The sequence below is a fragment of the Pseudonaja textilis genome, chromosome 2, assembly GCF_049901715.1.
Source record: "Pseudonaja textilis isolate UNSWEBS1 chromosome 2, rPseTex1.2, whole genome shotgun sequence".
NCBI classification, from domain to species: domain Eukaryota; kingdom Metazoa; phylum Chordata; class Lepidosauria; order Squamata; family Elapidae; genus Pseudonaja; species Pseudonaja textilis.
The window spans coordinates 55787644-56031436 of NC_141991.1; the positions used below are offsets into that span (position 1 = coordinate 55787644).

Below are 243793 nucleotides of genomic sequence, written 5' to 3' on the forward strand. Positions count from 1 at the left end.
CGAATGAAATCTTGAGGAGCAGTAATAATGATAACAGACAAGCAAACAGGAGCCCCTGAAAGGTCGTGCTTGTTTTGTTTTCCACTGTCTGAGCATGTGTGAATGGACAGTGATTCATACCTTTCTTCAGTTAAGGTGGGCAATCTGAGGGTGCCTTTTTTTTTATACCCTTCAGAACTTTATTACACTTGTACCAATAGTTGTACGCAGATTCCTTGGAAGCAATCCCAAAACATCTAGAGCACCACTTGAACACCATTGACATTGACAAAATTAATATCAGTCACTTGCAAAATGCAGTTTTTCTTGGAATAGCTTATATACTGCAATAATACCTTTAATACTAGCAAACAAGAGGGTCATGGCCCCCTCAGAGCCCAGTTCAGAGGAGGAGGAATTGGAACTGGGATTGTCCAACAGGGAAGGCACGCCAGGGGCTGAAGACGATGCTGTCCCATGTGGGGAGGTGATCAACCAGATAGAGCTGTCTGCGACTTCTGCCTGTTGCTGTTTACCTTGCCTCGCTTGGAAGTTTGCTCTTTGTCTTTTGTTTGAACCTAGCCCTACTCTTGTGGACTGCAGTCAAGAGTTTCTTCACTGTGCCTTTGGAATTGCTTCTTGCATGGGATCTGTTTTGTGTCCTGAGGACTGCCCTTGCCCTCTGCCTAGACTTGCCTTATGGATTGGACTTGGAACCCCGGACCTTGCCCTGTGAGGGTGCTTCTACTCCATGGGATTTATTTGTATTTCTGGGGCTATGTTTGGGAGATTGAGGGAGATCATGCCAATACATTAGACATCCTAGGTTCTTCAGAAAAAAATAAATGCATAAGAAGTATTACAGGCAGATGTGACTTCCCATTGTTGTGAACAGATAATAATATGAGCCTTGCAATTCTGCAGAAAAGCAGAAACAGTCTTCACAAAACCAGGAGCACCAGCTATTTTTATTTCCCTTCTTTTAAATAATCAGAGTGCAGACTGGGGAAGGGAGGCAATGGGATGGAGTGACTGAAGGATCAATCATCTAATCACAGAGAACTGGATATCAGGAGCTGTTCAATTACAATTACAGTGCAATTTAGTGAAAGGATAAATCACTAGAAAAGGATGCTAATTTCTTTTTTCTTCCCCAGCTTCTCTTGTGTTCTACCAAATTAAAATAAGACAACTGAAGAGCTTAGCAATTGCAATTGAGCAGATTTTGAGGTGGATGTTTCTGTAATACCTGCATTTTTCATAAACAGGGATGATAAACAATGCATTGCATACCTGCATCTTTGCATATTAGACAAATTCATGCTGTAGCAATCACCCTGCATTTCCTTGATTGACTCCAGCTTTTGCTTAAAATGGAATGGCTTTCCTTTGCTCATCCTCTATAGATCCATTTATTGGAAGGAAACTTCTATGCATAAACCATATAATCAGCTTTGAAAACGCTATTCTTTGAAACTCCATTCTGAATGTGAATTGTATTCTTCTGGCTTTCAAACCTGTGATTACCCTAGTGTTACAGCTTCCTTTTTTAGATAAATTGTTATTGGTTTGCATTTAAACTAAATTTTAAAAGCTTCATTGTAGTTTAAAGACAGCTTCTTCTTGGCTAATAAGTGGTTATTATTGTTAAATTTCTTGCCCTTTTTACATTTCACTTAGAATAAGCAGATAAAGCTTCCTTTAGCAGTAGATGCAGTGCTAAGTAGTCACATTTACTTCCACTAAAAAAGTAAAGAACCAACATGCAGCAACTTGTTGTACTTGTATATATTGACACCTTAGCTCAAAAAAGTTTTACAGTAACATTAATGGACACTTATTTATTTTGGAGTGTAGATGATCTTTTAGCAAATATAACAATTTTGTTTTATTTTGTTCTGACAATCAATAAACCCTCCCTCTGATTTGTAGCTATAAAATCCAGTCATTGCTCCACTGCCAACTAGTGGTCAATGCAATATCAAGAGAGGCATTGATGGTTCAAACTTAATGGCAGGTCTTAAACAAATCTGCTGATATTTAATAAACCCTGCGCCATTGTTGTTGATAATTAATAGGAAAGGCCCCAGAAAGCAGAAAGATATTTTAAGATGGCTAAGATTCAAGATTATGGTGCAACATATCTACAAGGAATCAGAAGGAATTATCCAATATAAACTCAAGAACATTCAAAATTTTACTAAAGGAAGATGTAATGCTTTTCTTGCCCAATCATTCTCTAGCAAAAGGCAATACTTAAATATCAGTATATAAAAACCTAAACTCAAACTAAATTACACATTTCCAAGCGTAATATTTTCTGATATAGGCTTGGAAACCATGTGATGGGTTACTCAGAAAACTTGAAAAAGCTTCAAGCATTCATTAAAAGACCTAATGCCAAAGGGAAAATTATGTACCAAACCATGGTGTCAATTAAAAAAAAGACTCTTAAATTGTAACCCAAATTATGGAAAACCCTGCACATCCCTTGAAAGCTTTTCTTCATTCCTATTGAGGAAGGTCTCTCAAAAGCCTTCTTCCAAAGCTTTGCAAGACTGTGCAATTCACTTCAAATACAACAATTTTATCATGTGATTTTAATTGTGAATGTTGTTGACACATCAGAAAAAAACAGATATAGTTTTGGTCATTTTAATAAGCTGTTCCAATATTGGGTTACCTATTTGAAATGAATATGCCAGCAGTCTTCCATACTTTACCAGGGGAAGGATAGTGGAGGAGTGAGGAGTGAGGAGGGCAGCAAAGGGAGAAGGTATCCTCCCTGGTGCCTTGATGAAACATATGTGGTATGCTTGGTACCCACAATGTCATCATGATAACAAACAATATTATCAGCAGCAAGTAGCAGAGGACTGTCTGCACGAATGATAGCCATGACTGCAGTAAATGTCCTGAAAAAAAATCAGGCTGGCATGCTTATAATACTCTTGGCTATAACTGATTTCCAACCTGGTAGGTTTGCTATTGTGATTATAGCAGCCTTGGCACAATTGTACTTTCCTCTTGAGAAAGGAACACATTATATGCATTTTCATAGGCCTGTTCAGAACCTGCAAGAAATTGCGATATTGTAACCTTGAGAGCTAACCTACTGCTGAATATGCTTTCAGCTTCCTATGACCCTTAAATCAAAGATATAGGCATAAGTAGAAATAAGAGAAAAGATGTTTCCTTGCAGTCTCCCACTCTGAAAAAAAAATTCTTCCCATAATTTGTTGAAAATAGATGGCAAAGGTTTGCACCATTTTGAGATTGAAAGAAATATACAGTGCTATATAGTCTTTAAAATTATAAACTATTCTAAATATTATGGTATGCTGTGCCACTTTGGTGAGATGAATGACTGTATACATTTGATGAGTAAACGAATAAAATATAGACACAATTGATTAAAATAAAAACAAATCCAGGCCTAATTGCATGTATGAGATGATTCTCTATTCTGCACCCTTATTACTAATCAGAGAGGTCACTTCTTAGCTATGAAATGTTTGCATAATAAGTATAGGTGTGGATATAACATTTACTCTTATATGTGTATGTGTGTGTATATACATATACATACTATTAGTAGTAGTTTACTTCTATTAATTAGAAACATAATAATCTATAAGTATATATCTTTGGTATCTTTTCTATACATTTTTAAAAAATATCCCATTCCACTAAAATGGATTCTGAGCAACATGCCAAAGTTTAATGACATTATTCATGCTCTGGCCTGCTCGGACAGTAAAGAGATTGGGGAGGAACTTGAGCCAGTCCTGGAGTCTGGGGAAGGCTCTGATTGGTGCTCTGCATTGGAGGCAGAAATGGGGTCAGGGTTGTCTGACATTTATCAGATGCCTTTGGAGTCAGAGATAAATAGAGAAGAACAACTGGAGTCTCTTCCTGATGCATGTATGCGCAGAGTTGTCAGAAGAAGGGAACAACTAAGGAACTCCGTCGACTCAGAAGAAAAGGCACAAGTGGATGCTGAATGGCCCCTCCCATAGGGAACAAATAGGAGCAAAAGGGGAGGGGTGTTTGCGGGAGACAATTATTCTGTTTATTATTGCAAAGATTTGCTTATCTGAGTTCGTGCCTCACAGAGACTCCTTGCGAAGTATTTCCTTTTACAGCGTTGTGACTGGAAGCTCTCGGCCTGGCAACTATCCAAGGACTGATAAGGTCTGTTCTTGCACTTAAACTTGGGAAGGATTATTGCTGGGAATTTTCTGGGTGTGAATGCCAGGAATTCACATTAACCAAATAAAAAGGGTTTTTTTGGGGGGGGACTGTGATTCTGTTCAGCCTGGGTCAGAACAATTCACAGGAAAACATTTGCATTAATTTCAACTTGCAACTGGTGCCTTAAATAATTGTTGGAGAAAAATAGGAATAGCAGTTGCCTGAGAAAGCTAGTGATTTTGTATATCATTATGTAATAGCTGTCACCTTAGTAATAAGAATTTCTAGTGTCTTGATTTGATAATCCCTCTTGTAAAATAGTAAAAAGACCATCCACTTACAGAAATTGGAAGCCAATACATCCATGATTGTTTGGGCTGGCAGGACTCCGTATATTTGTTTTATGAGAAGAAAAGTTAATTTATTTTGAGTCAAAAGTTTGGCAGTGTTATAGAAATACTTGCAACAGTGAGAAAAAGACTAATGTAAAAAACAGTGCTGCCTGGTAGCTTCTCAGCACTACAAAAGTCAGCTGGTTGCAAAAAAACAAAAAAAACAAAAAGCAATTTAAAATATAACCTAGTTGTATTAGCAGTTAAATTAACTAGATACTTTTCCAAAGAGCTTTAAGAGAATTTAAGTGTATGAAAACTATTCTTTTTTTTAAAAAAGAGAGAATTTAAGTATGATATAAAAAAGGTTAAGGTAGGGAAGAGTACAGGTAGTCCTTGACTCACCATCACAATTAAGCCCAAAATTTTATGTTGCTAAGTGAGAAATTTGTTAAGTGAGGTTTTTATGATTTTTTTGGCCACGGTTGTTAAGTTGTTAAGTGAATCACTGTATTTGTTAAGTTAGTAACACAATTGACTTTGCTTGTCAGGTCACAAAAGGGGACACTTCAGCCATCATGAATATGAGTCAGTTGTCAAGCATCCAAAATAAATCACATGACCACGGGGATGCTGCCCAGTCAAAAATGGTCTTAAGTCACCTTTTTCAGTGCTGTTGTAACTTTGAACGGTCACTAAATGAACTGTTTTAAGTCGAGGACTCCCTGTATATGAAACCTGTATTCTTATGACTAGAAATTAATAACTAAAGTAAAATAGCTGTGCAACAGATAATGGCAGAAACTATTACTTAACATTTTCCATAGTAAGGACTTTTTTTCTCAAAAGAAAATTGCCTCAACGCAATGATATAAAAAACAATGTTATAGCTAATACTTCTAGAGCAGTGGTGGGATTCAAATATTATTGCAACTGGTTTGGTGGGTGTGGTTTGGTGGGCGTGCTTTGCATACGTGCACACATGTTGCATGCACACGCTCACCCAAAGTGCACTTTGTGCAGGCACAGAGGCGCTTGCGCAGGTGCGGAGGCATTCTAACTCACTTCCTGCAAGCCTGCATGATCTCCCGATTGCCTCAGCAGCTGCCGCGCGATACTATTCTGTGCCGCGCAAAACAGCTGCACTTCAAATTCAGCAGATAAAGGTGAGTATGGAAGCCTGGACAGGCAGGTGGGCCCAACAGCAGAGCCATTAGAGCAGCCAAGAGAATCGGTTCAGTCTCCGCTGCTCATTGCTCCTACTGACTCTCTGGGCAGAATCAATCAAATACCACCACTGTTCTAGAGGTAACAGGAATACCTTTCTTGATTTTTATAATTAAAAACACAGATTCCAAAATATTAGAGCTATCTATATTGTAAGCTGTTTCCTCCTCTTTAGAACTAGCACTGGCAAGTAATTCTTCTTTCACCCACATTTTGGTTTGTAATGCCTCAGATAGCATGCTGTGAGTTACACAGGGGCCTGTTTCCTACTTCCTACTTAAACAGCAGCTGCCTGGGAAACCATAGAGCTCAGCACATAATGGGGATAAACAGGTGCATTGTAAGAGTGTAAGACTTCCTCTGTGAAGTTTTATTCCCATCTTAGTCTTTCCAACTCTTGTTCTTTATTTATGGATCAAAAAGTGGACGTACATGGAAATTGAACTGAAAAGCATGCAAGGTAAGTTGGTTTTTCTTTTTGGGAACATTCAGAGCAGATGAACATGAACCTTAGGCTGGAAGAAAACATAACTCAGAATTCACAGTGCAAGAAAGAGCACGATGCACCAATCTCTGGATAACTCACTTGGCATCCATGAAGTTTTCTGGCCCACCTCACTGAACCTTTTTTTCCTTTTATTCTATTTTTTTCTTTTAAAGAACACTGCCAAACTGCAAAGCAGATGCTGGTCCTTACAATTACCTTTATTTCCAAGAATATTTCTTGGTTGAAAATAAAAAAGAGTAGTGGGCTGTATTCCAGGACTTTACTTGGATGTGTGCCATTGGCCTAGAACTTGGGCAAAGATAAGTTGGTATGATCAAGACTATTCTGAGGCAGAAGAATGAAGCAAGCAGCAGACTAGCTTGCTTGCTTTATATTATAAAGCTCACCTGAATGCATACAGAAACACAAAAACAGCTGCCAAGAACAATTGATAAACTCAGTATGTTAAATAAAATATGTTAAATAAGTCAGTCTTCCTTGGAATCAAAATTAATCATGGTTTTGCCATGGTTAACCACAATGATGCAAAAATAAAGCTTGCATTCTAACAAGATAGTGCAGGTCTTCCCTTACATCACTATGCCACATATAGTTTTATATAGGCAAATGTGATGTCACAAAGTGCAGTTGGTCTCTACCCTCCTATGTATGAAATTTTTCAGTTCTATTAATTTCAATGGGAATGACATTTAATAATTTAGCATACATCCATTACTCCAACTAACCTTTATTTTTTATTTGGTGAAGACACAATCCAAATTACTGATCCCAGATCTCCTTCTGAATTGTGGAAAATATTATTTGCACCTAAGAATCATGAATTAAGAGCTATAAATTAAACCCTGTGAAAGGATTTATTGGAAAGTGAATTGCTTTACTATTCCAGTTGCAGCTTGCTCCCTTTGCTTGGTCATTTGGGCACCAAAATAGTTTTTTTTTTTAAAGAACTGGCTGGACCAGGACTAGTAAATATAATAAAATAATATTTTATAAAATAAAACCAATAATTACAAAATTGGATAAAGGAAAATTAAAGCTTAACTTCTCAAATGAATCATAAAAACTTTGGAAGAATCAAAGTACTTCTTTGTAAATGAATCATATTTAAATTGTTGATATACAAACTTCTTTGTATTAAAGCGAAATTTTGTTTGTCAATAGTCTAATTTTATTCTGAATTTTAATTTCTTGTACTTCAAATAGCAGCTTTAATACCTGGCTTCTTTGATTGCAAAAATAAAAAAAGGGTTCTGCTTCAGCTTTGTTTTTAAGCCTGTAGTGAATGGTTAGATAAAACATGCATTCTACCACAGAAAAGTTGTTGGGTTACTCCTAAATCCAGATCTTTAATATTGTTATTAATAGTCATAAAGAAAAATAAACTTGTAAGTTATCGTTTAATTTGATGTACAATCCAAATGTCCTAATCTCATAATGACTCTGAAGAGTTTGCTTGTTAAAATGGTATTTTATACTGTACATATAAATGCAAAATATTTGTACTGTAAACTCTCTGACATAAGAATCTATGAAATGTCCTAGCTGAGACAAATAAAAAAAGAATTCAAAGCATCATGTTTTAATTTTTTAAAAAAATAATAATTCAGAGTGAGATCATATCCTTAGTTAAGTCCATGATGGTATTTGACTTAAAATGCATATATAAATTGGATTCACATAAACCCTTATGATCTTTAATGGAATAATTTTTTATAGGAATCAGGGAGCTGCAATCCAGGAAAACTATTATCATATATAGACTGATTGTGTATGTACATTTCATATTTTATTTATTTTATTTTATTTATTTATTTCTCTTTAACACAATTCTAATACTGAGGGTATATTAAAAACATATTTTGCCATGCTGAACTGCTGGTGCTACGGTGAAAAGGAAAGAACTATTTGGAATCCATAAATGAATGGCGATTAAAGTGTATGAATTACGCTTTTATTTTCAAACATACAAACAAGTAATCATTATACCTTGTATCTTGTTTTTATCACAGGAATCCATTTGTTTATCTATCTCCATAATTTGCCTTTTTAGAATTCTAGGCTGGAGGATAAAATGCAAAATGGCAGAAAACTCTGAAATCGCAATGCAGTGCGGATCTCTGCACAAGAGCAGTTACATTATCTTGTGTGGCACGTGCATCGTTGCCAAGGCAACCAGTATCCTTCACCCAGCTCTATTATTATGGCTATTAGAAGCTTTAAGGCTTTCACTGTCCACACCATCACCCTGAGCTGGTTTTTACTAATAACCCTTAAGTTCAGATGCCAGGAACATTCTAAAAATGTTGGTGAGAAATCTTATTTTTGAAATATTTTACAGAAATAAAAGGAATCTTGTATGCCAATGGCAGTCTTGGAAACTAACATCAGCTAGAAAGAAGCAATGTATGTAACCATTAATCCCAATAAATGTAATGACAATTTACCACAGATTTTCAGGTTCTGCAAAGCATGCAAATAGGACAGGGCAGCCATATTTGCTTCATAATTATCTTAAGAGCGAAACCTCATTGCACATCTATTGCAGTGAAAAATTAATTAGCCACCAGTCTAATCATCAAATGATAAATGTATTCATAAAACTATAGGTTTTAAATGATAGTTACTACCTTTTAATGCTTTCTCTGAAATTTTGAAGGTTCATGTTGCTATTGTGAAAATGGAAGTCATTACAATTCTCTCTGAGTATGCCTTACATAATGGCATGAAACTTTTGATACTTGGGGAAAACATTATTGACTAATAAGTGCCCATTTCCTCCTGATATATCTAAGCTTTTGTATATGACAGCAGTATAAGAACTAATTTTTAAGTTTTTAGAACACAGAGTTCCTTTTAATTACCAACTAATGGGTTTTTAGCCAAAACAAGTTCAATTTATTTTTTCCTGTTTTACAAGCACCTGTCATGACAAATTATCTATTTATTTCTGAGCTATATTTATCCTAGCATTTGAAGTATATTCAGTGTTAAGGGAGACCAAAATAATGGATATTTTGTGTTGAATACCTATAGCTTAGGATTCCATACATAACAGCTGCTGTCCTGAATCTCACTTGTGGAAGACAGCATAACAGAGTTGGACAGGTCTACCAAACTTACTTTTCAAAGAAAAGAAAAATCTCTTAGTCAATTGTAGAAGTTTTAAACACAAGAGTGACCTAGGACATACCTACATTTAATCTAGTCTTGTTCTGTGGATAGGTCAGTTTAATTCTAAATGGATTTTAAGAATCTCTCTAAGACTGAATCATTCTTAAAAATGATTATGCATAATAAGCATTGGCTGAGTTGAGTGATGGTCTTTCCTTTGCAAAATAGTGAACCAACTGCTGAGGTTAGTCTTCAACTAGTTGAAGAGTTTCCACCCAAATACTGAGAAGCACTCAAGGGATATATTTCACAAATGGAGCATTCCTAAGGCTTAGGAATGGGTTTAAAAGTGAGTGGAGGTTTAATAAGTGTTTATGTCCTCCAAAAACATTTGCCTGCCCATTCTGACAACTGAGTAGTGCAGATAAGTCCTTAGGAAAGAAATTAGGAAGTAATATTGCCTCTAACTACGTCTTCAAATTTTACTATAAGAAAAACTTAAATAATTATGTAGCATTCTAATCTAACATGAGAATTTGATAAAGCCTGGTAATAAGACAAAAAACATAACCTAGTTTTAAGATATAGAACTATGACTTGGGTCATCCAAATTCAAGTCAACCCATACTTAATGAATGATAGAAGGTCAATCATTGTTTATCAGCCCAATTTACCCTATACTGTTGTAGCAGTATAAGATAGCAGGAGGAAGTTCTATATACACTACCTTCACTTCAGGGAGAAAAGACAGTATACAAACCTAGCAATAGTTGTAGGTCTTCAGCTCCTAGCTGGATTTTATCTAAAACACACACTTTCTTGTGGGACTTTTAGCCTCAACTTTACAACTTGTTGTAAGCAAGAAATTAAACAAAATACCTACTATACCAGGTTTACTAAAACAATGCAGTTCAAAATAAATATAATGCAAAGTGTGTGACCAAAATAATCCAATAAACTATAAACTATAAGTGTCCTCAATTAAAACTCTTTGCATAAGAATATCTTATACCAGTTTTCAAAAATGTGAAGAATGTCATGTATATGACTATGAGAAAGGCTTAAGAAATGTTGGTGAAATAATCTTGCTTAAATCATGACACATTATATGTAAAGCTATCCAGATTACTTTGGTTTATAAAACAAAACCAGCAAAAAACCTTTTCCTATGACTAGAATCAAAAACATAATAAAATAACCGAACCATGTGTTGCCTTACTATGATGTCCAGTTTTTCTGCCTAGCTATCTAATGAATGGCATTGTAGAAGCCTCCATATTAATGGAACAATCTCTTTCTCAATAGTACCCTATCATACTGAGGTTGAGTTTGATTCTTTGAAAATATGACTTCTACTTCATTTTTCACTTTATACCTTGGCTCTAATTTTTATTAGTGTCACTTAAGATGTTTTGTTTTCTGGACTTCAATCAACATTAAGAATGAGGTTCATGAATGTCTCAATATTTTTTTTTGAAAGCTATAATATGGAAAATTTCATTATATAAACATGAACCTATTCTTCATATATCCTTTTGATTTTGTCACCGATCACTGCTGAATTGGGATCTAATTAAAAACCATGAAGAAATTGGAAACATCTCAATTGCTTTAACTTAACCATTTTGTTAACCAGACTAAATGGACAGCTATACAAAAAGGAGTCATGTTAATTACAAAACACCAATTCATCTGGCTGAACAAAATACTGAGACCTCACCATTTTGTTTACACACATATATGAATTTAAATATATTTACATATATTTATATTTCACTTCTAGACACAGAAGCTGAATGATAGTTAAATGACATAGTTAAGTCAGTTAATATAGGTAATAGTTGTACTCTATTTTATGTACTTTTTTTTTGCTTCCATCTTAGAAATTGGGTTAGTAGCGAAGATGTTTAGGCATTCATGAGGCAGTATGTGAAAGAAATGGTGGGAATAAAGTGATACAAGATGAGTTAATGAGATTTCCCCCCTGCCCCCACAAAGGTTCTTTGTAAAATCTTTCATATGAAGTTTGTTCAAATGTTTTGTTTAGTGTCCATGCCAAAGTTTTTTGTCCAAAATGTACTGAACTTTTATATCATAAAGCATTTTGTTTGATCCTTTTTTGAGGGGGGGTGGGTTAAAAATCAGTGAAGTTTGATCTTCCATTCTTGGAACTATAAATTATAACATTATAATTACACTTATCCTTTTTGACATATGGAAAAGAGATAAACTCAGCAGTATAGCCAAATTAGGTAAGGTTGCCCAGTGAAGGAATGCTGTACACTCTCAGGGAACACATCTCACATAAAGCTTTTATAAAATCCTCTTTAACACACCATTGAACATTTTGCATGGAACAAAGGAACATAGATAAACAATGGGAATGCAACAATTAATTTGTGATTAATCCGGAGAGAAAAGAATCTGACTAAGGAAAATATACAGTATATGAATTCTGTGATCTTCTGGTATTTCAAATATCTCAAACTTTATTAGCTATAAGGTTAAACATATTTATAAATATTTCACCTGCTAGCAGAGTCTTTTAAATAAATCCCAGGATTATTTAAAAAGTACTGATATCCTAATTTATAATTGGTTATTAAATATTATGTTTGAAAAGTTATTCCATTTCATCTGCAATATTCACATGGAGCTCTTTAATAGTGAAATTTAACTTAATAGCCTCCAAAACAATCAAGAGACTCAGAGGAAGGAAACATTAAGGAATATCCCATTGGTCATTATAAATGTAGTATTGCTGAATAACCAATATTTTATTTTCCACATTAGATGATACTTAATGAAACAAGATAAAGGCACTAGTTAAATTATATGGGCCAGTAACGTTTTACTTCTGAAAAACATTAGAAGCTTGTTTGTAAAATAATAATAAAAGTAATTACAATTAAATGCAATGGACTGACAAAATGAAATCACTGCCTGCTTCTTGTACCCTAAACTATTTTTTTTATTAGTCATTATTCTTAGTAGGCAAATTACACTTAACTTTGGTTTCATAAATTAGCAATACTATGTTTGTATGTTTGTAAATAAATGTGTATGTTTAGTGGGTTTGATCATGAGTCACCAGGAAGTGTTTGATCATGAGTCACCAGGAAGGCAATGTTATTGAATGAGATATAAATCCCTACTACACAATTTTGCACTTTAAAATATACTTAGTATATGTAAAATACATAGAATGTAAAGTACTTGTCATTTATCTTTTTTTTTTCTAGAAAAGATTATTTCTTGAGAAAATGAATTTTAAATGTCATATTTTTATTTATTACTGAATGACCTCTTGACTCACTTCAAATTTTATTATGTTTACCTATATCTTGGGCAAAGGAATCCATCTCTTTTAACAGTCCTTCAACAAAATGTATTTTGAATAACTGAATGAACCAGCTCTAAAATCTAGTGTACTTTCTTTGAATAGCATTGGAAAATAATGGAAGAGAGTTTGTAGATTGCATTTTTAAATCATCTTAGATTTTTAGCAACAATCAAAGCATTCATTTTTATAAAACTATAAATCTGAAAATTAATTAGAAAGTAACATCATTGATCTACAGCTTTTAAGTTTGAATTAGGGGATTCAAATCTGATTAATGACAATCATATGAAAAGTCCAAGAGTAACAACATTGTACTATTGTATCATCATCTTAAATTGTTACAGAGAAAAAAAATCTACAATTCGAATTGTTTTAGAGAAGAATAAACAATGATTTCTATTCAGTACCATGAAAGTCGGCTTCTTGTTGCGCAACTGGTATTCCACTTCTTTTCCTCCTTACTAAATTTCACCAAACAATTCCAGCTCTTAAATCCAGAGATTGCTTAAATCTTCCAGAACTTAAATCTCCCAGAATTGATTTTGGCAAAAGCAGAGGATGCAATGACTAAAAGTAATATATTCTACAGCTAAGTGTCCTTAGATCTGCAATTGATATAATTAGCTAAAAGCTCATTTGCTGTCATATCCAAAGCTAACCCTAACCAGATTTTATCTTTATATTAGGTGGTCTTTTTAATAATGAATGAAAAATTTGTGTAACACGTAATTAACTATATGGGATATAGAAGCAGTATTGTAGATATTTGCATATTCTCCACTGCCTAGGCAATTCCTCTTAAGATTTATAATATAAATAAACACAACAATAAAATCAACACAAAGATGTTTATTTATTCCATTTATACTCCACAGGAGCATGTTTTTCTTAAAAGCCTCCTTTTCTGAGATTATCTCATATTAGCCTATAGAATACAAATTAGAATGCTTTTTATGTGTCCAATGACCTTTGGGATAACAAAATACAGTATCAGTATTTTAATGATACTTGTATAATAATCTAATGATAAAATAGGTAGGAACAATTAACAACAAAATATAAACAATATACATTTTAAACAGAATGGGCAGCAGACTTTGAAATATTTTAATTGGAGAAAATTAATTAAATTACATTGGGACCATCAGTCTTTGGGAAATTAATTCAGTTACCACACCAAGTCACACTGATTATGAATCCCTTCCCCCCCATGTAAGAGGGTTTTTTTTTTAAAAAAAAGTAGGGAGGTGGGAAGGAAGAGGAGGGGGAAAAGAAGACAACAATCTTTCATTTCTTCTAACTGATGTTGCTAAATGTCAGGGATCAATTCAAAATTGAAACATCTGGGGAAATCTCAAATTGTCTCAAATCTAGTAGAGAATCCTGCACATTTTCCCTAGATAAAATAAAAACAGGCAAGTCAGCTGCATTCTATGTGATGACGTGTGTATATTGATCAATTTAAAAAATTCATAACAAACTTGAATATTTAGTTCATGGTTTTAGTATTTCTAATACCATCAGAATGATGCTATTGACAGCTCTTGGTCTTTCTAATGCATGATTTACACTACAGATTATATAACTTTGATATAGATGAACCTGTCAAATTGAGCATTACAACACCATTTATTAACAATGGACCTTATATTAAATATAAATGCTATGCTTGAGTTGGAAAATAGAACTGAATTTATCACATTCTCATAAGCAAGTCAAATCTAAGTTTCATTGTAATTTTACTTACATAGCAGTTTATTTAAAAATATGAATATTTTATTTCTATGGATGTTTCAAAAACACTCTAAAATTCTAATTTGTATTTGATCTTCCTCAACAGAAAAACAATATCTCAAAATGAAAAAATACTATTTGGTTTAATAAATTCTAACATAAAAAGCATGAATCCAAAATTTAGCTGATCTATTAATTTTATTTTGTAATTATATTTTGACATTAAGCCTTTGAAACTAACAAAGTCAGATACAATTTCCTTGCTTTTATAACACTATGTAAGAGCTTAAGTATTTTTAAAAAAGAAATTAAGGCAGTCTGAAAATTTTCTTTTTAGATTTCAATACCATTGTGTTGGCTAAAAATATTCTTGTAAATATAAGAGTAAATGCATGTCCTTCTTAGAGTATTTGTAAAGGTGCCCTTTACAATTAACTTTGGCTGCCATCTACAGAATATCATATTGGCAAAAAACATCATTATTGCATTGTTTGTCTTTAGCAATGACCTTTACTTTTGAATGCTGCCCCAATTACATCTTTTATTATCATTCGCCAAACAAAAATCTCTAGTTCAGATGGATGTATTAACCAACATTCTAATGTTCTGAATTTTTCTTCTCTTACTAAATGTTATGGCAATTTCTTTCACACCATGTCAATTAAATATGATGACATCATTGTTGTTTTCCTGAAAAGCATGAATTTACCCCACAGTTAAAATCCATATTTTATTGCCATCTTGCATTTGATAGAATTTTGTAACTGAATTAGAAGCCTAGGAAAATTGTCAAATAAGTTTCTAATTAGATATTAGTTTTGTCTTAAATAATTGTGCTTTATACTGTATTATTACATTTATATACCTGCTTTAGGAACTTTTGTATATATGAGCATAATACATGCAATCTGATTTGCTGTCAGGTGTGAAATCAGATATGAGTTAAAGATTCAATGTTTTTCTTCTTAGATAATACTAGCAATTACAATTTGAGCAGTTTTCTAAATGCTTTATTCCGTTTTATGTTTACATCAAGGAAAAATCTTTTAATACTGATGGCAATAATTTCATTCAAGATGAGATTCTCCAAATTGCTGAAATTTGTTTAAAATAAAAGGATGAATTAATAAACAATGTTATTTAAAGAACAATATATTATTTGAATTATTTACCTATGGCAATTGTGAAATCCAGTCTTTTTACCCTATAGACCATAAAGGATAGTTATACAAAATCTATATAATAACTGTAAGTGTATAAATGTTTATTCAAAAGTAAGCTTTCAGTTCCATATGAGGCATTCTCAATTGCAAGTACGTGCAGAATTGCAGACTTAAATTTCAATAATCAAAGTCTTACCAATGTGTTTAAGTCAAAACAATAAGCTACAGTTATGTAGCTACAATCATTACCATAATCATATCACATATTCTGTGTTTTTAAAATGTGTAGATCAAATGCAACTCTTTCTTAATCCAGTTTATTTTTAAAACATGACATAGAAACTACAGTATTGTACCATTGTGCAAAATACTTCGGTGTAAAATAATTATTTTTCAGTCTGACATGCAGAACTGTTTTGTCATATAGTTTCTTTGCATAGCTGTCATCCTGCTTCTATATAAAACCTTACTCCAATGTGATCTTTCAGATAACTTGGAAATAACATACTGAATAAGATGTTTATGGTCTTCATGTTATGTCATTTCTTCAGTATGGAAACATCCTATTTGTTGTTGTCACTTGTGGGAGGAGCCTGTAGTTCTATCCTCTCATATATCCCATGTTCTATCCCCACTGAAAAAGTGGCATTTATAGTCATGTTTAACTGCACTTGTATTACACTTTTCTTGATCATTTTTATGGAATACAAGAGTGAGTAAACTGCTGTGAAGTATGCAAAATTAAATTTAAAAATAACAGGCAGAAGCAAACTGGGGAAACATTTCCAGTAAATAACAGACTTTCTACATAGAGCTGGATCTTTCTAAAAAGGAGAAAGGAAGCAATACAAATTTATTTACTATGAGTTAGTCATCTCCCTTTTTCTGGTCCAGAATAGAATGCAAGGATGGGTATCATATTTAAGTAACCTGGTTATACTGCTATACTACTGTTGCCTCAACATGACATATGTTTCTTTGAAATAAATGTTATAGTTTACTGAAATTAAGTTTCAAGAAAAGGATATTTAAGATTTAAATTAATACTAATGTATTACATTAGTTACATCATATATTATATTACATCATAGATAATTGACAATTAATTAGAGATTAATTCAGTTATTTGATATTTAATGCTATTTCATATACTTTTCTCAAATTACATAGGAGAACAATAAATAATCTCTTCCTGTATGTTTATTTTTTCAGCAATTTCTTGGAATTTTAATCCTATACGCAAGCAGAAACAATTTTATAGTAATAGGGGGTATGTATTTCAGAACTTTTAAGTGGAGAAATTATGTGGAGAAATATTATGATTTCATCTTCAAAATTAGTAATGCATTACTTTTGTGATCAAACACCGTGCAGTAGGAAGAAAACAGTAGGAAAAGGTTATGTTCTGAATACATTTATTATTAAGATGTACTTCATTCTTCCTTTCTCAACTTAGAAGGATGCATGGTCTGTCTCCAATTCTAGCATAAACCTTATGAAAGCTTGTTATAACATTGCAAATATTTGTTTGCATTGTACATTTAAGTTAAAACACAAATTGGTTTGAAACAAGAATAGCTCCTGCAATTCGTTCTGCCTATAATGAAATCCACCAAAGCAAAAGGAAACAAAAAATTACTCACAAACTGTATATATGATTATACATTCATTTACATATGACTAGTGTTCCAGAAAGAAATCTAATAAAGAGCCATTGATATGATCCATTTAGGGATAAACATGTTGAGATCCTGTGAATTTCATGGGGAAAACTTATGCATTCATACATCATAACTACTGACATCAGCGGATTTTAAAAGTTTTTTTTAAATCTGGGTTAATACTTGTCTTGATCATTTTATAACATCTTATAAAATAAGCCTCAACTATATTTCACTTGACTCTTGAAACAGTAATTCTAGGATATATTTGCCCTAAAGAGATTAATTTGTGCGAGGAAAAACAACTGTCATTCTTTATCTGGATATAAATTGCATAGATTATATGCCCGCAATCTATTCCTGTCCTCATTTTCTTTAAAGTTCACTCATTTCTGTTCATGATATTTAAATATATTCTAATGCAGCACAAGAAAGACAGTAAACGTGCAGAAATTATTGCTCTTAAATGCATCATGAGTTAGTTATAAATGCATTATCATGGGTTTCCTCCCCCAATTCAAAATAGATATGGATTTGAAATATCTTCATTTTTTGCAGATGTAAATTGTTAAGGTGTTTAATAAGATTTTATATAATCCTATGTTAATCACCATGGATAAGAGATGGTAATGTGTTAAAATGCCACAAATAAAAGTCTACATGTCCCACTTATACTAATTCATTTGTAGGTATTTTATTTTTTCACCCACTGACAACGTAGTTTTAGTTTAATGTACACATTGATTTTAACAGAGCTTATTCTCAGGGAAAATTCAGAGAACACTTTTTGCTATAGAAATGAGAATATGTGTATTAATTTTAATAATATATTACACTTTATCAAACATTGTTAAGAGGGGAGGCATATTCAATATACATTATCATGTTTAAGTAATCAAAGTATTTGAATTCCTTATGTGTATGTGCATTCAATTCTATTTAAAAATATATTATTTTGGATCACTGATGACAATGTTAACTATACTAAATGAACAAAGCATTCTCTATTATTATATAATTTCATAATTATCATGCTAAATATTAAAATTCCTGATATTTCATTTAAGAGAAAATATCCAAAATTGCTTCATGGATTCTTGCATTTTCACTGACTTCGTCATCCCAAATAATATTTATAAATAGTAATGGAATGGAAAGATGTCTAATTATCAAATAGTTTAATGATGATTAATTAGGTCATTAAATTATCTTTAATATATCATTTCACATAAATATAATGTATAGGTTAACGTTATATTAATGTTTCTTTATCTGATGAGAACACTTGCTTTCAGAAAGTGGAGTAATTGGAACCTAAGTAGTATCTTTTAAAACACTCTAATTTATGTGCAGTGTTATTCTATCTATGCTTACAACAAAGTAAATCCCATTGAGTTCAATGACACAATCCCAAGTAAGAACAATTTATATTAAAATAAAAGGAGGAGTCTTATATTAGTATATTAATTTTGCTGGCAAAAGGCGTCATGTGTATTTGGTTAAATCCATAATTATTTCTTCAATTCACTGATCCACAAACAAATCAAGGTTAGGTTAAATGGTTAAAGCTCATGGTTGGAAAGAATTCTACCTTTAAATGAAGTGGGAAACAAGAATGAATCTGCTGGTTTGGGGGCAAAAGCTTGTTCAGTAACCTTCATTACCAAAGCAATTTCCAAGCATTATGTCATTGTTGATACCACTGTGTGGAAGGCAACAAGACAGAATGTAAATGGGAAGAAAACAGAAGCAGGCAGCAATCAACATAAAGAAAAAGCAAATCTTTGAGTACAACTGGGTTTTCTCTCAATAATGCCTTCAGTTACAAGCAAACAATCCTTCTTAATGCAACAGCAGCAGCCAAAGCAGAATCACAATCCAAAATGTTAGCTTCCATAAACTAAAGAAGTGTTATCAGAAACAGTATTTGAAAAAAAAATTGTGTCAGCTCTTTTTCAAATCACTTTTTTTTTCATTTTGTTTACAAAAAATCTTATAGGCCTCAATGCCATTTATCCTGTTAACATTCACTTCCTAATTTTTGCCTCTTAGAAGCAACTAAATAGTCACCTAGTAAGTAGTTAAATAACCTTCATGCAAACCAATGGCTAGCTTATTTGCAGAAACCCTAGCCGAAATTTGTTATATTCTGACAAATTCAAGGAAAAGCCCTAGAGCAAGTAATGCAAAATCCCGATTCTCAGTTTCACATCACATATTATTGCTGACATAACCTTTGCACATTATATCAGGGTATATGATGTCTTGCAGAACAGGTAGATTCCACAGGTAGAAATTACTGCGACATAGATGGCTGGGATCCCTGCGTGATAGCAGGACACTTGTTTCTTTTTTGTCAACAGCAGCAACTCTGCGTTTTTACCTGTCCATCTTTCCAAGGTTTGAGATGCCCCGGGGATGTGAATACACAACCCTCAACCAATGACCGTTTTCCTCTCCAAAAACCATGCCTCCTTTCTTTCCTTTCCTTTCCCTTCGCGCGCGCATACACACACACACACACAAAACACGCGCGCGCACACACACACACATCTCTCTCTCACACACACACACACATACACACGCACTGGCAGCCAGCTGAAAAACTGGCCAGCACAGCGGTTGTATGCATGTACCAAAGCAAAGCAAAGCAAAAAAAAAAAAAAGCAGGGGGCTCGGTGTGCAAGTCTCACGCAACAAGAAGAGGGCAATGCGATGAAGCGGGCTAAGGCAGAACGGCTCTCCCTGCATTCGAAAGAAGGAAAACCAACACCTCAAAAGCTGCGTTAAGCCACCGGATGATGGGTTCCAGATTCGGCTCTTGAGAAACTGCCTTTCTGTTCCTCTGAGATCCTACATGGGTCAACTTTCAATGCCCCGGCGACTGTCTCGGCGTCCTGCCCTCTCCCCTTTTCTCCTTCTTACCCCCACCCCACCCCCAAAAAGCCCGGGAAGAGCGCCGTTTCCCCTCGGCTCCCGGGGATGCTCAGCGCTCTGTGTCCCGTCTCCAGCTGTCCTCCTCCTCGTTCCCTACAAAAAAACGCGCCCCCTGCCTCCTCCGAGCCACTTCCCTACCGCACTTTCCTCTTCCCCCCCGCGCTCTCTCCTCACCCTTTGGGCTCCAGCGCCCGACCTACCTGCCGGAGTCGAGAGGACGCGCTGGCTGCCTCCGAACGCGCTTGGTCCCGGCCAGCCCGCGCCGCCGTTCCCCGCGCGCGTTATGAATGTTCATTTAAAGCTCGGCGCCCGCTGCTCAGTGGCTGCTCTGCTGTTAGCCTCCCGGCTCCGCTCCCTTCTCCCTCAGCCTCGACACAAAGGCGCTCCGGAGCCCGCGTGGAGGAGCCCAGCGCTGCAGCCCCGCCCCCCGCCGGCTGAGACCCACACCTGCCCGGTGGCTCCGCGCCCCACTCCGCCTCTTCCGAAGCAGCCAATGTCCTCCCACAGCCAGGGACTGGACCGCGCGTGGCATTCAACACCTAGTGGGGAGAAAAATGGGGGAGTTAACACCGCCACTTTTATTTTAGAGGGGAAGCAGAAGACCTCTGAGGAGAGGGACCCAAACCTTCAACAGCTCTCCCTTTCCCTTCCTGGGGTGGGAGGGGGAAGAGAAAGACCACCACGTGGAGGAGGTATCCGCCTGGCAAAAAGCTTCCAGATGTTTCTCACCTACTCTCCAGAGCATCTCCTCTTCTGAGTTTTGTCACTTCAGCTGAAAGGCAGGAAAACCCACTCCTGGGACTGCAGAAGAAGGGCTGGCCATGACCGAACGAGAGGGCTGACTACTTGATATGTTGTTCCTCCAGAAGAGTGAGGAAGATAGAATAGTTTGGGCTCTGTCCTGCCCTTCTCTTGGCAATGCTGCCCTTTTCCCCTACAGCCCCCATCCAAGCACAAGCTCCTTCTACTGTGATACTCACAGAGAAAAGGTGCAAAAGTTGGGAGAAGTGGCAGAGAAGGCAGTTTTCAGTCACTCCGACTTTGAGGCCAGGAGACAGGGTAGCCCCTTTGTGGAAGTGTGGTGGACCAACCCTTTTGACCACATGCTGGCTGATATGGTACCCTGTCTAGAGGCAGAGATGAGTGAGGCACAGAAGCAGCTGCAGAGGATCCAATCTAACTCTCCCCCTTGTTCCCAAGACAGGGTATAATAAAGAAGAGTTGGAAATAACCACTGACGTGCTTTATTTAAACTCTACCCAATTTGGGGCAGCAATCAAGAAAAGCCATCGGTGGGGGAAATGTAGTGTCCCCAAATGGATTTGTTCCCCATTTCTTTTCCATCCACTGCTGAAAGACGGGAGGAAGGAGAAAAGAAGAAAAAAAATCTACTGTGTTGAATTGATCTTTTGCTTTTCCTTAAAAAGCAAAATGGCAGCATCAAATACCAATGTAAGACTCAGGACCGTAGAAAGATCCTGAGGAGTAAGTGTGCTTGTAAAGTTTCTTCTATAGAACTTACTGATCCAAAGGGTTTTTTCTGTACAACTTATTGGCGACAAATGGGCACATTTTAACTCAAGAGGCAGTTGCAATGTTACCAACTTAATAAGGACTGGAGAATAACTAGCAGCTGTGTCTTCTTCACTTTCTCCTTCCAATGTATACTTTGCCTATCTGCCCATAGGACAGGTATGGTTACTAGCAATCATTTAAAAAATGATTGTATACTGTATCATAAAGAAAATGAAATTACTGTATGCCAGGTCTGTTTGAAGAAGCCAGGCTGAACAGATCTCTTCTTGAAGGTCTCAACTGATGGCATTCCCACAACTTCCGAGGGCAAGCTGTTCCATTGGTTGATTGTTCTCACTGTCAGAAAGTTTCTCTTTATTTCCAGGTTAAATCTCTCCTTGTTCAGTTTCCATCCATTATTCCTGGTCTGGCCTACAGGCGCTTGAGAAAATAGCTTGACTACTTCCTCTCTGTGGCAGCCCCTCAAATATTGGAAGACCGCTATCATGTCTCCCCTGGTCCTTCTCTTCACTAGACTAGCCAAGCCCAGTTCCTGTAACTGTTCTTCGTATGTTTTAGTCTCCAGTCCCCTAATCATCCTGGTTGCTCTTCTCTGTACACTTTCTAGAGTCTCAACAAAATTTTTGTAATGTGGTAAACAAAACTGGATGCAGTATTCTAGGTGTGGTCTTAGTTAGGCTTTATAGAGTGGTATTAGTACCTCACTTGATCTTGATTGTATCCCTCTGTTAATGCAACTTAGGATTGCATTAGCTTTTTTGGCTGCTGCTGCACACTGCTGGCTCATATTTGGCTGGTTGTCCACTAAGACTCTAAGATCCCTCTCATGGTTGCTGCTATTGAGCCTGGTTTCACCCAGTCTATATGTGTACTTTTGGTTTTTCTTACCTAAGTGTAGGACTTTACTTTTCTCTACATTGAATTTCATCTTGTTAGATACAGCCCAGTGTTCTAGTCTGTCAAGATCCATCTGGATCTTGAGCCTATCTTCTTGGGTGTTAGCTATTTCTGCCAGCTTAGTATCATCTGTAAATTTGGTAAGTTCCCCTTTTATTCTCTCATCTAAGTTGTTAATGAAGATATTGAAGAGTACTGGACCTAAGACGGAACCTTGTGGCACCCCACTGCTTACTACCCTCCATGTAGAATGAGAGCTTATGAGCATTCAGTTCAACATAGACAAGGGCCTTGAAAATGTGGATAACTGTGTGGAACACAGTCTTTACTGCAACATCATGATACATATTTTTTTTTGTAAATTTAATTTGAGTTTTCACAAAAAAACCAAAAAACAAATAAAACATCTTTTTTGAAAGTAGCGTAATCCCAGGTTACATTTCTTCGTACAGACACAAGTTCAATTTCATGCTCATTTTTATGTTCTATTCCATATCTTATTACTGTTTTACATTTTCTACATAACTTCTCCCCTCTTTTAATTTTCTAAATTTTATTTTAATTATCTCATCTCAATTCAAATCATTATATTTATACTTTTTGTCTGTCCTGTTTCAATTTCGTATTATCTTTTCTCATTAAACAAAGTTTCTCCTGTAGTTGCTGATTGGAGTATGACACCTTTATATCTTTTAAGTTTATCCATTTAACTCATATTTAAGCTACAATATATACCTTAAAATCATAACATTCAATATAATGCATAACTTCCATTCGGATTCTGCTTGGTACATTCTTAAAATACACACTATATTCTTAAAAAAAAAGATTATAAATATATGTAATTAAAATAACACATTCCATTCCAATTCAATTCTATCATTGATGTTAATATTCATTAAAATCTTAACTTCTTTAACATTACTTTTCAATTAAATATAATACTTCTATGGGAACAATTATAAGCTTTCCATAATTAATTCCCCCCCTCTTCACTTATATTTTATAAGACATTAACTAATTAAAATGTTCCCATCCCTTCCTAATTCAATTTTCTCATTTATTTTATTTCATTTATTTTATTAACAAACATTTCACTAGATTACACTAACTATTTTATCACTCATTTTAATCATACATTGTTTCCAATTTTCTAAAATTATGTCTATTACTAATATAACAATACAATCTTATGTACCTTTACAGAATCCCTTTTTCAGTTAAATTTTCACCCATTATCTCTAAATAGGCCCTGTTTCTTTATATCTTGTTTCTGTCCTTTGTAATTTCTCTTCCTTTCCTTCTTCCCTCTCTTCTTCTCTCTCCCCTTTTTATCCCCTTGTAGAAATAGAGGTAGAGACCTCTATTTCTCTCTTCTGTATTCCCCTTTTCTGTTGCTTTCCAGTATTATACTTATTTTTTTGAATTATTTTTCTTTTCTTTGGTTGTTTTTTTAAGTCTTAAATTCTCCATTCTCTTTCCCCCTTTTCCTTTTTCTTCCCCTCATAGAATTACTTGTTCATTAAAGATGGCTTCTTCTTTATCCCAGTCTTCTTGTTTTGCAGACATTTCTTGTTGTTTCTCATAGTTCCAAATCTCCATTTCTAAGAATTGGAAAACGAAGCCAAAAGAACCCTTCCCTTCCCGTGCATCTTCTTTGTACTTTTGAAGTTCCATTTTCAATTCATCCAGAAGTAGTGCCATTGTATAAATTTTTAAACAACCACCCGATTAATTTTAGTCATTTAAATGCAATAACCAAGAATCCAAAGATCACCAAGTAGTCCAAATACACGCAAGCTGTTTCTTTTTTTTTGTTTCCACTTTCTCTTCCTGGGGTTCTACTGTTTAGTTGCCAAGTTTCAGTTAAAATGTATCTTTTAGAAGTCTTGTTGAAGTTTTACTGTAGATTCCTTCAAATTCCAGGCAGTCTCCTCCCTTTTTCCAGATCCTGCCCTTTTATTCTTTTTCTCTCCTTTCCTGCTTATAAAATTTTTTTAATGTCCAGAAATCTTTATTATCCCTTTGATAGTTTGTTTTATTTTCAGCTTAATTGCCTGTTGATGTCAAAGTGGATTTTTTTTCCGATTTCTTATATAAGTCTCTTAATTGTCGGTATAGGGAAAGGGAGAGAAGAAGAAAAAACCCAAACCTTTCCCTTTTCACTTTCCTCCGCTGCTTCAGACTCTTCTTTGGGAACAATGTTATTTTTTATTTTTTGTTTAAATTCCAGGGTACCTTAGTTGTTGCTTTTGCGATTTAATCCGGTCAGCCAAAACTTTCACTTCTTATCTTCCTCCTGCACATTCTTTTCCGGTCGAGTTCTTCTTTGAGGTGGCCATTTCTGACTACCACTGCAACCACCTTCGGGAAAGGGAATAATGGCCAGCTGAGGAGGAGAGATGCGGCTCTCTTCAACCCTGCTGGCAGTCTCCCCCCTCTTCACCACCTCTACGGGGTGGCTTAGCCCCAAAACCAGCTGGCTCGGGGCGCTCCAGCGGCGGGCCCAGACCAAAACCGCGCATGATTGCAGATTTCTGTCTGTCACTGAAGAAGCTCAAACCAGAAGCCTCCTCATGATACATATTTGATCATGATGACAAAATTTCTGGATTCAGCAGATGCATGGAAAATAAGGAAATTATCCTGCTGAACTTTATGTCTGGACAAATTCTTATTAAGGTAGATTTCTCCCAGATATCAAGCCCTAAGCTCTAAAAAGTTTTAAAGTTTAAAACCAAACCTTAAGAAAAAGAATGATGTAGAGCAAATCCTTTAACAGAGATGTACTAGGTTCCATGTATGCTGAAATCTTGATTTTCACTGATCATGAACACCTCTCAGGTTACTCAGATTTAATCTTGTTACCTCAATTTAGGCCATAATCCAGAGAATTTGGTTTGATTTAGTTTTAAACGGCAAGGAGAAGTTGAGTGGGTTCATTTTTGCCAAAGCTCAATAGGCAGGTCAGAAAGACAACATGGTCATATTATTAAAAATAATTAAGTGGTCCAAGAAGTCTGGCAAGAAGTATATTCCCATCTTTTATAAGTCTAAAATGATTAAAGTCAGATCTCACCTCACAGAACGGTTGAAATAGGTACAAATGTTCTCGTTTTATCCAGAAATGGTACATTTTTAACTGATGGATAATTTTTTCTAGGCTGTATTTTGACAAAACCCTATGTGGAGCAGCACAGATATAAAAAAATAGACAGGAAGGAGCAGAGTCCACAATAAATACAAAGCTGAGTCTATTGTTTAAAAAAGTGCTCTGCTTTAGTGACAGACATGCTCCCAGAAGAAGTTAGAATTATTAGTGTTTTCAAATATCTAGTTTCCATGATATTTCTAGTCTGTAAGTGGTCAAAACCAATATTTTGAGTCTTATCAATAGATCCTGCCTGAATAGATGTAGAGAGGTTTGATCCTCAACAAATCTGTCATAATGAGAAATAGAGTACACAGAATATAAAATTTACAATCTGTATATTTCAACACACCCTACCAATATTTAACCAACAGCTGCATCTTGCTGATAATATGAATATAGAAGCTACTACGCCATAAACACAGAATTTATTGCTTTTATTTTCCCGCTTGTATTGAAATATTGGCAGAAAATAATCCTGAACCTGAAATGTCTCCTGAACTATGAACCCTGTTGATGGTAAAATAGCATCTAGGTTGGAAAATGATGAGTGTCTACTGCAGAAGCACTTGTTCATTTCAACTTTTTACTATTAACATACCAAAAATTTACAAAGAAATGTGTTAGCGAGATTCTGTTTTGACTAACACTTTTCTTACCCTCAAGGAAAGTGATATTTGAGTGAGCAATCTAAAAATGGACTCTTATTTGGATGCCTGAAGGAGGAAAAAAATAGTAGCATTGAATGAAAAAGAAATGCTCATATTGTTTTATTAGTTGCTGGCACAATTGATGTCACTATATTCACAACATTTTTTAATTGCATTCAGCGTTGTTGGCTGCAAAATAACACGTGTAACATGGTGCTGATGCTTTAAGCCATTCACATAATTGATTCAGACTTTTTATCCTGCTTGCACACGTCCATATTGCAGCTTTTAAAAATCAGACATACGGTGATAAAGAACTAATTTAACAGAAATCACATTACTTCTGTCAAAACCAAATGATACTTAAAAAGACGCTCATTTATCCGGGTCCTCATTGCAGAATTCAGATAATTATATTCTGTGGTGCAAGTGAAATCATACTTTGAATTACAAGCATATATTCAATTCTGGCCTTGCAAGACTTAAAAGATAATCTACACTTTATCAAGTCTGTCTCTGACAAGTACAAAATATAATTAAACTCTGTACTCCATTCATCAAGAATATGGAGTCAATTGATAATGCTCCCATCTGGGAAAAGAAGGATGTCCATTTTCACCTAGCCTACTACTGCGATACCATAAGGAAGCCTGAGCACCAAAGAACTGAGGCCTTTGAACTATGGTGCTGGAGAAGACTCCTGCGAGTCCCTTGGACTGCAAGGCAATCAAACTGGTCAGTCCTACAGAAAATTAACCCTGACTGGTCTTTAGAAGGCCAGATCCTGAAGATGAAACTCAAATACTTTGGCCACCTAATGAGAAGGAAAGACTCACTAGAGAAGAACATAATGCTGGGAACGATTGTGGGCAAAAGAAGAATGAGACAGCAGAGAATGAGGTGGCTGGATGGAGTCACTGAAGCAGTCGGCCTGAGCTTAAATGGACTCCAGGGTTGGTAGAGGACAGGAAGTCCTGGAGGAATGTTGTCCATGGTGTTGTGAGGGGTCAGGCATGACTTTGCAACTAACAACAACTGTTACAATATCCAGGGCCATCTTCTGTTTTCATTGGCTGCTCCAGATTAACATAATAGATTTTCAGGCAATGGAGAGAACTATGAGGAAATCTTAAGGAAGGATAGCCTCCTCCTCAGTTCATACATCAGGATAATTGCTTTCAGTTCTTCAGATTTGGGCCAAATCAGGAACAAGGCACTATACTGTGATAAAAACAGAATTTTGAAAGCCTGACAGACTTTGTTCTTGTTCCTTTTTCTCATATCAAAAAGAATCAAAGCATAATAATCTTGAGTTCCTTTCTCAAGGTGTTTTCATATGTTTCAGGACTAAGCTGAGTTCAAATCCCACCAGGCTCATGGTTGACTCAGCTTCCATCCTTCTGAGGTGGGTAAAATGAGGACCCAAATTGCTGGGGGCAATATGCTGACTCTGTAAACTACTTTGAGAGGGCTGTAAAGCATTATAAAACAGTATATAAGTCTAAATGCTATTGCTATATTCCTTACAGTTTCCTTCTATATTCTTCTCCATCTTTTCACACTAACCATATCCCTTTGCTTGGAGTATATGCTAGAACTATCAAAGAACAGAGTTGAGACATTTAAGCCTTTCAATTCTACCACTTTCTTAACAGAGAAATCCAAATGAAAATATATCTGACCAATGGTTGCGAATTTCTGCTTGACATACAATTATATGTTTTCTGAGACGCTGTACCTTTATAAAGCAGCATAGTCCTTTTCTTTGAGAATAACTTTTTTATATTAATATTTATGCTCTTGTTTCTGAGGTTTAACACAAAGGTGATACTACAGTTTGCCAAAGGAGAGAAAATGAATTATTTTTGATCCTTCACTGTCTAACCTACACATTCTGAAAATCTCATGCTGATCTGAATGATAGCATTTTATTCTGTGTGAAGAAATCTGTGTGGATTTGTTTACATCACAAGGTGAACATGTCCATATAAACATATAAATTTGAGGAAAAAAAACAATATTAAAATAATTTATCTATACAAAAATTATGCCTTGCTGGATGGGTTTCTAGTAGCAGTTATCTAGTTAAGTTTCAGGGAAAAGATTGAAGGAACCACTGAAGAGTCTATGGTCCTTAATCAATGTGACACAAATCAATAGGTAAGCAGTACATAGAAGTGCTGCAACTTTTTAGGACAATTCTAATTCAGGGGTGTCAAACTCATTGCCTGTGGGCCGGATGCCTCATGCCCTGGCCATGCCCACTCCCATTTTAGTGAAGGGGGAAAGTCACAATATGTCATGTGGCACCATGAGTTTGACAACTCTGTTCTAATTCATTGTATTTCAACCTTAGTGACTTTAAGATGTGTGAGCTTCAACTCCCAGAATTGGCTGTCTGAAGAATTCTGGGAATTGAAGTCTATACCTCTTAAAGAGAAAAACAAACTTAAATCTAAATCAAAAGTTAGTTCCATAACTACCCAGGAATCCAAATGGCTAGTCTAATGAAAGATGCAGAATTCAAAGGAAGATCTGAAAACAATAATATTTAATTTGTCCTAAGTCTCACAATTTCAAAAATTTACATTTTGTGTAGAATTCCAATTTCTGTTAGTTGAGTTGTTCAGTCTCTAAGGACAAATCTTTTTTGAAGATTTTCCATGTCTATTTTGAACTTATTGAAATGATTCTCGTAAAAAAAATTGTTTATATCAAAGGTACATAACCCTCATCTAGAACTCATAATTTCCTGTTTTCTAACCTAGTACCTTAATCGTATTGAACTCTATTGAACCATAAACTATTGAACTCTATTGAACTTTTTTTGATACATACTATTTATAAGAACCAGTTCAAACTGGTTCTTCTCAATAGTATGTATCAAACAAAGTAATTTTTTTTTTGTTATGTAAAAATGTTACACAATTACAAAATTAGGGCATTGGAGTGATCCTCAAACCTCTAAATTCATTGCTGGATTTCATTTGTAAAAAGAATGTTACAGACTGCCTGGAAACCTTATACATGCCATCATGAGAACATAATAGGAAAAAGTGTTACATGAACATATGAAATGAAATATTTAAGATTATATTTCTAGGTAACTTCAAGATCTATAGAAAATTTGTCAGCCATGAAGCCATTTCTTATTTTTATTTATTCTAAAATCAGTTTCTTGCCTTCTGGCCATGAACCCAGTCCTCGTGGCAGCTACCAACAATTAACAATATCAATATATAATTTAAAGTTATGCAAATCCTTTGAAATCCTCTTTCTGAATTGTTAAAATACCTTTGTCTTTTCCCAGCCTCAGACCAGCTGTTTCAAAACCTGCTGCTTAGCTGCCTCTGGCTAGGTTGCCAGAAATAATGTGGTTGTATAGCTACCACACAATTTAAAAACCTTTAAATATCAGTTGGCAAATACTTAGCAAGTTGTGCTTCAGAACACACAGGAGACCTGCAAACCATCTCTTTTCAAACAGTTGTACAGCAGTTGTAACTTTTTGGATTCCTGTGTTTGCTTCAGAAGTCTGGAGATAAGGAGGCCCAATGAAGCAAATAGTCAGGTCTAGAAGATAAAGTTGCTTTCACTATTCAAAAAGAGGTGATTTGTATATACTGACACATGCTCTTCAAAGGATTTGCAGGGCTCTTGCAAACAATGAAGTGAAAATAACATAATCAACAATAGTTGAACTGGTATCAGCAACCTGTTTTTAGAGGATATTTTTTGGGGGGGGGGAATTATACCCATTTTCTTAGAAGTGTCCAGTGAATTGACCCCAATAACATCATAAAATTCAGCAATGAGGGTATAAGCATTTCTTTTCCCATATTTGACAGCAGTGATACCAACAGTAGTTTTCCTCTAAAAAAAATCTGAAATCATAGGGATAAGTGCTACAAGAACACAGGCACAACCTACCTGAAGGATATAGTAAAGAATTGATATATCTGATTATAAATGTTTTAATAGCAGCTAGAATTGTATTTGCCAAAAATTGGAAAAGTGAAAAAATTCCAATAGAAGAGGTGATTAAGAAAATAATTGAATGTGCAGAAATGAGTAAATTGACATTAGCAATTAGAGAGCAAGAAGATAAAGAATACTATAAAATTTGGGATTTATTTTATCAATGGCTAGATAAGAAAACAGGAAAATATAATATAATATTACAATATTATAGTAATGATATGACAATGTAATGATATGCTATAATTGATTACAATGAAACAAATGATATTATGAATTAGGTTTTGTAAAGTTGAGATTTGCTCGAAAAGGATGATATGAATTTATAAACAAAGTCTAATAAGTTATAATATGTATAGTTAATTTATGTAATATGAATTTTAATAATGCATTTTGAAGGGAAAGACTTGATATTGTGCACAAAAGATACGTACCAGCCGACATTCGTACAATGGAAAGATGATTTTTTTGATGGGATGGAATGGAATGGAATGGAATGGAATAGAATAGAATAGAATAGAATAGAATAGAATAGAATAGGAGTTCTTTATTGGCCAAGTGTGATTGGACGCACAAGGAATTTGTCTTGGTGCAAATGCTCTCAGTGTACATAAAAGAAAAGATACATTCATCAAGAGTCTAGAATCATAAGGTACAACACTTAACAATAGTCATAGGGTACAATAAGCAATCAAATCTTACTAGGAAACAGTCAATATAGATTGTAAGTATTTCATTAAATTTAAACATCAAGATATCAATACAACATTTTTACTTGAGGGCAAAAAGAAGTGGGATTCTGAACACTTTATGTGTTCTGTAGGTAACATTTAATCAACAGTCCCCCTGCTGCATTCTGAAGCAACAGGAGTTCCAAAGAAAGCTCTGTATAGAGTAATTTAATTTCAAGGTCAGCAAGGCACCTATCACAATATTTGCATCTCAGCCATCCAGAAGTTATCAATGGTATATTAAAAGGAGTTTCTTTTAGTTTAGAAAAAGGATTCAATATCATTTTTGGAGACTCTGTTGGAGAAAAACAAATAAAAATCTATCAAGCTGCAGTCACATTATGATTATATATATATAATTATTTGCTAAGTTATGTCCATGTTACTGATGTTTGTTCTGCAGGGTTGCAGGAAATTCCACATACCACTTCCTAAACAGTTGCATTGTGGTAACATGAAGCAAAAAAACTAATTCTGTGATCTTAATTTGGTAGTAGGAGATTATAATGAAACACAAGCTTTGGCCTGAATTTTTTTTTTAAAAAAAGGGGGTTGGGATCTAGGATCCCTAGAGAGAAGATGCTGCTTAATTTTTTTAACTAATTTGCTGAAAATGAATGTAGGTCACATTAAATTTTGTCTTGCTGTTTCAGAAGTTATAAATGTACATGTGTTATACTGCACTTTATAGCAAATCCATTTCATTTTAAAATTGGAAATATAGAGATTATTAATAATGTCAGAAGCATATTACTTTTTATTCAAGCATGGGTTACCTTTATGTAATGCCTGAACCATTTTATCCTGGTTTTCAACCAGAATAACTTGCAAAGAGACTTCCAAAAAAGAAAACAGGCCCTTCAGCTATAAAATATCAAAGGTGTGACACAGAGCAGAGGTGGTATTCAGCAGGTTTTAACCAGTTCTGGAAAACCGGTAGCGGAAATTTTGAGTAGTTCAGAAAACCGGCAAATACCACCTCTTACTGCCCTGCCCCAATCTATTCTCTGCCTCTTGAGTCCCAGCTGATTGGCTGGGTCTTCTTTTGTTGCCCTGCACAGGAGAACGGAGCTGGAAAGCAGGTTAATGGGGTGGGGAGAGAATGGGGATTTTACAATATCCTTTCCCTGGAGTGTGGTGGGAATGAAGATTTTACAGTATCCTTCCCCCGCCATGCCCACCAAGCCACATCCACCAAGCCAAGCGAAGCCTACCAAGTTATGCCCACAGAACCAGTAGTAAAATTTTTTGAATCCCACCACTGACATAGTGGAACAACAATTTTGAGAGAGGAAGAAAAAGAAAACAAATATTCAGGCCAGCACTGGCATACGTTGACAAAATTTAAGGAGTACCACCGCTGCCTTCCTTTCAAGTAATTCTACCAATGGAAGTCTTCACTTTAGGAAAAGTGATGTCATCTGTCAACATGTCCTAGAGACGGTCTAGATCATGGGTGTCAAACTCAATCATGTCACGTGATGTATTGTGACGTATTGTGACGTTTTTTGCCTCTGTGGAGCTGGGGTGGGCATGGCCTGCACTTGATGCATCCTGCTCATGAGCCGCCAATTTGACAGGCTTGATCTAGACCCTTGAGCTGGCCCTGCCCATATAGAGGAATCAGTTCTTTGTCATAAGCATAAAACAGTGGCAAGAGAGGAAGCAACTGCTGATGTCAATGTCTTTCCTCACTTTTATCTTCAGCAGATGGCATTAGCAACAGGTCTCAGGAAATGGAAACAACTGTGTGATTTTTTTCCCAGGATTAGAAATTAAGCAATGTTGGGCCTTGGAAGGGAGTCAGCCTGGTCATACCAGGGCTACAGGGAATAGAAGCTAAAGCAACACCCACAATAAAACAATGGCAATAGCCACAAAAATCTTCAGGGTGTCTCCTGTAGTCACCAAACTTACTTTTCACAAAGTACAGATTATATAATTCTCACAGATTACAATATAAGAATGCAAACACAGATTAAATTATATAATAGACATTAGCAGATATACAGTATATACTAATGGAAACTGTGTACCAGATATTAAAGTATACAGACCACAAATTATAATTCAATACTTTATTCTCTTTCTTAATCACTAGGCACTCAACGATTATATCATCTGTAGGTGAAGGGTTCTTATTCTCTCGCTTTAGTCATGTGCCTCATCCTGCCAATTGATAAGAATGTTTTATCACATTTCAGTTACAAGATTTCCAAATATTTTGGGAAAAATTACATTTGTCACGATTTTGGATCCCTAGAGAATAATTCTGAGAATATTTCTTGATTTGCTTTCCATCTTATTCTTTTTTTCCTTAGTAAACAACATTAGATATACGGTTTATAGTATGGTACATTTATATCTAACTTTCTATGCATGGATAAAGGATAATTATTAATATATATCCCCTACATTACATGTGTACCAAGGAATTCATTTGTGACACATTAAAAAAACGAATGTTCAATGATTTGGTGATTTGTTCTCTTCTCACTGAAAGATGGATGGTTAGAAATGAGGCTGGTTTCCAAATTGTCCTTTCTAAAGAGACCAAGGAAAAACATTTTTTTTCCCGGTTTTTTAATTCCAGCTGGATTTTAATTGTAGGGAATCTTGTTTTTCTTCCAAATTCAAAATAGAAACTTTTACAATATTTTTTTTGTATTGTGAGACACCAAGAGTTGATCTGGAGTCAGATACCACTGAAATCAAATCAAATAAATAAATAAAGAATAATCATCTTATGATTATTATCAAAGATGTCAAGGAAAGTAAAATGTGACTTGTAAAGATTTTGTTAGAATAATATTTAGTTTTAATATAATAAAAAGAATTTTAATTTTAAAAAGAAGATTCACTCTTAAATAAATCTTGCATATGACAGTGGCTATAATGGCCATAGCTTTTATTTTGGGCTGAAGCAAATAATCCAATGAAATAATTACTGCAATTGCTTTAGCATAAATTATACCCATAGTTTTCTAACATATTTTTATATTTCAGAATTGTTTGATCAATTAATATTGGCTTGAAACAGTTTAATTATAAAGAAAATTTTGGGCAGCCTTGGCTTTCTTTGCAGAGCATTTAAACTCCAAATAATACTCCTTAATTTGACTCACATCTGGAAAGGAAGAATTAAATTTCTATAGATGCAAAGTGCAATTATTGGAATGCAACCAATCATAGAATGCCTTTTATAGTGTCATAGAAAAATAGACCATGATGATTATTAGAAGCCAAGTTACAAATTTAGGAGCCAACCAGTTTCTTTAACTTGCTGAGAAAGGAAGAAATGGAGTTCTAAATATATAAGTAAAAGAAATGATTTTTGTTTCTATGGCCTAATCCTGGTAGTACATAATTTCAAAATGACAAAGCATAAAATAAATATTTAACTTGAGAATTTTTCTGCTGATGGTTGACTGAAGACTGTGATGACTTTAGAAGGGACCCTGAGTAACATTTCAGATTTAAGTTGTGCTTTCATAGAGGGACGAAGAATGGGCTAGGAGAGATATGTAAAAATGAGGGGGAAAGCAGCAAAAGACTATGAAAGTGGACTACAAATAGATATGTAGACAATAAATGTCAGCTATTTTTCTGTCCGAAGGCTGGCCAAAAAGCCCTATGATGTCATTCCTAAAGTCATTATTGACAAGAAAGCAGGGAAGTATGACTGCCATTACTTTGTAGATAGGCAAATCTCCCCTCAAATAGTATTCTATGAGTTATGCATTATTCTGTCATGAATACATCTACTAGTTTGGTTACAAGACTTTTGTTAAAATAATATCCAAAAAAGAGAGAAAGCTCTTATTTACAGACATGTCTGATGCCTGACAAAAATGTTAAAAATTTACCCATGCTGAAAATTAATCCAGAACTGTGTTCCAGGCCTCTTTTTTGAAGAGCCATATGAATACCTTCATTACAGGTATAAGTTTGGACAATGGTTGGCATGTTCTAATATATTACAACTGTATTCTCAAACTTGCCAGCTCCAGAATTCTGGCAACTGAGGTATGCACATCTGGAAAGTTGTCAAAGTAGGAGAAATTGTTAATTAGAGAAATTTCTTATTTGATTATTTTCTTCCTGTAATGTAGTTCAGAATAAGACCATACTTTAAGAAGGAAAAAATGAGTTCTAAGGATAGAATGGTACCAGGAACAAATACATACATTAATACTGCTTTTTATTTTAACATTTTGGTGGGATCGATTAACCATCCATATAATAATTTCATGACTGATTACATGCCATCATTTTTTTTTATTCCTAGTGATCAGATGGATAGTTTTCTCCATGATGATCTATTCCTAAACTGTTCTTGCAGATCTCCCAATAGTGCATTCATTGCCACTGCAACTGAGTCTTCTCTTTTCTTCTCTTACTTTTCTTGTATTAAAACCTTTTCCAAGATTCTGGTTTGGGGCCTGGTCATTTGTGCTGTAAGAGAATTCTGGGTTGATTTGTTCAATGATCCATCAGATTATTTTCTTGGATGTCTCTGGGATTTCACAGGAGTCGTCTCCAACATCAAGGTTCAAAGTCATCATCATTTTTCCTAACTTTCTTTAGAGTTCAAATAATTTCATGAAGTTATCAGTAACTTGTTATTAGTGGGATTAAATCCCCCAAATAAATTTTGAATTAACTCACATGCCTGGCAGCTTTATTGTTCTGGGAGTGAATCTGCAATTTATTTCAAGATCAGTTATCCTGAATTCTTCTAAATTCAGAATTGCTGAGAGTTAGGCAACATATGAATTTAGTATATTATTATGTTACACAGTCAGACAAATGTTTAGACTGAATTTGGAATTTTTGTCCATCTATCAACTTCTTCCCAAGTATCTAAGATAGGTAGATATTGTATAATAATATTAAAGATATAGTCACAGGATATAAGCTGTTCAAAGTAAAGCTGCCTTTTGTACTTGACTGATGGTGATTTTTTTCCAATGCTGATAGTGTTCAAGTGCCTCAAATATTTCTGGAATTACATCCAAGATGTTTATTACTGGTACAATCCTTGCTTTCTGTTGTCAAAATCATTCTACTTCTATGTGCATGTTTTTTGTGATTTTTCTCCAATTGTTTCTCTTTTATTCTGCTGTCTCTAGGTATTGCAATGTCCACTATGCACAATTGTTATTTTTTCTTTATTATCAACAATTGTAAAGCTTGGGATGTTGTACGGCAAGTGCTTCTCTGTTTGAACTTCAAAGCTCCAGGGGTCTTTGGCTTCTTTATTTTCTACTAATTTGATTACTTTGGGGTCTCACCGGTTCTTACTTGTAGGCAAGTGGTATTTCTTGCAGATATTCTAATGCACCATTGCTACTACTTTGTCAATGCTGAATTTTGGAGAAGAATCCTAAGAATACTCTTGGCAGCCTACAAAACAAACAAATGGATCATGGAACAAAAGAAACCAGAGTTGTCATCTGAGGCACAAACAACATGCCTCAAATTACCCTACTTTAGACACATAATATGAAGACCTAGTTGCCTGAAGAAGGCTCTAATGCTGAGAGCAGTAGAAGGAAACAAGAGAAGAGGATAGCCAATAGCAAGGTAGATGGCACCAAATGGTAACAAATGCAATTTTGGAAGACGTGAAAACTTTGTTAGTCACTAGGAATTGACAATGACTTGTTAGTCCACAACCAAGAATATTTTAGTATTTTACATATTGTGCTTAGTATAACTTCATTTTCCATATCCACATATTTCCATGGTCTTTCTAACCTAATTATTGGTGGTGACAGAGTAAAACTGTGATTAAGATGTGGAGCATGATATGCATATCAGAATAAAATATAAACATGTTCTTTTATTGCCAAAGTTATTTTTTCTTTGAAAACATTTGAAGTTATAATAAAAACGCACACACAATTTTCAAATTATCTATGAAGGCCTGATTTAAAAAGTTACATTTATTTGGGAAAAGTTTCTGGTTGAGGAAATAGAAGGGAAAGGAAATGAGTAAACAGCTGCAGTTCTCATTGATTAAGAAGAGCTATTCTTTTGGGCTTCAAGATCACCGCAGATGGGAACTGCAGCCAAGAAATTAAAAGATGCTTGCTTCTGGGTGGAAAAGCTATGGCAAATCTAGATAGCATACTAAAAAGCAGAGACATCACCCTGCCAACAAAAGGGTATATAGTCAAGGCTACGGTTTTCTCAATTACAAAGTATGGCTGTGAAAGTTGGACCATAAGAAAGGCTGAGCACCAAAGAATTGAGGCCTTTGAACTATGGTGCTGGAGAAGACTCCTGTGAGTGTCTTAGACTGCAAGATCAAACCAGTCAGTCCTAGAGGAGATCAACCCTAACTGCTCTTTACAAGGCCAGATCCTGAAGATGAAACTCAAATACTTTGGCCACCTAATGAGAAGGAAGGACTCACTGGAGAAGATCCTGATGCTGGGAAAGATTGAAGGCAATAGAAGAAGGGGATGACAGAGAATGAGGTGGCTGGATGGAGTCACTGAAGCAGTAGGCATGAGCTTAAATGGACTTCAGAAGATGGTAGAAGACAGCCTGGAGGAACATTGTCCAGGGATCATGATGGGTCAGTCATGACTTCACAACTAACAATCATCACCACCACCAACAACAGCATTCTTTTGTACTTGGCTGGTTTTTTTTTAAAGTCAGTCCTGATAGCATATCAAATTTGCATTCAGAGGGAGCTATAATAACTTTTTGAGGGAATCTGTATGTTTGTATGTTTACCGTTCTATAATACTTAATTTAGAATGAAACCCAGTAATTAAGACAAAGGATATAAAAACATTTGCATTTCAATCTGCAAAGGTGACCACACTACTGTCACCTATCAATCCTCAAAAAAAAAAAAAAAATCCCTATGCAGGTTATTGCTATTTCTCAGTTAGGAGTAAAGATGGAGATATGTTGTTAGTACTGAATTTTCAGAAGTAAGCCTTGCAGAACACCAAAGAAGTAAATAAGGAAGCTGATTAATGCACAGATGTGCTTCAAAAGAAATAATGGTTTCAAAGGAATAAGGGTTTCAAAGAGGATAGGAAATAGATTGGAAATAGGTTATCTTCCAAAGAGTCACAGGTAGAGCCAATTTTTTATCAGTATTATCTCAAATTGCATTTAAAACAATGATTGCAAAGATGTGATGTCTTGTCAAATAAAAGTTACTTTATTCTTTAGTTCTCACTGACCTCAGTTGTGTCCCTCCTGAGATAACTAGCAAAAAAATATCCAAAAAATTAAGCTGCAACTTCTTACCTTATAATTTTCTTTAGATTATATCTTACAGTCCTTTGGAAAAGAAAGATACCCAACTGTGCTATCTTAATTCAGCTTGGTTGCTACAGAGGAAACAGAGAGAAAAGAAATTGAAGTGCTCAAAGCTTTTACATAATATATTTTGAATGGGGTGAACAGCATCATCAATTGCTTAAAGCCTTCTATAGAATTTTATGAATAACGTAATAGCTTAATACCAAGATCTAAATAATTTAGATTTTTACTGTTATGTATCATGTTCCATTTTTGTTGCAACATGGAACCCATATAACAATTCTGAGCATCCATTGATATAAAGGAGAAATAAATGTTGTTTATATTTTAATGAGAACTCAACTGACTTGGTTGAACGTGTTTTATGCAATTTTATGTAGATGTCAAGAAACATGGGAGATAAAGTAAACTCCATGACAAAACTACCACATTGTATGCCAAAACTATAATATCTTAGCAGCACCTTTTGCAAAGCTGATGAGAACTCCAAAAGAATCAATCTGGTTGTGTCCCTCATTTCTGTCTTGGCAGATTTTATCCCATGGAACAAATACAATCACTTCTATCTAAACTTAGGTTTGAAGTTGGACTGAAATGGATATGTATGTATATGTATTTTGTGTATGTATGTATGTATGTATGTATGTATGTATGTATGTATGTATGTATGGCATTCGGCTTTGTTCGGGTATTTTCCCATGTCATTATAGTTGTGCTTTTAAAGTTGTAGCAACGTTTCGGCAGAATCTCATCTGCCATCATCAGGGTTCTGTATTGTGTTCGTCTATGAGTCAGTCTTTCACAGTTGTTTCTGTTTTAAATTTGGGGCTAGCCTACTGCTGTGCCAGAATGGTTTTTTCTTCATCCTGATTGGTTGGGAGTCTTGGGCTGTGTTTATTGGTCTTGGAGTTTGCTGTGTTCTGCTTGATTGGTGTTTCTAATATCTTCTGTCTGTTTTGTGGCTTTTTTTTTGTCTTGATTGGCTGGCAACATTGTGTTTCCTGTATTGGAGGCTTTTAGTGAGGCTTGGCTCTGAGTAAATGGACGACTATCATTTATTAGGAAGCTAGGTTTCATCTGGGTGCCTGGTTGGGGTGTGTTTGAGCTGGAGGTATCAGGGGGGATCTGTTTGTGCCCAGGTGTTTGCCTGGCTTGTGGTGTGGAGATTTTTTTGTTTGTGAGTGCAGGCTTCCAAATAATTGACGGTCTGGTGGAATCATCTCTTCTATTCATGCTTGCAGGTCTTTTTTCAATCTCTATGGCTTCTCTGATAATTCTGTGGCTGGGGTTTTCTATAGTGGCTAGGGTTTTGGTGCCATTGAAGTCGATGCTATGACCTGTTGCTTTCATGTGTTGGACTAGTGAGGAAGTGTGTTCCAGCTTTTTTGTGTTCATCCAGGTGGGTACTTATTGTTCTATTGGTCTGTCCAATGTATGTGGCAGGGCATGATGCACAGGGGAACACAATACATAACACAATACGGAATATACAAAACAAAAGCCTGATGATGGCAGATGAGATTCTGCTGAAACATTGCTACAACTTTAAAAGCACAACTATAATGACGTGGGAAAATACCCGAACAAAGCTGAATAGCATACATATAAATACCCGTGAAAACTATATATAAATTTATAAATAAATATAAATTTGTGCTATTTATAAATTTATAAATGTATAAATTTGATTCAGTGGTACACGACAAACTATTAGTAAAATTAAAATCTTACGGTATCTCTGGACACCTGCATAAGTGGATAGAAGCATTCCTGTCAAACAGACAATGAATGGTCAAAATTGGGAGCGTCCTATCAAATTCTGTACCTGTCAACAGTGGTGTCCCCCAAGGCACTGTTCTAGGACCAACTCTTTTCATATTCTACATAAATGATCTCTGTGATCATATCCAGAGCAACTACGTTCTCTTCGCTGATGATGTAAAGCTATTCAACACCACAGACAATACTAGTATCCTTCAAAAAGACCTTGACTATGTATCAGAATGGTCAAACAAATGGCAACTTCAAATCTCAACAAATAAATGCTCTGTCCTACATATTGGCAAAAAAAACTATCAGAAAATAAAATACAAGCTGAATAGTCAAGACCTTGTTGAGGATCCAAATTCTGTCAAGGATCTTGGAGTACTCATCTCTAATGATCTAAGTGCTAGAGCCCACTGTAACTACACAGCCAAAAAGGCATTAAGAGTTGTTAACCTAATCTTATGTAGGTTTTTCTCTGGTAATATTACACTAATAACTAGAGCATACAAAACATTTGCTAGACCAATACTCAAATACAGCTCATCAGTCTGGAACCCACATTATGTATCTGATATTAACACAGTTGAGAAAGTCCAGAAATATTTCACAAGAGGAGTTCTCCACTCCTCTACTCATTGCAGAATACCTTATGCCACCAGACTTGAAATTCTAGACCTAAAAAACCTAGAACTACGCCGCCTTTGGTCCAATCTAAGTATAGTTTATAAAATCATACATTGCAATGTCCTACCTGTCAATGAATACTTCAGCTTCAACCATAACAACACAAGAGCAAATAATAGATACAACCTCAAGGTTAATTGCAACAAACTTCATTGCAGGAAATACGACTTCAGCAATAGGGTGGTCAATGTCTGGAATACTCTACCTGACTCTGTGGTTTCTTCTCCAAACCCCAAAAACTTTAACCTTAGACTGTCTACTATTGACCTCACCCCTTTCCTAAGAGGTCTGTAGGGGATGTGCATAAGAGCACCAACGTGCCTACCGTCCCTGTCCTATTGTTTCTTTATTTTTTTATTTTTCTTATATGTATCCATGTATTCATAACTATGTTTTTACTTATACCTATTATACTTATACCTTGGGTTTCCCCAAGAAGTGGATGGCCACCACTCTGTTCTTGTTTAGAAGAGCTGTTAAGACTTGACCTTTTACCAGATTTTTGGCAAAGAAAAGTGAGACCCATCATTCATTCAATCACTTGCTGTGTTGTATCTTTATATTTCATGTTTTATTGATTTGATTGTAATTTCTTTTATTGTTGCAAGCTACCCAGAGTCACTGAGCCAGGTGCAGCATACAAATGTTGTTGTTGTTGTTGTTGTTGTTGTTGTTATTATTATTATTATTATTATTATTATTATTATTATTATTTTTTTCCTAGATTTATTAAATAGATAAATTTGCATCAAATAAAGGAGGAAGAAGAAGAAATTAAAATTAGCAGAACCTTATTCTTCCAAGCTGTTTTGTTCTGGGCCACAAGACTCAAGATGACAAATATTTGAACTTGCTATGTAAGAAAGTACAGAGACTTTTGTAATGAAAGCCTGCTTGTTGATTTCTACAGCGAGACTTTGAAACAGAGGGGTGCTGTGTTTGAACCAAGCAGGCAAGTACGGAAAGAATGTTTTTATACTCATCCCAAACCACTATCTTTAGTGAACTTTGAATCAGTTCCTGGAGGAGAGATGATTGCAATGTTGTTGTGTTTACTGGTAGGATGCTGTTTCTCTAGTATTGTTGGAGCTCTTCTAGCAAATGGGAGGTTGCTGAGAATTGGCAGTTCTTGAAAAACTCCAGCTGCCTAATGGCCTCATATGCGCTTAACGTTCTTTATTTAGCAAGGATAGTGGGAGGTAAGAGGTCTAACCTTTTGTTCTGGTTACATTGCTCCTATATTATGTAGTTCTGTTCACATTACAAATCTGGTCCTCTAATCCTTCAGTTTTGAGCTTTCTGAATGATATGTTACCTTAATATGTTTCACCAAATGAACATTCCAAATCCAGGTTCCTAAATATTGATGCTGTTGAAATCAGGAATTTTCCTCTTTATGTCTTAAAATGTACTCTGATTTGAATGGCATTATTAACACCAGTTTCTGCCTAAGGAAGTATGCTTCCTTAGTTTACTTCATATGTTTGTTTTTTGATCTAGGTCAGCCTTTTGGGAAAGGAGGATAATATTACCAAACTGCACTATTCATGGAAAGTCAAGGAATAATATTTATTAAGTATAGATAAACCTTCACCACAAAGTAAAGAAAAAGAACTAAATCCACAAAGCTGGCTTGTAACCATTTATTGCCCTGGTCTAATTTATGAACTAGATAGAAGTTAAGGTGAGAATCCGAAGAACTAAATATATCTCCAATTTTCTATATGTTGGAAAGTCATGTGAGAAAATCAGTGGCAGCATGAACAAATAACATTATGTCAGGAATTTAATCATTGGGGTAAATGTTTGAAGATCCCCACTCTCTTACTTTAAATCTATAATACTTACATTTCACAAATATTCAAGAATTTAACTCAAATGTCCTTATCTAGGAGGAGGAAGGTATTTTGCATATGATCACCAACTTGAATTGTTTGCCTAAATAATAAAGGTGGGATAAACATGAATGAATGAATTATTAAATGAACAAAACAACAACAACAAATAAATATCAGGGATGCAGAAGAGATTCAGAAAAGTTGTGAAAATGGAAAATGTTCAATTTCTTCTTAGAGGAGAGGTATTTTAGATATAAAATTAAGGCTTCGGTATAATTTCTAAGCATGTGCAGGAAAAACAAACAAACAACCTTACCATTATTATTAAGAAATAAACTATAAAATATGTATTGTTAATATTTATACTAGTAAAATGTTCACTGGCCATGACCTTTGATTTTGAATACAGTACTGAAAAACATTAACAAAAATTATAATCATTTTTTCCCTGGTATTAAGAAAAATCAATCAATTATTACATGTTTAATAGACATCTAGTAGAAGTCACATTAATATCACTACATATGAATTAGGTAAATTTGTGTCACTACATCATGAAATGAATTATATATTGTACATAATTTGCAACATTATATGAGGACAACATTGCATCATTATGTCATTATTATCTCATGAGTGATTATGCAGTAAACAATTTCAAAGTTTATTATAAAACAGGCTAAGATCTTTTTCTGAAGTTGTTCTCTGGGGGGTTTTGTGGTGTTGTGTTTGCTTTCAAAAGCAAGCATATAACCTAGGTTATCTTGCTGAGAAACTTAAATTATGACAGATGGTAGGCAAATGAGGGGGAAAAATGACCTGTTAAATAATATGATGTGAAATTTACCATTTAAATTCCCATCTGGAACACATCTTTACACTTAACTGGCTTCAGTGAGAATTTACACAACATGCAGTAAATGTATGAGCCTAAAATGCCATTAAAGGGCTCACAAGTGGATTGCAGCAACACACACAACTGTTCTGCTGAAAACAGTGCCTCAGGGATCACATAAGGCAACAATTAGATATCCACACAGGGTGCTCATTGCTTTTGGATTTTAGCTGTAAAGTTCCAGATATCAATAACTCTCAATGACACTGAATACTGTTTCAAAAAATTAAAAGTTTAACTTATCTTCCCTTTCAATCCTGACACATAAGCCTTTTGCTTCTGTGTCAGGATTGGAAGGAAAGCTAAGTAAAATTACCCAGACATTCCAATGTCTTATTTGATTGGCTGTTTTCTAAATCTGAATTCTGTGTTGTACTGTCTACTGAGGATGTATATGGTTAATGACAGAAAACAGATCTAAAAGATGAAATGAATCACTGAGAAAGAGTCATAAAAGAGTCCCTGACTTTCCTGTTTCTACTTCAATGTTCAATTTATTGAGGGATGAAGCTTATCAATCCTGACAAAGTGCTTAGTATATTGGTTGAGACCCGGTATATTGGTTGAGACTATATATCAAAGTCACCCTCAGCCAAATATAATATTCGGTCTTCACTTTTTCACTCAATTCTACTGACCTGATGTTGTTTATCTCGGGAAAATATTGGAGATGGGACTACAGTGTACATCTTCTGGAAATCCTGGGGAAAGGCAAACTGTAAACCCAACCAATAATTATCACACCACTACCAATACAAATTCAAGAACCATTTTAACAGGATTGGAAGGATTGTTTTCACTGTTTTTATAACATACTTTATAGGTGGACAGCAAGCCTCCAATTTATATCTCCTGTGTAATGTTAGAAATGTAGAGTGAATTAGAAGTAGAATCACGATCTCAGTCCTTGTATACTGTCACATTTTCATACAAATCAAAATATGGACTTCTCCATTTCACAGTTTTATAACAGTTATCATATGGATTAAACAAGTTTGCCGGTTTGCCGGCTTCGGTGACAGCAGGGATTCGTGTTTCTCCACGATCCCTGCTGTGCTAGCCATCTCAGTGCCTCCGATCCTGACGGATCTGGAGGATAAGGCTGCCCTGTTGGGGTAGCTGAAGAGAGAGGGGATCCGGACAGGGGTTGAGGGGTATCGCAGACCCCCTCCCCAGCCGGCAATAACCCCCTTTTCTCAAGGCGATGGAGCGGCAGTCTTAATGGCTGCCACGAAGAAGCCGGCAACTGGATTAAGAATGTGCAGGAGGAAGAAGAAGGAAGATCTAAAATGAAAGTTTTCTTGGCTGAACCAGGACTTTAAGGATATATTTAATACCTGGAAAATTACTATTTTTTTGGACGCTACAATGTCTCTAATGGAGGTTTTCAGCAGCGAAGGAAAGTGTTGAAAGAGAAAGTTACTCTCCCTCCCTTATGGAACTAATAAATGGACATGGAAAACGTGCTCTCTAACAGAAGGTAAAAATTTAAAGCCCTTTGTTACAAGTGAGAAGGGAGAGGCTTGGAAAAAAAAATTATTTCAAGACTTTGTTGGAGGAGATGCCTTGAAGATAAAGAGATTAGAAGCTAACTGCAAAAAAGATTTAAAATACAGATTGGGTTTTTTTTCCCTAATTGACTTTACCCCAGAAAGAGAAACTGTAAAAGGAAGAAGTCTGTGCTTTGCCTGGACTGTTTGATGACTTTGGGACTTTGGGAATTTGGGGAATTGTTTTAAGTTTGGAAATATTTGACTGGCTTAATAACAAGAAGAGGATACAGAAAAAGAAGAAGAAAAAGTTTATAATGGCTCTACCTCTCGATGAACTAAAAAAACAATATCTAAAAATAAGGAAAGAAGGCAAGGACGCTATGGGAGAAGCCCTTTGTTTTCTAGATATGGCGCTTGCTATGTGTCAGCAAATTAAACAACAGCTGGAAGAAGCAGAGGAAGAAGAAGCCATTTTTAATGAATTAAATAGCATGATTAAGAAAGAAAGGAGAAAGAGAGGAGGGAAAAGGAAGGACTTAAGACATAAAAAAAATATCTATGAAAGAGAAAAATAAGATGCAAAAACAATATAATGCCAGAAAGCAAAAGGAAAGAGGAATGCAACAGAAAGGGGAAGCCAAGAAGGCAGAGGTTTGGAGAGGAGTGGGTAAAAAGTCTAGGTGGGCCAAGCAAGAAAGGGAAAAGGGGAAAAAAAGTTATAAAGGTATAAAACAAGATGGGAAAAAGAATTTTTTTTTTTTAGGGATAAAGGGTAATGTATGCTTCTTTTAATAAAAAGGGGGATTCTGCATAGTACACATGATAGTATTGTAGCAGTTGTATTTGTATTAAAAATAGAAAATTAGAATTTTATAAGATTTAATAAAAGATTAAAATATTAAGGTACAATGTTAAAATGTTTAATAATGAATGATTTTAAGTTTTAATTAAATATTAAAGGAAATGTTTAAAATATTAGTTTAATTATAGAGTTTAATGGGCTAATGTGTTGATTATTGTAGATTTATTACTGTAGTATTTGTTTTTGAAATAGTAGAATGTACTAAGCAGAATCAGATTGGGACTTAGGTGTTATTTCAAATTTCAATTTAGGGGAATGATAGAAAGGCATCATACTCTGATTAGTGAGTTCAGGAGAAATTATTCTTTTTTTTATATTGGGAATGAGATAGATGTAAATGGAAAAATGGACAAAAGATATAAAAATATTGTCTTAAAGCAAGATGAAATATATAAGTGGGGAGGAGTTATATAGAAGATATAGAATGGCAAACAAGATAGGTAATGGTATATAAGAAGAGCATGAATTTAATTGAAGTCCATACAAAAAGAGGTAATCTGGGGCTAAGTTACTTTCTAAAAGGAAGTTTTATGTTCTTTGTGTTTTATGTGTGTGTGTTTAATTGAGAATTAATAAAATCTTGGAGGAAGGCCAGATGAGAACAATTGTAAACAAGCCAGAGGAAAATATAAATGTGATGACTGAATAGCAGATAAATTAGAAAAGAAATGTGATTGAATAAGAGTAAAGAGAAATAATGTGAAATTTGTTAAAGGGAATTTATGTGTCTACATGGAAATGGGATAAATTAGAAGAATGTGATATAAAATAATGTGTTACCTGCCTTGTAAAGATTTATAATGGAAAGAGATTTTATGTTTTTAATGTCTAATGATGTTCTGTTTGGTTTGTTGTTAAAATCAATAAAATTTGCTTTAAAAAAAAAAAGAAGCTTCAAACTTTCTACTTTTCACAGTTTTGACCAATTCATACTGCTTTTAATTCCATCTTTAAACAAAAAGCCTTCGGTAATACATTGTGTGAGTGCTATTTTCATTCAGAATGTTTTGTTATTTCTTTCTCAGTTTTCATTGTCTTTGTAGTATTTATATGGTAAAAACCACAGCATCCATTTGCTGGTTATAGAAAATGTCTTTATCCTGAGAAACATTTTCTAAGTTTCAATAAAGGATGGTTTATTTCTCCACTCCAAATGTATCATTTTCACTTGGATTAGCGGCAAGTATGGTTTCATTCTTTCAACACGGCCAGCCATAGGGAAGGAAGGATAGTGCCCTCAGTGTCATTGGTTCCCTCCTGCCCACCAATCCTCAACCTGTGTCTTGGTTTTCCTTAGGAAAAAAAGATGGTTTTAGCTGCTATCACTGCTCTATCCTGTTTTTCCCTTCTGTACATCTGGCTGAGATTGCCCATAGGACTGCTTTACTGTTCTATCTTATTATGTTTTTTATGAAGTTGTTATGGTTTATGTTGAATTGTTATTTGTAGTATTTATTACTATAATATATTCTATAATGTTGGTTTTTAAAAATTAACTTAATGTTGCATACTATTTATTTTCCTGCCAGTTGCTTTTTCTTGCAGTTGTTAGCACAGGAACACAAATATTGCTAGCAGCATCTTGTTGAATATATTGCCTTCCAGAGGAGATGTTAAACTGACATCCTGCATACTTCCTGTATGTTTTTTTAATACATATATATATATATGGAAGTTTTTGTCCTGTGACAAATTTTAATTTTAAAATATTATTGAGAATTACATAGAAGAAAAGGGTGGAAAGGTTTCAGAAGATTTTAAAATAGCAGGTTGTAATATTGATGACTTGGTTTATTATATAGTCTGTATTTTGATTCATATTTCACATTATTGTGAACAGATCATTGCCTTGCTTTTCTAAATACAGATAAACAGAGAAGTCCCCACAACAACAACCCTGTCAGGTGAGCTGGGTTGAGAGAGAGAACGACTGGCCCAAGGCCATGGCTGAGGTTGGATTAGAATTCATAGTCTCCCGATTTCTAGCCTGATGCCTTAACCACCAGACCAAACTATAGAGTAGAGATATAGAATGGAATAAAGCATTAACCAACTTCTGTCTTTGTACAAATAGTTTTTAATACTAAATTCTTGACTAGGACTGGAGATCTCCATTTTGATGTTTGCTTCTAGATTTTGCTTCTACATAACCCTTATATCTAAGAAGCTCTGATTCTCCCTTCATCCTGAAGAAACAGTTGGCAAAGATTAGTTTGTGCATTTGTATTTCAGCTTATGGTCCTTTCAAAACTTGGAAAGGTTTAAAATAATTGTGCTTGTCACAGATAATCATAATGTGAATAAGCCTTCCAATTCTTCGGTATTTTTTTTTTATTTTGTTTGTTGGAAGTAAGAAATTAGCAATCATAACACAAAATAATATTAGGTAAAATACTATATTTATATACTGGAAGCCTTTTTAGACCCAAGCATGATCATAATGATAAAGCCATAGAAAAAAGAATTTGCTTTCAGTTAAATTACACCTTTCATTCTAAAAGCCTAAAAGTGCTTTTGTGCACCTAGCAATAAAGCAAGTTGCTCTCACAAGACAGCAACAGATGGAGGAGGATGGAGGATGGAGGATCAAGCAGCTACCTTTGTTCTTTTCCAGCCTACTTTACAACCTATGAGCAAGCCCTGCTGCCTTTGATTCACTGTTTTCCTTTTTGAAAGCTGGACCCTTTTGTCTATATCTGTTTTTTATTAGGAAATCCATTTGTCTTCCTAAAAGGTAAATATCAAAAGATGAAGCTCCAAGTTTCCAAGCGTGTCCTATCTTAAGTAGCTGGCAATGGGATTAATTGATTTATTTATTGCCGACCTCTGCCTTGTCCTCATTCTGTGGCTCTTTTTTTTTAAAAAAAAAACTCTTTGACACTGATTGATAGCATTTTTACATCTGACATAAGGTAGCAATCCAAGTTTTAGGATATGCTAAAGCTGACAGCATGAGTAAGAATTTAGGAGAGGAGTAGAAAAAGAGACAAAATGGAAAACAATGAGACTGCTGAATCTAACATTGCTGTATAATAAAGAGTTTTAATTTACAACTTGCTTTTGAGCGTTTGTCAAGAATTCACCAAAAAGAACAAAAATAGCACAAGCAACATTACCATCCACAATACTTTGGCTTTCTTTTAGTTTTTTGTCACAGTAAAGCAAACAGCAACATTTGTGATTGTCTCCTAATTCTTTGATGCTTCAGTGCAGCATCAAAACTGGGGATGAATGAACTCACACATGTTCCATTACAGAATACATTCCACTGAATAATTTGAAGCTAGATGAGGAAAGGGTCTTCTTCTGTGGCTTCTCTCGTCTTTTGAATCCAAAGTAAGAGATGGAAAAGAAGCCCTTCAATAGCAATTATCTGCACACTTTCACTGAAATCCTTCAATTTTACTTTCAAGCAGACTTAGGATCGCACTATTAAAAGGATGATCAAAGACAGTTGATTAACCTCTTTTAATCCATTTCAATGCAGAGTACATTTTTTCAGATATTTAGAGGAGTGTTCACTGATCAGCAGAAAAATGTTGTGTGTAGGTAGAAATTCTGTTCCATCTAGAGATGCACAGAAAAACCTTAGAGCAGTTGTAATTGGGCACTTGTTACTGAAGACAATTAAAAAAATAGAGACTAAGGGAGGATGGAGCTGGCGTCGCGGCAGTACGATGGGTGATATTGATCCTCGAAGATCACCATCGATATCTCAGCTGCTGGTCGGTCCCCACGGACCTAAACCGTCCCGTAGAGATGATGATTGACAAGGGCACATCCTGTTGATCCCAGGGACACTGCAATGTCCTTGGTTGATCCAGGAAAAGCCCTTTTTGCAGGCAGAAGAGAGGCAGCCTTCCAAGCTGCTGAAGCTGGGACAGCTCCAGAACGGAAGAGGTTGGAAAGAAAGTGTGTCAGTTGGGTGAGATGAACTTTTATTTATTATTTCTTGGAGAGAACACCCTGAAAAAATTAAAGTGGACTAAAAGTGAAGAGAAAAGAGTTTAAGTGGCATGATTAATTGTCAAAGTGAAAGTTTTTTTTCCCTTTTTTCCCCCTTTTTATTGGAATTCTGAATTTGGCAAAGCTGTTTAACTTTAAGCTGGACTAGTACTTTTTAATCTTTTTATTTCTGTTTGTATTTCTTTCTCCTTTTTAAACAACCCTTTTGAAAATTATTTTTTGATTAAGACTCTTCTGCTTGATTTAAGATTTATTTTTCTCCTTTTTTTTAAAAAAAGGGAAAAGGCTTTATTTATTTATTTATTTTAGTTCCTGGCTGTAGATTGCGGAGGGGGAAGTGAAAGTGAAGGAAAATAAGTAGCACTGCTGTCCAGAGGCTTGGATACATTGTTTCTTTTTTTTCTTTAACTAGTTTGTGTTACGATCAAGGACTCTGAGCTTTGTATTGGGAAAGATAGAGATGAGCATGGCAGTTTGTTTATTCAGGTCCTCATTTGTGAACAGATATCTGGAGTCTGGAGTTGAAGTTGAAAGAAAGAAGATTGAAGTGACCTTGAAAAATCTGAGCTGATTTATCAAAGAGCCTTGGATATTTGGCAGCAGAAGCTTGTTTTATATTAGAATTGCTTTTTACCTTTTGCCTCCCTTTCTACCCCACCCCTCACACCACTAGTTGGGCTTTTTTTCCTCTTTAATTGGATTTTGACTTTTTAAACCAGGAACCAGAATGTAAATCTTTTATTTTTGTTTTCTTCTTGTTTATTAAGAGGAACGTATAGAAGATTTCTCTTTTCCCCCTTTTTTATCTTTGATTTTTTACCTTTTACATTTGCCATTGCAACTAATTGGATTAAGGTATACAAGTGCCTGAAGACTTCCTTTTCCCTTTTTTCCTTTGGAGTGGAAACTGTTTGCCTTTATTTTTTTTCCTTTTTTTCTTTTTTCCTCTCTTTTTTTCTTTTCTCTCTCTTTTTCTTTACAGATAAGCATTACAAGATGAGTAGAAAGACAACAGCTCCAGCTTCTTTGATACCAACCCCCTCACCATCTGGAGGACAACAATCTATGTTGACAATATTACAACAGGAAAAAGAGAAAGAGAAGGAAGTGACATTACAGATGATTATGCAAGGAATTCAGAAAATTGAGCAAAAAATTGAAAAGACAGATGAGAAAATGGAAAATATTCAATAGATGATGATGAAATATGAAGACAGATTTAAAATAATTGAAGAAGATGATATACAAAGAGATAAGAAAACTGGAGATGTTGAGAAGGGCAGATGTGAACCATTAGGATGGGAAATAGATAAATCAGAATTTTATCTAAGATTTCAAAATATAGAAGAAGGAAAAGGTGAAAACCTTGCTGAAATAATGGCAGAAATATTGGCAGAAGCACTGGAAATAACCAAAGAAAAGATGATGGATGGGATGGATGAAGTGTTTCATGTCTATACAAGATATGCAACAAGGAATAGATTACCAAGAGAAGTTCACATCAGATTTACTAAGATTATTAAGACACAGATACTCCAGGTGGTGAGAGAGAAAACACTAAAATATAAAGACAAAGAAATTGTGGTGCTGAAACAGATGCCAAGAAGAGTAAGAGAGGTGAGAAGAAAATATTTATTCTTGACTAAAGAGTTACTTAAAAGAGGAGCAAACTACAGATGGTTGATGCCAGAAGGCCTCTTGTTCACTTGGCAGGAACAAAGATACAGAATTGACACAGTTGAAAAAGCTGAGCTATTCTACTTAGAATACTTGAGAGAAAAGGAGGAAGAAGAAAGAAAGGAAGAATCACTAATTGAATTCCAGGAGGAGTATATAGCAGTAATTCAAAAAGAAAAAGAAGAAGGTGCAGTAGGCGGTTAATGCAGAGAACAATGAGAATAGAAATCTACTAGAGCAATAAAACCCTCTTATAAAGCTTAACATGGATGAAAGAAAATTGATTACGATTAACATAAATGGACTTAATTTGGCTACTAAAAGAAGGGAAGTATTTCACAAATTAGAAAATTTAAAATTTGATATAATCTGTTTACAAGAGGTACATATTAAAAAAACAACATGAATATATACTAAAACAAGGAAAACTAGGGAAATTATTTACATCGCTGGCACAATCCAAACAAAGAGGTGTGGTATTATACACTGCTCAAAAAAATAAAGGGAACACTTAAACAACACAATGTAACTCCAAGTCAATCACACTTCTGTGAAATCAAACTGTCCACTTAGGTAGCAACACTGATTGACAATCAATTTCACATGCTGTTGTGCAAATGGAATAGACAACAGGTGGAAAGCAGAGGCAGTTAGCAAGACATCCCCAATAAAGGAGTGGTTCTGCAGGTGGTGACCACAGACCACTTCTCAGTTCCTATGCTTTCTGGCTGATGGTTTTGGTCACTTTTGAATGCTGGCAGTGCTTTCACTCTAGTGGTAGCATAAGACGGAGTCTACAACCCACACAAGTAGCTCAGGTAGTGCAGCTCATCCAGGATGGCACATCAATGTGACAAGAAGGTTTGCTGTGTCTGTCAGTGTAATGTCCAGAGCGAGGAGGCGCTACTAGGAGACAGGCCAGTACATCAGGAGACGTGGAGGAGGCCATAGGAGGGCAACAAGCCATCATCAGGACTGCTACCTCCGCCTTTGTGCAAGGAGGGACAGGAGGAGCCCTGCGAGAGCCCTGCAAAATGATCTCCAGAGGGCCACAAATGTGCATGTGGCTGCTCAAACAGTCAGAAACAGACTCCATGAGGGTGGTATGAGAGCCTGACGTCCACAGGTGGGGGTTGTGCTTGCAGCCCAACACCGTGCAAGACATTTGGCATTTGCCAGAGAACACCTGTGCTTTTCACAGATGAAAGCAGGTTCACACTGAGCACATGTGTCAGACATGACAAGGTCTGGAGACGCCATGAGAATGTTCTGCTGCCTGCAACATCCTCCAGCACGACCGGTTTGGAAGTGGGTCAGTAATGGTGTGGGGTGGCATTTCTTTAGGGGGCCGCACAGTCCTCCATGTGCTCACCAGAGGTAGCCTGACTGCCATTAGATACTGAGATGAGATCCTCAGACCTCTTGTGAGACTATATGCTGGTGCGGTTGGCCCTGGGTTCCTCCTAATGCACAACAATGCTAGACCTCATGTGGCTGGAGTGTGTCAGCAGTTCCTGCAAGGTGAATGCATTGATGCTACTGACTGGCCTGCCCATTCCCCAGACCTGAATCTAATTGAACACACCTGGGACATCATGTCTCACTCCATCCACCGCTACGTTGCACCACAGACTGACCAGGAGTTGGGGGATGCTTTAGTCCAGGTGTGGGAGGGAGGTCATACAGGCACGTGGAGGCCACACATACTACTGAGCCTCATTTTGACTTGTTTTAAGGACATTACATCAAAGATGGATCAGCCTGTAGTGTTTTTTCCACTTTAATTTTGAGTGTAACTCCAAATCCAGACTCCATGGGTTGCTAAATTTGATTTTCATTGATAATTTTTGTGTGATTTTGTTGTCAGCACGTTCAGCTATGTAATGAACAAAGTATTTAATAAGAATATTTCATTCATTCAGATCTAGGATGTCTTATTTTTGTGTTCCCTTTATTTTTTTGAGCAGTGTATATTAAAGAAACAATTTTGGTAGAACTAATCTACACAGATGATGATGGAAGGATTCTGATGGTGGAAATAATGGATAACAGCATTAAAACACTTTTAATTGCAGTTTATGACCTGAATGATAAACAAGAAGAATTCTACAGAAAATTACATATGAAAATAATTTAATTGGACTATGTTAATATTTGTATGATGGGAGATTTTAATGGAATAATTAATGACTGGTTGGACTATAAAACACAGAAAACAACAAAGAAAGTTAGAAAGACAAAACCCTTCCTTTGAATAATAGAAGAATTTAATTTAAAAGATGCATGGAGAGAGAGAAATGTGGAAAGCAAGCAATATACTTTTTATTCAAACAAGCACACATCCTGGTCTAGAATAGATATGATATGGATGTCAGCAGAATTATTGACAAATGTATGACAGATTGAAATAGAAACAAGCACTTGAGGAGATCATAATCCAGTGTCAGTTATTTAGAAAGGATACAAGAGGAGATCTAGATGGACTTTAAATAATATGATATTAAAAGAAAAAGACTTTAAACAGAAAATAGAGAAAGAACTTGTTTTCTTCTTCAAAGAAAATAGAAAAGAGGATACAACTTTACAGAATCTCTGAGACACGATGAAGGCCTACACAAGAGGCTTGATAATAAATTATACTAGGAGAAGAAACAGAAAACAGAAAAAGACATTTAAGAAATTAGAGGATGACTATAAAAGATTGGAAAAAGATTCACAGAAGTCCCCACAAAAAAAAGACATTAAAGATACAATGGATATAATTAAACATAAAATGGGACTAATGGAAAAAGAGGAACTAGCACAAAAAATTAAAAATGCCAAACAGAATTACTTTGAAGATGCAAACAAACCAGGCAGATGGCCAGCTTATAAACTGAGAAAGGAAAGAGAAGCAAGAAGGATTAGCCAACTGATAAATAAAGGACAGGTTTGCTATGGGAATGAGGAGAAGAAAAAAATTATACAAGACTACTATAGAAAATTGTACTTTCAATAGAATATTCAAGTTGAAAAAATTAAGCAATATCTACAGAAAGTGAACCTACCTCAGATACCTAAAAACATTGAAACAATGTTAGAAGGAAATATAACAATGATGGAATTAACAGAAGCCTTAAAAAAAAACAGAAAGTCCAGTAGGTCCAGATGGTTTGCCAGCTCAATTTTACAAAACTTTTCAGGAAATATTGAATTTTCATCTTTTAGAAGTTATGAATGAAGTTATGTTAAAGAAAAGAATACCAAAAACATGGTCAGAAGCATACCTTACACTTATACTGAAGGAAGGTACAGACCTGCAGCAAGTTAAAAATTATAGACCTATATCTATTGAACTCAGACTATAAAATCTTTGCTTCAATTTTGGCAGAAAGACTAAAAAGATACTTAAATAATTTCATCCATACTGCTCAAAATGGATTACTGTTAAAAAGACAAATCAAAGACAATGTGAGAATTATTTTGGATACTCTGGAATATTATGAAGCACACCCTGAGAAGCATATGGCCTGATGTGAGTTGGTGATTTATTTTATTGCAATTGATACAAATGGACTTTGGCAAAAAAATCATCCAAGCCATTGAAACATATGCCATGAACAAACTGCAAAGGTGATGGTGAAAGGAGAATTAACAGAATGCATAGATATAAAAAAAGGGACAAGGCAAGGCTGTCCATTGTCACCTCTGCTGTTTGGGTTAACATTGGAAATGTTGAACAGGAATATCAGAGAAGAAAAAGAAATAAAAGGAATGAAAATTAAAAGGAAGGAGTATAAATTACAAGCTTTTGATTTATATTAGAAGACCCATTGGAAACAGCACCCAAATTTATAGAAAAAATAGAAGAATATGGAAAAGTAGCAGGTTATTAACAAAGAATATGTTAGCAAGATAAAAGAAAGAATTGGAAGAAAATTTAAAAATACAGGTCACGAACAAGGTTAATTATTTAAGGATACATATTACACCAAGATGTAGTACATTGAAGGAAGATAACTGTGTTAAACTCAAACAGCAGATTGTGACAGATTTGATAAAATGGGAAAAACTGCAACTATCATTGATTGAGATAATATCCACAATGAAGATGAATATATTGCCTAGAGTTTTATATTTATTCCAGGCAATTCCTATTCAATAATGGAAATAGTTTTTTGAAGATTTAAATAGAATTGTGTTGAAATATATTTGGCAGGGTAAAAAAAGCAAGAATAAAATTAAAACTGTTACAAGATGCAAGAATAAGAGGAGGGTTTGCCTTGCCAATTGGGAGCTGTATTACCAGGCGACAAGTTTGATGTGGGTAAAGGAATGGATAACACTAAGGAACAGTAGATTATTGACTTTAGAAGGCCATGACTTGCTGTTGGGATGGCATGCCTTTCTCTGGTATAAGGGAACTAAAACACAGGGGTATTTTAGAAGACATTATATTCCTGAGGCATTGTTTTTGAACTGGGACAAGATAAAAAGACAACATTATTTAAAAATTCCAACATGGATATCAACTATTGAAGTTTTTTATTATCCAATAATATATAAAAAGGAACAAACAGTTAGATATGGTGAGATATTGAATGAAAAGGGTGAACTTAAATCTATGCAAGTGTTGGAAGAACAAGGTGTAAAAATGAATTGGTTTTCATATTTGCAAATACAATCTAGATTTGATAAAGACTCTAAAGCAGAAGGTGTTTATGATAAGTTGACTGATTTAGATAAAATTTTGATGGGTACTGATGAAAAGGTAATTAAAAAACTTTATGGACATCTATTAGAATTTAAATTGGACTGTGCTGAATTTAAATATGGACTGTGCTGAAATGAGTAAATTGACATTTGAAAGTAGAGAACAAGAAGACAAGCAATTTTATATGATATGGGATTTGTTTTATCAATGGTTAGATAAAAAGACATGGTAAGGTAACAGAATAGATAATTTTGTTATAGAAGCTTAATAAATTGATACAAAATATAATGTAGACATATATAACCATTGGATGACAGCATAATACAATATTGATGGAAAAAATATCAGGATAATTAATAATTGATCAATAGATAAGCATATGTTAGTTTGACAATGTGAGATTGATATAAATTGTGAACAATGATTATGAAATGATTGCCCAAAAGATTTTAAACTAACTGACACACTGTATGTACAAACTGGAAGATGGTTTTATATTTTTTTATGTATTGTCTGTGTATGTTTGTCTAAAATAAAAAAATAAAAAAAATAGAGAATAAGGCAATCAATAACTACTAGCTATTATGACTCTGTGATTCTATTGGTTTGCAATAAAAAAAATAGAGAATAAGGCAATCAATAACTACTAGCTATTGCAAGATAGACAAACCAATGTACAAGCTCATGTGAGACATGCTGACTCCAGGTTTAACCAGCTGCCAGTCCAAAAGGTTTGAATAAGGAAAGGACAGGAGAGAAGAGGAAAGGAAAGGAGAGGAGATGGGAGGGGGGAGAGAGAGAGATTAGATGGACATATAAGATAGAAAGGAAGAAAGAAAGAAGGACCCAGAAAGGAACAAGACTATTCTGGAGGATGATACACAAAAGAGAAGGCACTAGGCTTTGGGCAAAGTGTAGCACAGCTGAATGAAAATGTAAAGGAGAGTTATTTTAATACTATTCATTCAACAGTTTAGTGTCATTTAAAATTCATTGTATCAGTAGATATACCATTCATGAGTTTGCATACACTATTTTTTTTAGTTATGTAAAAGTTCACAGTTACAGATAGCTTTTTCTTAGCAGGTGACATAAATTAAGAAGCTGAAGACATTTCATCTGAACTATCTCTGCGGGAAAGGAGTTTGAACTCAGGAAGAGCTCCAGTGCTACAGGGAGGGGTACATCTGTATTAATCAGAGATCATGGGCCTCTCCATTGCAATTATAAGAGGGTGGTCATGGACTTTTTGAATGGAACTGGATAGTTTATCTATTTATTCAATTTCTATAGCTGCTTATCTCAATCAATGACTCTAGGCAGCTTACCATTCCAAAAATACAAAAACAATACAATTTTTTTAAAAAAGCTAATATTAAAAATAAATAAATACAGCAGCCAAGGTACTGGATTAAGAGTAAAGCCAAGAAATAAGGCCCTTAACGCATTCGGCGCCCCAGGCTTGGGAACACAACCAGATTTTTAAAGCCTCATGAAAGGCCAACAGGCTTGGGGCCGTTCTAATGTCTGAGGAGAGGATATTCTACAGAGGAGGGGCTATTGCAGAAAAGGGTCCATTTTGTAGTTTCAACATTGACTGACTCTTTGGCTGACAGGATCTGCAGCTTGCCCAATCTGATAGATCAAATTGGATGGGGAGAGACTCGGGAAAAAAAACATCTTTCAGATAACTAGTTATCAAAAGTAGCATTGGATAAAATACAACTTTGATTCAATGGGCTCTTACATTCCACTTAACAGTAATAATTTGTAATTATTCTATTTGATTTATAATGACAACAAAATACACTGAAAATACACATAAAATGTTTTAATCTGTTGATTGATGCTAAGTATTAGGAGTACAAGTTCCTGTTGCCATGATAATTTGACTATCATAAACTAAAAAACAGAAATAGGTCAGATAAAAAAGTTTCAGGCTATGCTATTAAAAAGGAATGGAAAGAAAGTGTAAATCATAAAATAAAATATACAGGTGTGCCCTGCCAATTTACTGAGAAAGAAATAACACACAATTGAATGTTTAAAAATGCAAATCCAAAGAAGCTGGCATTTCAGGCAGTATAATTATTTACATAACCATAATTTAAATCACTGAAATGTGAAGGAACCATTGTATAAGACAAACATTGGGAAAAATTTGCATGAAAAAATCTGCAACATAAATAATGACAAGCATATGTTGCTGCAAATTCAGTTTAATGATGGTTACTCAGCTTTGGGTACATTTATAAAACACTCGCAACTATAAACAAACAAGGAATTTATGCAAAGGAAAATTCAAATGGACAGAACAAAATCGTAACCTTCCATGAAAGGACACAACAGAATAAATATTCCATTAACAGTAATAGGACTTGCCTTTCTAATTTCACACATACTGTGCTGAAAATCTGCTCCTTTCCCTAAAGAAAGAAATTGCACTAGAATTTAATCTTTCCCAAGAGGAATCAGAATCCTTTGTAGTGAAACAGTGTTGGAGGGAACGTTACTGAAATTTATATCCCAGCAAACAAGGAGTTAAGCCCATGTTGACTTCACAAATCTGCAGAGACACAAGAAATAATTTTACTTTTGGCACAAATGCACTGGAAACCTGAGGGTTTTACAAATGTTAGGAAGAAAAGAAGTCAGGACAGATTTATTTTTGCATATGTTTTATTTAGAGAACCATACAAACATGCCATATACATATATGCTGTAGATAGTATTCAGATTATAAGAGAGCTGTGGGATTTAATGGCAGCATTCTGAAATAAGTTACTTCAAGGCAGCCTCTTATGCAAATTGGTCCTTAGAGGAATGGAATAGGGAAGAGAGGGAGAGAGAGATCTGACAAATGACTACAGAGAACTGAACTAATCTCTCTCTGAGCTGCTCTTTCTTGAATCATGACTGAACACAGGCTTGTATTCGCTAAGCATCTGGACAGAGTCTGAACTTAGCAGTTCACTAGCCAAATCTTCAGCCTGAATTACACATAATATAATCTATGATTTGTTTAATAGTGACTGTTTTGTTGAATAAATCATAACTGGACATTTTACAACATGTAACATAGTGAATTACAGCCAAACAAGCAGCAATTCAGCCAGCTTCAAAGTGCAATTGTTCTGGATATTGTTTTTATTTATATTATATATACTTTTTAAAACAACTTACCTAATTCCCCTATAAAGGGTGAATTATGGGTTAGAGTGGTGGTTAAGGTAAAGGGATTAACTATAATGTTAAGATTAGTTGATCCAAGTTAGTGATCCATGCATACTGCATATGAACAGCATCCAATACTATATGCTATTTTTTACTGTATAGAATGTACTAATGCATCATTTGCTTAAGAAAAAGATATCTTCAGAGCATTGTAGGATTGCAGATATATGTTTCGGTGTTTTTAAAACAAATTCTTCTTGGGATTGAAATCATCCCAAATAATAGGGAAGGACAAAAAAATCTACATTGAGATGTTTCCTTGTTAAATACATCAACCCACTGGTGACAAACGAAAGGATGGTATACATATTTAACAGAACTCAGTTTAGCAGACTTCACACATCATGGACTATATTTTTATCTGAACAGAACCCTAAAATAAGGGACTCATTCATGATGTATGGAAGCAGTCTGGCCATGGGTGATTGGATCCCAGAGAGAAGAGGCAGATGGGCCCAGGGAAAACATTCATGTAGATGAGTGAGCCAGAATGATGGCTAAGTTAAAGGAAGAAAGTTGAGTTTATGAAGAGGTGGGCAGCTGAAGTAGAATGGAAGGAGGCCCTTGGAAGTTGGATTGATTGAATAGACTTGTGGGAAAGGTGCTATAGTAGCAGTAATTTCTTTTCCTCACTTCTGGCTTGACCAACCCTAAAAGTGCAACTGGAGAAAAAAGACTCCCTAAGACTGATACCCAGAATTAAAGGGCTGTCTTTATGAGTACTTCATTCTTCAAAAATGATGATGATTATTATTGTTGTTATTGTTTGGCCTGTGATCAATCTTTGGGGAGAAAAACAAACCTCAAAACAATGAAAGGGATTACCAAATACCCAAATTGGAAGGGACCTTGGAAAACTTCTAGTCCAACTCCTTTGCTCAAGATGAAACTCATTCCAAACAATCTTCAGATTTAAGGAATGTTAGCAAAGTCCATTTCCCACTAAACTGAGGGAAATACATATTAAAATGTATTGCAAGTGCAATTATTTATGTATTCAATTATTAGATTTTTACCTCCAGAGAAAACAAGGCAAGGATGGACAAATTGTAAACTATGGTGACCTCCTTTAAATAGGCTTGACTAATTGTAAAACCAGAGAAAGGTAACTCATATCACCAAATACAAGCAAAAAAGAAAAATCTGCTTTATGTCATTGTGCATCCCCAACTTGCACCCCCCAACCTGTATCCATTTTCACCATAAAGCCAGGGCTATCAGATTTGGTCCTGAAAAGGCCAGATAGCCACTCAATGGCAGCAGAGAATTTTCTGCACCCAGCTAGAGAGATCTGTAACTCAGTAGACTTAATAAAACAGAATTTGGCTTGCCTTCTGCAAATGTTTTGGCCAAAATGCAGATTTCGGAGATTAAGGCCACAGATACAAAAGGTTCGTTACCAAAGACAGGATGATAGCTTTCTACCTCATTCTAACATTCTACCTCTGCAGAAAAAAAAGTGAAAAATGTTTCTATGTAGGAAAAGGGGAAAATTAAAATTAACTTTTTCTTGAGCCATACAGAAATGGCTCACTTACCCAATATTTTAAGAAAAATGATCAAGTGAGAATACTAAAAAGCCAGAATCTATTGCTTCTAATAGGCAACATTTTATGCAACTTTTTCCCACATATGTCATCTACTAAGGACTTAAGAATTCAATTTATAGTTAGAAATAACTGATTTTTCATAGCTAGACATTGTTAAAAAAAAAAAAGCACCATTCTAGGGAAAAAAATGCCCTTGAAGAAATAGTGACTAAAACTTTCACAATAGGAACAATACTTGATCCCAAAGGAGAGCAACTCACAGAAAGTTCCTTGCATAAATGGTCTTGCAGGTAACATGATAAAAAATTCATGTGTCCATATATCAAATCAGAAGTGCCTTTTATTTCTTTAAGAATATTTGGTTCATGAATGGGACTTTATTCCAAGTCCCAGCCCTGTAGTAACGAGAAAAGCTGTGGCTATTAAATGCTGTTCCAATTTAGGGGGGCAAAGCTTAATCGCTTGTAGGAAGTGGTGCTCCTGTTTAAGTGGGCTGTAGAAGTCCCATTGAGCTCATCATGTTGCTCAGACTGAATGCTCTAATTATACTACTATCTCTGAGGTTTTACTGGAGACATTATTGTCATTGGATTCAGCCACACAATGGCTGAAAGCAGACCTCGGGCCAAATTGCATTGTTTGATCCATTATCATTGCTAATGTGGACTTGATGGTATCAGTTGGTTGTCTTTTTAAAAAAAAACTCTCTGTAAGGCTGGCATTTTTTTTCACAAGCTTCTAAAACACAGACTTTTACATATCCACTTGAAAACAATTCTCGATTCCATGAACATGAAAATCCATATGGGTGGCGGGGTATCGATGGTGGTGGAGGAAGGGGAACAAGCGATGGGCATTTCATGACCTCATGAAATGACATAAATCATGTTTTTCGGTTATAGCATCACATAAAATAATACAGGAATGAAGTTTCCATCATGACATGTTCAATGACATTTTAACATCATGGTTACTTTTTACTGGATGCCAAGCATCAACCACTAATTGCTATATATTAAGCTGTTATTGAGAGTCAGTTTGGGGTAGTTATTAGGCTAGAAATTAGAAGACTGTGAGCTCTCTTTCCGCCCTTAGGCACAAAGCTAGCTGGATCACTTGGGCCAGTCACTTTTTCTCAGCCCTGGGAAGGAGACAATGGAAAGCCACTTCTGAAAAACCTTTCCAGAAAAACTGCAGGGACTTGTCCAGGCAGCCTCCAAGAATCATACATGATTGAATGGAAGAAAGCAAAATGATTAAGGCTGAGATGAAAAAGTTCTGTCCCTTGTTTTTAAGGTCAGTCATTATGTAAACAAAGCAGTTGCTTTCAACAGGCTCAGGGAAAAAGAACAATTTTGCAGAACTACACACACAAAAAAGGCAAAGTATTAAATGGAAAAGGAAAGGGAAAACAGAATTAAATTGTGAAGACGGAGCACTGGATTCAGAATACTAACTGTCCTTAGCATTCTAAGCAGGAAACCAGGAAGGAGGCCAATGGAATGGAGCATATTGAACCAGAGCACTTCATGTTGCAGAATTTCATTAGCAAACACAACAAGTCTTTTGTTGGATTCTTGCAGCCCAGATACTGTAGCCCTTGTTGAGTCATAATATGGCTTCTTGGCTTGGGGTTGTTATGTAAACATATCAAGTGGGTTTTATTAGGCCAGGTTTAGGGCTTTGGTGAAAGATAAACACATAAATGGACTCAGTTGAGTCTCTCAATTGTTAAAATATTAAATTATTATTTACTAGAATTAGAATTTTCTTTCATTTGCATGTAAAATAAGGACATTTTTTAATACATTTGGGGAAAAAAAATAATCCTGAGCAACACAACACTTGAGCAACCCTAACAGCCAGCTATTGAAGATTGAGTTGTGGGGTTGGGGGAGTTACTTCACTCAGTGAATGTGGTGAAATTAAGGTAAACAAATTCATTTTGAGTCACAAAGGATATATTCAGGGGGTTTCTATTGGCTACCTTGTTGCTATAGCAACAGCTGAAATCTATTAGTACTGGTCTTTTTTTTCTTCCAATCTCAAGTTAAATAAAGAATTTGCTAATATGAAATGACTTCAAAACACATTACTACTAATAGAGAACTATTTATCTACCTTATATTAATTACAGCTGACTCTTGTTGAAGTACATTAAATAAATAACAAAGAAAAGGCATTCTTTCCACTCCTGAAAGGAACAGAGGGCTGGAGAAAAGCTATAATTAATTGTTCCTTTAAAGATGCAATCTGAAATGTACTTACTAGGGAATAAAACTGATTGACCTTGACACAGAACTGAGTTTATTACGGACACATATATAGTCATCATGTCATTTATTTGGGGACAGCAGTGTTATGCAAACTAGAGAAAATATATAAGCAAAAGATAGTAAAGCCATATGACAAAAGAAGAGGAAATATAGCTTGTATTCATAAAGGCTCCTCAATGGCACTTAAATAAAAAAAAAAGCCTCCACTTCCCTGCCTGCTCTCAAGCCCCACAACACTTACCAATTTTTTCTCTAGTCACCTCTTGTATCATCTTTTCAATCAGGTTTGTACCAAACATCCCTTGCGCCCAGGCACTTTTAACAACTGAAGCCCATCACAGATTTTCCATTTAGTCTTGCTATCTCAGCTATATACATTAAACAATTCACACAGCCTTCTTTTTTTTAATTTATCATTTCACCAGATTTATACCTACTCTACTCTTAGTCACATTTACCATGATCACCTCCTGGATGGATAACTGGTAATGCACTCCAGATGGGTTTATATTTAAGGAACACCCAGAAACTGTACCTGGTACAAAATGCAGAGGCATGGGCAATTACATGTGCACCTAGAACAGGTTGGCATTGGTTGCCAATTTGCTTCTGGGGTTAATTCAAAACATGGTATAGAGCCAGGGTATTCAAGGGATTGCCTCTTCCCAATTAAATATTTCCAGCCAATTTAGTCCGGGTACATGTCCCATCCATTCAGGAGTGTCATCTGATGGAACTCAGGAGGAGTTTATTTTCTGTCCTGTGCCTGCCCTTTGGAACATCTCTTGGATGTCTATGGAGATTCTCAATCATCCAGGTCATGGTTACCCAAAGATGCAGTCAGTACTACCAAGAAGGTTCAACATCTATTTGGACTCTGATTCAGATGACCCTGAGGGTACAGATAAATCCTCAAGTGGTCTTAACAATCTCAGAGAGCTAACAACTGACCTTCAGGTGCTAATGACCAGATGACTGCAAAAGAATATAAATCCATCCATTCCCCACCATTCAGTCAGAACTGAAGAAGCTTCTTGAATGAGAAGTGAAATGTTTTCAAGGAAAAACCACTCAGAAAGTCCAGTTGCCTTTTGAAAAGGATGTTTGGGGCATCTCTCCTTGGAAATCAGATTGGCCTGACCTTCTCAGCCTCTTGGAAGGCTGAATGAGTTGGCTCTGCCATTATGCATGGGACTTAAATAAAAGTGGAGGTATGGTCTACAAAATGTTTATGCTGCTTGTGAGATAGGATTTGCACTGTCTCACAAATTATATTTTACTTGTTTTAATGTTTTGAATGATGTTCATTATTTGTTTTCTCTTTTTGATATTTTAATGGTGTGAGCCACATGTGAGTCATATATATGAGGTGGTCAGCTATACAAAATGAAAAAAAACAATTAAATAAAATTCAGGTAGTTCTTGACTTACAGCCATTTATTTAGTCAATGTTCGAAGTTACAACGGCACTGAAAAAAGTGATTTAGAACCATTTTTTACATTTACAACTGTTGCAACATTTATGTGATCACGTGATCAAAATTTGGACACTTGGCAACTGGCATGCATTATGAGAGTTGCAGTGTCCCAGGGTCATATGCTCACCTTTTGTAACTGTCTGTCAAACTAAGTCAATGAGAAAACGAGATAGACTTAACAAATGTGTTATTAAGTTAGCAAATGCAGTGATTCTGTCAAGGAATTGCACAGTTCATGTCCAAATGGAGTCAGACACGCTGACATAAACCAGTTTTTTTTAAATAAATAAGTTTACAGTAAATAAGAGAGGCAAACAGGGAAACATATTCAGGTCAATCAACACAGTTTCTGGCCATATGATGGGTTTGATCCAGTCCCCCCCCAAAATTCCTAGATGTTGGGATTTTATGCCCACATAACTAGAAATAAGCCCTGCTGAACATATTTGGATGTATTTCAACCACAGAAAGCTCAGGTTTGGTCAGGGCTGGAGATGCCTTCTAATGATGCAACTGCTTTATCTCGCATCTTGTTTAAGAGATAATAAATTCATACAGTAATCAAGTTCTGCTTGACACATTACAAAAGAAGGATGCTTCTATGTAGAAAAACATCTGACTTCTCCTAAAGATAATCACATATAATAATTATACCATTTGCATCTGCTTGCATACATATTAGGTTCTTAAACAGTCATGTATGTTCAGTTATTAATCCTATAGATTTTATTTGTGACCTGAACTATCCTTTAGGGACAGTCTTTCTGACTGAAGGATGGTAATAAAGATGGCTCAGAACAGAAGCCATTACAATATCCTCATGGGCAAACTAACAGGTGCTTCACTGCCGTAATGAAAAGGGCCGCTTTAGGGGTTTTCTTAAGCACAGCCAAAAAGACAGCTTTGCCAGCAGCGAAAGCATTTGTACAAAAGAAGAAGCAGTTAACTACAATTTGGAGAAAAGTATCTCTATTGATAATGAATACAAAGATGATTTTGGCTGTCTGAACGATTGTCAGTTTACGGCTTTTAATTGTGTTTTATCTTCCAAAACGTTTTGGGGGTTCAGTCATTTCCATCCCATACCACGCTTCCAGTGGCAAAGGAAATTCTTACTCTTTCACAAACTGGTGAATATTGAGGGAGGGAAGGAGAAAAAGGACTCCAGCACAACTCAGAAAGCTGTTGATTTGGTCAGTTTCCAAATTACGGCATCTGCAACCAGTGATTAGTTTTATGTGTTTGATGTCAGTTGTAGTCTTATCCAATCTGATTGCGCTTATTTTCCTATCCTTTGTGAGTGTGTGTGTTGGGGGGGGTTTCTCCTAGTTTTAATGGTTAGTACAAAGGCAGATCTTTGTACATATAATTGGAAATGGGCTGCGCTTCAGTTAATTAAACCAGCTTACTCTATAGAACCAGAGAAATATTAAGTTTACCAGGTCTGAGATGTAAAAATCTAGACAGACACTAGATGACAGCAGATAGCTTGAGATTTCCATATCTCTTTGCTAACATTTATTGGTTGTCAGGTTTTGCACTCCAAATACTTTAGATTCCAAAAATTGGCAAGGTTAAGTCAACATGTGAAGACAAGAGCTGGATTTCTACAACACTCAGGACTATAAATACCCACCCATTTTAATCTAGTAGGCCATGTAAGCAACTCTTTAAGCATTCAAATATAAACATACAGTGGAATGCCCAAAGTTTAGTCACCATGATAAGCTTGTTAGTTGGCTGGATAGAAATGTAGAAAAGCAAAGTAGGAAAAAAATTCTCCCAAAGTTGTATGTCATCTCCACCCAAGCGCTAGGCTTAGTTTCTCTTGGTCATCATGTTTTTCATATAGATAGAGCCAAGGCAAAGTGAATGAGACCCAAAGTCCATTAATCCCTCCTCAATTTTGGCATTGGTTGGTCATTATAATCTTCTGCTGTTTTGGTACATTACAAAAGCTGAAAAGTAATGAGGTTGTTGCTTAATCAGATTTGGCTAGATAATTTTTTTTAATTATTCAGTGATCAACAAAACAATAAAGATAAAAAATGTATAATATACAGCCTCTACCAGCAAAAGACAGAAACATCCAAGGTGCATATATTTAAAAAAGATAATGACAAATAATTAGAAAGTAAAAGTATAATACATCTTACGAAAAAGTATATTTAAAATATGCTTATGTATTTGTTCTCTCCCAATGATCAGTTTGGGTAGACCATGGCATTGTATTAGGAAGTCTTCCTGTATGTTTTTGGATCTTTTTTCCCGGCTAAATGCCATTTCCTACATTTTTAATTTCACTGATACAAAGGAGGATGCCCTTTAATCAATATCCTATAATATTCTCCTCTTTCAAGGCTCTCTTGAAAAAAAAATAATTATGAGAGAAACACTTTGAACCTGACGAATCACCCTAAAATTCTCTATGGTGTAAAACTCTCTTCAAATCTGCTTTGGAAAGTCATCAGAATATTTTCTGATTGAGCAATCAAACCATTAAATATTAACCTCTCTGGAGGCAAATAGCTATTTGCTTCCTCATTTTGATAAAAGGTTTTGAGAACTTGTGAAAAAATGCATAGTCTTTCTTTCTTTCTTTCTTTCTTTCTTTCTTTCTTTCTTTCTTTCTTTCTTTCTTTCTTTCTTTCTTTCTTTCTCTTTCTCTCCCTTCCCCTTTCTCCTTTTCTCCCTCCCTCCTTTCCCTTCTTCCTTCTGAAATAAAGAAAGGCAAAATAAAGGAATGTTCAAAGTTCCAAACACCTAGTGGCATCTCTCTTTATGCCCCTGAGATCTTTAATCTATAGTTTATTTTCTTGTTCTGAATAGGAAAAGATTTATATATTGGTTTATCTGCCCTGCCCCCAATCTTCAAATAGGAGCAAATGAATATTAAGATTCTGCTTGGTAGAGTTGTGTAAAGCTTCAAAGGGATAATTTTATTTGATGAAGTTTCTCTTGAATCAGCCATTGAATCAAACTCATGGGAGAGATTGGCTTTGAAGCGATAAATCCAATCTGATATGATTAGATAACTTTTCTGCTGCATCTGGAAATGTAGCTTCAAGTAATCTCTGTAGCTGCAACTTCACCTATGGAGAATGCAAAGAGGATGTGGATTGTCTGACACTGAGAAAAGTAATTGGGCAATGCATTTTACCGTCTTGCTACTAGATCTCTCTACAATGGCCAAGTCAACACTCCTTTGGGTTTCAGCTCTCATCCTTAACTTTACTGTCTTGTGCGCTAATAAAATGTAAGATTTATGTTCAATACAGTTGAGAGTTTATTCCAGTTCACAGCCAAATTGAATATGGACTCAAGTCCATATTCATAGAATAGACCTTATTTTTCATTAAATTATAGAGTTGGAAAGGTCTGGGGGTCATCAAGTCTAGTGCCACTATTTCTTCAGGAATGAAACAGGTTTAACGTTCTTGATAACGAATGGGTACAACTTAGACTCATTCTTAACTTTAGGCCGTGTTTCCTAAGCACAATTATGCTCTGGTAATATTCATTTTCCCCATTGTCTCTATGAGATTTATTTATTTCTTCTGCAGCCCATGAGCAAAACAACCTTAAATTATGAATTGTATCAATATTAAAATAGTGGATTTTTAACCCCTATTCATCATGATGATGCTTATGATCAGCAAGGTGGCTAAAAAATCTATTAGAGATTGCCTTTATTTATCTTTTTTTTAATCAAGTTTTTTATTTCAATCTACACATATATAACAATACATAAACAGTGTGGCATCAGTATATCATACAATTTAGTATAAGCAAAATTGATAATACCAATCGTATCTCTTATGATTGGTATTCACAAATCATAATCCTTCATTGCTTCAACATTTCAGTACTCTCTCCTAGTGACCTTTAATTATCTTAATGGGAAGTCAGGTTATCAGCAATAACTGTGACAGAGACAGTTGAGAGAAAGATCAGTAATAAACAGCTGTCAGTGTCATGCTGGTATTGTATGCTGTCAATTGAAGGATGAGTGGAGAGCTGGAAAGATCTTTAAAGGCATGTCCAATGCTGATTGTTTGTAAGAATGCTGATTGTTTGTAAGAATTGTAAGTAAAGGGGCGTGCATAAACGCACCAACGTGCCTACCGTCCCTGTCCTATTGTTTCTTTTATTTTTCTTATATGTATCCATGTATTCATAACTATGTTTTTACTTATGCATATTATCTTGTAAGCAATTGACAAACTAAATAAAATAAAATAAATAAAAAGAAAGCTTGTAAGGAAATGAATGTTACTTCTCCCTCTTCCAACTGGCTTATCTCAGACAACCAAGTAAACGACATAGATCCATACTATAATAAAGCTGAGGTTGGCCCATAACAAGCCAAGTTTTCCAATCCAGCACTGTTTCAAATCCAGTAAGGGTAGATCCATTCCAGGAAGGGTCATGCTCCTCAGCCTCCAATGTTAATTTTAATTGCAACAAAATTACACCATACCAGTTGGTATTCTTGGTATTATGAGCAAGAGTTATGTTCTGGAAAAGCAGGTAGAAAATAGAACAAAAATGTGAAGCTGGAATATGATGCTTCTGGCATTAATTCGTCACTTTTTGTATATAGACTTCTGGATGAAGAGTTTTGAGATAGCTGTGATGTACTTCCCTCATCCCTGCTATAGAAGAGATGTAGAGGGAATATTTCCAAAAAGTATTGTGATAAAAGCCTTAAGGATATTAGCAGAATCCTTAAGTGTACTTTAACTTGTACTGCTACAATCCTATTTTCATTCTTTTCTTCCAACAACAGAACAGCTTTTAGGCTTTCTGATGTGTTCCCATTACAGCTGATGGATGGATCTTTTGATTAAATCCTTAAGTGGTTGATTTTGAATTAAGTGGCCCTCAAAACTGGAATTGTGAACCTGAAATGAATAGCATGACTTATTTGAATTTTCAACACCCCCTCCCCACACATATCAACATCATCATAAGATGGGAAGCACAGTCCCAATAGTTATTAACAAATAATAAATCACATTTGGTTACAATGAGAATGTTTGCTTTAAGATACCAGATTAATAAATCTGAAATGGTGGGAAGAGAAGAAGGTAGGTCTACACAAGGTTTTTCAAAGGACTTTCTTTGTTTTTCTTTGAAGACCATTTGCTTCTCATCCAAGAAACTTCTTCAGTTCTGACTGAATGGTGGATAATGGGAAGATTTACTTATTATATATTATATATTTCCTTGCAGTCATCTGGTCATTAGCACTCTTTCGGAGAGTCATTGAGGCCACTTGGATGAGATATTTCATTTCTTATCCAAGAAGCTTCTTCAACTTCTTCAGTTCTGACTGTGTTTACAACACAGTCCTTTCAACAATTCCAAGAACGTTCCATATCGCTTTGCACTAATCAGGCAACCCCGAGGGCACAGATAAACCTCCAAGTGGCCTCAATGACTCTCAGGAAGAGTGCTAAAATTGGTTAAAAATGCACATTCAAGAGACCATTTTTTCCCCTTATTTTCAAATGAACTATGAATGAGTTTATCACAGAGGATTTTTTTTATTGGACAGTTTTGATGCTTAATTTAGTACTGTCCATAAAGGATGCTTAAAACAAATGTTCAGATGGGATATAAAGTTCTTTTTCAATCTTGGTAAAAAGATCTGAGAGAACATATCTGTTCCTTAGTTAAAATAACAGTCAACAAAATGGCAAATGCAGTTCAGCTTAAGCAAGTGTAACTAATGCACACTGGGGCAAAAGACTTCTGATTATTGATGGGGGCTGAGCAAAAAGAGCTTGGAGTCATAGTGATTAGCTCTATAATGATATGGATTCAGTGGCAGAAGCTATAAAAACACCAATTGTATGATAAGGATCACTAAGAAAGGATTAAAATTACAATTGCCAACACTATAATTCCCTTATGTAAGTCTATGATACGTCTGCCTTTGCAATACTGTGTGCAGTTCTGATTACCACATTTGAAAAAGGATATTGAGAAGCAGTAAAAATGCAGCAAAATAAGTTATCAAGGGGAGCAAAGATCTGACTTATGAGCAAAAACTAGAGCACTAGAATTCTTTAAGCTAAAAACAACAACAACAACAACAACAATAAAGGTGGTATAAGATGATCAAAGTATAAAAATAAAAAACAGCATTGAAAAAGTCAAACAGGGACAGGTTTTTCTTTTTCTCACAAAGCTTGAGTATCTAACAAAGTTGACTTGTCTATTCTACAAGACAATACAAGAACTATTTGTTTTGAATACTCAGATTTGCCTCTAGATTATGAGGAGAAGCATGTCTCCCATTATCACTTGGAGAGGAACAGGAGCAGGAAAGGAAATCCTTCTATTACAGTGTTTCTCAACCTTGGCAGCTTGAAGACGTGTGGACTTCAATTCCCAGAATTCTCCAGACAGCATGACTTTGGGGAGCTGAAGTGCACATATCTTCAAATTGTCAAGGTTGAGAAATACTGCTGTATTTACTGCTTGTAAGAATTGCAGAAGCATTTAGTTGGCCACCAGGTGATATAAAATGCCAAACAAAGATAGGCCTTCATTTGACTAGTTCCAAGAAAGCCACCAGGATTTTATGTTGCATTTTTATTTCAAGAAGTTGACAAATCTGTCGCTTTTAAGATTTTAAAACCATCTGAAATTGTGCACCAAAGACAAAGCATCTTATGATTTAAGATTCAGTTTTAATAACCAAACCCACTGAGCTACTGTTCTTGATTTATATCATTTGGCTATATTTTTTACTTTCTTCAAACATAACACTAGAGTTTTATTGATTTCTCTGGATATTTTTTTTTTAAAATTCTGTCAGTACTGTATACAATATGCAATAAAATATTACTGTTATTGCTTCCCACATAAATCAGTGAGGATGTCTATTATAGACATTTCAGCTAATTATAAGACAGGCCATAAATATATACTGGAGGTGTTTGGGCTTCCTCTGTGAATTTTTACAATCTGCTGTGGGTGCATCACATTGATATTTTATGCAGTGATGAACAGATTTTGTTATTAAATATTTGGTTCATATCAAGCAAGTATAAGAGAGGAAGGGGGAATTTAAAAAAATATAGGTAGTGTTGCAGAGTACAAATTTTAAGGCTTGCTTTGTATGTAAGTGATAATTAGCAAATAGCTATTAAAGGGACATCATAAAAGTATGCACTTTGATTTCTTCCCTATATTATTCATCAAATCAATTTTATGTTATTAAACAGATATTTAAAAGGTTGTTTTTTTAAAAAAAGACTATTAACTACAATTTAAGTTATCACAATTACAAACTACAGTTCTGGAATAAAAGAAAAAGACAGATGGTAGGCTAAAGAATCTGACTTATTAATTGAAGAAAAACAGAACAAATGAGAGAAAGGGAACTGATCTTTCTGGAAATACCAAGGATGCAGATTCAGAGTTTATAGTTCACATAAAGGAATAAGCAAAAGTCAAACCTAGTTGAAATGTACAAGTCAGAAGGGAGGAATGCTCAAGAAGCTGTCAGAAAAACAGAGCCTTGGTACATCAACAAGTCAGAGTTTCCAGACAGAAGTTTGCAAAGGCAGTTCTCAATCACTTTCTCGTGGACTTGCGTGCCTATTCATGCTTCAAACAGCCAGACCACAATTTACTCGCGCTTGTCCTTCATTACTCCTAAGCAAACCAGTCTTGTGTCCTCATACTTTTGCATTCAGGTAGCATTCTTATGGTTTTAGATTTAGTTCTGGTTAGGTATTGCTAAGCTGGATAGAAGTAGTTCTGGTTCAAGTTGTGTCCTAGATCAGGGGTTTCCAGCCTTGGCAACTTTAAGCCTGGAGGACTTCAACTCCCAGAATTCTGGGAGTTGAAGTCCTCCAGGCTTAAAGTTGCCAAGGCTGGAGACCCCTGATCCGGTGTTCAGATATCTGGAGTGTTCCAGAGAGCTTCTCTACTGCCACTTCTTTTTCTCCTCCTCTGAAACTGAAATCAGAAATGGTGAGATGTTGAGCAATTGACTTGGATATGCAGAGAAATGTTCAAGTTTGCATGAATCAGGGTAGCCAAAAGTGGAAGCAGAGCAGAGTTTTCTTATATGTATTATTTTGAAATAAGTAGCAAAAATGTTGGTTCAGAAAATACTTTGTCACCAGATAAAGTCTGATGGAGCAGATTTCATAGCTTCAGCACAAACTCAGCCTTCCCTGCCTTTTATTTGTAGCATATTTTTTTTTTCCTGAGATTTAAGTCCTTTCAGTTAAGACATCATCTTATTAAGGATTATGAAACCTTTCATGCTGTAAGCCTGAGGGCAGGAACTGTTTGATCTTTTGTTATTTTTATATTGGTCAGTCTGGGATTTTGTTCAAGTGAAATTCTTTTGATTTGAAATCTGTATTGTTTAAAAATGTTGCCACAAAAAAAAAGTGGGAGGGGGGAAGGAAGAGGAAAAACAATGCTGTTTGCTTTCTTAGATTTCTTCTGCAACTTCAGCTGCAATTGTTATACATAGCAACATAATACCGGGTTGTGCTTCACAGAAATAAAATGTGGAAGCTGGCTTAGGAAGCAAGGTGGCCCTCCTGCTTGTAAAATGAAGTGAAACAGTCAGGTTGAGCCCTTTTGCCTGCCTTGATGTGACAGGCACTCACAGTAGGTGGCAGTGATTTCTGTGTATGTGCTGTGTATGCTCAGAAGTCTCTTCCAGTTAACACAAGTGCCAACTGAGGCAGGCAAAGCGCTGCAAAGCGCCTCCTTGAGGCAAGTCACATCACCCCTTCACCTTATCAAAGAGAATCATGTTGCTTCCACAGTGTGAAGCCTTTCATCAAGGCGGATCCAAGCCACCTCCCAGAGGCCTGATATATTCGTTTTTGGCTTCAGTGGGGTGGGATTGGCTTTTGAGCAAAGCTGCATTGGCTTATATACAGAGGGATTAACTCTGTGCACTTGCTCTTTTTTTTATTACAAACTCCAAGAAAACGTTCTTTTCTGAAATTGCATTTTTCCCCATCCATCCTCAGTTTTAACCTGGTACTGGTACAGACTTTGCATTTTCTAGAATCCCAAATGGACCACCGTATTAAATTTTGATGTTTGATGTTGATGCAAGAAGCAAAAAAAAAAAATTGCTGCAAATTGCACGCAAGAGGATCTTAAAAAATTGTAAGCATACATTCCATCATCCTACATCTAACTTGAAATGCTAAAATAATCTTGGGGTCTATTAAGCACTGATTATAATAATATATCAGGGTGGATTTTTTTTTTCTTATAGGAAGAAGACAATGATTACCTTGAATAAGAAAGGCTCAAACTTCATTAGAAGTCACAGCTGGTAACATCATTATTCTGATGAGTTGCCCAATATTGCTTGGAAAGAAAGCAATTATCATCAGGCATCTTCAATTGGATAACCGAAGTGTTTTTACTTTCACCATCGCTAAATTTTGAAAAACTAGGGCAAGGGAGGAATCCTGGCTTTGCATGATTAGTGATCATCCTTCCTGGATGCAAGCATTTTAAGTATAGGTTATTACACTGAGAGGAAGGAAATGCTGCAACTTTTTTTGGCTTGCTGCTAATAAATACTAATGCTCAGTCTAGTAAATGGGATGGTGTGTTTATTTATGCTACATTAGCCTGCCTATCAAATTTCCACAGACAGCTGAGCTTTTAGGCCTGGCCTCTTCACAAACATGAAAGAAAATGCATTTGTCTAAGATTAAGGAGTTATTTTGCAATATGAGGTTCTAGGCCTTTGCCTTTTTCTTCATGCCTTTTTTTGCACAGAAAAGGGCACTGGAGTCATTCAGAAGAAAATTAACAAGGGTGCCACAGGCAAACTCAGCATTTTTGTCATGCTCCCCTGGCATGAAAACAACTTGGTAACTTATTGTACTACTAAGTACTGTCCACAAATATAGTTAAAGAGCTTTGATAATTGTCTGTGACATGCAATAATATAATATAGGTCAGGTCTGTCAAACCGGCAGCCTGCGGGTCAGATACAACCACGTTGGCCATGCCCACCCCGGCTCCCCAAAGGCAAAAAATATCCTGATACATCACGATACGGGCCAAAATGTCATGACAGGGCCCGTGATGTCATTGGGTTTGACACCGCTGGTATAGGTAATCTTTGACTTGCAACCACAACTGAGCCCAAAATTTCTGTTGCTAAGTGAGACATTTGCTAAGGTGAGTTTTACTCCATTTGAAGACTTTTCTTGCCACAGTTGATAAGTGAATCACTGCAAGCCTTTAAGTTAGTAACGCTATTGTTAAATGAATCTGAATTCCCCATTGAAGGTTGCAAAAGGGAATTACATGCTTGTCAGAAGGTTGCAAAAGGGGATTACCTGGCCACAGGACACTGTAACCATCATAAATATGAGTCAGTTGCCAAGTGTCTGAATTTTGATATCATCACCATAGCGATGCTGAAATAGTCATAAGTGTGAAAAATGATCATAAGTCACTTTTTCTCAGTGCCATTGAAACTTTGAATGGTCACTCAATGAACTGTTGTAAGTCAAGGTCTACCTGATTCTGCGTATAATAACAAGTTTGAATTTTGACTGCAATCAGTGTTATGCCCATTGTTTATATAATAAAACAGGTCACTGGTTCTAATACCAAAGGAAATGTGAGAAGGAATAAAGGGCATCTTTGTCAAGTTCCATGAGACCTGACAATTTGGTGAAGAAATAATTCTGTTTGAATAACTCTAGGATTAAGCCCACTGAGCCAAACAGGAAGATATCTTCATTGTATCAAAACAGATTCCAAATTTTTAATCTTCACTATAACAAAGGCATTTTCTGGAGCAGTTGAAGATACAACTGCATTATTCACTTTCTGCTACTGTATTTCTAATATATAGTTACCAGTCTGATGCTTTTATGAGGAAAAGATTGAACTTCATAATATTTTGTAAGAGAGGAAGCCAAATTTTTGGCATTTATTTTTTTTAAATAAAGAAACAGGGCAATAGCTTCAACATTCAAGAAGAACTTTGCTATATAGGCTTAGTAAAAAAAGGAAAGGACAATTTGATCAGAACTACTTCATTATATATCCCCAACTACTAAATTCCAGAAGATAAGCTTGAGTTTTATTCCAGAATGTGAACTTAATGTAGTTTGGATAGTACTACCATGGATACAAAGCTTGATTAAAATAACTGGTAATAATAATATAAGGCACATTTAAGCAAATAATGAAAAATATGTATGTACAATTTATTTTGGGTAGGATTCTGGTAATTAATAAAAGTTATTCAACAGCATGCATAGTATGCACAAATACATAGAAGTAGATAGACACACACATACACACGCATTCACATTCTTCATTATAGTTCTTGAGAAAAGTTAGAAATTCTTGAGCAAAACTGAAAGATTTCTTAATCAAAATCACAATTTACCTGGACTTTGGACAATAAAAACCTGACCTACCCATTTCCTTGATTTTACAAAATAATCTTTCTCATCAGGAAAAAAAAGTTTCAGGATTTAAAATTACCCTGTCTTAGAGAGGGGGAAAAAACCAATCTTCATTTTTATGGCACCTTAATCCTTTAACTTTCCATGAAGTTATTAAAGAAGATATTACAATCTGGATATTTTTGTAATGCAGACCGATATGACTTTAAGCCAAATAAGAAAGAGGAACTGATTTATTTATTCATTCATTCCTTCATTGTTTATAGCTCTCTACCTAAAATATATCACTCTAGGCAGCTTTTGATATTAAAGTAAGTAAAAATATAATTGTACATAAACAAAAAATAATAAAAATAAAACATTTTAGTAAGACTGAGACACGCTTTATTTAAAACATAAAACCAAAGCAAGGCAAAGCAAAAGACAGGAAAAAAATATTACAAAAATATAAAGATCAGGTAATGTTACATAAATATCAGAAGAATGTGCTAACATTTTAATACAGTAAGTCTACCCTGTCCCAACAATCCCCAGAAAATAATTGCTAGTTTTATTACAAATTGTTATCGTGACCTAAGAATATTTACAGCTGAATAGGCCTTCATCCTCCCACTGCTTTAATAAGTATTCCAAACCATGGTTTGATAGGAATTGTATTTTAGCCAAAAAAGAAGCTACTTGTGCATATAATGACATTCCCATGCATGAATGTTTTATTTTTTAATTAAAAAGGGATATAAGAGGTGCCTGAGGGAGCAGCATCAGGCTGTGTTAGAGATGGCTTCTTATTTTGGCATCTAGTTTCTTGTTCCCCAACCAGTAGAAATGAATCTTGCAATAAAGGCCTCTCTTTGTAACAACGGCACTGCATGTCCCTCAAACCATCAATAACCACTCAATGCCCTGAAAAACTGCTCCCCCAAGCAATGAGCCATATGCCTTGTCACTAGATAACTTCCTAGATGGTTTTGCTTTCAGAAATTAAAACAATTGATCGGTCAATCAAATAATGATGAGACACCCAGCTCTAATTTATTATGCCAGATTTTTAAAAAATCTAATCCAGTTGAAAGACTTCTATACTGCCTCCTCTTTTCACCCATATAAACAATTTCCTGAATATTCCTAAAGGCTGGCTAAATTTGGTCATGGTAGAAGAAAATATATGTAGCTCAGAGTTTAACTGTGTTGTCCTTGGTGCTCTCTAAAATTGGTTGTTTGCTTGCAGACGTTTCATTATCAAATATTAGGTAATATCATCAGTGCTGGTAGGCAGTAAGGTTTGCTTTCATTTTATATGCTAGGGGTTTCCCTGTCAGTGTTGGTAGGAGTGGTCTTGGTGGTCCCCTGATCAAGTTTTTGTTTATTGTTAGCTTATTTGGCAGTTCCTTGATTGGGGTAATATTTCATTCTTGATTGTTGGTCTAATGTTACTCTTGGTGTTCATCTTTGCTCATCTGGGTGTTGACCAGTTATTATATGGTACCCAGTTGTGTTTATACAAGAAGTATCTTGCATGGAGGCTATTCAAGGAAAATGCTTGACATCCTTCATAAGGATACCATATTTGGCTTCAAACACCCTGATGCAATTAGAATTAGACTTCATTTCTATGAGTGGGTTTCCTACAATGTGGGATGTACCACCCTCAGGAAGATACAGACAGAGTCTAGGCTAGATGTGAAGAATCTTTTAAATGTATCGATCTACAATAAACCCCCAAAATTCTCAAAGAATAAATCCCAAAACTTTTCCAAAGTTTCATTGTATTGTTTTCATTGTTAATTTGCATTTATTTTGGCATTTTGAGTTTTAGGATAGGCATTTATATTAAGATTACACAAATGGGAGGAGTTTGGGAACTGTTTTAGGGGCAATGGTGTCCCAAAGCCAACCTTAAGGGGATTCTCCCTTATTGGATGGATATAAATAATATTTGAGGAATAAAATCAGATAGGCTATTGAGCCTTGAGATAGAAGTCTTGACATGGTATCAGATATCTGTGAGAAACAAGCTCAGATAGAACCCCAGCAATATGAAGTTGTCTATCCAGGAGTCTTTTTAGCTCCAGACAAGTTCCAGATGTAGCTCCAGATGAGAAAGAAACAGATGAGTTGCCATGAAGCAAGATGGTAAGCAAACAGGTTTAGTAAATTTAAATAAAAATAATGTTTGGTATTTTGTTTTTTTCCTCATTATTCATAAAAATGTACATTTTATCTTCATCAATAACAAATAGAATAACTTTTTTATCTTTCTGTATTTTTGTTTTAAGCTGTTACAAATAAGTTTCTGATTATAATATGTACCATTAATGTCTATTTGTATAACCTCAAATTACTAAAGATTGCAAGTAAAGAAGGTATATTTTTTTGAAATGGTAGCTCTTTTTAAAAATATTCTGCCCATTTTTGGTTTTGGACTGGATTTGGAACATATTCCTTTATTTAAAGTCAATAGTTGTTATTTGAACAGATTACAAAAATAGCAATTATTCATTTCAAATAACTAATTGTATGAGGCTATTTTGCCAAAGATATACAATTGCAGTCAGATTGTTTGGAACTGACCAAATAGAATTTTAAAAAAAGATCTAGAAGTGGAGCAAGCTGTGATTAATACATGAAACAATCAACCTTAATGTATTTGAATTCAGATGAAGCATTGATCCCTAAAACCATTTAAAAATGAATAAAAGGCGAGCTTGGTATAATGTATAATAATATATTAATTCCTGCCAAAAGTATCAAGAACTGTACCTCTTCTTGTAATAGTTTTTCTTCAGGATCCATAACATTTTAAAACTTGATAGATCCCTTTCAGTCATAAAGAAATCTAGAATAACAAAATAAAAGTATTTCTGCATTTTTTTTCACAGTTTATTATTTACGAAAGTTAGAAGCACAGAGTCCTTAACCTAAAAGGTTGGGGAGATAGAGCAGAGGTCTGTTTCTTCTATTTTCAGTGCTTTGGGAAGAAAGTTTATAATCCAGAGAAGTATTCAGCTATCCCAGAAGTATGTTTACCTTAGTCCCCTGCAATCAGCATGTCAGAATCTTTTCCATATTCATAATATTTCAGTCCCAAAGTGCCCTTGTCCCTATGGATCTCATACAGTTAAATCTGTAGGACTTATTTGTGTTACAGTGATGCTTGTTATGGAAAAGGCCACTGATGATGGATGGTTGTAAAACAATGTTTTTTCCCATTAGATAGGAAAATCAGAGCACAAAATCTTTAAAGATTTTGCAAAATGGCTATAAAAGAGAGAAAGCATTTATATGAGAATATGATAAACTGCCTGTTTTGCTGTACAGTGCTTGCAAGTTTATGCTTATGCATTTTGGGTTTTATTATAATGATATTAACTGGTCTCTTACTGTTTGTTGTTGTTATTATTTCATAACTGAGCATTAAACATCTGGCATGCAGCAAATACCAAATTCATCTTTGGGTGAGGGTTGAAGAAAATAGCTTCTAGAAGCCTTGAAGAGACACCTCTCATCAACATTGACAATACTGTGGGCCTGGTAGATGATGGGATTCACATAGGACAGTTATCTGTTTTCCAGCAGACACAGTAAATAAATTGAAAGGTGGTCAAATAAATATATAATAGTAAATTACACCTAGGGCCATTTTGCATAATGCGGTTACAAACTAAAAATCTACATATGTCAAGAAGCTGCAAATAATTCCAGCTCTCTTGGCAGGAATTTCCCCAATACACATCTATTTGCAAGTATAAGGTGCTTGCCAGGTTTGTCTGGTTGATGTACCATAGATGTGTAAAGTATAGCCAGGAAAAAGAAATATGGGAGTTGTGAGAATTCTATTAAACTTCCAACCCAATCATAACTTGGATTGATCTCTGCTGTGAATAGGCAGCCCAGACAAGTTATCCATTGAATTCAATTCTTGGCAGTTTGACAGAATCATACATATTGCTACTGTTCCAAACATGGCAGTATCAGACAAATAATTGTGAGAAAGAACAAACTTGGCAAGCACATTGAAAAGAAATACAGGCTGTTTGATGTATGTAATATGTCTTTATGTCATGGGTGCAAATAAATTGGTGTGATGATAATAATTTGAGGTTTTTAAAAAACCTCTTTTAACTCTTTAAGGAAAAAAACTCTTTCCTTCTTCTGTTCAATATGCAGGGAAAAAAGCATATATTAAAACACATTTATTTAAAAGGATTGTTCTTTGTGCCTTTAGGGTATGGCTTTACTGTTTCAGAATTTGTCATACCCTTTCAGAGTGTGTTAATGTCTCAAGAGTCTTGACAGAATGCAATGTTGCAGGCTTAAAGGTACAAAATGCTGGCCTAAATTCCAATGATTGGTAAATTAGGCCCCATTTGTAATTTATTGACATATTATTTTGCACGCCCATGTACTGATTATTGAATGAAGTCCAGAAATATCTTAGCGGTAGTAGGAAATCTTTTGCATGGCTTAAATCTGAGATGGAAATAGAGTTTTCAGCAGACGATGGGGAAAGAAAGATGGGGAAAGAAACCCTACAGGGCAGACTGTCAGTCTTGTCATTCCCAAGCCACTAGTGTAACCATGCAAAGCAAATGCCCAGAAGCATCGTGGACTGATGAAACATTTTCTGTTGTGCTGTACGAATCAACAACAGAGGATACAAAGGTCAAAAAAGAACAGGTTAAGCTCTCTAAAAATGTACAATTGGCTAACTTCTTGTTGTGAAAGCTTGGAGATACTTACAGTATCATTCCCAAATCTTTTGTAGGTAAAAATAAATGTCATCCAGAATATTATGGAGATGCCACAAGTCCACTTGAAGCAAAATGTGATTAACAATGGAAATCAATCTTTCTAAAATGAATCTCTATGACCTGTCACTTGTCAAACACTATAAAACATTGACTTTGGATTAGATTAAGAGGCAAAATGAAGTACTAATTACTACATGTCCAAGATTTTTACCAATCATCTGTTATAAAATTAATTGTAGGGGTAAAGACTTCATAATGCTGATGATAAAGTATTTCCTGAAGACTTTGACATTAATGCAAGACATATTATACAAAGCAGCATTATTTAAAGAGCAGAAATGATAAGAAAAAGAAATTAAAAAGAAAAGAAAAAGAAAAGGAAATATAACTAATTTTATTCTATACTAATGCAATTCACTTTACCTCTCCATGCCTTTCTGTCCTTGAAAACTATTCTGGCTTCCAGTACATCCATACATCAATTCATACATTGCTGTCTATTCTTTACATTTCTTACCGCTCAGTTTTAAAAACCTTGAAAAATCCATGCAATTTACTGTTTATTGTTTTTTATTTTATTATTCTACATTAGTTATTTGTTTCTACATTTATTTTACTTTTTTTGCATGATCAATGTTTGTGTGTCACATTTCTCTGCCTGTTTGTGTTAATACAGAGTGATGTAAGATTTCTTGCCTTGTGCATTTGACATAAAAATGCTTAGTTTTACATTGCCAATACATATTCAGGGCTTGTAAGTGAGATGAGCTGGATATGAAAAACAATTTTGAAATACAGAAATGTAATATAAAGAAGAAAAACAGCTTGTATTTGTGACCATGTGCCAGCTGGTTCAAGATATTTCTCTGTTATCCCATAGTTAATGATGTCTTCTTCATATTGAAAATTAGAAGTAATGCCAATGTCAAATATCCTCTGGAACTAAAAACTATTTTTCCAGCCCTTAGGATATATGCAAACTGCTCAAGGATTCATTCCCTGATTATAATGTCTGATCATAGAAACAGAACAATATTTTAAGAAAAGGCATTTTCTCTTTTAATTAAACTTATTAATTAAGTTGTGAAAAAATGATGAACACGAAGAAGATGGAATTTGCAGTGTTTTTATTATGCCAAAAGAGGCCCTATAAAACTCCCAAATATCTCATGAAAAGCAACAGCCAATTTATCCAAGCAGGGTTAGTTTTGTTGCTAAGCAACATTTTACATTAGCTCTAAGATGTCGGCATTTCAACATGACTGAAAAAAAAGGAGGAAGCTACTTCTTCTGAAATCAAATATCTACACATTACAAGAAAAGCTGAGCTCATCATATCAAGAATTTGGAGCTGATTCAGCTTTTAAATATTGCAAAGAAACCAAGAATGGGAAATCCAGACTCTTAATTATTTGCATGACTATTTGCCTGCCTGCCTGTCTGCCTATTCATTTGCAAGAAATTTGATAAAATATAAGGAATTTGATGCCGTTTAATGATCAGTCAAAAGATTCCTAGCTTAGTATTTCAATCTAAGTATAAAGCTAGCTACTAAATAGATTGCTATTATTTTCAACTATTAATAGTTTGTCCCTTTTTCAATGAGGAATTCAGGATACTGTAAATAGTCCTCTCTATTTTATTTTCACAAATGTCTGACAAGAAACACTTGTTGGCCCAGACTTTGCTTTCCATTGTTAAATCTTTCCAAATCAATTTACATCAGAAAAAGAAGAAAGTCTCTATTTCGGTACAAATGTAGTACAAATGTCACATTCAAGAACTGACCTATTTGATACAACCCCTGTCTATTACAACATCACCAAAGATACAATCAGTAAACAGCAAAGCAGAAATTTGAACTAAGATATGGCTTTTGGTCAAGTGTCTACATATATTTATTTTTTATTTATTTTATTTGGTTTGTCTATTGCTTACAAGATAATAGGTATAAGTAAAAAGATAGTTATGAATACATGGATACATATAAGAAAAATAAAAGAAACAATAAAAGAAACAATAGGACAGGGACGGTAGGCACATTGGTGCACTTATGTTAATTGTTTTCTGAAGGTAAACAGGGTTAGCATTGAATAGTTGTTGGAGGAGAACCAACTAAGAATTTCAGAGATGTGGGTAGAATGGATAGTTGAGCTTGGATGTAGTGAGCACATTTTCTTGAAAAGAATAAAGGACAAAGCTGAAAAGAGGCTACTCTGAAAGAGATTCATAAAGATTAAAATTAATTCTTTATGTTTATAATTTCCCTTTATAAAGAAAAATTCAAGAGCAAAATCAAGAAAACAAACCATTAAATCAAATAAATAAAATAAAGATCACTGTAAGCATGGATGAAATCTCACCTTCAGCAACTTAAATTAAGATCTATCACTCTCTTTTTAGTGGGCACCAGAACCCATTGGGATGGGCAGACTCAAAAGTTTGACACCCTTTTTGTGGCTCTTTTATTTATTTGATTCATTTATCGAATTTAGGGACTGCTCATCTCACTCTTTTGCAATGTTAAAAGGCAAAATGGGGGACTTAAACCACTATTTCTCCTTTGATAATTTGTGACACCTTCTTCCCAAGTGGATACTCATGTAACACCATTTTGAAAGATGGCTCTATACATGCTGTGTAAGGCCTGGGAGAGTTCTCCAGATTATTGATTTGCACACTCAAGGTGTGACCAGTGCAATCTTTGTTCAACAAAAATGTAGAAAGCTACTCCTTCTGGGCCCTTCAGTTCCACCCATGGATTATCTTGAGGTGAAGAAAGGATTTTTTAAATGTATGTGTGTGTGTGTGTGTGTGTGTGTTTTGTGTGTGTATATATGTATCTATCTATGTATCCACGTATTAAATTTATTTATCACCATCTTATTTCAAAGCAACTCTGGGTGGCTTGGCTAAAACTTTTGTCTGACAGGTCTTGGGCCTAGTGTTATCTGTATAACATAGGGCATCTTCCTTCTTTAGCCGAAACCAAGGTTGCATTGTCTGCAACTATTCAAACCTTGTGCAAAAGCAAATTTGGATGCTACTTTTCAAACATTTTTAATTGGAAAGATTGTAATGCTTTTTTCTTCCAAAAGATCTTGACTTATACTTACATACTGAGCATAAAGTAGATTGACTAGATGTTTAAAAGCGGCAAAAGGCTGATAATATTTCGCTTTATTCTGCCTGACAGTTTCTTTTTTTAGCTCCATAGAGAAAAAAATAGTTGATTATAATTACAGTAGAGACCAAAATGTAGGGTTCAATTTCTAAAATGTTAATTGAAAACTGAAATGAGCCTTTTACATTTTTATAACTGAACTGTTTACAGTGAGAACAATTGTCATATTTTAAATCGCCCTAATTGTAAGTGAAAGAAATAGTACTTTATCAGGCCAATTTTTTGTTTCATTTCTGTGTATTATTCCTAAAATAAGTAGCAATACCCAGGGGTGGGATTCAAATTTTTTAACAACAAATTAATTTTTTTTAACAGTTCTGTGGGTGTGGCTTAGTTGGTAGGCATGGCTTGGTGGTCATGTGACTGGCTGGGTGTGGCCAATTCAACATCACTCACATCGAGGCACACATCTCCTTGCCTGGCCTCTCATGACTGTGGGGATGCTACAACAGTCGTAAGTGTGAAAAATGGTCATAAGTCACTTTTTTCAGTGCCATTGTAACTTTAAGTGGTCACTCCACACAAGCAAAGTACCAGCAAAAGAGGAAAAAAACTCTAGAGAAATCCCAGAGACAGGAAGTCTAGTCCTGCCAAGAATGTAATAAGGGTTAACGGAGAGGCAGGTTCTGTAAGTAACACCAAAATGTTTCCTTCCTGCCTTCCTTATAGGATTAGGCCAGAAAATTCTTCTAACAACCGATTCTCCAAACTGCTAAGAATATTTACAACCAGTTCTAGCGAATAGGTGTGAACCTGTAGAATCCCACCCCTGACAATACCATACTTAATCATGGCTGACTCCACAAGGTAAGCAGGGTCATCTCTGAAGAATGCTCAGACAGGAAATTTCAAAGGTTTTGGGCTAGACTGGAATTTTAAAGAAAGAATCCTAGAAGGAAACTTTTATGCTGAATATGGGGAAGGGCAGTTATCATGAATCTGCTGGTGCAGAGGCATAGGTAGGTTTTGGGGGGCCAAAAATTAGCCCAGGTATCACCACTGCTCCACAAGCTGCATTGACTGCTGGTCTGTTTCTGGGTGCAATTCAAGATGTAGGCAATCACCTTTAATGCCCTTCATGGCATGGGTCCAGGTTACTTGAGGGACTGTTTCATCCTAAAGGGATGGGCTTCACCCATGGCAGCAGATAAAACATGCATGAGGGCGGAGCTTGCGTCGCAGCAGTAGAGCATGCGATCTTTAAGCTCTAAGATCGCTCCTGATATCTCTGTGCAGGACGGTCCCAACAGGCCTAAACTGTCCCGTAGAGATGGTGACAGAGGAGGGCACATCCTGTTGATCCCAGGAACATCGCAAAGTCCCTGGTAGATCCAGGAAAATCCCTTTTTTCCCACAGCAGAGAGGCAGCCATTAAAGCTGCTGAAGCTGGGATAGCTCCAGAATGGAAGAAAGCTGGAAAGAGAGAGTATCAGTTTGGTGAGATAATTTTCTACTTATTTTTTTCTGGAGAGAACACCCTAAAAGACTAAAAATTAAATTTAAAAGTGAAGATAAAAGTACTCAAGCGGCGAGATTAAGCACAAATTAAACCTGAAGGTTTTTCCTTTCTTTTTATTGGAACTTTGGATTTTGTTAAAACTTTTTAACTTTTAAACTGGATTGGTCTTTCCTTTTTAATTTTTATTTTTTCCCTTCAAAATAACTCTTTGGAAAAGTTTTTTATTCTCTTGTTTTTTCTTTTTAATAATTTTAGATTTTTTATATTTTTTTTATTATTCCTGATTTTAATATTAGAGGGGAAGGGAAAGGAAAGGGAAATAAGTAGCGCTGCCACCTGGAGGCTTGGATACATTGTTTTCCTTTCTTTCTTTCTTGTTGATATATTTGGTGTTACATTCAAGGACTCTGTGCTTTTCATTGAAAAGATAGTGGGAAGAGCATGTAGATTGTTTGCAGGTGCTCTTCTGTGGAACCATTGATAGCTGGAGTCTGGATTTAAAATTGAAGAAAGAAGATTGAAATGACCTTAAAAAGAGAACTGGAAATTTTGTTTTTTGATTTAGTAAAAAGCCTCGAACATATAGTGGCAGTGCTTTGCTTACTGACAGAATTGCATTTTCTCTTTCCTTTTTTTTTCCTACCCCCCCCCCACTCCGTTTGGATTTTTATATTTGGACTTGAGTCCTTTGATGCAAGAATAAGACTACTTCCCCCCACTCCTCCCTTTGTCTTGGCAAGGGGAATATACAGATTTCTGTCTTTTAAAATCTTTTCTTATTTTTTTATTTTTTCATCCATTTTTCCATTTTATATTTTTTTCTTTTTTTCCTACATAATTGGAACCAATTGGATCAAGGTATTCAAGTACCTGAAGATTTTTTCCTTCCCTTTTTATTTTTAATTATTTTTTTCTTTTTCTTTCTTTTTTTACTGGAGTGGCAATTGGCTGCTGTTGCTTTTTCTTTTCAGTTTTTCTATTGTAATTTAAGATGAGCAGAAAGATACCAGCCTCAGCTTCTTCAATCCCGACTTCTTCTTCCTCACCATCTGGAGGACAACGATCAATACAGGTGATGTTCCAACAAGAGAAGGAGAAAGAAGTGACACTGCAGATGATTATGCAAGGTATTCAAAAGGTACAAGTAAAAATGGATAATATTAAAAAGAGAACGGAGAATATTGAGCAAAGAACAGAAAAGACAGATGAAAAAATAGAAAATATTCAACATATGATGATGCAATACGAGGACAGAATTAAGAAAATTGAAGAACAAAATGTACAAAGAGATAAGAAGATTGGAGATAGGGATACCCGACTGAGTGAAATGGAAAGAGATAAGGGCAGATCTCTGCAATCATTGAGATGGGAAATTGATAGATCAGAATTCTATCTTAGATTTCAAAATATAGAAGAAGAAAAGGGTGAAAACCTTGCTGAAATGATGACAGAAATCCTGGCAGAAGTATTAGAGGTAACTAATGAGAAGATGATGGATGGAATGGACAAGGTTTTTCATGTTTATACAAGATATGCGATGAGAGTTAAACTGCCAAGTGAAGTTCATATCAGATTTACTAAGAAAATAATAAAATCACAGATACTGCAGGCGGCAAGAGAAAAAATACTAAAGTACAAAGATAAAGAAATAGTGGTACTGAAACAGGTACTAAGAGGAGTGAGAGAGATAAGAAGAGAATATTTATTTTTGACCAAAGAGTTACTTAAAAGAGGAATAAATTACAGATGGCTGATACCCGAAGGTCTCATGTTTACCTGGCAGGAACAAAGACACAGAATTGATACAGTTGAAAAAGCGGAGTTATTCTATCTGGAATATTTTAGAGAAAGGGAGGGAGATACAAGAAAAGAAGAGTCATTAATTGAATTTCAAGAGGAATGTATAGCAGTAATTGAAAAAGAGGAAGGAACTGTAGATGGTGTACCCAGGGAACAACCAAGATCTACTAGAGCAACAAATCCTTCTTACAAAGTCTAAAATGGATGAGAAAAAATTGATTACAATTAATATAAATGGGCTTAATTCAGCTATTAAAAGAAGAAAAGCATTTCATAAGTTAGAGAAATTAAAATTTGATATAATCTGCCTACAAGAAGTACATATTAAAAAACAACATGATTATATATTGAAACACCAAAAATTAGGGAAATTATTTACAGTGTTAACACATTGTAAAAAGAGAGGAGATACAATCCCTGCAGAACAAATATATACAGATGATGATGGAAGGATTTTGATGGTGGAGATAACGGAAAATAATCTAAAGACATTTTTAATAGTAATTTATGCTCCAAATAATAATCAAGAAGATTTTTACAGGAAATTACATAAGAAAATAATTGAACTGGACTATGCTAATATCTATCTGATGAGAGATTTCAATGGAATAATAAGTAACAAATTGGATTATAAACACAGAAAACAGCAAAGAAAACTAGAAAGACATTGCCAAAATCCTTCTTTCGAATGGTAGTTGAGATAAACTTAAAAGATGCATGGAGAGAGAGAAATGCGGAAAATAAACAATATACCTTTTATTCAAATAGACATGCATCATGGTCTAGAATAGAAATGATATGGATGTCAACAGAATTGCTTTCTAACATACAAGACATTGAAATAGAAGCAAGTACCTGGGCAGATCACAATCCAATAACACTTGTATGGAAAGGACAAAAAAGGAGATCTAGATGGACTTTAAATAATACAATATTAAAGGAAAAAGACTTTAAACAGAAAATTGAGAGAGAATTGACTTTTTTCCTTAAAGAAAATACAAAAGAGGATACATCATTACAGAACCTCTGGGACACGATGAAGGCTTATACAAGAGGTTTGATAATGGACTATACAAGGAAAAGAAATATAAAACAGAAAAAAAATCTTTAAAATATTGGAAGATAACTACAAGAAGTTGGAAAAAGAACTACAGAAATTTCCACAAAAAAGGACATTAAAATTTAAATGGACATAACTAAGCATAAAATGGGGCTAATGGAAAAAGAAGAAATAGCACAAACAATTATAAATGCTAAGTAGAACTATTTTGAAGATGCAAATAAACCAGGCAGATGGCTAGCATATAAATTGAGAAAGGAAAGAGACTCGAGAAGAATAAATCAATTGATAAACAAACAAGGACATGTATGCTATGGAAATGTGAAGAAGAAAAAAATTATTCAAGATTACTATGGAAAACTGTACCATCAAGAGAATGTTCAGGAAGAAAGAATTCCACAATACTTACAGGAAGCAAATTTGCCCCAGATACCCAAAGATATTGAAACAATGTTAGAAAGTAATATAACAATGATGGAATTAACAGAAGTTTTAAAAAAGCAAAACATTGGGAAAGCACCAGGTCCGGACAGTTTGCCAGTGGCATTTTATAAAACATTCCAGAAAACATTGAATTTTCACTTATTAGAAATTATGAATGAAGTTATGACAAAGAAGAGAATATCCGAAACATGGTCAGAAGCATATATAACACTTGTACCGAAGGAGGACACAGACCCACAGCAAGTTAAAAATTACAGACCTATATCACTATTAAATTCAGATTATAAACTTTTTGCTTCAATTCTGGCAGAAAGACTGAAAAGATACTTAAACAATTTTATTCATCCTGATCAAAATGGATTTCTGCTGAATAGACAGATAAAAGATAATATGAGAATAATTTTAGATACACTGGAATACTATGAGGCATTATCCTGAAAAACAAATGGCTCTGATGTTTATAGATGCACAAAAAGCCTTTTATAATGTGAATTTGTGTTTTATGCTGTTACAATTGGACCAAATGGGCTTTGGTTAAAAAATTTACTCAAGCCATCGAAACGATATATCATAAACAAACTGCAAAGGTTATGATAAATGGAGAGTTAACAGACCTTATAGATAGAAGAAAAGGGACCAGACAAGGTTGTCCACTGTCGCCTCTGTTGTTTGTGTTAACAATGGAAGTGCTGAATAGGAACATCAGAGAAGAAAAAGAAATAAAAGGAATGAAAATTAAAAAAGAAGAGTATTAATTACAAGCTTTTGCAGATGACCTGGTATTTATATTAGAGGATCCATTGGAGTCTGCACCTAAACTGATAGAAAAGATAGAAGAGTATGGGAAAGTAGCAGGTTTGAAAATAAATAAAGATAAACAATGATTTTAGCAAAGAACATGTGAGTAAGACGAAAGAAAGAATTGGAGGAAGTTTTGGGGATCCAGGTCACAAACAAGGTGAAGTATTTAGGGATACATATAACACCAAGATGTAGCACACTTAAGGAGGACAATTATCTCAAACTTAAACAACAGATTGAGACAGATTTGATAAAATAGGAAAATTTACAATTATCACTGGTTGGGAGAATATCTACAATTAAGATGAATGTATTGCCCAGAATCTTATACTTATTCCAGACAATTCCAATCAGATTAGGGAAATAATTTTTTGAAGATTTAAACAAAATAGTGCTAAAATACATTTGGCAGGGGAAGAAAGTGAGAATAAAACTTAAATTATTACAAGATGCAAGACTAAGAGTAGGATTTGCTTTGCCCAATTGGGAATTATACTACCAAGCGACAAGTCTGATGTGGGTAAAAGAGTGGATAACATTAAGGAATACTAGACTTTTGAATTTAGAAGGACATGACCTGCTGTTAGGGTGGCATGCCTTCCTCTGGTATAAGGGAACTAAAACGCAAGGGTATTTTAGAAGACATTATGTTCGAGAAGCATTGTTTCTAAACTGGGAGAAGATAAAAAAAAAAATTAAAAATTCTGCTATGGTTATCTACCATTGAAGCTTTTTCCTATCCATATATAAAATGAACAAACAGATATGGTGAGATATTGAACGAAAAGGGTGAACTTAAATCTATGCAAGCATTGGATGAACAAGGTGTAAAAATGAATTGGTTTTCATATTTGCAAATACAATCTAGATTTGATAAAGATGTTAAAACAGAAGGTATCTATGATAAGTTGACTGATTTAGATAAAATGTTGACAGGTACTAATGAAAAGTAATAAAAAAACTTTATGGACATTTGCTAGAGTTTAAATTAGAAGAAGAACAAGTAAAAGAAACAATGATTGCGTGGGGGAAAATTTTTGGATATGGGATTGATTTAGATAAATGGCAAAAATTGTGGTCTCAAAATTATAAAACGACAATGTCAACTGCATATAAAGAAAAGTTGTATAAGATGTTTTACAGGTGGCATTTACCCCGGCGAGAATTGTGAGGATGTTCAAGAATAAATCGGATAAATGTTGGAAATGTCATCAGATACCTGGTTCATATTACCACATGTGGTGGACATGCTCGGATGCAAAAAGATATTAGATTATAATCCACACATGGTTGGAAAAAATGACAAAACAACACATGGACTTTAAACCTGAGATATTTTTATTGGGAATTATACCAGAAATATATTGTAAAGAATTGAAATATTTGATTGTAAATGTTTTAACAGCAGCTAGAATTGTATTTGCTAAGAATTTGAAAAATGAAAAAATACCTATGCAGGAGGAAATTATTAAGAAAATCATGGACTGTGCCGAAATGAGTAAATTGACATTTGAAATTAGAGAACAAGAGGATAAACAATTTTATATGATATGGGATTTATTTTATCAATGGTTAGATAAAAAGACATGGTAAAGAAATAGATTAGTAAGCCTTACAATAAAAGTTAATAGACTGATAAAGAATACAATATAAAATATGTAACCATTGGATGAATGTATATGATTAAATCATAATGAAAATTAGAATATCTCATATAAAATGATGGACAAATAGTCAAATGAATGTTTAATAATTGATATTATATAAATACAAGCTAGATCGATAAGGTGAGAATTTATTTAACTTGTGAGTAATGGTAAAAAAAGGATAGCACAGAAAATTGTAACCAACTGACACACTGTATAATTGAAAGAGGGCTTTATGCTTTTATGTTTTGTTTGTAAGTTTGTTGTAAAAAATAAAAACTTTGGAAAAAAAAAAGACATGCTGTGGGCCCTATTAACTAGGGTATTTCAGCTATTCCAAGAATAGTAAAAAAAGAGAGAGAGAGAGAGAGAGAGAGAGAGAGATTGAAAAAAGACCAGAAAGCATGAATAGAAGAGATGATTCCACCAGACTGTCAATCATTTGGAAGCCTGCACTCACAAACAAAAAATCTCCACACCACTAGCCAGACAAGCACCTGGGCACAAACAGATCCCCCCCTGATACCTCCAACTCAAACACACCCCAACCAGGCACCCAGATGAAACCTAGCTTCCTAACTAATGATAGCCGTCCATTTATCCGGAGCCAAGCTGCACTAAAGGCCTCCAATAAAGTAACACAATGTTGCCAGCCAATCAAGATACAAAAAGAGCCACAAAACAAACAGAAAATATCAGAAACACCAATCAAGCAGAACACAGCAAACTCCAAGACCAGTAAACACAGACCAAGACTCCCAACCAATCAGGGTGAAGAAAAAACCATTCTGGCACAGCAATAGGCTGCCCCAAATTTAAATCTGAAACCACTGTAAAAGTCTGACTCACAGATGAACACTATACAGAAGCCTGATGATGGCAGATGAGATTCTGCCGAAACGTTGCTACAACTTTAAAAGCACAACTACAATGACGTGGGAAAATACCCGAACAAAGCTGAATGCCATACATATACATATACATATACATATACATATACATATACATATACATATACATACATACATACTGTTGTAGAGCGATGGTAAGGATGAGGCATGAGACCAGAGCGTACAAGTAACAGGCATTATTGCAATGAATAAAGGGTTGTCGCATCTGCTAGCTAACTCGCAGACCAGCGGGCGACAACGACTGGCTCTGCTCGACAGCCGGCTTATATAGCCGGCTGTCAAACGGAGCCAACCAATGGGAGCCGCTGGTGCTCCCGCTCAAACAGCGGACCTGGTTGGGAACTCCAACCAGTTCCACAGACATAACACCCCTTCCCCCCAGCTGCGAACATGCATAGTCTTGTAGGTACGTGGGCTGTCTTCGCTGGCGCCCGGAGCGTCGCAGTTCGGGTGAACTGCCAGTCTGTGTCAAGTCCTGCCTCTCGGAGCGCGCCTCAGTGGTTGTTGGTGCTGGGGCTTGCCCCGGTGTGGTGTCTGACGGTGCTGGTGAAACCTCCTGCTCAGGTTGGCCTGATCGAGTCTCGAGGTCCGGCTGGCTGGTTGGGTCGTTTGGCGGCTGGATCGGTGACTCCGGTTGGAGACTCGGGTTCTCCATCCAGTCCTCTCGCTCGTCTGGGAAAACCTGGTTTCGCAGGGGATCTCTGTCAGGAGCGGGTGTGGCGTTGTTGGAGCTGGCTGGTTGGCACGGGTTGGTATCTGTCGCGCCCATCTGTCACCTTCTGAGTTGATCCACGTGTCTCCGCCACAGACGTCCATCCTCAAGAAGGACCCGATAGGATCTGGGGCCGGTAACCGATACGATCTGTCCTGGCACCCACAACGGTTCCCCTGCATAGTTCCTGGCGTATACCAGGTCTTGAGGGGCGAAGTCTCTGACCAGGCTATCGGACCCTAAAGGGGTGTCTGGGCAATAATGGGGGTGTAGCCGGTCTAACGTGGTTCTAAGGCATCTCCCCATTAAAAGTTCAGCCGGAGACTTGTTGGTGGTGCAGGGGGTTGTGTGCTGGCTGAGTAGGAAACGAGACAATTTAGAGTGCCAGTCCTCCTGACCAAACCTGGCAAGTCCTTCTTTGGCTGATCTAACTGCTCACTCTGCCATCCCGTTGCTAGCGGGGTGGAATGGTGCTGTAAGGACGTGCCTGATGCCCAAGTTGGCAGTATACATGCTGAACTCACATGATGTGAACTGTGGGCCATTGTCTGAAACCAGGGTGTCCGGGAGCCCGTGGGTGACAAACAGTCGGGTTAGGGCTTTCACTATTGACTGGGTGGTGGTCGTGGGAAGTAAGGCTACATCAATCCACTTGGAGTATGAATCCATGACCACCAAGGTCTTGCCATGCACGGGCCCCGCTAGGTCAACGTGCAGGCGGGACCAGGGAGCATTTGCGCTCTCCCATCTGGTGGGCGTAGCAGATGGAGGGGCGGCCCGGGTTTGTTGGCAAGGTTGGCAAGAGCTTACCCAGTTGGCGATTTGAGCGTCCATACCGGGCCACCAGACGTAGCTGCGGGCCAGGGCCTTCATTCTTACAATGCCCGGATGTCCCTCGTGAAGCACCTTCAGGATGGGCACTCGCAGTGATGTAGGGATGACCACTCTTGTTCCCCACAGAAGACAACCTTGTAATTTTGACAGTTCCTGCTGGCGGGTTTTAAAGGGGACAAAATCAGTTGTACATTGAGTTTCCGGCCACCCCCTCCCCACCCAGTCCAGAACCTGGGCAATGATTTTGTCCTTTTTCGAGTGTGCCGCGATGTCTTCGGCTGTCACTGGAAGTTTGAGTTCGTTGACCTCAAAAATGGCATGGATAGGTGCTGGGTCTTCGACTGGGACTGGCAGGGGGCAGCGGCTAAGGGCATCGGCGTGGCTCAAGGTCTTGCCTGGACGATGTACTAACTTAAACGAGTAAGCAGCCAGAAACAAAGTCCATCTGGTCATTCTGGGCGAAAGTACCTGCGGAGTTTGCTTGTCTCCAGACAGAAGTCCCAAAAGATGTTTGTGATCAGTCACTAACTCAAAGTGGTGGCCAAACACGAATTCGTGGAACTTCTTAACTGCAGCCACTGCGGCCAGGGCCTCTTTATCGATCTGGCTATAGTTTCTCTCGGTAGGGGAAAAAGTCCTAGAAAAGAAAGCAATTGGTGCCTCGGACCCGTTGGGGAGCCTGTGGCTCAGGACAGCCCCAATGCCAAAAGGGGATGCGTCAGCGGCCAGGACTAGGGGGAGGCGTTGATCGAACTGAACCAGGACCGCTTCTGAAGTGAGCAAGGCTTTTACTGATTTGAATGCATGGGCCTCCTTGGGTCCCCAGTGCCAGGGTGAGTCTTTATCTAGTAGCCTGTGTAATGGCTCAGCGACAGATGCCTTGTGTGGGAGGAATGAGGCGTAGAAATTCAAAAGTCCCAGGAAAGCTTGTAGTTCAGTCTTGTTGGGGGGTGTGAGTGCCTCATGGATGGCCTTCACCTTGGATTCAATGGGATGGATGCCCGAGGCGTCAATCCTATAACCCAGAAAGTCCACCTGCCTAGTGGCGATGGCACACTTCTCCCTTTTGAGTTTGAGGCCATGCTGCCTGAACCTCTCTAGCACTGTCCTGACTCTCTGAATGAGCTGGGGCTGATTCGTGGCTGAAACTAAAATGTCATCGAAGTAGGGGACCACTCCTGGGAGACCCTGGAGAATCCTCTCCATGAGTGACTGAAAAATGCCTGGGGCTATGCTGACCCCGAATTGTAGGCGCTTACATTTGAACGCTCCCCTGTGTGTGACTATAGTTTGTAATTCCGCTGTTTGTTCATCTACAGGGAACTGCTGGTATGCCTGGGACATATCTAACTTAGCAAAAATGGTGCCGGGTTCGAAAGTATGTAAAAGATGCTGGATAACGGGCACGGGGTAGGCGCTGACCTGTAGATAGCGGTTGAGCGTGGTTTTGTAATCCGCACAAATTCTCAAACTGCCATCTTTTTTGAGTGGGGTGACTATGGGGGTCTCCCATTTTGCAAAATCGGTGGGTTCTAGTACCCCTTGTTTAAGTAGTTTGTCTAGTTCTGCGTCCAATTTTGGACGGATGGCAAAAGGCACCCTACGGGGTTTTAAACGAAGAGGGATTGCCTGGGGGTCTACTGAAAATGATATGGGGGTGCCCGAGTAGCAACCCAGCTCATTGCTGAATACGTCGGAAAATTCTGAAAATAGGGTATCTCATCAGAAGTTGAGACAGCATGGATCCCGGTTATGCTAAGGCCGAGAGAAGGAAACCAATCAAGTCCCAATAGACTAGGGAGGGTACCGTTAACTACCACTAGGGGCAGGTGGCCCTTAAAGGTTTGGAATTGCACAAGGAACTTGCCTTTCCCGAGGACAGGAATGTTCTTTCCCTGGTAGTCTCGTAGCGTCAGGTGGCATCTTTGTAGCTGTTTCCTTGACAGCCTGGGCTGGAGTCTCTTCAGGGTATCCCAGGAGATGATTGAGAGCGCGGATCCCATGTCTACCTCCATCGTGCAGGGCTTACCTTCTAGGAAGACAGAAATTTTAATTTTATCAGGGGTTAGGGAAGTATGGTTAGCGTGGTAGCAGGTATAGCAGTCCACCACTTGCCTTTGGGAGTTAGCAGGTGGTAGAGGTCTTTGAGGTAAGGATCGCCCTGCTTGGCAGACTCTAGCGATGTGACCCTTCTTTTGGCAGTTCAAGCAGATGGCGTTTCTGAACCTGCAGGATGCCCTAGGGTGGGAGCCTCCACAGGTTAGGCACATGGGAGGTTGCTTGGGGGTGAAGTTGGTTCTCTGCCCCGTTCCTACCTGTGAAGGCTTCTGGTGAATTAGGCGGTTAACGTCAGACGCGTCTGTGGGGTCATCTTCGCTGATTACCTCTTCGGAATGGACAGTTTGTGTGCTGGGTTTGGATTGATTTCCCTGAATTTCAGCTGCTGACTGAGCCGAGAGCTCAGCAGCCAGGGCTTCCTCCATGGCTATGGCTAGAGTCAGATCTTTCTTCGCCAGTAAACGCCTTTGGAGTTTCAGATCTCTTACCCCACAGACGATCTGATCCAACAGCATGTCTTCCAAATATTCTTTGAATCCGCAATGCAAGGCGGCTGTTCTCAGGGCGGCCATGTATTCGTTAATCAACTCCCCCTCTGTTTGCTTCCTGACCCTGAAGGCATACCTTCTGACTATTTGAGACGGTTTGGGCAAATAGTGATTTGAAAGTATTTCCTGTAGCTCGTCCCATGGGACGCTTCTGATGGCGTGGGGCGCGACTAATGCTGTGGCTGTGTCGAAGACGGTGGCTCCGCAGTAACTCAGGAAATAGGACTTCTTCCTATGCTCCACAGCGTCGGCTAGACCGATGGCGTCAAGAAAATGGCTGAATCGATTTCTGTAGGAGTCCCATGTCTCCTCGTTTGGTTTGAATGGAGGGAATGCTTGATTTGCGCTCATCGTGGAAAAGGAACAGGTTCGTCTGTTCTAAATTGTTATTCGAAATCGCGCTCTTAAAAGAACGTGCTGCGGCTTGTCTCTCTGGGCTGCTCAGCTCTTTTGAAAAACGCGCTCTTGGTGAGCGTGGGCGGCCTCGGCTGCTGTGCCTGTGGCTCGTTTCAGCGAATCGGCTCTCACGGTATCAGTTTGAATTTCGCGCTCTTTGCGAGCGTGGGGCGGCTGCGGTTACAGTGCCCTTGCTTTCTCTCTCTGTGACTACAGCTCTTTGTAAAAACGCGTCTGGCTAGCCTTCGACCATCCCATCCTCGTCGCCAGTGTTGTAGAGCGATGGTAAGGACGAGGCATGAGACCAGAGCGTACAAGTAACAGGCTTTATTGCAATGAATAAAGGGTTGTCGCGTCTGCTAGCTAACTCGCAGACCAGCGGGCGACAACTACTGGCTCTGCTCGACAGCCGGCTTATATAGCCGGCTGTCAAATGGAGCCAACCAATGGGAGCCGCTGGTGCTCCCGCTCAAACAGCAGACCTGGTTGGGAACTCCAACCAGTTCCACAGACATAACACATACATACATACATACATACATACATACATACATACATACATACATATATATATATGAAAGGTTGCCCCCCTCCCGCTGTCTCACTTGTTCTTTCTTTCACAGCTGCAATAAGTTCATGTTATGTTTATTGGAGTTATACATTAAATGTATTATATTATAATTGTACTGATAGTGCACAATAAATTACACATGATTGTAACATAACACGATTGTTATAAAAAAACAAAAATTCCTGGTATTATCTGCCTGCCTGCCTGCCTGCCTGCCTGCCTGCCTGCCTGCCTGCCTGCCTGCCTGCCTGCCTGCCTATCTATCTATCTATCTATCTATCTATCTATCTATCTATCTATCTATCTATCTATCTATCTATCTATCTATCTATCTATCTATCTGACTACCACAAATACCTGCCCCCACATGAAAGGATCAAAGATTATGAGACTTGTCTAAAACAAATTATGAATTCCTAATATAGAATTACTTTTTTACTCTGTTAATGAATAAGTAAGAGATGAGTGCTGTTAAATGCTTTCATGTTTTTCATAGTACAATAATTAATTAACTTTGGTCTTTTGAGGAATTTTTAAAAAATTACTATAAAATACAGGATGGATTCACAACAATGTCCCTGAATGTTTCAGCTAAAGATGAAATCATTTGAAAGTTTTGCCAGAAGCTTCAACAAGAGGGAAGCTTCTCCTTCATTAAATGGAGTACTAAATGGGACCTAAACTTTAAAGGCTTTAAGGAGGATCTAAAGCCCTGCAGTAGTTTCCTGTGAACTCCTGGACCTAATAAATTTCAATTTAATTTAGTGCTGAAGAATTCAGGAGATTATCTTCTCCAGTTCTGCTTGGGATCCAATTCTGCTTGGGATCTGGTTCTTCTATGATTTACCTAGATTGGAGCATGACTGGGTACAGATTGTCAGATTGTCCTGCATTGAGTGTTGATTGAAGATATGCATGCTGACTGGAATTTACACAGTAATAATTGGACCAAATTGTAAAATTACAAAATAAACATTCTTTTATCTTTTTTCAAACTTTTATATATTTTTGCTCCCCATTTTAGGGTATATTTTATTGTTGATTCTTTTAGTTGCATGTTTTTGTATAGTGGTTAAAGCTCCTTCAGATGGAGAAACTGTATATAACAACAATGAATTGCATCCAGAATTTTCTATCAGATATGTTGAAGCAGAACATGGGGGGAAAGAAAGTAAAGAACCTACTTCCTTAATCTGTCATCCTCGCTATTCCTACATTGTTCTGGAAGATTAGCTGCTTGGACCTGCAACACAGGAGAAAAACTGCTGCTCTATGCCAACATTTCTCAACCGTGGCAACTTTAAGATGTGTGGACTTCAAATCCCAGAATTCCACAAACAGCTGACTAGGGAATTATGGTAGTTGAAGTCCACACATTTTAAAATTACCAAAGCAGAGAAACTTGCTCTACGCTGTTCCTCCAGCTAGAAAATTCCATTCTGGATTCTTGTTCCCTCCAGCAACAAAAGGAGCCCTTCCATTCAGAGAGATCCAGTTTTGATCCAAACCCAACTACTCAGGAAACTCTTCAACAGATTTCCGCTGTCTTAAATTTCTGAAATTGGAAGAAGACAGTAAGGAACAGAATACTGTCTTAACACCTCATCCTTGAATTCATCAGATATGATCTTGCTTGCAAGACATAGGAAGGGATGAGCTACTGATTTGACCCAGTATGGCTGTTCTTACCTTCTGAGATCTCAGTTCTGAATTAAATAGAAACTGACTTGATGTCAGAATCTATAAGGAACAAAATATATGACATTTGTATGCATTTTGCAGGATAATAAGCTTTTATGTAAGTCTATCTATGGCAGCCAAATCTTTTATTTTTGGCCTCTTTAGTTACTGCAAGGCTTGGCTGTTAAGCATTATGAACAATCACAGATAAACAGCACCTCTTGCAGTCAAGCTTATATAAACAAATTCTGCACCTTTGGCATTTTCAATTGAGTTATTCATGCAGCTAAGAATCTTATAATAAATATGAAAATGACTGTCGTAATTGTTATTAAATTTCCCCTAGATGTAGCAGTTTGGATTGTTCTTTCTATTGTAAACAAACTTACATCTGATGTGTATATAATTCTTCAAAGCATTGTGAAGCTGATTGCTTGTGATCATGAAAATGCAAAACAACAACAACAACAACAACAACAAACCACCATGGTGTGGTTTTAACTACTAAGTTTCTGTTTTAATACCTAGGACAGAATAAATGGAAACATATGGCATTCATATTTTGAACATCAAAATAGAGTTATGCACTTGTTTAATATATGAACAGTTACTGTTGTATGTTTGTTCTCTACATCCTTAATCTGTGTATTTGTAAATGAACAGATAACTGAGAGGAGAGAGAGGGGGTGAAGGGAGGGGAGAGGGAAAGAGAGACGGAGAGGAAGAGAGGGAGGGAGAGAGAGAGTTTCAGTTATTTGTCTTTATTAGCAGCTTAGATTTCTAGCCTTTCCCTTTGGAAAAAAATAAGCCAAATTAAATATGACATGATTACTTTTTCTGATTATTTATATTATAGGTAAATGATGAGGGAACAATCTACAAGAAGAAACAAATATTTCCTTATATCAAAAAAAACCCTCTTGAAACAAAAACAAGGCCCAAAATCATTAAAATAAAATAAAAAATCCTTACATTTACTTGTGGAAAGGGAACTTCATGAGGACAGTGGTGACACCCAAGCAGGAAAAGCCCAAAGGGAACATCAGGCCAGCCATAAAACAAACTTGCATAGAAAAAGAGATTTAATAAAAGGTATTGAAAGAAACCCCCTAGACAAAAGCCAAGTAATTAAGAAAGCTAGGGAAACAAGAAAAAGAAATCCCTTACAAACAACAGGTCATGCCAAATCAGCAAAACAAATCGACAAAAGACACGAAATAAATTCCATAGCAGACAGGAGATTGCCACAAAACAAATATAAGAAAACATTAGGATGAAACTGATAATCCAATCAAACCACCCCCCGGAGTTTATCCTCCGGCAGAAATGAAGACAACCCCTGACAGGATTTAAAACATTAAGAAATACAAACACAAGCACTCACATACAAAAGGAGAAAAAGGTATAAAAATCAGGGGTTTATTATACAAAGCTAGCTAGCCCCAGGAACGCAGACTTCTTGCTATCTCTCGCCTTCCTGAAAAATAAAAAGAACCAGCTTTCAAACAGTTGTCTGTATCCTTGCACCGGAGCTCTCCCAGCAGGAAAATTGAATCCTTAGAAGAAAGGCATTTTAAGCAGCCTTTCAACATACTATCACAGTAATAATGTCTGCCTATCAATGCTCCTATGATCTCATAGAGGATATCAGGAAAGTAAGCACAGAAATGTATGAAATCCAATTTATAAATAAATACAGCAGCTTTCAAAAATTATATATTTACTTTTGGATAGCATTCAGCTAAACAATATCAGGGAAATTTAAAATATTATCCCAGATTCTCAACTTATCTTTCAAGAGGAAAAAACCTTGGGATGCATGTTTTTTGGATGAAAATAAGAAAGTAAGAAGGCAGGCAAAATATAATAGGCACAAATTAATGACTCAAAAATCAGGTGACAAGAGAATAAATGGAAGTGAACTGAATTTAAGTCTTGTGCTGAATATTATTGATTCACAAAATGCTATTCATGATATCTTGATAAAGATGTGTCCATTTTACTGGAAGAACAAGCACAGGTTGTTTCAGCAGGAAATGGAGGAGTTTAATCCTTCCTGCACCCCACAGAATAACCTCTAGCTTTTTATATGCCCATAGTACGAGTTACATAATTAAAATTTAGTGGAAAAATGTACATCACAGGACACTTAAGAGGAACTCAGAAAAAAATCCTTGAAAAAGTTTAGAAAATAATAGTTTGCATAAAGAAAATTGAAATATTCTTCTGGCTTAGGCAGTAAAATAGATATGTCAACAGGACATGTTAATAAATTGGTGAGACATCTATCTGCACTAGTTAAGATTAATTACAGTTGTATAAAGTGACATCCCAGAAATGAGATCAGTCAAGGGATTATATCTGGAGAACAATTTAGCAGAAAGAAGGACTGAGTTTGGCTCATATTTCTAATTCTATACTATGTGCCTAGTTGGGCTTCTAAACGGGAAAAAAAACTTCCCGATGCATTTCCAAATTATTATTATTATTATTATTATTATTATTATTATTATTATTGTTGTTGTTGTTGTTGTTGTTGTTGTTGTTGTTGTTGTTATTTCCTCATTACTATGTCAAAAAGTAATTTTGTAATATTACTGCAATATATTACTTAAAGCAAGCTATTCATAGCAAGGCAACTCACTCGCACAAACAGACAAAGTTTTTTTCCCCATAAATTTCATGGTGGCAACAAAGGCCAGAGTATTCATTACACTAGCCATTCACAAAAATTCAACATTAAACATTCTATACCTGTGATGTATAATTAGAATTAGCAAGATAGGAAAAGGTATATGTTGACTCCCACATGTTGTTATTGTTGTTTTTTATTCTTTTTATTACTAAAATTGAATTAGAATGGCAATATTTATACTGAAAGCTAGAGAGAAGCAGCTTTCTGAATTTATAATCCAACATCTTATCTAGAGAAACAGACTGGATGGAAAAGGTTATCCATTTAATATGAATGTGGCTCCCCCCCCCCTTTTTTTTTTGTAAAGAAGAGGGAGAAAGAGAAAAAATACAGCCCTTGGTTAAGAACATGTAATGAGTTATCCAAGCTTAGCAGTGCTTGGATGATAAGAATACAATGAATGCTGCAAGCAAGAGTGCAAACAATTGGAAATGTGCAATGGCACAAGCTGATCTTGGATCTGATGGATAACTGGCATCCCAGTCCTGGATTCACTGTGCCTGCTTGTAGAATTTCATGCTCCATTAACTAATTCTGAGCATACTGTGTCCCATTTTATCAGGAACAATTAGTGGATGGGGAAAAGCAGCTCAGAGAAATAAAGTAAGAAGCAGGTCACGCAACTTTTTTCAAAACTGCTCCTAGCAAATTTGGCAAATTATTTGAGGACTGATTAACACACTTTTAACCCAACCTGATTTTTAATGTATGCACTGTGTACACTAAGAAAAATAGATTTTTTTGCATATGATACGGAAGCCTTAGGAGACAAAAAATAAGTTTTGAAATTAAGATTGACCAAATATGTGTGTTTTATCTGTGCCCATGGAAATCATGGGTAATTATGCTCATAATTGCAGGTCAGGATTTGTGAATGCCAAGAGGGTGATATCATGTTCAACCAACCAACCAGATGTTAAAAACTATAACTCTGATCTGATAAAATTATTAAGAATACCTATTGGCTTTCCTTTTAGGAGGAATAATTGCACAAGTGTCAGTCTTAGGATGAAAGGAGTTACTTATCATCATCAGGCTGAGGAACTATGAGTCTTATGTTGCTTTGTGAAACATTAGGATGTTTTTGTACTTTTATTGTGATAGTTATTGTTTTAACCTGTATGCCACCTAGTCATTTATAAATTGGATGTCCTATTAATTTAATTTATGAATAAATTATATAAATAAATTCCCATCATTTTAGCTATGATTACACATTGTACAAATAGCTGATCACCCAAAACAGTGGATAAGAACTATTACATAATCTGTATTTAAAGCAGTATTTTTCAAACTTGGCAACTTTAAGATGAGTGGACTTCAACAGCCAGTTTCATACTATTTTCAAAGGAATTGTAGAAAGAATGTTACCCAGGTCAATCTCAAAGAGTGAGTAATTGTCTTGAGTTACAGAGGAGGCAAATTCATTACATTGAGTTACAGAGGAGGCAAATTTCATTAAGTAAGATGAAGTTAGGATGAATAGACAAGAGGTGTTCCTCTTAGTGCCAAATCTCCCTCTCCGTCTACCAAGGCCTGTTGCTCAAGGCCAAAGCCTGACTCCATTTTATGAATTCCCAATACCAAATAATACATTCAAGTTCCTAATCAACCAAGCAATCAAAAGCCTTAATATAGAACAGTTGCATAAAACAAATAATCAAGACAGAATTTTCTAATGACAATCTAAAACTCAGTGAATGGAAAATTGTGGAATAGGAACTGAGAAAAATGATAAATGTGATAGACTATCCAGGATATGATATATTCTCCAATAGCAGCAACTACAAATTTAGCAAGTGATGAAAACTGAACTCTATCTGATTCATATATTGGTTCACAAAATTCAAATGTGTGGTTCACATTAAAATATGAATGAAACATATCTGTGGAGATTCTCAGTCATCCAGATCAGATTTGCTGGCTGGAGAATTCTGGGAATTGAAGTTCACCAGGCTTAAAGTTGCCAAGGTTGGAGACCCCTGTTCCAAATCATAGTTGTCTCAAAGGTGCTTTTTCTCAAAAGGCAACTGGATTGTTTTTTGCTTAAGCAGGAAGAAGAAAAATTCAAGAAGCTTCATCAGTTCTGAGTACCTATCCTAAAATTCCTTCCCCCCACCATCAAAACTCATTAAGCTTCCTGAATGAGAAGCAAAACATTTTCTTCTTCTTCCTCAAGGAAAAAACAGTCCAGTTGCCTTAAAAAAACATTTGAGATATGAATGAAACATATTTGGCCTGTAGCCTTAAGAAAGGTAAGAGAGCTGTTTATAAGATTTTGCACAGGGGAAATGTCTATCTCAGCTTCCTACAATTTCAATAATGATCAATTATGAATTCTCTTCCAATAGTTAGTATTTACATTAAAAAAGACAGTATAAAGTCTCATCAGCTGTAGTTGAAATCATAAGATTAGGAAAATTTAAGTTCCAAAAAGCAAGTAAATTAAAAATTGTCCTCTATAACCAACAAAATAATATATTTTTAATGATGTGGTAATTAACTATTGTCAGATTTTGAAGTCTCAGTAAAAATAAGCGTGTGCCATTGTCAAGGAAAAGCTTTTTTCAGTAGCTTAATGTCTAAACGAATTAAACATGGAAATGCATCATTTATACTTGCTGTAAGCCAGTTCTGTAATTCTAATCATATCAGCCGTTGTTAATTTTAACTTTTTACTGCTTCTAATGCGGCAGAATCCTTTTATAGAGTTTGTTTCAGGAAACTGAAGCATTTTCCTAAAAAAATATAGTTACAAAAATGAGCAAAATTTGTGGGAAGTCAAAGTTATACAGTTTCAATCCCACTTGTTTGTTTTGTGGGAAAGAATTGAGTTTAATTCTCAATTGATACTAATGGCATTTCAAGTGTTCAATGCAGTTAATAAATGACTGTGAATTTATTCAGTATGGTGGCTATTGCCATAAGTGACTGGGAGGAGAATACAACAAAATGAGTGTCACTTGGTGTCACAATGTCATAATGCAATGTCTGAGTTATTTGACCTGTAACCCAATATTGCATATATGGGTGTAGAGTAGAATTTACATCCTTGCAATCCATCAGTCATTTCATCATTTGTGGACATTCTGGTTGTTGGGTTGGGTTTAGGAGGAAAAAAAGATGTAACCCAAATATTCACTCATGCTGTCAGATATTGATTGTTTGACTGACTGACTGACTTACCAACCTAATCAGACAATCTCCCTTAATATTATCTCTGGGAGATGAATTATAAACTCACAGAATGGATGCATTGCACTTCACATCAAGAAACTTTGACCAAAACTTTTCCTCAAAGCAAAATTATAAAGCAAAAGTGCATTTTCCCATTTCAAAGGTGTGAAACTGAGTGACTACTAGTGAGCCACACATGCAGAAGTCACTCTAAAGGAGAATATCTGTAGTTCAGAATTGAAGTGAGGGGATTTTGATGCTCCCTGAGCTTGATTGTTTTCTTGCAGACATTTCATTACCCAAACAAGGTAACAACATCAGTGCTAGTGATCAGTGATTAGCACTGATGAGGTTACTTGATTTGGATAATGAGAAGTCACTCTATTCAAGGCAAGACCATTAATTGGGACAAGGTGACCTCAGACAGATTTTTTGCAAGGCCATATTTGTCTACCACACAGCCTACACTTTGAGGCAGAATGCTCTTCTATTCCAAAACCATCATAGACAACAAGTGTTTTTCCACTGGGACTGGTCTTTCAGGGTAACCTGGCCTACCCAAATATGGGACAGAACATACTGCTTCTGCTTTTGTCTTTCAGCCCCAATCTAAGAGCCTTCATAGGCAGTCTCTTTCGCCATAAGCTATTTTTGTGTTGAATTGATTTCTCCCTTTATTTCTTTGGCAATAAAATATAAATTCAACATCATAGACAACTGTGCTTTCATTCTTCCAAGATATAAAACATAGAATAACAGAGATGGAAGGGACCTTGGAGGTCATCTAGTCCAACTCATTGAGCAGGAAAGTTTATACCATTTCAAACAAATGGCTGTGCAATCTCCTCTTGAAAGCAAATCATATTTTGTTTAATAGATTCATAAATTTAACATTTAATAGGTCTGAACCTTTAAAAAATAGTGTCAAAGAATACAGCTGCCAAAACTGTAATATTTTAAGGCTCATTCTCAACAAGGTCTTCTTCCAGATTTTCTCATGAAGTAGTCTTGGAAGGGACTGTTTTTCAATGGATTTTTCTATGTTTCCAGTATCTGTAGCAATAAATGTTGTTTGTAGTAAACAAACTTCTTACCCTACAGGTAGTTTTAAACTTACAACAATTCATTTAGTGACTGAAGTTTCAGCAACACTGAAAAAAGTGATTTTGACCATTTTTCATATTTATGACCTTTGCAGCACCGCCATGGTAATGTGATCACAATTCAGATGCTGACAGTGTCAACTATAAAACGTGTACACAAAATGTGGGGGAGGGGAAGTAAGATCAAGGATGACAGTGAATTATGTATCTCAGAGTTGGCTATGCCCAGGTAAATGCTGGACATAGAGTGTTAACGGTTAGGAATGTAAGACACCGAACTGTTGGGTTAGAAATATATAAACCAGGATAGACATTTTAATACTGTCTCTTTAAAAGAACGCTAAAATTATAATTGGGTGTGGTTCCTCAAATGGCCATAAGATGGAGCCAGAAACCCGGGTTGTTAGTTCTGGAGAGTGTTGCTGTTCCTGCATTCCCCTATTGACTGTTACTGATCATCGTTATTCTTGGATTTGATGTGAGTCTTTTACTGAACTGCTTTTTATACTGGACTTTGTTACTGGATTATCCCTGGACTGAAAACTGACTGCTATATCTGTGTATGACTTGGACTGTTTGTTGGACTTTGCTTAACTGTTTACTGGAAGTAAAACCTACATTTTACTATACAGTGTAGCTGTGTGCTGTGTGTGTGTTATTCAACATTACTCTCACTACGTCTCTCTGTGTGCACTCATTCTCCTAATAGGGAATTACCTCAACAGTAACTTCAAAATAAATCTTTTTTAGTTTTGGGAGTGTGGCTTGAGGCTCATAATTTAATTGGAGTAACTGCCGGAATCCCGACAGTTTATTTACAATATATTTATGACAGTTGCAATGTCCAAGGGTCATGGGATCATGTTTTGTGATCTTCTGACAAGCAAAGTCAATGGGAAATCCAGATTCTCTTAACAACTTGGTTACTAAGTTAACAATTGCAGTGATTCACTTCGCAACTGTGGCAAGGAAAACTGCAAAAATGGGGCAAATTCTCTTAACTGTCTTGCTTAGCAACATAAATTTTGGTCTCAGTTGTGGTCATAAGTTGAGGATTCATTTTCCTTAAAATTGCCACCAGATATATTTTAATGTATGTGTAAAATAATTCTTTATTCCTCTTTTCCACTTTTCTTTTCACATAGACTTTATTCATATCTCAATTTAAGACACATTTGCAGGAGGACCTAAAAATGATCGACATTTGGCAGAGTATTTTATTATACAACTTTTGCTGAGCCCTAAGCTGCTTGATGTTCTGCTTCTAATTTTATGTTCTTAGAAGGAAATACATATTTGTTGATTCAGCAGCAAGCTATTTATTTGATGTTAAATAAATAGCTAAGCCAGATGGTTAAATTTTAAAAAATGAAGCAATCAGGTGCCTATTAAGGAGCCTTCTGACATTTATCAAGACAGCAGATCAATGCGTATTATGCTGAAATGGTTTATTGATTTTCTTGAGATGACTTTAGTAATGAAATCCATTGCTTTTTCATATTTAGGTCACTGGTTGAATGGGAAGTTTGTAATGGTCAAATATTATCCTCCTATATGAATTATAAGTTTTGTTGCCTAAGTTCCCAAGTATATTCTCTCATTATAAGGAAACATGAAATAAGGCTCATCTGTACAACCTCAGTGTGTTATCCTGAAAATTGCACACACACACACACACATTCCATTTCAATCGTGCATTGATTAGGTACATATTTCAATCACTTAACCATCATCAACAATATTCTTCTCATCAAACTTAACAACATAACAATAATCACATTCCCACATATATAGTATAAATGAAATACAATATATCTATTACATTAGTTTTGCTTATTGCTCTATGAATACATCTAATGCCTTTTAGTTTGTTCTATTTTCTATCCATTGATAAAACAAATCCCAAACCATGTAATATTCAGATTCTTTTTTTTCTTTAAGTTCTATTGTCAATATATTCATTTCTGCACATTCAAATATTTTTTCAATTATTTTTCCCTCTATCGGTATCTTATCACTCTTCCAGTTTTGGGCAAATACAATTCTGGTTGCTGTTAAGACATGTATAATTAAATAAGTCTTTTCTTTACTATAACCTTCAGGTATCATTCCTAGTAAAAATATTTCAGGCTTCAAATCTATATGCTGTCAGGGCTCCAACAAATCCACTGTTGTGGTTAGCTGGCAGCAGGTGTGGCTGAGGAGTGCGAGGACTCAGATGAGGGGCCAGGACCATTAGAGAGTGGACTGCTGCCTTCAGAGATTGTGGGGGATGGCAGCAGTGATGAGGAGGTTCCTGATTTAGATGAGGGGACAGAAAGGGAACTAATCAAATTTCAAATAACACCAAGCTGGCAGGAATAGTCAAGACTCCAGAAGATAGGCTCAAAACAAGAAGGAACTTGACAGTCTTGAACACTGGGCCCTATCTAACAAAATGAAATTCAATGCTGAGAAAAGTAAAGTTCTACATTTAGGAAAGAAAAACTAAATGCATAGATATAGAATAGATAGTACCTGACTCAATACTAGTAGTAACTTCAAGAGGGATCTTGGAATTCTAGTGGACAATCACTTAAGTGAGGTGCTGCAGCTGCAAAAAAAAGCCAATACAGTTCTAGGCTGCATCAACAGAGGGATAGAGTCAAGATCAACGTGAAGTGTTAGTATCACTTTATAATGCCTTGGCAAGACCACACTTGGAATTTTACATCTTGTTTTGGTCACCGCCATGTAAAAAAGCTGTTGAGACTCTAGAAAGAGTGCAGAGAAGAGCAACAAAGATGGAGGTTAAAACATAAAGGATAGTTGCCAAAATTGGGTATGTCTAGTTTAATGAAAAGAAGGGCTAGGGTGACATGATAGCAATGTTCCAATATCTCAGGGGTTGCCACAAAGAAGAAGGAGTCAGCCTATTCTCCAAATTACCCAAAGGCAGGACAAGAAGCAAGGGATGGAAACTAATCAAGGAGAGAACCATCCAAGAAGTAAAGAGACAGTTAGAACAATTAAATCAGTGGGACAACTTGCCTCCAGAAGTTGTGAATGCTTCGACACTGGAAGTTTTTAAAAAGAAGTTGGACAACCATTTGTCTGAAATGGTGTAGGGTTTCCTGTCTGAGCTGGGAGTTGTACTAAAAGAGCTCCAAGGTCCCTTCCAACTCTGTTATTCGGTTAATATAAAAAAGATTACAATGTCATGATGGGTGCAAAGCTTAGAGAGTCATGAATTTAAAAATGATGTGGTTTTGTGAATTTTTTTTTTTTTTTTTGTATTCAGTTACCTGCAACAATGTCAGAAAATGTAGGTGCTTCATCTTTGTTAAAGTGATGCCATGACATTTATTGAGAATACGTATTGTAGAGTTCATTCATACTGTAGAGCATTGAAGGGTCTCTTTATACCTCACTACAATTAAAAACAAATATTTCATCCTCTCTTCAGTGTAGAGTACATGGAGATAGCTCTAGTTGCCAAATTGTCAAATCACAGAAAAGGGCAAGACATTGTTCAAGTTTTGCAAGAACCAAATAGTAAGGGACTATACTAATAATAGGGACTATATATAAGGAACGTGGTGGCTCAGTGGCTAAGATGCTGAGCTTGTTGATTAGAAAGGTTGGCAGTTCGATGGTTCGAATCACCAGCACTGCATAATGGAGTGAGCTCCCTTTACTTGTTCCAGCTTCTGCCAACCTAGCAGTTCGAAAGCATGTAAAAATGCAAGTAGAAAAATAAGGACCACTTTGGTGGGAAGGTAACAGTGTTCCATGCCCCTTGGGAGTTTAATCATGCTGGCCACATGACCACAGAGTTGTCTTCGGACAGCACTGGCTCTTCGGCTTTGTAACGGAGATGAGTACTGTCCCCTAGAGCCAGAAATGACTATCATGTATGTGCAAGGGGAATCTTTACATTTAATAGTAATTTTTCAGAAACACAAAATATGTACAATGTCAAACTCATGGTTTGACGTTGCCATAACATGATATTTTGTACTATTTTTCACATTCACAGAGCTGGAGTGGATATGACCTGTGCCCCTGCTATTTGAGGCCAATTTGACATCCATGCTATATGAGGTGGAATTGTACAGGAAGGTTAACAAGTTTGACTGTTTCCCATCCCCTTGCTTTGGACCTGTCTATGTGCATAGGAAGGAATACAGTTTAAGAAAGGAAGAAAAATAATGATAAAACAAGGAAGAAAATTTTGTGGCAAAAAAAAGCATCTTGGAAAGTACATTAATCTGCCTAGAGATTTATATGTATAAAAAGTTTCCCACTATGGATTTAAAAATAAATCAAGCATTATAAAATTTAACATGACATTTATATTTTTTTTTTCCAAAAGGAAACCAATCCCCAAATTTCTCACTATTCACAGAATTGGAAGGTTGTAACTAGACATTAATTATGTTATTTATTCCAAATGTATATGCTTTTGTATTCCCTCTGAAAGGTTTTCTCAAACTAATTTTCATGTATTCTCTAAAATGCCACACACTAGATCCAAAATATATATCTACATAAAGCAAGCCTGATGAACCAGTCGCGTTACAGGATACAGAAAACTACCAGATTTTGTTTCCTTGCTTTGTTATGAGTCAGTGTTGGTTGCTGAAAGAATAGCACTTGTAAATAGGAGCACATAATTAATGTGGCTGGAACATTCAAAATGCCATAACATTGTCAATCTGCATGTCAGAATCAAAATACAATCTTGTCAAGAAAAATGCTAAGTTGATGTATAACTTTAAATAGCTCCTCTCTTAGGCAGTTGTTTATGGAGAGTAATTATACATGGGCCGTTTATAATTGCAGATCAAACTCTTTCTTTAAAAACTGTACTGCAATTGCCTTTTCAAGTGAAACTTGTATAAAACTCAGATTGATTCGTTTCTCCAATGGAAAATATCCTTGTAAAGGATAATAAAGTATTGTGCTTACAGTATTTGAAAAATTGATCCCCAAATTTAAAATCTTATTTGATTTTGAATTTTAATTTTTTTGAAAATATCAGGGAAACATTTATTGTGCTTCACTTTGCTGATGTTACTACTTGCTTCTGGATATGTGGACTCAGAGGCATTAGGGAGTCTGTTGCTTGGTTATGTTGAATTTCAGTACATAGTGTGGTTTCCAGGGGTGGGATTCTACCAGTTCGCACCTATTCGCTAGAACTGGTTATTAACATTCTAAGCAATTCGGAGAACCAGTTGTTTCAAGAAATTACTGGCCTAATCCTGTAAGGAAAGCAGGAAGGAAACATTCTGGTGTTGCTTACAGAAACTGCCTCTCCGTTAACCCTTATTACATTCTTGGCAGGACTAGACTTCCTGTCTCAGGAACTTCTCTGGAGTTTTTTCCCCCTCCTTTATTGGTACTTTGCTTGTGTTGAGTGACCATTTAAAGTTACAATGGCACAGAAAAAACTGACTTATGACCATTGTTCACACTTACAACTGATGCAGCATCCCCACAGCCATGAGAGGCCAGACGAGGAGATGCGTGCCTCGATGTCAGTGATATTGAGTTGGACACACCCAGCCAATAACATGACCACCAACCCATGTTCACCCAGTCACATGACCACCAAGCCGCGCCCACCACCTAAGCCATGCCACAGAACCAGTTGTTAAAAATTTTGAATCCCACCCCTGGTGGTTTCTCACAGTGAAAATCCACGTGCCCATGGGATGCTCATAAAAGTTGCTGTCCTGAAAAGTTGAGTTGCAGCCCCATCAGATAGTTCAGGAAGGAGTTCAATGAATTGCTGGTTTTTTTCCTGTAGAAAATTGCATGAACTGGTAAATCCTGAGTATACATTTGACTGTCAATTGATTTTGACTTTATGATTTCAGAAATTAGACACTAGAGGTGACTAAAGAGTCCAAGCAGGGAATGAAAAAGAAAAAAGTCTGTCTCTCAATTTGAATTGGAGAGTAAGCAATGGATTGTACAGAATGACAGAAAAATGTTATGAAATTTGAAGACATTTGAAGAATGAGGACAGACAATGATACAATGGCAAAAATATTTACTTATATGTATGCATTATTTACTAATGAAAAAAAAGAAAGTTGTCAATGAAAATACTTGGTAAGATCCAGAAGATGAAGAAGTGAAAGCTTATCCAGATCTTTGAAAAAATAAAGGAATTGTGGAGTGCAAGATAGAGATAGCAGTTAAAGTAAAAATACAAATGACAAGCCATGGTAATGATCTGGTTAATAATTTCCTGATAAAGTTACAAAAGAGAATGGCTAAAGTCTTGAAAGCAATATTAGAAATGGGAGAATGATAAAAAGGAAGATAAAAGGAAGATAAAAACTCATAACAGCATTTGAATGGATCAAAAACTATGATTGTTAGAAGCAAAAAATTTTCAGGATCTCAACGACCTTTAGTTTAATGTAGGCATTATCTATCAATAGTTATGGCATTAGAAATTAAAACTTTTGTATTTGGTCTGTTGTGATATATGTTGTTTTGGTTGAAGAATATGAAGAAAATCTGGCTCCACAAAGATAATGAAGTTGGAAAAGAGAGAAGTATTTGAACAATATTTTTAGATAATCATGGATATTTTCTTAAAAACTACACCAGTATAAAAAAGTGGCTTCCCAAAGGTGTAACACAGAATCTGAAATCATATTAATGGAATTTTTATCTTTCTTGCACTTTGAATGGATGTTCCATGATTTTGTAACATTATATATCAGGTCATTTGAAAAATATTGGTTCACTGAGTTAATGCATATTTATCAAATATTAATCTTTTTTATTACACAATATCAATTTTTTTTGTTAATATCGCCGCCAATTGCACCAGAAAAGTCTAAGTATTAGGAAGCTGCTGCCAGTTCAGAGTGGTGGGTACATAGATTCCAAAATAATAATTTTCACTTGAAAGATCAAATAAGGTCTTAGAATTATTATAAAAATAGTTTTCACCTCATGGACCAACATAAAAGGATCTGCAGAACCTCCAGGGATCCACAAACAACTCATTGAAAATTGCTGGTATATACATTATACTTTCCCTGAAACTCTCAAACAAATGCAGAGGTAACATTATGCTAAGCTCCCTTGTACGGGATTATACATGAGTTCCCACACTTTCTCTCTCTCTCCTTTTTTTCCAAAATCAAAATAAACAACTTCATTTAAACTACCCTACATATGAATCATTCTTGGCCATAAAGCATGAAAAAAGTTTTTACTGCCTTTCTAAAGACCAACAGAGTCATGGCTGTGGTGTGTGTGTGTGTGTGCGTGTGTGTGTAGGGTATTGTTCTAGAGGTCACAATCATTATTTGCCTACACACTGTTTCTTAATAAGGACAAGCAGTAAAAAAAGTTTCTAAACTAAAGGTGGAATCTTTTCCTTTTCCTTATTTGATGCCTCAGAAAGGAGAGAAATAAATAACTGGACTCAATCTGTTGATGGAACAATTAAAAGGAGGCTTATCTAAAATAAATCCCGCAGGTGCTAAAAGTTATCCTGCTTGAAGATTTTCGGGGGATGGGTTTCCCAAACTCAGAACCATCTTCTGTGTGGAGTTATGCGGGGAAATCCCATACGTTGGACAAGGCTGTGCATTGGGAGTTGCCTTAAATGTATATACAGTAGCTATACAGCAGGATCTATTAAATTAGCTCTAATTAAAAATCAAGTTTTAAATACAAGAATGGCAATTATAGGGGGCTTGTCTTGTCCTGTCGCTGCCATCTATTCTCAATATTGGGTGGTGACAGTTGTGGTCACCTTTTTATTAGCAGCAGACGACAACAGTCATGCTGAATTGAGTGTCCCATTAGGCAAATACCACTTTAATTTTATACAGTGATTTTCTCTATAATACAAAGGGTGTTGTAGGAAATTGAAAGAAGAATACCATTGTCTAAGATTGATTGTGTAACAGGAAAATCAGTCATGGGGGAAGGGGGACAGGAGATGTCTGAGGGTTGCACTGGGCCTGTGGAATCTCACTGATCCCCGAGGATGCTGTGACACCAGCAAGTTCCCATAGAAATGATGCAACCTGTTCCATTTAATTTGGTCCTTTTTAAAAATATAATATGCAAATAAGTGCATCAGTAAAAATAGCATGTGCTCTGTCTTTCAAATCTTGAGGGGATAATCAAACAAAATATGAGTAACTGAAGCTGAAGTAGTGCTTGGCACAGTGTGACTCTTTTTCTCTAAGGCTAAATTAATAACTATATGTAAATAAAAGGAACTAATGGAAACTGACATAGTATTACTCACTGTGAGAATGGACTTCCTGTATCCAAATCTCAAAATATGTCTCAATAAGAAGTGAAGACTACCCGTCACAAGGGAGGCACCCTTTCCTAAGCCAAGCCATCCACGTCTCGAGGGCATTTTGCAGACACAGGGTTAAGGCTGAATGGCTTTCTGAAGCTAAGAAAGAATCAAATGGAATGGACTTCTGGAAACATCTTTTAGTTTTTCTCCTCTCTCCAATAGCAGTGGATGCTGATGGCAGTTGGTTTTGAGGCAGTGGTGGGATTCAATTTTTTTTTACTACCAGTTCTGTGGGTGTGGCTTGGTGGGCATGGCAGGGGAAGGATACTGCAAAATCTCCAGTCAGAAGTGGTATTTGCCAGTTCTCCAAACTACTCAAAATTTCCACTACTGGTTCTCTAGAACTGGTCAGAACCTGCTGAATACCACCTCTGGTTTGAGGAAAGAATCCAGCTGGACCAGGCTTCCCTACCAGTTAAATAAGCCTGCTGATTTATTTCTACACTCCTATTTTATCCACTCTAGCTGTGCTTTTCCTCCCATGGGCAAATGACATTGACAAATTCAAGCCTATAATGTTTATAAGAAATGGATGGGTCTAACTTTAGACAGATCAGCTATATGAATAATTGGTTGCTGCTCCCATAAAGTAACTGGATTGTAGTAGAAGGTATACCAGTTTGAGACTGATTTTAGCAGAGGAACTTTCTGTGATTTGCTAGTCAAATTTGCTCCAGCATTCTCCCACCCACCCACAAATGTTACAATCCATAGAGCCAGAGGTGGTATTCAGCAGGTTCTGACCAGTTCTGGAGAACTGGTAGCAGAAGTTTTGAGTAGTTCAGAGAACTGGCAAATACCACCTCTGACTGGAGATTTTACAGTCTCCTTCCCCTGCCATGCCCACCAAGCCACACCTACAGAACCGGTAGTAAAAAAATTTGAAGCCCACCAACTGCTTAGAACTATGAATTTTTAAGTGTGGAATATAGAACTTAGTGTTAACTATGAAGTATCATAACATTCTTGTTTTTAAACTTGGTTATATTCTAGCTTTTATCATTAATTCAAATTTCTAGGTTCTATAATATCTCAAGACTTCAAATGGACACCTAACATTAAAAACATCATCAAAAAGCACAACTCAAAAAGCTCAGGCTGCCCAAGGAACTACTGATACAGTTCTACACAGAATTATTGAGTCTATCATCTGCAGCTCTATAACTGTCCGTTTTGGTTCTGCAACCAAACAAGACAGACACGGACTTCAATGGATATTTAGAACTGCAGAAAAAAACAATTGCTATCAACCTGCAGATCAGAGTTTATCCTAGCATATTTTGTGACTATGGTCAAACTGTGACTATGGTGGGATTTAACCAGTGTTACTACTGGTTCGGTGACTATGCTGTGCATGTGTGTAAAAACAACATCAGCTGTGCCGCCCAGACAACTGAAAAGTGCTGCGCGTGGTGCACAGCATTTGAAAAGCCTCTTTTTCCCTGCTTTTTCAACTTCAGCTGTGCCGTGCAAAGCAGCTGAGGTTGAAAAAGCAGGAAATAAAGGACAGGTAAGAGCCCTTGTGGGTGGGTGGGCCAAACAGCAGCAAACACAGAACCCGTTCAGTGTCTGCTGCTCTTCAGAGCTACTGGTTCTTTAGAACCGGGCAGAATCGGTAGCATCCCACCCCTGGGTCAGTGTCATTAGTTTACTTTTTAGTATTGTGCAAATCCATATAATAGGTTTAACTGAACAAACCATAGTTAAATGTACACTGTTAAATATGCCATGCCAGCAAGGCCACAATATTGGAAATAGGAAATTACTCTGAACTGCAGTCTTGTTGCAAGATTTCAACAGTTGCTTAACAAAGTACCTCATACCATTCAGCATAATTTCTAGCATCTGTGATGTCTGCTGTCATTGCAGCATCTGATATTTATTAATACATTTTTTATTCAGGAATTGATAATCCTGTTTTCTATACCAAACACTAGTCTTGATTTCAAGATGTGATGGGGGTAGGTGGATGAAAATCTATCATCTGTTTGTATATTGTCTGTTATATCATCTGCAAAGAACCATAAGCACCTAAGAGCTTTTGGCATCATTGCAATGATTTATTCTTTACTTTTTAAAAAAATCTGTGCTTTCCTCTATAGCCAGGTTTTCAGTATTGTATGGTGGATTGAAAGGAGTTAGTCCCCCATTGACTATTTGCATTGCAAGTGAAGTACCTTTTGCTGCCAATGGAAAATAAATAGGAACTACAAAGAGGATTTATTCCATGCTTTGGCAATATTTATATAACAAATGATCTTATATAATGATCTTCATAATGAATATAATGATCTTCATAATCTTCTACACAGTGAAGAGTATATCTACTCAGATTCCTCATAATAATAATAAATATATTGCTGACTTCCGGTTGCAAGGCTTCGGTGGTGGCAGGAATCCGAGATCCTGAGGGTCCCTGCTGCACTCACTGCTGAGGTACCCCCGATCCAATTGGATTTGGGGGGTTGTCGCTACCCCAAAGGGGTAGCAGAAGATAGAGGAGATCCAGGCAGGGGTCTGGGAACATCGCAACCCCTTTCCCCAGCTGGCTAGACTCCTTTTTCCTGAGGCGGTGGAGCGGCTGTCAGCAATGGCAGCCACAAAGAGATCTTCAACCGGACAAGATTTGTGCAGGAGGAAGAGTTAGAAAGAGAAAGTTTTCTGGCTGAACCGGGACATTAAGATACATTTATACGCCCTGGAAATTTGACTCTTGGATTGATACATTTGTTTCCAAAAGAAGCTGTCAAGCGGCGAACGAAAGTGAGAAAGGGAAAGTGCACTCCCCTTCCCTACGGAGATAGCAAACGGACATTGAAAAACCTGCTTCTTCACAGAAGGTAAAAATAAGCTCTTTGTTATAAGTGGGAAGGAAGAGGACTAAAAAATTGTAAGAATCTGTTGGAGGAGACACCTTGAAGATTACAAGATCAGAAATTAACTGTAATAAGGCTTTAAAATATACTTTGGGATTTTGCCCCAGGAGGAGAAAGTGCAAAGAGAAGAGGAAATATTTTGTGTCTGTCTGGATTGTTTGATAACTTTGGAACACTTGGAAACTATTTTAAGATTAAAAACACTTGGGTTGCTCTTAAAAAAATAAAAGAAGAAGAAGAAAAAGTTTTACAATGGCACTATCTGTGGATGAATTAAAAATGGAATATGAAAAATTAAAGGAAGGAGAACGAGAAGGCAAGGATTCATTGGGAGCTGTCTTCCACTTTTCAGAAATGGCGATTTCTACTTATCAGCAACTACATGGGGAAGAAGAAGAAGAAGAAGAAGAAGAAGAAGAAGAAGAAGAAGAAGAAGAAGAAGAAGAAGAAGAAGAAGAAGAAGAAGAAGAAGAAGAAGAAGAAGAAGAAGAAGAAGAAGAAGAAGAAGAAGAGAGAGGAGGAGGAGGAGGAGGAGGAGGAGGAGGAGGAGGAGGAGGAGGAGGAGGAGGAGGAGGAGGAGGAGGAGGAGGAGGAGGAGGAGGAGGAGGAGGAAGCCATCTTTAATGGACAAAAAAGTTCAACTAAGAAAGAAAATAGGAAGAGGGGAAGGGAAATTGAGAATTTAAGATTTAATAAGACAACCTAGAAAGAGAAAAATAAGGTGAAAAAAAGATACAATGTTAGAAAGCAACAGAAAAGAGAAATACAACAGAGAGGGGAAGTTAAAAAGACGGAGGTTAGGAGGTGGGGGGAAAGGCCAGACAGGAGAAGAAAAGGAGGGGAAAAGGGACAAAAAACCACAAAGGCTTGAAACAAGATGCAAAAAAGCAGATTTTTTTCAGAGATAAAGGGTAAAGTATAATTAAAGAAAGATTCTGCAAGAGTACATAAGATAGTATTGTAGTATTTGCATTTGAAATAGTGTATTGGAACACTATAAGATTTAACAAAATATTAAAATATTAAAATGTTTAATAACAATAGATTTCAATATTTAATAAGATATTAAAGAGAATGTGTAACATGATTAATGTTTAGTTATAGTTTAATTTGTTATTGTCTTAATGTTATTATAAATTTACTATTTCATCTTCGTATTTTAAAATAATGTGCTAAGCAGAATTAGAATTAGAATGGAAATTATATATTTAACTACATTACAAATTTATTATTTTTCTATTTTAAAATGCAACATGTAGAATGTACTAAGCAGAATCAGAATGGAAATTATGTATTATTTTAAGTGTCAATTCAGGGGAAAGATAGAAAGGCGTCACACTTTAAAAGTGTTTATAGGGGAAATTTTTTGTTAAAGAGAAGAGATAAATAGATAATTGGAAAAGAACAGACAAAAGATACAAGTATAATGATTTCAAAGTAAGATGAAATAAACAAAATATAATTAAGAGAGTGCAAAGAAGAGAGAAGTTATATAGAAAATATAGAATGGTAAATAAGATAAGAAAGGTATATAAGGTGAGCATGAATTTGATTTAGGTCTGTAAAAAAAGATTTAACCCGGGGCTAAGCCACTTTCCAAAAAGAAGTTTTTGTTTTATGTTTTGTGTTTTGGTTAGCTATGTTTGATTGAGAATTAATAAAACCTTGGAGGGAGAAACAATGAGAAATTTGAAAAAGATATGTACAAATGATAATTTGGAATTATGTTGTATAAAAGAATGTCTTATTTGTTTTGTCAAAATCTACAAGTAGCCTTCAGAAAGGAGGTTTGGTGTTTCTATGTCTGATGTTTTGTTGGTCTTTTAAAAATTTTTTTTGTGTGTTTATGCTTGATTGAGTTAATAAAACCTTGGAGGAATGTTAGAAGAGGATAATTGAGAATAAAAGATAGAAGAGAATAAAACAAGTCAGAGGAAAATACAAGTATAATGAATAAAAACATATAAAATAGATAAATATAGAAAAGAAACATAAAGGGAGAAATAATAAAGTAAAGGGAGAAATAATGAGAAATTTGAAAGGATATGTATGTGTTTATAAGGAAATGGATCAATGTTGTATAAAATAATGTTTATTTGCCCTGTTAAAATTTACAAATAACTTTCAGAAAAGAGGTTTTATGTTCTTATGTTTTATGTTTTGTTTGTCTTTAAAATCTAATAAAATTTGTTTTAAAAAATAAAAATAAATATATTGCTTAACTCATCCAGATTGCAGAGATAAATACTTGCTCAGACATTTTGTATTAAGTACTCCATATTTTCCATCTTAGCTTATTTGTTGTAACATCAAGTAAACAAATAATGGAAAAACATAATTCAGTTGATCTGTGAATTAAATCCAGCTCTCCTACACATAGATTATGTGTACAGATTGAATATTGTAGGAAATAAAATTCCAAAATGTTGCATTGTGATTTTATTCTTGCTGTGATATAGAAGTCAGCTAAGTATTCCCATAGAATTAGAAGATGACTGTTTTCAGTTCAGAACCCCAAGAAAACAAAAATAACTCTCCTTTCATTCCTAGTTGTATGCATGAATTAGATAAGGTCAGGATATTAAAGTGCTGAATAAAACTCCTGCAGTGGCCACATCCTGGTAAACAGTCTTGGCAGAGAGTCCAAAGTTCTTCACATTATTTATTTCAACTACAGAGAACATTTGCACCAAGACAAGTTCCTTGTGTGTCCAGTCACACTTGGCCAATAAAGGAATTCTATTCTATTCTGTTCTGCTCTGGGAGGCATGCCAAAAGGACGAGTACCAAACAAATCATCTGACTTATCATGACCCTTTGTTTTAGTTGGGAAGGAATTCCTATATATCCCTTTTCATATGTCAGTGACCTTCCCAGCATGGTCTACTTCTTCTCTGCCTTCTGCAGCTGTCCGCCATATCCTTTTGAAGCAACCTTCCCAGCATGACCAACTTCCTGACTGCCCTCTGTGACTATTCCCACTTCCTTTTGTAGCACATTAAGTTCCAAACAAATGCTGAATACCAGGACAACATTTTCACATCAAAATGCTATCAAGTACTACCAAATTCAAAGAGTTTTGAAGCAGTTAAGCGCCAAGGTACCACTGTATTGCATATTGTAGTAGTCCAGTCTTGTAGTAACAAAAGCATGAGTCACTACAACCAGCTTCTCTGCTCCAGGTAACTGATGCACCAGTCGAAGTTGAGGAAAAGTACCCACAATTTCATCCGCTGGTTTAACAGGAACTATGAATCCAGGAAGACTGCAAAGTCAAAGGTCCTCAGGCCTGCTTTTACAGAAACCTTCCCATCCAAAAAACAAAGCAAAAAACCACTGAAGGCATAGAACCCTGATATATAAACAGTCACTTCAATTTATTAGTTTTTAATATAAGTCTGTCTTGTCCCACCTAATTCTTACTGCCTCTAGACATTAGGAAAGGGTCTTTAGTCAGCCTAAGATGACTTTGTATTTAGAGTTGGTGTATGATAAAACTACATTGGTTTATCCAATGGCTTCATGTCAATGTTAAAAACTTGAGGAGAGAGGATTGACCTCTATGGCACTTAATCAGTGAGCAACCATAAGTGACCTCTCCTTTGCCTTGACTACCAACCACCCTAGAGGAAAGGACAGAATCATAGGAAGGTAGTACCTAGAATCCCCAAACCGCAGGAAATCCAGAAAAATACTATGACTGACAGCATCAAATATCTATTGGCATATGGCATATGGCAATGACCTTGGGAGATGGGGTAAAGAGATATTAGGGATCAGCCAGAGTAGAGAGAGCAGCTACATAGAATGTGGAGCAAGAGACTCAGAAGGGACTTCCCTAAATTCTTGGACTATAAAGGTAGTAGTGGGAAAGTTGTACTTTCAAACTTTTGTTTATGTAGTTTAACAATGATGTAGAATTAGCTTATCTGGTTGTGTTTCCTACTCAGTCTACTTGGTAAGGCTAACATCAAATTTGCAAATCTGAAAGTCACAGCAGTTTGTGAATGAATGTGATCTTACTGAAGACAGACCTGGCATTTACTATTAACACTTTGAAGTCTTACACAGTTAGAAAACCATTTGCATTAACTGCATATATAGGGAAAAATAATTTGCAAATAATAATTAACAGTTTTCTAGAGCATTAAAAATATCATTTTACTGTCAGGTGATCAGTAATAATACAAGACTTATTTTTAGCAATTCAACTGTCTAAATAATTTACCCATACTGTTTTTCAGCCAATTAGTTAATTATCATACAGTTCCTAAAATTTATTTTTAAAAATTTAAGTGGTGTAAGAAAGAGAAAAAAAAAGTGTACTCATTTATCTTCAGAAACAACTTTCATCCATGACAACTTTTTTTTATCTTTCTATGACCCTGTAATTCTTTGCTTTGGGAGGGGACGCTCGGGGAGACTGAATGGAGCTGATCATTTACTGGCCAGATGCCATTCCTGATGCCTACATGGAGTTTGCAGCAGATATTTTTTCTTTGCATCCTGATAGAGAAACATCTGTTACTGCCTAGGATTGAACTCTCAACCTTCTGAGTGGGAGGCAAGCATCTTCACCTCTAGACCACCATGCTGTTAAATGTTCCTAAGGACAATAATCATGTAATAATTTGTAAGTTAACATATGTAAGGGCCACATTTTTGCCTCATTACCTTCATCCAATGCCTTTTTGATGTCTCACATCCATACAGTTACTGCAGGCATTCATTTGCAAAGAATCCATGGTCACTTTTTGCACTTAAAGCTACTTGAGATAGTATTCCTTCATTAATAACTTTGTACATTATGTGAATATTGAATATCAAAGGGGTGATATATGGAGATAGACTTAAAAAGGCCTTGCTCTTCTTTTGATATATTATGTTAATACATTAAGAAGTGTATGTTCATCTCCTTATCAGAATGACTTGTATGTTGCCAAATTGACCAAAAGGTATGAACTTATGAACCATTCAAGTGACACATTGGTTAATATTAAGAGTTCAATCAGTGCTGGCTGAAATGGAATAAACTGATTCTATTCAAGAATCAAATTCTAAAGCAGCATTTTTTTATTTTGTTGTGATGAATACTGTTTATTTTTCTGCCAAATAGAACAGACTGACATTCAGAGAATGCTGCAGTTCCACAGGTATACTGAATAGCAAACCACTTTTGCATTGTTGCCATGATAAATACAGGTACGCCAAGTACGCAGTGGATTAAGTAAAGCAAGAACCGCACATTTACCCATTTTCTTTAATTTTTTTAAAAAGTAAGCAAACAAAACGTTGTGCTTCCTTGAATACCAAATAAAAATTTTGTGTAAAAGTGTACATAAATCTCAGCTCTTCTTTACTTTTGAATAATACTGCATATACTTCAAAAATGAGCATTACTGTTTCCTACTGCACATCAAAAGAAGTTATCACAATGCCATTGTTGATTATCATCTTCACATTTTGTCCCAGGAAAAAAAACTCCATAATCAGAAAATTGAACCAAATTTTCCCAACAATACATTAAAAAAGAAGTCTAAGAATTAAATGGATCAAGTAGTAAATGTGGAAATTAACAAGGACATCAAATAAGAAACATTGCTTTAGACCATATCAAACCACATGAATGTGTGTAAAGCTATTGGTGAATAGCAGCAAATAGGAATCATATTCACAGAATAGTTCTTGAGTTGGGGCATCTGGACGAAAGCAACATTCTACATATGACAATCCATATCAGCAAATCATCTCAAGACAATGAAAAACAGGTCCTCCTCTTCATGTTTACCAGATAGGAAGGCCTTTGAATGCAATGGAATTTATGTCTGCATAGGATTGGCTAAAAGTTTCTTTCATTTTAAGACAGGTTACATTACCTGAAAAAAAAAACTATATTATGATTAGTAGATGTGGCAGCAATAATTTCTGAGACAATTACTTCACATTTTTAAAAATACCTATACATGAATAGTTTTGATATGTTAAATTATTTAAGAGAACTTTCCGTTGATACTGAAGAATTTAAAATTACATTATTTTAAATTTGTATCTTATAGTAATTCACATGTAATAATAGGAACTCATAAGGAGATTCAGGAACATAGAATACAGACTACCTTCTAAATTAACAACTTGTTTTGTTTTTATTTTTATGTTAAAAAAAGCCTGATACTTACCACATCTATAACTTGAAACAGGCAACGCATAGATTCTAGCAATAGGTAATTGTCTATGAAGAAAATATAAATAAATAAAAAGTCAATAATACAGATTTATCACATATTGCTGTCAAGATAATTTTAAAAAAATCAAATCATGCGTATGATATAAAGACTGGCTTTTTCAGTTCTTTTTGAAATCTATAGAATCTAGGTGGTTAGGGATTACACTGAAAGGGTTCGTTACATTGCGCCTTTCCTCTTCCTTGAATAATGAGATGTAATTAGATCAATAGATTTGACAGGAGAGACGAAACTAATATAGAACATATTTGAATGTGCTTTTACCTCACTAAAAGTATATAGTTTTTGGTATGTACGAACCTTCCCACTTTGTATCACCACCCACTTCTTCAGAAGTTTCTTCCAATAAAAAACCTGAAGCATATAATTCATTGTGGGTTTTTTTAGTGACATTCTACTTAAAGATTCTTAACTGAAACTGTCTGAATGTTTCCTGCTTTGGTTTTTTTTTTTTTAATCAGCAAGAAAAAAAAAAAGCTGATCAAATTCAACAATATTTAAATGAAATTCATTCTTCCTGTAGTAGTTCTTCTGTAATAAATGATATTAGACCCTAGAGTTTAAAGTGTCTTAATATGGTTTAGTTATTTTTAAAATTATCTTTTTAGATTAACCTTTAAAGTAATTTTATCTACTATGTTAGAACTGGTGGATTTTTCCCTAGTGTTACAGCACAAGAAACAATATAGGGATTTATTAAAATTAAAGCATTTATTAAATGCCTTATATATACTTGCATATATCAGTTTTTCAAGTACAGTAATTTTTGCTAGCTACTTATGAAATAACCCATCTTTAAACAGTTTCCTCCAAATAAGACAGAAGTAGAATTCCCCAAATCTCTGGCCAGCAGATAAGCATGCTAATTGGCATTGTAGGAATGGCAGACTCAAGAGATTACCAATTTGGAGAAAACTGAAAACACTATTTCCTACCATTGTACTATGACTTTCTTTTAATGTCACATACATAAACTATGCATGTCTCTCTGTTAAAAAGAAATCATAAGTCAAATGCAAAACACTTGAGATAGTTTATGTAATCATTAGGATCAAACAAAGAGGAATAACACTCATACACCAACTCTATTAATATCATAGCATCTTAATAGCTTTTTATGTATAAAAATAATTTCTATGAGAATTCAGGAAAAATATAATTCAAATGAGTTTCCACCTCATTTCTGTAAGTATGTTAAGTAGGTCAGCCAAACAAGTTTAGAGAAGGCATTTCCTCATTTACTTTTTATAAATAAAATATATATTCTGTAATCCTAAGGGAAACCTTAACATGTATATCCATCACACTGACTCAAAGCTAGATCTCTTGTATTTGAATACATACATTGAAGAGGCTGCCGATGAAATTCCCAAAAGCTTCCAAGATGACTCCATGAGATGTGGAGCGTGTTATTCAAGACAACACAAGTCCAAAGCAGAAATTGGATTCAAAAGGCTGAGCAGAAAAGCATTGCCTCAAAACCTGTGAAAACAGGCTTGCCAATTGTCAATGTTTGGCCTGGCCAAGGTAGGCTTGTATCATTTCTTTACTTAACAATACACAAGCATGTCTGAAAGTGATCAGTGCTCTAGTAAATAACTCTGGTGATCCACAGAAAGATTTAGATCAACATCCATAATATTGGATCAGGCCCCAATTCAGGAAGTTAGATGTTAAACAAAGCTACATATCTGAAGAAAGTACCCTTATAGATACTAACATAATGACATTGTGATTCCCTTTATATACATACAGTAGAAGCTGAAACGGTTGGACATGCTTACAAATTAGAGGGTGTAGTAACTATACAACACATGCCTTTAAAAAGTGTAAACGTTTTACAACAGATTACACAGATCCTTCTAAGAGCTATAAAAACACTGGAATCACAATATTACAAGTCATCACTAACAAAGAATTCTATTTCATTTTATATATATTTATATTTATATATATAATTGTTACTTATATAATAATTAAAAATCACTTTTAAACAATTATACAAGTTCACTTTAAAATTAACTTGTTAATAAAGTTGTGCAAAACAAGCTGCTTTCTATAATTAAGTGAAGTATTCATTCATTTATTTATGTCTTCATTTTTACAAAAAAAATAATAATAGAAAGTTCATTTAGAAATGTGTCTCTTTTTCTGTAATGGCTGAAATGTTGCCATCACCTTTCAGTTTGGCATCGTAGTCATTTGCTGTAGCAACATATGAACCAGCTCTGATCTTTCCTCTCATTTTCAGATCTGGGCTCGCTACAATTAGTTTTCTGAATCTCTGGAAAATAGGAAGCAAATAAAAAAAGCCATTAGATATTTCAGTCATTCTTATAATCATGCCAACTCAATAAAACCTAGTTCACATATATTGCCCTTTTGAAGCACTGGATCTTGAATATATCAGGGTTTTAACTTCATAATATATTTTGGTGCTGCATGGTGCAAATTTAAAACTTTGTGTGTGTGTTTGTGTGTGTGTGTGTGTGTGTGTGTGTGTGTGTGTGTGTGTGTGTAAGCAAGCAAGCAAGCAAGCAAGCAAGCAAGCAAGCAAGTAATATGGCTATGAGGGCTTTGGATTGATTTGGAAGAAATGTGACAGAAAGCATGGGAGGATGAATGCAGCACCAGTCTATACCTCATTAAAGCAGTCACATCTCCTTCCAGGATTAGACAGCTGTAGTGACAGGTACAGTCAGGTTATGTGTTCAAAGAACAGCATATTCAAAAGCACCTCTTTGGAAGTGAATCTGAGGCATACAAAGCCCTAGAAATGTATTCTCCATTCATTCCATAATAGATTGCTTAAGATAAAAATAATGTTGCTATGATGTGCATAAAAAATGTCTTCTTCAGTTCTGAATACTCCCCATCTAACAGTTCTCACTTCTTACTAGAAGCTTACTCTACTATTACCTCAATTTTCTTCTCTCCTTCCTTCACATTTTGGTTTTAAATTATTTCATGAAATATTTTTCTTATGCTTGTGTCAACATATAAACATCATATAGACTATCCCTAACACTTGTAACAACATAATAGAGATTATTCATTTGTTGCCCTCAGTTGAACACCGTGGAATAAGTCCTTAAATAGGCTTGTGATTATTTAAAAAAAAAACACTAAAGTAATCCTCCTAAAATGTAAACATGTTGTTTAGGCAACAAAAATGTCCACTTTTTCATCCTCCCAAGTTGCCTCTTGGTTGTTCCTCAGATATCTCCGTAACCCATTCTCAAATCCAGGGTAAATCAATAAACTGATTGCTAACATTTGACACCTACATCTGTTGTATCACAATAATAGGGCACAAATTCAGGCAGTCAGAAGTCCATAAGTTCTGAAGTACTGCCAACAGTAGTTTCATTCAGGATTCACTGAAAGATGTATATTCTAATTTTTCTTCCTGGGCTTCTATCTGCAACTGCTCATCTACTATATCAAACTATTTTGTAATAAAAAGAAGCATCACCTCCAAGATGGTTCCTTCTGATTTCCACAGTTTTACACAGATCCACAAAGGAATGCAGACCATGGAGGAGAGAGCCATCATCCATCCAATACCATAACCCCAGTCCGGGTATATATACACGTTGTTGTACTTCAAAGGTTTATATTTCACCAGGAAAAATATGAAGATGCCCTGAAATAAGGAGGAATGTATTACATATCCTTGAGAAAAAAAGATAGAGAAATCTTGCTTAGGAAACTTCATCCTAGTAAATTAATATAGCAAGTCATATTTTGGAAGACAGACAGACAGCAAACTATCACTGCTGTTTTTTTCAATTTCAACACTTACATAATTTGAATCTGTTTCTTTTTTTACCCAAAGGAACCAGATTTCACACTGAAATCCAAATGAGCTTTAATTTAAATAACAAAGACATAAAGACTTCTTTTCAATTTGGTCACAAGTTGCATTTGTGCAGATTGACTTAGGGCTTGTGAGTAGAATATGTTTCCATTTGCATACTACCGAGATGATTTTTCCTATGTCTCACAAACCTCTCACAACATTTCAATATATGCAATTTCAGGTGGCCTCAACCTGGAGAAAAATATCAGAACGTTCAATATGCCTGAAACCACTTCAAGTTTGGAATATTTACTTCTGGAAATAGCTAAATCACAGCAATTTGATGTGTTCAGGACAGTATGGAGTCGAGAATTCTGCACATGTTTTGCTGCAGTGCATTTCTCCAATAAAACATTGTTACAATAATGCATATTCTATATACAACTTAATACACAATATTCAAAATGTCCACAACTATACATGGGTATATACAGAAAATGCATTATAACATAAAAATCACTTGCATAATTTGTGAAAACACACATAAATATGTTTATACAGATACACATATATTTGGATGAATATATAAAATGCATATAAATTTCATATGAACTTTAAAACATTGTTAAACTATTGTGAAAACTACCACAGTCATACATCACTATCTGTGTTGATATCAGGTTTTCATTATTATTTTATCACTTCAAAAATACCTCTGAATCACCCATTTATATTATTTGCAATCTTGCATTTGTATGTATGTATGTGTATATATAGGGAGTATGTTTGTTTTTGTTTGTGAACAGAATGGGACAACTTGCCATGGCCAATTCACTATGGCCAACTCACATGGCCAACTTGCTTTAGGACAACTTGCCCCGGCCAACTCATTGTGGAACAATTCACTGCGGAACAATTTAATAATATATTTATTTAAAACAAATGATTTTTAAAACTTTTCCCATTTACATGTCATTCTGTCCCTCCTTTTGCATCTTTTCTTTAATGATTCTATTCCACTATTTCTGTCCTGCAGTGAGTTGGCTGTGGAGAATTGTCTTGTAATGAGTTGGCCATGGCGAATTGGCCATGGCAAGTTGGCCATGGAGAGTGGCTGTGGTGTATTGTCATAGACCCTTCTGTGAATGTGTTTATATGCATGCTTGTGTGCATATCCACGCCCATTCACACATTTGTCTGTATGTATATATAAATCCATCAATTTTCTCTGGTATATCAGTGGCACTATGAAATGGTTAGTGCCATCAAACCAAGTTAGTTTTACCAGGAATTGAGAGAAGGATACAGCAAGATTTGGAGACAAGTCTTATATGAATCAATTAGGATTCAGTCCACCACATCCTTGTCCAAGTGCTCCTTAAAGGCAGATTAGTAAACTCCTCAGCCATATAGGAAATCCCATTTATTTAGATATAAGTTAAATCTCTTATGTAGTCTATTATTGCAATATGAATTAATATACAAAGAATCAGTGTGGTTAGGGCATCAGCTTGGAAATTGGGAGGCTCTGAGTTCTTGTCTTTAGGCACCAAGGCATCAGGTGTATGACCTTGGACCAGTCACTGTCTCTGAGCCCTAGGAAGAAGGCAATGGCAAGTTACTTCTGAAATCTTGCCAAAAAACTTCAGGGCCTGTCCAGGCAGCTTCCAGGAGTAAACACCTACTCAAAGGTACACACACACATTAAATATGGCAAGAAACAATGACTTGCCCGAGCCGGGGTGCATTAGGAAAAAAAAAATCTAATATAACACAATCAATTAAAAAAATAGCTAAGTAAATGGAAGAATACTTCATAAGATTTTTTTTCATTTAACCACTTGAGATTTGTTGCATTCTCCTTGTATTATCTACTTCTACAAAATAATTTGAAAACCTTGCCAGAATCTTACTAATTGTGGTCTCGTATTAATCACATGTTTTATTACTTACTGCACAAATGCCAGGAGTAAGCAACATCCAACACCATTTAAACATTATCAGTGGTCTGTACCCGATCATATCTTCAATATTGTCATAAAACCGATTGCTTCCTATGCAAACCAAAAGAGGAAAGAGTGAGTGTGCATCCATGAACACTTTAGTTTCAATCTCGTGACAATGCTTCTGGAATGCTGTAGTGACACAGACGTTTATATACACTATTTCCGAGATCCACCATTTCTCTGTGATTGTCAATGAATGCCTGAAAATGGAAGGCAAAGGCAGCTGCTAAAAATGTGGCTGTTGCTGGAAAGAGACATTGCCCATTATTTAACTGGGTCTGGTACAGCTGTAACTACATCAGCTACAGCAATATAATTCTTTCGTGTGCTGCTTTAGGCCCCCGAGAGTGCTCTTGGCATAATGTCTATTGTGTCACTACACATCTGACAAAGGGATGTACAAGGCTGTCACTCTTATTTTTCTTTGGAGCCACCTGGGAACAATACTGTATCATGAGGTTATGCCACAAGAGTAGGGAAGAGCATAAAGCTTCTTGATGCCACCACCTTCCAAATGTAACCCCAAAACCAGATGGAACCTATTGCCAAAGATAAAGAGAGGCTCCAAGGGTATGAAAAGACAAACGGAAAAAGAACAGCAAAAATATCATGATAAGACATTTTATTAAATGTTTAACATCTACGTGAAGCCATTGGAGGAGGTCATCTGTAGCCATGGGGTAAAATATCATCAGTATGCTGATGATGTCAGCTGTATATTTCTGCCCCTGGTGAAGTAAGCAATAATACTGATGTCCTATCTTGGTCCTTGGAGGTTGTAGGAGTTTGGATGGGGAACAACAGGCTTTTGTTCAATGCTGGCAAGACTGAGTGGCTTAGGGTTTGGGGAATACATTTGGAACCAGGAATATGGTTATTAAGTCTAAGTGACTTAAGTTCACTAAGTCTAAGTGACTGAAGTTCACTAAGTGAAAGTTCAACTATGCTTACAATCTTACTTCAACTTTTATTTGCTTCACAGGACCGCAAAGGTTATAAATGCAAGGATTCATTGCAAAGTTACTTCTTCATCCCTATCAAAGCTCTGAACAATTGCCATACAAGACAATCACTGAAAAAGGTTATTGTACCCAGAGGTGGTATCAGCAGGTTCTGATCAGTTCTGGAGAACCAGTAGCAGAAATTTTGAGTAGTTTTGGAGAACCGGCAAATACCACCTCTGACTGGTCCTGCCCCCATCTTTTCTCTGCCTCCTGAGTCCCAACTGGGTCTTCTTTTGTTGCCCTGTAAAGGAGAATGGAGCTGGAAAGCAGGCTAGTGGGATGGGGAGGGAATGGGATTTTGCAGTAACCTTCCCCCAGGAGTGGGGTGGAAATGGAGATTTTACAGTATCCTTCCCCTGCCATGCCCACCGAACCACACCACACCATGCCCACGAAGCTATGCCCACAGAACCAGTAGTAAAAAAATTTGAATCCCATCACTGACAGTACCATAGATCAGCAGACATTACACCTCTGCTCAGCAAGTGCACTGATGACCAGTTTGTTTGGGACTTCAATTCAAGGTGCTGCTATGTATAAAGTCCTGAATGGCATGAAAATGGGTTATTTGAGAGACTGCCTCTCCCCAATCACATTTTTCCATCCCAGTCTGGCAGAAACCACACGTTATAAGTCCCATTCACAAATGAAGGCCATTTGATGGGACCCAAGAGAGATCTTTTTCTTACAGCACTCACTCTTTGGGAGATCATGTTGCCTGAAGTCAAACTGGCCCTGACCTGGTTGGGCTTCTGGAAAGTCCTGAAGACATGGCTTTGCTATCTGTCCTAGGGATCCAGTAAAAGTAGTCTAGAGTCTGTTGGGGAAATCAATGGTATTCTCCCACATATTATGTTTACTGATTGTTAATAGTTTTATTGTTTTTTAATTATTTTATTGTTATGATTTTGGCTATTCTTTAAATTTATCTTTGTGTTTTAACTTCGTAAGCTACCTGGACTCATGAAAATACAATGGGCAGCTATATGAAATCAATCAATCAATAAGATCTTCTATTTTCCTTGAAAAATGTTGGGATATTTATTCCATTTCACTGAACACTTATTTTGGCAGATGATGAGCATCTATGTACCTAAACTGAATAACTCAACAAAAACTTCCCAAATTAAACTGGAAAGTTGTATTAAACCATTAATGCACAAAAACTGGATGAGTTTGAGTATTTTAAATATTTTTGCATCTTCATAAAAACTCTTTTTAAAATTAATTTGGAAAATCAAGCCAAATTGACTTGATTTGAACCATTATTTTTTTGTAGTCAACATTTGACTTTAACTCAGATGTACATAATAATATTTTATGCTTCAAACTGGCTTCTACAATTCATGCAATAGTTACTTGAATAAAATATTATGTTTGCTTGTATACTATAGCAATACAGTTTTAATGCATTAATTGATAAATCAAGGGACACTCTTTAGTCATACTTTAATATACTGGGCCATTGGTTCCTGACCGATTCCTCCTCCATTGCTGTTCAGTGTGAATTCAGCTTTCTGAACTATTTTATTATAAGAGCATTTTAGGCAGTCCACATATACAGGGCTGTACCTCATATACTTAGTACTCTATGCAGTTCACACATTTACTACAGTCTGTATTTAATTCTTGTAAGTTTAATTTTTTTCTTATATTTATAATTGTTTCTATATTTTTATGTTTGTGGTATTGTGAGCAATTGTGATGACTCCTTTCCCAGACAGTTTCCCAAATACCTCTCCAGATGTCAGCTCAGAGGAAGATGAATCAGTTCTAACAAGTCTGGAAAGGAGTTGGTCAATGGCTCTGAGGAGCCATCTGATAAGGATTTAGCTGAAGCATAGCTGCCATAGGACCTCAGGTGGAGAAACCACATAGCTGCAACCAATCAGTGATGCCTTCTTCACCTGATCCGAGAACACATAGGGCAGAGAAAAGGCAGGAGCAGCTAAGGCATCCCAATTACTTGTGAAGAAGAAGCCTCACCCTTTTTAATGAGTTGCACCAGAAGCTAGCTATTTAACACAGCAGACAAATGGAGGCAATGCTGGGAACAACATGTTTATTTCCTAGCTGTGTTTTTCCTGTTGTGATTCTTCCTTGCTTTGATTGATACCAGGCCTTGACTTTGATCATGCTTTGTGAACTTTATACTTCCCTTGCCCTTGAACTCTCTTGTATTGTAGATTTAACTTTGCCTGGTGGGTTTATCTCATTTGGGAAACTTTCAAGTGCCTTGTAGACTCATTGGCCATTGATCTGTGGACTAGCATTGGTCTGCTTTTGGCAGGACTTAATTAGGAAAGTTCTGGGTTTTGGGTGAAGGGGAATATTAATAAACTCACTAAATCACTATTATGCATGAGTAAGTGAGTGAGTGAGTGAGTGAGTGAGACAGCACAGCCACCCAGAATCTCTTTGGATAGGGTGAGAGGCGGCATATACCTTTAATAAATAAATTATAGAAGTATCAAATTAATTAATTAAATAGTCACAAAAGAGTCAAGGCATTAAATTTGCAGTCTGTATTTAGCACCTAAATGCTTAGAAAGAAAGATGGTTATATGGGAAACAATATTTATCAGAAGGAAAAATCCTTAAACCATGCCCTCTGACAATTCTAATCCTAAAATTTTGCCTCAGTTCATACATTTTTATTTGACAAGGTAAATTATGGCAATAATTTATGTGGGAAGAATTCCAGAAAGGAGGCAAACAAAGATAAGCTAAATATTTTGTTTTGTTGCCCCTGCATGATACTTTCTCTGCAGAAGGCCAGAAAAATTTCCCCAACTACTCTTTTGAAAAGATACTGATGACTATGTATATCTAGTGTATATTTAACATGTTTGAGATATATTTGTTTAATGAGAAACAGGATATAAATAATTGATATCAAAAATACATTATTCAAATTATCCGGAAAAGTATTATGTAATTTCAGGCAATAATATCAACCGTTGACTCACCATAAAACCAGCCAATGCAGATACATTCAAATATAGCCACAAAAAGAAGACACATCCCACTAGCAGCATAAGAATCAAATAGCTGGAAAACATACATTCCACCCTGAAAAAGAAAATTAAAAAATAAAAAGGTTGTGGTTTTGTAACATTTTAGTGTTAAAAGTGAAGATTATTTTCAGATAGAATTCACTGGGAGATACCATGTAATTTTTCCAATTATAACTGGAAAGGAGGAAAATACAACATTCTTCTCCTTTGCCCAAGTTAAGAGGAAAATTATTCCCTTAAAGGCATTATTGTCGTTGTGGGATGCCTCCTTTAGTGTAGTAATATTAGTCTCACAGCAAGGATTTACCTTACAGTAGTTAAAAGCTAACCTTCATCAGTAAGTTTAGGTAAGAGACATCTAATAAAATGCTTGCTGTTCACTCTGCAATACAGCTCAAAGTAAAATTCAGTCAACAAGAAAATTTGCACAGCGTTTAAAATGTTCCCGAGAAATTACACAGCACCAGACCAGATATTACAGTTCTTTTCAACAGCAGTACATTTCCTCCCTAAATTTAACTCACTGAATTATTTGGGGTTTTTTTTGACAAAAAAAATTGTAATGAAAAACCTTATGTGACAGTAAATGATGCAACAGTGCCATTTGGTGGACCATGATACATATTGCAACTTGATTGTCCTTTGCAAATCACACATTCTGGAATGCACAACATTATAGTCTTTGAAATAAAAGACATAGAAACAGGGTGCTTTGAAAAATTCTTTTCTGATTTTGCTAAAATCTATTCAAAACAATTGGGTAAGCAGCTGCAGTAATAAATAAGTTGGGTTTGCCTCAGAATCATGAACATAGGCCTCTAAATAATATTTTCTGGAGAGTGACAATAGTGATGTAACTCCCATATCCTTTTCCAGTCACATAGAGCTGAACATTGTGAGTAAGGCTTTGGTCTCTTGTGTAAAGCAGGGCTTAACACATGTCTCCAATATGGCTGCATGCATATTTTCCACTGAAAGAATCTTCTACACCAGGGATGTCAAGCTGGCAGCCCAGATGTGTCATGCATCATGCACAGGCCTTGCCCATCCTGCCTCCGTGAAGGGAAAAATATCGTAAAACATCACATGATGGCAACGTGATACAGCAAGTTTGACACCTTTGTTCTATAATATTTCTCCCCACCAAAACCCGACACTAATCACATATCTCTTCGGCAATCATATTTTTTTTTAAGGTTACTTATTTTGTTTATTTAAGGTATTTCTATACCTTGCTTTTATATAAATATTTATAATACTATACATTATATTTCCTATACATCACAGATGTAGCCATACAGTAGCCATAAAATCAATTCAAAATAATAGGGAAAAAAGTTTTAAACAATCAATATATCTGAAAAAACTGGGGTGGGGATGGGGGGTTAATGGCTGGATTCAACAGACTAAATTATTCCTTCCAACACCAATTTTATGATAGTGCCATAAAATCAGTGTTGGGAGGGATAATTTAGTGTGCTGAATCCAATTCCCTGTTCAATTCATGATAGTTTTCATAAATGAGATATCAATCATGGCAGACATGTAATCAGCAGTATAAATGTAACAGTAGCTCAGAGACCAACATGTCTTCTTAAGATCATATTATCTTGGATGGAAGGATGTAATTGCTCTTTAAGGTAACCTGATGGTTTACAATTAAGCCATTCTGTGAAGATAATGAAGTAAAATCTTGATGAACAACATCAAAAGCAACTGAGGGTTCAAATGTCATGTCTCTTGGTAGAGGTTATCCATCAGCGATTAAAACAGATTCTACCCTATTCCAGTCTGGAACTCTTTTTCAGCCAATACGAAGAAGTTGCTAAACTCAGGATAAAACTAAGTTCAATTTAATGTTATGAAATATAATTACTATAGGGTACTTTTTGCCTCTGTCATAAAAATACAGTCAATGGCAATTCAATAGTTGATTACTAATATGATTTTTCTTATTAATTCAATTTATTTGTTTTGTATGTTGTCACCCATCCCCTCCCCCACCCATCTCATCTAGGTGATTCTGGGCAACTCACAACAGTCTGTAGTAAAGCATAATCAATCTGCTGATTTGAGAGATTTTGTATGTACAAAAATCTGATTCACTCTGGTGAATGGGAAGGGCATGTTGAAAGGGATAATCTGGTCCTAATCCCTAAATGACTTTTCAGATCAAGACCAGCATTTTATAGGATATTAAAATACATTTGACAAGAAGATTTAATATTTCTAAATGATTGGTAATTTATTCCAAAGCTATTTTTTTTTCTGGTTCCAATCATTTATGAGTCATCCAACATGATTTATAGAATTCCCAATTCTAATTTTTTTCCTACTTCATAGTTGTGAATGTTATTAAATATATCTCACCTCAGTTAACATGATTAAGCCAAGAAAGTAAGACACAACTGAAAGAGCTAGAATCAACATTTCTCTTCTGTATCCCCTCCGGAAAATCTTGGGGTACATATCCACCACTGCTGTCACAAGACTTTCAACACACACAAACTGTATAAAAAACAGAAACAAGGCAAACAAATATATTCCTATTTATATAGTAGTAATCAGTGCATGAAATGTTTTGCAGCATTCACAGCCCAATGCTATAGAGAGCTTTATTCATAGCGTGTGAGGCAAATTGTGATTCTGATTAAGCATATTGCTGGTTTTTGGATTAGTTTTAGTGAAGTTGACCATCCTTATTATTCTTCAAAAAGACACACAGGACAGATTTTAATAGTTTTCTCAGCACAAAATTAGGCATTAGATTCTGTTTTATTTCTTGACTCCGTGCTGTGAATAACTATTATTCAGCACTTAAGAGATATTCTGGGCTGAGGACAGTGCTCCATATTTTTTATCCCCATCTTCAAACTCAACAGTACCAATTATATGTCCTTGAAATCTAATCCTTCAATGTGATTAAACATTTTTTAATTCTTTAGTTCCCTGTCCTAAAAGTCAGTGACTTCAACAGGTACATGTCTATCTCTCGACTCTACCTTAGTGGCTGGTACATACTTCCATTCTTTTAGTACCACTGTTTTCCAATGAACCCAAGGCTCCAGTGGGAAAACTGGGTTCATTGCCTTTTCTCTATTAAGCTCTTGATTGTCAACCTATTAAATTTATCAAGTTTAGCCTGTGATTGAGGCCCATTATTTTTAACTCGTGTTATTACACATTTGCCTCTCTGTTTTCTTTTATTATTTCACAAACAATACCAGTTTGGATGTATTAACAAGTCATGTATGTTTATATTGGCAAAGAACAACTCTTACTATGTAGCAATTCTATATTTTATGGACCTTCACAGAAATTAGTTTGCTGTGATGACCCGGGGCATGCACAAAAGCAATACAGTCAAATAACAGTATGAGTCCCTTTATTTGCTCCAACTTTGCCACCAATGTTCTGGTTACCTTCTGGACTGGAGAAAAACTCTCCCAGGAACAGCATTTGGCTGCAGAGATTCAAGTCCAAAACATTGTCAATAAAACTGTAACTATAACTCCAATCAAGGCAAGATGAGGTAATTAGTCTGGCAGGGCAATTCCAGACATGAAGGAATGGCAGTAATTCAACCCAGTTGGGAGGATGCCAGGAATGCAAATAACCAAAGTCAACACAAGATAAACTCACGTTTGTTCCCAGCAGATGCCACACTCAGCTTGCATCTCTTTTAAACTCTCTTCCCAGGTGTGCCTAATGAAGGGAATCAGGGCCCTTTCCTTCCCCATAAGCCATGCAACTCACGTCGCTCTCTTCTCCATTTCTCCCTGCATGCCCTAGGATGAAGAGGGGGTGGGCCTGGGTCTTCCTCTGAACTCTCCCTTGTTTGAACTCTCCTCTGCTCTACCCAGCCAGACTTTGCCCTTCCCAGTTTCCTCCACAGCCAACAGAGCCATACTCCCACTTCCTGTCAGTTGTTTGTCTTCCTTCTCAGATTCAGACTCCAACAGGGGCATGGCATTTGCAATGTTCACAACAGTTTTACAATAATTGTGATTTATACCTGACTATCTAATCCAAGGAATATAAGCATCATGAAAAACAAAGTTGCCCACAATGGAGAAAGAGGCATCATTGTTACTGCCTTTGGATATGCAATGAAAGCAAGTCCAGGTCCTGAAAGTGAAATAAAGAGGAATTAGATACATAAATGAAGATTTGTTCATATATTGATCACATTATGAATATTCCCTATATGTATATAATTGATGGCATGGGATGGATCATATCTCTTTATAGAAAATGTCCAACTTCTTTCCTGAGCAATTAACTTATCTTCAAATCCCATATTCAAGTAGACCATCAAATATATTTGTATAACTTACCTGACTCTGCAACTTCTGCTATGGGAACCCCTTGTTCATAAGCCATAAAGCCAAGAACAGAAAAGATGGCAAAACCAGCCACAAAGCTTGTACCACTGTTCAGGCAACAGAGCATAAGGCAGTCTCTATCAAATAAAGAGCAAAATCATCGTTTAATTTTAAGTGCTTGACTTTATACCACAGTTTTGGGGAAAAAAATTCAGAAAAAGAAAACCAGGAACTTCCAGTAGTTTTCAATGTAGTTTATTGGCTATACTTATAGTACATTCTTATAGTCAAATGGATTATAGTACATTTTTATCACACTTAGCATCATCAAATTCTACCGTTCTAGATATCAGAGATATCATCAGAGATTTGATGAGAATTTTAATGACACCTCTTTTTTTACTTAGTGCCCAAAATGCACCACTAAATTGTTTGGGTGTTCATTGGTAGCTTTTGTCAATATTATTTTCCATTTGGATGGTTTTTTAAAAATTCAATGTCCTCTCAGAACATGAAAAGTTCTACAAACTGCCTCACATAGAATGTAATTACCATAGTGGCTTTATGGAATTTCAATATTGTATGACTGACTACATTATATTGCAAATGCACAGCAACATTCATATGTAAGTTCTTCTTGCAAGGCTTTAAGGAGAAATGTAGAACCAGACCAATCTGAAATGTAGTATTATGTTAAGTTAAGTGTATAATTTAACATTCAAATAACTTGTGATTATTGTAATTAATCATAAATAATCTCTGTTTTCTACTTTCTTCAGAATATGATATCAGTTTGTGTAGGTAAACGCCTACAATATTGAATTCATGGTTGTCAATCAGTTTGAAAAGAGGGAAGATTGTGTTAAGAAATATAAAATCTTGTGACACCTTAAAGATTGACAGGTTTGTCAGTTTTAAATGTACTTTGAAGATTTATATTCTTTAAGGACTTATTTTAAATACATCGACAAAGATTCAATATTTTTACCTCACAAGACAGACAAAATACAGAATGTGAAGTATGAGAAAAGGATGTTTTACTGAATCTATGAAAGAAATCATTAAAATTAAAAAATTAAAAGGGAATTAAAGATAAAGGGAAATGGAAATGGAAATGATAAACAATGACCTGGAAAATATTTTATTTATTACAACTGAGGGTTGTTAAAGCCTTGAAGGGGTTGTGAAGGAGGAGTTATGTGATGGGATATAGAAGAATCAAAGAGAAATAATCCTACAACAATATTTAATTGAATTAAAGGTTGTTAGACATAAAAGGAAGGAAAATAAAGTTGATCAAGGTTAAAGTAAGACTTTTTGTTTTTGCAATGCTCTTGGCAACTTTTTATGGACTTTGTGCTGATGCCAGGATTGAACAGTTGATATTCTATCAATTTGCTTCTAAAAAAGGGATGAGATATGGGTTGAAGAAATACCTGTTTAACCTTATAGGTGATTAAAATATATTAAATGTATTTATATTTGAGATCATGGAGGTTGGAATACATTTCTTTATATATTTCTTTTCTTCATTATATTTTTTATTTTTTGCAATTTTTATTGTTTCTTTCCCTTTCTATTCTTTCCCTATTTGTATTAGTTTTTACTATTGTAATTAAAATTCTTAAAACATTACATTCAAAAGAAAGATTCAGTACTGATGAATGTTACTCATTTATTTTATGGTCAATATAATATTATTAAGTAATGATAATATTATTATCAATAATATTAATATTAATATGGTTCATTGCACAATTAGACAGATGTTCAGACTGGATTTGCCATTTTTATCTAACTATCAATCTCTTCCAATGGATAGGATAGGTAAATGTGGATACTGATAGTGGTTAAAAGTATCATTGCAGGATGTAACCTGTTCCAAATAAAAAAAGTCTTGTGCAATTGACTGATGGTGATTTTGCCAATGCCAATGTTGTTTAAGTGATGCACCAGTTGTTTTGGGATTATAGGAGCCTGTTAATATTAGTACTACCTTTGCTTTCAGTTCATGTCAGTCTCAGAGTCTTAATATAACTCTTAATACAAATATTTTGATTTTTGATAGCTTCCAAGACATGGAAGAGAAAAAAAGGTGAGGCTCTAAGGCAAAATCTGCTATCTATCTATCTATCTATCTATCTATCTATCTATCTATCTATCTATCTATCTATCTATCTATCTATCTACTCTTTCTATCTACCATCATATGCCATATGTCATATATCCTATTTGGAATATATACCTTATTTTAATGTCTAATGTTATTAAACATGTTATTTTAATATTCAACATTTCATAAACAAAAGCCCACTAAATCATAAAAAAATCTTCTGATCCTCAAATTGATTGTGATAAATTATTTACTACTACTATTAATTATTACTTAATTCTACATAATAATCTTAAGAAAAGGAAATACAGCTGTGTGAAGAATAATGAAAGTGAGAACAAAACAGCAGATAAATTAAGATAATCTCTCATCAAACACTAAATAAACTGTATTGTATATGCTATACATCAACATTTCTTCACTTATACTGTCTACAGTTACTCTATCTACCTCTGAATTTTTATCGTTTTCAATATTGTCACATCATTCATGACTTTCTTTCATGTATTTATTCTTGAAGCTTAAGCTTTTGTTTCAATTTTACCTTTTGAGATATCACTAGCATATATCTCCATATGTTTGCTAAAATACTCCTTCCAGGATTCAGTGATTTTATCTTTCAGAAATAATCTAACCCAGATCATTTTATCATGAATGCTCTGAGGTCATTTTGAAAAATCCTTTCTTAGTGAGCACTTAGAAATCAAGAGGAACATAAATTTCAAGTTTGTAGGCTTTACATTTCTGGATGTAATGTAATGATGCGTGAGTGGCATTTCGCTTTTATATATATAGATTTCCTGCTTCTGGTAAGATCAATACCAATCAGTTGGCATTATTGGCACGTGCTGGCACCAAACCCAAACTACACCCAGTTTTATTTTAACATATTCAATCCAAGATAGGATTTTATCTTGGAGGTCAACAAGCAGGTATCTCACCAATCAGAGTCCAGACCATTTATAAATAATGCATAGTGTTTATTAGTATACACAGTGTGTATGCATATATGTGTTTAAGGGTTTTAACTAGTCTTCCATACAATCTCCAAATAATTATCTTAATTATATGCTTAGATTTATAAACAGAATGACACAATTGTACATTACCTATAACAGTTATTATTGTAGTTATTGTAGCTCCCTAGGGCTGTCAAGCATCCCAGGCAGATAGCATAGGAGAAAAATATCTGTGTTCCAGCATCTACCCAGACCTGCAAACATAAAAATGCAAAAATAATTTAGGAAAGAATAAATATTTTCTGTTTCAGAACCATACACAGTAATTCAGATATATTGTCTGCGCTCCAGAAAAACTCCAATTAAAAACTCCGAGACAGGCACTTTTCCAGGCACAGGAATGTGGCCGCTTAGAAGCTTCTAGTACTAATATGGCTTCCAAAGCTGACATAAATATATATTATTACCAGAATGCCTTGTGGCCATATTTTTAGTTAGATAACCAGTTTAAAGATCCAAAGATCATTATGTGATTAAAAAAATAAACATTGCCTTTTGGTTGTTTTTGTTGTTATTCCTTTTCATCCCATTATTTGTGATTTGTTTATTCTAGTGAATATTTATTTGTAATATCAATTATTATTTTTCAGCAAACTAAAAAAAACAGAATTCATGTTTTATTGACAGAAAATAACTACTATGACTACATGATCTTACTGTGATCTAAAATTGATATAAGAGGCCAAGCCAAGGGCTTCCTCTACAGTTTGATACTCACACAGAGCACTATATCAGACAAAGTATATCTGCAAACATTGCATCAGTGGAACTATTATTTGTAGAAATTAAGTACACTGGGAAAAATTGATTTTTAAACTACAGTTTCCAGGGATTTTGGCAATGTGGACTGGAGTAAATGGAAGTTATACATACTACATCTACACCTAAACAGTAAGTTAAAGAAAGCTATTGTAATCGATAATTCCAATTGAAGGAAGATGGATTTTTATAGGAACTGATATCCAGCAAAAAAAGTCATTATTATTTTTCAAAAGAACCTCAATCACACTGTTTAATTTTATACATAGTTTTTTCCCTGAGTTTTCAAACTGAGGGAACAGGCAAAAATAATGAGATGATTAAGCAAAATTTAAATTCAACAACCCCTATTTTGAATGTTAAGCTTAAGAGCATATGATAAAGGATTTATCTGTGCTACATTCCATATATTTCATTATTTATATTTACACCTTGCCTCTTCTCTTAAAACAAGACTGTCAAACTCGTGGCATGCGGGCCAGATGTCTCATGTGCTGGCCATGCCCAGTTTAGCAAAGGGGGAAAAAGTCAAGATATGTCATGTGACGATGCCATGACGATGTGGGTTTCACACCCTTGTCTTAGAACATCGAGACGACATTCATGTTTTTCTCATTCTATTACATCCTTATGACTGTGTCATCTACAATCATCCATTTCTTTCAGAAAATTCTTTGAAAAATGTATTCATTTCTCTTGCAGCTTTAGACTTTGTGATGGAGATCAGTTTAGACATGGCTAAAGGCATTGAAGACAAATTGGTGAAAGGCTATTTAAGGCTCCTGGACTTCTGAAAGGTACACTGCCTTCAGAATAACGACTTCAGAATAAAAAAAAAAACCATGCACACTTTCATACCACATGCTAGGAAACAACAATGGAAAAGTCCTATTGCTATCTTGTCCTGCTTCTGAGTTTTCAGATACATCTGGCTGGTCACAAAATGTTGAACATGATATGCAATTATTCTGTTCCTAGAAGATTCTCCTTTAGTTCCTAGTTCAGGGATCACTGAAATAATCTATGACAGCAAATCCAAGCCATTGCAGCATCCCCATGGTCACATAATCACAATTCACATGCTTGGCAACTGACTCATATTTAGGATGATTGCAGTATCATATGATCACCTGTTGCAACCTTCTGACAAATGGGAAGCCAGATTCACTTAACAACTATGTTACTAACATAACAACTGCAGTGATTCACTTAACAACTTCTGCAAGAAAGATCGTAAAAAGGGCCAAAATACACTTAGGAAATATCTCACTTAGCAGTAGACATTTTGGGTTCAATTGTGGTTGTAAGTCGAGGACTACCTGTATTATGGTTGTGAGTCACCCAGAGTTCTGATATTAAGGTAGAATAGAATAGAATACCTTTATTGTCACTGCATTCCACAAATACAATGAAATTTGAAAGCTACTCCAGCACAGTGCCCCAAACATCACATCACAATCATACTACAGAGTATTTAAAAATTAAAATAATTATTATAATAATAATAGGACTAAATCACAAATACACTGTTTGATTCAAGACAATTACTGCCTTGGAAAAGAAACTGTTTCTCAATCTATTAGTCCTCATTTTAAGACCTCCCTGATAGTAACAGATCAAAATATGAATGTCCAGGATGAGAACGGTCTGTGCTGATTTTTAGTGTTCTAGAGAGGAGTCTGGTCTTCTCAATCTCTTCCAAAGAAGAAAGAGAGCAACTGATGATTTTATTAAGATGGATATTAAGATGGATAGCTATATTTAAAATACTGTAAATTAAAGAAATAAATCTCTTTAATATGGTTTTTTAAAAATTAAAAATATCAAGGCACTTCAGTCTTTTCTTGTAAGACAAAACAGTTTCTAGACCAAGGCAGGACCAAACTCATGATAACTTGGTTTCTAGCCTGGAGCCTTAAACACCACACCAGATTGATTCTCTTGTGCTTATTGTATTTCTATATTTCTATATTTTTGTATTCTTATTGCATCTTTTGAGTGCTGCCTTGGTGCCATGTTTAGACCCCCTTCTTGGTTAGGGAAACATCTGCAGGGATGCTGTGAGGACTATTTGGGATACCTGGTGGATACAATCACTTGGATTCATGCTGAGTTGGATTCCAGTTGTGCAGGTCTTATGAAATTTATTTATTTATTTGATTTGTCAATCGCTTACAAAATCATAGGTATAATTATAAAGATGAGTAAGAATACAGAAAATAGGCACAATTAAATGGGGACAATAGGACAGGGACAGGAGGCACGATGGTGCACTTATGCACGCCCCTTACAGACCTCTTAGGAATGGGGTGAGGTCAACAGTGGATACTTTGAGGTTAAAGGAGTGGGGGTTTGAGGATGTAACAACAGAGTCAGGTAGTGCATTCCAGGCATTGACCAGTCTGTTGCTGGTTGTACTTTCTGTGCTTTTTGGAGCGGTTAACATTGAGTTTGTATCTTTTGTGTGCTTTTGTATTGTTGCGGTTGAAGCTGAAGTAGTCATTGACTGGTAGGACATTGTAGCAGATAATTTTGTGTACTATACTTAAGTCCAACTGTAGGCAGCATAGTTCAAGATTGTCCAAACCCAAAATTTCAAGTCTGGTGATATAGAGTATTCTGTTGCGAGCAGAGGAGTGTAGTACTCTTTCTCATGAAATACTTATGGACTCGCTCAATTGTATTAATGTCTGAGATAGAGTGCGGATTCCAGACAGATGAGCTGTATTCAAGTATTGGTCTAGCAAAGGTTTTGTATGCCCTAGTTAGCAATTCAATATTTCCAGAGGAGAAGCTTCGTAAGATTAAATTTACAACTCTTAATGCCTTTTTGGCAATGCTGTTACAGTGAGCTCTGGTGCTTAGGTCATTAGATATGAGTACTCCTAGGTCCTTGACAGAGTGAGGGTCATCAATGAGGTCATATCCGCCTAGTTTGTATTTGGTGTACTGATATTTTTTTACCAATGTGTAGGGCACAGCATTTGTTGGTTGAGATTTGGAGTTGCCAATTGTTTGACCATTCAGACACATAATCAAGACTGTCAAAATTGTCAGTAATTTGCTATTTGGGAGGTATTCCGTCCTGTTAGTTAGTCCTGAAGTAGATGACAAGGTACTTGGCCCTGTAAGTGTATTCTAGATCTGTGCCCATCCTGGTTGGACAAAGCTTGCAGAGAGAATATGTTCATGTATGAATATCTCCATATAGTAAATGCTTCCCTGGCAGAGAAGACAGTTATACCACCATACTCTCAGGCTAGGCATGCTTGCCTTACTTCACTTGAAACAATGTCCCATTGAAAACCTGGAGGTATGCCTTGTCCACTGAAATGCCTGTCTTCTGGAGAATTCAATTGCCAACATATAGTTGGCCCAACCCTGTGGGTTTTCTACTGTTCATAAATTCAGTAAAAATCTTCCTTAAGACACGGATGCTTCAACCAGAATAATTTGAGTTCTGGTGCAGAGGAATGCAAACGAATTTGAGTCCCTGTTTCCAATTAATAATTGTTCCTTGTTTTTAGCTGTTTTGCTTGTTCTTTTTAAAGATTTTGTTCTGTTTATTGTACACAGACCACAGTAGCACACTTTAAGTTGGAGATCTCTATATAGCAAATATTTTAGATACATATATACATAAAGTATTATTTGGAATTATTATTTGAACATATATCCAAAATTAATTCTATTGGACTATATCATATGAAATGTAATGGAAATACATAGTTTGGCACATTAGATTCTCCAATTTTATTTTTCTGAAAGACTATTTTTGAAAGTGAACAACTTTCAATTCTCAGTTTACTATTATATATAAATAGGTAAGGTACAGTATAAACTAGCAGTGATAACCAAAATAAAATAAGTAGGACTTCACAAAGAACATGATTAACTATATGTTTTTTTTCACCAGAATATGCAGTGATCATCATTATTCATAACATCAAAAGAGACTTTTTCAACTCATGGCAAATTAAAAATGAAAAGTATCAGTGGCTACTTGCTTAATTGCTATACATTCACTTCTATTACTACTGAGCTTTATGATGAATTCCCATGCTGTTTGAAAGCCAGCATAATTCAGATCTTCAGTCTCTTGTATGTAGTAAATTTGGAATACCTAATCCAGGGTACATGTTTCCCATATTCTTTTGTGTACTGCCTTTCTCAAGAATCTACAAAATTTTGGCAGGAAATCAACTGAATAATACAGCATGAACTAGAAAAAGAAATGTCTTCAACAAATATAGCATAGGTTTTTTTAATGTAAATCTATCCAATAAAGGGGCAATTCATAGGTATTTGTTTCCAATTATGAAAGTACCAAAATGACAAACTGTGAAATCAGAATGCTAGCACCACCCATTTGCACCCATTTGCACTGTGACTTTGCACACATGACGTTGAGGTGCGTACTTCATGATTTCCCCTCTTGGCCCAAAACTTTCAGTTTTTAAGTCCTCAGCTTGAAATGCTCAGCTCCTGAAGCTTGAAATACATAAACAGAACATCAGAAATGTTGAATATTCAACTTTCGCCCAAAGATAAATGGAGCTTGCTACTCATCTGATTTGTGTTAGCTTACATATCTCAGCAGATGGCAACATACCATTTATCTCCCCCCCCCAAAAAAAGACGAGCAGATTTAGGCTTTAATTAAATGGGAGATCCCACCAAAAATTCCAGAGCTGTATAATATAGAGTTGATATAGAGTATAGCAGTGGTGATATTCAACCAGGTCGCACCAGATCGGGCGAACCGGTAGCAAGAATTTGGTGTGGGTCACTGAACCGGTAGTAAGTTCTGGCTGGCCACATCCCTGATCCAGTTGCCCTCCCGCCTGATGCTCGCTTACCCGCTGCCTGACATTCGCCTAAGGTATTTCCTTTTTTTCCCCCTCCCGACAATCAGCTGTGCATAGATTCCCTTTGCTGAGGCCCAGGAAGGCAAAAAATGGAGGGAGGAGCTCAGTCCCCTCCTCCATTTTTTGCCTTCTAGAGCCCCAGAGGAGCCTTTGGGGAGCAAAAACACCCCCTCCAGAGGCTCCTTTGAGGCTGGGAAGCTCCCAAAACGGAGCTTGGAGGGGTGCTGTGTGCCCCTCCCATGCTCTGTTTTTTCCTTCCTGAGCCTCAGAAGAGCTTTAGGGGAGCAAAAATGCCCCCCCCCCCGAGGCTCCTCTGAGGCTAGGAAGCTCCCCAAAATGGGTGGGGGTTGCAAAAAAGCAAAAAAAAGCCACACTCACCCAGTCATAGGGCCATGCCCACCAAGCCACGCCTACAGAACTGGTAGTAAAAAAATTTCAATCCCACCCCTGGAATACAGAGTATAATACAGAGTATAATAAAGAGCTGAAACAAACTGCAAACCACTTCTCTACTGTTGCTAACAAAACATCATGGACATGACCGTGAACTTAGGAAAAGTTGAACTCAACAGGAGGCAGATTTTACCTTTCACTTCGAATTGTGTAAAATTAGGACAAAGAGAACATTATCTCCCATTACAGGTAGCCCTCGACTTACAACAGTTCATTTAGTGACCATTCATAGTTACAATGGCACTGAACAATGTAACTTATGACCATTTTGCACACTTGTGACAGTTGCAGCCTCCCCATAACCATGAGATTTACATTTGGGTGCTTGATAACTGACTCAGATTTATGATGGTTCCATGATCTGGGTCATGGGATCCCCTTTTGGAACCTTCTGACAAGCAAAGTCCATGGGGAAACCAGATTCATTTAACAACCATATTACTAATTTAACAACTGCAGTGATTCACTTAGCAAACATGGCAAGAAAAATTGTAAAATGGGGCAAAATTCACTCAACAAATTTCTCACTTAACAACATAAATTTTGGGCTCAGTTGTGGTCATAAGTCAAGGATTACCTGTGGTCGCAAAATACTGAATTCACATTCAGAATCGAAAGGATCCACTCGGGAGACAATTTTGCCATTGTGAAATATGCCAACAAAGCCCCAATATAAGCATGAAATATCAGTATGAAATACAGCCAAAGCTAACAGTTATGCACAAAATACTGACAAAAGTAAAAAAACTGATTTCATTGTAGCAGTATGTTTAAAAGAACTGTGGCATAATCAGATATGTGTTTTAACTTTCCACCACAGTAACCCAAGCCTTTCATTATGATGTGTACATATAATCTTGTTTTGCCTTTCATTTGCCATGCTATTAACAGTTGTAATTAAACAGAAAAATAAAGTAAAACAAAGTATGAACTCTATGTTGTCTAGATAAATAGCTTGAAATGTGCTGTATTTGGATACAAGATTCAGTCTTGTTTCTGAGATTGTACTACCGGGGGGGAGGGGGTGGTATTCAACAACACAACTTCTGTAAGCAGAGGGGTTCATTAGTGGAGAAAGCAGAACTTAAATAGTTAGGCAAAAAATGGCTGAATTAAGCCTTTTCTTTTCCCTTTCTTTTAACAGAAGAGATTCTCAAAAGATTAAAAGTAGGTTAGGGAAACAATAAAACAGCTATGTTTCTAGTGTCTACCTGACAACAGCTTTTGTGGCAGTGAATAATTACATGAAAATCACTTCCTTTCCACCTCTCTTTGGGATTTCTATGAGTTGCTAAGCAGTTTTTCTCCTACCTTCTGCTAATGTTACTTACAGACATCAATGAATGGAGCACATTCATTACAGGAAAGGGAGAGAAGGACCTAAGTACTCAAGTTTTGTTGTTGTTGTTGTTGATTCGTTGCTGCCTCCAGAAATAAGCACCATGACTTAGAATACTTTACACACATTGAAATGGTAATTTGTCCAGGCATGTTGAGTAGAAACCAACTTCTAGCTTAAATGAAGCAAAACAATTTTTGAAGAAAAGCCACACTTGTATCATGTTTCTGTGGTGCCAGCCAATGTAGAAAGTCAACTACCAAAGCAAGGGGTACTTCTTATTTTGGGGAAATACTTTACATACATTTCCCCCTTTCCTTTATTCATGAGGAATGTAGTTGACTATATTTTCATACTTAAGTTGGCAAGAGTTTTGGGCTTACGTTATGCTGTACTGAGAATGGATACTGATAGATCTGGGTTTTTTTTTTTTATGAAAACCACTGTTTTACAGAAAATTGAGGGTGGGAAACAAGTGTTTGGAAGTTTCAGTTTGGTATAGTTCTGTTATAGATAGAATTCTTTATTGGCTAACTGTGATTCACCACACAAGGAATTTGTCTCCAGTGCATAAACTCTCAGTGGATATACAAACAGTGACATGATGTATCATAAATCATAGATCATAGTTGCAATCATTAATCAAAAGTTACAAGTGATAATCATATATAACAATAGGAGAAGATAGTAGGAAAGATGAGAAGATGAGAAAGATGAGATGAGAAGGTTGAGAAGATAAGAAAGATGAGATGATGAGAAGAATACTAACAATACAATCTACATGGGTAAATATCTTTAGGCCTAACACAGTGCTACGGGAATTAGGTGATCAGGAATTAGGTGAGCATCAGAGTGACGGCATGGACGAAAAACTATTTTTGTGTCTAATTTTTTGGCATGCAATGCCCTATAGCAGCATCCAAAGGGGAGAAGTTGAAATAGTTTATGTCCAGGATATGAGGAATATGTAGATATTTTATCAGGCCTCTTTCTGGTGTACAGATCCTCAATGGAAGGAGGATCCTCAACTGTTTTTTCTGCAGCTCTAACTATCCATTGAAGTTGTACCTGTCCTGTTTGGTTGCTGTGCCAAACCAGTTATTGAGGTACAAATAGCAGACTCAATAATTCCTCTATACAACTGTATAGATCTTGGGCAAGCTTTCTGAGTTGATGCAGAAAGAACATAATTTGTTGTGTCTTTTTAATGATGATTCTAGTTTTAGCTCCATTTAAAGACCTTGTAGAAAGATAATACAACCTAGAAACTTGAATGTTTCTATTGCTGATGGTGTTTTTCCTGATATTGTAAAATGGAATGTGACAACTCACCAAAGACAACTCACTGTTGCCAACTCGCCAAGGCCAGTTTGCCATGGGACAACTTGTTGCGGGACAATTCAACAATTCAATTTAATTATTTAAAATACTTTTTAAAATATTTTAATTTTTGTCATTCACACTTAATTTTGTCTCTCCTTTGGCATCCTTTCTTTAATTATTACATTCCACTATTTCTTCAATATTAGTGTAACTCTTGCCCCATGGCCAGTTGTCCTGAGGCAAATTGGCCATGGCCAGTGGTCCTATGGCCAGTTGGCTGCAGTCAGTCAGCCATAGCAAGTTGGCTGTGGTGAGCCTTGCTTATCAATGGAGACCGAGTGGAGAAAGTGGCCAGTTTTAAGTTTCTGGTGTTACCATAAAAGAGGACCTGATCTGGAGTGCTCACATTGCAGCACTGGTCAAAAGGGCCCAACAGAGATTATACTATCTGAGACTACTCAGAAAACAACAACTGAATGAAAAACTGCTGGTGACCTTCTACTGCTGCACCATAGAGAGTATTTTAACTTACTGCACCTCTATATGGTTTGCCAATTGCACAGTGGCAGATAGGAAAGCACTCCAGAGGGTTAACATCATTGCCCAGAAGATCATTGGTTGCCCTCTCCCCTCTTTGGAAAAGCTTTATAGCTCCCGCTGCCTTAAGAAAGTTCAAAACATTCTCAAAAATCCATCTCATCCTGGGAACACTTTTTTTGAACTATTACCATCTGGCAGATGGTACAGAATAATAAAAACAAGGACAAATAGGCTGAAAAACAGCTTCTATCCCAGGGCAGTATGTCTTTTGAATTCTGCTGTATAGTGCAGTATTGGTGCAGTGTCGGACATTTTCGGTTCAATGTGTGGAGGGTGAAGGATGTGTTTATTTTCATGGTCATAGTCATAATGTGCACTGAAGATGGTGTTTGATTTCGTTGTACGAGGTGCAATGACAATAAACTAAACTAAACTAAACTAAACATAGACCAGTTGCAACAGGTGCTAGGAGAGCCTCTTCTAAAATCGACTATGATCTCTACAGTTTTAAGAGTGTTCAGCTCCAGATTATTCCATTATCATTCCCATAACCATTAACTGGAAGAAATTGTGTGCCATTGGACAAAGTCTTTTGAACCACGTACCTAAAATGGACTAACTTCCAGAATCCATGACTTGTGAAATTGAAATTTATCAAATTTCACAAAACATTTTATGACATAAAAACTGTTATAAAGCGTTTTTGACATAATACAAAATATCATAAGCAGTTCTGATGTTTGACTGTCCTATGCAGTTCAACATGGGCTATTTCAAGACAGGCACATCTACGAATATCTGTCTGAATTTTTAAGAACTGTATGATAGATACTGTATGATAGGATGATGCAACATTCCGTGTGAAATAGTTCTATCATATTGCTTCTCTTTAGCTCCAGTCCACTTTAGCCAGTCTGATAGCCAATATCAAATAACATGAATATAAAGATGGTTGGCTTATAATTAATCTAATTAGACCAGAGGTCACCAACCTTTTGGACCTCAGGGACCACCAAATTCATAATTTTAAATCCCAGGGACCACTAACTGGTTCTGTGGGCATGGCCTAATTTGTGCGTGTGGCTTAGTGGTCATGTGACTGGCTGGGCATGGCTTGTATGTAAATATTATAAATATTTATATAAATATTGAATTTTTTTATAAAAAAAGAGCAACTTTTACCCCAAATCAGGCAAAGCAGACAGGCAGATTGAGTTGCTCACAGATTCATTCAGAGATCTATCTATCTGCCATTGGCTAGCTCAGTCTATCACCTAAAATTTGCTTGCCGTGAGTCTGCACTGAATAATAGAACCTTCAGTCCTAAGGGAGGTTCGGCTGTGCTTAAAAGCAGAGCCGAAGATCTAAACACTAGCTAGAAAGCAAGAAATCCAACCATTTCCTGCTTCCTAGCTAATCTAAATCTCCTGGCACAGCAGAACAGCTGACGGTTGGAAAAATAGCAATAGCAGGCAAGTTTGCCAGGTAAGAAGTGAGTGGGCAGGGAGGGTTTCTGCGGGCCATGTGGGCAGCACAGCCTTGTGTTTCTGCATAGCCTGGATTATTGCTTTTGGGGGGGGGGTGCTCTGGGGGTGAGATTTCTTTGCAGCCCACCAAAATTTTCTCATGGCCCACTAGTTGACAACCACTGAATTAGACCATCATTTTCATCTAAGTACACTATGTTAAACAAGATTTTTGCCCTGTGATAAAAAAACATATTTGGTGATTTCTTAAATACAATTATTTGAAATCAATCTCACACAAATATGCTTGGAACCATAATTAATTATGCTGGTATTAGATTTGGAATCAATGGAATCTAAGAAATTCACTGATTTTTATAGGTCTATTATCAATGTAGACCACCAGTTTAGAATAGAGGTTAAGGAATCAGGCTAGAAACCAGGACATCCCAAGTTCTAGTCCTGCCTTAGGCATAATGCCACCCAGATGATGTTTTGACAATTAGTCCTAGGAAACAGGCAATAGCAAACCACTTCTGAAATCTTACCAAGAAAATTGCAAGGACTAGTTGCCAGGTGTCAAAACTGATTCAAAGGCAGCAAAACAACAATACAGCTGTCAGTGTAGCAAAGTCTTATTACAAATCATAAGCATCTTATTTTCTTTTGGTAAAAATAACTTGTCCTAGCCAATGTCAAATCTTACACAATCTACACATTCTTTTTTAATTGCTGCTTTGTTTTGGGGTTCGGCTACATTAAAGCAGAATAAAGGAAAAAGACAAAATACAATAGAAATTGTCTATAAATTCTTACAGCATATCCCCATAGCCTCCAAAATAGTTACTGTATGTATGTTGATCTTCAGAAAACATCAAGTATAAGAATGGGGAGGGACATGAAGTGTGGCCAGGGGTGGGCTGCTGGGGGTTTGCAGGGTTCAGGAGAGCCCCTAGCTAAGATTCTGTGCAGTTCAGAGAACCCCCAAATCCCACTCCTGGCTGGCCCCACCCACCCTGTCCCATTCCTCCCAGGAATCCCCACGTGGCCCTTTTTGGATGCAGATAAGTACAGGGCATGCACAGCAGTTCAGGGAGGGTGAAAAATAGGCCTCCTGGAAGTTCAGAAAGGCTGGAAATGGGCCTACTTCTGGCTTCCAGAGGGCTTCCGAAGCCCAGGGAGGCCATTTTGCCCTCCCAGAGGATCAAGGAAAGCCTCTGGAGCCTGGGGAGGGCAAAAACACCCTCCCATCCTGGTGCAGGAGGTCAAATTGGCCATGCCTACCCAGCAACCGGACAGAGAACCCTTTGCTAAAACTTTTGAAGCCCACCCCTGAGTGTGGCTGCTACAGCAATGCAAGTAGTGGATATATGGAAATCCTAATTATTTTAAGAATGAAACAATGGTATAAAATTAGTCTCTAAGTTATAAATTAACTTTTTAGTTTAATGTTCAAGTTTGTCTCATTACTTAGGAAGATTATGAAGAAGTATTACAATAAAACTTCACATAATTCACAATAGGTTAGCTTGTATATTTTTTTATATCAGTCTTTTCTGGTAGCTACAGAGCATCTTGTCATTAACTGGAGAAATGAGAAAGCTGAAGGCCAATTAGATCTGTAAAAAATATACGCTGGCCATTCAATTGGTAAACAAAAGATTTCTGAGTGTTGGGCTGATAGAACACTAGCTAGAAGTTTTTCTGTGCCCCAAAAGAGTTCATCTTGAAATGCTCTCAGCAGTTTGGACAGAAGGACTCTTTAACTATACAATTTTAGCAAAAATAATACTTTTTCACATCAGAGTAGAGAAATTGGTCATCTGTGTACATTAAACTTCTATCTGCAAGGATTCTTAGGAATTTGTATCAACAAGGATATTGCAGTTTTGTGTAAAGAGCTCATGAAAAAAGGCTTTAGTGTCTAACCTCTCATCATGTTTCAGCAATATGAAGGTGTTGCTGAGTAACTGTTATCAGTAATGCTACTAGGAATAGAGATAGAAGGATGGATAGATAAATAGACAGGTACATGTCAACAATGTCTTTTTTTCCCTTGCTGAAGACCAGCAGGTTTACTATATGCTTCCTATTCGTATTCGTAGTATGTGCTGATTTCCCCCAAAGTACTTCATCTAAACCTCCAAAACCAAAGATTTATTTTAAACAATCTGAACTATTCCTCTGGGGAAAACAAATCTGAGACTGTATTAGCTCTAGAATCACTGATCTGTTTTGACAGGCAAGTGACCTTAATAAGGATGTTCTGATTGACTGCTAAAAATTTAAAGGAGTACCAGAAGCATAGCAAAAATATGATATAGCCAAATGTATCATTCACTTTGTTCAAAACACACACACACACACACACACACACACACACACACACACACAAAAGTTAAAAGGCTATAACATTGACACAGATCCTAGACTATACAGTACACAGCAGAATTGTAAACAAACTGAGCAATTAATTGCAAAAAAACCCCAAAACACTATTAAGTGCTCACAAAGGAAATTTGTCATTCTGATGACCAACCCAGAATGAATCCTGCAACAGTATCCTGGGACATGTATATTTGCCTTCATTTATGAAATTTGTCTCCTTCTACAAATCATGTTGCATCATTTGTTACATCTCTTTAATTCTTAAAATAAAACAAACCCCCTTCTTTCTTCCACAGCCCCTCAGATATTGGTATTATGTTACACCTAGTCCTTCTCTTCATTAATCTAGATGTTCCCAGTTTTTACAACCGTACAATAATAAAGTTTAGCCTCCAGGCTTCTAACCATATTTGTTGCTCAATTCTTTCTTTTTCAACATATCATCAATTTCATCTAACCACACAGTTTCATGGCTCGCCTTCCTCTCTGCCCACTGATATATATTTAATCTTCATTCATTCTATATGACCAGATAACTCACTTGTATATTCAATTTAGATTCATTCATCATCCATACATATCTGGCCTGAATTCTTTTGATTTCACCATATACTTCTATGGTATCCCTTTACCCTTATTTCAACTTATATTTGTATTTTTCCTGCTGTATGCAACTCTAATTAGTGAGCAGGCTCTTACATATTAGGCGTGTGTGGTTGTGGATGCATCTTCTAACATTAATTCTCTGTAACAACCCTATACTGCTTTAACCTGAGCAAGCCTTCATCAAGATCAGGGGTGTCAAACTGGCGGCCCACAGCCCGGATGTGTCATGTGCAGGCCATGCGCACCCCAGCTCTGCAAATGGGAAGACCATCAGGAAACACCATGTGACGGTAATGTGAAGCCGTGAGTTTGACACCCATAATCTAGATTTTCAAGGGGGAAATTGCTTGCTGGCCTAGTACTTTGGGGAGGTGAAGGGAACCAAAGCAAAGACATGCTGCTTGTCTCTGGCAGTACTGATGTCTTGAAATAATCTCCCAAGTGATATCAGACTAGTCCCCTCTCAGGCAACTTTTAAATTAATGTTAAAAACTGAGCTCTTTCAGAGAGAGTTCATGATTGAAATTGTTCTTTTTCATTTTGTTGTCCTTATGATTGTTGTGGATGAGTTAATGGCCTATGATTTTGTGATGTAAATTTAACATATTTTATGCTGAATATACCAAAGAATCTTTAATTAATTTTTTATAACATGGAAGCCATCAAAAATCTTTGGACTACAGCAGGCAATCAATGTGATTAAATCAGTAATTAAATTACTTACCAGCATTTGCAAACCATGAATGTGCATCTTAATGTCACATCCACCCCAATTCTACGAAGGGGAAAAAACATTGCAATATGTCACGTGACGGCAACGTGACATGGCAAGTGTGACACCCGTGCTTTAGATCCATCATTCACTAATTTTATTGCATCTAGTGATCAACGTTCAACCTCATATGCAACACTCTTTCCAGGATACTCTCGTTTTAATTTCATCACAAATAATTTTAATATTTATGTTTTTAATTATTTCAACCTGTTTGAGATCTTTGTTTATGCTTTTTCAGTATTTTTAAAGTTATCTTCACTTTCTCTGCCTCTTTTAATTTCAATTGTTTCATGCTCCTTTTACCAATATTTTTTAAAATACATATTTTTAAATATATTTCTCTCCTTTGACAGCAACGATTCTTCTACGTGTACTTATTCACACAAGAGCTGTTTTCACATCATCATTTCATGATGTAACTTTTTCCTACTTACCAGAAGTGTATTCTGATATACCATTCTTTTCACTCTGTTCTAAAAGTTCCCACATCCAAGTTCCTTTATGCATTTTCCATTTATTATTTTAATATATAATTGGTCTTTTAACACTTTTTCATATACTTTGTCACATTTAATTTAGTTGTATTCACTACTTTCTTTTTCTTCAATGTCCGTTTTCCCCAAGAACCATTCTTGATACTACTAAGTTCAATTAAAACTGTTTCCAAGAATATAATAGAGGGAGAACCATGTTAGTCTATGGTAGCACCCATTCTTTTTTAAAATTAAAAGGCATATGTTTTTGTGAACTGCAGCTCATTTCATCAGATACACAGAGGCCTGATTCATGTAGAATATAAATTGAGATGAATGGTGGGGAGGGGATGGCAAACAAAACATGCAAACAGTTTGTTAAAGATGTTCAGACTAGATTTGGCATTTTTATCAGCCTATTGATTCCTTCCCAAAGGATCTGGGATAGGCAGATGTTGAAGTTTTATGGCATTAGAAGTATTGTCACAGGATGTAAGCTATTCCAAGTAAAGTTGTCTTTTAGAATTGATTGATGGTGAATTTGTCAATGTCAATGGTATTCATGCTGAGGTCACTTTGAGATTGCATTCAAAGCAGCTATAACTATTGGTAACTCGTTTGCTTTCTTTTGTCACAGTTGCTCTATTTCTATTTGTGGGTATTTTGTTATTTTCTCCAGTTCCTTCGCTTCTATTCCACTGTCTCCAGTTATTACTACTATTATTGTTTAGATTTATGATAGCTGCTTACTCCAAAAGATTCTTAAAAAATATTCTCATTGGAGTAATACATGTAACTGTAGAATACAATAAGCAGTGATGTATAATGGACTTCTACATTGTTTAATCAGGAGGACTGGTACTGTAAACAGGCAGACCCAGGGGTGGGATTCTACCACTTCGCACCTATTCGAAAGAACCGGTTGTTAACATTCTAAGCAGTTCGGAGAACCAGTTGTCAAAAAGCAACCTGAAAAAAATACCACATGATGCTACAGCTGTCTCTAAAACTGGCATAGGGACACATGAGAGTTAAAGATATAATTACTGGCCTAATCCTGTAAGGAAGGCAGGAAGGAAACATTCTGGTGTTGCTTACAGAAACTGCCTCTCCTCTAACCCTTATTACATTCTTGGCAGGACTAGACTTCCAGTCTCAGGAACGTCTCTGGAGTTTTTTCCCCTGCTTTGCTGGTACTTTGCTTATGTGGAGTGACCATTCAAAGTTACAATGGCACTGAAAAAAGTGACTTATGACTGTTTTTCACACTTATGACTGTTGCAGCATCCCCATGATCACAAGAGGCCGGACAAGGCGAAGTGCCCCTAGACATGAATGGCGTCGAATTGGCCATGCCCACCCAGTCACATGACCACCAAGCCATGTCTACCCAGTCACATGACCACAAAGCCACACCCACCAATTAAGCCATGCCCACCAAACCGATTGTTAAAAAAATTGAATCCCACCCCTGGGCAGACCAGTACTTATTGATCACGACTCCTGGGATTAAGTTCCAAGCCACACATCTCATCAAGAAAACTATCAAAAAGTAACCTGAAAAAGATACCACATGATGCTGCAGCTGTCTCTAAAACTGGCATAGGGACACATGAGAGTTAAAAATATAATGATACAGGGGAATGCCACACCAAGTTTCCCAAAAGCATGTCCTGTTCCATTAACTGGCTCAAGTAGAAGCTGAAGAAATACTTCCAAAATGTAACTAAAATCTGTGTGCTTTCTGTAGCTAAGAGGATATGATTTTAAAATTACTATTAATCTAATGTTAACCATCTGAGAATACTCCTTGCCTGGAATTGATGACATTTTTGCTAACTTTGCTATGGGGTAAAATGTCAGCATAGTAAACCCATCTGAGACTTACAGAATTTACAGAAGGAAACTGATAATTACAATTCCCAACATAACAATGCATAAAAACTTCTATCACACTAACAAACTTGTTTCTAAGTAGCATCTACAGAGAGTCATAGATCAGGGGCTTCAAAGCTGCCCAGAGGCTAGTGCTACTAAGACTACATTGTTGGACCCATAGAAAACAAGGATATAAATCTGCAAAACCTCAAGGCAATGTTGTAAGTATTGGTGAACTATGGCTTTAGTACACAATAAAATAAATGTGAATTATTTAAACCCAGTATTACCAAACTACTGGCACACTTGGCCTACACAAGTGTGCAGAGAAAAACAAGCAGTCTGAATACCCAAAGGTCATGTGACATGCAAGACCATGTCATTCTTTTTTAAGGTTTGTTAATTATTGTGACATTCTTGCCAAACTCACCCAGTTCCTAACCATAAATGCAACTGTAGTATGGACCAAAGTATCCTGGCAGAGATTGAGTCCAGCCAAGTGACACTCAAAAAACAAATGGTTTTACAATATTTACAACAGACTCTGTAATTAAACTGCTTAATTATTTCTTCCATAATTTAGAACTGCAGCTTAGTAGTAGTCAATCAAAGATAGAAGTTTGAAATCACATTTAAAGGCTTAGATTCACAAAACTATGGTGGTTTAAAATTCCTTTTAATTGTAAAAAATAATGAGTCATACCATGAAAAATGAATTTTAAAAAATATACTGTTGCATGTGTTTAAAACCTTCCACTATTGCATCTAAAGAAAATATTTTTCCTCAGCATTCCTTGTTTTGCTTAAGCCATTTGTTTAAAGCAAATGGTTCCTTAGAAAAGTTCACTAAGTCTGTCAACTTATGCCCTTAAACATATTAAAACAACTATACTTGCTCAGCTTTTTAAGAATGCAAATAAAGAAAGGATTTAGTTAAAGCTATTGAATATAAAATGACTTCTCTCTCTTTACATATATAGCCTATAGCCTTATACTCACACAACTCAATCCTTCCATGACCATCATGATATATCATTCAAATATTTGAATATCAGTCACCAATTTCACTGTTGATTTGGAGAATTGAATTAGGGATTATTTTTTGACTAAAATAAATTTTGTATCATTTTAAGGAGAATATGACGTTTGAACTTTTGAAATAACAATGGTTCTCCAGTTTGGTCTAGTGACTAAGGCAACAGAGAAACCAGGTGACTCTTAGTTGCAGTCTCATTTTAGACATGAAAAACAGGTGGACAATTTTAGGCCACTCACTTTCTCTCGACCCAACCCATTTCCTAGGATTGTTGTTATTTCTTTGATTTTTATCCCATCTTTATTATTTTTATATATAGATCATGGCAGTGAACATGCATAATGTTTCTTTCTTAACCTATTTTCCCCACAACAACCTCTCTGTGAGTTGAGCTGAGAGTAACTGGCCCAAAATAACCCAGTTGGCTTTCATGGCTAAGGGGGTCTAGAAGAACTCACATTCACAGACAGTTTTATAATCCTTTGCTTCCTCCCCCCACCCAGCAGTAGCCACTAACCTGCCTGTTGGGAAGGAAAGGGAAAGGGAAAGGGAAGGGAAAGGAAGAATTCTGATGTTCCCTGCCAGATTCCTACAAGAAAATTCAGTGGAGAAGCTGGCAGGAAGGAAAGTTGCTCCTGTTTCTACTGCATTTTTGCTTGCCTGTACTCATTCTGTTTCTTTGTTAGGTAAGGAAATATCTCTGAAACAATGACCCAACGAGGCATGTTGTGTCTATAGAACTGGCTGGTATCTCCGCCGCTCCACAACAAGGCACAAAATTAAAAAGACAGCTTTTCTTTTTTGGTTAACATCTTAGTTAGGTCAATCAGAAGAAGAAGCCAAACAAAAGCAACTATACATTCCGATATTAAAATGTACTATATGTTCTCATATGAAAACTTGTGTTTAATAAATATTTTGCCAATATTTTTTTATTAGGGCTAGTCTATGAAATTCTAGATACACAGTCTTTTCCAACTGAAATGTGATTTCAATTATTTAATACTGTATATCTTAAATATAATATATTGTTATGAAATTCTAGGGAAGAAATAATACTGTATATTGTTACCATTGTGGGTTATTTTAGTATGCGGAAAGATTAGACAAGAATTTAAATTTATAACTAAATATCCACACTGCCCACAAGCTTTGAGTTATTTAATGTGCTGAAATTGTAATCAATAACTTCATTGCTAAATGATTAACGCATTTTGCTTACCATCTGGCTACAAATGGAACGCTTGTTAACAGAAAATACCCTTGAAATATTCCATATGCTAAGAATGCAATTTTCAATGCTGAACAATAGTCTATCACATGTGTGTTTTCATATTTTATATTATTTAGAGTACTTCTTGATTGCAACAGAACATTAAGATTGTTTAATTGTTTTGCTCTTTTTCCATCTGAAGTGGAATCAAATGAAGAGCAAATGATCCATTTTAACTCTGATTTATTTCTCATTATGCATATCTGGTAAAAAAAAATCATGTGTTATTCAAGGTTTTAGAAACCTTTCCTCGTTACAATGATCTGTACTGCATCAAACAAATTGATGGATTAGGCAAATTACTGGGTACAGGCTCTAGTTTTTTGAATAGAAAAATAGCACTGATTTAACTCACAGACTTGCAAATACCCAAATAATATTTTGAATACTGGCAACAAGTTGGAGTGTGGTGGTAGAAAGAGAAGTCTTCTCGTCTTACCTGTTCAAACACTGACTGAGTCAGAGAAATAGCAAACTATTTAATTACCTTTCCATTCTCTACACTTTCCCAATCTTTGTGCTTTCTATCTGCTTCGTAATATTTTAATTAATGTTTATCTTGAAAATTCTTATCTAAAATGCAAATCTTTATCTTCTTAAATAAATTACTCATCCAGAAAAAGTCCTTGGTATTTATGAAGAGCCACATAAAATTTATGCAGTTTCCTGAAATACTCATGTAGTTTTATTTAAAAGTGCAAAACAAATTAGTTTGTTTCCCATGTTTAAAAAGGCAAATCATCAAAAACCAGTACAATAATGTAATCTATCAAATGATGAAGAGGTGGCCATGATTACAGTTTTCATGTGCTGTATTTTGACAGATCCAGGCATTGCAATTATACCATTTCTGGCAAATTGAAAGTCCAAAGTACTCTTAGAGAAAATTGGCAGTGTTGTCCTGTAGTAGAAGACGAATCATATGATAATTATTAGCATTCTATGAGTAAATCACAAATTTGGTGGGTAGGCTTTCAATCATTTCTCTTAATTATCACACTTCGGGTAAACTATAATGATGAGCTGATATTCCTCTAAAAGGGAAGAACACACACTGTGGCCAAAACAATGCCTAATTGTAGGAATCAGGCTGCTTATTGTACCTTATGACTATTATTAAGTGTTGTACCTTATGATTCTGGATTCTTGATGAATGTATCTTTTCTTTTATGTATACTGAGAGTATTTGCACCAAGACAAATTCCTGGTGTGTCCAATCACATTGGCCAATAAAGAATTCTATTCTATTAATCTCTCTGGGATTAAAGAGAGGACATCAAATAACCCACATATACTCTGCACAGCTCATTTTTTGTGACCAAATGGCAGGAATTGTATTTTTCAACTTGGCTTGTGATTGACTGAGAGCCATAGGATTCCATCATGTTTATAAATATTAATATCAGCTAAAGGACTCTACTTTCTGGTCATGGTCATAATGTGCACTGAAGATGGTGTTTGATTTCGTTGTACGAGGTGCAATGACAATAAACTAAACTAAACTAAACTAAACATAGACCAGTTGCAACAGGTGCTAGGAGAGCCTCTTCTAAAATCGACTATGATCTCTACAGTTTTAAGAGTGTTCAGCTCCAGATTATTCCATTATCATTCCCATAACCATTAACTGGAAGAAATTGTGTGCCATTGGACAAAGTCTTTTGAACCACATACCTAAAATGGACTAACTTCCAGAATCCATGACTTGTGAAATTGAAATTTATCAAATTTCACAAAACATTTTATGACATAAAAACTGTTATAAAGCATTTTTGACATAACACAAAATATCATAAGCAGTTCTGATGTTTGACTGTCCTATGCAGTTCAACATGGGCTATTTCAAGACAGGCACATCTACGAATATCTGTCTGAATTTTTAAGAACTGTATGATAGAACCAGGATGATGCAACATTCCGTGTGAAATAGTTCTATCATATTGCTCATCTCTTAATCACTGGAATTTTACTTTTCTCCCCCTTAAACTTTCTTTAAAAATTGAGAACTTCCAGACTGGCAAGTTTTACTGAAATGAGAAGGTGAATTGCCTTCATTTCATTTCTTTCTTTAACTGTAAATTCAAATATTTATATTTTTTGGAATATATAGCAGAAGGATAGTTATTGCTGAATTTAGAAAGTTTTAAAAAGATTAAGGGATCAGATGGACATGATTTAGGCTTTGAAACTGATTGAAAGGATCCTCACTCCCAGGAAAATACTTCTTTACGTCCTGAAACCGATAATAAGACTGAAGATTAGACACTGAAGGGCACCAAATGGCTACGTTAAAATTTGATGTCTGGTGATAGGAGTTTTTGTTCAATTATTTCACTGCTCACTAAATAAAACTAAAATCCCACTGAATAAAACTAAAAATGACTTACAAATGGAATTTAAAACTACAGTTTACAAGAGGAAGATCAGGATAACAGTCTCACAAATTAAACATGATGACTTAAAAATGGAAAAGAAATACAAATAACAAATCAGATGAGAGATCATGATTATTTCTTTATATTCGATTTACCAAAGGGAGTTACTGGAGTTGCTACATTGAGAATACAAAGTAGGCTTGATAAATATGAAATCAGGAACATTTAGAAAAAGAGAAGGCAAGAGTATAAAAAGGCAGCTGTTACTTTATTTTCTGAGGATTTTAAAGGCTGTTTTCAGAAAGAATATAGAATTGGTTTATTTGACCAAGGTTAAAATAATATGTTGCTATTTTGGAGAATGTTTAACTTTTTTTTCATCTAGACTGGATGATAATAGTTCTTTTAATGCTTCATTTTTTGGGATGGGATTTGTTGAGGTATTCCCCATTAGGAGAATGAGTGCACTCAGGGAAACGTAGTGAGAGTGGTGTTGAATAACACACAACCAGCATACAGATACACTGAATAGTAGTAGGTTTTACTTCCAGTAAACGGGTAAACAAAGTCCAACAAACAGTCCAAATCATACACAGTTAAAGCAGGTAGTATTCAATACAATCAGTCCAGGGATAATCCAAAAACGAAGTCCAGTATCATAAACAAAGTTCAGTAAACAGAGTTTCCTAACAGTTGCAAGACTCACAGCAATCCAAGCAAAACGACGATCAGGCAAAAAGCAACAAGTAAATGCAAGAAGAGAACAAACCAGGTTTCTGGCTCCATCTTATGGCCTTTGGAGGAAACCTCAGCCAATCACAATTACAACATTCTCTTAAAGATACAACAGTATTAAATGACTATCCAGGTTTATATATTGCCAACCCAACTGTTAGGTGACTATCATTCCTAACAGGATTGAACATTGATTTTTAGAAGAGGAGAAATGGGGGGCTATTTGTTTAAAAGGGAAGACTGGATTCAGACTGGATGTCATAAATATAGTTTATAACATCTATGCTTTATTTCTGATAACCCTTGCTGAGTCTTTACTGTTTAATAAGGATAGATGTGGCTCTAGAGATGGGTATGTAAAAACTGTAGTGAGATATGGATTGAGGAGATTTTGGTTATATTTTAAGAGATGGTGAGAAGTTATTAATATTAATTATATATGCTGGGGATACATTTAATTTTTTATTTTTGTTCTGTAGTTGTACAAGTTTTCTTATATAATATTTAAAAAATATTGGTGGGGAAATAATTTCATATTAGTTCTTCATTTTTATTTCTATTTTTTCCCTGCCTTCATCTATGGATTGTTAGCTGCAACAAATTTGTATAATGAGTGCCTGTCTCTCTACTAATCCTACCCTTTTCTTTGGCTCATTAATACCAATATGCTTTCATTAGCTGTGGCTTTGTTCATAGTTCCTGGCATCTTCCATTCTCACTGTGATAAAAGCCACATGTTCTTTTGTTACTACCACTTCAGCCTTTTGCTAAAGTAAAATTATTTAGAATTATTTTTAAGAGCAGCTGAAAGGATAATCTTTGCGTTCATTGGCTGCTTTTCTTCTAATAAGCTAAAATTTTGCATCTGTTGAAATCAGTGTGCGATTTCCCTTTCAATAGATGTTAGTGCTTCTCACCCTTTTCAGTTACTATTACTTATGTTAAAGGTATAATTTTCCCTTTTTAAAAGACACATACTGTATGTGGATGTAAACATTTTATCTTAATAATTAACCACATTATTTTAGTATTTCCCATTAAGTCATTTTTGACCTAGCAACCACATAGATAGATTTTTCGCCCAGATGATCTACCCCTAACCTATTCATTTAAGTCTTCAGGTGTTCTTAAAAATATAACTGAGTCCACCCACCGTGTGGCTGGACATCTTCTCATTTCTTCTACCTTTCCTAGCATTACAACCTTTTCCAGAGTGCTGGGTTTTTGCATAATAGGGTCATTTGATCATGGTCATTGGTGTCTTAAAATAAAACTCTAAATTGATATGTTAATCTATTTATTTATTTAGAATATCCACGGTATTATCAGGAGTATTCTCCAACATCCAAGTTCAAAGGCACCAGCAATACTTTCCCCATCCTGTTTCTTTAAAATCCAATTTTTGCTTCCATAAAGTCTTACAGGCTGTAATATGGTTTGCATGATTCTAAGCTTTTTAAATATAGTCACATCATAGCATTTGAATATCTTTTCTTAGGCCTGCATGGCTACTCTACCAAGTGCTAGTCTGCAGCATATTTCCTGAATGCTTGTCCTTTACTATTGATGGTTGATTCTAAAAGGCAGAAGCTAGCCACCACTTCAATATCTACATTGTCAGTTCTAAGGCTGGTTATTCTATCTTTGTCATTAGTCTGATCTTCTTATATTATGTATTTTAAAAGGTCAAATATGTAGTCCTGTTAAACAGTCATAGTTTACATCTGGGTTTCAAAATCCCACTGATAACCAACTTAGAATTTTTTAGAATCCCTCTGTACATATGCCTAAATCAGCTTCATGAATGGAATTTGTTCCGGACTAGCAGGCTCGAAAGCCTGCAACTCTGATTGGCCCGCGAATAGCAGATCGTGATTGGTCACCGCAGACTGATCCGATTGGCTAGTAAATAGGCTGCCGCGATTGGCCCTGCCAAGAGCGGCATACTCAAATCGCTTTCATTGGCTGCCTACCCGCAGCCAGCCCTATATAAGGGGCTGCTGCGGCTGGGATTCTTTGCTCAGATCTGAAGTCACTAATAAAGAGCTGTTGTTGTTATCTGAGTCTTGCCTCCGTTTCTGAACCATCCTCCCAGATCTAACACTGACGACGAGGATGGGATGCGGAGGCAACGAAGTCTACTAGAACTGAGCTAGCTGAAGGAGCACGTGGCTGACAGCGCAACGACGGCAACATGGCCAGCAGTGCTATACCACCCACCCCATTCGATCCAGCTAGTGAGGACTGGGACTCATATATGGACGATTTCAAATGTTCCTAGAGTCCAACAACCTCAAAGATGCCACGCCCAGCAAGAAACAAGCCGTTTTTCTAACCCATTGTGGACCAGCCGTTTTTAAGATGGCTAAAGCCTTAGTGAAACCAGCTGAAGTTAAAACTATGGATTGGGACACCCTTGCTCCCATCCTGCGCAACCATTACGCCCCAGCAGTACCAACTCTCATTCGCAGACATGAGTTCTATCAGAGGGACCAGCGTGAAGGTGAGAGCATTGGGGATTTCGTGGCAGACCTGAGGAACCTGGGCGGTTTATGTGGCTTCACCAACCTCGAAGAAGCCATGAGAGACCGAATCGTCCTTGGCCTTAGAGATCCAACTGTCCAGAGCAAGATCATAGCCAAGGGAGACATCTCGCTTGCAGATTCCATAGCAGATGCCACTGCAGCTGAAGCCACTCGTAAATCAGCAGCATGAATGCGCCGAACCAGCGGAACCAACTGCCAACCCACCAATGATGCTGGGAAACCTTCAGACAAGTACATATCAACCACCCATCATGAAGATGTCGAGTCATCCTCAGACAGCGAGGAGGAAGAAGTCCACAGACTCCGGTCAGAACGTGAGCAACGGGACCAGCGGGGTCATAAACCCAACTACCAATGCGCCAGATGCGGGGGAAACCATCCCCGATCCGAATGCAGATTCTTAGACGCCATGTGTCGTTTCTGTGAAAAACGAGGGCATATTGCGAAAGTATGCAGAAACAAAAGAGGTTCCAGCCCCAGACGGAGAGGGAGCAGGCCGAGGAGGAGTTATGGCAACCCCACCACACAGAGGGACCACCCTAACAACCAGTGGAACCAGTACAGCAGACCCCGAAGGTTTAATGGTACGCCAAGACGAGAAGAGGCTCACCAAACCATCACCGTCGGCCACGCTTCATCGCTAGATGCTAAAAAAATCCGTGTAAAGGTCATCATCGAAAATAAACCTTGCATCATGGAAGTAGACTCTGGTCCTCACTATCCATGGTATCCTGGAAAACGCTCAAGCAACTGATTCCCGACATCCGACGCCAAGACCTCAGCAGTCAGAGACTTATACTGAAAGATTATCAAGGCAACCAGATTCCAGTTGCAGGTACCCGCCATTTCCAGGTCTCTTTCAAAGGACATAATGCAATTCTACCACTCACCATTGTAGACAGAGACCGGCCAAGTCTATTGGACCTTCAGTGGTTCGCACCATTAGGAATCGGAATGGCAGGCATCCATCATACTGAAGACGATGACTGGGAGGCAGCCCTCGTCCATGACTTCTGAGAAGTGTTCAGCGAAAGCTTAGGCAAGTACAAGGGGTCCCCTATTTCGTTTAATCTTCACCCCAACATTGCGCCCATTCGCCTAAAGCCACGCCGAGTTCCCTTTGCTCTCAAACCCAAAATTGATGAGCAACTGGACAAATTAATTGCACAAGGCGTGTTAGAACCCATTGACCACGCCCGATGGGAAACACCAATTGTCACCCCCATAAAGCCTGACGGGTCCTTGAGAATCTATGGTGACTACAAGGACACTCTCAATCACGTGCTACAGCAGAGCGCCTATCCAGTACCAGTCGTTCAGCATCTCCTGCATTCACTTGGGGGTGGCAGAATATTTGCAAAATTAGATCTCGCCCAAGCGTATCAACAGCTGCCAGTTGATCCCAAGACTGCAGAAGCCCAAACTATAGTCACACATCGTGGTGCATTCAAATTCAACAGGCTCCAGTTTGGAGTAAGCGTAGCCCCAGGCATCTTTCAAAGCCTGATGGAGAGACTATTACAAGGCGTAAAAGGGGTCGTGCCCTATTTTGATGACGTATTAATAGCAGCCCCAACAGAAAGTCAATTAGAGAAACACCTCAGAACAGTTCTACAAAGGTTCAAAGATGCTGGTCTCAAAGTTAAGACGGAAAAGTGCCAGCTATGCACAGAAAGGGTGGAGTTTCTTGGCTACCTTCTTGACAAACAAGGAATCCACCCTACAGAAAAGAAATTGGCAGCTATCAAAAATGCCCCAAGACCTAAAAACAAAACTGACCTCCAAGCCTTCCTGGGACTTATTAACTTTTATAACATTTTCCTACCCCAGAAGGCGACTGTTGCTGAGCCCCTTCATAGACTACTCGATAAAAGGGCCTCCTGGATTTGGGGACGTCGGGAGGAACATGCCTTCCAACAAGTAAAAGACCTCCTTACCTCTGATGCAGTGTTAATTCAATATAATGAGACACTCCCTTTGACTGTTACTTGTGATGCCTCACCATTCGGGGTAGGGGCAATCCTGAGCCACATCCTCCCAAACAGCTCAGAGGCACCAATTGCATTTTTTTCAAGGACTCTGTCAAAAACAGAAAGAAACTATAGCCAACTAGATAAGGAAGCCTTTGCTATTGTCTCTGCGATTAAAAGGTTTCATGAATATGTATATGGGAGACCATTTTCTATTATAACGGATCATAAGCCATTACTTGGCATTCTGGCAGGCGACAAACCTACCCCACACATTCTCTCCCCCAGAATGACCTGAGGGTTGGAGTTCCTGGCTGCCTACGACTATCAACTAAAATATCGCCCGGGGAAATCTATTCCTCACGCTGATGCCTGGAGCCGCTCGCCACTACCCGAACCGCAGGAAGACCCAGCTCCCACGCTCCCAATACTACAAATCGAGACAATTCCCTCACCTCCACTAATGGCCCAGGACATCGCCTTTGAAACCAAAAGAGACTCATGTTTGGCATGAGTTCTTGGCTGGGTGGAGAGGGGATGGCCAGAATACGAGCCAAGGAAACCTTTAAACCATTCAAAAACAGACAGACAGAACTTTTCTCACAAAGAGGGTGCGTTTTATGGGGAGACCGAGTCGTCATACCAACCAAACTACAAAAAAATGTCCTCCAAATGCTACACGATGGACACCCGGGCATTGTGCGTATGAAAGCGCTGGCAAGAAGTTACGCCTGGTGGCCAGGTATGGACAAACAAATTGAAACCTGGGTCGCCTCTTGTTACAGATGCCAGGAAAACCACTCAGCCCCACCAAAAGCTCCACCAGCAGAATGGGAAACACCCAGGGGTCTCTGGTCACGCATTCATATTGACTTTGCGGGACCTACTAGAGGCCACACTTTCCTAATAACTGTAGATGCGTATTCTAACTGGCTCGAGGTCAATAAAATGAAAACAACCACTACTGAGGCAGTCATCAAGAAATTGAACAGACTCTTTGCCACACACGGCCTACCTGATGTCCTGGTTTCTGACAATGGGCCCCAATTTACTGCCTTAGCCTTTGAACAATACCTAGCTGAACGGGGCATCCGACACGCACTCACATCGCCGGCTCATCCAGCGGCAAATGGTAGGGCTGAACGAATGGTTCAGTTCACAAAGAAAACCCTACAGAAAATGGAACAAGGTAATATCCACGATAAAGTCACTAGAATGCTGCTTCTTCAACGCATCACACCTAACAGCACGACTAACCAGCCCAGCTGAACTCCTGATGGCCACAAAACTCAGATCACCTCTAGACCGCTTGCACCTTGCCTACACCCCGGAAAAGCCCCTGGGTTCCAGCAGCAAGCATTGCACCTTTAAGGTAGGAGACCTTGTATTTGCAAAAAAAATTTCTGGGGATCCCCTCTGGATTCCTGGCCAAATAACTCAAGTCACGGGTCCCCGCTCCTACCGTCTACTGACCACTGATGGCAGAGCGTGGAAACGCCATATTGACCAGCTATGCTTCAGACTGACCACAACTTCCATCCCTGACCCCAACCTCGACACCAGGGGGGGAGGGGAAGCTGTGAGCCCGGAAATAGAACCAACACCTGTTTATTCAGAACTAACACCAAGATCACCACACCATAGATTGCAATACTCACCAGCTGTAGTTGAACCTGGGCAGATGAACACTTCACCAAGAAGCAGCAGCCAAGCAGGTTCAGTGAGCCCAGGGAGCCATAGCAGTAGCAACGAAGCTGAGGACTCAATCACCCCGGGGGCATCAGAGGAGAGCCCCAACCGGTTCACCGTTCCTGCTAGATCCAGCAAACAGTCCATCCGAACCCGAATTTGAACATGGACAATTGGAATTGCATAAGTCGGGTAGACAGGTACAAAGGCCTGCCTACCTGCGAGACTATATAACTCCACCTCTTAAACGGAACCGAGAGGGGAGGGGTGTTCCGGACTAGCAGGCTCAAAAGCCTGCAACTCTGATTGGCCCGCGAATAGCAGATCGTGATTGGTCACCGCAGACTGATCCGATTGGCTAGTAAACGGGCTGCCGCGATTGGCTCTGCCAAGAGCAGCAAACTCAAATCGCTTTCATTGGCTGCCTAGGCGCAGCCAGCCCTATATAAGGGGCTGCTGCGGCTGGGATTCTTTGCTCAAATCTGAAGTCACTAATAAAGAGCTGTTGTTGTTATCTGAGTCTTGCCTCCGTTTCTGAACCATCCTCCCAGATCTAACAGAATTTAAAAGAGATATTGCTTTAACTTGTGCAATATCTCACTTCCTATAATGGAAGTGAGAAAATCCAAATTGATGAGAAAAGCATGGCTGCAGCTGAATGTATTATCGGCTGCTTGTACCTACTTTGGTTCACTTGAATACTTGATCATTGTTCTTCATAATGTATTAAAATTATTAGGGAAGAGATGTCTGAACATATTTAATTCTGCATTTAATTTTTATAAGTACTTTATGATGCTTTAGTCCTTTTATACATTTTTAAATTAATCTTTCAGCATCCTGAAAATGCTAAAATTGTCTTTAAATACAATCCTAGTTTTGATAGTCTAAGTACAGTATTTGTCATCTTATAGCCAATGTTTAGTTTCTAAACATTCCTAATCCTTTAATTTCTCTCTTATAAAATATAGGCAATGCTTGTGCGTTCATCAGTTACTTTGATCAAGAGAATAATATTATTTTTTCAGGTGAAGAAATATTCCCCTTTTGATTTTCCAGCCACGTTTTGTAGACTTTCAATCCCATTAACTATAAGAGTAGTTTAAGTGGATTCTGAACACAGAGATACCACTCCATGGCTGGCAATTTCCAGAATATTTAGTTGAAACATTACTGACTGACCTCTATTTTCTGTTCTTTAGCTACTATATAAAATCATTCAAAGAAGTTTAGATTAGTTCTGAGACTTGAAGTGTTTTAGCATTGTGGGTGATACCTATGTTTATCTCATATTTTACTTTTGTCTCGTTATCTTATTTATTTCTCATTCTCTCTTTATCCAGACCTCTCATTTCATTACAGTTTCCATCTTTTATCTTTATTTTTTGATTTATCGATTTAACTGTAATTAGTTTGTTGTAAACCGCTCAGTTGTTGGGTGCCATGCAATTATAAAAAAACATATTATGTAGCTATAGGCTTTGAAAAGTATTCATTAACTGCAATTGATCTAAAGTAAGACTCCTACATTAGTAAGGTTAGTAAGCTAGATGAAGGTTAGATGAAGTAAGCTACAGCTCACTAAAGGTAACTCCTTTTAATAAAATATTTTAATTGGAAATACCTTCAAAGCTGACACTAGACAGAGCATAGAACAACTCAAAGAATTAGTGCAAGATTGGAAGATGGGAGAGACCTAGCCCATAAAATCTCCAAGTATTGAATGGATAATATCATTCATGGAAAAAGTGCTACTAGATTTCTCCTGATTTTTTGCCACCTCTGGCTAACATTTAATGATTATTTAAAGAATTTATATGCCCACTTATCTTTCACAGTAATACTAAGTAGTTTACTACAGCCAATGAATAAAATACAATAAAAACAGACAATTATTCCTACCAGGTACCTGACTAACCAAATATTATCTTTCAGGCTCAGTCCCATCTAACCCAAAGGTTGGGATAGGAAGCCAAATCACCATTAATCTCTTTTTACAAAGTCTAAGTGTAACATATATAAATAAATAAACAAACTAAATAAATAAATAAACAAACATAAATAAACAAATACATAAATAAATGTCCTTAAATATCACATTTCAGTTCTTACTATGTTACAGAGCCCCTGATTATGATATCGAACATGCAAACAAGCTAAATACACTACTAACATGGGCAGCATCCTGCCCACATGCTTTTATCTTTCTTGGTGACTTCAATATGCCTCATATTAATTGGAACGAATGTACAACCCACACATGCAACCTTCTACAATACAGTAACAAATCTGGGACTAGAACAACTAGTAACCAACAACACGAGACTTAGCAACTGCCTCGGTCTCATCTTCTGCAATAGTTTGAATTCAATTTACGGAATACAAATTAAAGAACCCTTTTCCAATAGTGACCATAACATGATTGATTTTTGTCTCAACATACGTCCACACAAAAATCAACACAATGACGGACTCTCCAATTATAACTTCAAAAAAGGCAACTATGATCTTATAAACAACGATCTCTCATCCCTTGATTGGCAATTTCTATTCTCTGGATGCAATACTGTAGAAGACCATTACAACATATTTTTACTTGAAGTCAAAAGAGTCATCAAACTATATGTACTATTAACAACTCCCAAAACCAGAAAGACAAATTGCCCATAACAATAAGGAAGCTTCAATCCAAAAAGAAATCACTTTGGCGGAAAAACAAATCTGGTCATGTTGCCAACTTCAAAAGTCGATACAAAAATTTATGCCACCAGATAAAAACTGAATGCACCAATTATCACATTAAACAAGAAGAAAACCTTCTATGCACCAATTCCACCCGCGCTTTCTACAATTTTGTAAACAAAAAATTAAAAGACTCAAGGTCCATCCCAGCCCTGGAAGGACCTAATGGTAAAGACTGCAACGATGACGCTATTAAAGCCAACCTCTTTAACACATTCTTTGGCTCAGTATTTGTAAACAGCAATGGATCATGCCCAATATTTCGTAGTTGAACCACAGACAACTACAATAATCTAATACATTTTACAGAAGACAATGATGAAACAGCACTACGCAATCTAAAACCATCTCTATCTATTGGACCGGACAGAATATGTGCCTACTTCTTAAAAAAGCTATCCACTGCCATAGCTGAACCTCTAAGCATTATCTTTGAAAAATCTTTCAGCACCTTGCCAAAACTATGGTCACAAGCCACAGTCATCCACGTCTTCAAAAAGGGAGACCCCAGCCTAGTTGAAAATTACAGACCAATCTCTTTATGCTGCATCACCTGTAAAGTCATGGAATCAATTATTAACCAATCCATCATCCTCCACTTAGAAACAAACAACCTACTCTCTAATAAACAATTTGGTTTCAGGAAAAAAATATCCTGTAATCTGCAACTCTTACATTGCAAAAACATATGGACAACACAACTCGATCATTGAAAAGCAATAGACGCAATCTACATAGACTTCTGTAAATCCTTTGATTCGGTGGTACACGACAAACTACTAAAACTAAAATCTTATGGTATCTCTGGACAGCTGCATAACTGGATAGAAGCATTCCTGTCAAACAGACAACAAATGGTCAAAATTGGGAGCATCCTATCAAATTCTGTACCTGTCAATAATGGTGTCTCCCAAGGCAGTGTTCTAGGACCAACTATTTTCATACTCTACATAAATGACCTCTGTGATCATATCAAGAGCAACTGTGTTCTCTTCACTGATGATGTAAAGCTATTCAACACCACAAACAATACTGCTACCCTTCAAAAAGACCTTGACTATGTATCAGAATGCTCAAACAAATGGCAACTTCAAATCTCAGCAAATAAATGCTCTTTCCTACATACTGGCAAAAAAATAAATAAATCAGAAAATAAAATACAAGCTGAATAGTCAAGACCTTGTTGACGAACCAAACTCTGTCAAGGATCTTCGATTACTAATCTCTAATGACCTAAGTGCTAGAGCCCACTACATAGCCAAACTGCATAGCCAAAAAGGTGTTAAGAGTTGTGAACCTAATCTTATGTAGTTTTTTCTCTGGTAATATTACACTAATAACTAGAGCATACAAAACATTTGCTAGTCCAATACTCAAATACAGGTCATCAGTCTGGAACCCACATTACGTATCTGATATTAACACAGTTGAGAAAGTCCAGAAATATTTCACAAGAAGAGTTCTCCACTCCTCTACTCGTTGCAGAATACCTTATGCCACCAGACTCGAAATTCTAGAACTAGCAAATGTAGAACTACGCCACCTTTGGCCCGATCTAAATATAGTATATAAAATCATACATTGCAATGTCCTACCTGTCAATGAATACTTCAGCTTCAACCATAACAACACAAGAGCAAACAATAGATGCAAGCTCAAGGTTAATCGCACCAAACTTGATTGCAGGAAATACGACTTCAGCAACAGAGTGATCAATGTCTCGAATACTCTACCTGACTCTGTGGTTTCTTCCAAAAACTTTAACCTTAGACTGTCTACTATTGACCTCACCACTTTCCTAAGAGGTCTGTGGGGGCGTGCATAAGTGCACCAACGTGCCTACCGTCCCTGTCCTGTTGCTCCTTTTATTTTTTTATTTTTTTCTTATATATATCCATGTATTCATAACTACGTTTTACTTATACCTATTATCTTGTAAGCAACTGACAAAAACAAACAAACAAGCAAATAAATAAATAAATAAATAAATAAAATAAACATTTGTTAGTTGATAAGGTGCTTGCAACCTATCTTTTATGGGACCTTCGTCTGTATTGCTAGCCTATCATATGCTTCCTTTCTCCCACATCTTCCTTCCAATATCAGTCAAGCCATTATTTGCATCTGTTGAAATGAGATGCAGCTCTTAAAAGCTTATGTTTTAAAATAAAAATGAGTTAGCTTTAAAACACTCCTTCTGAATTTTGGTTACTCTAAAAAGCCAGGTCTATTCTTACTATGCTTAAGAAAATCCGAGCAGTTTCAGCATGTTCAATGCCTATGCTTTCCATCTGTAGCTCCAATTAAAAAAGAAAATTAAACTTTAAAAGATTTGTTATATCTGACTACAAAAAAGTGACAATTTCTATATGTTTCTAGAAGACAATAGTTCTTTCAATGAAGTAAGGCAGGTAACACCATGGAGGACTTTTGAATTGTGGACCCTAATAAAGGAGCAGCGTTCCCCAAATTAATGCAACACCATCTCTATGACCTTTTTAGTATCAAATTTGTTAAAAAATCTTGTTTTCTTACAGGTGTTTCATTCCCCAAACTAACTAATATCAGCAGTGCTAGTATTGATGATGTTACTTAATTTTGTTAATCAAACATCTGCAAGAAAACAATCAAACAAAGACAGCATCAAGGATTCCTTATTTCAACCCTGAGCTACAAATAGTTTTCTTTATTGATCTTTTGTTTATCCCAGAATCTAAATACTTCAGATGGTCCAAAGATGTAAGGGTGTTAACTCCATAATTTTTAAAGCAATTTTAAGGCAAGAAAAACAAATTTCAAGATAAAACTCAGCACCTTTTGCAGATATATAATTAATAAAAAGATGCCATCATCTAGTGTAGTCTAGTGAAGAACAAGAAGAGACTCATCAGCCTAAATAAGAAAAAGTAAGTACATGACAAAGAACTAAACCATTTCTTCTTTCATGATCAAGTTCTACCAGATTGATGCAAAAAAGAACATTGGCCCAGGCCAGTGCAATCTGGTGACTTAAAGATTAGGAATATGTTTATTCGATCCTTGAATCCTTAAAAAAAAAAAGAACACAGATTACTTTGCTTGCCCTTTAATTATCAAGATTAAATATCTTAAATGGATTTTAGCCATAGTTTAAGTCAATGATCATATAAAAGTTTTAATTATCTCTGACACTGATAGGAAATGGGACAGAAATTACAGTACATGTGAAAGAAGATAATGAATCATAGAAATCAAGAGCCCCAGTCTGTTTGACTGTCTAAATAATTATTGAGCAAAGCCCAAAATGATTTTACTTGGGATATTATGATCCAATCTGGCTCAGTCACAGGGACCAGAATGTGTGAGTGTGAGAGAGAGACTCCCTGGGAATGGGGTCCAGAACGAGTCTGAAAACTCATATGACTAAACCTCTGACTGACCCAGACTGGATCCTGCAACATTAGTCTGGAAGATGTATAGTTGCCTTTATTCATGCTCCTAGATTAGAGCAACCAATCAAGACCATATTGACTAGAAATTGTAGAAACTAATATTTGTTGGAGAAGATACCATCAAAAGACTATTCAAGAAGAAGAATAGTATAATGAAAGATGTTGAGATTATTCTGAGTACTGCCTTTTTTCTATAAGCAATAACATAAACTGGGCAGAGAAATTACAAATATTTTATGGCATAACTCTTGTAGTTCTACCTACATTGTACAATATTAAAGTGAAAAGGAGGACACAGATAAATTGAAGAAAAAAAACAAAGCCACTTGTGCACGGCGCACTCTTACGTGTGGCACAGTCTTGTGCATGGCACACTCTTGCGTGCAGCACACTCTCTCAAAATAATTCTCCTGTGTGAAACGCATGCGTCTCATAATCGCACCTCGCCACACTACCGAGCCTTGACGAATCATCATGTCAAATACAAATACATCACATCACACACAGCGGATCAGATTGGCATCGATCAAATACAGAGATTTACAGATTAGTCTTCAAATATCAAAAAGGAGGACATGTAGGAGGACACTTTTTGAGGGAGGACAGAACTTACAAAAGGAGGACTGTCCTCCCTAAAGAAGGGTGGTTGGTCACCTTAACAATATGCTATCATTTATATTTATATGCTAAGCCTATTGTGATAGCCACTGATAAGCCACATAAAGAGTCATATCTATTTCTACAAGAAATTCCTCTCTTATTACTTGAGACTACTACATGGGAAAATAGATCAATAGATTGGCATGGAAAGCACTGGCTAGGTAATTTTTGTCCCCCATTTCTTTGCTAAGTTTGAAAGATGGAATGTAGACAAAAGGCAAGATCAATGGTGTGATTTTGTTGAAATACAAAAATGGGAGATGGGGAGCTGCTAATAACTACATAATTATAGAGCTGACAGGGGAAAAAATTCTTCCAGCCTTTTGGTTAAGGAGATGGTAACTGCAAGGTGCCTATTAATTTGACAGAAAATGGAATGCTGTAGCATATAATTATCTCCAGTTATAAAGGTATTGCATCCATAGATTTTATACATGCAGACAGTAACTGTTCAAAAACAGAAAATGATGTATCAGAGATGAAATAATATGGGGAAAATGTAAATGAAAGCACAGTAAAAGCATGACATATCTCTTGTCTGTTTGAAAAAAGAATACTGTGATGTTGATACTAGTTATACTATTTAAGACAGGATCATTTTAAGAAAATATTTTTTAAGTATCCTATCTTCAATATAAATAGGCTATTTTTATATTTATATTTGCACTCCACTTAAAAATTTTCACACTTAAAAGTTTTGCCTATTGCCAATTTCTTATATACAACTTTTTCCAATGAAATTTGCAGTTTGGAAAAGGTTGCAGAGGTGATTGCCTCAAAAAAGGGTTTTCTTCCCCTGGTATCAATGCAGTAAGCAATATGTATTCAAGCTGAATTGCAACTGCTATCACAAAGCCAGCAGTAATTCCATCTTTCCCTGTTGCAGTGAAAAAAAAAAATCATGGTCTTTTAAAAAGCTCATGGAATCAGCCTGCTTGAACACATTTTTACCTCAAGATGGCATTGCTGCTTTTAACAGGAGCACAATGTTCTGTTGAATTGAATGTGGAAATGTTTTGCCTTACCTAAGTAAAGCCTTTGGAAGAACAGAAATGTGTATTCACCTTCTATAATTCTGCACATATCATTTAGTTGATCCACAGAGTTTATATGAACCAATGTATTTCTAAAATGTAACTTTTAATTTAATATATAACTTCTAGAATTTCTTGTATCTTACAAAATTGGCCACACATTTCTATTTTATGTGTATCATATTATGTTCTTTTTATACATCTTTACTGCTGCTATCCCGGTTTTTCAAGCATATGCTAAATAAATAAATAATGTGCTAAGACTATTTAGGCCTAATAAGCCTAATATAAAAATGAAGTAAAATCATAATACTGATTTTTTGGGGAGTCCCAGAGTTTCAAGTTATTCTTGCGTGAGATGTAATGTGACTCATTTCATCTCAGAGATAAATGGAATAAACAATAATTTAGTATATAGTACAATTTTTACAGAAAATCATTCCCCTGAGATCAGATTGGCCCTGGCCTTGATGGCCTTCTGGAATGGCCTGAAGCCCTAGCTTTGTCATATGGGCTAGAATGTTGCGGAGCCCATAAAATGACTGTAATATTCTTAAACTGTGCTCTCACGGTGCTTGTACTGTATGGGTTTAATTATTTTTAACATTTGCACATTGTTTTATTATTTTGGTACTGCATAATATTTAAGTAGCAAGCTGCCCAGAGTCAGGAATGTGAGGTGGGAAGGTATCAGAGGTGGTATCTAGCAGGTTCTGACCAGTTCTGGACAACTGGTAGCAGAAATTCCGAGTAGTTTGGAGAACCGGCAAATACCACCTCTAACTGGAGATTTTACCTTACCATGCCCACCAAGCCACATCCACAGAACTGGTAGTAAAAAAATTTGAATCCCACCACTGGAAGGTATATGGAAGGAAGGAAGGAAGGAAGGAAATTAATTTGCAACAAAAGAAGCATACTGTAAACTAGTCCAGACAAGAATCACACTTAGTACTAGCTCTAAACTTATTGAAAGCGTACATTAGTATATAATGTACTAATGTGTACATTAGTATATAAGTGCACTAACATGCTTATCGTCCCTGTCATTGTATTTTTATTTTTTTATTTTTGTTCTCATTTTTTGTTTGACAAATTCTAATAAATAAATAAATAAATCAGTCAATCAATCAATAAGCTTGTAAGCATCTATAAACAAATCTGAAAGTACACCCACTCCCCACTGGCTTTTGCAGTCCAAGAAACTAGGGAGGGATCTTGCTGAGATATCGGCAACACCTGCATTTTTTCCTGTGGACTCAGCTGCCTTTTATCTGACTGTCATCTAGTCTGCAGCACTTCCTCCTATCTTGCAAGCTAATTCCAACATAATATTACAGATATCATAGTCCTATACTTTAACAGAAACAGAAATCAATGAGGATTCATTTTCAGAAGTTACATATACATATACATATGTACATCAGAAATAAAGCCACTGGTTTAGCTGACTGGGGTTTTACTTCCATACTTTGTCAACTAATGTCCACCAGCAAAAACAGTACAACATGAAAAGGCATCATAAATCATCGCCATAATTACGTTTCACTTACAGCATATGAGAATAAATTGCTTTACAAATCTATCCTTTATGTAAGACCAAAAACATTCATAAGAAAGATTTGCGAGTAACAGAATAAATAGCTTTCTAAAACTTTAGTTTCCCTTTCAAAACTTTAAATCATATCTCTATGCTATGAACTGTCATTATAATAAAATGACTCCAAGAACCAACAACAAACATCTAAGAAAAATGTGTAAAATTGAAAGCAAACTAACAGCAGGTTGCTCAGCTGAAAGTGCTATCACACACTGCTTTCATGAAGAGGTGACCTGTGAACAGAAATAACTGTTTTTCACATCCAAGTGTCTTGTTATTGCTAAGCAGAGATACCTTTTAACAGAATTTATGGACTTCCCCTATGGGATCCTTCACAGTTAAAAGCAGCCAAGCTTAAAATACTGTTTTGTCATCAGACATACAGATTTATGAACAAGACTCTGTATGAATAACTACCTTGTATATACACATAATCATAACATCAAATGGGAAATGAATACAGGCAGCATGCTTATCATATAGTTTGCTTTTTTATATTATTTTCTTCATTTAGAATCACTGCAAAAAACAAAGGGAGGTCCATTAAATTGAGTTCTATCCGTTCCAATGATTTTCTAAATGTTGTTCTTAATCAATTTGAGATCATATCTGAGCTAGAGATTAACTAGACATGCTGCAAATACTACTAAAGCATGCCACATAATGGCCTGAAGATAAACAAAGTAGTTCATCAGAATCTTTCAGATGAGTCTTTTCCTGGATTGCGGGATACAAAGAACCAGAGCAAATTTTACATTATGAAATACAACTTGGCTATGGATCACATTCCCTACCAAAAAATTAGGAAGTAGTCATCCCAGTGCACACAGAACCACTGCAATATAAACTTCAGAAGACATCACAGAGGAATCTGAATTGTAATCTATATGGTGGTACATGGACCAAATGTAATGGCTGGAGCCAATCCCCATAGAGCACCCATCCCTTCCAAACATGCCTTACAAATCTTCACATGGATGGAAGTGTAGCTTTTTCTTGGATTTCTTTCCTCAAAAATCACCGAAAAGCAGCCAATAAGGAATAAGCATTCTCAGTAGTCATAGAAATAGGGTGAGAGATGACAAAGTAAAACAAAATATTATGGACTATCTTACTCGGAGGAAAAGATGGCTAATCTCTGAACCAAGAAATACTTTTTTATAGCAGAATATTTGGTGCAAATATTAAATTATTATTTAGTTATTGTTAATTGCGACAAACACCTCATATTCTTTCAAAGGAATTCACATAAAACCAACTCATGTAGGTATAGAGTAATATCGTTCCCTGATATATCAACTGTCCATATTGAAAACAATATAAAAGAATTATCAGAAGTGAGTGGGGAAAAAAAGACATTGTAGTCTTAACTTCCTATCTATGTGAGTATATACAACATTTTTGCTGTCTTAGGCCATTAGCCCCAGCCATTAGCCACACAACAGAAAAAAAGAATTCCAGCATCAGAGGCTAATATTTCCAATGAGTTTGAGCTATAACACCTCTGCTGCATTGGTCCTGAGTCCATTTCCTCCAATAGCTGAGTTCTTGGAAAGTGTCTGGCTCATATTCTATTAAACATACAATTCACACAGTATTGTATTTAACTGCTACACTGATAATTCTGTAAGTAGAATTCCTCCCACTGAACAGATGCTAATTATTACACACACACACACACACACACACTTTCTTCAACTCACCCAACATCTCTCACATACCCTTGAGTATTTTCCCCACAATGCATCTATCTCTGCACCCACTCCATGACCCACATAACACCTCTTGTGCACCCTCATCAATTTGTGCCACCCCGCCAAAACCATGAGGCCCTTCTTTGCACATTCAAGTGCCATTCTTGACCCATGCAGTACATCTTTCACATCCTCACACATCCTCCCTGGTCTGTGCAGCACTTGTGCATGCATCCCCTCACACTCTTATACATCCTACTCAATCGTCTCCTACACCTCCACATACCATTCCCCACTCAGCAGCAGGCACTTTACCTGCTTGTGAGTCTGGGACTTGTAACTTCCTGCTGGTTTCCCCACTGACTTTGGCTTTAGGAAGTTGCTTTGCCTAACAGTTGTGGGATTCAGTTAATGGTAGCAACTGGGACTGCAGGGGTTGCCATTAGTTGGTGATGCAGTTGTGTCTTATGATTGCATTGGTTAGTGATGGAAATCCTGGTCCCAATTGCTATTGTAAGTTGGGTATTTCAAATCTCAAGAACTATAAGACAGATACATTCAACATATTTAAGGGGGCTAAGTTCAAAAAACTTAAGGGATATTAAGTATAAAAAGTGCAGAGAAGAGCAACCAGGATGATTAAGGGACTGGAGACTAAAACATATGAAGAACACATGACTTGGGCCTGGCTAGTCTAGTGAAGAGAAGGACCAGGGGAGACATGATAGCAGTGTTCCAATATCTGAAGGTCTACCACAGATAGGAAGGGGTCAAGCTATTTTCCAAAGCACTTGAAGGTCAGACAAGGATTAATGATGGAAATTGATCAAGAAGAGATTCAACCTAGAAATAAGCAGAAATATTCTGACAGTAAGAACAACCAACCAATGGAACAGCTTGCCTTTGGAAGTTGTGGGAGTGTCATCACTTGAGACTTTCGAGAAGATATTGGATTGCCATTTGTCAGAAATGGTGTAGAATCTCCTGCTTGGGCAGGGGTTTTGACTAGATGACCTACAAGGTACCTTCCAATTCTGTTAATCTAAATATATTTATGTATCATGAAATAAGTTCAGAATTACATCATTTTTAAAAGGTATGTGTGCAAAAACCTATTAGAGTTCTATATTAGGACAGTGCATTGCCTTTCAATTTTGGAGGAAAATGTTTTATAGTTGGAAAAAAATGGAAGGAATCAATCACAAAAACTGAAAGATTTTTTACTGAGACTACAAAATGGAGCACTGTATAAATAAACTGAATATTATCTTTTCTTTAATTGGTGTATGCCGTTAAGAAGATCGATTAATTGTCCCCATATCTGACAGTATTTTTTAAAGTTATAAGTAGGGTTTATCCATTCTGTAAGCAACCATTAGGAATTGCACCTGGCTGTTTGTCATTTTATGCATTTGTGGGTTTTTTTCTGCAACTGTAGGATTCCTAATTGAGCCTGAGCTGAACACTGAAGTAAACACCCCTGAGGCTCTCATAAAGCCTTGCAATACAAGAACTTTACTAGCAGACAGGTATATGATGACACAGAAATGAAGCAGAGATGAAGAAGAAACAGTCCATTCTCCTTCTCGTGGACAATTGCCCTAGTCATCCCGAAGTGAATCATCTTACAAACATGAAACTAAAATTTTTGCCTACAAACACTACAAAAATTCAACCTCTTGATCAAAGCATAATCAAAACATACAAAATGCACTACTGAGCACAGCTTTTGCAGTGGGTCAATGCTAAAACGCAGATCTATAGTCCCTCTGAAGAAGCAAACTCCTAACCCTAATTTAACTGAATTAAGTGAGAAGGATACAGAAATTGCAGGTATTCTGAAAGATAAGAATGTCAGGCATTTGATAATACAATTAAACTCATTTGCTGTGCAACAAGACCCAGGTACAATGAGTGATATAGTCAGCACTGAGAATTCTTTCTCCTTTTCTCAAAATAATAAGAAATAGACTAAAATTGACTCTCTTTTTTTCCAGAAAGAATGATCAAACCATGAGAAAAGAATACATACATAAATGTATTGATATTGTATGATACAGTATTGTATGAATGATTTTCCTGTTTTCACTATGTGTGTTTCTGTATGACATTCTCTAATAAAAGCTATACAATAAAATGTGGCACATGTGCACATCAGTATGTATGCTGTATGTTGACCACTTTCATTCAGTCGTTTGGGTGGTCAACTTTCAGGGGTTTTACTGTATTTAAAAAACATATATTGTCTTTAAAATAAAAATATAAATTAAACAATAAAATCACCATGTTAAGCTTAAGAGTAAAGATTAGAAGTAAAAATATATAAAATTAGTTTTCACCTCATAGAACACACCTCACCTCTATTAAAAAAAACATTTAAACTAATAAAAAATAGCAATTGCTCCAGACTGCTTCTAAACTTTTAAAGCAGCCAAAATATTTATATTTAATTATGCAAAGCAAGGCTACTAAATAGCACCCTATGTTTTGTAAGTCGTTTTGATTAATGAATTCACATTATGTTTTACAATATTATATTTTACAGTGTGAATGAAAAGATGATATTCAGAATTTTGCCTCAGAATATTACTATTTATTTATGATTTAGATCTTGAAGTTCTACTTTGCCTTTTCTCTGAAGAATGCAAGTGGGCTTTCCTGAGTTTTATTCCCATAATAACCCTAGACTTGCCTGAGAGAGAAACATTGTGATTTGTAAAACACACCTTTGGTCTTTCTATTATGTCAGATTCAGACCTTTATCACTTTTTAAAATTAACAAATGCTTGATTTAGTATGATAGGGCCATCCAATCAATACTGTTGTCCAAACTAAGACTGCTGTTAGAGCGTTAGAATAAATTTTCTAATAAATATTTAGAATAAATATTCCACCCAAATCCTCTCACTTATGTCTAAACCCAGAGCATCTTTCCTTTTTTCAGTTTTGAAGTCAGAAGTGACTAGTCATTTTGAATTTCAAAGCTGACAGGAGAACTTAATTTATCTACATAGGATGTAAAGATCTGTGAATAAGTACACAGCTTTTGTACCTAAAAACCTATTGTACAGCAAGACAGATGAGTTTGTCATTCCTGAAAAAGGAACTTTAAATGACCAATGGTATCTTCCATTTCTCCTCCAAGTGCAGCATACATGTTGATCTCTGCTGTAAAACTAAGCAATAAAAGGCATGTAACCTTGTATAAGCACCTGTATTTTCCCCATGTTGGTTTTTGAATGCCAAAGGAAAAAAAAACAGATCAGAATGGTTTTGGATTGTATTTAAGGTTACGGTCCAAATCATTTCTGTCCCCAGGCAATATCTTTTCATCAGTTTCATTCTTCTTATTGAATGATATGATAGCTGATCATTTAAAATGCAAAGCCAGGCATGAGTTTATTTATGATACAGATTTTCTTGGTTTGCTACAGGTACCATTTTTACCATAGGCTAAGTTTCAGAGAAAGGTTATTCAGATTTTGCTACAAATTTGATCATTCATTGTGCAAGGTGTCTATGGCATAGATTATTCAGAAAAACCGAGTCCCATTGCTATGTTTCTTTGCTTTCAGTGTGTAAAGGAAAGTGTGGGTATTTATAGTTAAGAATCTAAGGAAAAACACAGGACAGAAAAATGCACAAAATGTTTATTAAGTATTTGTTAGAAGTTCTTACCTGTGGGTCAGAAAGACGAGATAGGTCAGGATATAAGTAGAATTTTATTCCTTCGGTAGCCCCAGGTAATGTTACTCCTCGAATCAGTAGAATCAACAACATGACGTATGGAAATGTAGCGGTTACATATACAACCTATGAAAAAAAGAGTGAAAAACCAAAGAACACATTTTACCAGTGATCACTTATTTTATGTCACATAAGGTCCTTATATTCATAAAACATTTAACAAGTAAATATCTTCAGCATTTGGCGATCTTGATATTTTTGGATTAAATTATCCAGATTCCTTGCCTTTGCCCACCTTGGTTCTTCTGAGGGAAGCTGAGGTGCAAAATATCTAAAGGCCATGATGTCTTAGGGGGAGGAGAGGAAAGATGTCAGGTTAATGAAATTAACATGGTGATACAAGTCCTAGCATCTTTCTACAGGCAACATGGCACTATATACAAAAGGGTTGGGGTGATGCTGCTTTGATCATTTTGAGGAAAGCTTCTCATTCTTCAGAAGCAATTATTTTAAACAGTCATGGCACAAAAAGCTCCAGAAGTATCCCTAGCATCCACATTTAAAACACCCTGGAAAATATCCAGTCTTTCTCTGATTGCTTTTAACAAATAGAAATGCAACAGAGGTCTCACTTTCACCAAATCAGTAACAAAGAACACAGAACACAGATCCAAGAGTTACACATCACCTCTAAATCAAAATTGGAATTAACACAGTATGAAGAAAATAGCACATGCAATCCTCGCTTAGTGACCACTATTGGAGTGGCTATTTCCATTGCTAAGTGATGCAATCACTAAGCAAAACATCAGATAAACGTGATGGACTTACAATGTCACCTTTGGCACAGTTGTTAAGCAAACCACGACAGTTGTGACAGTCATGTGACTGCAACTTGTGTTTTTATCACCAGCTAAACTATTGATTCTGTTTGTCAGAAGCCAGTTATGAAATGTGCAAGTGACAATAATGCAACCCTTGTATGCTGCAATGATTGCAAATGCCCACTGGTTTCAAAGTGCCCAAATATTAATCACGTAGTTGTAAAGTTACTTTTTCAGCACCATCACAACTTAAAATAGTCATGACAGCCATTAAGTGAACTAAAACATTATTTCACAGCTACATATTTTTTGTGAAACAGGCACTTCATAGGCAGGGGAGCTTATGATATGTTAGTGTTTAAATAATTACAGGTTTGTATCTTTTTCCAGTCTTGCTCATCTGCTTCAAAAATTTTTTTTCCCCAAATGCATATACAAAACCAGCCACGCTGCCTCTCCTTTTTTCTAGTGGTACAGGTGACAGTATATGAACATCTAACCCAGTGCCTAACATTTCTTTCAAAGAAATTGTAAGGACTTGGTTTATTTGTACTGTTATCTCTTTTAACTAATTTCAAACCAAACACATAGAAGTTTTCCAATTGAGTTGCTGTTAATTGTGACCCTCTTTACAAAAAAAAAAAAAAAAGCACCTGCTATAGCAGCTCTGGCCCTCCAGACTAAGGTTACCCTGAGATTTGGATGGCCTCCGTTCCGCTGTCATCTAAAAAAGCCATGCAGACTGGTTCTTCATCCAGGACTTTGGTGAGGGACAGTGATATACCTAATTCCATCATATTTGCCATCTTGAATCTTTATATTTTAATTTTTATTGATTTTATTGTTATCTCATACTCAAGCTTATTTATTTAGTTATTTATTTATTATCTCATACCCAAGCTTTTCCACTGGAAGGTATTTCAATACATACACATCCAAGGTTTGAGGACTTTGGTTATTACCTAGAGCAGTTTTATTAGGTTTCAAAGCTCTAGGACTGCTTCAAGCAGATCCAGGAAGTAAAGCTCATAAATAAAGTATCTCACACAATTGTATAAACAGTCCTTATTGTTATTTGTCCTGCATACATCTCAATAAGCAGTAGGCACTGCCTAGTCTTTTATTTTTAAAACTTTTCCACAACATGTCAAACCTCTCTGAATAAAATTAGAACAAAACCATCTCTAATTACACTACATCCTGCTTTAATTGCTTCTAATTGCTTGATGTACAAATTTGCATATCAATGCTCAAAATAGTTCTTCCATTGCTATGTCACAGCAACACCCATGTCTACATTAAGGAAATAAAATAAATATGAAGACTTGCTGCGTCTGCTGGAACAGTTTAATTAAAAACTAATCTGTGATCACAAATCACAGTGCACAGCATGCAAAAGGAGCAGGTTTAACCTTGTGGTCCAGTTCAAAAGACAAGAATCGGAGTAACCATATGGTATACTTCCAGCTAGCTGAGAGAATAGGAACACTTAGCATGATGAATTTAGCTGCAAAAGTTAAAAATAGATTTCTTGTGCTCTCCTTACAATACAGGATGTCAGTTCAATCTTCACAGACTATATCACTGAAGCTTGAAAGCAAATTGAGTCAAGAACACAGAACTACCTACCATAAATTTCACTCCATTGCTTTGCTAATATCATGCCCATAAATCTTCCGATATTCAAATAACATTCCTTTAACTTAGTCGCTTACGATATGATTTTGCATGTATCATATGTATGCAATTACAGACTGTTCTTACAGACTGTTCCTAAGAAATGATAACAGAAACTCTCCGTTTTTAGAGAGTTAAGCTTTTATCATGAATTATTATTTCAGATACTGGCAAATAAATTACATGACTCCAAATGGACAGAGCTACAGGAACCTATGAATGCATTTCCCATTGCTTCATCTTTTTTTCTATTTCAAGTCTTTCTACTGAAAAACTACTGTCACTTTATTCTTCCACTAATGTTTCTGACTTGGCAATCAGCTCTTTGGTATGGCTCTACTCCCATCTGCAGTTAAGAACCTTATCTAGCAAAGTCCTGTCTGGAGACTTATGCCAGGTCTATCTTCACAATGGGGTTAAGAGAGCAGCAGTAGGAGATGCCTGATTTACTGCCGGTGGCAGGGAAGCATGATAAAAGGTATAAACAAATAGGTCTCATGGGAATACTAAGATGGGATGTTTATGTGCAAGTGGCCACAAGCTCCTGGATGACATGAACTATATTTAGCTTTTTCTCTAAGGTGTATGACTTCCTAAGTGGCACAAAAAGAAGAGATTGCTCCCTCTAATTCATAAGACTGACACATCATCTCTACACATTTAATTACTTTTGTTAGATAATAGCACCATTTGGGGAATACAGCTGGATGGTACTTTTCAATGACTGCTGTCCATGTATCACATCTTTTTTTTTATCACAATAGAACACTAATCTGAAATGGCTATTTCTTTCAATTACAGGTTCTTTCACGTCATACATAATTCTTGATACAATTATGTTTTTAAGTCATGCTTGCCATTGAGATGAAATGACACTCCTATTAAAAAGAAATGCAATTGGAAAAAAATAACTCACCAAGCATCTACATCCACACTAAAAAGCGATATCAAGCTACTGCTCCATATTTCTTCAGTTCCGGAGTAAAGCAACCGAAACCAGCTGTTCTAATTGTCTTTTGTTTTTTTCCCCCAACAAAGAGGTGTTTAAAACAAAAGGAATTTGTTATATGGATGACTTCTTTCCTGGCAATATCGCATTCCAAAGTTACTATATTTCTCAATGTAATTAGATTATGAGGTTATGAGAAATCAATTTGGAAACTTAAGAGAATCACAGTTTCAGAATCCCCATCATAGTGATAATCATAGTGATAATGTTCTGATATAACACATTGTCTTAACATTTGTAAAAATCAAGTGGATTTTTAAATCATGACAATTAATTATTTTGATTTTCTCATTCTGAAGGGATAACATAACTAACGTTTTTCAGAACCAACTGTTCCTTAATTTAGATGATATCCCTAGCTGAGCTGAAGCTGTGGTTTTTCACCTGCTTTTGCCAGCTCAGTTTTGATTCATGGGGTATTCCATATCCACTTATGTTGAAAATGGATCAGATTAAGTTTCCTAATACACTATTTTATTTTATTATTTTATCCATACAAAACATAGGAAGTGATATAAAATGTATTAAATATGTCTCTCAGCAGAATAAATCCATATATTGAGAAATTGGAACCCTGCCACATATTTGTAGCACATTTTCCAATTAACGAACATCTAAAAAAAAGTTACAATCCCTAGGTATGTTCGGGGCAAAGATCTAGAATAAGTAGATCTTAGCATATGTAAATTCTGATAATTTCAAAGAATAAATAATGAGTTTTTCCATATTATTAAAAAAAATCTCAATGAACATTTAGAGTAGATTATATTCACTGTCTTCTCATACCAATTACTAGATCAGATACATTAATAAAAACACTAATTTTCAGACATGAAATAGATAAATCTCTAAACCCGAATCTTCCAAATTATGACATGCTTCTGCTCAACTAGACAAAAAAGAGATTGAAGTAAAAATAATTCTAGTTCATCCCTAGGATAATCCTTCTGGGCCAACTACTAAAGAGAAGGTTGCTGAAGACTATTGAAATTGTAAAGATGAGTAAATTTATTGTTTGTAAAAATAGAGAAAAATATCATATTTTCAAAAATGGTTTCTATTTATATATTTTTAAGATTCATTGCCATGGTTTAGCCTTAGATAACCAGAGTCGTGATGGCACAGTGGTTAGAATGCAGTATTGCAGGCTAATTTTGCCCACAATCTGGAGTTCGATCATGACTGGTTCAAGGTTGATTTAGCCTTCCATTCACCCAAGGCCGGTAAAATGAGGACCCAGATTGTAGAGGGCAATAAACCACTTAAGGGCGTAAAGCACTATGAAAGGGTATATAAATCTAAGTGCTAAGTGCTATTGCTAACGATCTTTCTGCACTCTATTGTTTAATTAAATAATAAATAATTAAAGATTTGATTCTTTTTTTAATGAAGACATTTACCTTGCTGGAAGATCATATTTACACCACTCTTCCCAGCTTGATGCCTTTTAGTTATATTGTGAATTTAATGCCTAGATTCCCAGATAGCCAAAAGAACTTCCAGCAATTGCTAGAATTGTTCTTGCAACATGTCTAAAGGTGACAAAGGAGTATCAGTATGAAAACAATATAAAAGTCCTAAATAGCTAATTAGTTCTATTGACTTCGTGCATTAGTACTCCTTTAAACTTTGATATCACTCTTTTTTGGTTTGCTTATCAAAATGATGCTTCTCAAAACTGCAGATTGAAACATTGTAACATAAAAACAAAATAAATCTCCTCAATTCTTGGTGATCCAGAGATAGTAGGGCAAATTAACAACATAAACACACAAATACACAAAATTACACACACATATATACACACACTTTTTACTAGCTAAGGCTCACAAAGCAGAGCTGAATTTAGCAGCCATTTGTGCATCAATGCCTCCTCTTTTCCAAACAATTTGGCACATCGTATTGCTTTTTGCCCATCTTGAAACATCAATGAAGATTTTGGAAAAAAATAAATCAGAGTTTACTGTTTGGCCTCCACTCCTTGATTTCTTGGTATTTTATAGTCATTTAAACCTTTTAAGATTAAGATTATCATGATCATGTAAACTAATCATGATGAGTGTTCTAAGTCATGGTAGCCTAGCATGCAAATAATAGTATTTCTATCGCTTCACATACATTTTGAGTCAAGTTTTAAATCCAAACTATATTGGCATTAATAATGTTTATTTGATATCAACATATTTCCCATTTGTTATCTGATTACTATTCCAAGCTTGTTTTAATAATCTTTAAATTTTAATAGACAAATAAAGTTACAAACATTTAAAATAATGTTTAAAGTAAATAGTTATATTCTACTTCACATCTTCTATTTGGTACATAAAATCATCTCACCCATGAGTATTTGGGTGCTAAATAACAGTGCCAGGCAACACAATAAGAATATGAAAGAATTAATTGCTGTGGGGTCCTTGAAGGTTTTCTTGCAGACATTTCATTACCATACTAGGTAACCATATCAGTGTGTCTTACCTACTTTGTTAATGAAACATCTTCAACAAAACCACCAGGGTCAGAGAGCACCAAAGATTCCACAGTTCAACCCTGAGCTATAAATATTCTCTTCTTTCTGTAGAATTAAGTACTTTTGAAACTATATATGAAACTGCTATTGTAAATATTCATTAATGCTAGTAAAATGTATTTCCATTAAAATTGAAACAGGAGTTATAGAAGTTCAAGACTTTGATTCTTCATTTTTTTAAGCGCCTTCAAGTTAGTCTTGACTCCTGTTAACTGACCAGATAAGCCCTTGCAGCAGTGGTGGTATTCAAAAAATATTTACTACCGGTTCTGTGGGCGTGGCTTGGTGGGCAAGGTGTGGCTTGGTAGGTGTGGTGAGTATGGCTTGGTGGATATGGCAGGGGAAGGATACTGTAAAATCTCCATTCTCTCCCACCCCACTAATCTGCTTTCCAGCTCCATTCTCCTGTGCAGGACAACAAAAGAGGACCCAGACTATCAGCTAGGACTCCGATCAGCTGGGACTTGGGAGGCAGCGAATAGATGGGGGCAGGACCAACCAGAGGTGGTATTACCAGTTCTCCAAACCACTCAAAATTTCCACTAGGTTCTCCAGAACCTGTCAGAACTGGCTGAATACCAACTCTGCCCTGCAGTTTTATTGACAAGATTGTTTGGAAGTATGCCACTGCCTATTTCCTAGGATTGAAAGACAGTAACTGGCTCAAGGTCATGTAGCTGGTTTTATGACTAAAGCAAGACTAGACCTCACAGTCCTCCAGTTTCTAGGTTGGTACCTTAACCATTACATCCAACTGGGTCTCTTCTTAACATTGTCTCTTTCTTATGTTTCTCATTATGTTCACAACATCAATGGTAGTGCATAGTTTCCAATTTAGAAGTGATGGTAGGATGAACATGCTAGATAAACTGATATACTTACCGCAATTAAATTTATGTTATAAGCTTTCTACATTTTTTTTAAAGTTTCAGAAAGTTGCATTGCACAGTAGGCATTACGCAGTAGGCAGTAGCAACCATGGCATTTTGATCTATACAAATTCTTTTGATTACTATAAATTTTTACTTTTGATGAAATTGAGTAGTATTGCTGTATTAAGAATAGAAACTTTTTATCAGGTATAGAAAAATAGAATGATTTCTAAATGCTGATATCTCCATTTTCAGACCGGGAATGATTTTAAGCGCAGGAGTCATAGGTTTGTCACAAAAAGCATGTGCCATGGCCTTGTAATGACAACTTTATCCCTTACATATATTTGTGTGGTTTAGCAAATCATGTACAAAAAGAACACTATATGGTATGTTTTATTATTTGTCCCTGCCTATTCTCCCATTGATTCCCATGATTTGAGAATATCAAACTATCCATTGTTAAAGTCCTTATTATAATTTCAGTTTGAAGCTTCCATTTAAATTTTCTTTGTTGCATGCCAAAAATCATTCAGCTTTCTCTAATCTGCATATAATTAGCATGTTGATCAGCATGCTCTAAGTGCCTGCAAAAAAATGTTCACTGCAACTTGTTCAAATACTCACATGTAATTATGTTTATATAAAAGGATACAATGAAGATTGAAAGTAGATAATTAGTAAATAGACAGTCATATGTTAAAATGACATGCTATTTTCTGTTCTTTTACTTATATTTCATGGGTTAACTTATTTAATTATTGTTCATTATTTTCACTATATTATAGTAAACAGGGAGACCAGATCTTTGGATAATTGAAATCACTGCTTGCTTTACATACAGGGGGAAATTCCAGCTAAATAAGATGGAAATTTGAATGACTATAGTTTATACTGTGTTAATCTCAAGCACACAGACTCCCATAAAAGCACATGTAAAGCAGTCATGACTCAGTTTCCCTATGCCTGAATTTTTATAGCTAAACAAATCCAGCAGAAATTTTAGATGAAAATTGCATTTATTTTCATGTCTATTAGACTGAACCCTAATTAGTTTATACAGTGGAATGCCAATTTAAAAAAGCTATTTGAGACAAAGAACCAAGTTGGGGTTAGTGGGGTATATGTGTGTGTGATAATAAAACTTTCTATGTATTATTGCAACTCAGTGCAGATTGCAGTTGACTGAAAAAGTGTTCTAGACTTGCGCAATGATTTTCATGATTTCCATTGTTAGCAGTTCAGAGATATCCTTAAGCTTTCAGCAGTGAGTTAAAGTTAAGAGAGAGAGGGAGAGAGAGAGAATTATTTTCAGGATTTTAAAACTTCAGACAGAGAAGTCTGGAAAACCTAAAACTCTGCATGCCTCTCATGAACGTTCTACTTTCCTTCTCTGAATACAGAGATCAATCTTGGGCTGCGTGTTAAAGCCTCACTGTGAAGGACCATTCTCCTCTCTTACTTCAACCCAAAACAAAAGATACTTCAGGAGATACAATCATTGCTGCCTAGTTCCTTTTCCTAAAGCCTTACAATGGCCCTCAGTTCCTTTTTCTTTTTTTTTCCTCCCGCACATCTTTCTCTTTTATTTTCCCTTTTTCCCTTTTCTTTATGCCTCACTGAATCCATTAGAGGCTTTATATAGTCCACTATTCAAAAAAATAAATTTTCTGTGTGGAACCACTGACTGAGTCTTAACTGCTGGCAACAGGAGCTTAACTCCTTCTGATGGGACTATTTGCAGCAGCAGAAGATAAAAGATACACAGGCATGTTTCCTAAATGTTATGAGAATGTGCAGATGTTAGGTTTTATCAGCCCCATATGGTGTCAATTTTCTAGCTCTTTACTCTTTTTTAAATGGGAAAATAAGAAGCAACTGTCAAATCTGTGGTCCAGCTGTAGATGTCTTCACCACCCACTTTTTGCAATTCCTACTCAATGCATTTCCCATTTGCATCCATTATTGCTAGTCTAAAGATTTAAATCAAGCTATTAATATGCTATGGCTAGCCAATCTCTCCAGAAATTAACATCATATTTTTAACAAATACTAACATTCAGACATTCTTCCTAGAAGGAGATGGTCTGCAAATAACAATATTCTATTAAATAAATAATGTAAATCTATAGCGACACACAGTATGTGAAATTTATCAGTTTTTAAGGAACTACATTTATTATGTAAATTAGAAAGACTAGCTGATTTTTCAAACTTTAAAACAATCCACCAATAATATTCTTGTTTGCATATTATACTGATCATACTAATCATCCTTCCATCCATTATCCTTCTAAAGCAATAATGTTTCCTAAGAAACTTAATAACAAACTCTTATAGAAACATTTTTAGGATATATCTATATGTAAGGCAACATTAGTCTCTTTTCTTCCATTTTGTAAAACTTTCTATAGAAGTCAATGATTGATGAAGCAATGAACATCATCACAGTATGTTGCTCATAAAATTAAAACAAAATATTGATGTTTAAATTAGATCAGGGTTAAGTATTATGTAAAAAAAAGAAGAAGAAAAATTGAGAATACAAATTTGATTTGTACCATTCAAACATTAACAAAGCACTGTTTCATTATTAAAAAGAGTGCATGCTTGATAATATATATAAGAATCCTCACCCCAAAGCAGGATTTATTGGTGGTAACCAAAAGGTTTTTCAAGAAATAAAATTTCATATTCTGCCACACAACATCATTGAGCAGAAGACTATAGGGATTAATATAACTTTATTTTATTTTCTTGGAGGAATAATTTTAATGTAGATAATTTCTAAAAATATTTTTTTCTTATGTTCTGTAATATAATACTCATTGTCTCATTCAGGACAATGATATATACTGCCATATACATTTTCTAAATAAATAAACTTAACTCCCTCCATTTTATACCAACACTTCCCATTATACAATATCTTATCCCTACTTTTCTCTTTTTTTGCAAAACATTCCTGATTCTACCACATCCTTACACTAATGTATACATTGCTTAACCATTCAAACGTTTTCTTCCTCTTAAACCAATCTAACTTCATATATTTAGTATGAAATTCGATTCTAATTCTAAAAAAACCCACCTTTTTGTACTTGTCATTTAACTATATATCCATTCCACATTCATTAATTGCTTATTGGTTTTACCTCTTCTTTTACATAAAACTTATGTACCAATTCCTCATTTTCTACTTACCTTTATGTCTTTCCTGACACAGTCCACGTTCTTTTTCATACTGTATAATATAGTATGAAAAAGTATAGAACTAAGTTAAATACATACTTATAAACAATTGTTTTTGCTTTTTTCTGACAAATAGTTATTCCTTGTAACAAAATATTGCAGTAAATGTTATGAATTATCTTGCTACCAGTTTTGCATACCTTAAAATTTCTCCATTTTCTGTCTTCAGTAAATGTTCTACTAAAGTACAAAAAGTTCCTTGTAGTTTTTCACTATTTATGTATAACTTGGTTTAATCACTACATTACATTTACATTCCCTAAAAAACACAACTACCTTGGCCACTGAAACATTAATTTTAATTACATCATGCATCTAAGTTTCAAGTTCCCAATCACAAAACACAGTATGATCTGCATATCAAAGTACACATGTGTTCAAAATAATTTAACATCAGTGGTGGGATTCAAATTTTTTTTACTACCGGTTCTGTAGTGTGGCTTGATAGGCGTGGTGTGGCTTGGTGGGTGTGGCAGGGGAAGGATACTGTAACAGGATCCTCAAACTTGATAGCTTTAAGACTTGTGGACTTCAACTCCCAGAATCCCTCCTCCAATCATGTTAGCTAAGGAATTCTGGGAGATGAAGTCCACAACTTGCCAAGTTTGAAGACCTTTGCTGTAAAATCTCCATTCCCACCACTACAGGGGAAGGATACTGTAAAAAAAGAAAGCACCAGAGCTCATTGTAACAGCATTGCCAAAAAGGCATTAAGAGTTGTAAATCTAATCTTACGAAGCTTCTCCTCCAGAAATATCGACTTGCTAACTAGAGCATACAAAACTTTTGGCAGACCAATACTCGAATACAGCTCATCAGTCTGGAATCTGCACTGCATATCAGACATTAATACAATTGAGCGACTCCAGAAGTATTTCACAAGAAGAGTACTACACTTCTCTGCTCGCAATAGAATGCCCTATATCACCAGGCTTGAGATTTGGGGCTTGGACAACCTTGAACTACGCCGCCTATGGTTAGACTTAAGCGTAGCACACAAAATTATCTGCTACAATGTCCTACCAGTCAATGATTCAGCTTCAACCACAACAGTATAAGAGCACACAACAGATACAAACTCAATGTAAACCACTTCAAACTTGATTGCAGAAAGTACGATTTCAGCAACAGACTGGTCAATGCCTGGAATGCACTACCTGACTCTGTTGTTACATCCTCTAACCCCCACTTCTTTAACCTAAAACTACCTGGGACCTAAAACAGGCGGTAGGGAGATTCCTGGGAGGGGAGGAGAAAGATTGGCAGGGCCAGCCAGTTGTTGCAATTACCAGTTTGGCAAACCAGATGTTAAATTAACATCTGGTTCGCTTGAACCAGTGTGAGCTGGTAGCAGCCCCCCCAACCGTAACACATTTCCTTTTATTCTATTGCAAGCAGCTTCTACATCCTTTGATCATATACTCATCGTGTTCAAGAAGATTGCACAAATTGATTATAAGCAACAGTCACCTAAATGACTCCCTGAAGATTGCACAAATTGATTATAAACAACAGTCACCTAAATGACTCCCTGAAGCATCTGTAAAAATGATCATGTATTAGTAATGAAAAATTAGTGAGAACAGAGAGTTGAAAATGAGCAGTCTAAAATATTGCAGGATTTCTGAATACAGACAGATAATGCACTGGCACATGAAACACCAGATATAACTGTGATTTAAAAGAAATTGTAGATAATTAATATTGCAATGTCGGGGATAGTACAATAGAAAACAAAGAATTGGAAAACACCTGAAATATCAAGATCTAAAAAATCAAAGCTGAAAGATTATAAGTTAGCCATGGTGGTCCCAATGGTTCTCAACATACTGGGTGCCATATCAAAATATCTTGGACAGCCATTAGAAAATCTGGTCATTGACAAAATTTCTATCAGTCAATGAACAAAAGGTCACACTGCTTGGATACTACACATGTATACTATGCCGATACATTATAATATCCTAGGTTCTTGGGAAGAATTTAATGTGTATGAAGACCAGCATCAGCTAAAGAACTGGCAACTGTGAGTTCATATTTTTGTCTACATAAAAATAACCATTATTATTTATAAAAATAAAATCTGCAAAGCTATTTAATTCAGTACGGTACAGTGCAGATATGGTAATACTAATGAAATGGATCATTCCACATAGGTCCACCAGAAATTAATCTTCTTTTGGGAATTCCTTCCACATAAGTGAACATTAGTATGACTTTATCATTCTTATTAATTTTCCATTTAGCATACTCACACATACTTGCATTCCAGTGTATAATAAAAGGATTAAACCCTGTTGATTTTAAGCAATACAAAATTATTAACTACAATGTATTCTGGTCTTCACCCAGTGATGGGATTCATATTTTTTTTTTACTACCAGTTCTGTGGGCATGGCTTGGTGAGTGTGACAGGTGAAGGATATGTAAAATCTCCAGTCAGAGGTGGTATTTACTGGTTCTCCGAACTACTCAAAATTTCCACTACTGATTCTCCGGAACTGGTCAGAACCTACTGAATACCACCTCTGACTTCATCTGATGTGGAACTATCTCTTTGAGAGGAGAGAGGGAGGGAGGGAGGGAGGGAAAGAGAGGAGAAAAAGAGAGAGAGAGAGAATACACACTCACTACATTCTTAATACATGTATGTAAACATACGTACACAAACAAATATGCATCAGTTTTAAACCTATTTAAATATCAAGTCTTTCTCAAAAACATAATGGGAATTGTGATTATATGATATTACTGGTGCCCCTAAGGGGGAAAGATGCCCATAATTTAGACAAAATCCTTTTTGTAACAGTTGATGTCCTCATTCACTATCAAAGTGACCTCTGGACATGTTTTTCTGCTCTGCTTCTAAAGTACAGTTTTTGACTGTGTTGGCAAGAGCAGCTAGATTCTGGGATGCAAAGACAATTGGCACAAATGGGAGCAAATGCTAAAGAAGGTTTACTGAATAAAAATTAGAAGGGTTACAGAGGAAAAAGAAAGTATAGCAGGCTACAACTTTTCTGCCTGTCAGGAACTCCCTAAGTGATGGTGGATTGACCCATCCCCCCAACCCCCGTTGCTGCTGGCTGCTGCACAGGAGGTTCTAGGTTTTCAGATCTAACCTGAGATTCAAGGTATCTGGAAGCTTTTGCCATCTTTACATAAATATTCAAGGGACAGGAAGTACATACTTGATGGCATAAATTATCAATGGTCACAATTCTTTTCACACAAGACATCGATCCTAGCATGCTACGGCACATTCTCTCCTCTGCAGGTGCCACTTAGAGAGTTCATGTTGTTCACTTTATCTTAATTGTTGCAATATAGATTTTTTTTAAAAAAAAATACTTTATTGCTTTTGCTTTTGTTAGAGCAAAAATGATTAAATATGAAATGCAACCTGCTTGTTTAAGCAACAATTTCTGAGCATGGATATAGAGAAATGTATTTTACCTGTGCAAAGAGAGAGAAAGTGAAGCACACCACGGTTGCTTTTTACCATTTCTTCCAAAATAGCAATAGCACTTGGTTTACAGAGTCAGCATATTGCCCCTGACAATTTTGGGTCCTCATTTTACCTGCCTTGGAAGGATAGAAGGCTGAGTCAACCTTGAGTTGGTGAGATTTGAACTACCAAATTCAGGCAGCCAGCAGTTAGCAGAAGTAGCCTGCAGTACTCTAACCACTGTGCCACCATGGCTCAAAATATAATGATACTACATCCAGATTATGTCAAAGTGAGCAATCTGTTCCATTTGGGATAGCATACTTCAGTTTGTTGCAGGCTAACCACAACAATGCACTGCCTACTTTGCCTTCAACAGAGTCAGTGCCTTTCATGCACTCTAACAGCTTCTGCACTTTCCTTTAATCATCCATGCTGAAATTGCACAGTGGCTATAATTTTGCCTGTTATATAGAAGATTTCCAGACACTTCCTAGGTTAATAGAACATTGGTAAAATGTTACACTCCCTGACTTATTTAAGTAAAAAGAACAGCAATCAAATATCAGGATGGGGTGAATAGCTTGCTCAAGAAAATTAAAAACAGCAATAAAAAAAATCTGCTGGGCTTCAATCTAGCAAGCTTCTAACTGCTAAGCAAAGCTCACATATGTGTGTATAAGTACACTTGTGCGTGCACCCACATGTGAATGAATGCAGAAAAATAAGATATGTCTGAGAAGGCCTGCACATAGTATGGGAAACAATCAGCAACTTTTTTTTAGTAGAAAATATGAGAGGCCACACATATAGGGAAATGGAATCAAAATCACACAAAGTGTTAATACCACTTTATAATGGTAAGACCACACTTAAAATACTGCATCCAGTTTTGGTCACCATGATGTAAAAAAGATGGTAGGGCTTTAGAACACGGGTGTCAAACTCGCTGTATCACATTGCCATCACGTGACATTTCACAATTTTTTGCCATTTGCGAAGCTGGGATGGGTGTGGCCTGGGAGTGATACATCCAGCCCATGGGCCATCAATTTGATGCCCCTCCTCTAAAAAGAGTACAGAGAACAACAACAGATGATTAGGGGACTGTAGATTAAACAAATAAAGAACAGTTGCTGGAATTGAGTATGTCTAGTTTAATGAAAAGAAGGACTAGGGGTGACATGATAGCAGTGTTCCAATATCTCAGGGGCTGCCACAAAGAAGAGGGAGTCCAGCTATTCTCCAAAGCACCTGAGGGCAGGACAAGAAGCAATGGGTAGAAAATAATCAAGGAGAGAAGCAACCTAGAAGTAAGGAAAAATTTCCTGTTGGTTAGTACAGAAGTTGCCTCTAGAACTTGTGAATGCTCCAACACTGGAAGTTTTTAAGAAGACATTGGACAACCATTTGTCTGAAATGGTATAGGGTTTCCTGCCTGAGCAGGACTAAAAGACCTCCAAGGTCCTTTCCAACTCTGTTATTCTGTCCAAAGGAGACTAGCTGGTGTGCAGACCAAGTGTTTGAATATGATATAAGCTGATACGAACACATATAAACATGATAGCACAATGAATATGATTATATGTCCTAAAATAGTAAATGATGAATGAAATTTTACTAATTTTAAAACTGCCCCCTGAATTTAACCATCATGGTTTATTGAAAATCACTGAAATTATCTTCTTGTAAAACTATATGCTCCAGAACTTGAGTAAGCCTAATTTATATATCATGAAAGTATTTATTTACAGTTATGAACAAAATGTACAACTTTATTTTTTTAAATTTTATCTGAGAAAGGAAAAGACTGAAATGAAATTAATTAGGAATGTGGTATCACTGTAGAATACAAAAGTGTGGCTTGGTTTGATACTTATTTGTAGAATAAGCATCATTCAGACAATAAAGCTAAACCAGTATACTATGGCTCAATTTTACCCATTATACTAAGCCAGAGGCAAACCAATGTGATGAAAATAGCAGGCACATAGGTATGAAATTTAAAATTAGGACTTAACTAAATCATAGCTAAATCATTATAAACATAAAATTTGCACATGTGATTAATCAAACTATAGCCTTAACTGTTAATGCTTTTTTCTTCAGCATGGTCTTCCTGGCCACATCTTGTAAGCAGGCTTGAGAAAGAATATCTAAAGTAGGAACTAAGCAGGAAGATTAAGAACTTCCTTACTTGAATAGTAAAACAAGTGAACAACCTGTGATTATTATTATTTTCTTCCTATAACTGTGTTGAAATGAAACTGCAAGTCCCTGAATACACACACACACACACACACACACACAATATATGGGACCCACTTAGCTTTTTAGCTGCAGCATGCCAGATAATAGAAATCTGATTTCTTCATAGCTTCCAAATTAGAATTTCTCTAATTCCCTTAGCCAATAGGATTTGAAGTCCACGATATATGTAGAACACCAAGTTAAGGAAAGCTTTTTATAAAAAGAACAACAGCTATAAATATTATTGGTGGCAAAGTTGTCTTTTAGAACAGCTTCTATTAAACTGTTTGCTGCACATCTACTTAGAATTCTTTAAATGGACACTAAATCTGCAAAATACTGCATTAAAATCAAAAGCTGTCGATGATTAATATCAAAGCAACACTTTCTTTATAAAAATGGAAACCATGAAGATAAATCATTGTAACTGGAAGATTAAAACATGAATATTTCATAAGAATACATTTTCTTCTGCTGTTTGTTCATGATATTTTAATTAAGGCCCTTTAGCAATTAATGGGTAAACCAGTGTTTTTCGAATTTGGCAACTTTAAAGATGTATGGACTTCAAATCCCATAATTTCCTAGATAGGTTTACTGGATTGGCAAATCCCTCAAAACATGCTTCTTCCAACACACTTGAGCCCAGGCAAACAGAGAGCCTGAGAGACAGTTACCCTATATGCAAGATGCAGGTCCATTCTCCCGCAGGCTTATTTATATTTATGATTAAACTATTCAAATTGTTGCTTTGTTTCTTTTATTCACGCTTGCCCAGAGTCACATCTGTGAAATGGGCAGTTTTATAAATTTGATGAATTAAATAAATAAACATATAAACAAATTTAAAACTATGTTCCATTCATTTGCTATGGACTTCATTATTAAACATGCAATGAAACTAGAAACTGACAGGGAAAAAAACTACAGAGACAAGTTGCAGGTACTTACAGGAGGTGATATTCAGCAGCTTCTGACCAGTTCTGGAGAACTGGTAGCAGAAATTTTGAGTAGTTTGGAAAACTACTATGACTACCATTAAGTGTCGTACCTTATGATTCTCGACTCTTGACGGATGTATCTTTTCTTTTATGTATTCTGAGAGTATTTACACCAAGACAAATTCCTTGTGTGTCCAATCAAATACTTATTTGGCCAATAAAGTATTCTATTCTAACCAGCAAACACCACCTCTGACAGGCCCTGCCCCCATCTATCCTCTGTCTCCCAAGTCCCAGCTGATTGGCTGGCTCTTCTTTTGTTGCCCTGCACAGGAGAATGGAGCTGGAAAGAAGGTTAGTGGGGTCGGGAGTCCATTACGTTCTAGGTTTTCCAACTGAGATGCAAGACCAGAGATATAAGGGAGGGGATTTTGAGATTCTGAAAATAATAGCACTTATATACTGCTTCATACTGCTTTACAGCACTCTCTAAGCGGTTTAGAGTCACCACATTGCTCCCAACAATCGGTCCTCATTTTACCAACTTTGGAAAGATGAAAGGCTAAGTCAACCTTGAGCTGGTCTGGCTCGAACTTCTAGCAATGGGCAGAGTCAGTCTGCAATACTGCATTCTAACCACTCTGCCACCAGGGCTCTTCTGATAGCATATTTAATCAGGAATTAAAGCTTATTGGCTAAACACACATTTTTCCTGATTAGGCCTCAGAAAAGTCTTTGAAATGTCTTGGTAGGCAGCATAGAGAATAATGATTCAGTTAAACTATTAATCAGAAATGACAAACTAAACTCCAGATATTAGATCACCATGCCTTAAATACATAATAAAGTAGGTATATAAATGTTTGCTCTATAACTGAAAGAACTTTCAATTTCACCTTCTTAATTTTTGAAATTGAAAGAATAAATAGAAGAAAGTGATGGGACCTAGTGCATAAAGTCTGCACTCTCACAAAGCATTTGTTTGCAGAATTAACTCACCCTGAGTTCACATATATTTATGGAAGGATAATGCACCTAAATGGGCTGATTTGTACGAAATGCTAAGCCACACATACAAAAAATTAAATTTCTTTTTACACACCATGCAAATGCAGCCAGTAGGATATCTTAACCAATCTATGCAAACAGCCGGAAGATGAAAACATAAAAATAACCGCTCTTGCTATTGGTTATTTCAGTGTACGACTGTTCCCAATCTCAATGGGCTTGTTGAAATTATGTAAAATTATTCTGGTTTGCTTTTGCTTCATCCCTGTGGGTTCCTTTTCAGTCAAAAATATCTTCTTATGAAACCGTACTGTATAAGCAATGCAGTTCATTGCACTTAATCCAAAGGAAGTTGGTAATGCTCTATACCAGTTGTTTCTTAGGAGTATGGTCCTCAGGCCCATAGGTCCCCTAAGACCTCCTTAGAGTTCCACAAAATCAAAATTGTTTGTGAGATGTTGAAGGGGCCTGTAAAATTTTAAAATGTCTTCATTATTATTTATTTGTTAAAAATAATGCTTTCATGAAAATTGTTTTATTTATATTAATATCTAATGGCTTTACTATTATTTTTAAATGATTCAATATATAAATATTAAAATACACCAATTTTAATTTTTAATACAGGCCACCCTCAATTTATAACTGGAATTGAGCCTGGAATTAGAGTTACAAGTTGTGCCAGTGTTAATTGAGTAGTCATGTGACCATGCCAATTTTACATCCTTTTTTGCAGTAATTGTGAAGAGAACACTGTGGTATTTTAGCAAACCATTTTCTACAATGGGTGTTGTTGTTTTTTGTTAGAAATTAGAGATAATGTTGGTTTCTGGCAAAAACAAGTTGTAAATTGTGGTCATATATCTATGAGATACTGCAAACAGCCATAAACATGGACTGATTGCTGAGCATCTCACAAAGGTGAGGCGGATTTCTGGCCATCATAACTTTGAATCTGGGTCATAAGTAGATTTTGGGAGGCATGAACTGTTGCTAAGCAATCAGTCATAAATTGAGGATTGCTGTATAGTAAATATAGATAAATGTAGCCCATGCCAACAAAAGCCTTTTGGGGTACCTTCCTAATTTTTAAAATAAGGGGTCCTTAGATTAAAAAAAAAGTTTAGAAAACACTTCTCTGCACCAATAACTACAGTAAAAACACTATATTTTATTTCTCTCAAGTATAAACTGAAGGTAAATATTAGTTTAATTCTGATACACATACATATGCATATTCAGTCAAAGGACATATACATTTTCTTTGCTTTCAGAACTCAGGGCAGGTTACATAGCATTCTTCAAGTCATAGTATTTGGCCTAAAATCACTTGGAAAGTTTTTGACTGTAGCTTTCTCAGATTTAAGTTTCATTGATTTAACGCTAAGTTTTCCCAACCCTAATCCAACCTCTTAACATCAATAACACAGAGATACTCAAAATCATTGCAATGGACCTTTCTGGCTATACTGGACTTTCATATGCTCTATATTCTAAAAGGTAGAATGTATGTAGGGAAAGGATTGCAAATTGCTGCAACTCATTGTGATTCTGCACTATTTCAAATGACATTGATTACAGAATGCCTCTAACCTGCTTTTCATCTGTAGGGAATAATTTATATTGATTTTGTTAAAGCAACAAGCCAAAACCTAGCAGATATCATTTTGATTAAAGCTAGCCCTTGTGCAGAACATCTTAAATCTTTAAATTACATCAATCCCACTGATGACTAACTGCATAGTCCTAATCTAACTTCACTCCTAGTTTATATCATAGCTTGCCTGAGTGAGCAACTAAAGAAAGCTAAGAATGAGATGCCTAGAAAAAGCCATGCTTAGCTTTTCCTCAGAGGACAAGCCAGAATTTTTGGATTAATCATCATCATCAAGCAATCAGAAGAGATATTTTAGTCCTTGATTAGCTGATTACACTGACAGGACAGAGAAATAGAGCTGGAAGAGATCAGCTGAGCCATGTGAATTAGCATATACCTCATTCATAGTTAGGCTCCTTCATATCTTGGATTACCATGATGTGCAAAAACAAATGTTTACAATTTACTCCTTTTTGTTGGAGTGGTTAAAGAAAAAGAAACATTATTGAAAATACCTATTCTAAAAATTGATTCACCCAGTTTCTTGTTAATATTTTAATCCATGGAATGTCACATTTGTTGAAGGAGCTCAGACAGATCACCAGTGTTTTAATAATACATAGAAGAAAGCTGATCTTGTGGAAAATTCATGAATATTCCTCAGCACTTATAAATAAAAGAAAGAGTGTCCAGACTATATTATGCAACATAAATTGTAGCACATATGGTTTTTACCTTGCCAGTTGACTTTGTACCTTTCCAAATGCAAAAGTAACAGATAGTCCAGGCAGCCAGAAGACATAGTGCCAGTTCCCAGCGGAGATTCCCAATGTGTTCAATACCATCTGATATAGCCAACACTCTTCGTCTAAAAATGATATAAATAAACATCAGTGCTACAACTTTAATGCAGAAGCTACACTTGCCAGAAATCTGCCAATCTGTTAAGAGTAATTGATATTTATTATTGTTATTATAATAAGTTCCCTCAAACTTGGCAACTTTAATACTTATGGACTTCAACTCCCAGAATTTCTCAGCTAGCATTGTTAAGTTTGGACACCTCTGATCTAGTGCTTAAGGCACCAGGCTAGAAACCAAGAAACTGTGACTTCTAGTCCCACTTTATGCATGAAATTGGGTGATTTTAGGCCAGTCAGCCCACAAGCAGGTTAGTTCAGTTCTTATTGCAACCAATGAATAATACTTGATCTGGAGAAAAAACATTTGTAGAAAAAAATGCTAGGAAAATAGTTGCTATTGATATTTATTAGTGTTGCAGGGTAACCTCTAAAGATTGCATACAATTTTAAATAGCTAATATTAAGAGTAGGCACAAAGAAAAATCTAAATTAATCAATAATGTATGTTCTGCAAACCTCATTTACAAACCAGAATGTCACATAAATAACAAACCAAAATAAAAGTCTTGTCTATCAAGGATAGCCAGTTCTGCTGCAGATCTCCCAAATTGTATATCTGCTAAATACAACTTCCAATCCTAAGAACAAAGGGTTTAAAATTTCATAATTTTTAAAATTATTTCCATTACAATTAACACATGCAGGACAATGTGTCATTGGATTTGTGTAATTGGAATATATGGAAGAAGAAAGCCTTTACTTATAGAATGTAAAAGCCATTTTCCTATCAGGTACAATACAGCTTCAGTAAATCCTTTATCTCAGTGGCCTTTAGAGATTGGCTCTAAATTCATTGCAGCAACCTAATCAAACTGTTTCTGAGCATCTATGGACACCAGCTCACCTATTTAAATCCGTATTTTTCCCAGTAATACCCATTCTAACAAGTGAATTTGATCACTACTAAAATCACATGTTCAGTCTTATTCGAATTAATTCAAGAAAGTTTACTAATTATATCAAAATGAGTGTAACTATGAATGCTCAAAGCAAAAATAAACTACATAAAGTTCCCTGAAATAAAATGTATGTAACCAGACCCAACCTATATTTAAGAAATATTGAGTTAAAGAAATCAGGTAGCTTCTGTTAACCTCAAATTGTGTGAGCATATTTCATATGCTACCATACAGTTTTGCCTAGGGCATAGTGTCTTCTGTCAGGCAGCTCTGGTTTACTAGCAGTGAAAGAAACTGCAGGTTTTGGTTCTTCTGTCATACTAAATAAACCATGAAAAGCAACAACAAACAATTCTCATTGGAAGAGAAATACAGACAGAATGAATCAATTCTAACTTTCTTAGCATCTCCAGAATGTTATACTTTTTTAAAAAGTTGAAAATCTTACATTAATCCAAACCATGAAGAGAAAAGTAGTCATCCATTTAGTCTGCTGTTTGCCTACAATGGAATTTAATCCCTCCACATGCCATTATTACTGGAAAACAACAATTTAAATTGTTTCTTTTTTTTTGAAAATTTTATTGATTTTAAAAACAAACATAAACAAACAAAACATAAAACATTAAAACATAAAATATCTTTTTTGAAAGCAGCTTGATCCCGGGTTACATCTCTTCATACAGACACAAATTCAAGTTCATGCTCATTTTTATATACCATTCCATATCTCATTACCATTCTACATTTTCTATATAGCTTCTCCCCTCTTTTAACTTTCTTAATTTTATTTTATTTATTTCATCTCGATTCAAATCATTATACTTATATTCTTTGTCTGTCCTGTTTCAGCTGTCTATTATCTTTTCTCATTAAACAAAATTTATCCTGTAATCACTGATTGGATTATGATGCCTTTATATCTTTCCCCTAAAATTATAACACTTAATATAGTACATAACTTCCGTTCGGATTCTGCTTGGTACATTCTAAAATTACACAGTGTATTTTTAAAAAAGAAAAAATTATAAATATATAATATAATTAAAACAACAATCCATACCAATTCAATTCTATCGTTAATATTAATATTCATTTAACTCTTAAACATTTTACACATTTCTTTTCAAATAGGTATCATACTTCTATGGGAACACTTATAAACTTTCCCTAGTTACTTCCCCCCCCCCACTTCACTTATATTTTATAAAACATTGAATAATTAAAATGTTCCCATTCCTTCCTAATTCAATTCTCTCATTTATTTCATTTATTTTGTTCACAAAAGTTTCACTGAATTACACTGACTATTTTATCCCACTTCTTAATCATATGTTGTTTCCAATTTTCTAACATTATTTCTAATACAAATATAACAATACAATCTTATGTACCTTTGCAGAATCGCTTTTTCAGTTAAATTTTTACTCATTATATCTGAATAAGTCCTGTTTCTTTTTACATCTTGCTTCAAACCGTTGTAACTTCTCTTCCATTCCTCCCTCCCTTGCTTCTCTTTCCCCTTTTTACCCCCTTGTCTCTCCACCTCCATTTCCCTCTTCTGTATTCCCCTTTTCTGTTGCTTTCTAACATTATTTCCCCTTGCACATTATTTTTCCCTTTTTTGGCTGTTTTTTTAGGTCTTAAATTCTCCACTCTCTTTCCCCCCTTTCCCATTTCTTCCCCAGATAAAGTTACTTGTTCATCAAAGATGGCTTCTTCTTTGTCCCAATCTTCTTGTTGCGCAGTCTTTTCTTGTAGCTTCTCATAGGTACAGATCGCCATTTCTAAAAATTGAAAAATGGAGCCAAAAGAGCCCTTCCCTTCTTGTTCCTCTTCTTTATATCTTTTAAATTCCATTTTCAGTTCATCCACAAGTGATGCCATTGTAGAATTTTTTTAAACAACCACCCAATTGTTTTTAGTCATTCAAATATAATTTCCAGAAGTCCCAAAGTCACCAAGCAATCCAAATACACACAAGCTGTTTCTTTTAACACTTTCTTCTTTTTTCACTTTCTCTTCCTGGGGTTACTATTTAGTTGCAAAGTTCCAGTTAAAATGTATCTTTTAGAAGTCTTGTTTAGATTTAACTTTAGATTCTTTTGAATTCCAGGCAGCCTCCTCCTTCCAAATCCTGCTCTTATTCTTTTCCTCTCCCTTCCCACTTATAGCAAAAAAAGGATTTTTTAATATTCAGAAATCTTTATTGTCCCCTTGGCATTTAATTATATTTCCAGTTTAATTATCTATTGGTGCCAAAGCGGGTTTTTCCAATTTCTCATTCATCTCTCTTCACTGTCACCGTAAGGAAGGAGAGTGAAAAAAAAAACTTTCCCTTTTCACTTTCATTTGCTGCTTCCAAATCTTCTTTGGGAGCGATGTATCTTTTATAAAATTTAAATTCCAGGATACCTTAGTTGTTGCTTCTTATCCAGGTCAGTCAAAACTTTCACTTCTTAATGTCCTCCTGCACTTTCTTTTCTGGATGAGTCCTTCTTTGAGGTGGCCATTTCTGACCACCACTCTTACTGCCTTCGGGAAAGGGAGTTTAGCCAGCTGGGGAGGAAAGATACGGCTTTCCTCGATCCTGCTGGGATCTCTCCCCTCTTCACTACCTCTACAGGGTGGCTTAGCCCCAAAGCCAAACTGGCTCGGGGCGCTCCAGCAGCGAGCCCAGGCAGAAACCATGCACGATCATGGATTCCTGCCTGCCGCCGAAGCCCTGCAAACCGGAAGTGTCAAAAATTTAAATTGTTTCTATAAACAGACTGGCACTAAAATACTAGTGAAGGTCATAGTTATTTTGTAGCATTTAATAGTTCTGTTCCCCTGTTTTGGACTAAAGTTTCTGGATTATTTTTCCCCATGTATAATAGGATCTTATCAATACGAATAACAATATGAATACAAAAAGGCTCTCAAAGGAAGAGCAAACTGGTTTATAAAAAGACTCTGATCAAAGATGCTATGAGCTCTGAGCCTATCAAACTTGTTTTCTGATAGCAATTGTTTTAAATTTTTAATTATTATTTTCAGAAAAAACTCAAAGCCGGGAACATACATAATACTACTTCCTCCTGCTATTTTCCCACAACAGCAACTCTGTGAGCTGGGTTGGGAACGCTGACTAGGAATAATTTAGATCAGTCTATATTCTAAGCAAAAGATTGGATTTATCATCACTAGTACTGGTGCCCCAAAGACATCTACTACAGTACTATACATACTACCTGGAGTTTCCTGTAAAACTCATTTAAAAACTCCACTTGAATAGCATCAGATCAGCGTATCCAAAAGCTCACTTTCACTGAATGCTATGTGCAAAGTCCTGCTTGAATTCTTACCATAAAGCAATATAATCTGCTATTTAAAGCCATTCTCAACATTACCCTTAATATGGTCAAGTACAGAGGTGGTATTTAGCAGGTATCTGATCAGCTCTGGTATCTGATCAGCTCTGGAGAACCGGTAGCAGAAATTTTGAGTAGTTCGGAGAACTGGCAAATACCACCTCTGACTGGAGATTTTATAGTATCCTTCCCCTGCCACGCCCACCAAGGCACGGCCACAGAACTGGTAGTAAAAAAATTTGATCAAGTACAATACGGATATACATTTAGTCCCATCTGTGCAGGAGTTTAAGAAAACAATCAAAATAATTTTGATATCATTTTATTATTCATGTTGTTCAAAGCAACCTGAAAAGATAAGTTTCTTTGTTAGCATAGCTGTTGGCTGATTTTCCTCCATGATTATTAGAGTTTGAAGATATAATCCTGAAAAACAGTTTAAACAGATAATTACTTAAACAATTGTATTAAATAAATAGAGAGCCCATTTAGTGTAACGGTTAAGGCCCTAGAAACCATGAGTTCTAGTCCTTCTTTAGGCATAAATTAATTAGGTATCCTTGAACCAGTCCCTCTTTCTCATCAGCCCTAGGAAGCAGATAAGGGCAAACCAATTTCATAAAACTTTGCCAAGAAAACTGCAGAGACCAATCCAGGCAGTTGCTAAGAGCCAACAATGAATCAAAGGCACACACATGTTAAATAAATAGCTTTAATTGGGAAAACATTTCATAACCTATTATACTGAATAAATTAAACTTTATGAGGCAGAATTCTGAAAATTGCATTCTTCAATACTTTTGGAAGATAATAAACATTAGACTACAATACATTTGGAAGGCAAAAATTGAAGAGAGAGCTGATAATGGAAAATTAAGAGCCTTTAGAAACATCATTGGTTGAAAATATTTATATGAAATTATTATAGCTTATCCTTTTAGAAATGTTAAGGTATATTTTCCTCATTTCTTAGAAGTATGTTTATTTGGGATAATGCAATTTCATTTTCATTGCATTTCCCATGGACTTTCAGTGAGTGAATTTTCCTGGGAAAGAGATTCTTTTACAAGGCTCTCTAGCATGTAGGGCTGTTGCACGCTCCTGAATAGCAAGAGATTTAATCACTGCCAGCATTTCATAAAAAGCAATGTACCAGAGTACTTACTGCGTTGCTTTATAGTTTGGGGAAGCAAAAGAATGAATTCATTTATTTGGAAAAGACCTGTTGTGTCAGTTAACCATTTCATAGCTGTCTGCATGATGGTTTGTCCTTGCAAAGAATCAAGAGATGAAGTCTTTAGAAGATAGGGTTTTTTACCTAAAGTGTTTCATCAAACATCCTAGAGATTCTTCTTTCTAAATTATGTAATAAAAAGATAGAAGTACCTTTTAAAAATTCTGAGTGTCTTATCTTCAATGGATATGGAGAAAACAATTAGTTTCCCTATTTTTCTTGCCACAGTATTCTGACAGCATTTAAACATGTTTGTCTTATCTCTATAGTCATTTTTTTTGCCAATTTTTTTTCAGCATTTCTTCGTATCAGTGGTGGGGTTCAAAAATTTTTACTACTGATTCTGTGGATGTGGCTTGGTGAGCGTGGCAGGAAAAAGATATTGTAAAATCTCCAGTCAGACGTGGTATTTGCCAGTTCTCCGAACTACTCAAAATTTCCGCTACCGGTTCTCCAGAACTGGTCAGAACCTGCTGAATACCACCTCTGCTTCATATGTTTTTGTTTTAGAAAAACCATTTGATCTGCCCTGTAACTTTGTTCTGACTTCTTTCAATGGCTTGGTTTGAACATTGCTTTTACATTTTCAGCCCAATAGCATCACCTGGTTGTTACCCAAGTAAATGGGTTCCTAAAATTTCCTCCTAAGTGGCTCAATATTTGCTCAGCCACAATAGTTAGGTCAACCTGAGGCCAACAAAAACTATAACAAAAAGAAAAGCCAGTACTTTTAAGCACTAGAAGGCGGCAAGCAGGATGCTGGTTTGTCTCAGAAAGAGCCTCAGTTTGGAAGAAAATGGAAATACTACAGAATAAAATGATATTATAATGATCCAAGCTGATAGAGATTATAGCTTCCATACAAGCTCTCTTATTAAAGGATGCAAACATTTATCTCTCTAACTACATCACTGATCTTGGTACAAAAGATAATAAATTTGGAAGCTTTTTGCTAAATAAAGGGAAAAAGCAGGAAATCCTCTCAACATTTTTTAGAATTTCCAGTCAAGCCTATAGGAATCATGTTGAATTTCATTAATTATTTTTATAATTACCAATTCATTCTACAGTGGTGCTTAAAACTTTTGATGCCTTCTTTTTAAAATTTTGATATTTCTGCATAGATATGAAATAAAATGTGAAATGCATTGGAAAGCATTGGGAAATAAAACCAAGGAAACCTGGAGCTCCGCTGGACAAAGACAAAGAGTGGATCTTACCAACCACAGATAGGATATATCTCAATCTTTGGCCATCTGGCCAATGTGGTCAAAGTCCTGACAGAGTGCCTGGAGGTTATGTGGGTCTGGAAGGGACTGAACAGATTCAGACTCAATAGCACTTAGATCTATATACCACTTCACAGTGCTTTATAGCCCTAACTAAGCAGTTTACAGAGTCAGCATATTGTTCCCAACAATCTGGGTCCTTATTTACAACCTCGGAAGGATAGAAGGCTGAGTCAACCTTGAGCCAATGAAATTTGAACTGCCAAACTGTTAGCAGTCAGCCATCACAAGAATTAGCCTGAAATACTGCATTCTAACCACTGCACCACCACAGCCCAATCCTGACTGATCATATTTGTTTGAATTACCACCATCTCAGAACTGGTGATACACCACTGCTGACTCTCATTAGGGTTGCACTTCCTCATTTAAGACATATGCACTATCTGGTCCCCTCCAAGTCTCTGCTTCTGCTTACAAGACAAACTTTGGCACAGGTATATTTAATGTGCTCATTGTACCCTTCCTGGATCAGGAGAACCTTAAGACAATTACTTATGTCCCAGTCACCTTGTGATTAGATTACTGGAATTCACTCTACTTGAGGCTGACTTTGAAGATCATCCAAAACTACAGCTGGTTCAAAATGTGGTGGTGCAGGCACTGAGCGGGGTGCTGTGTTATCCAAGTCTCACCCCACAGCTCTACAAGCTGTACTAGTTACCAGTACTAGTTACTAGTTACCAGTACTAGTTACTAGTTCCAGATGCAATTTAACTGGTGGCCATTACCTTATTTATTTATTTATTTATTTATTTATTTGTCAATTGCCTACAAGATAATAGGTATAAGTAAAAACAAAGTTATGAATACATGGATATATATAAGAAAAATTATATATATATATATATATATATATATATATATATTTCTTAAGTTTTCGTGGGTACTTACATGTATGGTATTCAGCTTCAGCTGTATACAGAAGCCTGATGATGGCAGATGAGATTCTGCCGAAACGTTGCTACAACTTTAAAAGCACAACCACAATGACGTGGAAAAATACCCGAACAAAGCTGAATACCATACATACATACATACATACATACATACATACATATGAAACAATAAGACAGGGTTGGTAGGCATGTTGGTGTACTTAGGCACACCCCCTACCGAAGTCTTAGGAAAGGGGTGAGGTCAATAGTAGACAGTCTAAGGTTAAAGTTTTGGGGGTTGGGGAAGAAACCACAGAGTTAGGTAGAGTATTCCAGACATTGACCACTCTGTTGCTGAAGTCGTATTTCCTGCAGGCAAGTTTGGTGCAATTAACCTTGAGTTTGTATCTATTGTTTGCTCTTGTGTTGTTATGGTTGAAGCTGAAGTATTCATTGACAGGTATTCATTGACAGACATACTATACTTAGATCGGATCGAAGGCGACGTAGTTCTAGGTTTTCTAGGTATAGAATTTTGAGTCTGGTGGCATAAGGTATTCTGCAATGAGTAGAGGAGTAGAGAACTCTTCTTGTGAAATATTTCTGGACTTTCTCAACTGTGTTAATATCAGATACGTAATGTGGATTCCAGACTGATGAGCTGTATTCAAGAATTGGTCTAGCAAATGTTTTGTATGCTCTCGTTAGTAGTGTGATATTACCAGAGAAAAAGCTACGTAGGATTAGATTAACAACTCTTAATGTCTTTTTGGCTATGTAGTTAGCCCTCTAGCACTTAGATCATTACAGATGAGTACTCCAAGATCCTTGACAGAGTCTAGATCATCAAAAAGGTGTTGACTATTCAGCCTGTATTTTATTTTCTGATTTTTTTTTTGCCAATATGTAGGACAGAGCATTTATTTGTTGAGATTTGAAGTTGCCATTTATTTGACCATTCTGATACATAGTCAAGGTCTTTTTGAGGGTAGCAGTATTGTCTGTGGTGTTGAATAGCTTTATGTCATCAGCGAAGAAAACACAGTTGCTCTTGATATGATCACAGAGGTCATTTATGAAGAGCATGAAAAGAATTAGTCCTAGAACACTGCCTTGGGGGACACCACTGTAGACAGGTACAGAATTTGATAGGACGCTCCCAATTTTTGGAAATTTGTTGTCTGTTTGACAGGAATGCTTCTATCCAGTTATGCAGGTGTCCAGAGATACTGTAAGATTTTAGTTTCAGGAGTAGTTTGTGGTGTACCACCAAATCAAAGGCTTTACAGAAGTCTATGTAGATTGCATCTATTGCTTTGCCCTGATCGGGTTGTGTAGTCCTTTTTTTTTTTTGCAGTATAAGAGTTGCAGATTACATGATAGTTTTTCCCTAAAGCCAAATTGTTTATTAGAGAGTAGGTTGTTTGTTTCTTAGTGGAGGATGATGGATTGGTTAATAATTGATTCCATGACTTTACAGGTGATGCAGCATAAAGAGATTGGTCTGTAATTTTCAACTAGGCTGGGGTCTCCCTTTTTGAAGATGGGGATGACCATGGCTTGTGACCATAGTTTTGAAAGGAGCTGGTCCTGAAGGATTTTTCAAAGATTATGCTTAGAGGTTCGGCTATGGCAGTGGGTAGCTTTTTTTAAGAAGTAGGCAATAGATAGAGATGGTTTTAGATGGCATAGTGCTGTTTCAACGTTGTCTTCTGTAAAATTGATATGTATTAGATAATTGTAGTTGTCTGTCGTTTGACTAGGAAATACTGGGCATGATCCATTGCTGTTTACAAATGCTGAGCCAAAGAATGTGTTAAAGAAGTTGGCTTTAATAGTGTCATCGTTGCAGTCTTTACCATTAGGTCTTTTCAGGAGTGGGATGGACCTTGAGTCTTTTAGTTTGCTGTTTACAAAATTGTAGAAAGCACAGGTGGAATTGGTGCGTAGAAGGTTTTCTTCTTTTTTAATGTGATAATTGGTGCATTCAGTTTTTATCTGGTGGCATAAATTTTTGTATCGGCTTTTGAAGTTGGCAACGTGACCAGATTTGTTTTTCCTCCAAAGTGATTTCTTTTTGGATTGAAGCTTCCTTATTGTTTTGGGTAATTTGTTTTTTCTGGTTTTGGGAGTTGTTAATGGTACATATAGTTTGATGAGTCGTAAAAATATGTTGTAATGGGCTTCTACAGTATTGCATCCAGAGAATAGAAATTGCCAATCAAGGGATGAGAGATCGTTGTCTATAAGATCATAGTTGCCTTTTTTGAAGTTATAATTGGGGATTCTGTCGTTGTGATGATATGACATAGGGACTGGCTATCTTCAGTCATCTCTGCTGAAATGATGCAGTTCATTCTTCCTTCCAAGGTTGGCAAACTGTGGATCCAGATTGTTGGGAGCAAGATGTTGACTCTGTAAACCACTTAGAGAGGGCTGTAAAGCACTATGAAGTGGTAAATAAGTCTAAGTGCTACTGCTATTTTTAATTTGTATACATTTCAGTCAGCTGAGATACATTTGGCTAAGCAACTAGGCTCTGCAACAATGCATTCTTTTCTCTACAGCTCAACTATTACTCACCAACATTTTGGGGAGGGGAAAGACTGTCATATTTTCCCAGCACCATCCACTTACACTGTTGAAAATACGGTAGCTAAGGGTCAAAAAATGGGATGGAGCCCAGAAGAACAGACTGATAAGCTAAAAATTCAGAATTAGCTGAAACTGATTTATAGACACAAAGTTCAATGTCCTAACTTTTAAAAGATTCTTTTAATTAGAAAAAAGACATAACAAGTATAATAATCAAAATTAAATTAAAGCCTATACCAAATGCTTATGACAATAGTATCTTAATAAATATGGATATACTATCAATATATTATGGTTGGTAACACTGTCAGCCAGATGTTTAGGCTAGATTTGGCATTTTTGTCCAGCTAGTGAGTCATTCCCAAGGACTTGAGATAGACAGATATTGCTGTTTAATAATGTTAAATGTATCATTGTAGGATGTAAGCTGTTCCAAGGAAAGCTACCTTTTCCAAGTGATTGATGGTGATTTTGTCAATGCCAATGGTGCTCCAGATATTTGGAATTGTAGTCAAGACACTTATTACTATTGGTATTACCTTTGCTTTCTTTTGCCATATTCGTTATATTTCTATTTGCAGATCTTTATGTTTTATTACTTTCTCTAGTTTTTTCTCTTCTTTTCTGCTGTATCCAGGGACTGCAACATCCATTATTCAGACTTTTTTGTCCTTATTGTCAATGATTGTTAGGTCTGGTATGTTATATAGCAATTTTAATTCTAAAGTCCCAGAGCATATTAGCTTCTTCATTTTTTGTTACTTTGTCTATTTTGTGGCCCTACCAGTTCTTACTTGCAGGCAAGTAGTATTTCTTACGGATACTGAATTGCACCATTGTTGTTCCTTTGTCATGCTGTTGCTTGTATTCAGGCTATGTGATTCTTTTGCAGCAGCTAATTAGGCAGTATTTCACCTTTTTTTTACAGATATGGCATTTGTGTCTGTTGCTATCTTTCTCAATTCTGACTTTGCATTTGTTCTTAAGGCTTGGTCTTATGCAGTCTGTATTAGCCCATCTGTCTCTTTTTCCAAGTTTCCTGTTCTTAGCCATTGTCAGGTATTGTTATTTGCTTTGCCTGCTCATTTTTATATGTTCTGGGCATTTAATACTTTGTCTTGCCATGTCTTTTTTATATTCTTCATTTGGTTTTTCTTGTAGGCCAGTTTGGTCTCTCCGCTACTCAGTAAGCCTTCAGGGTATGCTGCCTTCACTGCACCTTCTTCACTATCCTTTAGCTATTCTTCCAATGCCCAATTTACTTTTTCAACTGTCTGCTGTACTTGCAACATTCAACATCCACTTATTTTCCTTGGTAAGCAGAATCTGTCAACATAGGTCATGAAGCTATGATGAAGGCCATGATTCATTGTCATTATTTTCCTGTTGTTCCTATCCAGGGCTTTTAGTTCTGTTTTAGTCCAGTCCATTATTCCAGTATTTAATTATTGGAATCGCCCAGGTATTAATTGTCTTGATGGTATTTCCTCCACTGTGGTTGAACTGTAAGGTTTTCTAGGCTCTCATGACGCATTCACTACTTAACCTTCTTCTATGTGTGTGCTGGATAAGTATCGTGGATGATGCCCAGGTATTGATATTATATCCATAGGGTATCTTGATTCTTTCAGTTTTCATTATTTTCCCATTAAGTTGGCATATTTGTCCAATCTAAATTTCATTAAAATATCTTGGCTGTGTATTCAGATAGCGTTGAGCAGCAATTTCATTTTAGATCATGTTTTTCCTTATACTTCTGATCATCCATGTGAAGGAGATGAGATAGCCTGGCAGATGTTTTCTGAAGATATGCAATCATAAACATCAGTTCAAAAGATAGACCCAGGACCAACCAAAATTAAAGAGTACATGAGAAGATATTACCCTTGCCAACATTTTTATGTTTGTGTCACAATACCTTTATACAATAAGACAAAAATCAAACACAACAAACACACCAGCAGTACTAGTAAAGTTTTTATTTATAAGGTTGAAATTCCAGACACTTTTTGGACTTAATGGCTCCAGAAAAAAATGCAGATAACTCAGAAAAATAAAATTGAGACTGTCATATAACAAATCCAGCCAAAACAAACTATTAATGTATTTCTTCTGAGTTGAAACTACATATACAACATTCAAAGTTGAATTATACTAAACAAAATATGGAAAAAGAAATATCAATCTAACACTTCCATCATTTTAGTTTTTTCAATTAAAAATAGATCAGAGCAATTATTTACATATATATTGTTTCTCCAAAACAACTTTGGTTTATTTCTTATACTGTTTGTAGTTCTAGCAGTAATAGGATCCTCCTGAATCTTGATACTGCATGCTAAAATGTTTGCTACCCTATTAGCTTGTATCTTCTGTAAATCTGACAATATTTTTACCAATTTCATTCATAAAATCATTATAAATTCAGTAAACAGCACAGATCTATAACAGACCCTGTGAAGGAAGATGTTTTTTTTATACTTGATGGATTTTTCTTCCAGTTAAAAACTATCCACCGCTTTTCATAGGAGCATTGTTTGCTAATTTCCATTAATTATTCCAATAAGATATTTCAAGGAACTTTATTTTAAGACATCTTTGAGTCAAGGTTAAGTCTTGGTAACTTGCAAAGACATTTAGGCAATTTTCTTTATGTGATATAATATAGAAAAGTTTTCTTCCTTTAGGATTACTATAACCTTGAATTCTCAAGAAGTATCCAAGAAATAGTGTACTTCCAAATTAACCTATCTGATGGTTATTGAATTTAACAGAGGAGTTCTTGACTATCTCAACAGTTCCTTTAGTGACCGTTTAAAGTTATAACACAACTGGAAAAAGAGACTTATGACCCATTATAGGTATAGGCAACTGAAAATTAATCTAATAAATACATAAAAATTAACAGTGCAACCATATAGTGGGGCCCTAAAACTTTCAGGATCCCAGGGTCAGGCACCTAATTAGGTTCCTGAAACCTGACAAAAGGCCAACAGTCTCCTGACCTCCAAAGGAAGAATCTGCCAAAGGGCAGGGGCTACTGCTAAGAAGGTACACCTCCTGATTCATGTCATGGATATTCCTTCATTGATGGGATCTGAAGCATCCCCAATCTACTAGACAGAGACTATTGGGAGAAGATGGGTCACTTAAATAAGCCATGTAGGGCTTTAAAACTGGCAACCAGAACCTCAAATTGCACTCAGAAACACACTGGCAACCAGCGCAGCTCTCATAGTAGTGATATTATTTGTGTAATATAATTAATTAACTACCCATACAACTGCATTTTCCACCAGGTGAAGTTTCCAAATGCTCTTCAAGGGCAGCCCCATGGATAGCATATTGCAGTTATCCAAATGATAGGTAACAAGAACACGAGTAACTGTAAGCAAAACCCGCTAGTTCAGGAATGGGTGGAACTCATCCATAACTTGAAAGTGTGAAAAGGTCCTCCTAGCCATAGCGACTACCTAGTTCTCCAAGTAGGAACCACAAGCCCAAGATAACCACCAAATTGTGCACTGGGCCTGTCTGGGGCAGTTCTACTCTATTCAGTACCAGAGATGAAAGAACATTGTTCCCAGGTAGTCTAAATATTCAAAGTCATTCTGTCTTGTTTGGATTTAGTCAGAGCCCATTGCACTCCAACTAGGCCCTACAACTTCCAAACACTAGGATAGGACATCCATGGCATCACTCAACAGACCTGGAAATATATAGCTGAATATCATCTGCGTATTGATAGTATCTCAACTCAAATCATCAGATCACCTCACCCAGAGGTTTCAAGTAGATGTTAAATAAAAGAGAAAACTGAGTCCTGAGGCATCCCACATAATAGGACCCATGGGCTGGCTCTCTCTCCTCCTACCAATATCAGCTGAAATTAACCCTGGAAAAAAGAGGAAAACCAGCAGCATTATGCTTCCTATCCCCAACTCCCTGACCCGAGTGAAAATACTACCATGATTGATGGTATCAAACACTACTGAAAGCTCAAAAAGAGCAGAGATGGAAGTACTACCCTTATCCTCCTGCCACCAGAGATCACCCAAGAACACGATCTATGGTGTTTCAGTCCGAAAACCTGGTCTGAATCTTAACTGAAAGGAGTCTGGATAATCTGCTTCTAGCTAAAATTCATAATAATTCTGGCCCTGCTAGAGATAGAATAATATACTAACTGGTCAAATGTTACAAATGAAATAGCTGGAGCAGAGGTGGTATTCAGCAGGTTCTGACCAATTCTGGAGAAGCGGTAGTGGAAATTTTGAGTAGTTAGGAGAATCGGCAAATACCACCCCTAACTGGAGATTTTACAGTATTTTACTCCTGCCACTCCCACCAAGCCACGCTCACAGAACTGGTAATAAAAAAAATTGAATCCCACCACTGAGCTGGAGGGAGCAATATTCAATGTTCAAAACAGCAATCATTTTAGTGATGCGTTGAACAAAGCTTAATAATATCTCTCTGATAAAATAATTTGTTATAACTTATAAATTAGCTTTGAATGGACTTTATATCTGGTTCCAATTAAAAATAATGAAGATAACAGCATTAAATTAAAATATTTTATTATGACTTTTCGGATATCTATTATGTATCTTCAACCATGAAAATTGTGGCTCATTTTCCAGCTCTTAAAAAGTCCTGTCATTTTTCTTTAGAGAAGAAAAGAGGGGGGCATATTTTTTTAATCACAAATTAGAAACAAAAGTTTCCTAAGGAATAAAATCAGTTTAGTGCTCTAGCTGACTAAAAAAAATGGACAAAAACCATTTGAGGTAGTCAATTAAATTGATTTCTGTCACTGGGAGAAGATCCTGTTGTATTATAAGAGCAGGGCAAACCCTCAGAAGGGTAAACCGTCTCCATCCGAAGCATTATGTACCTCATGCCACCATGATGGTACTGATGTCCCTATGACTGCAAATTCCAAATATAGACACCTAAGAAATTCTTTTGCTTTTATACATTTAGTAAATCTCTGCACTGTCCACAGCAATATAAAGAAGAACATCCATGAATTTCTAAGAACATGAAAATAAAAGAGAACATAGGAAGGCAGGAATAAGGAATTTCATATCTTCTTAACACTTTTCTCCATTTTCATTTTTTGAACAGTAATACATGCTAATTATAACAATTTAGATTTTTAAAGGATTATAATTTTTAACTTTTTAACATACTATAAGCTGTAATATTTTCAAATTGTTATATATGCATGTATAATTTAGGATTATAAAGCAGAAATAATACAAAAGTGCAAATAGAGAAATTTTTCAGAAATTCCAAAGAAAAAAAATATTTCAGTATATGCCCTCCAGATTAAAAAGCTTGCAACGAATGTTTTATAAAGTATTTTTTCTCAAATTATTTGCAAATACAGTAAATATTTGAACATTTTTTTTGTAAGTGATCATTTTTATAGCCCATTGTTGGAAGAGATGACAGAAACTTCTATTTGACATCTGTTCTATTGGTGTCAATATAAATCAAAATCCTGATTTTGTAAAAAATAAAAAATAAAAAGAATATAACTGTTCAAGCCCTGTTCAATCTTTTCAAATAAAATTAGACAAAATCACAGAGAAAAAAACCTGGACATATCCGAATGAACAAATATTTTCACACGGCCTTCTGTGAACTGAACACAATCCAACCAGTCTGGCATGTTACACTGTTCTTCAAATGGAACACAAGGAAAGGTCTAGTCCAAAGAGGAAGAGATGAGTGTGCGAGAGCTAAGTGTGACAAGATCAGGCCTAAACTTGTTAATGACTTTTTGTAGAAATTTAGTAATAGTTTGTCTCCTGCAGTTATTTGCACCCTGAAGGGAGCAGGAAAAATACATTTAGACTTGAAGAGTTTTTTTGTTCTTAAACTTTTCCTTCTACAGTTTATAACTTTGACCAAAAAGTAAAACAAAGTATTTTCTAACTAGGCTTTACTTGAAAACATATAGAATATGTTACCTTCTCCAGTGAATGGAACACTTTTTTTAAGATGAGGTCTAAGTTGCTACCTAACTAACAAAAGAAATTCTTGAGGCGGAAACCTTTGTTTATCCAAATTCTTTTCTAAGAAGCAATAAACTATATTTCGAAATCATGGTAAAAGTCTTAAAGCAGAACCATTTCTTGCTATAAAACATTTGAAGTATATCACATAATTTTCATCCCTGGTAGTCTTATACGTATGACTTCCACTGTAGATAGTGAAGTTAGCGAAGATTATACTTCAGTCACCTTATTTACTGTAAGTAATTAATGAGATTAATTAATGGAACTCCATGTCCAATTACTTGGCTTCCAAAACATCACCTGTTAAGTTTTCTAGGCTGTCAGGCTTCCCTCAGGCATTTTGAAATCCTCATATATATATTTTTTGCTGATACTTGCCATAGCTGAGGAATTAGATGCTTATCAAATAACACTGATTAACACATTCATGAAAGCATGAAATGCACTGACAATGTTACTTAGTTTGGGTAATGAAATGTCTGCAAGAAAGCTACCAAGCTCAAAGCCCTCACAGATATATCTGCACACTTTTTGCAGATACCATCCTTTATAGAAATGCAGGACTTAATTGCAACTGAAGCTGTCATTTTCTTTATTTATTTTTGTACTTTCATTCACAGCTAAGGTTGATAGTTATTAAAGACATTTAATATTCTAACACTGGAAGTTTTTAAGAAGAGATTGGACAACCATTTGTCTGAGATGATATAGGGTTTCCTACCTAAGCAGGGGGTTGGACTAGGAGACCTCCAAGATCCCTTCCAATTCTGTTATTCTATTCTATTTTATACTGTATAATAAAAGTACCACATAACCAACAAGTAATAGCTAGCCTAGAAGTGATAGCAATTGATTTTTTGTTGTTTCTTTCTTCACAGAGTTTCAAGTGTAGAAAACCAACATGACAGTATTTGTGGATGAAATCACTTCAAATGAAATGCAGATACAGCTTTGATATAAGCAATAGTTAATTTCCCTGCAATATTTTAATTATAATCCTATTATATCAGACATAAGGTGTTTTTTAGTAACCAAATTCACTCATCCTATTGTAAAACTCACAAATTTAGATTTCTTCCAAAGTTATTTTTCAGCTAAAGACACCCAGTATCAACATCACCTTTTCTGCCCATTTAAAATTCTATTTCCATTTTCTCCAATTTACTGAACCAGAGTTCAAATGAAAAGAAGTTTTCAAGTCAGTAATGTAAATGTTAATCCACACATCATAAATTCATAAAAAGAAATTTCTGCTCTTCTGAGAAGCTACTTAAGTGAACTATTTTTATATTATTCAATTGAACTAATTATTGTCATTCTTCAAGCCATGAATCCTTCAAAGAATATGCTCTTCTTAAGTATGAATATATTTCTGAAAATAGCATAGAATTCTTGAACAAGGACAATATTAAAGAATTATAGGTAGCTAATAGCTCCTTTTCTCATATTTCTCTAAGAAGGAGGGGTCATCTTAGTACAGAGCCCTGAATTCTAAACTTCTTTATACAGTACATATGTGTATACTTTGCAAAGTGAAGGCATAATTATATCAATTATAGCATGTCTGATGAGATAAGCAGAGGCATCCCAGGTAAGCTGTTTAATACTTCTTAAAATTGAAGGTAGTCTTTCTCATAAACATTTTTTTAAATTCTTATAATATACTGTAAATTCTTGGTCATGAGACTAAGTTCAGGGATCTACCAAATGTAGATTTAGATTTCACAGGAGAGTAATTTAGAGAAAATAAGTTGTACAGACAGCAAGGAAATTAACTTACAATAATTATTGTCTTTTACTAGACTCATTGCCCAAATATTATGGTAGGATTGAATAATTACAGTTCTTATTCCAGGAGGTGGAATCTCCAGAACACATGGCTAATAAAAACATTTTGATCAAATTGTGACTAACCAGGGAAAACACTTCAACATATCTCAGAAGTAATAATTGCATTAATCCATTGGTAGTAAGCACAGCTGTGCTAGAAATGCTGCTACAAAAATATTTAGCCATAGAGGGAGGGCGAGAGGAACAGATGATTCTAAAAAGAATGCTGCCCTATAAGAATTGCAGGTAAAAGCCCATAAACTCTGCAGTATCATAGTCTGAAAATAATAAGGCAGAAAGGCCCTATTCTATACATTGCATTGAATAAAAATGCAGCCGTATGGTGAAGTGCAAATATGCTGTACAATAAAAGAATGTCTGATATAAACCATACATAAACAAAACACTTGTGTTTTCTTCTTCTAACAATCTGAATGTGATGGTGAAAGATCACAGCATATTTTTATAAGAATTTGTTTAACTCACTAGGGAAGAACAGAAATACAAACCCACAGAAAATATTAAAACACTAACATGAAATTAAGCAAAAGTAAAACAAATATGTTTAGAAGTAGCATATAACTTGAACTAAAACAAAACTAAATGGAACAAAGCTTCTAATTTATCAAAAAGTCTTGGTTAAAGGCTCGTTGCATATAGGAGTACTAATGTTTCAGCATTACAATTAATAAAGTGAAGCAATATCTCTATTTACAAAGTCTGCACTATTACTATTAATCTTCTCATTACTCCTTATCACCCATCCCCTCCCACTTGTGACTGTATGACTATAACTTTGTCGCTTGTATCCTATATCGTTTCCTAGAATGATTTGATTGCTTATTGTACCCTATGACTATTAAGTGTTGTACCATATGATACTTGACTCTTGATGAATGTTATATTTTCTTTTATGTACACTGAAAGCATTTGCACCAAGACAAATTCCTTGTGTGTCCAATCACACTTGGCCAATAAAAAATTCAGTTCCATTCCATTCCATTCAATTCTGTTCTATTCTATTCTATATCTCTCAGACATTGAAGAAATTAGAGTCTCCCAAAAATCATTCCATGGTAATTTCACAAGATTTGTGCTGAGCAGTATAAGACACATCACAACCTTCTTGTTTCATGTGAAACTATTTGTGTGCCCATATGTCAAAATTTCAACTTGTAGGGCTAGTCTATTTGCATGCTGGGAAATATGCGTATATGTAGTACAGAAATAATGAGGGCTCAATGCAAAAAGATAGAAAATACTTTTAAAATTAATAAAATTATACAATTTATTTTCAAACAGATACCTGAGGTATAACAAGAGCCTATCTTTTCTCACTGCTTTAAGATAAAATTAAAATAATTAACCAATTGTAGTGTTCCCCTGCACGCCAGCCTCTCAAATTTCTCATTCATTTCTACTCTTCTACTTTCAAAATGAATGTGGCATCTGGATAGCTATGAAATTTCCAAATACATTCTGCACTGAGATTCAAGAATTAGGTACCCTATCTGGGTGGTAGCTCTTCAGATAACACATGACTATAATATTAATAATGCATTATAAATTATTAGAGTGAGTCTACTTAAAACTAGCTGTAGTGTTTAAGTCTAATTTAAACCAATGAAACAAGTAAGTAATAAATAATGTAAATCCTGCTTCTAACGAGACTGGCAAAATAGTCTAACATGTCAGTCAAGATGGCCTATGATAAACATATTGGATATACTATCAGTTCTACAATCTTTTAATTAAGCCACCAACATAATAATCATTATTACTGCTGCAGGAATAAATGAGATTTAGAGATTTTTTTTTACCTCAAGCCTACAGAGCTTGTGCCATCAGGACAATAGCAACTTATGCTATTTTCACCTTTACATTTTCTTACCACAAAATCTCTGTGACTTGATTCGGTAGGTTGAAAAGAGTAATACAAGCCAACATATAAGACAGAATATGTTATATACATGAATTCAATTGTTTTCTTTCTTATCAATGAAATTCTATTTTTCTGTTCCGTGTGTTACTACATGAAAACAATTATGACATTTTGGGGGGACAATACAGTAAAAGCGGCCCCCCAACTTTTTGGGCACTAGAGCCTGGTTCCTTGGAGAAAGGCTATTTCCACAGACTAGAGGGGGTATGGTTTTGCATCATGCCTGCATCCCATGGATGGGTCTTTGGTTGTTTGTGCAGACTGGTTGCTGGCATGCTGCAGACTAGTGCTGGTCTATGGACCCAGGGTTGGGGACCCCTGTTCCAGGACATGTTTAACATCCTAGTATAGCCTACAACACCAAAATTCCTTGTTCTTCTTCTTTTCAAGCTTCTGAAGTGAAGACAACATCATCTGTGTAACAACTAGCTGGGATTAAATGTGTATCTTGTATTAGTTCCATAAAACATGTAATGTTGGAAATTGTTTTCACATAAACTTTTGAAAGGAAACTATGAGATTTAGCTTATAGTAACTACTATTAAAATAGTTAATATTATTAGATAATATTGTATCACTGGGAGGAACATTCATTATTATTTGGTACATATTATCAGATGAAAAGTGTCTTAATTTGCCTGGATGGATGCATGAAAATCACTTTCACCTAACATTCTTCCATTGGCAGAAACTAATATTTTCTTATTCTTATTTGTTCCAAATGTTTCTTTTCAATGCTTTTTCAATTAAAATAAAATTGTAATAATACTTACTCCCAAAATTCCATGACTGGAGAAGTAGCATTATGCAAATATTGTTCAGTGCAATTGCTCATATTAAGTTTCTGAAATTCCACACAATGTTCTATAATGGAACAAAAATATTATATAACATTTGCCTTATTTTTTTATGGAGGTAATGTATTTTAGTTATTAATTCCCATTATACCATTCTTTAAATATTTTCTCTTTGTCCTATAGAAATATAAGATTTAAAATTTCTAAGGGTAGAAACAGATTTTACAAGTGAAAATTAGGGAGTTATATGCTTTGCAATTCAAGTGTTTATAATTTAATTACTGGCTTGAGAATAATTTGTTATAAGCAGCAACCTAAAAGTTTTAATCTGTTAAGGGAGAAAGTAAGCATAGTTATACTGGTAAAGCTGATGTTCTGAAATTGAGAAAGAAAGAAATTTTTTTCATAGGTAAATTGATACATGTACTAGCTGGATAATATTCAATATTAAATAAGATTTCTGAAATATATGCCAAAAATTACTGAAGTTCATGAACATTCTTGGATTTAGCCGAACACTATAGAGCTGATCAAAACCCCAAAGCTATTTAATAATATAAGAATGGTGATAGAAAATTTCAGTTCTTAATAAAATTAAACTGTTACAGAGATGAGATAAAATGCACCGTCAGTCCATTGCAAAAGGCAGCTTCACTCAGAACAGCTTACATCCTGCAACAATATCTGCAACACCATCAAACATCCACATCTGCCTGGAAGGACTCAATAGGCAGACACAAATGGCAAATCCAGTGTAAACATCTGGCTGACTGTATGATGAACCATTTAATAAATTATTATTATTATAATTAAAATTATTATAATTACTATTATTATCTCACTTTTGTGCTAGTACCTGTATTCCACTCATGACCACAGGTTGCCCAGGGAAGCTCCATTGTGAAGCAGTTAAATAGATAAAAAATAGCCCATGCTAAAATGATGATATAGTAAACATTCAAATGTGCCTCAATAACCTGGGTGGCATATCCAATCCCTGAAAAATATGGAAAGTAATGTTTTTAACCATAAATGGAGATAAAAGCATCCGCTAGATAGCAAACAATCTCAATGCATACTTGACATAGTTTCTAAAACAGAATCCCCCAATTTTGAGAGTCTAAATGTAGTAGAAGTTTGGATGTCTGAAAGGCAAAACCTAGCTGACCCTGAAAAAAGGCAAGCAGGGATAAATAAGTATTGGGATGGGGGACCATCAGGAAATCCCAAAGCTACAGGCTAGACTGGGAACAAAGCAGGAGCTGAGAAGCACAATGCACCAAAATAAACTTGCATTGAAGATTAGGCTGACCCAGGAAACAGTTTTTAGGTCTTTTTCTGCTTAGCAAATAGACACTATCCAAATTAAGAATACAATAGGTCAATTTTTAAATTATCACTTTTTCCAAATCCTTTTAAGGTTTGGCACAAGATATTAAGCTAACACTCATTTGTAAGGCAAGCAAATATTTCAACGTTCCAGGCTGCAAATAGGTTGGAAAACTGAAACAATGACTTTCTGAAGAAGCAAATTTTTGGGATCCCCCAAATTTATACCTCAGACTCTTAGGTTGCATTTTTTAGTACTTGGATGATGTCAGTAAACACAAAAAGCATTCATGAAATCATTGTGCATTCAAAGGCAATTAGACGACTACTATATATTTTGTTGTCATTATGGCAACAAGATTTGAAGTGTTTTTTCCATTTTGAATGCTGAAAATTCAGTCTACTGTAAAATATTTTCGATAGTCGTAAAGGTGCTTCTGTGTCTATACTCAAAAATAGTTGAATATCTATACCAAGGAAAAATGAATATGATGTTTACCTTCAAACAGTGGGCAAACTTTTCTCCAGCATGTAATTCCTCCTTCGCTAGTATATTGTCCCAAAGCAGTCTCCAAGAAAAACACTGGTATTCCACAGAAAACGAAGAAAATGACATAGGGTATAAGGAAGGCACCTAAAGCAGACATTGAATAGATATTACTAATGAGACCTAATTGTTTAGAAAGATAAAATTAAACATTTAATTCCATGTATGCAATTGTTTCACAAGACTACTATCCATAATACAAACAAGATACAAGTTTGAGTGCAAAATTAAATATTTCAATTTTAGTTAAATTTTGAATAAAATCCTATGCAACTTTTTGATTATACACTACTATTTACTTACAGATACACAGGTGATGCTTATCTTTAGCTGGCTGGCAGATTGAAAATATGTGTGAAATTTTATCAATTTCATATATATAAACATCATAACTTTTCATGTTGGAAAGGTATTTCCAAAATATCAATGCAGAATGCCAGAGGATATGAGCTCAAAAGGTGTGATTTCAGATAAAAAAAATCAAGTCAATCAAATATTAATCATTAAGTAAATATGATGAATTTGCTAAACTTCTTAAAATATGGAAGATTTTTTAAATAATATGATTTAATGAAGCTATAATATATCCACTAGAAAAACTTCATGACCGTGCAATAAATAACAGTAATTTTAATCTCTACCAGCAAATCCTACTTAAATCTACTCAAAAATCAATCTGAGTTGCATGCAATTCATTACCATACAGAGCTGAAACCAATATATCTTTTTATAAATAGATATTAATTTCCTGTTTTAAATATAGACACTTGAATGGTGCATACATGCTATTAGAATGAACTTAAAATGACATCTTTGTAGTGAGTTTATAGAGTGTTTATTGCAATGGATTCTACTTTCACTAGAAACTAAAATTTGGAAATCAGATATTGATGGTTATAACGTGTGTAGATATGTGTAGTCCATTACTGATTTCTGCTCATTAGTAGCATTCATCATACAAAAAATGTGTTATGAAATTTTGCTTCACTGGAATTTAACCCAACAGAGGTCATGAGCATTAGATAATTTTATCACGCTGATTTCTATCATTACTCAAATGACAAAGTGTCAAAGACAATGCATCAATATATGAGTATGTCCTCTTGTGGAAGACATGAATAATTCCTCATTGTTAGGATTGACTCAATAATGAATATCTCCAATATTCCTTTAAAATTAAATTTCACTGTATTAAGTTCTTACAAACTGTATTCTTAAGTTCTTACCAACTATTTCACTAAAAATAAGTGAAGTTACTAGACACTGAGTTAACAAATATATAGTTAATCCTACATAATGTATATTTTTATAATTATGTACTTTTCCAGTAAAACAATACAGTACATTAGCATATCTATGCTGCTTTCAAACTAATTAATAAACATGCTTAGATACTCTTCTATCTGTGGCATGCCACAGTACATATACTACATTTGGATCAACTGCATAATCTTAACTGTTCAGTAAAAGCACTTTTATTTTACAAATTTGTTTTATTTTTAGCTTTGCTTTAGAGCAGGGGTCTTCAGACTTGACAGCTTTGACTTGTGAACTTCGACTTCCAGAATTCCTCCTCCAGTCATGTTAGCTCAGGAATTCTGGTAGTTGAAGTCAACAAGTCTTAAACTTGCCAAGTTTGAAGATCCTTGCTTCTGAGAAACGTTGAGTATATCCTAATGCATGCTATTCCAATTTTCCTAAAAAATTTTTTTGCTTATTTATAGCTTGGTTCTCTAAGCCCAATTTGTCACTGGATGATATACAAAGTTAAAAGTGTGGGCCTGGGAAGCATTTTAGGAAGGACCTTCCTAATATTCCAGAGGGTAAAAGGAAAAGAAGGTAGAAATACTTTCATTCTTGCATGATTCTTTTGATGTAACTTACAATAAAGATAGACGTAGTACTGTATTTGTCTAGATTACCTTGCCAGGCTAACATAATCCTATTCTAGATTTCAGAACCTATTCATTCCTACTGTAAAAGGTGTCAAATGCTGAAAACCAAAAAGATAAATACAAGATTTCTTGAAATAATGGAAAGGAGTTAACCCACTCAAATGCAGGTAGAGCCTTTGGCCAATAGCACTTTCGTGCAGTTCCATCTTATGTGCCACTTGTAACTGTTTCTGGAATGGGAGACTTCACTGACAGACATTATCAATTCAATGATTTGATTATTGCAACCCACTTTACATATAAGTTGCTACTGAAACTTTAGCTGGTTCAATATATAACAGTCTATTTAGTTATGAATGCTCCTAAGTTTCCCCATGTGAAATCTATGCTGTGGGAACTTGTTTGCCAGATTGCTTCAGGATACAATCTTTAAAGCCCTATATCAGGACTGTCAAATGCATCACATGCTGGCCATGCCCATGCCCGGTTTAGCAAAGGGGGAAGTCCCGATATGTCACATGAGGCCATATGACGACAAGAGTTTGACATTGCCACATGACGATGTGAGTTTGACACCCTGCCCTGCATGGTTAGACTTTCCATTATCTTGGAGGTGACCTACCCTGGATAAAACCCTGTTCATCCAATTTGGACTGGAAGAAATGGCAGGCAGAAGGAATGTCATTTTGAGGGCCATTATGATTGAGCCTTCTCAGTGGTTAACACTTTTCCTCATTTTTAATGACTTTTCCTTCCATGCTATATTTCTGAACAACGGTGAAGATCTGATGCTTCAGGATTACTTCATAGGTGGGATGTATTCTTGCAGAACTCCTGAGATGTGGATGCATTTTTTTGTGATGTAGAGAGCACGGTACTGATTATAATTTCCTTGTGGTGTTTTTTTAATCATTTTTACTGTAAACAGATAGGAAATGTTCACCTTTCTGATTTCTGACAGAACAGAAATCTGAACAAATTAAATCACTTAATCAATAAAATTAAGATTTCAACCTGGCATCTTCCCAGCTGTGGTGCTGTCTGAAAATTATGGTTATCGTAAGCCAATACACATTTGACAGAAGTTGGGGAGCTGTGCCACAAAATGGAAAACAAATGGGGTATGGGGAGGTTTAGAAGTTGGATTGTGACATATCTGAACAATGGCAATTAGATTCCTTTGAACACTCAATCTATTGACAGTCTGTTGTACCAATATATAACAATCTGTTGATTTACTTGATACCCAAACTGGATCTCCTATCACAAATAATGTTTCACATTGTAACTTTTTCTTAAGTACTTGTATATTTCTTCATGAGCCATCACTATATTCAGAAAGGATGCTATTATATACATGATCAGACAAAAATGAATTTTACTCTTCATCCTAGCACAAAGCCTGATAAGAAGAAAATGCAAATGCAGCCTTTAAATCAGTGAAGACATTTGGTTCACTGGAGTTTCCTGAATAAAATATTCCAAGTGAGTTATTTCCCTTATTTAAACAATAGGAAAGATACATGTAATACATTGCTATTCTGAATAAAACTATACATTTCTAATAAATTGCACATCTAAATATATTTAACTGAATAGGGTCCAAAGTGTAAAAAGTCAAACAGAATGTATTTGCTTTCACTGTACACTTATAATTATTTTACTAATACATCTAAACTGGAAAATGAGGGTAATATGGTTGATCAGCTAATATAAAATAGTTAGCCATGTAGCATAAAAATAACTTGCCTAGGTTCTGCATCATAAAATAAAAGCACAAAGAATAGACTAGCAGTCATCAATAAATGCAATTAAACAGAAGATCTCACTTCATCTTGATTTCCTGCCACCGTGAAGCAACAGAAGGCAATACAGAAAAGTAAACACACCTACACACCATGTTTTTTTTAAAAAGTAGCAAAAGCAACAGGCCAAATATATGTTGATATTCTCATTTCAGCAACAACATAAATTCCAGGACAACATTATCAGCAGAAAAACAACAGTGAAGAAGCACCTGAACAAATTATTTTAGCCCCATGAACTTTGGAAGTATGAGGATTTAAGCCAAATTTGAACTATTGGTCTCAATTTCTATAGCTAACATCCAGATCTAGGAAGAATCCAAATATGGTGGACCTCAATTCCCAGAATTCAAAGCTAGCACAGTTTTGTCAAAACTGGGAATGCCTACAATCTGTTTTACCACAATCAATTCAACATAGCATGGAAAAATGTTCTCTTAAAAACAGTCAAACGCTCTTGCAAAATCCATGAATGAGTTGCAGAATTGCATTATAGCTCAATTTTATACTTAACACCAAGGGGAAAATGAAATATCCAAGGGAAAATATATTGTTGTGTAAAAGACTGACATTTCATTGGTAATGGGCTAACTTTTTTTCTTTCCTTATAGTTTGTTTTTCAATACCTGCCATTCTCTTTTTTGCAAACTTGATACTAAATAGCCACAGCATAATCTTTCTTTTTGGTTATCCTATTTCCAGGGGGATGATGGAATTTATTAATATATTTGCCATGAAAGTGATGGCATTTAGCTTATACTGACATTTTACCCTACATTATATTATTTGGAGTATGGCTCACAATAACATATACCAAAAAATATCACAGTTCATAAATTTATATCCTTTCCTTCATTATAACCCACTTTAATGTCTTTTATCCAATCTTCTACAGTGTCATGTCATGACCACATACTTAATTTATCATGCTCACCAAAGTTCAAAGAGTTGGAAGTACTAATAAAGCTTCTGACTTGCTTTCAAACAACATCCATCTGATAAAATAAGAGTATGACATGTAAATATTTATTTTCTAAGAAAATAATAACTCCCAAGAGATTCTGAGAAGTAACTTGTGCTCTATCTTTAATAAGCAAAACAGGATTAGACCATTCAATTTATACTGGATGCCAATGTAATCAAAACATTCCTTTCTGTAGACAATATGGCTACAAATTAAATTCTACACAGAATTGTACTTAGTGTTGATAGCTCGTTGATAGCGCATACTGTTATTCCTAATAATCCAGAAAAAAAAATCTAAGTAACTGAATTTAGAGATGACTAATTAATTGTGAAGGAAAACTGAGAAAATTAAAACTATCAACACTAGCCCTTGTTAAAGAAAACCGTACAGTTTGCAAAATGAAGCGTGTACCACAGGAAGCTTTTAATACAACCCATTTTGCATTGGGTCCCAAACCAATCTAAGTGCTCATAAGCCTCTTCATTAATTTGCACTGAAAATGAAAATGAATAACAACCATTTGCTCTAAATTGAATGCAATTGGCAGGTCTTCTTGTCTTCTGTCTGAAAAGGACACCCATTTCAGACAGATGAGTTTTATGCAAGAATAGTGTTTGAAGTCTGTGAGTTGGTATAAAATGGCTCATTATTTTAAAAGGTCCTATGAAATTAACCTGTAGAAAGTTAAGGGGAGAGGCACAGAGATAGGGATTTTATTTATTTAGAAAAAGAACAGTTTGAGACTTTGCCATTTTTGCTTGGATATCATTAACTCGATCGGTTTCTTCTCCATTCCTCTTAAAAGCATTTGAACTAAAAGGAAACCTATGCTAAAGTTCTCAGCTGATTGAAAAGTAAAAGTGTTAATCACAAAGCAATTCCCTGCTTGGAATTTTCTTTTTTTTAAATGCTTGAAGGAAAATCTGTTAGAGTTGTCTAAATCTTGAAATTCTGAAATGGCTTCAGGGGTAACTCTTTGCTTTGTGGAAGTCTATCTCTGCTTACAATAAAATGTTCTTCTGATCATTGTAAATTTGGAATTTACTGAAAGCAGATAAGAATCAAATTTGCTATCCAGAACAGATTTCCTACAGAGGAGGTTGGGTTCTAAAGCCAGCACTTAGGATTGCACTGTGAGTGTCACATCAAGCAAACTCTATGTATACCTGTTGCTATGACTTACAGAAATAAACCTTCAAATGAAAAAAATAAATGCTAACTTTACTTAAAGTTATCTATTTTAAAAATCTAAGTTTGTTCTGAAAATGTTTAAAGATTTGATTTTATTATTCTTGTCATGTTTATATAAATGCATTCATGGGAACATGATTGACACATATGCACTCTTCATTTTAATATACCATCCTTGTTCAACATGCAGTTGATGAAGCTGCTGTTTGCCATTAATTACAGGCTGATAATGGGCTTACTCTTGTCTAATTTTTGTCTGCAACTACTAGAGGGAAATATTTCACCTAAAATTTAGTCATCTTTCTGCATACTAAAGTACTAATCATCCACTTTCAAAGGATCACAAAACCATAAGTACAAGTACAATAAGCCAATCCATCTCTTCTTTTATCACCTGCCCTTTCCTTTCCCCTGTTTGTATATCTCTCTCTTAAATTCCATTCCATTGTTTGGTAGCCTCCTGTTGCCTAAATATTAACCCACCACGATTAACGCCCCCTTTCCCCTTGCATTAAGTAAATTCAATGTTTTAGTTGGTGGGCAAAGCACGTGCAAGCTATGCACTTAAGACAGGATGCCATCTTACCTCCTCCATTTTTGTAGCAGAGATATGGGAATCGCCACACGTTCCCCAACCCAATAATCTCCCCTGCCACAGATAGCACAAATTCAATTTTATTGTTCCAATGGCCTCTTTCGTGCACCTTCTTATCGTTGCTGTGGACCAAATTGGTGCTGGAGGCTTCAGGATCCGGAGCATCTTCGGGTTTGCCATTAATTACAGGGATAGCCTTTTCAGCTGTCATGACTCTCTCTCAAGCCTGGAGAAGAATATAAAGACAGGAGGGAACGGGAGTCAAGGGATGCCTTCTGTAACCGCTTTCCTCCTTGGACCACAAACGGTCCGCTTTGCATCTTCATAAAAGGACCCCCCCCTCCCTCCAAAGGCTCAGGAGATGCTCTGGCCAACTTCGCAAGATCAGACACCTGCTGATGATGGGCTCGGGGCGACTTGAGTTGGGAGAAGTGAAGAGCGAAGCGGGAAAGCCTACCTGTTTTTCCTCTCCCCTCCCCTCACCGCCCTGTACCAGGAGCCCAGCTTTCCAAACCTGCCCGACCTGACTCCGCCGCCTTTCCAGACGAGGGGAGAAGGCCAGCTTCTTCCAGTGAGCGCTACTCACCCAGGACGCCGGCCGCGCGCTTGGCTCCAAGGAAGAAGAGATCGGCGCTGGTTCTGCGGCTGCCGTCCACCAGACCTTTGAGCGGCCCTGGCCGTCCTGTGGCACTGATGCCTGGGGAGGGAGGGAAGGAGGGAGGGAAGAAGGACAGGCGAGGCGAGGTGAGCTGAGGCAGGCGGCCGCGGCGGAGGCGGCAACCAGCGGTGAGGAAAAGGCTCGTGATAGGCAGCGGCGGCTTTGCCTTCTCTCTCTCTCTCTCTCCTTCTCCCTCTCCCTCTCTCTCTGCGCGCTGTTGCTGCCCGGCTGTAAAAGCTGCTCCGCTCCGGCCACGCCGCACAGCCGAAAGGGATTTGGACTGCTCAGCCTATGCGGAGGGAACGTGCAACAACTCCCCCCCCCCCAACACTCCCCACTCCAGCCCACCCCAAGCCATCGATCCCCTTGCCTCCGCCCCGCTCCTTGCCTCTGTCCCACCTCCTCGTAAACTATCGGCGCGGGGGGGAGGGCTCCTCCCTTACCTACCTTGAAGGGAGGGGGTCTGCCTACCTACACGCGACCGCGAGGCTGAGCGCGCAAAACGTGAGGAACCCACGGGCGGTTTAAGGGAGCTGCATTTGTTCGAGAGGAGAGAGGCCGAGTGACGGCGGTCAAGGAGGAGACAAGCCTTCAGTTGTGCCTTGCAGGCGGTGGGAAAGAGTTCAAAGCCCGGATTCACTTACCCCACCCCGCTCTCTGGGCTTTTGTCCCAAAGGTGCTTTTTTCAGACAGAACCAAGGGAGAATCACATCTTCTCAAACAAAGCTTGCTCGCTCCCTCCCTCTCTCCAAAGGTGCTTTTTCAAAAGGCAGCTGGACTTTCTGGGTTTTTTTCTTTGAAGACATTTCACTTCTCACCCAAGAAGCTTCTTCAGCTCTGACTGGATGGTCAGTAACCTCTTGAAAATGCACCTTTGGGACAACCAGGACCCAAGAATCTCCATAGACATTTCTCTGGGCTTTTGTTCTTCTGGACTGTAAATAGCGTCTCTGGGTCAGAGGTTGCCTAGAACCAGAGGAGGGAGAGCACTTTTGCTGGGAAATATTTAGGATGTAGCTTGAGAGGAGAAGACCTTTCTTCCCTTCTCACTGTCAGCCAAATCCTGCCTGGTGAACCAGAATCTTCCCTGATATCTCTCTTGGAGAAGGGAGTGGTGGCAGGACCCCCAGAGGGATGCCATGTGATTGCTTTGCCTCCTTTCCAGGTGTTCTCCTGATCTCTTCCTCAGCAACTCAGATGATCTGTTTAGCTTTGAGAAGGCAGCAGGAAGAGCTGGGTTTGAATGGACAACCCATATGGAAAGGAACAAGCCATAGAGTACCCAGGGGACCTACACTTCTTTCTGCCATGCTGGATCATGTGCGGATTGGGAGTAAATCCAGGGGTGGACTTCAAAAATTTTAGCAACGGGTTCTCTGCCCAGTTGCTGGGTGTGTGTGGCCATGGTGGGTGAGGCCTAGTCAGCCTCCTGCACCGCAGCGGGTGGGGGAGCATTTTTCCTTCCCTGGGCTCCCAAGGCTTTCCTTGAGCCCCCAGGAAGGCGAAAATGGCCTCCCCAGGCTCTGAAGCCTCTCTGGAAGCTGGAAATTCTGGAAGCTGGAAATATGCCTGTCTCCAGCCTTCCTGAACTTCTGGGAGGCCTGTCTTTTTGCCCTCTCCAAGCCTCCGCACACATCCTGTACTTACCTGCATCCAAAACAGGCCATGTGGGGACTCCTGGGAGGGATGGGGTGGGCGAGGCCAGCCAGAAGTGGGATTTGGGGGTTCTCCAAATTGTGCAGAATCTTAGCTAGAGGATCTTCCAAACCCCTGCGAACCCACAGCAGCCCACTCCTGAGTAAATCAGCCCTCAGATTAGACTGGGGTAAATGAGCCATCTATAGGCAGACTATAAGGAACCATGAGTAAGTGACCAGCAGCTGGATTCAATCACAGTCATCATCAGTGCAGAATGTTGAAAGTTCTAAAAGTTCTAAACCAGGTTAGGGAGAATTCATCACACAATCTATGTGTTCACTACGAATTAAGTGGCCCATAATAAAGGGAGGACAAAGGGAGAGAGAAAGTAGGAACAGCAACTGTCTTCTTTTGTCTATACCTTTCTTGCTGCTACCTTGCAAAGTACCAAAGTCCTGAGAGAAAATGTTGAAGAGGGTAATCTAGCTGAAGAATTGCAGTTCCTTTCTGCAGTCTTTGATTAAGAAACAAGATATTGCTATGTATATGTTTATTCTTTGAATTCATCCTTATATAATCCATTGCTTTACCTTCAAATTTAAAAAACACAGCTTAAATAAAAAACATATTGTACCAAATGAGTGCTTAATGTTATTTGTTGGAAAGCCCTAGGAAGGAAGGAAGGAAGGAAGGAAGGAAGGAAGGAAGGAAGGAAGGAAGGAAGGAATACAGAATAGAATTCTTTATTGGCCAAATGTGATTGGACACACAAGGAATTTGCCTTGATGCAAATGCTCTCAGTGTACATAAAAGAAAAGATACATTCATCAAGAGTCAAGAATGATAAGGTACAACACTTATTAATAGTCATAGGATACAATAAGCAATCAATTCATACTAGGAAACAGTCAATATACATCATAAGGATGCAAGCGACAAAGTTACAGTCATACAGTCACAAGTGGGAGGGGAGGGGTGATGAGGAGTGATGACAAGATTAATAGTAATAGTAGTGCAGACTTTGCAAATAGTTGAACAGTGTTGAGGGAATTATTTGTTTCGTAGAGTGATGGCGTTCGGGGAAAAACTGCCCTTGTGTCTAGTTGTTCGGGTGTTCAGTGCTCTAGAAGGAAGGAAGGAAGGAAGGAAGGAAGGAAGGAAGGAAGGAAGGAAGGAAGGAAGGAAGGAAGGAAGGAAGGAAAATCCTGTGACTAGAAGTCTGAAAGGATTTGCAGCCAGCCACCTTAGAGACTGAAGAAGAAGAGAAAGACCATGTCCCATATTTCTCTGAGGAAATAGATATATACTGTAGATGATACTTGTAGATGCTACATTTTGGCTCCTGCAATCCATGGAAATAAACTGTGAGAAAGGCATATCTAAGGGATGGAATTCAAATAATTTAAGAATGTAAAAATAAGACAGTTTATAGAAGGAAAGGGAACTAATTATGTGAGATATTGGTAGGAATAAAAAAAATATAAATAATACATATCCACTGTGTTTGGTGCAACTATGGTGGGCTGAATTGATGGACATTTGCCTGTCCTGCATACTTGGAGCTATTTAATACAGAAGCAAATTGTGTGCGTCATTAATGTCACACATGAATGATCAGGAAAGGCGTACTAGTTGTAGTGCTTTGATAAGCATAATTGTATAATATGCATAACTGAAAATTTTATCAGAGTGGTGCTTTACATTTGAATGTGCCGAGAATATCTTAGATGTATACCCATCAATATAATGTGTGACATCTTTCAGTACGCACAACTTGGTTTTATTCTCACAGCTACAACCAGCTGTTAGAGATAGCAACTGTGTTAAATAATATGGGTTTTAGTACATGATAAATTGATTAGTTAAAACCCAAGTATATTAAAATTAATGTTATGAAACTATAGTATTAGTGATATATTTTATATCTGAAATGTTTAAGCACTAATATTGCATTACTTAAGGGATGTTCTTGAGAATTATTTCAATGAGTTCAAAACAAGGCAGGTTCTAGATTCTGGACAATAGATTGATTCCTAGATTGTTGTGCATAAGAATGCTGCCTTAATTGAAAATAAATATTATGTACCATTGTTACAGCCACTATCATACCCTTTCTGTGAGACTCTAGAACAAGTGAAGAAATTTGATCAATTACTGTAATATCACAGGTACTTTGTACTAATGCAGGTTGGGATAACGCCTTGAGCATATGGCTCATATTAAATCTAAAAAAAACCTATACAGGTGAATCATTTTAAAATATGAATCACTTTCATAAAAGTAAGCACAGTGAAATAAATGAAATGTGTTAAGTGAACATGTTTAATCATGCAGTGTTATAAATAACCACTCACCATTAGTAGTAAGCAAATTGTTTTTCAAAAACTGCTTTGTTTCCTTAGCTTAGCATAGCTTTACTAAGCTGAAAAGCCAATAAAATTGTCTATTAATTATTGTATTACTTTTTTAAAGTGATAAACCCAATCTATTAACTCTATTTCCCACCTATCTTGAAATCTTTTTATCTTCATTTTTAAAATTTGGATTCTGCCTTTATTACTTAATAAGTGATTCAAAGTGGTAAACACCTTTTTTTTCCTCTCTCTCTCTCTCTACCAACATTCTTGATATCAAATAAGATATGCCGTTTGGATTGCCCCTTTGCTGCCATGTACCACCTCCCTTGATAATATCCTTGGTTTTTTTTTCCCCACTTCACCCCAAAACACATACACCTGAAGCACCCATTTCATCAGACATAGATTCTCCAAAACTAAAGGTTACATACACATAATGGGTTTGTACTCCCTTCTCACACACTTTTTTTTTTAAATTCAGAGCAAGAACAAATGATTTCTGAAGGAAAAATGTTTGCATTGTAGAACAGGAAAGATCAACAGATGACTCTCCAGAATACTTTCTTCACTTTGGCTGTGCAGGTTCATACTGATAGAATTTAGTCTAGATCAGAGGTAGTATTCAGCAGGTTCTGACCTGTTCTGGAGAACCGGTAGTGGGAATTTTGAGTAGTTCAGAGAACCGGCAAATACCACCTCTGACTGGCCCCGCCCCCATCTATCCTCTGCTTCCCGAGTCCCGGCTGATTGGCTGGGTCTTCTTTTGTTGCCCTGCACAGGAGAAGGGAGCTGGAAAGCAGGTTAGTGGGGTGGGCAGGGAATGGGAATTTTGTAGTAACCTTTCCCCAGGAGTGGGGGAGGGAATGGGATTTTGCAGTAACCTTCCTGTGTCATGCCCACCAAGCTATGCCCACAAAGCCATGCCCAAAGAACTGGTCTAGATAGAGTAAAGAATCCAATCCACAATTGCTCAGAATTAAGTCTTCTAAAATTCAATAGCAATTCTTCCAAGGAAGCACGAATTTATACAAGATGGCATTACCTTAGGATGTGATAGGTTCTGGCAAATCCAGTGATGTAGACTGCCAGCCTAGCCCAACATTAAGAAGAAGAGACATATTAATTAAGCCTTCCCCACTTTTTAAATATAAAAATAATGCAACTTGTCCAAGGAAATCATGGAAAGCTATTAACCCTTCCCCCTGTCTCTAGGAGTGACATAAATCAATAGCTGACCTGGAGTCCTCACTGGATTGAAACCTTTTGTCGTTGTTGTTGTTGTTATCTCTTCTTTGAAGTTTAGTGTTTATGGCAATTCTTCAATCCTTAAGTTTACAGTTCAATCCATTGTCCCAAAGGTGCTGGGACCAAAGGAAGTGAAACATCTTCAAAGAAAAAACAAGGAAGTCCAGTTGCCTCTTGAAAAAGCTCCTTTGGGACAACCATGGCCTGGATGGCTGAGAATCTCCATAGATGGTTCAATCCGTTAATTTATTTAAAATTGTCGTATCGCAAATTTTATGCATACCCTCCCATTATTGGCATTGATATAAACTGAGAGCAACTTTAAAACAAACCTGAAAATGTGAAAGTGGGATAGGCTACAGTGATACCTTTCATCATTATCTAAAGTTTAATATCAGAATTGAAAGCTTTTTTTCTTTATACTCCTTTTGGAATAATGTTTTATGATATATTGACATAACTATCCACAGGACTTTAGTTTTTAAAAACATGCATACTGTAATAAATTATGTACATACTATTTGGAACTTAATATGTTCTGAACAAAGATGGGATTTTTGTGCTCTAGGAATAACAGAAAGAATAATTATCAGAAGATAGAAAAGAATTCTAACCCCACTTATAAAAGACTGGATTTTACAAATGTGTGATCTAGCCATTTTCAAAAAATTATATATTCTGTCAATGAGAAAATGTTACATTGGGGAAAAAAACCTAAGGTTTGGTAATTATTTAAAGCTAAATTACCAGCTTTTTTCTATGTTTTATTTGGTACATTGTGTTGCTTTTTTTGCTAATTTTTTTTTGAGTGGTGAGTTCTTTGCTTTGTGTACATTTATTTAAAAATAACCATTGAAGTAATTATTTTTTAAAAATTATCTGAGTTTAAAGTTTCTGCAGACCAGTGAAGTAACTGCTTGTAGTATTACATACAGTAGATCTCCAAAATGACTTTAAAATGTACACATACAAAACAACAACAATGGACCATCTACTTAGCCCCTGAAGAAGATCACACAGACCGATTATGAACAATGGCATGATGAAGTAGCAACAATAGTGCATTGTAAGTAATATCATTCGCCTGCAAGCAAGAACTGGGTGGGGCCACAAATTACACAAAGCAATGAAAATAACAGATAACAGATAATACAGAGTTGGAAAGGACCTTATAGGTCATCTAGTCCAACCCCTGCCCAAGTAGACCCATCACCATTTCTGACAAATGGCAGTCCAATCTCTTCTTGAAGGTCTCAAGTGATGGCGCTCCCGCAACTTCTGAGGGCAAGCTGTTCCATTGGTTGATTGTTCTCACTGTCAGAAAGTTTCTCCTTATTTCCAGGTTAAATCTCTCCTTGTTCAGTTTCCATCCATTATTCCTTGTCTGGCCTACAGGTGCTTTAGAAAATAGCTTGATCACTTCCTCTCTGTGGCAGCCCCTCAAATATTGGAAGACCACTATCATATCTCCCCTGGTCCTTCTCTTTACTAGACTAGTCAAGCCCAGTTCCTGCAACCATTCATTGTATGTTTTAGTCGCCAGTCCCCTAATCATCCTGGTTGCTCTTCTCTGTACTTTTTTTTAGAGTCTCAACATCTTTTTTATAATGTGGTGAACAAAACTGGATGCAGTACTCTAGGTGTGGTCTTACTAAGGCTTTATAGAGTGGTATTAGTATCTCACTTGATCTTGATTGTATCCTTCTGTTAATGCAACTTAGGATTGCATTAGCTTTTTTGGCTGCTGCTGCACACTGCTGGCTCATATTTAGCTGGTTTTCTACTAAGACTCCAAGATCCCTCTCACAGTTACTGCTATTGAGCCTGATTTCACCCAGTCTATATGGATACTTTTGGTTTTTCTTGCCTAAGTGTAGGACTTTACTTTTCTCTACACTGAATTTCATTTTGTTAGATATGGCCCAGTGTTCTAGTGTGGCAAGATCCATCTGACTCTTGAGCCTATCTTCTTGGGTGTTAGCTATTCCTACCAGCTTAGTATCATCTGCAAATTTGGTAAGTTCCCCTTCTATTCCCTCATCTAAGTCGTTAATGAAGATGTTGAAGAGTACTGGGCCTAAGACAGAACCTTGTGGCACCCCACTGCTTACTTCCCTCCATGTAGACTTAGACCCATTAAGGACTACTCGTTGAGTACCGTTTGTCAGCCAGTTGTGATTCCATCTAGTGGTGATGCTATCTATTCCACTTTTTTCTAGCTTACTAAGAAGTAGAAATGAAGAAGCTAACATCTCTGAGACTTTAAAATTCAATAGCAACAGCACCTAGACTTATACCGTTTTACAAACCTTTACTGTCCCCTCTAAGCAGTTTACAGAGTTAACATATTACCCCACAACAATCTGGGTCCTCGGAAGGCTGGAAGGCTGAGTCAACCTTGAGCCTGGTGAGATTTGAACTTCCCAATTGCAGTCAGCAAGCAGTCAGCAGAAGTAACTTGCAGTATTGCATCTAACCACTGTGCCACCATGGCTCATTCAACTGACAAACACCTTCCACAAAACAGCCCAGACTTAAAACCTGTCAATAAGAAAGACAAAGATTGCCTCAATAGTTGATGTTGCAGTACCTGGAAACTGAAACAGAATAACACAGAAAGAAGTGGGGAAAAATGACAAGATACAAAGATACAACATGACAAAATACAAAGTTCTCTAACGATGGGTTCCAGCAGCAGTCCAAAAACTCGGAAGACAAAACCTCTGATCCTGATGACTGATCCAGATTGGATCCTGCAAAATACAAAGACTTCCAAGTAGAATGACTGTGGGATGAGGGACAGAAAAGAAGCAAAAGTAGTGCCAATAGTAAATAGGCATCTTTTAGTACCATCCCAAAACAACTGTAGCACCACTTGAACACCATTGGCATTGACAAAATCATCACCAGTCTATTGCAAAAGGCAGCTTAACCTGGAAGAGCTTGCTTACTTATGCTTATGTACTGGCCCATATGTTCCTGTATGTTTGGCGACTGTGATACTTGATAGGACTTCCAGTGTTGCGGAGGCAGATTATTAGTCGGTAGTTGGACACTGTTGTTGCCTTGTGAGGGTCTTTCATGATCAACACTGTCCTTCCAGTACTTCTTCACTTCCAAGCATGTCCACCAGATATGAAAATAAGTGCCTTTTTCTTTCCTGCGCTTCCAACAATTTGGGTTTAAATTAAACATTTTTTCCAATCTAGCAGGGATAGGTGCCACCTGTAAAACATTTTATACAGATTTTACCTGTATGCTTTGGATATGGTTAATTTGTAATTTAGTCCCCACATTTTTTCCCAATTTTCTAAATCTATATTGTGGCCAACATTTTTTTGCCCATACCACCATCGGTTCTTTGATCACCTCCTCTTCCATTTTAAAATCTAGTAAAATTTTGTATATTCTTGAACTATTTTTTCTTTCCATTCCTTGTAGAATCCCATCTAATCGGTGTTTTTCCATATAAAATCCATATTGTTCTCTGTCTTTTTTATATCTCACCTGAACTTGTATGTATGGCCACCAGTCTATGTTTATGTTTTATTGCTATAATTCTTGTTTCATTTTCAACCTTCCTTGTGCAACTAATAAATCTTTATAACTCCTCTTTTTTTCCAGATCCATTGTATTTTGATAGATTTGTGCTTCCATAATTGACAACCAGTATGGTATTTTGGTATAATGATTATTTTTAATTTTGTCCATATCTGTGTCAGCTTTGAAATTCAGCTGCCACATTTAATTGGAAAGGGGGTGGAGGAGTTGAAAAGTTCAAGGTTATTCTGTATGTCGTATTAAGAAATTCTAGTTGCAGTTAATTGGTTCTCGTGGTTTATGAAGTGTAGAAGTGGGAGGAGAGAAGGAAGGAGAGAAGGTGGATTCTGTGTAACACACAAAAATATTTCACTTTGGGAAATTTCCTTAGACATACCAGATCTATTTCTAAATAAATCAATTGGAGAGAAAATGTCTCAGAGTGATTGATATCATGGATACTTTCTGGATGCCTTACATTTATTTCCCAAAGACTACTTTTATTTTTTTAAGGGGCTTGGCTGATACCACAGAGTTCTTTTCCCAGAGATGGAAAAAGATCAACAATCAGCTGAAGTGGGAGATGTGTAGGAGAGAGAGTGTGGGGGCCCTCCCTCCAGAGCATTAACTGGATCTGCCAGCCCTTGTTTGGAGGAGATGATGG

At 36.1% G+C, this 243793-nt stretch overlaps 1 protein-coding gene and 1 long non-coding RNA gene across 5 annotated transcripts in view; both read right to left on the minus strand.

The window, feature by feature from the left end:
- Positions 1 to 21081, minus strand: part of LOC148126859 (uncharacterized) — a 39908-nt gene extending 18827 nt beyond the window's left edge. The window contains exons 1-2 of the long non-coding RNA XR_015741647.1: positions 20919 to 21081; positions 20390 to 20728 (exon numbers count right to left, since the gene is read on the minus strand). This is a non-coding gene — a long non-coding RNA (uncharacterized LOC148126859). The remainder of the gene's footprint in view (positions 1 to 20389; positions 20729 to 20918) is intronic.
- A 101481-nt stretch (positions 21082 to 122562) lies between these two features.
- SLC6A11 (solute carrier family 6 member 11) lies at positions 122563 to 234607 on the minus strand. Of its 4 annotated transcripts, none has more exons than XM_087923942.1 (17): positions 234278 to 234607; positions 233683 to 233917; positions 227191 to 227325; positions 226219 to 226359; positions 225339 to 225429; positions 204329 to 204461; positions 184180 to 184314; positions 140939 to 141042; positions 137729 to 137853; positions 137407 to 137519; positions 135762 to 135899; positions 133344 to 133446; positions 129318 to 129418; positions 127038 to 127208; positions 125741 to 125846; positions 123497 to 123549; positions 122563 to 123209 (listed from the first exon to the last, which is right to left on the minus strand). In XM_087923942.1, the coding sequence occupies exons 2-17, from the start codon at positions 233900 to 233902 to the stop codon at positions 123105 to 123107; spliced, it is 1974 nt and encodes a 657-aa protein (XP_087780068.1). In that variant the 5' UTR covers positions 233903 to 233917; positions 234278 to 234607; the 3' UTR covers positions 122563 to 123104. The 4 variants fall into 4 exon arrangements, with proteins under 4 accessions (XP_087780068.1, XP_087780069.1, XP_087780070.1 ...); XM_087923943.1 differs by having other exon boundaries at positions 234210 to 234607; XM_087923944.1 differs by having other exon boundaries at positions 122563 to 123196; positions 234278 to 234605.
- Positions 234608 to 243793: the final 9186 nt, after the last annotated feature.

Bases quoted from the DNA above. Each gene is read 5' to 3' on its own strand.
- SLC6A11 (XM_087923942.1), bottom strand. From the start codon at position 233,902: ATGACAGCTGAAAAGGCTATCCCTGTAATTAATGGCAAACCCGAAGAT. The intron at 129,419-133,343 runs GTGAGTCAACGG...TGGTTTGCATAG, and splicing joins CTGCATTGGCTGGTTTTATG to GAAGCAATCGGTTTTATGAC. The intron at 127,209-129,317 runs GTAAGTAATAAA...TCCTTATTTCAG, and splicing joins TTACTCCTGGCATTTGTGCA to GGCATCTTCATATTTTTCCT.